The 284,884-nt window shown below is 49.1% G+C and overlaps 7 protein-coding genes and 1 non-coding gene across 13 annotated transcripts; 4 read left to right on the forward strand and 4 right to left on the reverse strand.

Annotated features, from left to right (window-relative positions):
* Positions 1–4,228: 4,228 nt before the first annotated feature.
* On the forward strand, positions 4,229–17,994 carry DBH (dopamine beta-hydroxylase). Its single transcript, XM_065648861.1, has 12 exons — positions 4,229–4,603; positions 6,786–6,932; positions 8,304–8,561; positions 9,951–10,127; positions 10,568–10,670; positions 12,004–12,170; positions 12,891–13,034; positions 13,135–13,173; positions 14,138–14,197; positions 14,787–14,914; positions 15,265–15,424; positions 17,860–17,994. The coding sequence occupies exons 1-12, from the start codon at positions 4,229–4,231 to the stop codon at positions 17,992–17,994; spliced, it is 1,893 nt and encodes a 630-aa protein (XP_065504933.1).
* A 1,761-nt stretch (positions 17,995–19,755) lies between these two features.
* On the reverse strand, positions 19,756–44,583 carry SARDH (sarcosine dehydrogenase). Of its 2 annotated transcripts, XM_065648446.1 has the most exons (22): positions 44,459–44,583; positions 44,264–44,376; positions 43,198–43,519; positions 42,415–42,593; positions 41,704–41,883; positions 40,996–41,119; positions 40,758–40,858; positions 36,329–36,433; positions 35,724–35,853; positions 34,631–34,717; positions 34,436–34,526; positions 32,802–32,943; positions 31,131–31,214; positions 30,631–30,744; positions 29,959–30,097; positions 29,282–29,395; positions 27,755–27,902; positions 27,284–27,377; positions 22,860–23,022; positions 22,364–22,532; positions 21,880–22,015; positions 19,756–20,983 (listed from the first exon to the last, which is right to left on the reverse strand). In XM_065648446.1, exons 3-22 carry the CDS (start codon positions 43,511–43,513, stop codon positions 20,858–20,860), a joined length of 2,742 nt encoding a protein of 913 aa, XP_065504518.1. In that variant the 5' UTR covers positions 43,514–43,519; positions 44,264–44,376; positions 44,459–44,583; the 3' UTR covers positions 19,756–20,857. The 2 variants fall into 2 exon arrangements, with proteins under 2 accessions (XP_065504518.1, XP_065504519.1); XM_065648447.1 differs by lacking the exon at positions 41,704–41,883.
* A 2,993-nt stretch (positions 44,584–47,576) lies between these two features.
* VAV2 (vav guanine nucleotide exchange factor 2) lies at positions 47,577–167,882 on the reverse strand. Of its 2 annotated transcripts, XM_065648268.1 has the most exons (28): positions 167,183–167,882; positions 140,802–140,918; positions 94,760–94,818; positions 83,723–83,791; positions 75,018–75,120; positions 72,731–72,829; positions 71,216–71,284; positions 70,499–70,599; positions 67,510–67,609; positions 66,223–66,318; positions 65,699–65,767; positions 63,046–63,132; positions 61,238–61,323; positions 60,847–60,979; positions 59,577–59,686; positions 58,996–59,097; positions 58,806–58,894; positions 58,009–58,025; positions 57,650–57,671; positions 56,253–56,380; positions 55,977–56,051; positions 55,332–55,384; positions 54,516–54,632; positions 54,326–54,413; positions 54,109–54,232; positions 53,037–53,123; positions 50,748–50,902; positions 47,577–50,135 (listed from the first exon to the last, which is right to left on the reverse strand). In XM_065648268.1, exons 1-28 carry the CDS (start codon positions 167,384–167,386, stop codon positions 50,088–50,090), a joined length of 2,607 nt encoding a protein of 868 aa, XP_065504340.1. In that variant the 5' UTR covers positions 167,387–167,882; the 3' UTR covers positions 47,577–50,087. The 2 variants fall into 2 exon arrangements, with proteins under 2 accessions (XP_065504340.1, XP_065504337.1); XM_065648265.1 differs by lacking the exon at positions 53,037–53,123 and having other exon boundaries at positions 167,183–167,881.
* A 5,451-nt stretch (positions 167,883–173,333) lies between these two features.
* On the forward strand, positions 173,334–177,059 carry BRD3OS (BRD3 opposite strand). The gene is made up of 2 exons (XM_065648839.1): positions 173,334–173,403; positions 173,692–177,059. The coding sequence occupies exon 2, from the start codon at positions 174,332–174,334 to the stop codon at positions 174,599–174,601; it is 270 nt and encodes an 89-aa protein (XP_065504911.1). The 5' UTR covers positions 173,334–173,403; positions 173,692–174,331; the 3' UTR covers positions 174,602–177,059.
* A 1,311-nt stretch (positions 177,060–178,370) lies between these two features.
* BRD3 (bromodomain containing 3) lies at positions 178,371–219,935 on the reverse strand. Of its 4 annotated transcripts, none has more exons than XM_065648235.1 (13): positions 219,898–219,935; positions 217,402–217,551; positions 196,914–197,224; positions 194,703–194,840; positions 193,567–193,714; positions 192,939–193,153; positions 190,895–191,266; positions 188,523–188,651; positions 187,906–188,097; positions 186,838–187,073; positions 186,029–186,321; positions 184,046–184,174; positions 178,371–183,298 (listed from the first exon to the last, which is right to left on the reverse strand). In XM_065648235.1, the coding sequence occupies exons 3-13, from the start codon at positions 197,112–197,114 to the stop codon at positions 183,183–183,185; spliced, it is 2,169 nt and encodes a 722-aa protein (XP_065504307.1). In that variant the 5' UTR covers positions 197,115–197,224; positions 217,402–217,551; positions 219,898–219,935; the 3' UTR covers positions 178,371–183,182. The 4 variants fall into 4 exon arrangements, with proteins under 4 accessions (XP_065504307.1, XP_065504306.1, XP_065504305.1 ...); XM_065648234.1 differs by lacking the exons at positions 217,402–217,551; positions 219,898–219,935 and adding exons at positions 203,273–203,417; positions 212,263–212,329; XM_065648233.1 differs by lacking the exons at positions 217,402–217,551; positions 219,898–219,935 and adding an exon at positions 212,263–212,328.
* WDR5 (WD repeat domain 5) lies at positions 219,723–231,019 on the forward strand. The gene is made up of 14 exons (XM_065648238.1): positions 219,723–219,840; positions 221,446–221,635; positions 222,475–222,583; positions 223,270–223,343; positions 224,264–224,353; positions 224,946–225,035; positions 225,590–225,673; positions 226,480–226,535; positions 226,686–226,732; positions 227,527–227,602; positions 228,149–228,182; positions 228,886–228,960; positions 229,172–229,259; positions 229,907–231,019. Exons 2-14 carry the CDS (start codon positions 221,555–221,557, stop codon positions 230,005–230,007), a joined length of 1,005 nt encoding a protein of 334 aa, XP_065504310.1. The 5' UTR covers positions 219,723–219,840; positions 221,446–221,554; the 3' UTR covers positions 230,008–231,019.
* Positions 231,020–232,419: 1,400 nt separating this feature from the next.
* On the reverse strand, positions 232,420–232,547 carry LOC135996706 (U6atac minor spliceosomal RNA). The gene has a single exon (XR_010607302.1). It is a non-coding gene; the product is annotated as a U6atac minor spliceosomal RNA (small nuclear RNA).
* A 2,247-nt stretch (positions 232,548–234,794) lies between these two features.
* On the forward strand, positions 234,795–237,058 carry LOC135996671 (ly6/PLAUR domain-containing protein 1-like). Its single transcript, XM_065648840.1, has 4 exons — positions 234,795–234,870; positions 236,032–236,172; positions 236,353–236,625; positions 236,989–237,058. The coding sequence occupies exons 1-3, from the start codon at positions 234,795–234,797 to the stop codon at positions 236,547–236,549; spliced, it is 414 nt and encodes a 137-aa protein (XP_065504912.1). The 3' UTR covers positions 236,550–236,625; positions 236,989–237,058.
* The last annotated feature ends 47,826 nt before the right edge of the window (positions 237,059–284,884 follow it).

Below are 284,884 nucleotides of genomic sequence, written 5' to 3' on the forward strand. Positions count from 1 at the left end.
GGAGCCCAGCTCTTGGGCACAAGCAGGGTCAGGAAGCAGCCTCGCCAGCAGCAACTTTTTGATAATTTTAGAAAGATACTGGTGAAGATCAGAAAGAGCCTCCAGAGCTCCCGAGTCAGAGACCACCACTTCTCAAAGCCAACACAAACCTCTTCCACTGGCACACACAACCCTTTATAAACAAACCCAGAGAGTGCTTTTGTCTCTTCCTGTCCTTTTCGGATATTTTGGGTATTTGTGGCAATCTCTCCTGTTTATATAACAAAGCCACAGCCCCGTGTTTGTGGCACCATATCCATGGTAACCCTAATATAGCATGCACAGGCAACTAGATTTCATTAGGTGGCTCAGCTGCGGCAGCACTGGGGAGGGAATTTCTCCGGGATGCTGAGCTGTGCAGGCAGCCTGGTGGGAAGGGGCCTTGGCAAGGCAGCACCTCCCAAAGAGAAACAGGTTAGGAGAAAGCAAGAAGCTGGACCAAGCAGAGGCTCAGCAAGGGGAATGTTAGAGCGTTTGTTGCTCTTGTGCTGTAAGGCACAAACTCACGTGGAAGGAGGAGGGAACGGCTCTTCCCACCCACCGCTGCTGGGTCACGATCTCCTCCAAGTGTCCTGTCTCAGTTTGTGTCCAGCACATCTGCTGGTTAAATACCAACTGCTGCAGTCACCTGGGGAGATTCCCATGCAAAACAACGCAGCTCAGAGATAACGGGCCTGAATCGTTCACACTGCGACACAGAGACATTAAATACTCACCTGTGCCTCTGTTGGGCAAATGCAAACTCAGATTTGCAGCCCCAGTGCACGACAAAGACAACGAGCGGCCTGCATATCCCCTCTGGTTTGTTATGGGAACAGGACTGAGCAAAGTAATACTTTTAAAAGGATAAACAATTCTCCTGACACCAGGACATATATCAAATAGTTCCTACGAGCCACGAGCTTCGTGCAGACTCTACAGCTCTGGTATGAAGGGTGAGAGGTGGATCTGGCCAGAGAAATTGCCCACAACATTGATCAGGGCAGGGGTCCCTGAGACCCCAAACAATTGCCCATCCGTGTGAGCATCTCCCCTACATGCCAGCCCTCTCTTCCCCCTTCTCATAGCATGTCAGGTCCAGCCTGAGTCAGACACTGCCTAACCTCATCAGCGCCGAGGCAAATTCGATCCGGGTGCTGGCTGACCGTGGATGGGGGCTGCGAACAGCAGAGCCCCCAGGGCATGGAGAGCTGTGCCCTGCTGCGGGAACAGAGCGCGAGCTTCCCTCCCCGCCCTCACCCAAATTGAATTTCCATTTAAGTTAGCGAGGCAATGGATTATAGCTCGGAGGGGTGCAGCCTGCTTCAATCCCTCATTTGGTGCATCAGTTGTGTTTAAACTCACTTACCTGTAAGTCAGGCTTTGTTCCAGGCAGGCGGCCCTCGCCTCCTGCCGATGGAGGCAGCTGCTTCCCCCAGCTCCGCGCCACAAATGTCAGGCACTGCTGCTTTCGGGGCTCTGCAAAATACAGCTTATCTTGCCTTTAGGACTGGCTTTGCAGCCATGGTCATCGGTGGCAGTGAAAGGCCACGGTAGTTTCAGCACGTTGCCAGGAGGGTTTGGACATGTGGCTCTGCAGAGGATGGGTGCAGCAGCACCCGGCGGGGGATTAATGCTGCTGCTGGTGCTAGTACAGCATCCAGCACCGCCAAGCTGGGGCCTGGGGGACACACCTGAGCACTGTCCATTAAAACGAGCCCTTCGCTGGGGCTCACAGCATGCTCCGGGTATTCCCCATGCGTTACTGCACCCTTAGCTCTTTTTTTCCAGGGGGGTTTGCAGGGTCATCTGTCTTGTCTCCAGCACAGGATGCTCTCATGCTAGCACTAGTGCAATTGCACCGGTGTTAGCTCCAGCAAGAGCTTACAGGTGGGCAGAAACCTGCTGCTGCTGCTGCTGCTCTGCCTTCCAGGAAAGGGGCTGAACCCACGTCCCGCACCCTCCGGGGTGCTCCTCCCGGCAGCCGGCCTGTGGGAAGCGACTCTGCGTCAGCCCTGAGCAGTTGGAGTCTCAGAGTCAGGGAACTGGCATTTCTACATCTCATTGAAGTCTTAAAATAAACACCCGGAGCAATGAGCGGAAAGCTGGATCCTTGCTCCTCGCCTGGATTTATGAGCAACGACTGGGGAGAAACTGAAGGAGGGGGAGAGATATACATAATTTTTTTCTCTTTAAATAAATTCTCATTGCTTATCTGCAAAGTTCAGCTGTTTTCAAGCTGACCTGCCCATGTTATGCTGTTCCACTGCAAATTCCTTCTATACAGAAAAGCTCAGGAGCACCACTTGCGCACGCCAGCAACCTGGGGTTTCATCTCTAATAGACGCAGGCAGAGCTCGTTAGCTAAGGACCCCCTCCCACCCCCCGGTGAGGATCATTTGCCTTCTTGCCATGCTGGCAGCTCCACTTCTTTCCCCTGACAATGAGGAAACAAAGCCAAGAGAGGAGGAGAAGCGGGTGAATCTGTGCTTGGAGGAGGTTAGAAGTGGGGCAAGGCAAAAATCTGTTCCCAAGGGGCTCTTGTAACGCAGCCAGACGTCTCCCCAGGCAGCCAGGGCTGGCGGACGAGGGACATCCATCTGACATCCATCTGACGCTTTCAGACAAGGATCTTGGAGTGCAGCAGGTCCAGGAACCAGCCAGGAGCCTCAGGCAAAGGGGTGGAGATGCTGCCGCCTCCTTTGGGAAGATGCACGGAGCTGCGGATGGGCTGAGGTGCACACCCAGCTGCTGGGCAGGGAGCCCAGGACACCACGATGGTTCAGCTCACAAATCCTGCGAGTTCGAACCCAAGAGCCGCCAGGGTGGGAGCCTTCCCAGGCGGCTCTAATGACCTCCTGCCTGTTAAGTTATCTGGACATGGGCTTTTGAAGCCGACACCGGCAGCAGCGGGAGGGCTGGAGTGGGGCTGGGCTGTGCGCTGGAGTCACCGGTCCCACGGGGCGCGGGATGCGGCCGAGGGATGCGCTCGCCTGGGAGGACTCAGCTTTCTCTCTGCTTTGGCCTTTTGCCTGATGAAGCTGAATGAGAGACCACAGCCTCTAACCAGCAGGTCACCCGACAAGGAGAGACACTCCAGATCAATTGCTGCATTCCTGGGTAATGGTTGTGTCTTAGAACAATAAAAACCTCATCGAATTTAATGTAGAGATGCCACACATTGATGACTCATTAAAACACCCGGGCACCGAGCTGAATCTATTTCCTCCCATTACACAGGCTGGGAAATGTGGATCCGTTGCCGTGACATTGCCGCAAGGACCACAAGTGAAACCCAAGACCCAGAGGGGACTCCGCACAGGGGGCGTCTGAGAGCATCGCTTGTCACGTGAGCTGGCATTGATAAAACACGACCACGAACTCCGAGACTAAAGCAAGGCAGTGTGTGTGTTTGTGTATCGAAGAGCTTGAGACGGTTCATTATAATTCCAATTAACATAGAAAAGTTAATAACCAAAAGAGAATACATCGGACTTTAAACAAATGAGAAGGGGGGGGACAAAAGGTACCTTGAAACTGGAGCCAAAGTCCCAGCAGCTACAAAAGCAAAAAAATAGCAAATATTTTATGTCTCAAAGGTTGAGGTAGGCAGGTCCTTTGATGGGAGCCAAACCAGAGTGGGAGGGAAGCTGGGCTTTGCATGGGGATCCTTATTTTTGCTTAAATGCTGTGCTGGCTTTGGAAGGGCCAGAAATAGTTCACACCAAGCAAAAACAAAAACGGGCATGCACACAGTGATCCCCCCACCTGCACCCAGCAGTGTGGGCAGCGAGTGGAACCAGGGCTGGCCACCTTTCTGGTGACAAGTGATCCCAGCCTGGGGGGCATGGGGGGCTGCGGCTGGGATCGATCCTGGGGCCATCCCGGAGCTTTCGCCCTGCAGAACCGGGCGAGCGGCACCACAAGCTGTGCAGAGCGTGTCCACGCGGGGCTCAGCAAGAGCAGCTTGAGAGTGAACAGCCCTTTCCAGCCACGAAGGAAGATTTAAGAATGAATAACATTAGCCCAGTCAAATTCAATTGCTATTGATAATGTCCATGTGCAATTAGAGCCAATTAAGGGGAGGCAGCGAATGACGGATGTTTGGCCAGGAGGTGGGGGGGGTCAATACAACAATCTGATTTCCCAACAAGCAAATGCAATTAAACAGTATCACTTACCCGGTTTGCCCAGGAGGGCCAGCGCATAAATGGGCAAAGCCAGACACATGGGTGCTGTCCTCCCCAGCATGCAGACCTCGGGGTGCAAGCCCTGCCCCAGCTTCAAGCTGCGGGAGGTGGCATCCATGTACTTCACCATGATCGCAGTGTTCCTGGTCATCTTGGTGGTGGCCCTGCAGGGCTCGGCACCCCGCGAGAGTGATTTTCCCTACAAGGTGCCCCTCGATCCCCAGGGGCTGCTCGAGCTCTCCTGGAACGTCAGCTACCCCGAGCAAACCGTGCATTTCCAGCTCCTCGTCAGGGACCTGAAGTTTGGGCTCCTCTTCGGGATGTCGGACAGGGGCGAGTTTGAGAATGCGGACCTGGCCGTGCTCTGGAGCGATGGGCACAATTCCTATTTCGGGGTGAGTTGTTTGTGTGTTTGCACGGCTGCTTTTGGGGTTGTATCCCCGTGGGTGAATCTGGCTGGCGGTTTGAAGGAATGGGGCTGGTCTAGGGCACGGCACAGGCTGGACCACTTGGGCTGCTCGGGTGGGTGGGGTCCAAAAGGGCTTGGGGAACCCCAGAGGAACCCACAAATCAGGTCTGCGCGTTGGGTTTGGCATAGGATCTTAAACCCAAAGAGAAAATAATAGATACAGCAGCGCATCAGCAAGGCTGAGTGGCACCAGAACCGCAGTGTCTCTGCTGTGTTCAGCTCCAACAGGTGGTTGTACAGACCAGCTCACACACGCAGGATGCATCGACACCTCGGTTCACTTGTGCGCTGCTGTCAGTCACATTAAAAATTAACCACAGCTCCCATGAACGACTTTGAGGCTGTGCAGAAGTTATTAGCCAGAAATCCCGCTCCTGCCAGCACCAATAACCCAGCCGCGAGCCGCGTTCAATGCTGTCACAGAGATCAACAGGGCACAAGCAAACACAACCTGACGGCTGCCAGCAGTGTGGCGTTATTGGAAATTAAACATGCAAATGTATTTTGGGCAGTATGTAAACGGTAGCAGATGGGGGGGAAACTAATTTCTAATTTTGCTGTTTGATACTGCTGCTACAAATCATCGTCCTTTCTGACACAGTCTGTTCGTCCGGGTTCTTGTTTGGTTTGTCTTTCCACCGGGGCTGCAGTTACAGTCACTCCCCCTGTGTTCTCCTATCCCCAGAATACCACAACAGGCTTATTGCAATCACGCTTGGCTGCGGAAAGCAATTCACATTTTTCCCCCATGTGAGACTTTTCCAGTAACTTAAATTTTACCTCTCTGCTTACTTCAAATTAACCATAAAATACACTCTTTCACAATCAGGCGCAATGTGATCTGCGGTGTAATGAAAGGATGAAAAGAAGGAGTTATTATCTGTACTGTTTTCCTGCTAATTACCAGCCATTCAGGATGTGTGGTGGCCCGAATGCTACAGTATTTCACAGCATCATGTTAAAAAAACATAAAGGAGCATTTCTAATCTGCCTTCATGTGCTCACTGAAAGACAAACAGCACTGAATTAAACACAGGGCAGCATTTGGGCTTTCCTTTCACTTGGTACTGAACAGCATCCTGCAAGGAGGTTTCTTTAAATCTCCCCAGTCCTGGTTTTCTGTCTCCCAGCAGCTTTTCTTCCGCATAAGTATGTCAGCTGTTAAAAAGATCCAAATTTGCTTAACCCCCCATGTACTACAAGATTAATTTGCACACCATATTCCTATGAAAACAAATGTCATGCTAGCTTCATGTAGCTGATTTTACTCTCCCCCTCTAAGGACAATATGTTCTTGAAATATCACTCTATACTTTTGGCTAAAATGATGCCAAGATGCTTTATTCTTTTTCTTCTGTTTTTTTTTTTTTTGCCCCAAGATAGGAGAACTGATGCCACTTGTGTACTTACAGCAAGGTACTTCTTAAGTGCTTTTTCTCAGTAAACAAAAGGTATCAAAGGGAAATGCGAAAGATCAAGACAAATACACTGTTCAAATCCAAATTACTGCAGGATTTTATACTCCAAACCTTCAAATCCTTAATCACAGGAGTAACCTCCTGCCTTGCTTCTCAGTGTGGCTTTGTCACCATCATCACCAACGTGCAAATTTTGGGAGGCCTTGCTGGGCTGCCAGAACAATCTGAACACAAATAATTAAGGATTTTGAAGAGCATTAGCAATTTCTAGGGTTGACGCTACAGCCCAGCAAAGGTCTGATCTTAAACGGAGAGCAGCTTGTTTGTGGCCAGGGTCTTGGAGAGCACATCACCCCCCCAAGAAGATACACCCAAACCACAGCACAGACCAATGCAACACCTTCACGTGTCCCTGCGAGCTTTCCTCCCGCTGTATCCTTTCCCCCAGTCGCATCTCAACTCGAAAAGGTCTTTCTGCAGACTATTAATGCTGGGTGATGTATTCCTATGCTGAGCACCAAGGGTCTCGTGGCAGCTCTGCCCGTGGGCTGCTAGAGGCGGGCATGGGGCAACCAAAACACAGGTTCCCTCCACCTCTGGGGTGTGGAGGGTGAACCAGCCAGATGGCGAACAGGAGGAGGGCCTCACAACGCGTGGAACCAGCTCAGCGGGGTGCTCTTCCTCCCGCAGGACGCCTGGAGCGATGCCAGCGGGCAGCTCCACATGGACTCGCAGCAGGACTACCAGCTCCTCGGGGCTCGGAGGGCTACGGAGGGGCTCTACCTCCTCTTCAGAAGAGCCTTCAGCACCTGTGACCCCAAGGACTACCTTATCGAGGTACAGCATCACTCCACCCTGCTACAGAACCCCCCAGCCCCACCCCAGCCCTGGGGCAGAGCTCCAAAGCCCAATTGCGTGGTTATACCTGACCGGTGTTTTGTTTAGGGTACAGCATCAAGCGTTTGTGCTGTCTAAAGCAGAAAGGAAGCGTGTTACAGATGTCAGTCCTGGGACATGAGTAATATTTGGCACGATCTATTTACAACCCCTTATAAACCTCTATAAAGTGTAGATTTTAGCTCGTTTGCATCATTCGCTGCTGTTAAGCATGTGTTAGGTCTATATAAATACCCTCCTGCATCACTCTGGTTTGCAGTCTAGAGCCAACTGTTCGGAGTGTTACAAAGAGGTGTTGGTGTTGTTCAATAGGACACAAAGACGAGGGTTGTGGCAAGAGCTGGAGCAAAGCGATGGCAAATAGAGCTGCTGTGGTGTGGTTCAGTCAAGTCCCTCTGGGTCTGCATTCACGGCTCCCCCGTGAGATGGGGTATGGGGGAAACCTTCCAAGCAGAGATGTCGAAGAGCTTTGGGGTCTCAGCCATAGACTCCGGGTGCAGGCAGGAATCAGCACAAGGCTCATTTCATATGAAAGCCTTTAGTGGGCAGGATATTTTAAAGCCAACGTGGGCACAGAGCATCCTTGAGTTTTTATTGCTGGTTTTCAAAAGCTTGTCTTGTGGTGAGAAATGTCTACCATATGCCAAAACACAGAGAGCCCTGGAGGAAAAAAATCTGCGTGTGAGCCGGGAAAAGACTTGCAGGTCTTTATTCTCTGATCCTTTAAGGAAAAAAAAAATACTATCTTTTTCCTTTCTTCCTTATCTCCTGTCCAGAGCTCACTGTGTTCAGCAGCACCTCCACAGTTTGCAGTAGACTTTCAGCAGAGCTTCTTGCAGCACTCCCCCCAACAGAAGCTGGGGAAAAGGGAGGATTTCAGAGAGATTTGTTTGTGCTGTACCTCCCCAGGCTGCTGCCTGTGGCCATTGCTGGTGCCGGCTGCAGGGTGGGATGAGCTCTGAACTAATCTGGTTGTCCCAGCCTGGAGCTCAGGAGGGACGAGGGGCTCTGAAAGAGCAGAGAGGAGATGTTACCCTTATGGAACTGATGCCACGAAGGGAAAACTTTTCAGACTCTCCCAACTGGTAGAGAACCCTCTGTGATCACATCAGCCAAAGAAACGCCCCAAAGTCTATTGTCTTCCTGAGACAGCACAGCAAAGTGAGCTACTGGTGAAGTCAGGGTCGCTTCCCATCTGGAGATGGATCAAGAGGTCCATTCCTGGATTCATGCTGCCAATATTGGTGCTAGCCCGTGCAGTTCACATTCCTGCACAAAAAACCTAGCTGATACACTTTGCTCTCACTTCAGGATGGCACCGTGCACCTTATCTACGGGATCCTGGAGAAACCAGTCCATTCCCTTCAAGCCATCAACATCTCTGCCATCCACAGGGGACTGCAGAGGGTGCAGCTGCTAAAGCCCAACATCACCATCCCTGAACTGCCCAGTGACATGAAGACCATGGAGTTAACGGCCCCCAACATTGTCATTCCCAGCGAGGTGACAACCTACTGGTGTTACATGGCGGAACTCCCAGCTGGCTTCCCCAAACACCACATTATCATGGTGAGAGGCAGAAGAGGGTTGCTTTCCCTCGTGCAGTTCAGCAGTCGCGTTCACATTCAGCCATTCTGCAAAGTCTACCTCTTCCCTGCCCTTTCACAGGCTTTCAGACCCATATGTCTTCCCCAACAGGGTACCAAAACATCTCCCAGAGCCATCCCACCAGCCAGTAGCATCCTCATGTCTCTTAGAGACCCCCAAATCAGAAGTTTCTCAGCAGGAGGTGACAGACTGGTGACATCAAGCATGTACCAGGGCAGGCTCCGAGCAGCTCCCATGCCGAGCTGACCCCCCTGCAGAAGGCAGAACTGTAACCATCAAGGACAGACCCGGGGCAGCATCATGGCACACAGCGAGCCACAAGGAATACATAACCGTGGGAAACAAAGCAACAGGGCAGAGCGAGCCAGGATATGAACTGTTTTCTAAAAGATTAGGCATACTAAAAAAAAAAAAAAAAAAGAGGTTACAGACATAAACACAACTTGTGTGCATTGCCCAGACGTGTTGCATGTGCTTTGGTCTTCCTGAAAGGAGAGGCAGAAACATGCAGGCAGACTGGTGCTGGGGAAAGGCAGGAGTAATGTCAGCCTGACCTGTCTGCCCATCACCAGCTGCTGGGACAGCATCGCCCGGGCAGGCACAGAGGTGGCTCGGCAGGTGACCTGGCACATCCAGAGTCAAAACCACACAAGCGGGTGGGGGAAAACCTGACACATGAGCTGAAGCGAGTGCTTAGTGATTTATAGGGGAGAGACGTTGCAAAGGAAAACTCAGAAGGAGGATTTTCTCTCCAGCAGATGGTGTGAAGTGAATCATCTGTGTGTAAGTAAAAAGTGTGTAACTCCTGATACCTTCCCGCTGCTGCAGAGCATTCCTACAGCTGGTGCTTTCAGCCAGAGCTGTTCCTCAGGCTTGTTTGAAGTCACTCTTTCTGCCCCAAATCCCCCTTCCCATGCCCTGAACAGCTGTTGGCTACAAACGAAACCCAATAGCTTCAGGCAGAGCTACTGCAACGTGGCCAGGACCCTCTTTAGGAAAAAGCAATGTCCCCAGGGTCACCTCAGCCCTGCAAAACTGGCAAAGGACTCACAAAGCAGACCAAGATCTGCTGATCAGGTGCACCAGTCTCTGGAGAAGGGATGAGATGTTTCTCTAGGGGTTGTGGTGGACTCTGGCTTGGTCCCGAAGCCACCCAAGAGCTCTTGGCCCTTGGTGCCTCATGCCCAACTTTCCCGCCCCATCATATGGCAGAAACTGTCTCCCATTCAATAACAGATAAGAGACATACCTGCCTCAGGCTCCTTGGAACCTGCACAGACAGCAGCTCCCGGGGATGGGCTCTCAGCAAACGGTCTTTATGTTTCCTCCTTCTTGGACACTGCTTTGCAGTACGAGCCAGTGATCACGGCGGGCAACGAGGCCATTGTCCACCACATGGAAGTCTTCCAGTGCGCTGCCGAGTTCGACAGCTTCCCCCTTTTCAACGGGCCTTGTGACTCCAAGATGAAGCCACAGCGGCTCAATTACTGCCGGCACGTGCTTGCAGCGTGGGCCATGGGAGCGCAGGTGGGTGCGAGATGAGACCCACCACCCTGGGTGAAAGGTTTGCTCCTGGGAGCTTTCCTGCTGCATCCCAACCCTTCCCGATCCCATCTCAGGATTGTCCCGTGTGGGCTGCCCCAACCCTGGTCTCTGCTGGGATTTGTGTCCAGCCCTGTCTGAGCTCCCCCCAGCAGTCTCTGAGTTTCCACCCCAGTCCACCTCCTCAGTGCCATAAATCGGTGCGATGACCCTGCTCAGTGGTTGTGCCATTGCACGTGCATGCTGGCATGCAAGAAGCCTTTGGAAGCAAGACTAGCTCAACAAGCACAAGCAAGAGCACAAGGCATGTCCCTCAGCCCATGGTGGGGGTCATGACTATGCCCAGACAATTCCTGTAGCCTTTTCAGCCTTGTCCTCAGGAAAGCCACCCCACCACTCCCCTAACACTCTCCCTTTCCTTCCAGGCTTTCTACTACCCTGAAGAAGCAGGTCTTGCCTTTGGTGGCCCGGGCTCCTCCCGATACTTACGCCTTGAGGTTCATTACCACAACCCCCTGATGTTCAAAGGTGAGTGGGCACGTGACGATGCCCAGTGCCTCCCCAGTGAGGAGGTGGCAGGAAAACTGGGTAAATGCCGGGGACTGAACACCCTTCCAGGGAAGGCTTCATACAGAAGAAAGCTTGGCCAAAATCATAGCCCTGCTTGCAACTTTCAAAAGACCTCGTGGTCCAGATCTGTGCTAGCAGGAGGAACACATTAAATCTCAGCAAAGTCATCATCACTGGAGGATGCACCCCATCCCTGTGCATTCCCAACAGCGGGGATGGATGCTCGGTATTTAGTTGGGCTGTCACAGGGTGTCCCTCTCCCATTTCTTTGCAGGGTGGTAGTGGTGGGTCTGAGCTCAGAGCCAAGAGCAACAGTGGTGCCAAAGTCACCAGAGAGACAGCACCAGCCTGGCTGGGGATGGGGAAATTTAGATGTTGTTTTAATGGTACTCCTGCTTTGATAACGTTGTCAGGAGACACATTAAAAAAAAAAAAAGGATTCCAAATAACCCAGTTTCTTCATTTACATAAAAACATGTAGCTTCTTGACTAACCAAGTATATTTTTAGGAGACCAGAGCATATGTACTGTAGATCAATCATAGCACATTCGGCAACTCGAGAAGAAACACGTCTATAAATATGGAGCTCATGTCTTTCAGAATTTATCTGCTTTTGCATGTTAACCAATAGTGTCTCCCTCTGTTAATTCCTATCCCAGGGTGGGCTCCAGCCCAGAGACAGGGGGTTCAAAGCCAGCCCGAACCCTCCTGACCTACTGAACCAGCCCCTTCCCTTTACTTGCAAAGCACATCAGAGGCACAGGGTCTTCTCCAGCCCACACCAGCTGTGTTTGAGCACTGCGAGGGGGTTAAATGGAGCAATCTCAAATGCAAGAGAGAGCAGAAGCTTTCCAAATACAAGGAGTACTTGCTCCATAGGTGTTTCTCCTCCTGCCAGGCCCCCAACAACAGCACGCCCTTAGTTCTTTGGATGCATCAGTTACGGAAAATGCAATGAGACATATTTCTGAGGGAGTTCTCCCAAGCAACACATGGTCTGTCCTGCTTTGGGCTCTCCAAGGGTACTCCTTACCTCTCTTGGGAGCAATTTATCCTCAGGTTGGTGACTCTCTAGGGGACCAGGCATGTGTCTGGGGCCAATCAGTAAAGAATTGCATGAAAATATCTAGGATTTAAAACCAATAAGAACTGTGCACACGAAAAAAGCTATGAGTGAGAGGCCAGTGTGCCTCTCCCCACCGCAGCAGTGCCATTTTTCATACCTGATCTTGTCCCAGCAGCCGTCACTTCTCCAGAGGTGACTGGAAGCCTCATCCTCTCACCTGCCAGGTCGCCGTGACTCCTCGGGGATCCGTCTCTACTACACGTCCACCCTGCGACGCCACGACGCCGGCATCATGGAGCTGGGCTTGGTCTACACACCGGTGATGGCCATTCCCCCAGGCGAGGACGCCTTCATCCTCACGGGATATTGCACTGACAAATGCACCCAGCTGGTGAGTCTCCATCCTCTCTGCCCCGGCTTTGTCTTGGAGAAGAGAGGTTGTAAATGGTTTTTCCAAGGCAGAAATGATACAGTACCGAGCTCCCAATTCCCAGTTTTAAACTCCCCAAACCCTTTACCACGAGGTTGTGCTGGAAAGAAAAGATCTGCTGTGTACAACGAACAGCGAGCAGCTGGTTGGGATGCGCTGAATTCCCCCTGAAGCAACTCTCCTGGGGAGCCATCTGCTCCGGCTCCCAGGGTACCATTCCCAGAAAACTCATTGCCAAGCTGGCCATGCCCTGGCGGTGCTTTCCCCCACGGAGATGGGAAGATTGGCCTCTGCTTCCAAGAAGCTCACCAAGAGCTCTCTCAAGTACGGTTTCAAAATGCCCACCTTGCTCTCAAGGAAGTTTTAGTGGATGTTTTTGTAGGGCCTACCCAAAAGGAATCATTTGTGCTGCCACTAATGACCGCAAGGAAGCAGGCAGCGACCAGCTCAGCTGTTTCTGCTGACTTAGGGCATGGCAGCACATCAGTTAGATTTGGCAGCATATCAAGCATCTGTCCCTTTGCAGGGACCTCACTCCTGTGCTGCCCCAAGGGTCCAGCGACCCCCTAAACCTCCATGCGGGAGCCAGCACAGGGATGGCTGGTCCTGAGCACACAGCACGGGAAAGCACAGGGAGAGGGATGGAGTTGGGCACAGGGACTTGAGCCATCCTTCCCCCAGGCTCTGCCTGCTGCCGGCATCCGCATCTTCGCCTCGCAGCTCCACACTCACCTGGCAGGAAGAAAAGTGGTGACGGTGCTGTCCCGGGACGGGAGAGAGCGGCAGGTTGTCAATGCCGACAGGCACTACAGCCCTCACTTCCAGGTACAGGGGTCTGCAGGGGTCCTGGCTGGATGTCACCCGTGGGGCTGCCAGGGCACAGAGCCATAGCGTCACTGACGTGTCCCCTTTCCCTCCCTCCCAGGAGATCCGCATGCTGAAGGAGGTGGTTGCAGTTTTTCCAGTGAGTGGCTCCAAAAACTGTGGGGACTTCTGAACAGCGTGAGACTTTCCCCTGACCCCACATCCCTGAATCCTGCTTTACATCACCTCGTTCACTCTGCTGCTGGCAGCCCCTGCCCATGCACGGGCACCCGCTGCCATCCGGGACCTCCTGGGGGTGCAGGAGGACATGCTCCCCATGGTCCCCAGGTCATATCTGCCACCCCCACGCAGATGCCTTGGGGACATCAGGTCTCATGTAACATGGTACAAAAACGGTGTGTGGGCAATTGAACCATGCCGGGAGCTAAATTAAGCACTTAATTTAGCTGGGCTTCCTCTAGCAGAGGGAGGCTCCTTGCGGGGTGAGGGTGAACTGTGCACACATGGGAGGTGCCCCCTCCCTCCTTGCTTAGTAGAAGAGATTTGGCAACAAATGCGGTGGGAGCAGGTGGTAGAACAGAGGCTGAGTGTTCCCCAGAGCTGTACGGTGAGGAAGGACCCGGATCCAAAGCCAAGGGCACTCACAGGAGCATCGTGCCCCAGGAGGCTGCTCAAAACCTCAGCACCCATTGAAACCATACGCAGAGCTGTTCTCCAGGGGTGTCCCCATGGACCCCAGCACCGACCACAGAGGGGATGCAGTTGTGCCATCAAGTTAGGTACAGGTTTGGCAATTCAAAATGTTGCCTAAGTGCATTTTTTTAGGTGCTTCAGCCCTGCAGAAATTCTTGAAAAGTGAGGAAAGAGCAGGAAACACCATCCCAGGGATGCGGCCCTAGGGAATCTCCCCAGGGGATGCAAGTTTAGCGAGTGTTCCTGTGGCACCGCGGTCGGTGCCAGTGGGGAACCAGTCTGTCTGCAGGCTGGTACCGCTACAGGGAGCAGAGAACTGCTACACTACAAACTCCCCCATCCCCAATTCGCTGATTCTCTGAAACTCTGCACTCTCCCACCTACATGTGTCTGTGTTCAAACCCCCACAGGGTGACGAGCTCATCACGACCTGCACATACAACACGGAGAACCGGAGCCAAGCCACTGTGGTGAGTGCAGGGCCAGTCTGTGTTTGCACCCCAGGGTTGGGGACACCCACCAAGTGGGCACCTGCATGAACCTGGGCTGAATTACAGCCAGTGAAGAAGCGAGCCCACAAGGCTCTGCTGCCTGCAGTGGGGATGGTGAGGTGCTAATTGAGAAGTCGCGTGTGTCACTCCAGTTCCCATCACAAACTGTTCCACCGGGGATTAATTGTAATTAAAGAGAAGTGGCGTTTTTTGACAGTGCATGTTATTTTCTTACATAGGCGGCAAAGAAAAAGAGCCTGTCAGAGGTACCATCAACAGGGACGAAGCTAAATATAGCAGAGGGATTATAGGAAATTTGCATTTTAATGTAAAACCACACGATCTAGCCTGAAAGTCTATCCTTGCATAAAAGGCAGATGGGCAGATGAACAGAGTGCTGCCCATCCCATGCACCTGAAGGAGTGTGTATATAAATATAAATATAAATACACACACACACACACACACATATGTGCACATGCGGGTGGGAGGTTTGCGCATCTGCAGCCCCCCTGCCCGTGCAGGCCTGGCAGGGCAGAACCAGACCTGTTTTGTGTCTGTGCTGCAGGGGGGGTTTGGCACCCTGGAAGAGATGTGCGTGAACTACGTGCACTACTACCCCCAGACCCAGCTGGAGCTGTGCAAAAGTGCTGTGGATCCAGGCTACCTGCACCGATACTTCAACCTCGTGAACAGGTACAGAGCCCTGCACAGCAGTGCTGGGTGGAGAGGGACCATCGCAGAGCCCTTTGCTAGTAATGCTGGAAAAAAAAAAAGTTTATCAGTGCGTGGCCAAGTGCTTACATGCAAAGTACTTCTTATACTCTGGGGCAGACACCAAGCATCCCTGCAGCTCATTCACCCACCATGAGAGGGGTGAGATGCTGACCTTGCACAGCGTATCCTACTCACAGGCAGTCCGGCTGGCCCCAAATCTTGCCCCCTAGGTGCTGGCTCTGCTAGCCTCTCCTTGCTCCCTTAGACACATCCAGGGCTGAAAGGGGACAGCATTGCTGTGTTTCATTGTGGCATTTCTCCTGCCCCAGGTTTAACGACGAGGAGGTCTGCACGTGCCCGCAGGTCTCTGTCCCGCAGCAGTTTTCGTCTGTCCCCTGGAACACATTTAACAGAGATGTGCTGAAATCCCTCTACAGCTTTGCTCCCATCTCCATGCACTGCAACAAATCCTCAGCCGTCCGCTTCCCGGTAGGTCCAGCTTCACAACTAAACCTTCACAGCAAAACTCCCGGCCACGGGTAAAAAGCAGCTCGGCAGAGCTGTGCCACAGGGTGACCCCAAGGAGATGGGACAGGTCCCTGGTGCTCAGGACGGGGCTGCACCGCCGGAGCTCAGGCCAGGGAGCTGGAGCTGCCGGGGAACGCCGGCGTCAGCAGGACACCGAGCCCAGCACAAACCCAGCGTGTAAAACGTGGCTGTGCTCAGCCAGATTCAATTAGGAGATGCATTTGCATAAAGCAATTTTGAGGCTGCTTTTGCTGAGTATTAAAGCAGGGCTTGCTCCAGAACTGAGGAGAAACGTGAGGTGGTTTTTAGGATTTTGGCAAATCACATCAGGTCCCAGCAGAGCGAGCTCATTGCGCACAGCATCTGTACAGTCTCCAAATGCAGCGAGCCAGCAAAATGTGAAGGATAAAGGGCCGTGAGATCTTTAAAGAAAAACCAGGCCCAGCCACAATGGTCATGATGATGATGGAGACTTAAAACCACTGCCAGTCCCTATGACCATCAGCTCCCAATGGCATATATCAGTATAATAAACTTACAGGATGCCTGAAGGATGCTGAGCTGGCTGCAGGGAAGACCATCAGCTTTCTGTCCTGGTAAAAACCCTTCAGCAAAGTCTGCTCTGGAGGGGGCAGAAACCATCTCTTGGTCGTGTAGAACCTTGCTGCAGGGACAGCAATGGCACAGAAGTTTTGTGCAGTAGCAGAATTATGAATTAAGCCTCTTAATTGCAGCCCAAGCAACTCTCCTGATTTCAGAAAGGTCTGGGGAGCAGCTGGGAAGAGACTTGAGCGGAGCAGATCCAAGGCCGGCACAAAGTGGGTCACGGTATCGCAGAGAGGGCGAAGGAGCTGAGCTGTCCCTCCTGCTCTACTGGGGTTTGCAGAGCGAGCCCGATTTTAAGATATCTCATTTATTCCGCGCTGTTTCTGCCAAGAGAAAAGCACCAGTTTTCAATTAAGCTCGTGTTTTTGCAGTTCAGTGATCCCAAAACTGAGGAGATTTCTGAAGGGACTGAGTGCTGCTAATTAACGAGCAAAATCTCAAGGTAACACTTGTGAGACTCTGCAGGGACGTCACTGTCCCCAAGTCCCCTGCACCTGCAAGGGCTTGCAGTGAATTCTCTATACTCTGCATTCACTGCTTTTGAGTGGAAATCTGAAAGCAACAACTACGGAGACACTCTAAATGCCTTTGATCTACCCCAAAAGCAGGGTGCTGGCAAGGTGTAAGCAAATGGTTCGGGAGCAGATACGCTCAGGGCTGGGGCCAGCCTTGGAGCAGGCGCACTCCAGACATGTTACCTGCCCTCCAAAGCCATCATGTTGCAAGAAAAGAGTTGTTTCTCCAGCTGGTTCTCCTCTGCAATGCTTCCCCCTCTCTGCTCACTCTCTGTGTGCTTTGGGAAGGTCCCTCCATTCCCCCCCCACCTTTCCCCAGGGTTTTCCTGGTGCCAGTGCAGCCTCTGGCCCGTTTCGCTTGACATACTCCAAGGAATTTAATCTGAAAACATGAAAATCAACTTTAGTCTTCTTGCTGATGACTCACGGCTCTACCTCTCCTCTCCAGACCTCCCTCCTCCTGCTCACGCTGCGGCTCAGCCTCTCGCTGACGTTTCTGCATGAGCGCGCAGCCGGCAGCCAAACCGTAGCATCACCAAACCAGAGCTCAGCCCAGGCTGGACCCCTCTTCGCCCTCGCAGCACCTGCCTGCATCTCAACCAGCCACTAAACCCAGACCAACACATCACATCCGAGCTAGACCCTGCCCGGCGGGCTCAGCCCTCGGCACGAGGTGAACCCAGCATGTTGCTCCTTGCAGGGAGCATCTCCAAGACAAGGTGACCCCGTGCACACGTGAAGCTGGGGCTTTTGTCCTGGCTGTGGTCACCTTGAGCCCTGACGGCTGTGACAGCCCTTCCCTGGCTCTGCCCCACAGCACCTCGTCCATGCTGCTGTGTCTCTCCTGTTTCTCAGCAGCTGCACATGAACATCCACGCTGCCACGCCGCAAATGTCACCTCCAACCAACCTTCCTGCCAATACTTGTTAGAGAGCGTTTCTCACGGCTGGGCTGAGGGCACGGTGGGTCAGTGGGATGCCTTGGTCTGAGTCATCTCCATCTAATTTGGTGGGTAACACTTTTTGGGGTGGAAACTCCCTAGTTACGGTGGGTTTGTGCAACATAGTGCATTGCAGAAATCTGCACCGCTAAGAGGATGCATAGGTGCTTCTGCAATACCAATAATTAGCAATGTCTCCTAATAAAATACCCTGCTTTGGGCTAAGAACACTTCAAATATTAAAGATCATTTAGTTTTTACAAGTAAGGAGAAACATGAAGTCTCCAAGCAGCCGAAACCCCAACTTAGTCTCATGGTACCGAACTCTCTTGCAGGGCGAGTGGGAAAAGCAGCCGCTTCCCAGCATCACCGAGAGGCTGCGGGAGCCCGTCCCTCGCTGCCCGCCCACCCCGGGGCCTCGGCCGGCCGCCCCTGTCCCCCTCAACCTGGGCAAACTCAGGAGGGACTGACCCAAAGCCTGCCTCCTTCCATCCGACAGGAATCGCCTCCAGGCAGCAGCATCCACAAGGAACGTCATCCCATTCCTCTCCCAGCATCCCTGCCCGCGCAGCAATGCCGGTCGGTGCCCTGGCCCCTGTCGCCAAGGGAGTTAGGGCTTACGAATTAAGAGTTCGGAAAGTACTCTGGAGATGGAAAGCGCTATATTTAGTGCGTTATTAGCAATCCCGGCTCTGAGTAATGCTGCTTTCCGCCCCCAGAATAATAACGTAGAGGTTTGCTATTGTGCCGAACCCAGCGCAGCCCCGGGGAGGAGGGGGAGAAGCTTGTTTTCCCGCAGGGAAACTGAGGCACAGAGCAAAAGACCCGTGTGGGAGCAGGGTACAAGCCTTCCCGGTGCCCCACAGTCCCGTTGAGCTCAAGGCAGCTCCGTGGGTGCTCTCCCACACTGGTACCCATGGCAGGGATGGAGGGAGGGATGCTGTGACACCCACCCGGCGCTCGCCTCCCCGCTGCAGGGACTGCGCTCCCCGCCGCGCTCCTCCTTCCACTCCCCCGCACCGGGGATTATTCATCTTGATGCCACCAGATGCCAATGGCCGGGAACAAATGATATCTGTGTGATGGGGTTTAGAAAGGGGGAGGGCTTGTGGGGAGGGACACAGGGGGAAAGACAAACCTTTTAGCAGGAAAAATGCCTCTATTAAATACCTAAATGTAATGGGAAAAAAAAGAAGAAAAAATTGCTTTTGCTGTTGAACTATAAAGGGAAAATACACAGGAGGGTCCCTGCCCCTCGCTGCCCTGGAAGCGGGGCATCCAGGGCAGGGTGGCAGCTCAAACCTGCCCTCCTGACCTTGGGTTTAAGGGAAAATCTCAGATCTGCGGATCACAAAGGCCTTTTTGAAGCAAAACATTATCTTGGCACACAGCAGAACCCTGGCTCGGCAGGGAGACAGCACACTCGGTCCCTTGTCTGTCCCCAGGACAAACGGACAGGACCGCGGCCATCCCTTTCTCTGCCCTCCGCCTGGGCGCTATCGTGGAGTGCAGTCACCTCGTATTCACAGAAAAATTCATCCCAAACTTCTTTTTTAATGTTTCCAGTAAAACCAAAGCATATTGAGAGTTCAAATTCTTGTCCGTGGCACTTGTTGCATGAGGCTCACGAGCTGAAATTCACTCTAAAGAGGGTATAAACCAAGCAAACCTAGTTGAGGGAAATAAAGCGAGAAGCAAGCAGTGTGATTGTTTCTTCAGGTGGGCGAAAGCTTCAGCACTGAAGGTGGAGCCCAGCAAGGGGACCGGAGCAAGGGATGATGATGGGGACGGGCTGGGAGCAGCTGCCCCTTTCCCTCAGCAGCGGGGGGGTCACGGGCTGCATCCATGTGATGGAAAACCTTCCCTGACACCTCGAGCCCAGCTCTGCGCTGCCGGAGGCTGCGGGGCTGGCAGCACCCAGCTCAGCCTCTGTGAGCATCCCCTTCTCCATCGGGAGCTAAAGGAGCCACCTCCGTGGTGACCTCTGGGGAGATGCCACCAGAGCAGATGGGACTGTGGAGCTATGGGGGCCAAGGGCAGCCCTGGTGCCGGTGCCTCGGTTGGCGAGTTTACACCACAGCACTGAGCTGGTCCTGCCCTGGAGCAGCCCGGAGGACACACAGACACAAGCAGTACCAGCAAAACAGCCACAGGCCAAAACATGTTCAACAAAATCTTTTTCCTCTCCTGCAAATTCAGAGGCTACACACACACAGAGCAAGGACCCGGATTCCAACAGCATTTGCCTCCGGGAGTTTCTTTTATTCGCTGAGGCACAAACACAAGAATCTCTCCCCAGTTAAGCATCGAGGGGCTGCACAGCATCACAGTGTTTTCCTCGTTTCAAACCTGGGGCCAGTGCAGGCTGGCGGAGCTCCCTGGGCCACAACACGCTCCCAAAAACTGGGACTTGCCTTGGCTCTCGCCCTCCCACAAACAGACACGGTCATCGTTCAGGTCTGGGGAGGATCGACCCTCCTCACCTTCTGCACAGCTGTCACACACTGAGGCAGCACGTGAGCACCACCAACAAAATGGAAGCAGCAACTGAACATTTTGCACCCCAGGCTTGAATTTCTAAAGGGCACCTTTGGAGCCATAAGAAAGGATTTTGCCAAAGCCAGACCTGAAGCTCCGGCTGTGACCGGGACAAGACAGGGTAGAGGGACGAACCTGTGCTTGCAGAGGTGGGAGGAACATGCCTGGAAACCCCCTGGGTAAAGCCAATGATCTCAGGGTGCAGGAGAACCCTGCAGCAGGCAGAGCATCCACGACATGAGCCCTGTACCCTCTGTGCCCCCCCGAGTGCTCCCACCCCAGCACCGGGTGCCCAGGGCACAGCCAGGACAACGTGACACCCATCAGATCAGGGACGGACACAGCGAGGGACCAGAGTGACAACAGGTTTGGAGGCTACAGCTGTGTTAACAGCAGGCTTAGTTTTAAAAAAAATTCATTTCCAGGCAGCGTGAAACTACATTTTGGGGGAAAGAGTTTCCAGCAAAGTCAGAAATTGAAACCACTTCATTTGCAGTCAAGCAAAACACTGTTTTCAGGCCAATTAACCCATGGAAAAGAATTATTGCTATGGTGGTACTGCTTCATTTAGGAAACACAGGAACAAAATCTTTGCGCTTTTTGGAATCTCTTCCTGCTCTTCCCCTCTAATTTGACCAAAATTTGCTTGATGAGTTCATTGCAGACGTTTGCCCAGCTCTCCCAGCAAACCCTGGAGCCAGCCAGGGCACCCGAGGGCTGGGAATTCAGCCGGCAGCTCCTGACGGCATCTTCCCTCTCCCCATCCCGGCACCCACAGCACCCGCTGCCACACGATCAGTAAAATCCCTTCACTCGCTTGTTGTCCGGGTCGAATGGGGACCTGGTGTGTGCCTGGGCAGGGTACGTCACTCCCATCCGCTCCAGTCGGTAGCTGCCGCTTTTCACGAAATCCAGCGAGACCTGCGAGGCAGAGCCACGGCTGAAGCCCCGGTCGGTGCTGCCAGGTACCCGTGGGGCACCAGCCCCCCCTCCATCCCAGCTCCATTGCTGGGCAGCCTCTCACCCCCCCTCGCAGATCTGCTTTCCACAGAAAACCCAGCTCTGCCATCCCAGGAGGATGCACAGAGAGGAGGAAAATAGATTTTTAAAAGCGCTTGGCTAAAAAAAAAAATAATGCAATATTTAATTTTTTTGGAGGTTGTTGGTTCGTTGTTTTTTTTTCCCAGAAAACAGAGCTCTATGGGAGAACATTCACCATGGGGAGAAAAGGTGGTCCCCAGAGGCTGAGGGGGCAACTGGAACACAAAACCACTTGATCCGGGAATCTTGCACTGATGCAGGATTAAAAATCAAGGCAAGCAAGAGGCCGAAAGCATGAGCAGATGCACCGCCCCTGGTTCACAATGGGGACGGTCCCCGGGGACATGATCCACAGCCCTCTGTCCCCACACAGATTCCCTGGCCTCTGTCTACAGGGCACTGCTTAATGAGGACATCTAATTTACTATCCAGGAGTCTCCCAGGGTTAATTAAGAGCCTGCTGTGCTCCTATTGGCCATTGCTCCCTGTAACATAAGTTAATTCACTGCTGCAATTACTCGGTTGCAATTAACATCCGAGGCAGTGCTTGGGCTGGAGAGCATCACCGGGGCCCCGCAGAGTGACTGTCGGTGACACCGACCTCGCCACCAGCTGCAGCGGGTGCCGGGGGCTGCCCCATCGTGCTCCCCAGACAACAGCAAGTTTGCAATGGGCTTGTGCACATGGCTTCTAAACCAAACCAGTGCCACAATTTCCCCCAGCAAGCCCCCACCGTGGGCAAGGAGGCACAGCCATCCCCAGGGGTGTGTACTCACCGGACCCCCTGCGGGGTCACGGATGTAGCCGTAGGCGATGGTTTTGTCGATGGCAAATCCAAAGTCCGCCCGGCGGATGTGGCCGACCACCTCGCCGTCCCGCCAGATCGCCTCCAGGCCGAACATCGGCACCTTCCTGCAAGGCCAAGGCAGAGCCACCATCGGCAAAGCCCCACGGCAGCACCCCACAGGGCGGGGGGGCTTGGGGGGAACCCGGTTCTGTCCCAGCCCCATTTGCAAAACCGCCCGCTGTTCCGGGTGAAACAAGATCAACCCACTCCCCGTCACACCGCTTCCAGCTCCCATTAAACATCCAGCAGGGAATTCGCGGTGGGATTTAAATTAGAGATGGAATTAGAGCATGGAAAACAGCCGAGCTGGCTTGCAATTGAGCTCCGCGTGTGTGCCTGGGTGCAGGATGCATGGGGGTGGGTGAAGATGCTTGTCCCAGGGCGTTGGGTGCAGAGCTGGCAGCGGTACTCACTCCTCGGCAGTGAAGCAGACGAGGCGGCGGAAGATGCCCTTGGCTTTCTGAGCCTCCACAGCCTCCCGGCCCAGGAAGGGGATGCTGGACTTGAGCTTGCAGGTGAAAGCCAAGCCGGCTTCTAGCGGGGTGTCGTCGGGGCGCAGGTCTGCGTGCCAGTGCCTGTACCCTGCAGAGAGCAAGCATGGGTCACCCAGCCTCTCCCTGCCATGGCAGCAAGCCCAGGGTGAGCGGCCTCAGGAGACCAAGACATCACCCCTGCCTCTTGGACACCCCTGTTGCTCCCGATTCACTTGGCCCTGGACAAAGGACCCTCGAGAGAAGGCCATAGCAGGGAAGTCCCAGCAAGGAGCACTGGGACCAGTAGCATCTCTGCCAGTAGCCGCCAGACCTCCAGTCACACCAACCCACCCTTGAAGCTGGAAAAAAACCCATTTGCCCTGGTCCCCTGGCTGGAGGCAAAGCAATGAGTGCTGCTGTAAGGAAAGCAAGAAACCTTTCTCAATGCTGAGGCTGTCGATGGCTCTGTAGCCAGCGTTGGTAATGCCATGCCGGGCACCCGCCTGCATCACCGTCCGGTAAACCTTCATGCAGTCCTCCCGGGGCACGTGCAGCTCCCAGCCCATCTCGCCGACAAACGACAACCTCATGGCACGGACCTGTGACATGCAAGAGGCCAAACACTCCTGTGATGGAGCTGGGCACCTCAAACCAACAGCTCCCCAGAGCCCTCCACCCCCAGCTATCAGCAGTGCCCAGAATGGATGGTGAGCGAGTGGAAGTGGCTGCATCCGGCATCCTTCAGCCACCGATCCCAGGCTAGGGTTAGACATGATGCTCCAGCTCCAGCTGGGCTTTTGTCTCCCTCTGCTGATTCAACAACACCAGGGAAGAAATCCCATGGGCACCCCCAGCCCTGTGTGTCCCCAGATCAGCTTGTCAGATGGGGAAGCCAGTCCCCAGCAGGACTGTCTTGCTTTGGGGCACTTTGTGGCTGCTGTCCCCTTGGGGATGTCCCCTGCTTGGGCTGGTGCTCCCATGGCAGAGGCACCCAAAGTCCCTATGGTTCCGTGCAGGGGCTCAGCCCAGCACCCCGATCTGCATCTGCTCATCCCAGGGGGATGCTCAGGATTCCCCCAGCGCAGGTTGTACCCCAGAGCGTGACTCTCTGCTGCCAAATCAGCTCTACACCAAATGCACAAAGCTCCAAAGAGGAACGAGCAGATCAGCGCACGGGATTTGGTGTTTCTCTGGGGAAGCCTCATCCTTGGAGATCTCCTGCCTGCCTGCACTCCAGGGACACAAACCTCCCAGCTGTGCTGGGACTGCCCTGCCCGTGGCCCCTCCGCTTCTCGCCCAGGCGGGATTGCCTGCATCCTCCTGCTGTCCCCACTGAGCCAGTTTGCATTCCCAAAGCTTTCCAGGTTGGCTGGGGACACCCCAGCTTGGGCATCTTCCCTGGAGATATCTCTTGAGTCTGAGCTGCGTTTTCCTCTGCTTCGTCCCTTTGGATTTCTCCGCCCCCACAAACATCCCTCTGGTTCATCCCTTTGGATGCACATCAACTGCAAATGCATACCTCGCTTTGGGAGAGACATTAACTCAGTTTCATGCCTGATTGTGATCTGCAGTATGAAAAAAAAAATTTAAAAAGCAGTTTTCAGCTGGGAAGAGGCTTCCAGGCTGGTTCTGTCTGGCTCAGCAGCTTTGGGGCTGTCTCGCCCGCGCTGGCTCTGGATGTTGTGGAGGCAGGAGCTGCCTCTGGCCATTTGCTGACCTCTTACTACAACCCAGAGCTTGTCTCAGCTGTGCTCTCTAACTCCAGGTATAAACACCAGACAACACCAGTTGCTGCCCAAAGCAACAAGCACCAGAAGCACCAAAGGGGTGCCTGGGCTCTCTCAGCTGTGAGGATGGCCAGCGGGTGATGTCCCAGAACCCAAATCCATCCTCGCTTCCTCCATCACCCCTTTGCTCTACCAGCACTGCAAAAACAATGTCCTCAAGCAGAGTTTAAGGCAGCTTTTAAGACACCTTAACCTTTACAATAGAAGTGGAGAGGAGGAAGGAATACCATAGACATTTGCAACTTATTTTGAGGCTCCTCACAAGAAGACATGCCGGGGAGCCAGTCCCTGTCCCAGTCACGAAGTGCAAAGCCTGAGAATCACTTTTCGAGGTGCACAGACATGGGAAGCTCTTTCCTCCGCACAAAGGTGTCACCTAGCTAGGGAACAGCCTGGGATCAAGCCGCTGCAGCCAGCTACCATCTTCATCACGGCAGGAGATGCTCTGGGGATTGACGGGCAGCTTCCCAGCTCGTTAACTCTTCCTGCGGCTCAGCAGGCAGCGCTGCAGCTAAAGTGCACTTTACTTTCAGGAGCAAGTTGCTCCTGGGAGAAACTTCCCCTCAAATCACTGCTACTCTGAGGGGGCGAGCATCCCGGCAAAAGGAGTGAGGCAGAGCAAAGCACCCCAAAAACAGGTATTCTCAGGAAAAACGGGGTGCCAGACACTGGCTTTGCACAGGCAGGGGTTGGGGGTTGCACCCACCACAGAGCCCAAGGGGGATGTCAAGGGCTGGGCTCAGCCACCACTGCTGGCTTCCTTCTAAATTCCCCTAGGAAAAGGTTTTTCTGTTAGATTTCAACCAGAGCTATGAAATAGCACCGATTCCCAGGTCTTTCGGCAGCAATTCAAAAGCATTTGAAATATTCTAGAAAATGAAAACCTGAACTTTAGCCTGTATCCAGCAGCGAAATTCAAAGGGGGACCTTTGTCTGCTGTTGAATACAATGAGAGACACTATATATAAACTCACAAACCAATCGGTAATTTCCAGAGTCATTAACTCTGCTGGAGCTCTCCTTTCACTCCAGCTGATTTTGTTCAGCTACTGAGTTAATGCCTGAAAATCTCAGCAATAACTTTTAAAAGATGTTAGGTTCAGTTTAAGCCCCCTGGAAGGCGATAATATCAGCGCAAGCTTCAGCCTGCTGTCCTGAGAAACCCTCCCACTCCGATTTTAGCATGAGATAAAGTCCCCAGCGCTCATCGTGTGGCGGGGACCCGAAGGAGGTGACATCCTGAAAGGTGGCTCCAGCAGAGGTCAGGGCATTTACGCCCAAAAGAAACCACAAAATTTCTATCAGCGATTTCTTCCTAGCAGGACTGGATTATTTTTTTATAAACTTGAAGTGAAATGTAAAGAAACTAATCACACTCTTGAAGATGGGAACATTTCTACACCTTTCCCAGGGGACAAGTAGATTATTATGAGATGTTATCAGCTTCCTACAGGCATGACAGGGGAGGATATAACTCACTGGTGGAGACTAAAATGTAACATGTTGGACAACCTGCAACAACAGAGTGGCCTTTGGGTCCCCTGTGCCACCGTACCCACAAGGGACACTGGACACACTGTGGGTATTGGCATCTGGAGCACAGGACACACCGATGGTGATGGTGTGGAGGATTAATCTTTGTTGGGCAAAATCTGTGGCTTAGTTAAACCATCCTAAACCTTGGCTAGGCTCTTGCTCACAAATCAAGTAGCCTTAATTTGATTTCACAGCAATCTCTTCAGCAGCCAGCTGCATTCAAATTAAAGCCACTTTAATTCTGAATGAAAAGTGTCCGCGTGTGGCTTAACCCAATTTCACTAATATCCAGCCTGCCTCCGGCTCCCTGTTTTCCTGCTACCTTTCTATAAGATTTATCACTGCAACTTCTTCCCTTCGTCTCCCATCACACGCCGGCCCGAGAGACAGAACAAACACCCAGGACGGTCCCTCCTGTGGGACAGGGACGCGCTGGAACCGATCCCTCCCCAGATCTCCCACGGGAAGGCCAGGGTACAAACCCTACCCCTTGTCCCAAAGAGGCGTTTTTGCAACAGAAGGAATATTTTATATGGGAGAAACACCAATAAGAAACCAAGGCAAAACTCGCAAAAGCTTTTCCCGGGTACCAAAACTCTTGCCAGCAGCAGGTTTTCCCAGAATGTTGACAAAACGACACTTCGTGGTCACCAACTCTTCCATTTGGGATGTTTCGAGCACGTGAAATCAACAGTTTCACACATGACAAAGCTCCCCAGAGAGCTGCCATCACCCCCTTTCCCCAGGGATAACTTCAGACCACGTTGATCTTTGCCATATGAAGCACACGAGAGATTTAAGGTGCTTTTCTGGCTGTCCCACACCAAGAGGGACAGAGGAGTCCAACCAAGCAGACAGCACCGCGAAACCTCCCAGCAAACCTCCGGGACCGATCCACCCCTTTGCAACACTATCCCCCCCAAAAGCTTCTCGCCCCCTCACTCTGACACCGAGGGGCTCAGCCCGAGGCGTTAGCACAGAATGTCACCATTTCTCTGCTTTTCTTGCATAACCGCTGACGTGAGCCCTGAAGTCTGGGCAAACGCAGGATGAATCTGCGCTTGTACAAAAAGCTTAAGGTTGTCAGGATTCTCCCGTGATCAAATACAGCGGCTTCACGGGCTGCCCAGACCTCACTGCCAGTACTTGACACATTTTACATTAAATCTTGTTTGTTTTGTGAGTAGGGAGAGAAGGAGGTGATCTAGAGTGTCAAATAAAACTCTCTATCACCAGTGCTTGCTCCTAATCTCTTGTTCCTCTGACATTGCTGCAAAGCCACAAGTCACCATGTCCCTTCCCCAAGCTCAGCCTTGGCTGGGAGAGCAGGCTGGCATCTGGCAGGAAAGAAAACACCCCAGTTTTTGGCCTTTTCCAACAAAAAAAACCCAGCAAATCCTCCCAGCTGCCCACCGCAGCAATGTGGAGGCAGATGGGTTCACTGGCAGAGGATGCTCAGCTGTGCAGGCTGGTGGGTCACTGGTCATTCCAGTGAACAGATGTCCCCAGGGAGCTGGAGGGGCTGTCCCCATCCTACCGTGCATCCCGCAGCTGTGGTGAGTTTGTGGGTGGAGAAGGGGAAGGCTTCATTGCTGAGGTCGGTGTCGAGCACTTCTTGGAGGACGACGCGGCTGTGGGGAAACAGCAAAGCGGCCGTGGTGAAAGGATGAAGTTCGCCAGCCTGCTTAGGCTATTGCTAAAACTTGTTTCTTTGTCTTTGAACAGAAGCTGATGTGGGCAATATGCCATGCTGTGAGAGCCTCGAAAGAAATGCAAATTCCCCAGCAAACAGTGTCACTCCACCCAGACCATCACCTGGTGCCACAGGGCTCACACCTACCCCTGCCCAACAGAGGGATCTGGTCTCTGTCTGAAGCATCTCCCCATCCCTCCCTGCATCCCTTCCTCCATCCATTCCTCCACCCATCTCTCCATCCATCTCTGCATCCCTCCATCAGCCAGGCACCAGGGTGCAAGGAGGGGGCCACGATGCTCTCCCCACACCCACCTCAGGGGGCCCTGGATGCTCATCATGCCCAGCTCCTCCGAGCAGTCGAGGAGTTTGCACTGGAGCTTCATGTCCTGCAGCACAGACGTGATGTGCGACCAGTTGTGCTGAGCCACAGCCCCACCGATAGCCAGGTAGTAGCCATCCCCTGGAAGACACCCCCCCGGCAGACTTTCAGGCTCGAGATCATAAGGTTGGGATGATGCCCAGCTCAGCTCGGGACTGGTTTTGCTCTCCAGAGGCTGAGCTGCAGCCCTGAGCCTCTCCAGCTTGCACAGCCTGAGGGGACTGCTGAGAAAGGCGGGGGGGTTAAATAGTGCTGGGGCAAGGGGGGGCTCAGGGGCTCTGCTAACATCCACGCTGCTTTTTGCTTGTGGTGCTAAGCACAGTGAAAACCAAATGACCATTAAAAACCTGAAAGAAGAAAAAGCCAAAAAAGCTGTTTGAGCCCTGAAGGTGCCTGTGTGCGTGTGGGCGTCAAGGGGAAAGAAGAAAACCTCTTTGTCCCTTGAGACCAACAGCAAAAGTATCTGCTCTTTAGTCCCAGTACAGAATGAATATCAAAGTGAAGGGAGCCTGGAACTGCCGATGGGAGCAGGGAGGGCTTCAGTAACCGGACCAGAACCAGGGCAGGGGCTGCACTGTATATGAGGAGGAATTCCACCTTGTCAGTAATCCTGGGTGGAAAAATCCCCAGGATAGGTGTTGGGAGCTGATTAATACGTAATCAATCTTCCCCTTCTCTTTCCTGCCACTACAAAATTGCTCTCTGATAATCTGTCATAATGATAATAAGTGCAGCCACCTACTGTAATTGGAAAAATAGACTTTGCTGCAATTAAACTCCTCCATCGCCTGACAAACCCTGCAGCACTGCCATCCGCTCCCCATCACCCTTCTGCCCCCTGCCAGCATCCCAGACGAGAGGGACGCGGGAATCACCCACGGGGAGGGAATTGCTCACTGGTACCCGAGCACGCCGGGGCAAAGATGGTGAGATTGTCCCCGCAACACCCATTGTCCCCAAAACACCCATCAATCCCACAACACTCCTGCTCCGCTGCCACTGCCTAATGCCATTTCTGCCCTCTGGGCTGGCTGCTCTGCTCCATTTCAATTCCTCTTTATTGCAGCTGATAAGGACTTGGGGAGAGGTCAGAGCTGCCAGCCAGGGCTGTACAAACCCAATAATGCCAATGAGCAGTGCAGGGCCCCAGGGACAAGGGGGATAATTGGGTTACAGGGATCAAAGGGTGGAGGTGGAAAAAGCCAGGTGGCTGTTATTAGGTAAATGCAATCACTCCCAAGCATGGCTGAGATGGAAGAGATGCTGGCGGCCCTGAATCAGCCACCACAACTCCCCAGGACTGGAAAGGTCTTTGTGTACATTGATGCAGCTGAAAAAGGCAGTGGAAGAGGCTGGGAGCTGAATTGCCCGGGGGGTAAATCTATCCAGAGATCCTCCCAGCCCCACAGCAGCTGCAGAATCACGCCTGCCTCCAGCATCCCCGTGTTCAGGGCTTTTACCTTCGAAGGTGGGGGCCAGGGGGGAGGCCGGGTCCCCAGGGCTGATCCGGCTGACGGTCAGGTCGCTCTCCACGCCGCCCCGCTGGTTCAGCATGCAGGTGTACACAGTTGAGCCTGGGGAAGGAGATGGGCAGTGCCGCGCATCAGCTGGCCCTGGCAGAGTGTGGCAGGTACCAGGAAGAATTATCCTCATCGCTATGTCAGCTGCCACTGCCCGGGGATGCCCTGACGGACCCTGGATGTCCCAGCACCAGGAGGGAGTTGGGCTTGGGATCTGTGAGAGGATCTGAAGCTGCATCCTTGAAAATGCTATAAGCTGCACCCCAGCCCCAAAGAAGGGGCAGCTTCTTGCCGTGTGAACTGCAGCTGGTGAGGGTTGTGCTTGATTTACTCCAGTCCCCATCACATTTCCAGCTGTGACCCGCAGCTGGAGCCAGAGGGCGAGACCTCCATCACACCCCCAGCTCATAAGTCCCTGTGTAAATGAGAGTAGAATAGAGCCCCAGTGAGGACAGGCACAGCACTCACTGTCACACGCTTCCCACACCCTCTGCCAAAGCAGCGTTTAAAAGAAAAGCCCATTTGGGTCCCAGGTTTGTTTTGCTGTGAGATGTGATTTCCCAGGGCAGCGCTCGGCAGAGGCAGAATGCGGCTGGAATCAGGGGCTGAGCTGGTACCTGGCGCTTTGCTCACGTCAGCTGTGAACAGCCAGTTCACTGCTTTGGTTGCTTCAGGACCAACCAGGTAGAATTTCCCAAAATACGACATGTCGAAGAGCGCCAGGGCATTTCTGCATGTTAAACATTCCTTCTTGATCTACAATGAAAGCGAACGCAAAGTTGAGCCTTATTCTCACTCCCCAAAGAGAGGCACATATTAAAACCATTTATGTAATGAGAAAAAAATACCAGGACACTCGCCTGGTGCCTTTGGAGGCTGTAAGGCTTCAAAACACTCCTGAAAAATCAGGTATTAAATGGAGTAAATGCAACAGACTTTCCTGTATGCTCAGTCCCATTCCTTATGTCATGAATACAGCGACAGTTATCAATAATAATAAATTTTATCACATTGGGTACCTCCCCCAAGCTGGTCTCAACTTTTTCATCTGGGAAGCAGCAGTAAAATTCCCATGGCTTCTCCATCGTTGTTTCCAAGCACAAGCCATGCTTTTCTCTTGATCTTTTTGGAGCATTTCCCCAGTTTTGGGCAAAGCTTGCTGCTTCCCTTCCCCTTCCTCTGAGCCTCACAAACCCCGCCCAGAGCAGCGGTGTGGCACAAGCTCTGCTGCCTTGACCCCCCCCAGCTCCAGATGTGCCCAGCGGTTTCAGCTGGGGGGCACGACTCACAATGTCATGGTGGGGGGGGAAGTCGAAGGTGTACTCATCTCCCAGCAGCTGGTTGTAGGTGTAGTCCCTGTGGCGCTCCCGGCCGTACGCGCCGTAGTAGTCGTAATCCAGGACCTGAAAGGGGGGAAGCAAGAGGACAGGGGGCGGTGAGGAAGACAACATGAGGCTGAAGAAGAGGGGCTGCTCCCAGGCACTTTTACTCCATGCTGGGAGAGGCAAGAGGTCCATGCAGGACTTGCTCACAGTGATGGGTTCCCACCCCAGCATCCCCACCCACAGTGATGGGTTCCCACCCCAGCATCCCTGCCCACTGCTTTTCAATATATAGAAATGAGATCAGCGCCCCTCGTTTGGGGGCACTGCAGGCAGATGCTGCCTGGTGCAGAGGGACAGGCAGACAGACAAACACAACATGCACATATGGATCTCCCTCTTGCCACCGTTGCAGTGAGTTAAAGTCCAACAGCTTTCATGGACCCGTTTTGGGGTGCTGTGCTTACCGGGGCTGCCCCCCTGGGGCTGAACCAGCCCGGCCTCTCCCAGCCATGCCGCTCCTGGAAAATACAGCCCTGGCGCAGCAGCTCCTGTGCAGGCGAAGCCAGAGAAATAGAAACAAATGGTTAAAAAAAAGAGCGCCTTTTCACTGCTTTTTGAGCATTGCCCAGGCTGCCTATCTTGAGTGTGTGCTCAAGACTTGTGACCCCTTGGCTTTGGCTATCAGCAGCCACAATCGGCTTGGCAGTTTATCTTTTAAAACAGTGACAAACCCCAGCTGCCTGCAAATCGCCTGATATTTTTGTCCCCGAGAAAGGTATTTGCCTCCACAGCAGCCCATGGGCAGGAGTCTGGCAGCCCAGCTGTGCTCCCCACCAAACCTTGTGCTGCGATGCATGAATTACTGACCGAGAGATGCTAAATCCAGAGAGCAAGGTTCCCCCCCATATTTACAAGACTAATTATATAATAACATTTAAGATTTATATGGCAACCTTCTCATTCCTCCTCTGTGCTCTCAGGAAAATCTCTCTGCATGCAATTAATTAGGGATCCATTAAGATATTTTTGTTTGGTGCCTCTATTCAGAAGAAGAATAGATTTTGTTGAACGTTTCAGAAATGATTCAGTGCCTATTTATAAAACACAGCACATGTTCTTGTGCTGCGCGTATAAATACCAGGCTGTCAGTCAAATGGGCATCGCTTATTAGACATGCTATTAAAAAATAAATTGCATCCTCGGTGACAGAAAACAACTGAGCTGTCAACCAAACACCGGGGGACAGCGGGGAGGGACGTCTGTTTTACTGCTTGAGCCGCTGCTCTCCACTGGCAGGGGAATGGTGTGATGTGAATTAGAGATGAGAAGAAATGGCCTTTAGAAATGCGGCTGCTTCTTGCTGGGGCTGGGATTGGGGCCAGCAGTGACGAGGTGGGACAAGGCACAAGCCCCAGGTCGCCCCGGGTGGTTTTGGGGTCTCTGAGCCACAGTGATGCTGCTGGTGCAGCAAACCGCTGGAAACTTTTTTTTTCCTCAAGTGCTGCATCTTGAAAGCGTTCGCCTATGAAGATTTACGCAAGGAAGCAGCTGGCGAAGGCGGGAGCAGGGAGGAGCCCCGGCTGCAGCTCCAGGGAGCAAAACCAGTGGGACTTATTGGGGTGCTGGCAAAACAGCTGCTCCCCACTCTTTCCGCATCCCTCCTCATGTCCCGGCCTCGCTCTGAATTGCAAGATGCTGTTTTGGGGAGGAAAAGCTGCTGCTGAGCTGTGAGCAAGGCATGGTGAGCGGGGGGCAGGAGATCAGGAGATCACCAGGAGCACCCAGCACCCCACAGCCCTCGCGACTGCCCCTGAGCTGGACTGGCAGTGGATTAAATCAGCCTTTGAACCCTTCTCTCCACCTTTCCCTTGCCCCGAGACCATGACCGGGCTCTTAAGACATATCTGCTAAGTTAAACATTACGATAACGCTTGGCATCTCTACCATTGTCCATTGCCTTGGCAGCCTCACAGCATGCACCCGGTGAGCTTTGGGGTTCGGGGATGGAAGCACAGATGCAGCATGCTGCCTTAGGGAGCGACCCAGCTGCAGCCGCTCCTTGCCACCCCTTTTTTGCTGCCGGGATCTCCCATCGCTCCCCATGCGGCGGCCCGGGATGGGACACACATCCTCACCTCGTGCAGCGGGTCCTTCCTGGCGTTGCGCCCTGCCAGCGGCTCGTCGTGCGGGAAGACGACCGAGTAGTTCTTGGCGTAGGACTCGTGGCTCCGCTCCCGGATCCAGCGGTTGTTGTCGGTGAGGGAGCGGTGAAACCTCCTGGAAAGCAGGGAGAGGGGAGCGTCTGGATGAGCCCACCAGCTCCCGAGGTGCCTCCTCCGGCGGGCATGGACCCCTTGGCCACAGCCAGATGTGGATGCAGCTGCTGTGGTGTAAAATTGGCGTTTCTGCAGCTGTTTCATGGGTAGGAGAGCAGAGGAACCAAGGGTGCTTGGTGCTGGCCATGCTGCAGCCCCCACCCAGCTCCGCAGCCCCACTCCAGGCACATCGACCCCAGAGCACCTGGGAGCAGAACAGCCCTGCTGGGAGGGGAAAAAAAATAAAAAGACAAGAATTGAGGTTAATTCTACTCTGCCTCAGCGTGTGGCCTCAAAGCATGCGTAATGCACAGCCCGGGTGTAAACCCGGGGGAAAAAGCCCTGGATATTCCTTACGTTTTTCATCGAGTTCTCCCTAGCCTGAAATATAAATAAAACTTGAAGCATTCTAAATTTGTTTGACATATTTTCATCTTTCAAACAGAAAATCTCTTTGAAGGAATGTGCCAGCTCAGCACACACTTGGGTTGTTATTACCAGAGACTATAACTCAGGGACAGCAGCCCCGGGTGCCAGTGGCACCTTTCCTGGAGCTGGAGAAAGGGAGGCAGGCAGCAGTCAAAAGGCGAGACAAAATGTCATTTATAGGACCTTTTAAAACAATACTTTCAGCTTCCCTGGGTACTGAGGAGAGCTTAGTAATCATCACCAGAAGAAAAAAGAAAAAAAAAAAAAAATATATATATAGGACTGACACAGGTTGATGATGGGGCAGATGGGATACAGGGGATGCTCGGGCCTGGGGTCCCCTGGCACAGGTCAGCCCCACGATGGCTGCGGTTGTGCCAAACCAGCCCAGGGATTTCTCCTTCCCAGGCTTGGCCCATCTGCAGGCACCAACACCAGCTGCTCTCTCCTCCCAGCCCTAGTCAATGGGGTATTTGTCACTAAAACAACATGATTTTAAAAGCGTTGTCCCTGACAAGGTGGCTGCTGTCACTAGCAGCCCTATAATAAAGCCCCAAACTGATCAAATATTAATATAATCAAGCAAGTCAAAAGCAATTACAGAGCCAACATCTGCACCATCAAAACTCCCGGCCCATGTCATGCTGCAGACGAGGGGGAAAGCTAATCTTTCTGCTGTTGAAATCATCACCCCCGATTATTAACTTAGAGGATTAGGCACAGCACTAATTGAACAACAACAAAACCCAAACATAATTACCCTGTCCTTTCCCATCGCTGCAATCTCCTTGTGTCTGATGGAAGCCGTTTGCATAGAAGCGAAATGAGGCAAATGAGATAAATCGCACATGTAAATTCATTAAAGCCATCGAGCGTAATTGATTCCAGCTCCTCGGAGGGACACAGGCTGTGCCATGGATGGTGCCGGACACCCACTCCTGGACACCCAGCCCAGCCTCGAAACCTGTCCCCAGGGACCACCCAAGGACACGAGGCGTCAGCGAAGGAGCCCGTGGGTGACTTGCCTGATGTCGTAGCCGTACATGTCCTTCTCCGGCCGCCCGTGGATGATCCAGTGAGCCAGCTCCCTCCCGCAGCCGCCTCCCAGCATCATCCCTGGGGACGAGGTGAGGACACAGGTGAGGCCAAGCACGGCTCTGGGTGCCCAGCGCTGCCCAGGACACGATGCCCAAGGTGGGATCCCTTCAGGTCTCTCTTACCGGCACTGTTGAAGCCACAGCCCAAGAAGAAGCCTCGGACCTCTGGGGCTTCCCCCATGAGCGGTTTGTGGTCGGCTGTGAAGGACTCTGCAAGACAGAGGGGGCCAGGACGGGCATTCTGGGGACACATCACACACTTTAGGAGCAGAGTTCCTACAGCTTCCCGTGTTCCCCTTGGCCTCCTGCTGTTCCCAGAGAGGTCAATGGGGTCAGAACTGGACCAACACCGGGCACTTCCCAGCATCCCAGCCCGAGCATCCCCCGCCTACGCCTCTCCCACAGCACCCAAAGGGGAGGCTGCCCTGGTACTGGGCTGCCCAGCATCACGTATGTGTCTTGTGCAGGCTCATGAAGCAAATATATGTACAAATATATACACCTATTTGCTTCAGAAGCTTGCTTGGTTATACACATATGCACATGCACACACATTAAATCACAGAATCATAGAATGGTTTGGTTCAAAGCTCATCTACTCCAACCCCTGCCATGTGCAGGGACATCTTCAAGCAGATTAGGTTGCTCAGAGCTCCATCCAGCCTGGCCTTGAATGTCTCTTAATTTTTATTTTTTTTTTTTTTTAGCCTGTGGTGGATTTCAGGGCCAAATCAAGTGCGCAGGGCTCAGGTTCAATAGTTGGCATCACCTCCAGCTGCTGCTGCAGCGATGCGATGGGCTTTAACTTCACATCAGACAGCTTGGGATGTAAAATCTGAGTAAATCTAATGTCATCAGCCCAGAAGCAAATAGTAAAAATAATAATAAAATATAACACTTGGTAAAAACAATGGCCATTCCTTGAAAAAAACCCGCCCCTTAATTCCCCAGGCCAGTGGCCACAACATTGGCTGTAAATCTGTGCCAGCCGCCCCCCAGTTGAGACTAAGACAATAAACTCCCCAGCTATTTCTCCACCTAAGCTAAGCCTGGGATGCCACCCCTTGGAAGGTGACACCATTGCAGCCAGACCACAGCCACTTTCTCTGCCTTCAGAGAGTTTTTCTTCTCCCCAGGATATGAAATGTCCCCTCATCTCCAGCAACAACATCCTTGGAGGGACACAGCTGTCACGGTGCCACTGCTGCCACGTTACCTGGCCCGCAGACCGTGGATTTAATGCCTGTTTTCTCCAGCACTGGCACCCTGTGGATGGCACCTTCAATGTGTTGCGTGAAAACATCCCAGTCCAGATCAAAGAGGCCAAAAGCAAATTTTTCAGATACCTGGAGATACAAAACAAGAATTGGGACATAAAATACAATACAGCTGAGGGCTTAAGAATTTCTCAGCTCTGGCAGCCTTGGAGGTTGTGGAAAATAGAAACTGCTCTGCAAATTCTGGTTTCTTTGGGTTTTTCCTGAACAACCCAGCCAAGTCAAAGGTCTGGAGCTGAGCCCAAATTAGGACATCGGCGCCTGGATAAAGGGATGATGCAGCAGGGCAGGGACCACAGGATGGCCTCTAAATCCCCCCAGCCTCCCTCTCCATCTCACTCCTCTTGCCCCTGCATCTCGTTTCTATGCCCCAGACAGACCCAAGGGGAAGATGCTGTCCTGGGATTTCCCCATTGGCCATGCAGAGGTTGGTACCCACAGGAGTCGGAGGCTGAGGGGCTCACGCCTGTGCCCACCCCTCTCAGGTGGGTTCCCTGGAAACCTGGCTCCTTTTCCCAGGAAAAAACATCCTGGCACTGCTCACCTCCTCCCAGAAGATGGGATTTGATTCATATCCACCCACAGAAAGGGCATCGCCTTGGAGACGGAGATACACTGAAGCGTCATGATCACGAACGTTTGGCATGTTCTGAAAAACGGTGAGAGGGAGCAGAGGGGTGAGAGGGCTCCAAGAGCTGTGGGGAGACCCTGACACTGCCCCGGCTGCACCCCAGAGAGGCTGAGCAGGATGAGCTGGGCGGCTGGGATGACCCACAAGGATGGGAAGGAGTAGCAGTGGCTCTGTGGATGTTCCCAAAATTTGGGTACCCCAAGGGGAAGGCACCCAGGTTAGCTCCAGCAAACCTCACCAAACCAAGGGCAAAGCGGTTTGCACATCAGCGATGCTGCGCGCAGCACACCTGTTCACTACACCTGAGCCTGGGCACATGAGCTGGAAACCAAGTTTTGCACAAATCCTGCCTAATTAGCAGCTGGTGAACTTCAGTGGTGCAGGTGCATTTGCACGGGAGCGAGGGCAGCAGCACCTCGGCTCTCCGGCTGCTCCTCCACAGCACCAGGGATGCTCTGGGGATGCCCCAGGGAGCGGGATCAGCTGCTGTGGTTGGTCCCAGCTTGGAAAGCATCACTCCTCTGCCACCCACCTCCACAGGAGGATACAACATGCAGGCAGCAGTGCGCAAAAAATGAGGGATTTGTTCTCGTGAATAATGGATGGAGAAACATTTGGATAGCACAGAAGTATTGGCGTAGGGCCTGCTGCATTTCATGTTGACAGATGGAATTAAGTGGATTGAATAGGAGGCACAGGGGTCAGCAAGCTGCAGCCTTATCTCTGAAAAGTCTCTTTCTCACTGTGTTAGTATGGCACAGCAGAGTTACTGGGATATAAATGTAATCATTGACATTTTTAAAAATGATCACTCGATGGTTATAGACTTTGTTCTAGCTCACTTGAATGTTATTGATTGTGTTCTAGGTTGCTTGAAAGGTCTAGATCAGGTTCTAGGTAGCACGAAAGGTCTAGATCGGGGTTCTAGAGCACGTTCTAGATCGGGTTCTAGGTCGCTTGACGTTCTAGATCTGATTCCAGGTCACTTTGTGGTTCTAGATTACATGCAGAGTCCAGATCAGCCACTAGCTGACTCGCCAGTCCATTTGACAGTCACTTCACAGTGAGTGTCCAGCTGCCTCAATGGTTCAGTACTGTGTTTCCAGGCAGCTTTGCCTGTTTCCAGATTGCGATCTAGTTTAGTCTTCAAGGTTCCAGATCGGTTCCCAGGTCGTTTTTATGGTTCTAGATCACGTTCTAGGTCACTCGAAAGTTCTAGATCGTGTGGGTTCTAGATCATGTTCTAGGTCACATGAAGGTTCTAGATCGTGTTCTGGGTAGCTTGAAGTTCTAGATCAGGTTCTAGGTCGCTTGCCGTTCTAGATCGGGTTCAAGATCGGGTTCCAGGTCACTTTATGGTTCTAGATTGCATGCAGAGTCCAGATCAGCCACTAGCTGACTTGCCAGTCCATTTGACAGTCACTTCACAGTGAGTGTCTAGCTGTCTCAATGGTTCAGTACTGTGTTTCCAGGCAGCTTTGCCTGTTTCCAGATTGCGATCTAGTTCAGTCTTCAAGGTTACGGATCGGGTTCCAGGTTGCTTTTATGGTTCTAGATCATGTTTCTAGAACGGGTTCTAGGTCACTTGAAAGTTCTGGATCGGGTTCTAGGGATCTAGGTTATATTGGGGTTCTAGATCTGGTTCTAGCTCACTTGAAAGTTCTAGATCGTGCTTCTATGTCACCTTATGGTTCTAGATAGGGTTCCAGGTCACTTGAAAGTTCGAGATTGCATGCAGAGTCCAGGTGAACCTGGTTGGTTCTAGATCGCTTGAGGGTTCTAGATAGTGTTCTACATTGCTTGATGGTTCTATATCATGTTCTATATTGCGTGCCTTTGTGTACTAAACAAAATCCAGTAATAGCATTCAAAAATCATTCCCTTATATGAGAGGACCATGGGGGTGCTTAAATTAGATTAACCATCACCAAGCAAGCACGTGTCTAATCCTTTACTGGGGTTGTTCTATTGACCCAAACCATTTATTTTTTCAGTATTCTCTCAAAATACGTTCTAAATATCAAACGCTGTGTTTGGTGTGGACCAACGAGGAATCAGGGGTGGAGAGTAGGGGTTGCCATACTTCTCAGTCAGAAACTACTAGCTCAATATGTTCCTGCCCGATTGCCTCTTCTTGGACCTCAGAGCGTTCCCTTCCACAGCCCCCAAAATTTGCACATTTGGAAGCAATAATGTCTGGGAATAAACCCTTGTATTATTTCTTTGGATATTGAAGCTTGCCTCAAAGAAGTCCACTGGAAATTCATCTGCTCTTAATGAGGTATCAAAAATGATGGATAATGCCTCTGCAATTACCTCTGTCTGCTCTTTAAGAACATTCAGGTGAGACTATCTGTCCTTGCTCATGTATAAGCATCTAGTTTGTCACCATCATTTTATTCACTCTTTTTCGCCAGCCCAAACAACTGTTTCCTTCATTGTTTTCTCACTTTCTCACCAACTATATTGAAAGTACAGTTTCAAATACAACACAACAAATTCTGTACTTGCACATACCTTGCTTGTGAAGCACGAGATACAAATCAGAGCACACGTTAGCCTTAGAGAAATGTACTCTCTATGCTTCCATCTATTACTTCTCGTTAATATTTTTGGATCCCAAATTAGCTTTGAATCCTGTGCTTTCATGGGATGTGCCAGTCTGCAGAACAATTTTCTGTACTAGCAGCCAGATTCTACCCATTGATGGGCTGCACAAAACAGATGGCAGTCAGATTGACGACCCAGGACCTTAATTTGATCTGGATAGAATGCTCCAGAGCACTGAATTTGCAGTGAAAAGATAAAATTATTTGGTTTTGAGTTAGGTAGGGAAATTCTATCCATTTATTCAGATTATGGTGCCTAGGAAAATATCATTACAAATTAAGTCAGAGGTGCGAGTGGGGCTGATAAAGCCCCATTGCACTGAAAATGAAGTTTAAACTAAATGTTTATATATGGGGTATCAGAACATTCATTGTGGGTTGGAGTCGCACACAGATTGTGTCAATGGGATGGAAACTAAATAACATGTCACCCTCAAAGCCCCGGTGCCTGAGTGAATGGAGTCTCTTTCAACTCCTGAACAACTCTCCACAGCCAGATGGCAGAAAGAGATTTCTTGGGAGAATTTAGAAATGCTTGGAGAGCTCCACCTCTGCGCACCGGGGACTGGGGCTTGTTCGGAAAGAGTTTGGCATCTTTATGAACGCTGCTGTCAGACACCAAACACATCAGATGCTCTATAACAATTCTACTGAGAAATTAAAAAAACATGAAGAAAATTATCCTGCTAGTCGTAACATAGTTAAATATTAAATACAACTCTATTAAAGGTAGTCTGATAGTCTGATAGAGAAAAAGCTGCTGGGTGTGCACTTCATAGAAGCACAGAATGGTTTGGGTTGGAAGGGACTTTCGAAGGTCATCTAATTCCAGCCCCTGCCATGAGCAGGGACATCTTCACCAGCTCAGGTCGCTCAGAGCCCCGTCCAGCCTGGCCTTGAATGTCTCTTAATTTTATTTTATTTTTTTTTAGCCTGTGGTGGATTTCAGGGCCAAATCAAGTGCGCAGAGCTCAGGTTCAATGGTTGGCATCACCTCCAGCTGCTGCTGCAGCGATGCGATGGGCTTTGCCTCCACAACAGACAGCTTGGGATGTAAAATCTGAGTAAATCAGGGCCACAAAGATGATGAAGGGAGTGGAGCATCTCCCTTATGAGGAAAGGCTGAGGGAGCTGGGGCTCTTTAGCTTGGAGAAGAGGAGACTGAGGGGTGACCTCATCAATGTTTATAAATATATAAAGGGTGGGTGTCACGAGGATGGAACCAGGCTCTTCTCGGTGACAACCAACAGTAAGACAAGGGGTAATGGGTTCAAGCTGGAACACAAGAGGTTCCACTTAAATGTGAGAAGAAACTTCTTCTCAGTGAGGGTGACAGAACACTGGAACAGGCTGCCCAGGGGGGTTGTGGATTCTCCTTCTCTGGAGACATTAAAAACCCGCCTGGACGCCTTCCTGTGTAACCTCACCTAGGGGTTCCTGCTCTGGCAGGGGGATTGGACTAGATGATCTTTGGAGGTCCCTTCCAATCCCTAACATTCTGTGATTCTGTGATTCTGTGAAATCTAATGGGATGTCTCCAGGGATGGTTCATCCACCACCTCCCTGGCCAACAATTCCTTCTTCTGCACTTTCCCAGGTGCAGAGCCTGACCTGGCAGCGCAGGCTTCCGCTCCGGGGGGGGCCAGGCAGGCCTGGGCATGCCAGGGGTGTCTGTCTCATCCCACCCATGCAGAAGCCTCCGGAGCAGAGGATCCGCAGCCACACGGACTGACCTGGATGCCCTCGATGCGCTCGGTCACCACGTAGGCGTGATGCATCGCCACCAGCGGCACCTGCACCCCGGCCAGCCGGCCCAGCGCTCGCGCCCAGACGCCTGTGGGGAGAGCAGCCCCCCCTGAGCACCCCCTGTCCCCAGGAGACCTGCAGTGGGCAGGGGGTGACAGCCAGATGGGTGTGACAAGGACTGATGCAAAGCCACCCCCCTTTTTTGCCGTGCTCTGTGCCCCGTACCTGCGCAGTTCACCACGCAGGGCGTCTGGATGGTCCCGTGGGCCGTCTCCACCGCATACACCCTCTTCACCCCAAAATCATCAGCTCTGACCTGGATGCCGGTGACCGGGCAGTTCTCGATGATCTGGTGGCAGAGGAAGGGCAGCAGAGTCACAGCGGCGTCACCAGGGCAGTGGGACAACCCGGCTCACTTGATATCTGTCCCCCAAATCTGGGAAAGGTGAATGCGAGCAGCATCTGGCACCTTTCCCAACAGCGATTACTGGTACTGCTGGTAACGACACACCCCCCTGAACCTCAGGCTTAAATGGCTGCTCTGTGCTCCTGCGTTTGTGGAGGATGTTTATTATAATATTCACACACGCTTGAGTAAAACACCACACCAAGGCTGGTAGTCCCTGCCTTGAGGAGCAGATTGTGTTACCTGCCCCTAAAACCTCCGCTTTCCCATGGAACCTGCCTTGGGTGCTGCTGCTTCTTGCTCCTAAAGGTCTTTTTCTCATCCTGTATTTTCCTTGGATCTCAGGGCTCCTGCCAGCTTTGTTGCTGTGACCCAAAGAGCCTCCAAAATTGAACAGGACAACAGGCAAAGACCTGATGCTGCAGGAGTAGCTCTGCTCCAGTGGGAAAGGAGACGGGGAAGGCAGAGGATGAAATCTCCTCCCAGGATCAACAGGCATTAATGAGTAATTACTAATTAGGAACTACCGTAGCGCCTCTGGCGGTTGCTGCTCTGGCAAGAGTTGAGCAGGTACCAGCTGGATCCATGGTGCCGTCCTTGGGGACGTACAACGTGCCGTACAGGTCATCGATGTTCATCAGCGGGTACAGGTCCTTGGTCTGCGCTGGGGTCAGGACATAGGACTCCACACCATACACCTTCCCCAGCTGCCAACCGGGCAAGAAAAGCAGCAGCTCAAGCAGGCAGCAAAAGCTTTGCTCACCACTTGCTGCTGGAGGAGGAGGAAGGAGATCCCAGGACCCGTTTATCTCCCAGATCAAGCAACTGCTGCCCCAAGGCAAGCCCAAAATGCAGCGTGGGGTGGGATGGTCTGCACAGATTTCAGGGAATATGGTCCCACAGTCCCATGCAAGACGGCTGCGCAGCTGGAAAAATGATGCTATCGCTCTCTGAATGGGCAAAAATCCATGGTTAAATTTAATTTTGCCTGCTTTGCTGGCATTTTGCCTGATATCAGCAGCCTTACAGAAGCCAGGAGGCTGCTCTGAAGCATAACCCCGGGCCACTCGCCGCTCTCCAGGTGGGATGAAGATGTCCAGGGTGGGACATCCAGAAACCCTAGGACATCCCCCAGCCCTGGGACCCCCAGCCCTGCTCCCGTAGGCTTGAGATCAAACACCCACCACCTCCTGCAGCCCACCCGGCCGGGGAGGACACACCGAGGGACTTCTCCCTACCGACATCAGCCTCTTGTACTCGTCCAGGCGCTGCTTGTTGGAGGCGATGAAGAGCCCCCCGTTCTCCACCCAGCCCGTGTGCAGTCCGGTCTCCGCCGGCAGCTCCCGGCTCACCACGTCCCGCGTGTGCGCCAGCAGCTCCACCTCCACATCACTGGGACGCAGCTGCCACAGCAGACCTGGGATGGGGGGAGAAAGAGGGACGTGGGGGGCCAGCCCGCGGGTGGGACAGGCGGCTCCGTCACCCTCCTGTTGCAGGGTGCAGAGGGGACCCCGCTGTCCCAGGCATGGTCTGTGTCACACAGCTGGGGCTCTTGCTCCGTCTCGTGGTGACGTGGGAGTGCTACAAATCATTGATTTCTACTTTCCTTGGCCATTAAATGAATGGGGGAAAAAAAAGGGTTTCTGGAGCAGACTATTCCAAAAGAGACAAAATTCCCAAAAAGCTGATTGAATCAAACGCTTCTAGCTCCCTCCTCTTTGCCAAAGAAAATGGGCTTAAAGAAAAAAAAAAAAAGGTGTGGAAATATACTGTTTAGTTTTCCCATAGTCATATAAACCTTTTTTTAAGAAAAGGAAAATTTGGGGCATGTTTTCTTAACAAAAAGTTATGCTAAAAGGAAAACCAGAAAACCCCAAATTCTCCGCATTTAGAGCCAAAACTCTCTGGCACATCCAGACCCGTGCAACGGATCTGCTCCACGGACAACAGCACATCCCAAACCGTGAGCATCCCCGTACCCCCCACCCCAGGGATCACCCCCGCCGTGCCCCCCGCCTCACCGGCCGTGTGCCAGGTGGTCCCCGAGGTCAGGCGGTCCCTCTCCAGCAGCACCACGCTGCTCAGCCCCTGCTTGGCCAGGTGGTAGGTGGTCTGGCAGCCCAGGCTGCCCCCCCCGATCACAACCACCTCTGCCGAGGGCGGCGGGGGCCGGCTGGGCTCCCCGCTCCCCGAGCCTTCCTCCTTCAGCGTCTTCTGGTACGGGACGCTCTTCCTCGCCGTGGGGCCCGTCGTGCTGCTGAGGGGCCGGGGGGTTCTCCATGGGGGTGGCAGGCGGCGGGGGGCGGCCGCCCGCAAGGCGCAGCTCACGTAGGACATCTCCACCTGCGGATCCCCAAAAACACCTTGCCGGCATGGGTGGGGGACCACCAGCCAAGCCGGGGGGCTCACCACTGTTTGGGTGGGAGCAGCACCTCTGGGTGCTGTGCAAGGGGCTGAGCAGCTCTGGGTGGCGGGGGGGAGCCCCCGGGCACGTCCCCAAGTGGTTGCTGGGACCCCCTGGTACCCCCTCCCAGCAGAGAAACAGGATCCTGGTTGCAGGCGTGTGCGGCTCCCAGACACCCTTATGAGGGGCCTCACTTAAAAAAGGGGCTTGGGAATGCACAGGGCATAGCAACGCCTGTGCTCGCTCATGCCTGCGAAAAACACTTTTTTTTTTTTTCCCCTTCGTTTTCAGGAGCTGTTTGGCCACAACAAAGGCACAAGGTTTGCTCCCTATCAAAAGAGGGCGGTGCGATGGACGGGAACAGGTTCTGCCTGCAGACCCCCCAGCTCCCGTGCACAGGGTTTGCTCCGGGTGTGTGGTTTGGGGTACACAAGTCGGGGGTGCAGTGGGGGTCTCGCAGGTCAGCACCACCCCCCTCCCACACAAACCCTGGGGCTGCCATGGGGCTCACCCCACCGAGACCCCCCAGCTTGCTGCCATGTGGCCTCCAAAGTCCCCGCTGTCCCCTCGCTGTCCCCCCAAAGCCCAGCAAAGCTGCAAAGTCCCGCTCGGGAAATCCCGCGACACCAGCGGGAGTTTCTCGCACGGCCCACGGCAGGTTCCCGCGGCCGGGCTCCACTCACCGACGAGGCTCCCTCCGGGCTGGCTGTCCCTGTCACGATGGCCAAGGGGCCCCTGCCTTCCTCCGATGCTCTTCTCCTCCTCCTCCTCTTCCTGTCCCTTGTCCCTTCAGCCCCTGCTGCAAAAAAAACCAAACATTAACCAGCACCAGAGGCGAGCAGAGCCAGCCGGGAAATAGGGGCTCAACTCCTTCTTACCGCTTCTGGTGGCTCTGCTGCTTCTCCACGAAGAAGAAAGAGTCGGGCAGAGCGGAGAGATTCAAAATAGGGAGGAAAATGCTGCTTTTTTCCCCGGCTCGGTGCCTGGCGGAGAACAAACAGCCGGGCTGGGGCCAGCGGGGACTCGCAGCCTCCCGGGCTGGCGGGAGCCGTCAGCTGGATGCCAGAAAGCAAACACGGCAACGAAAGGCACCATCTGACCCTCCTGCTGGAGTTCCCAGCGCTTACATTTCAAGAGCAGATTTAAAATGAATTTACACATTTCCTAGGGCAGACCCACGAGCTCGAAGAGAGGACTCGCCCCTGAAATTAGGGCCTGTTTGGGCAAGATACGCGGGCAGTGCGAGCTCTGTAAAGGCAGCTCTGAGGGGCCTGATTTGGATATCTCGGAGGAGCAGGGGTCGGGGTGGAGCCGGGGTTGGGCTGGCGGTTGGTGGGGTCGGGGTCCGAGCAGCATCGTGGTCCCTGCAGCGTCCCCCGAGCAGGATCACCCGCCCAAAGCCCCGTGGAGCAGCCCAGGGATGGTGTTTGGGGGGGGTTGAGCATTCAGCAGCACTGTGACCCCAGGAAGGTGCCCCCGCTGCTCCCCACCACCCCGCACCTCTGCTCTCACACGTTGAACACATTGCGGTACCCAGTCTGCATCCACATTCCCCCAGTTTGGGAAGGGTTTGAATAGGAGCCAAGGGGTTCGTTTGTTCCAGCATTAGCCCCTGTCGCAGGCAGCATTTCTCCCAAAGATAAAATCAGTTTCTAAGTTTTAAAGAGAGAGCCCCAGGTCCTCCAGGCTTCTCCACGGACTAATTGCTCAAAATAACCAAAGAGATGCAAACAAGTCTAAACTCCTGTTTGCAGTGGGCTGTTTCTGTTTGACAGGCCAGAACCATTTCATCAGTATGTCCTAATTATAAATACGACCTTTGGGTTAGGCCAGGCTTAAAACAATACAACCCGAGTGTGCGTTCAGGAGCCTGGGACATTCACCAAGCTCAGGACTGATAGTGGAGAAAGAAGCTGTGATTTCAGTCCCTGCTCCAGGGATGCAGCTCCAGACGAGGAATGAGGGTGGTTATTTTTATTGATGGTCAGTCCAACGTAGAGGGAGCCTAGGCCAGCTCAGTCTTTTCCCTGTAATTCTTAGATTAATTATAAAATAAAGGAGCACAGCGTTTTGAATGTGCCAGCTGGAGTTTTCCAGGTCACAGAAAACATTACGACTAACACGGGAAGGAACTAGCGAGGCATGCTGCAAAACCGCAGCTGCTCATCGCATGGACCAGCCTGCGACTCTATGCCATCCCCATCGCCCGCATCAGCCCTCTCCCCTGCACCACAGCCTGAATTTGTTATAGGGAAAAAAAGAAAACCCGAGACTGGAGCATCGCCCCATCCTGGGGCAGGCCAGGGTTTGTGCAGGGCTGGATCAGCTGTGTTGGCCACGGCTGGAGATTCATCTTCCTGTTAATGCCCTCGGGAACGCTGCTCCTGCCTGGTTATGGCACCTGGCTGTGGCTGGGCGGGGCAAATAAATGCCCTATTTATCCCCAAAGCATCAGTCCTCATCGGTGCAAACCCAGAGCGTCAAGCAAATCTGGCTCCAACCACCCTGCAAGGGTTAAATGTCATTAGCTGCCACCCAGGAGCCAACTCCCTGGTGTGACAGGGATGTCCCCAGAGCCAGGACCTCGCCTAGAAGCAGATTTCTGCATTTACCTGCTCTTGCAGCCATTGGTTGGTTCCAGGCTTCAGTGCTGCATTTTTGCAGCCCGGTCGTGCCAGGGACATCCAAGAGTGATGCTCAACCTGCTCGGGGATGAGCTGATGCTCATCACTGGCAGGAGACCAAAACCAGGAAAAACTCGTGTTTCATATGTGGAGGACTATGGTGGGTCTGTGGATTCCCTGACGGAGAGCATGGGAACAGAGATCAGCCTTGAAGATATTAAAGCCTACCCGTGAGAAAGATGGGAGTAAAGGAGTATCTGGAGATATTAAGGTGTACCCATGAGAGAGAAGGGATGTACCCGTGAGAGAGAAGGGAGTAGCAGAGTAACACTGATGATAGAAAAACTAGCCAATGAGATGTTACTGCTGTAACTTGTAACCAATAGTGAGGAGACACATGAATTGGTAAAACTGTATAAAAATGCACTTGTGGCAATAAACGGCATCTACTACTTTCATCCTGGAAGAACTTGGTCTATGTCGTTTGTCCGTCTCAACCACGACATTCATACATGGTGCATGTTGGAAAGCTTCCCTTGGATTGAAGAGCAAAAATAGTGAAAGGTTTTGTGCCAGGCTGGGGTCATCATCTCAGCCAAGGCTAAATACCTGGCTGAGCAGCACCCTTCCAAACCAGCATCCAAAACTTAGTGCCCAGCTCATGTCCTGCTTCTCCACGTACAACACCTCTGCTCATTGCTACAGCCCCTTTGAGCTGACCCTGTGAAAGCTGAAGCGAGAAGGAGAAAGCACTGAGGACTCCAAAAGCAGGAAAATAATTAATATTACTAAGTAAATGACATGGCAACTCACGGTGGCATCTCGCACCCCTGCTCTGGGCTGAAACCTCCAGCAACACCTCGGCTATTTTATAAGCAACTGTGGAACTTCTTTTATTGCTTTGGAAAATGCTGCTGAGTGCTGGGCCAAGCGGGATTCTGGAATACGATACTCGGGAGAGACTGGAAGCCGTGGAAAATCACGCTCCTTCTCTCACCATGTCAGGGAGAGGAGCCCCAGGAACGCAAGACAACTGCAGGAGGGGCGAGACCAGGAGAAGGAACTCGAGAGGCGAGCAGTTGGCTTCAGCATCACCTCCCCGCAAAGAGCCGTGCCTGGCACCGCAGGAAGGATTTATTCTGAGTTTTGGAAGGGGTGCGGACACTTATAGTTCATGACAGCAGTCGGAAAGGATCCACCCCCATGAGCACATGTCACCCCTGGACTGGCCAAGCCACCCCACTGTCCCCAGCACAGCCAAGGGGACTTAGTGACAGGAAGCCTGACACAAGCCTGAGCTGCAGTAAAAGCCATGGCTGGAAAAAAAAAAAACCTATCAGCAAAATTACACTTTATTTTTTTCATTGTGGAATTTACTTTGATGTATTGTAACTTAAAAAGGTCTGGAAAAACCACATGCAAAAGGGTTTCTAAGTAGCAGCTAAAGTTTCTATTCCAGCATTACAAGCTATTCCAAATGATTTCCAAATTCCCAGCTATAAACTATTCCATAAACAAACAGTTTTACCTTTAAACCCCCTCCACCCAACCCCAGTTAGTGCAGTGCAAAGGAAAAACCCAAGGAATTTACATATTATTTTCCAATGTATCCCATTGCAACTTTGAATGATCTGCGATGAGCTAAAATATATATACAATTTTCTCACCATCATAAAAAAAAAACATTTCCCTTCTTATTCACAGATATATATTGTGGCAAATGGCTGAATAATTACTTACAAACAAAACAAATCTTTTAAACGAGTTTCTTACAACAGTAAACACAAGAGGGGAGAGCTCTCTGGAGGGAGGGGGGTTTGGCGGGGCTGGGAGGGGAGCATGGGCGGCGGCGGAGCTCGGGGATCCCTTTGGGATCCGTCTTACAAAAATCGGCCACGTTAAACAGGAGGGTCGTGTAAGGCTTTAGAATCTGAGGTGTAACATGAGCCATCGTGAATTTGTCTCAGGTGTGTGCGTGTGTCTCATCTCCCCTAAATACGCCCCGAGCTCCACAGCTCCAGGAATTGGCACAGGACATCGCCTGCACCCCGAAATTTTCCCTTGTGGCCATAGTACCGTGGGAGAGCCCTGAGCCATGTCCTTGTCACCTCCCAGAGCAAGACCCCGGTGGGCGCCCACCCCGGACAGACCCTGACCCAGACCCCGCTCCCCCCCCGGCACCGAGCACGGAGGCTCCAGGAGCAATAGGCAGCAAAACAGGGCAGCTCTGGGCTTGTCACTGACCAACAACGTTGAATTTCCAAGCTAGTAACTTTTCCTTGAGTGTCCCAAACTCTCCCATTTATTATCCCGAACTGGGCATCACTGCTCCATTTGCAGCAAGGCTTCGGATGCAGCCGTGGGACCCTCGTGCCAAGGACCGAGGGCATCAGCACCGCTCACCCACCCAACGCTGGTGTCTCCCAAATCAGGACCATGGCACCATGGCAGGACCACCGCAAGTCCCATGAGAACAACGTCAGGGCATGGAAGCACCAGCTCAAAATGCCACGTATTCAGAGAGGCTGGAGAGCATCTCCTGAGGCTCAAAAACTGCACAGAGGAAAGTTGTTCCCCGCTACACATGTTATTTGTTCATATTTGCACTTCAGAAGTAAAATTCTGGAGGTGGAGAGTAAAGCCAGTGCCTGGCAGAAGACAGTGGCCAGGATTTCCACCCGGCAGCTCTGTCTACCAACCATGAGGGCTGCACTTTGTAAAGAACAGACTCGGACAGACAGTGCTCAGGACAAAGTGGCAATGCCAGGACAGACGGACCTTTACTTGACAGCAGCAGCAGTAACAGCCTGTGCGAGGAGAAGAGGGGGCAGCACTCACGGCCCCCAAAAGTGCACACAGCTGGGGAAGAAGAGATGCTTTTTACAACTTAGCAAGAGAAACCAGGAGTTGATACCGTAGCCCTTACTCGAGTGGGTTCGTGGTTGCAAGAAAAAACAGCCTGGCTCAAGGGGATCCTGCCCACAGTGGGATTACAGACAGACCCACAGACGCACGCTCCCGTCCACTCCTCTGCGTGTACCTGGCGCCTTGGTGGCCTCCAAAACCCTCGTGTGGCAAAGCCAGTCTCCAGCTCTGCAACTCAGCGAGACCCTCTGCTCACCAGCGAGACCAGTCAGCCCCCGGGGCTGTGGTTGTAAAGAAAATGGGGCTTGGGATGCCAAAGCAGCTCCTTTCCCTCCTGTCTGACCTGCAGGTCACTTCCAGCCTAGGTCTGATGGTCAAAACATGCTTCTGGCATCACAGCTGGCATCCTTCAGAGATGAGCAACAGCTGCGTGCCCCTGCTCTGCCCCATAGCCCCAGCCACAGCTGCGTGGGGACGCTGCCGAAATCCTGAGCTGGGAGCCCACCCGAACAGCGCGGCGGGGGGTCCGCATCGTCTCCTTGGGGCTGAGTCACTCTCTCCCCTTAGGAACCCTCAAATTCTCACCTCGGCACAGCCAGGCCCAAACGTTCAGCCTCACCCTCCCACCACCATCACCACGGTGGCTTTTAAAATTTTTTTTTTTTTTTTTACTCCAAGAGGTTTGGTCCCCATCCTCCGACGGGCACCACGCAGAGTCTCTCAGCTCTGTCCATGCAAGGGAGCGCGGCTTTCCCGGGACTCTTCTGCAGCTGCTACGCAGATGTCATCTGACAGACCGTTCATCTTCTATACACGTAAGAGGAGCGAGGCCAGCAGTGGCCCTGACATAACGCAGGCACACGCTGTACAGAGGAACGGGTTGCTAAAGTCTGCGGGAACTGTCCCGGGAGGTGTCCGGCCACGGTTCACGGGGACCCACAGGCGTTGGGACAATTGTGCACGGCCTGCAGCGGCTCACTCTGGGCGCTCGAGGACTTTCCACCAGACATCTCCGCAGTCATTGCACCCCCTCCTCTTCCACGTACGTCGAGGGAAACCAGCCGACCTGTTGGGGAAGCAGAGAGAAGAGCTAGAGACTGGGGAGCTGAAGTGACCTCCTGTCCCGTCACTGGGACTATTCCCCTTTCACCGTGTGCTGTTCCCCGTGAGCATCTGTATGGTGATGGATGCGCCTGCAGCCTTTACCCTCATTTGGGACAAAGCTAACAACTATATACTGCCTTGGACACATGGGTTGCCCACTGTATATAAAGGATCAAGGCATGAAGAATCTGTCTCCAGTGCTACAAACTCCATGGGACACCAGGTCAAGCCATCAGCCTGCTGCTTGTCCCCAGGATGCTGAGCCTGTCACCTGCAGAGCTGCTCCTCCAGAAACCCCCCAGGCGCAGGTTTAAGGAAGGACAGATCCCAAAATCACCCAAACTGGCCTGCCACCACACACGTGTCCCTGTCACACAGCACCGACTGGTGACACAGCGGTGGCTCTGTTGAGATGACAGCCCACCCATGAGCCAGAAAAGAGCGTGAGGGAGTGGGACGTGTCCCCCTGCCCTTTGCTGTCCTGGTAGCAGGTTGTGTTCTAGCTGGGCAGGTTGAGAGTGGGGAGGACCATGCATTGCAGAAATGGGACGGGATGTTATCTGGATGCACTCACTCTTCCGTTGGTTTCCCCCTTCCACCAGCCCTGGTCCCCGCCGATCCTGCTGTAGATCTTCACCACGTCGCCCTCTCGCAGCGAGAGCTCCCGCATGTCCCGCGCCGCGAAGTTGTATCGTGCCACCGCCGTCCCTATGACCCGTGGGGTGAACACTGCAAGGGGACAAAGCAGAGGGAGCTGGGACCTGCCCCACCGCAGGGGACCGGCCAAAGCCTGGAGAAAGCTTAGTGAGGTTCAACCTGGGTTTTCCACCACGGTGCTGGCTCCCATCGCAATGCCACGACCCGGATCAGCTCGGACGGCAGGGCTGGCTCATCCAAATTGCTCAGCCCCACATGGACTGGGATGGTTGGGGGTGAACTGGATTCCTGCTGAGCTTTAAACAGCTCTGTGGGCTTGGGAAGACTCTCTTCTGACCAGGAGAGTCTAGGAAGGACTTGGTGGGGATTGCTGGGGTGAGGGGTGCTTTTGTGAGAAGGTTGCAAAAGAGAAGAGTTCATGGGAATACACAGTCATTAGAATGAAATCGGGGAAAAATCCTGTTCCATCATCGACATCATGTCTGGCTGCTGCACAGCTCCCAGCACCTGATGGGACCACCTCATCAGAAGATTTCACAAATCGACTTGTATTTAAACTACTTCAAAAAAATAAGTTATTTGGATTGGATTCTCCTAGAAACGCTGGGCAAAACCTGTATGTTTTGCCATGAGGAGGAACAAGCTGCAAAGCCGGTATCCCCCCTGCTCCCGTCCCTGCCAGGGGCCTCGGAAACTTGGTCTCTTAACAGCCCAAAATGTGCAAAAGCGCCCTGCAAATCCTAACACTGGCCAACACCTCGTGCCAAGCAACTTGTCCTTGGGGACCGTCCTGGGACCAACCTTCGCCAGCACCGGCACGGCCCCGGCACCGCGGATCTGCATCGCTTCAGGCAGGGGATGCTCGGGGAGGCAGAAGGGAAGCGGTGGAGCCCTTGGCACAGGGGAGCAGCGGGGAGGGGGAAAAGGCAGGAGCAGAGCTTGACTTCCCCACCCCAGTGCCTGGGCAGGGGGGAAGGAGGGCTGGAGAGCAACAGTGGGAGGGATGGGATGGCTAGAAGAAGGAAAAAAAATGAAAAAAAAAAAAAAAAAAAAAAAAGAAGAAAAAAAGAAGAAGAAAATTTAAAAACCCCACTCTGAAGGGACGTTGTGTTTCGGTGAAGCCGCCCCTTTTGTCCCAGGAGTTTCGAGGACTCATTTCCATTTAAAAAAAAGCTCGCAAACCAAGGTTGAACTAAGTTTAAGGAAAAGCTTTGCCCAGGTTTTCAGCTCTTGAGATGGAAGGAGATGAGGATGGCGATGGAGGTGGTGCAGACACAATGTGCAATCACTGGAGGGCTTGTCCGTCCTCACCAGGATGGAAAACGGAGCGAGAATAGTGGCAGCTTTGCACTTTCATCAGGAGCTTGCTCAGAGCCCACTGCTGCACCAATTACCTTCTGCAATACTTTGTATGCAGCTAAAGGATCCCAAATTCCCAGAATTATGTCCTAATACCTTGAAACGTTAAGTGTTCTCCCAAACACGACACCAAGGAAAACACGCGTGGCTTTGCTGATGATTTTCCCTGTCCAGCCTCAACAAAATACTGAAAGGTAAAAGCTTAAATGGGAAGAAATAAACTGGCACAATTTTGCTCTGATCCTTGCCAAACAGGGAGGAAGACGCCAGTCTGTAATGCATTTAATCGACAGGGTTCAAAGGCTGGAGCACCACTGCACCTCTGCAGGGCCTCTGAGCCCCAAAACACATTTGACAGCACAGGTTCCCCCCAACCTCCCCACCAAGGGGCTCCTGAGCAGCCACAGATGCCAGAGCTCAGAAACTGCCGGACATCGAAATGTTCTCCTTGTACAGCAAAGAGAAATGGTCTGGAAGACGGTGTGATGCCAATGCTCGCTTGGTGAGACACACGGGACAAGCAGGTCGAGCTTGAAGTACATCATGAGATCCCAATGCACTAGATTCACTTTTTTTGTTGTTGTTAATTTTAGCCCCTTTTCTCAAATAGCAACAACTCCATCTCCTCCCTGCCTTGATTTTGGGGAGACGGGGGGAGCACATTTTGCTTCCAGCCAAGCCTCGGTTAATTAACTAATTTACAGGCTGTGCCCCCAGGGCAGCACTGGGGACCCCCTCAACTGCCTGGGGGTGACGAGGGGACAGCGGGGAACCCGCGGGTCCCGCCAGCGATGGCTTTCAAGCTGGGGATGCTGCAGGTCTCTCCGGCAGGGAGAGGCACCGGTACCTGACCAGAAGGGACTGGAGGAGTTCTGAGAAGAAAAGTTGAGGCCCTGAGGACTGAGAAAAGAAAAGTTGTAGGAAGCGCAGGAGGCTGCAAAGAGGTTAGAGAGAAACAGAAAGAGGCAGAACACGCATTAAAAAGGAAATTAAAAAAATATATATTATAATGCACAATGCTTTAAAAGCCAACGGAGAAATACAGGGCAAGGCATGCAGAAGGGCTTGCACAGGGACTCGGAGCTGGGACAGCTGGTGGCAGGTCTGGCCCCGCACAGGCAGTGTGGGGGCTCAAAAATTATCCTAGGGTTGTATTTTATGCAAAAGAATATTTAGCTTTTAAAAACTATCTTCCTTTGGTATTTTTAAAATATACCATGGAAAATGTTTTTTAAAAATGCACACACTCCTCACAAAGTAATTATTTCTGCAGTCAGGCTTTTAGACAAAACAGAACATTTCAGGCTAATGCACACTTTGCTTTCCATTTGTTTTCATTTTTTTCCTCCCCCCCTCCGTTTTTTTTTTAATTTAAGCACAGACTTACCATTTCTCCCATCACCTCCATTAAAGGAGTCCCACTGGGATTCAAACCATCACAAGTCACACTGGAACTGGATCCATTAAAACACACGCGCAAAAACTCACGGGGGGCAGGTAAGACACGATACATCCCCGCTAACAGCGCCACATCTCCTCTCACCACCGCGGGCGGCCCCGACAGCCTCAGCTCCTCCCGGCAGGACCAGGGGGTGGCAAATCATCCCCAGCACAGGGTGCAGAACCAGAGGAGGGAAAACAGCTTCCTCCAGCAAAAGCCCTCCCTGGGAAGCTGCACCGAGCTCACGGGAGCAGCCTCAGCTCAGCTGGACTCACCCACCGCTGCCACCTCCTATGAGACCCATCCTCAAAATGCCACCAGCCAAACAGGAGACTCCTTTGCAAACTGGGGGGCGCAAGCCCTAAAGCAAAGTTATAAATCCCTTCGCCCAGACGATGCTCCTACACCTCGCTGGAAGGGCGAGATTTCCCACCGCAAGTTTGACTTTGTCTGCCCGTGCGGCTGAGCTGGGTTTTACCTGGGGAGCGTGTGAAGGTCCTGGAAGTAGAGCGCTCCCGGGATTTATAGGGGTATTTCAGCGTCGTGTCCAGCTGCTTGAAGCTCTCCTTCAGCGAGTGGCTCTGGTAGTACTCGACCAGCTCCTGGGAAGGACGGAGAGGAACCGGCTGTCTCCACCATCCTCTGCGGGACTTGGAGGGGCGGTGCAGATGCTTGAAGGGGCTACAAAAACCTACCAGCAAGCTTTCAAACTTCTTGGCTTCCGTGATGTGAATCCAGTTGTCCTTCTCCACCACCTTGATGTGCTTCACCTCCTCGTTGAACCTGCAAATGGTAGCAAAGGCACTCAAGGAAACGTAGCTGTGTGCTCCAGCCCTGTCTCACCTTCCACACCGAGCAACTCTAAATCACTAAATTATGACTCACTTAATACTGATGGCAAAGCGCTCGGCCTCGGCCGGCCGCTCCCGGATCAGGTAGGTGCCACTGACATGAGACTTGAGCAGGTTGTCCGTCTGCTGCCGCTCCATGTTCCCTGCGAACCTGAGCCCCGGCGTTAATGAATTAATTTAATTAAGTAAAAAGTAATGCATATCTTTAAAATGGGCATGCTTTTGACAAAAAGACACATATTTTTTTTAAAGGCGTGAAGGTTGAGAAGGCAAGTAGAGAAACAGGTCTCACCCAAAACTTCAGGAGCAAAAAGGAAAATGCCCCAAGATGGACAAGAAGCTGCTTGGGCACTGAACAGCGAGGGTGAGTGATGCAGAGTGCAACCTCTTTGAAGTATTACACCTAGAAAATCCCACTAATTGGGAATGGGCCCCTAGGTAAATGAGGAGTGGGGATAATTTAGCCTCGTGGATTTGCAAATTTGGAGCTGGAGGGAAAGAGCAGGAGAGAAGCCAAGTGTGGCCCTCCTGCCAAGGCAGGAATTGCTTCCTTCCTCCCAAAATGGTTTCCTGGGCACAGAAAATGGGAAGAAAAACCCAGTATCTCTCCTTGTGCCTCTGATCCTCCCCATCGGCGAAGGAATGCCCACTGATGCTGCACCGGGTTTCACCCCCAAATGCCACCGCAGCAGCCGCCCCCTGGCCGTAAGGGAGGGGAGATGCAAACCACTGCCACCCTGCCTTCATCGTTCATTATTAGAGTGGATTCCTGACAAAGTAACAACTAAAAGGAAAAGGTCAATATATCTTTATGGCCAGAGGAAGGTGTGTCCAGCGCAGGGGCACTCACCACGGGTACGCCGTGTAGTCTATCTCCCGCGAGGGCGGGCGGCTGTTGGGAGGCTGCAAAGAGAACGTTGCTTATTAGCGACAAGCCAGTGTCTCATCAGGCTATAGATCACATGTGAGATGCTCCTCTCCACAGGAGGGTTTTTGGCTGCCAAGCTGTTTCTGAATTATTGGTTTCGGCGGCGGAGGGCAGTGTTGTAGCTGAGCGTTTCTCTCTCAGCCTCCCCGCTGCGATGAGCATGCTGTGTTTTTTCATTTACCTGAGCGTTTCTTAATTGGGATGCAGCTGACAGCATTACAAAACGCAGTACAAAAATATAAATAAAGTGCAGTTTTCCTGTACTGTGACTGACCTCAAGTACTCTGTTCCTCTCCCTGCAGAGGAGGGATGGAGTTTGGACCTGGTCACACCAACCTCCACCTTGGGAATGGGGCTGAGACCAACCTGACCACACATTTGCAACCATGGGACAATGGATACACAGTCAGAGGCCTCATTCGAGGTCCAGGGCCTTGCTGGAAGGACCACGGTCTCAAGCAGTGGGCTGAGCAGAGCAACAGGCGTTGCCGGAGCAGCATCACCTCCCGTGACAGCCCCCAGCGCCCGTCCCCGCGCTCCCGGCTCCATCTCCCCGTCGGCACTTACCCTCGCATCAACGGGACAGGGCTTTACCGACGAGCTGGGGAAATAACCCGACTTCTTCGTCTGCAGCAGCCGCCCCTGCAGAGCCAGGCTGGGTATCAGATTGGGATGCGCACAGAGGAGCAAAGTTTTCACTGTGCAGGGATGGGGACAGGATCCAAACTGCCTCGTAGCTCCCCCAGCTCCAAACCCCCGGGGGAAACCCACGAATAAAAGGGATGACGTGGAAATCACTCGTTTAAAACTCCCCGGGAATTTCCCGAGGGGAATCGCTCTCACCTCCCACCATGGTGAGTCGGGGTCCCCCCTCAGCAGCTCAATCACATCCCCAATTTGAAACGTCAGCACCGGCTTCCCGGGGGGAGCTGGGTTTCCGTGGTAATTCTGAACTGCCACCATTTTAGGACCTGGGAGAGAAACACAACAGTTTCATCACTTAGTCCCTGTTAAGAAAAAATGCCCCTCCTGAAGCCTGATTTTCCTTATCCTGTGAACCACAAATCTAACAGCGCCAGCAGGCAGGGGTCTGGGGCAGAAAGCATTAAAGCAGAAAGGAACAGTGTTCACAGCAAACAGTCTTGGCTGCCGCAGTTACATGGATGATTGAGTTCCCTGAGCAAAAATAAACCCATGAAGGACTGAGCCAAGCCAAAGCTTGGACTCCCGGCCCTGCACTTGGACTTGAACCCCGCCGTGGCACAGCGGCTCCCGTTAGGCGATGCCCGGCTGGCACCAAACCCCACCGGGGTCAGTGGTGACACCCGCGATTGCAAAACACACCAGCAAATGCTCGGCTTGCATGGAATTTCAGCCGGACCTGGGACCCAAGTGCCCCTGAAGCTCACAGCCAAAGTCCACTTGTCTCGCCAACAACTGCACATTAAACAAGCTTCCCCAACTGCACTAAAATCAGTGTTTATCTTCAACATGCTTCCCCACCTCTGCCTCTCCCCACCCAGTAAGAGCACTCTGTGCTTGCTTTTTTTTGTTTTTTAAACCTCCAACGTGATTCAGATTTCTTTTTGCCAGACTTGGCTTTCCTTTCATCAGACAAAGTGCGAAAACAAGTTGTTCCTTCTCCTTCAAGCCAGAGTACGGGCAGGGCAGGCCCAGCACTCTGTCTAGGCTAGTTTTAAACAAAGGAAAATAAAAAAATACTGCGGTAACCATCACAACTAACAGCCCCATCAGAGCACAGCGCCTGGAGCCGCAGATCCCTGCAGCACAGCAGACACGCCGGCAGGAGGACGCTCCCCATCAGCAACAAGTCTCCTTCCCGGGACGTGTTTGGTCTGGCTTGGAAGGACGATCTGACACGAGGACATTTGCCAGGCTCTCCTCGGTCACCGGTGTGACGTGCAGAAGCTTTACACACGTGGCAGAGCCGGCCAGTGGTACAAACGCACCCAGAGAAATGCCACAGTGCTGGTGGCCGCAGCGGGCGAGGGCTGAGCCCAGGGAGGAGCCGCAGGAGACCCGACCTGTGGCTTTGGGAGCAGGGACAGGAGAGACGTCAGTGCCCCATCGCAGCACAGGACCCTTCTGCAGCTGCTAATGCCCCTCTCCAGATTTGGAGGGAGTTTCTCCCTCCCACGTGCTCAGCGCTAGGGACCACCCACAGCCACAATCGAGATGCCGTCTCTATTTGCCCTCCTGCAATGCAGTAATGCCCTTACCAGGTCCAGCACCCAGAGAATCCTGCAAAGACAGAGGAAAAAGTCTCCGTGAGGACATGGGAATCTCAGCTCTTTCCGTGAGCACCTGCCTGAAGCCACTGGGATGTGAAACCCCCTCCTGAAACCTCCCCGGTACCTCCCAGCCCATGGTGCTCACCCCAGCTGGGCGCTGGCACCTCCCGAGAGCTGTGGTGCTGCACGAACTGGGCCAGTTTTAGGCTGGAAAAGAGGCCACTGGTCTCCAGTCCTGCCCCCCAGGTTACTGGGACCCCCCCAAGGCCATTGCTGGCTCTTCCCAAGAGCTGCCCGCACCCTGACTAGGCAAGGATACAGAGAAAAAGGGCCAGCAAACAACGTACCTGGTCTGCTGAGGAACCTGCAAGAGAAACGGTGAAATAAGTGGTTAATTTATCAGGCAACAAACCCCACTTTCTGGTTTGCTTGATGCTGTATCAATAAACCAGCATCAGTGCTTGAACTTGGAGGAAGCACAAAGCAGAGCCCGGGGTCTGCTCCGTACCGGCTGGGCAAGACCCAGAGCAGGGCTGGGGCTGGACGAGGACATTTTCTCACTCGCACAAAGTTCAGTGATTTTGTTTCTTCCTCCCTCCTGGCTCCCCGCCCAAAACCGCCCCAGAGCCACCCTGTGACAGTCCCTGCACCGAGCAGGGCCAGGGCTCTGAACAGGGTGAGCAGAGCCCAGTCACAGGTTTGCCTAATTTAGACCAAGGACACTAATTTTTGCCGTACTGTGAGGCATTTGGGGTCTGGAGACGAGGTGTCTCCTCATTGGAAACACAATCCCCGGAGCAGACCCTCCTGCTTTCACTAACCAACATCTGCGGATGAAGAACTCATCATGTGTCCTAAATGCCATTCCCCCCAAGAACCAGGGCTGGGGGCACCCACCTGGTACCCTGATCTGCTGCCATTCTCTGACATACATGGGATTCAGCAGTTTGTTCTGGGGGTTTTGTTTGGTTGTTTTGTTTTTTAAACCACCAGCCACTGTGAATTGCAGCCCTGGGAGGTGGGTGGGAGCATACTTAAGATTTTGTTATGCACAAACATTAGCACTTTATAGAGTGAATCTTTCAGATTGTTCACATGCATTCACCTCCTTGGCACGAGCTGCTGCTGATGTGAAATAACTCACCGATCTTGCAGGGAGGAATGATCTCCAAGCACTCCTTATGAGCACCTGCTCCACATTTGGGGCAAAGATAGCCTTGGTAGAAGGTTCCTCTGTGCAAAAAAAGTCAGAAAGTCCTAATTCAGCCCCAACTTAGAGATTTTCTTTCCGTGTTTTAATGCAGATGCAGAAAAGCTGGATGGATGTTGCTCACCTTAGGAACATCCTGCAGGCTTTGCAGTTGGTCGTCTTTTCAAATGTGTACATCTGAAAGTTATGGTGATTTGCATTGGCTTTCTCTGGCTTTATGTTGGACCTAAGGGAAAGGACCAGGCGGTTATCAACCCGTCCCTGTGTGTCACACTGCTGCACCTGTGACCTGTCACAGCAGCGGCTGTTTGCATTTCAAAGTTTGGAAACTACACGGACAGGTCAGAAATCAAACGTGAAAGCAGAGTCAGGGCTTGACTGTGCAGAGAGGATTCTGCCCATCAACCTTCCCCTGGGACAACATTCATGGATTTGGCCCTTCATCCCACAACATCTTCCTCCCGCCCCAGCTCGGTGCTTCACGCACGGCCGGACGCCACGGCAAGGTGTCACTTCAGAGGCACACCACCCACGCCTCGGTGCAGACGATTTCACACTGGACCCAAACTCCCTTTGCACAAGGACCAGCAAGCCCAGCCGAGCTGCCCCTATCGCAGCTGGTTTCCAGTGACCTACTGGTCCAAGACACGGTCCCCCTGCGCTTGACGACTGCGCGGCAGGGACAGAGCAGCCACTCGTGCTCACATTGCCATTTCAAACTGCTCCATCCACTTCCTCTTCATCTCCTCCGTCTTGCAGAAGAACTGGAAGCCCTGCTTTCCCTGGAGGTGGATGAGGTAGAAGCCGTATGACCACTGCAAGAGAAAACAGGAGAGCTGATGGGACCACGGTGCTCCCAGCACCCGAGCAGCAAAACACTCCGTGCTTTTATTCAGGCATCTTAATCCCCGCTCTCAGTGCCTGTCCCTGTCCCTTCTGCTGGACCTCTGCAAAGGTAACAGCAGGGAAGGAGGATAAAGAGCTCCGTGTCTCTCTAAAACATCACAACTAATGATGCCTGAATCAGCTGGGCACCGTGCACTAGGGCCAAATAGGATTTTATGGTGGCAGATGAGAGAACCCAGATTTTTCTGCTCCAACGGATCCTCCCCAGCCATTATATCTCTCCCTGACAACATCTGACAGCCCAGGAGGAACATCTGACCTGCCCAGTGCACATATGCTCTGCCTGTCTCATTATAACACTGCACAGAAAAACATGAGAGAAAATTGGATGCTTTGCTTACCATTTTTCCATGAGACTAGAAAGCATAGGAGAGCAAAGTGGAAATACATGTCATTAAAACACAAAGCTAGCGGCATTTCTTCAGCACCCAAGTGGCAAAATTGGCTGTTCTCACCCAAATGTCACTTACCCCATCTGTACACCACCCCTTCCCATTGCACGTAAGTGGATTAAGCTAATGGGTCTCTGTTAAACTGCCAGCTGGGAGGTTTTCCTTCATGGTTGCACAATGGTTCCAAACCATTGGCAAAATGATGCGCCTTCGGTGGCAACCATGCTCCGAGCATCGATTTTGGCAGGTGGGTTGGCAACACTCACGTTGCCTTTCCAGGCTCCTCCACCCTGTGACTCGTGGGAGCAAGAGCACCCGATGGACCTTCCTTCCCTCCTTCCCTCCTCTCCGCCCCAGCTGACGTTTGCTCCTGGCCGGTCCCTCGGCTGCCGACGGGCCAGAAATCCAGGAGCAGCTTCCTCTGTCCTAACTCCAACCAGCCCAGCCTCTGCAGGGCTGTTTTGCAAAGACGGAGGTCAAGGATCAAGCCCAGCCCCACATTAATAAACATTTCCCAACGCTCTGTAAGGCTGCCCTGAAAGCTGAGCATTTATTTCCCAGCTCTTTTTGCAAGCTCTGTTTCTATTTTAAAAGGCTAATGGGAACATGCTACCCAAGGACCAGCCCAAACAGCTCCAAAACGCTCTCCAGCAGAGCCAAGCCCCTGGTCCACCCACCTTCTTGATGTCCTTGTTATTCATAGGGTCGTCAGTCATCTTGTGGAAGAGCAGCTCGATAATTTCTTTCAGCTCATAATTGTATCCCTTCCGTTTGCAGACGATCACCACTTTATCGAATAAAAATAAATACCTGCCCAAAGCAAGCATATAAACAAGCAATCCTGTAAAACATCTCATTAAATTCCCCGTTCAAGAGGAAGTATTTGGGAAGCTCTGCAGAGTTCCGTGCTCTGAATGTGCTGTAATTTCACACTGATGGTGTGAAATTCGCATCATTCGCGCTGTCAGTGCAACTCTAAGCAATAATTGAATAAAAGAGTACAAGGGGAATTGCCAAACAAAGGCATGTTTAATATGGGAAAACTCCCGAGCACGGTCGCTCGCTCACCTGTCCTGCTTGGTGTGGTTGACGATGGAGCGGACCTTCAGCTCGCCGTCGATCTTCGGCCTCCCAAACTCCTCCAGCTTCACTTGCTGCAGAAATCAAAGCAGGGCTGAGATCCGCAACCAGGGCTGCGGCGATGCTTTGGACGGGTGGAAACACGAACCATCCCAGATCTCCCCCAGCCCTGCCACCAGCTGCAGAAGCGCCAGGGAACAGCATTGTCCTCGCCAGGGCATGCGTTCTGGCATCAGGAATGGGACCGCTGCAGGTCCCTGGAGCTCCAGCACCAGTATGCCAGGGGTCAAAGCATTTTTGCAAGGTATGGGATCCAGAAAGCAATCCCTCAAAAAATAATCTGTATTTCCAGGAGTTTCTGCGAAACCAGAATCAGGGTTCTTGTAGTTTTGGTTCCCATCCTGAACCAAGACTGGAGATTTTGCGGAGGCTGGAACCCAATCCAAAAGTTTGTTTAGTTCGTCTTTCAGCTCAAAAGCCCTTGCAAACATTGCTCAGTGCAGCACGGCTGCCAAGCCACAGGAATCAGTCCCCTTGCATGGTTCTTACAGGAAAAAAAAAAATACTGTGCAGCATCATTGCTGATCAGGAAAATAAACGTTTCACACAGCTGTGTGTATAGTCCGGATTTATTTCCTTGCCGTGCCATGTGGGCTCTGTATACATAACACCAATCACTCCGCAACGTCCCGCCCGGTGCAAGGAAAGGAAACACGGAGCAGAATGTGCGTGGGATTGATCTGCAGACAGGAGCGACTGCTCTGCTAACACCCCACCTCCCGCATGTCAAAATTGCTCTCTGGCTGCTGCTAGGAGGAGAACTGCCTGCCTCATGCCCCCATTTACATTCTTGTTTTTATGGAGCACGATGTCTGGTTGTTCACACAGATCAGGATTATCACGACTGCTTCAATCAAAACCCGTGAGCCGCAACGGCCCGTATCCCACCAGAGAATTTTTGCAGGTTTCCTCTTAAAAATTAAGGAGCTTGTCTCCATCTGTTAAATAACCACCAATTAGAAGTTCATTGTTTTCAAATGAAGTCAAGGCTTAAAGGCTCCAAACCCAGCATCCCCCAGCACCTCCCTCCATCAGCCCTTTTGAAGCATCTCAGTGTCAGCCCCCAAATTGCATTACCCTGGCGGAAAGCGTGACGGCAGAGCAGCTGCGCCCGCAGCTGAGCGGCCCTCCCACCCCCGGCAAAGCTGGGAAAAACCTCGTTCACTTGAAGCTCTGCCACCCAATATTAAATGAACGGGCTCGTTCAGGGCTAAAGTGAGTGACGGGTTGTACGGGCTGAGTTGATGCACATTAATGACCAAGTGTTGCTATCTCTGGAGTTTGGAGGATGAGATTCCCCTTAAAATATCTGCTTGAGATTTTGGGGATTAGGTGCATATTACATGTGCCCTTCTCCTCCAAATGGGCATCGGTACATTTTGAGTTAATCTCTGTCCTCTTATCAGCAAAAGAAAACCCAATTTCAAATAGCAGACAGTTGATCTGGGGAATTATTGCCCCCCTCCCACACAAGTAGCATGAGAAAAAATTAGAGAAACACTTTCAGTGTAACAGCACCAGGAGAAGTCACCCTCCATCCACAGCCAAATCAGTTTTGTAATGTAGCAACCACATCTAGAGCATCAGCAAAAACACCGTCAATGGTGAGGGAGTGTCTGAACACACAGGGACCTTTCTTGGGTAGCACATCAGATTCGGCAGTAATCGCACAGAAAAAGCAAACATGTTAATAATAATCAAATTAAAGTTGGGAGCAAGAGGATTTTCCAACTTACCAGATTTTCTATAGAGCTCTGAAATTCACTTATTTTCTTTAAAGTCTCTTTGTCCCTCTTTACTTCATTTATGTACATGGCCAAGTCCTTAAAAGAAAAGTGAATATTGATTTTTATTTTCCAAATGAAGCCTTACCAAAGCAGCAAACACTCGGTCCCAGTTCCCCAAAGCCAAACTCTCTGCCCTGAGGAGTCAGACCAGGACTCACGCAGCAGCCTGGGCACCGTGAGCGCAGGGGTTTGTGTTTGCATTGCTGAACCCGGCAGGCTCTGCAATTTTTATCGTTTCCCAGAAGAGGGCAATGCATGAATCCAGTGCAGCGCAGCAAACCCGACCCTTGGCTTTTACCTGGCGAGAGCTCAGGCGAGCAGCCAGGCATCCCCTGCCCCAGCAGCATCCTTCCCCCAGCTTTCATCACCGTAATTCCCTTCATCCTCATGATGCAAAAGCTGCGAGCCAGTCTCTGCTGTCAAATCATCCACATCTGTGAAATAACTGTTCTGGACACCCGGCTGCACGTTGGCTGTGAACAGCACTTGACCTGGCTCTGCCCCAGTTGCTTTCAGCTTGTCTCCCTGGGGTGCTCAGGGTCACGAGCGCTGGGATGCTCCTGCTCCATCCTTCCCGAGAGCATCCCCATCTCCAGCACCCCTGGGTCTCCAGCATCTCCCACACACAAAGGCTGGCTTGTAAAATAAGGAGATACTCCATGGAGCTTGTTCTGCCCTGAAAAATTCCTTGCTTACCCAAATTTTGACCCATCAAAGAACCTTATCCCTTCCACTAAAACAACTTCTTACACCCTTCAGAGTGTATTTTCTGCGCCTGTTTGCTTCTTATCTGTTCCCTGCCTCCTTGTCCTCAACAATAGCTCTTGTCAACTTGGATTAAATCTGACCACGGGATTTTTTAAGACATCCCCTCTAGGTCAGACCTTCCTCAGCTTCCCAACATAAGAAGGGTTAATCGCAGATGGTAATCACAAATCTACGTGACAATACTTATAACATCACAAAATACCCCATTGGGACAGCGGCAGGGATGGTTATGGAGAATGACAAAACCAGACGCCTTATGAAGTGGCACCTTCCTTCAATGCCTGAGCTTTTCCTCCCTCCTGCTGAAGAAACCGTCTCCTATACAAAGGCGAAACACAAACCCAGGATGGACCGTGACTCGAAAGAGCAGCAGCAACATGCAACCTGGGGCCGTGGGATTTAACTGGGAACTTGCTTTGCCCCTCACCATAACTCAGGAGTTTGGTTCTGCACACTCAGCAGGAGGACTGGTACCTGCACCAAATACCCCCATGTGCAATTCTTTGGTGCAAATCCTGCCCCTGCTTTGTGCACACAACTACCCATGCAAAACAAAGGGGAGGTGAATTGCTTTGGGAAATGTAGCTCTGGCTGTAGAAATTCATCCCCCAGACGGCAGCGACGTCTGTCGCCCCCCAGCACGGCAGACAGAAAGGCTGGACTCGCGATGGAAAACATTACTTGTAAGTTAAGCCTTGGTTTACAGATCAATTAAAACCAAACCGCACGGCTTCCTCTGCCCCTGCCCGCCGTGGTCTGAACTGCACCTGCGCTCTGCTGGTGATGGAACAGAGAAACCTCGCTGATGGCTATTGGCATCTTCTTGCAAAAAACATTGAGTCTGCAGTCGAGCTGGAGCCTATATACATTTATTTATTAGCAGTGGTATTGGTGAGTGCCATATTATGAGGCCACAAGCAGGGTTTAATGACTGTCCCCATGTTTATTGTTCGTTGGAGGCCATGGCCACGTGTTGTGCAGCAGCGGGCTGCAAACGCAACGTCCTTCAAACAACCTTAATTTTAAAGCGACCTACATATCAGCTCTGGATGCCTGGGCTTGCAGGGATAATGGCTGAAAAGGTCACGCAACTTATGTAATTGCTGGGAAATGCAGCGTCGTTACAAAAGCTGCAGCTCAGAGGTAGAAAACAAAGTGACCGGAGAACACAGGACTGAACATGGGATGAATCCTCCAATGCTCTCCAGAGAGAAAACCTGGAGTTAATGATCCCACAGTGTGAGCGTGTGAGGATGTATCCAAGTCAGGAAGCATCTGGGTGGTTTTATTTTTTGTTGCTGAGACCTTGGGGGTTTCAGCTGAAAGCTCAAAAAAAACTTTAAACGAAGCAAAATTTTGACACCAGAAGTCTTCACTTGTGGAAAGAGCATTTTCTCCTTAATAAATTAAAGATAATTGGATAAAAGGATTCCCAACCAGCGCCTGGCTAACACAGCACACAGGCACTGCTCCCATTTCTGCAACACTCCCCGACTTGCTGATACGGCTGGAGCTCCTCCAGATCCCTCCTAGCAAAACCAAGAGCCAAAGCTGGCACAGCCTCTTCACACACAATCGTAGTTAGTAGAAAAGTCATAACTTGTCAACAAATACCAGCTTCCTCAGCTGCTTAAGGAGGAAGATAACAGCGATGCCTACAGATTGGCTGCAAAGCAATCGCATCGCATGGCAATCAATACACACTTGTTTATCCTAAAGGAGGAGACGCTGCCTTCCCTCGGGCTCTTGGGTGGTTTTTCTATTGAAGTTTTTGTTCTACAGAAGCCGGGGAGTCCCGCACGCTGCTGCACCCCGAGCCCAGCGCAGCCCGTACCTGCATCGCCTCCAGAGCCTCCTTCAGCTGCTGCTTCTCTGGTCGGTCTGATGAATGGCTGAGCAGCTCCTGAAATTAAAAAACAATAAGAATAAAGAGCTTGGGTGTGCTAGGAAAGCTGCCCACACTCTGCCTGCACCAGGCACCGATGCCGGGACGGGCAACCGCGGTTGCAGCCGTAGGAAGGGGAACACGTCAAGTGGCTGGTGCTCGAGTGGTCTGCTACATGGAGTTGACGGGAGGAATTTCACACATAATCAGATTATATGCAAGCTTATTTTATATTCATTAACTGCCTCTCATGGCTAACAAGTGCAAAATTACCCTAGGTCACTGTACTAAAGAGACAGCACAAATATTATGTCGTGTTAAGTAGCTCTAGTAATTATTTCATTTGAAGGAGAAAAAAAAACCCCACAACCCTCAGCCTGCATTTGGCAATGATTCACTCTCTACTGTAACAGCCGAAAGATGCTGCAGCGCGGATGGCAGCTGGAGAGAAGTGCAAATGCTGAAACACTTACTTTTAACAGGAGATGATACTTCAAAACTCTTTGCATTGGAACCACCAGCAGGTCTTGCAATTTAAATTTCCCATCCTGAACCTTTAGCGTGCACTCCTGTTAAAGGAATCAACACATCAGGGGTGAAGCAGCTGGGCGAAAACAACTGTTCTCCCCCAGAAAAAGCTTCCAGTGTCCTGTGACTGTTACGTTTTGCTTCTGTAAACTCAGTTCTGATGAAAAACGGCTCGTGGTCCCTGCGCACACCCAGTCAGTGCCAGGGCAGGGGTTATCGAGGAATAAAACACAGGGGCTGGACCCTAAAATACAGACATTCTCATGCAACTGAGCTCTCCAGCTTAATGAGATCCTGCTCATTAGGGGAGAGCCCACGAACACTCTCAGACCTCGGGAAATGTCAAATGAAACGCATCAGCTTAACTCACCTCCTGGATGGTTTGAACTAATGCGTTTTATTTGCGAGGGGCCGGGAGCGAGCACGCAGACAGCTGCTGGGGCTTTGCTGATAAGCATGAAGTCATTAAGATGAGCTAATGCGATCGCAGGAACTTTTGCGACTGTTACCTTCGCCCGGACCCACTTCAAATCACGATGGCTTGATGCCAAATCCAGGGAACAGGCTTTAAAAAAATTATTAAATGCAGTTTTATCCCTGAATTGGGTTGCTACTTTTGCATGGAAAATCAAAGAGCGTTTGCAAAAAAACAAGGTAACGTGTAGCGACAGCCCAGCAAATTCAGATTAGCATCAAGACCACAGCAGGAATTAAAGCTGGGTAAAAACATCAGCTCAAACAATGCATCCCTTCTGGGGCTCCTTTGATTTACTTAATATCTGGATCAGCCTCTATTTAACGCTAAGCCTTTACACTGGGGAAGGAGGATGGGGGAGCAATCAGGTATTCACCTGGGGACCTGGGTTCGCCTCTGCCGGTCCCTGATGCTACGTGTGACCTCGGAAAGTCACACAGCTCCTGGCTTAGGATGCTCGGTGCCTTCCTTGACTCTGAGAGGAATTTCTCCACAGCCAGTCCCATTCAGATAAAGTCACGCAGCTCATTTTAACTTGGATAAACCCGGGGGAGGAAGGTCAGAGACGAAGGGGCAAAGCAGGGGATGAGGACAAGATAACCCCCAGCTTTGCTCCCTCTCTGGGCAGCCCAGACTCATCCCCACAACCCACGCTCAACCAAACATTCCCAACACACCTTCTGCTCCACCGAGTCCTTCCAAAACCCATAACGAGGCCGGCAGGCAGCCCCCAGCCCCAGTGCCCCCACCCGCTCACCTCCACCTTCTGCCTGACGTCCTCCCGGTTGGCGAGGAGGTGGTTGAGTGTGTTCTGGGCGTACTCCATGTGGCTGCAGTACTTGCCGTAAATCAGCAGCCTGTAGAGGGGGAAATCACAAATTTAATCGGAAACACTTGCTGGCAGTTATAACCTGTTACATATAAAAGATATATATACTTATATACAGTGAAAGGACAAGGCAAACAGCTATTCCCCCATATAACTGCTTAGTAAAGTATTAACACTCTTTTACAGTGTGGCTTTTTAACATTTAAATCTTTTGAAGTTTCCAGAGCTCACGACGAGCAGAAGGGGCCAAGTGGCCAGAGCAGCCAGTTTTGGGAGGTACGATGGCTCATCACTCCACTCCTGATCTATTGATCCACCGCTTCCCAAGAGCAAAAGCAGAGCAAGGATGCGCTTCAAGACCAAATGACAATAAAAATCCATTTCCTGGGAGCGTTTCCCAACGCAGCTCGCTCAAGCCCATGTATTCATCTCCCAAAGTCTTTGTTTTCTGAGTCACAGCTGCTCATAGCCCAAAAAAATCATTGCCACCACTGGATCTGAGGTGTGCCCCTCTCTCTAAGGGTTTCTTGGATATTTCACGAAGTAAGGAAGAAGGTGAGAAACTCTTGATTCTTGAAACATGCCCAGAATGGATGGGGATGATGATAATTTGCACTTTATCAGAGAATGAGAGGCTTCAAATCTCCTTCAAACCTAAGAATACATTTTAGAAAACTCGTGGCTCCTTGCAGGATGGGCCATGGGAACCTAGAGATCAAGAGACTGGGTCATTTCAGAAAAGAAAGTTGTCACAGCCTTTGGAAACCCAGTGAAGCTCTGTATGGACACCCTATGCTATAAATTTAAACACCTGACAAAACCAGAGCAGTTTTGCTGCAGATTTCCCCTTTTTCCTCCACTTTGCTCATTAATCCTTCATGACAGGTTGGGGATTTTCCCCCCTTCCTCGCCGTTAACTGTGTTGCTGCTGATAAGACACATATTCCATCACACGCTGCAACTCATCCATTATTTCGGGGCCTCATCTCTCGACGGAGATGATGTGGGAGCACCTGACCCGGTGTCACTCCGTAAACGTGGGACTTCCAGACCCCGGCGGGGAATTGAATAGAGAGATTTATGGGAGCTGCAGTCCCCGGCAAAGCAGCAGCAAATACAGATTATTCTTCTGCCTTTTCCTCTTGACAGCTTTGGAACATGCACAATAATATCTACCTTGCCAGCACTTGGAGAGTTTCAAAGAGGCTTCAGGAGCATAAATTCAAACTCTGGCTTTCAGAGAAGGAGATTTACAAACTATTTCCTTACGCACGCACACACACACACAAAAAAAATCCGCACAGCAAAGGAGCAATACATCATTTTGCTGGGACGTCTCCGAGGATGCGTTGGGAAGCGAGAGTTATTTGTCACGGACACATTTGATGGAAGAAGGTCTTATATACAGGGACCAAGCAGAGACTCTGGAGCTCCACATTCCCTTTTTGGTGGGACAACACTGTCTCTCACTTTCTCCCCCTGCACCCCTATTTCCTTGCTGCAAAACGTGGTATCATCTTTAGCAACACAGGACAGGATTCTGCCTATTTAATCAGGTTGCTCCAAGCTCTTCATCTCCAAGAGACCAGTTTCAGGGTCTTTTCCAAGCCAGAATTCCCCACAAGCAGCAGAACGCGGCTACACAGCCACCTCACGGTCGGTGCTCTGAACAGAGGCAAACATTTATTTAAAGGCTGTCGGCCCCAAAAACGAGCCTCGTGCTCCTGCACAGCCACACGGATCAAACTGGGGAGCAATGTCACCTCCGTGACTCGTGCCCGTGTCCCAGCCCTGCGTGCACAGCTCTGTCCCAAGCAGAGGTGGCAGCGGCTCGGCTCGGGATCGCTGCCCGGGGACAGGACCGATGTGCACGGAGCCCAGCCAGGAATCAGGAGATCAAAATCACCTGCATGAGTTTTATGAGTGTTTTTAAATTATTTGCATTCTTCTGTCGAAACTTTAAAAAAAAAAATAATCCAGGAAACATTCCCTTTCTAAAAAAGAGGTGCTGTGAATGATGGAATATCTGACCTTACGGTGTATTATTAATGCAGATGGTATTTCTGGAGTTATTGACTTCTGAATGGCATTTCTGTGTCTAGACACTGGTTTAATCACAGTGAAATAACACCCTGGCATGATTCCACAATGAATCAGGCCTCTGATTAGTGTTAAGGATATTAAAGGCTTTTATTAACCTTATCTTTGTGTTCTGGGGTACTCCTGCTTGCAGCTGCCAAAACACAGGATCTATGATGTTTGCAAAAGCAACTTTTACATTTATTCATCATGCAATAGGTGTGGGACAAGCACAGTGCCAAAGATGCGCTTTTTTAGAGCGAGCAATCGCTTTGATCTAACCAGAGCAAAGTCTCCCCTGCAAAGGAGTCATCTCACCACATCACAAGTCCTCAAAGCCCCGCTTGCAGGAAAAGAATACTTTAAACCCCTGAAGGCAAGCGAGGTTTTAGTCCATCCTGGCTCGCCATAATCACAGCGTTCCCATCTTTATCCCCTCCGATACATCCCTGTAAACACACTGTACGTTCAGTCTGCAAAACGGTTGGTCCTGTATGGAAAGCTGTCAGCCCAGCAAAACTCAGGTGCAGACATCAGTTGGACTTGATGATCTTAAAGGTCTTTTCCAACCAAAACGATTCCACAGACTTGCAAGAACAAGCACTGATTTAGCCAGGTGATGTCCCAGCCTCTGCCCCTAGAACGGTTGCAGCTGGATTCGGATGCTTGTGTGTCAGCACCCAGTGATGTTCCAGCTGCCTGAGAACATCTGGCTGCAGAGGATACAGAATCAGTTTGCTGCACCGGGCATTTCTGTTCTAAGCTCTGAGATGGGCCCTGCAAATATTAACCTGTATCTGTTAAAACTGGAGCTGCCTGCAGACCGGGTTTCCTTTACCTCTCTTTGAATTCCAGAAACACTTTTGCCAGGCTGCTTCCTCCAGACATCATAGAGACATCAATGGCTCTCAGGAAATTGAAGTGCACTTTAATTAGGTCCTAAAATGAAGGAACAATCAATACTTTAAACACATCCAAAGCAAGTGGGCAAACACAGCCTAAAGAAATTCACATTCACTACTTAATCAGGCAGTCATTTTCCTTTTTTTTTTCTCTTATTAGTTGTTTTTAAAATAAGTCATTCCAGTGAGATGCAGCCCTAAATGGCCAGGAGTGCAAGGGTGTGATTCTGCCAGGTTATAGAGTGATAAATGTCCCAAGATTTTCACGTGTATTAAAGTCCCTTTTGCAGGTCTGGAGGAGATGGGCAGCCTCCGATCCAGACTCTGCACAAGTCAGCGTAGAAATAAATCCCTTCACCACTGTGTGCCCAAACCAGCTCTAAGTACAGCTAAAATATACAGCCCGAGCCCTGGAACATCCTCCGTGTAAAATTGTTTTCCTACTTAGAGTTCATATAATCCCCAAGTCTAAAATTGAGTGCTAAAGAATATCTCCTAAACCCGTTCGAGCTCCGCAGCACAGGAAGGACTGAACCTCTCCAGGTGAATGCACAAATCTAACGTGAAATCTGAAAAGCCGTCTCTCGAGCAGGAAGAGGGCTGAGTTGCCGTGAAAAGAACAAAGATTTAAGCCACAGTGTCTACGCCGTTACCTCCAAATTGATAAAAATAGCTTCCATGTCTTGGGGAGTCAGTACCAGCCTCAGTGGGTTCATGTAGTTCTGCAAGAGGTAAATGGAACAGGGATTGAAATACCGGAGAGGAATAAATAAATTTCTCTCTGTGCGAGGGAGATATTTCGCCCCGCTTCACCACTTGCATTTACCTGCGCAGGGAGAAGTCAGCTTTTAATGAATTTAAGCACTTGTAAAGGCAGACGAACGACAGCGCGTTTGTCAAGACCAGGGACCCCCGTGGGAGCATCGTCCCCTGGTCCCCCCAGCACTTCCAGCCCCGGGAAGGTGCCAGACCCCCCCGCGGGTGGGCACAGCCCCCGCTCCTGCCACATCTACCGGAGGGGGATTTAAATGCTCAGAGCTCTCCACCTCGCCGCAGTCCTCGCCTGGGGTTGGGAAGAGCTCGGAAGCGTTTTGGTTTTTTTCAGCTCTTCGATCATCTCACTAGAATTTTGCCCTTGAAAACGCACCGATGATGTGATTACATTGGAAATGCCTTTCTGAACAAATACATATTAATAGAAATGTCTACATGACTTGTAACTAAAAAAAACCAACCACAATGCAATGCACCAAAACAGGACCCTCTACCCATAACACACCGTCAGAACTTACTAAGCCTTTGCAAGCCTTTTTAATGGATATCAAGGCAATAATTTAACTCTTCCTTTAGACTGAACTAGAAGAGCTGTGGCTGTTTCCAAGGAACAAGGGTTATTTGCATAAGGGACATGTGCATTAGGACATTTCCATGGAAAATAGGAAATGTTATCCCATCGTGCCGGTTTTGCTCACAGCTTCTTTGCAGGAACCTTCAGCAGAGGCAAATAATTGCAAAAGGGGAGGAAACAGAAGCGTTAGGGTGATTAGAAATGGCAGCTGGATAGTCACTATCCTTCTTCATTCCTGCTGCTTCCCTCGGAGCACAAACCACCTCCAGACTCCGCTGTCTTGCTGAGGTGTTCGGTTTTATTTTTATTCAAAATAAAGGCACGCCGCTCATTTATCAAAACCAATTAAAACCCCTGAATTCGAGCAGCAAAACGTTACTTTTAATCCAATTAATTTCAATGACAAGTCAGCACAGCTTCAGCACTTTTGAAAAATGCTCAGAATAAAGAAATTATTCCATAGCAATCACAGTGATAAGATATCTGCAAATACAGCTCTTATCGGTGAGACCGGCCTGGCTGAGCTAGAAGCTGTTACCCCGGGGTAGGGGGACACAGCAAGATGATTTTCAGCCTATTTCCGACAAGCAGCGATCAAAAAAAATATGCTGTTCGGCTCTTACAGTTACAGGCTGCACATGTGTGCTTGTCAGTATGGGTTTTCTGAATCCCCCTTCTCTCCAATTTTACATGTGAATGCATCGATCCTGCCTCATCACATCTGCCAGCTATCGGAGCAAGAATTAATACAGTGGGATTAATGCGAGCTCAAGCGATGGTGTGGAAGGCGATGGGATAGAAAAGATGGGTCAGTTCTTACCTTTTCTATATCTTCAAGTGTTTTGTAGTATTTGGCCTCAGTTTCTTGGATTTCTAGCAAACAGCAATTTCTTTTGTCATCTTCTGTCATACCCATTTTCTAGAAAAAGGAAAAATAACGCGCAGTCAGATACTCTTAAGAGTGGTTCAGCAACCTGCTCATGTGGAGCAGAGCTCCAATTCAGCCAATTCAGAACAAGGGTGAGTTTGGAAAGTTGGGGGAGCACTGTTACTGGTTTCTGTTAAAGGAAACTATTTTTATCCAAAAAAATTAGGAAGGAACCCTGGCTGTACTATTCAATACATTTCAACATGGCAAACATTACATTTTTTGCATTTTTTTTATAGCTACATCACCAGCTAAGGAATAAATAAGAGTGTTCCCCATTATTTTTGCTTAAGATGAAACTCACAACTGAGCCCAAGTGCATCATAAATAATATATTAGACTTATACAAATCCCCTGCCAGGGTTGCCAGTTCTCATGATTTTAGGTCAAATCTGATAATACAAGTGTTTCTTAAAGCCCCAACTCCTGGAGTCACTTCTCTTGCTTTTGCAGCTGTAAAGCGGAGCTGGAAACACGTGTTGGGAGGTGCCGCATTTGCAGTCTCTGAACTTGGGAGGTGATTCAGTGATGGGGTTTTAATGATCATGCACAGGAACAGACACCCCCTGTACAGCCCCTAATAACTCACGGCACAAACCTATCAGCTGGATGGAAAACAATATTTTAATCAATGTATCTTACCTGCATATACCTAATCTGAAGCATGCAGAAATACAAGAAACCAATTAGCATCACATACTTGCTATTGCAACAAATCTTTAAAAAAAAAATCCAATATTTAGACAGATATGTGGGTGCTTGTAATAAAAATAGACTCTTTTGCTCAAGGAAGGGGAAGAAAGGGAGTCGGAGCCATTGACTCCATCGCTACCCAAGGTGTCCAAGGAAACCTAAAACCTTGTGCAGGTGGACAGTGAAAAACTGACAATTGTAGTGACCCTAATCTTGCACTACCCGGTTGCTGGACACCTATACTGTGGGAGCTTTCCCTCATTTTTGCCATTTATGCAAGAAATTCCTACCAAAACCTTCCCAAGGGGTGGTTCTTGGGCCAAATGGCTTCTGCAACTGATGGCAACACGGTAAAAACACCGGTGGCCAACAAGCTCTGCTGACTTTGGTATTGCCACTGGAGTCCGTAAACAGCTCCAAGCACTTTGGCAAGATCAGTGGGAATGTTTTGTGTCTGATTCCATGATCCAAACGGGGTTTTGGCACACAAGGAGCTCCTCAGGCTGCAGACCAGGCATGATCAGCAAACTTGTCCATTGATCCTGCTTTGTTATGGGGAGGTATGTTCCCTTGTCAGCACCGTTTGCAGCTAGGAGAGAGTCATTAGAGTCTGCACAAAGCCCGGGGGTGGCAGATATCAGAAGGTGGGAGAAAATTTGGAAGGTCATGCTCTGATGGAAAGGTTCCCTATAGCTCTGCAGCAGCAAAAGCCAGGGCAGTGGTCTCCTCGGTGCTGGGGACACAGGTAGTGAGGGTGGCCGTGAGCACCTTTGGGGAGATGTAAGGGCCACCAGCACCTTCCCAGCTCATCCACGGAGTGTGATATTCGCACCAGAGCCCTTAGAGTTAATGCGAGTCCCTCCGTGAGGCTGCGCACGCTGCACACCCGGGTTTCCCCACCATCGAAAGGCTTTTAAGAGATGATGAGCAGGGTTGCCTGACTGTCCCTAAAGCCGCACGGGTCCCCAGAAAGCTCCGCTGTAAACGTCTGCCTGCTCGGAGACAGCCTGGCAGGAGTGGCAACAGGCACAGACAAGCGCTGGACCCTCCACGCACGGATCCGTCAGCACTCGCCCCATCTAGAAACACCGGTGGCAGCGATGGCACGCGTGGCTGATGGAGCCCCGCGCTCCCCCTCCCTGCCACGGGCTGAAGCGACACACGCTGCCTTGGCTCAGCAGCACATCACTATTTTTAGCTTATCTTTTAGGGCTCATTAGCTCTCCCTTTCCCTTCCTCCTCCTCCCCAAACTCCTTTGGATGACAGGATGGGCTGGGAAACTCCTCGGAGAACCCCCTCCGGGCCGGCACCATCCCAGCTTGGTTTATTTTTACCTCTCACGAGGCAGACCAGCTTCACGGAAGGATGCAAAGCGATTCGCCTCCCTGCAGCATCACCTACCATCAGCAGATACTTATTTAATTGAATCCTCTCCCTTCCCCTCCCATCCAGTCACAGCTTTAAAAAATGCACATAAACTGTTACCATGGGCTGCTGAACTTCCACTCGGATGATATCTTCATAGATATCATCGCCTTCATCTTCGCAGGGGACGCAGTCATAAATATCCTCCCCCAGATCGTGTTCGCTGGAACGAGAAGGAGAGAGATTTAGCGATAATAAAGAGGACACGTTTGCTGTCACTTGATCAGGCAAATGAACTACTGCTCGCGCCAAGGAGGGAGGATAACCATGACAATAAGAACATCCTCTTAGCCCACAATATTGACGTATTTGGTCCATGTTCTCTGTTTGCATTAGGAAGTTTTGTTTTTTTCCCGGATTGGTACCCGCTGCACATCTCTTTCTGCTCACCGGAGGCTGGAAAAGGCGAAACGCTGCTCGACATGAGGGGGGATCGCGGCCAAGAAGCCGCTCGGAGCCCCGTGCCAGCCGAGCCGTGATGCTCAGTCAGCACGGGCTGCCAGCTCTGCCCCGTGGAGCTTTTCCTCGGCGCTAATCGGTCCATCCAAGACAGACCCACCGGCCAAGCGCCCTGGCGAGACCATCTGAGCCGCCGGGTCCTGCTCCACCTGCCCCAAAGATGCTCACAGCCTCCTGTGCATCTCCTGCATCTCCTTAGGACACAGAGCAGCTCTTGTGTCTGTGACTTTAACCACATTATACCGAGAAAATATATTTTAATGGGCTGGATTTTGATACGTTTAAAGCATTGCATGCACCCTTGGTCTGTTTTTGCTTTTTCTCACAAAAAGGCTTCCTTCACACCAAAGAAACCATCTCCCTTCTCCACGTTATGGCCACAAACTGCCATAGGAGCCCAGGTCCATTCAAGGCAGTAATAAAATACTAAATAATCATCAGATTCCTCTGTGCAGTAAGTAGAAGCATCCCAGCCTTGCCTCCCAAGGGGGGAAGCGCGATGGAGCTCAGCGAACCGCCCCGGGCTGCGCAGGGACCCGCAGCATCACCCAAACCAGAGCTCGGCGATGGCCCCGCGCTCCCTCCATCCACAGGCACCACGACCGGGGTTAAAAGCTCTGGATCCAACTTCTCTGGGTGATGCAGCGACTCCCATAAAGCACAATCCCTGCCCTGATGGGCAACTGGGTGATTTTTCACCTAATGCGTCCCAGAAGAGATGGAGATTCTCCTGATCACCATAAGGCAATCTCATCAGATGCTCAGCGTGGTGATGCTCAGCCCAGTAATAATATTTACATCAGAGATAAATTAAACAGCTAAAAAGGTCACACTTTGAGAACAGCTCACGTCACTTTGGAGGTGCCCCTGCAAGCGCAGGCTTTAAATGCATCACTGTGGCATGCTGCCCAACTTGTGTTTAAAGGTGATGGTGTTAGGTACTTAATCGTCATCTGAGCCTTTACAACCTCCCCCAGGGGCTCCTAAGTCTTAGAACGCTTTTGAAAATTCAATCCATAATAAATACCAATTAACAATAATAATTTTAGCACTTAGATCTACAGGTGCTGATTGCTAACGGCTCCCACTGAAGTCAACCCCATGGGATCAGGACACTGTGAAATGCTGAAATATCAAACAGCGTTCACATATTTTACAAGCTGTCTCTTTCAACATGGGTATTAATTACATACAAATATATTTAGGTGTAAAACTGTGCTGAAACTGTAACACTCAACATCTCTATGTTATAAAGCACGGAGCAGCAGAGCACATCTGTTTGCAAAACTGGGCTTTATTTCTTTTCTAAATGCAGTTCTATTTTTAAAAACAGATTTATTTAATAAAAGTTGGGGGAAATTAAATAAATACACTGGCATGATGTATCCATCCCATTCTTCCAGAGTGATGCATTGCAGCTGCTATAATAATGCCCACTAATAGCTGGTGATCCATCTTCCCCTTCCCAAGCGTCGCCGTCACCGTTATTATCTGTACCAATATTTATATTCTCAGCTCCGCTCCATATCCAGAGCGAGGAACTCCTGGTTCCTGATTAATCTCCCCTTCCCGCCCGCACCCCTCGGATTGCCGCCTGTCTCTCCACGCATCATTTCCCTGGCTCAAGAGTCCTTAGGAGACGTAAGGTTGGGTTAATGTCGCGAGCACGAGCCTGGCCGGGTGTGACGGGACCACGGCGGGTGCCGCGGTGATGCTGGTGCCAGAGCAGAGCTCGGCAACTGTTTCAGGATACGTGCAGAAACAGAGGACACACCATCTGAAGCGTCCCCGGGATGTCCTGCATCCCGAGCATCATCCATCCCTCCTCTCCTGCACACAAGCACAACCAAGTGCCGCATCCAAGCCTCAGCGCCCAGTGTCACCCACCCCCAGGCTGGTACTGCACAAGGGACCCAGCCTGGAAAAGCTCGGCTTTTCTCACCCACCAAGAAGCCATGAGCTCTGGACCACGGCTGGGGACACACCAGGACATCACTGCGAGAGATCCGGGCAGCTGCGTGGGATGCTGAAAGGGTTTTGCTAAACCACGGGCTGCCTGGACCAAACCAGGGGCGCCCCATGGGCCTGGCCCTACCCGGAGCTCCTCTGGGCCACCAGGAAAGGGACAGAAACACCTACCGAGGGCAAACACAGCGTGTTCGCCCACAGAACTGCCGAGGGCCACCTGACACCAACACTGTCCCCATCCCAACCGTGCCTCACCACTCTCATTGCTCTGACCAAGGGGCCAAGTCCCTGCTGCTCCACTCGTTCCTGCTCATCAACACCGGGACGAGCTCTTCTCATCTCAGATTTCTAGCCTGAGGCAAAAAACCAGGGACAACTCCCTTCTCCTGGGGCCATCTAGAAAGACATCCCCATTTCAGAGCTCAAGGGAGAGGCACTAGAGATGCTCAAACACAACAGCTGTGATGATATTAAACCAAGGACACCTTTGTCCAACAGACCCTTATTTATTAAAGCCCATTCTCAGTGCACCTCCGAAAAACACCAAAGGCTGCCGGTTTTCTGGAAAGCAGTAAAACGTGCAGATTATCCTCCCCCAGAGCAGCCGAGCTGTGTTGGCACATGTACGGCTGTTGATGCTGCTGTTTTGCACATATTGATTTTCATCGGTCTCCGCATTTTCTCTGTCGGACTTGAAAATACACACTCTGCCCATCATTAAAAAAAGAGAACAGGCATCAGGATGATTTTAGCCAGTGGTGACCTAAGAACACACTAAATTTTAAATGCCCTAAAGGGGAGGGAAAGCAGGGCAGGTATTTTCTGTGTTTAGCACAGTCTCCTGCTGCGGGAGGCAGTAAATTCAGCATCCCAAGCATGTCACACCTGGACTGAACAACTTGAGCAAGGAAGGCCAGATCCTCAGCTCTGTCTTCACCAAACAAAGCAATTTACTCCTTCAACAACAGCAGCAGAGTCTGTGAGTTATCCGTGAGTATCAGAGCCTACGATCTGCTGCCTGGATTAGGAGATTCATTGACAACTCTCGGTTTACAAAAGGGATTTTATCCGCCCTTCAGAGTTAACGCCAGTATTTGCAATTACTGTTATCAGCATGGATGTAACCAGCTTTGGGCTGGCAGCATCTTGCCTAGCCAGAAGAGCTCATTCGAGGCAAAGATAATAAAAACTTTTCATATCTAATGCAATTTCAGGCAAAAACTTTCTGCATTTAGGCTTTGGGAGAAGAGGAGCTCTGGACAGGAGTGCCCACACCAGGGAACGGGCACGGATGGCTCGTGATGCCCTGACAAAAGGTCTGCAGCCGGTCCGGTGTACTAAAGGAACACTGCACATCATGTTTGCAATGACACCACGGATGAGGAGGTGAGTTGGGAAGGTCCGAGGGACTCAAGGGTCACTGAAGGACCTTTTCATCCGTAAAAGTTTCTCTGGGAATTTGAGGAACCTGTACCAGCCTCAAGAATCCAAGGATGAGCCCAAGCAAGGCTCTGAGGGCAAACCCACCACGCCAAACCCATCCAAACCACAGCGCTGCTTTTGCTCTGCTGAGGAAACAGCCGGAACCACCACGAAGAGCGAAAGAAAAAGGAGGAGGAGGGAGAAGGAGCTAAAATAAGACAACCAAAAGACAAGCCCAAATTTCCAGCCCTGTGGCCGAGGTTAAGAGCCAGAAGACCTCAGAGCCACCACCGGGTCCCGGCTGGAAGTGCATTTGCCAGGTCCCTGAGACAGCTGCCCCGCAGCTGCGAGGCTCCAGTTCGCCCAGTAATCCTCCGCTTTCTAGTTCTGACTCTGCACTTACAGCTATAAATAGACGGTTCATCCAACCAACCCCCTCATTTCCATCCTCTGTCAGACGAGGACAAGCAGAGCCCTCTATCTGCAGCACATCTGGCAGGCTTCGGTTTCAGGGTGAAGGAGCGCAAGATGTGCAGCCGCTGGACTCGAGATCTTGCAGGGTTTTAATTAGTCAGATTGTACTTGGACAGAGACGCGTCTGGAAATAGCAAGACAGGCCTTCTGCCATCTATGCTACTCAGGTTTTACGTTCCCCATTCAAAGTGGAACATTATAATCCCAAGAACGAGCCACAGTTACAGCAAATAACATGATCCTAGAGATGGCACAAGCAGGACATATAAAAATCTTTACTAGTGACAAAGAAGAAAAGACACATTTTCAAGTGCTATGGCTCAAGTGCTTTGTACCATGGAGCCATTTATTTAACTGGCTGCCACGTGTGGTTCTTCCAACGCCACAAAAATAATGAGAAAAGTGGCAGCTAACTTATCATCTCACCTTGGATCCTCTATTAATTTCTTTTTTTAAACGCACTTGAGAAAGTCTGCTGATGGCATCACTATTTTGGAAGATCCGAGGAGGCAACGCTGGTGACAGCAGTGAAACGCGTAGGACAAACTTCAGCGAGGAGCTCTTGGCAGGAGACCGGCTGTTGGCAGAGCCTGGGCCACTTGAGAAATTGAGGTCTTCTCCATCTCCCCTTCTCTATGATGAAAAGTTTTCGGAACACACCAGTTCTCTCTGATACTTCTGTTGGGGATAAATCCCCAGCGAGCTGTGGCTTGAATAAGGCTGGGGGACACAGATGTGTGTGACGAAGCCCCCCCGGGGTACACACCGGCTCCAGTGCAGGGTTTGCTGGGGAGCTGCTTCGCTTAAAACGCTTCCTGTGTCCTTTTTTCAACACTAGAACTTCTCCCCTCTCAAAGCAATCCACTTTTAAAGGAGAAAAGGAGGTAAAAGTTATGCCAATTAAATGTTTCATGTCGACCCACTCACAGAACTCCTGCCTGGCTCTAAATTCTTCAAATAGCTACCAAATAACCCAAAATCTGTCCTAAGTGTAATCCACCCGAGCCTGATGGGCTTCATGCCAGCGCAGAGGGACAGTGCCATGAAGCGGAGAAGGCTCATGATAAAGGAGGTTCTGGTGCTGTAAAGAAGGACCAGGATTAATCGCTCTCATAAATTTAATGAGACAAAATAACTAGAGAGAGCTTAAGTGGCAGCAGATAAAATTTAGGTTAAATGTTAAGTATAACTTCAGGAGTACCAGGATGGTTTGGGGGAGCTCAAACGGCCATCAGGAGAGATGGAAAAGCAGTTCGGTGGGGAAGATGCTCAGCGGTGAGGTGGATAATTGCCTGTGCTGCCAGTGCCCAGCAGCTGTGTCCGTGGGGAAGCAACAGCCCACAGCCCCACGGGGGCTTCATCAGGACAAGGGACCCTTTGATTTCTGGGGGCAGGCTCCAGCAAATGGATCCTGACGTTGCCGTTGCAAAGCCCTGCTCGTTTTCTGGGCAAACGCCCCAAAAAACTGGCTGCTGCTCGAGGGTCTGGCATTAGGGCACGCAGAAATAAATCAGGCAGCAGAGGACAAATGTCCCTTTACTGCTCCTCCCAGTATCGATCAGGCGCCGCTTGCAAACCGGCCGCCCCTCGCCATCTGCCCCGGCTCTCTGCAAGCTGCCATCTGGCCGACGGCGAAGCAAACCAAGGGGCCGGCGGGCTGAGGACGGGGAATTTGAGAACTTTCTAGCTCCCCTGATACCCTTTTAGTTTCCTTTCTCCTTTCCATCATCGCTTGTTCTTCAGGTTCTCCCTCTTTTTTTTTTTTTCTTTTAAATAAATAGCTGTTTCCAGGCAATTATCCGCCTTGATCTGCTGGCTGGCTGACCCAGCGTGTGGCCCAGCATCATCTCCGCGACCCCCCAAAGGTGAAAGCACAATGAGTTCATCAAGGCATGAAGATCCTTTATCCACACCAACGCCCCGCGCTTGCAGGCAGACAGCTTGTTTCTGCAGCGCATGTAAACGGCCCTCGTGGCGATGCCATGGATCCGCTCCCAGCCTCGGCGACGGCTTTTTGTCACCGGCTCCTCCGTGCCGGGAGGAAGGTCCTCGCTCTTTAGAGCATCACGGGGACACAGAGGACAGAGCCTGGTTGCCTCTCCTTCCCAAATCTGCACCTCTGTCACAAATATGTTTGTATTTTTAACGCCTTGCAGAGCAGGAACTCACCCAATATCTTAAATGGGGGACACTAAGCTGCTCCATTTAAGTATTAAGGTTGAAATGAAGTGTTTTGAAATTCTAAAAAAAAAAAAAAAAAACAACAAAAAACAAACCCCAAACAAAACACAAAACACCAAACCAAAACCACAACAAACAAAAAATACCACGCAAAACCAACCAAACGCACACCACTTTCACCAGCCTCATAAAATGTCTTTCTAGAATCAGCTCAATAATTATCCTGAGTTTTTTACCCCAGACATGGAGGGGTCTCTTTTGGAAAAGGAAGGATTGTTGTGCCTGGTTGTGCTGTTTGGTAGCGATTCCTTCCACACGTTGGGTCACTTCACCGCTTGCTGTGAAAATAATTTCTTTGCCTCACATAAAGCATTTCAGATGTGCTCGGATCCTCCCAAGGCTGCTGGATCATCAGCAATATGAAATGCAAAGATGCTGGATGGACTGAATCATCCCCAGCTCATGAATGACACCCTTGTTCAGCTGCTTGGAGATCGGCAGCAGTTAAGAAAGAGCTTTCTCATGCGGCCCCGCGGTTTGCCAGCGCCCAGCATCGGTGCCCAGTACGCACCATCGTGACCAGCAAGTTCCCAATGAAAGTTTCCTTGTGAAGCACGGAGAGATGCTCCTTGTCAAAGGGAAAAGGGGGGACTATTGCTGACGTGTCCCCAGGCAGTGGGAGCAGCAACACTCATGCTAAGGGGCTCTCTGGGGTGTTTCAGAGGGGTTTACAGTTACGGGTGAATTACAGCTGCGTTTTGTAGGCTGTGTTTCTGCGCACAACCTGCCCGTATGGGGAGTGCACATCTGGGTGAAGGAATTTGTGCAATACCCCCATGCTGATTTACACATGCCTCTCCCCAGCGGTCTTGACTAATGAAAAGGATTTTACAAAGAATGGGGGGAAAAAAAGGAAAGTTAAAAGCAGGAGAAAATCTGCGACAGAACAGGGCGATCAGCAGGAAATAAACCTCTAAGTCACCCGAGCACAGGACTTGGGCGCCTCAGCCCCTCTCAGCGAGGGACCAACTCACAGCCACGAGCAAAAGCCCCAGGAACAGTTTGGGAAACTTCTACCTGCACACCCTGTGGAGCAGTTCAAGCTGGGAACCCACGTTCGACACCAAATAACCCGCTCTGAGAGCATCGAAACCCCCGATTTCTAGGAGAGGGCTGCTGGAACGCTGCCATCCCCACCAGCGCTCGGGAGAGAGTTCACACACAAACCTTTCTCCAATTAAAAGCACGCCTACGTGTGAGAATCAGGAATTTTAAAACCCAATACTAAAGGGATTTTGAGAACTTTAGGGGAAGAGGGGAAAAAATGTTATTCTTGAAAGGATCCCTTTGTAAGTTAAAATTTTATTAAACTGTAGCTGCTGGGAGCAAACCGCGGGCGGGGGATTCCAGGGTACTCCGTTTCCCTTGACTAGTAATTTATGATTTACTTTTGTAATAACTGAAGCCATAAGGAACTCATTGGATTAAGGAGCCTTATTATTTATGTTGTGGAACAATAATATTTAACTGCATAAAGCCACATATCCACCCATACAGACTTTCCCTCCATACCAACCAGACTGCACTTCATACGTAAAACCCTGGCCCTGCTGGAACCGATGGGAACGCTGCCATTGAATTCCGATAGCGCCCGCGTTTCACCATATATGTTGTAGGTCAAGGTTGCTTTAAAGCCTGTTATATCATCACCATGGGCAGCAAAACACAGACACCGGAGACCCAGATAAATACAAACACAGAAACCCCGGCGGCATCACCCCACATCCCCAAAGCAAGGGGCTGGCTGGATGCTCCAAAACCTCTCAAGGGCGATGCAGACCCGTATGCCAGCACCCATGCACCCCAAAAACGCCACCGGGGGGTCCGGTGCTGAGTTAGCAATGGGTACCCCAGTCCCAGCGAGTGGTTCTGCTTCGGTTGGCTCCAAGGAGGAATTCTGCCCTGGGGTTTTGCAGTTAACGATGGGATTTAGCAGGCGGAGGGGGTCTCCGTGGGCTTGGCCCTCTCACCGTCCACCAAGCCACTCGTAAACTCAACCCAATGAAAAGTGAGGTCACCCAGGACCCTACCTGGGAAAAGATGGACTACTGTAAGAGCACAAAACTCTCCTGGAAAGATGATCAAAGCAGCCGGCCCAGCTCTCCGAACCCTGCTGTCAAATTTTATCCGACTTTGCTGGAACTACATTGCAACTTTTCCCTTTTCATGACCCCTCTCCGTGAGAAGGCAAAGCCACTTACTCCGCCAGCTCCTCCAAGCTCCGATACACATCGTCATCATTTTCCGTGGTCTCCTCCGACGGGAAGGGCCTGGGGAAGGAGAGAAATGACAGCGTTATTGGTGTGTCTCACCCCTCGCAGCAGGTCCCCCGCAGCCCCAGCTGACCTCAGCCCAGCCCCGAGCATCCCGTCGAGCAGAGGGCGTTTCGGAACAAAATATTCATTGCAAATACATTTTTTCCTATTGAGGCATTGCCTCCCAGGAGGACATTGTCTGGGCTGCTTCCCGCGGGCAGCGCTGGCATGGCAGGACGAGAAACCAGGTGGTGAGGCTGGTTGACTGCAGGGCAGCATCTGAGCACCGGAGTGAGAAGCTGCATCGTCCACAGCATCTCTGAGACCCTGTGTCTGAGCCGCCGCTCCCCGCTGTGCTAGTGCTGCACTAATTCAGGAGAAATCTAACTCAAGCCCAGCGCTGGACTTGTTGAGACGTAGAAATACCTTTTCCTCCACCCATGATGGAGCTTTTCTACCTGTGAGCTCCTGCCCTGCTCAGCTGGGGCATCCCGAGCTGCTTCCCACCAGCATCTCCCACCGCTGCAAGCAGCCAATCCCACCAGAATGAATGAGTCCTCACAAAACCTGGGCTTCCTCATCTTAACAATTTTGTGATAGCTGAAAAAAAAAAGTTAAAACCCCGGAGACGAGGGAAAGGACACCAAAAGGGCAAAAGGAAGTGGGGAGAAAGCAGATTAAAAAAGAAAGGGAAGGAGTGGGGGGGGTAGAAAGCAAGAATTCCTTGGCTCATTCTGAAGCAATAACCAAATAATGTATGAAGGAGATGAAAAAATACTGCTTTAATTAAAGCCAATGTATTATTGCTGGCACGAGGCCACCACAGGCCATGGCTCTGGGGCTGGATGCACCTTGCGACTCCGGCCATGCCGGGCTGGGGGTCCCTGCGGTCACAGCAAACCTCGTCCCCACCAGAGCGCAGGGACGGGGCAGCAGCAGTTTGGAGCGTCCCCGCGAGCACCGCAGCGACGGCGGCCGGGGGTCCCAGCGCTGAGAGCCGCGCGGGGCGGGATGCTGATGCTGCGGGTGAGCAAAACTGGATACACGTGAACTTTTAACTGCTCCCAAGGGTAATTCCCTCCTCTCTTCTCCTTCCCTCCCTGTTTCACGATAGATTGCCTCTCCTGAAAGATTTAATACGTGGCCTGGCTACCCCCCGAATGCGCTATTTTTGGATCCTGTCTCTAGCATTAATTTTCCTTCCCTCCTCTGCTTTACTTCGCCCTTCCTTTGGTGAGCAGCTTCAGACCAAGCGTTTTGAAATAGTGCTCAAAGCTGCAGCGAGTTCAAATAAAACCACGACCAGGTGGTGAGGCCAGGACAGAGCTGGGAACCAGCCTGGATCCCTCTTTGGGTGGGTGGGACAGCACGGCCACCACTGCTGCCAGACTACACCAGCCCACACAGCTCCAGCCAGAAAGGAGAAATCAGAGGTGACCTCGGCTTAAACACCACTTGTTAAAATAATTTTTAAAATCCACACCACAAAGCACGATCTCCTATCTTTTACATGCACCTTCTGCTTTTAATCACTGATTATTTCTTTCTCCAGTGCTCACCACGCCAGAAATAATGAAGTAAAAGAGCCATGAAGAATATTAAAATCACAAGCACATATTTCCAACCATAAATCTGGGCTCGAGGTGTAATCAGTTCCTGTGACAAACCCCCTCATGTAAGACAAGGAGACAGCAAAGAGAGAAGAATATTTTCTAATGAGAGTTTCATGGAGATGGCAGCTCCGTCAGCCCTTCCAGCTTCACCTTGACCGTGGGCAAAGCACCGGAGCGAAAGTCTGGGCAGGGGAGGAATTAACAACCTGTATCTCTACAATGGCGGATAATGGCTAAATAAGGATGCGCAGAACGCAATTAAAAGGAAAGCGACGCCAGGGAGAGGATTACTAAATGGACCGTCTGAAATCTGGAGCTGAAGGATGGCTTTTTGGAGAAAGCCTTGGGTTTGCCCTCTGTTTGTGCCTCTCTCCTAAGATGCCCATGCCACAGGAGACGCTCCCCGCGTCCCCATGTCACCGCTGCGGGAGCAGAGCTGCCACCTCCCCTTCTCCAAAACTGGGTACCAGCCCCCGGACTGGGGATGTGGAGGAACCTCCAGCAGCCAGCTATAGAAAAACATATTAAACACTTTTCTACCCAGACTCAGGGTGGAGCGGGCAGATGCTGTGGCGCGAACCGCCCACCCCAGCCCTGGTCCCATCGGTTATTCCCCGTGTTGCTGGCTCCTCCCACGAGAACACTGGAAGTAAAGGGGACTAGAAGCTGATGATTCCCCGAGAAATTCTCACAGATCTCCAGGTGCATTGCCACTTCATACACAATATTAAATGCTAGTGCTGGCAATGCTCAACAGTCACGAGTGAAGTATTTTGAGTCCATTGAGACCCAACGGGTTTGCAGATATGCCGGTTCATTTAAATTCATTTAAAAATGTCTCTTATTTAATATCATTAGTTAAGTGCTAGACTTTGTTTTTCACTCCACCGTCATGAAAAACAACCTGCTGAGCCATTCATCCTCCCAGCCCGCGCCTGATCCCGCTCAGATGAAGAGCAAAAGCTCCAGCAACATCAAACACCACTGGAACAGGCTCTTAGATGTAATAAAGCTCCCAGAGTAGACTTCTTCACAGCCAAACCCCACAGCACTCAACAGCATCGCTTCCAGAGATCAAAGAAGAGAATGAAAGTAGGATCGATCTGACGTTTTAGCACCTAAGAGAGAAGGAAAGACCCAGCAATTTGTTACGGAGTTTAGAGTGAGCTTCTCCTCTTGAGGACAAGACTTATAGTGGATGATCATTCTTGAGAAGCGACGCAAAGTACCCCCTTGATCTTACAAAACATTGAGGGTACTTTCTGGGTTGGAGAGCTCGCACACACGCAGCACTCAGCGCCCTGCAAACGCAATGCGCTCTTGCAAGGAAAGGCAGGAGCGGTCTACAGCCAGAGTACATCACACAGGGCGATAATCAATTAATATTTCACGAGGCACCTAATGCAAAAACCTCCCCCTTGCTCTCAACGGTCACTTGGGTTGCCCCACGATCCATCCCATGCCGTATCCTCATCTCTCTGCAGGGAGAAGGTGCCGCTCGATGCGCTGCCTGGCTGCTCTCTCCTCTGAATTATTTAATGGGAAGAGCTAGGTAGGCTGCAATTCTAACAGCAATAAGCATAAAGATTGATTGATTTATTTATGAACATATTTCAGAATCTGGGTGCCTTGTCCTAGCAACTGAAGCCAGACGTTCACCTCCACGGTACCGTCACAGAGAACACAGAGGGTCAGGGATGGGTCAGTTTTACTCGGATCACTTTGTAAAGTAGCATCATAGCCTCAAACCCATGTGTGACAGAGCAGAAAGGATCTGGCATGATTTATTGTCTGTTTTCCCTGTTTCCATTCTGATTTCTTGGGGTCAAACACCACCCCTGGGAACAGAAAGCATGGTGAGAAGCAGGCGGGGTGGAAATGTCCCACTTGCTGCCCTCTGTCCCAAGGAGCTGTTCCCATCCGAGCAGATTGTGTCGAGCAGATCTGCAAGGAGGTTTTCATTGCCCGTGCAAGCACCCACAGGAGATTAAAGGAGGCGGCTCATCCCTTACCAGCAGGACACCATCCTCCCAACGCCAGCATGCCCATCTCCTCTCGTTTCCTTGAGTCCAGCGATCGCACTTCAGTGTTTTAAAAAGCAGTTGGAGTATGTGACACCCGTGAAACCTGAGCTGCTCCCATCTGCTGCCCCTTCTGCGAGGGATTTCTTCCTAAATGGGAAGGACCAGAGCCTCAGGCTGGCGCAAGGGAGTTCTACAGCCCTGCTGGGATGGATGGGGCTGTGCAGAGTCTTCCTGGCTCAGGATCTGGCAGAAAAAAATCTACAGACCGTAGCTGCACCTTGCAGTAGTTCACAAAACCCATGGCTGAGCACGCAAATCCTTTGAGAAACCCGTTTTGAAGAAAGCATCGTGGCAATTCAAAGAAAACCCAAGGTTTCGGACTTCGGGCCGTGCTTTCCGTGCAAGTCCAGGTGTGGGTTCGCAGCTGGCTCCTGCGCTTCCAGCCCCGTCTGTCTGTCCCCCTGCTGAGGTTTAAATGCTGCTTCAATCCCCAAATGTATTTCCCCAGGGGAAGCGCTGTTTGTAGCATGTCATTTCTATAGCTCCAACCTTCCTCCCTTTTATTTTTTAACTCTTCTTTTTTTTCCAGGATGGCAAGTCACTCCCCGAGCATGGGATCACCCCGTCCCCACGGCTGCCACCAGTTCTGGTCCCCCGGGCACACAGCACTCCTGAAGCCGTCCAAAGAAAACTGTGTCGCTTTGCAAGATGTTTACGCGCAACTGAAAACTCATTCATCATCAGCTTCGGTGGGATTAGACAGATTAAAGTAGCATTTAATTTACTGATGTACCACGAGGTGGCTGTGACCTGACCTGGGACGAGCAAAGAGGTGACCTGGAGCTGCTTCTCCAGCCCCGCTCTCGACTCGGGCGGCACCTCCGAGTTTTGCTTCCCATCTGCGAATTGGGAACAGCATCGGGGAATGACTTGGGTAAAGTGCTGCGAGATGGATGAAACCCACGTTATTAATGCCCGAGAGCCATTTCTATAAAGCAGAGTGGAATCAATTCTCTCCCCTGCAGAACAAGACACATCGGAGCATACCAAAAGCTGCTGAATTTAATTAAAATCATACTATTGTGTTACATTACTCATCTCTGGAAAGAAGCACCTCATGCTGTGCCAAATTTTAGACATGTCCCCTGAAAAAATATGATTTGCTTTTATTTGTGGTCTGGAACTTGCAAAAATTCTCACAAGATTAATTCTGATAGAAATTCAGTGGGGAAACAGCAAACTACATCACCAGATAACACAAAGATTATGATTTTGCAGGAGAGTATTTCCAGCATTTAGCACCGTGCACTCCACATGCCCAGGGGTTAGCTGCATGCCCTGCTTTATCTTCAGCTCAAATCTGAACCCAATATTTCTAGAGACTATGAGACAAGAAAACAACAGCTCGTATAACTGTATGTTTTAACACATTATCACATTTTGAAAAAATTCTGATGTACCAATGCTTCGCTCAAGAAAGCAGTAGGATTTTCTCCTCGCTTCAGCTCCACATTGGCGATAACAGATGGATAAAATCAAAAAGGGAATCCAGAAACATCTTTCTCAAAAAAGAAAGGAAAAAACCCTCCACCCTTCTGGGTTAACAGTGCAACCAATCACTAGGAAACGATTTGGCCCAGGTCTCTGACTGAGAAGAAAAGTAGATTTGAAAACGCTGTGGCTGACCATCAACGGCAAGTAGAGCGAGCAGGGACACGGGCAGCGCTCCCTGCCGGGGGGACATCCCCACGGCCCTGGTCCCACCAGGAACCCATCGGCTGGGGAGGAGGGAAGATGCTCCGCTCACCCTGGGAGCATAAAGATAGATCAGAGCCAGGATGTAAAGACCTGGCATGCACCTCACAGTATTTAACATCTCCACAAGGCTCCGCAGCTGCCTAACTTTGGAAGACACCGTTTAAAAAAAAAAAAAAAAAAAAACCAAAAACCCACCACCACGAACCCCCCATTTTTAACTTGTAGCAAAGCAACACGAGGAAATCTTTTTAGTAGTCAGAGCAGTAGTTTCCTTGCTCTACCTGAGCAGCTGCAATCCTATGAAACGCAGGCCAATAAAAACAAATAACTACCTAAACATATATTTCTGCCTGTTTCCAGCCCAGCGCTGCTGACTGCAGGAAAGCACCACCAGCACGGCCCCGCCAAGCGGGGTCCTACTGGGCAACATAAACCCGATCTGCACAGACCACCCGGGCTGAGCAGCACGTTCTGCGGCCCACGAAGAATAAAAAGACGCGTCCTTCCCCCTCCCAAGAGAGAGGACCAAGTCAAGCACTACATGGGCAAAATCGATGAACAATGACGAGGCATGTGCACCCCAAAAATCAGCGAGCCCCACACGTGACGATGAAGCAGAGCTGTGCACATCAGAGCTGTGTCTTCATTATGCAAAGCTGCTGGTGGGGAGGGGGCGAGAGAAACTGCCTTTGCTTGTATTAGCAGATGCTTACAGGGTGACCTCGGCATCTCCCAAAGCAGCTGCGCAAGAAAACATCTCAACGATATTTTTCAGACTCTCTTAGGAGCAAGTCTGTGAGGGGACAGACTTGCCAAAATAAATGTGTTAAAAACGCTTTTAGCTGGAAAGGAATTGCTTTTAGCCAAGGGTCCGGCTTGCTGACAATGGAAGAAGCTTTATGGCCTCTCCTAAAGAGGTTTTCTGTGACATGGACAGATCCATCCCCACTCAACCCTGCCAAGGTCTGAAGCTCCGTGGATTTGTGCTGGTCAGTCCCAGGGCTGGTCCCAGTCCCAGACCCCCTGCAGCACAGCAACCATACCTATTTCCAACCACAGATTCCTTCCACAGTCTTCCATATCCATTTTATAGCAACACTTACCAATGGATACGCAACGGCAGTAAAAAAAAAAAAAAAAAAAGAGCAGAGTGCAATTACAGAGAGCACATTGGCAATGAATAAAACAGTCCTTGTAAAACCCACCTTACAGAAGAGGTCCCATAATTACCTTCTCACCAGAAGATACTTGAGGACTTAATCATCAGCAACTTTAATTGCTTGCCATTTTCACACACTGCTGGATCCATCTCCTGTGGGTACCATCCCCAGGGGTGGGGGGACCAGAGACCAAATCTTGCAGCATGAAGCCTCCATGATGCTGGAGACTCTTTGCAAATCCGGTGAAAGATTTCCTCTTATCTCCCTTCTCTCCACCAGGAATGTCCAGCTTGTGCCATCCCATCTTTTGCAAGAAGCGGGTTTTGCTGGCAGGAGCGTAAAGTCTCCTTTACTGGGACACCCCCACTGCAAACCTGGGCAACCCCACACCGCAGCAGAGCTCAGTCAGATGGGGAAATGGATTAACATCATGAAACCGGGGCAGAACTCTAGGTTTAATTCTGAACTGGTGGATGAATCGCTGAGGGGTTTCCAGGTCAAGCGCAGCCGATCAGTGAATGACACACACTGGGAGCAGAGACACGTTTTGCGGGGCAGGGGCCCGAGGTCCAGCTCCATTTAGCCCCCCTCTGCCCCCATCCTGCGGACAGGCAGGACACTGCGCCCCGAGGAATGCTGCTTGCTCAGCACGTCATATCACAGCCCCGGAACGGCGCAGGCGGGATGCTCGTGACTCTCCCTTCCCATCCCTCCTCCCTCTCACCCACACACACATCCTGATATTATTGGCAAGCCGTTAAGTACAGAAAACTCCGGGGATGATAACGCTGCAAACCTCATTTCGAGCAGGTCGGTCTCGTTTAATAGTTTACCTGGGCAAAACTGAGCAATGCTGAACCTCGTCAGCAAGGCACGGGGTTTGCAGGCAAAGCAGGGCGGGAGGAAAGTCATTTTGGGGTGAAATCCTCGCTGATGGGAGGGAGGATACTGGTACAGCTCATTTAGTGCCTGGAGGTGGCTCCAACCTGCGCTAATCCCAGGCTTGAGTTTCTCTCATCTCGCTATCTGCATTGTAGAGATGGGCAAAACGGAGACACAACGGTCTTGCTGGTGGTCACCACTCAACGGGCAACCCAGCCCTGACCCCCACCGGGCACGAGGTCTGCAGGGGGGAACGGGGCACCCAGGGGCTCAAGAAAACATCAGGACCAGCCCCAGCCCATCCCCTGGAAAGCCAGGAAGGTTCTTCCCCTTCACTGACATGTCCAGCCTCCTGTAAGCAAAAGAGCAAATCCCAGCTCCTCATGTACAGGACTTCTGGGGGACACCCAAGCATCCCACTCGCTGAGACCAAACGTGCCCTGCAGCCACGGGCAGGTCCCAGCCAAGGGCTTGCCACCAAATCTGCTCTGTCACCGGGGTTAAATGCCAAGAGAATCAGCAGTTTGGTTTGCATTTACCTATTTTTTTTTCAATGCAAGGTGAAGCTCAGCCCAGGGCGCTGGGCTGGCCGCACTATGTTTGCCTGGAGGTAAAATTAATGTCACTTATTCTCCCACCAAGCTCGGGCTGGCTGAGCTCAGGGGGTCCTGCCTTGAAAACACACCCACCCCCTTCTCCTTCCCCCTGCCGCCCAGCCAAAGCACCACTGCCGCTCCCGCAGGAGAAAACCTCCTCTTGACAAGCATTTGCAAGTGTTTTTAAATCTATTTTATCAACTGCCGTGCCTTTTGAAGCAAGTCACTGAGAGGTTCCGTTCATATATAAAGGATTTACTTAGATTAAGGGCCTCAGTAAAAGCCCTTTGAACACGCTAACTCCTTCCCGTTTTCAGATGGTTTCGCTGTGCACACATTAAAAATGCATGCAGGCAGCGTGAGCCAATATTCCTTAACCTCCTGCTTTGCTTGCAAAACTCTGCTTCCAGGAAAAACATGTATCTCGGGGAGATGAAAAAACACGTGCCCCCTCCGCTCACAGCTCACTTGCGGCCAGGGAAGCCACTTGCATGAGGTGGACGATGGCTGGAGATCAGAGGACATTGGGATCTACCATGGGCAATGCAGAACAGCCAGGGCTGCAGCAGGAAAGTCTTAAAGAAAAACTTAATTAATAACAATTTGGAGAAAAAAAAAAAAAAAAAAAAAAAAGACCTCTTCTCCTTTGCTGACGGGCAATGCTACACAATGAGGATCTTTTCTTTGTCCCCACATAGAGGACCTGTAAAATAACACATGGATGAAAACCCCAGGAAAAGGGTATTTATGACGCACACTCCCAAACTGAATCAAAAGGCAGCGCTGCCAGAGGTGCCTGTGCCCACAGCAGCACATGGGGCTGTCTCCAACCAGCCAGGTGAACAGGGGTATTTCTCACCTCCCTGTCCCTGAAATGGGAAAATCATACGTACTAAACCATGGGATTTGCTCAGGACCATGTATGGCACCTGGGGCAGAGCCAAGATCAGAACCTCGTTTCATGCACCCACTCTCCCTTCAGCTCTTTATCCACAAAAGCATCTTTCCTCTGAATGCCTGAAACTAAAGAGAGAAAATGTGCCTTTTTCTAGCAGGCACCAGTAAGCCTCTTATCATCGAGAGGCTTATTACGCACAGGGCGCTACCCAAAAAATAACCCAGTGCAGCAGTGGTGGTACTTGCAACTACACACTTCTTTAATTAGTGGGGAAACATCGTCTGTGTTGTTTGCACAGCAAGAGAGAAATCTGGTTTTGCAATCATTAGACACCATCGTCCGCTAGGAGGTAAGTCAGCGATGCACCGTGCTGGAGGCTGACACCGTTTTCTGCAGGATTTCTGAAAACCTGCAACCGGGACTAGAACAGGGGAGCAAAGACACAGCACGGGCTGCAGCTATAGCTGCAGTAGATTAAGCCCAGCCTTAGCAGCACGCTGCAAACAAAACATCGCATTCAAGATCCTTTTTTGCCATGTTTTGCTGCTTGTAGCTTGTTCCTTGGAAGAAACACTGTCATCCCAACATAGCTATCCGATAGCTATCTGATTTACGCTGTGAAACAGGGTTTCTCTGGCAAGGTTCATGTATCCAGAAACTATTAGACAGAAAGACTATTTTTTTTTTTTCCACTGAACACCACACAAGATTGATTTTTATTTTTCTACCCCACATGCCATGAAACTTAGATAAGGACAAGTAATAGGCTTAGGGATTTACTTCATTCTTAATTTGCACAATCCTGATTCTTAGACCCCAAAATAGGGCCTGGAGCAAAGCCACACTCATGCTATGGAGCTGAAAACCACATAATCTGTGTCCCATCCTAATTACACTGTATTTACCATGTCTTTGAGCACCATGCCTAAGCCAACAAGACTTTTCCCATTTATTTCAATGGCAGCATCTTCACGGAGGGGAGGGCAGGGACCCCAGTGAGCCAAGGGGCAGCAGCGGCCAACGGGAACAGTCCGATCCCTTTGGGGAGCCAGAGCTGCTGCTGGTTCCCACAGATTAAATTAATTCACCTGAGTGCAGTTACTGCCATTGAGGCTTTTGTGATGGTGTAGCAAGAAATCACCTAATTAAAAGGAAAAAACTGTCCAGCGATGGAGAAAGCGAGGGCTCTCTGACAGCAGGGGACAGTGGTGATGGGAGGGGACACCCCGGGGGGGTATTTTCCAGCTAATGGGAGCGACAGAATTTTCTCGCAGAGCTGGCAATGGGAGGAGGAACAAGGTTAATATGCAGGAAAACAGAGTTACAAGTAAAGACCCACTAAACTTCGTGCTACTGTTGTGTAATTATGGTGCCAAAGGCTTCCAAGACAAGGGATTTCAGTGGGAACCATAAACGTTGGTTGTAAAATAAACGAGAAAAAGCCACATATCCACAAGAATAGCAAAGCGTCCCTGCTCCTGGCTCCCAGCTATCGCCCATCCCTGGCAGCGGGAGACAGAAACAACAGGCATTCGGCCAAAGCCATCCCAGAGGATGGAGAGCTCGTTCATCCTCCAAATGGACACCGGGACCTTCCTGCCCAGGGAAGCGTTTTGCCAGGGGGGACACATTGCAGCCTCCTCCAGTGATGCCCCAAAACTTAAACCCAGCCCTTGCAAAGGCTCTGCAGCTCGTGCACGTGGGCCCCCCGCTATTCCCTGCCTCCAAACACTTCGATGTTTTTGTCTTTTAAAATAAGAATCACTGCAGGCTCAGTGCTATCCTTAGTAATAAATATTCCTTAACTTACAGCACATCTTTATTCCTCAAACCTTCACCCCCTGAATCTCCCCCAGTCCTGGTGGGATGTGTCAGATTTGTCTTTAGGCTCCAAGTTTGTTTGTACACGTGGAAAGCTGTTTCCCTCCAGCAGTATTGGTGCAGTTAAGGCAGGGAAAATAAGGCTAAAGTGTCTGATGTGATTAAATACTAGGAATGTGGACAGGGAGAGAGAGAAACATTATTTAAAGCATCATATTGAAAGGATCTTACCTAATTCCTTTGGTTTGAGCAATGCTGTGGAAGGAGAGTCTGGATACTGCAGAGATCACCTAGAAACGAGAGAAAAAGATGCTGGTGTGCTTACTGAAGACAGAGGAAGGGTTGGTGGGAACTCAAGGACCTGCAGCCTTGTATTTGGACCGGAACACCCACCAAAATGGATGTGCTTGAGTGCCCCCATCAGTGCCACAGCACATCACCATCAGGGCTTAGATGACACTATCAGTGCAAACATCGCTTTTGGTTTTACCACTGGGAATAGAAGACATTTAACCCTCAGTTATAAAAATCCCGATTCAGCAGCATCATCTGAGGAAACTCCATCCCGCCACTCATACAATACATCCAGACCTGCTCTGATGCGTTTTATTCAGCACTGAGCAGCATTGAAAACAACCCCCTTACTTTGTATTTTATTACAAAAGGTTTGTAACTCCCTTTGTCTCTCCCCACACAAAATGATCTTATTGAGGTAAACTTGCCAAGACTGAACGGTTTTGACTTCTCGCATTTCAATAAAGATGCATCATCAGTTTGTCAGAGGTGAGCGCAGAACATCGCCCTTTTCTGGCAGAAAAGAGCCAGAAGTGATTCAACAATGAAATATTTTCAGCATCGCAATCAGGAACAGCCAAACCACCAGCATTTTCTGAAAACTCCCATTTTTGATGGACGTTTTAATTGCTATGCAGAATTTTCAACGAAGACAAACAAAGAATGGTTTTAGTCCCTTATAGATTTAAAACATGTTTTACTCTTGCTCATATTCATCATTTCGAAGCGAGACTGCAAAAATAAACCTATTATTTTTGGACTGGTTTCCCATCTACTGGGATGAATAGAGATGCCTGTGTCCAGGACACAGATAAAGGACTTCTTGAGCCACCCCTGCTGTCCAGGGCACACAAACCCCAACACTGCTGCAGTAGAACCTCCTCCTGTCTTCTCCTCCACACTTCTGTGACCTTCATCCCTCTATTTGTTCTTCTCTTTCACTATTTCCATGAATTCCAGCCCAGCTGTCGGCCACTGGTGCCCCACGCGTGGACTCAAAGCCGGGGGGAACGACAAAGGAGCTGCCACAGTTTGCCATTTAGCAGTTTGACTTCCACACGGAGAACAGAGATGCTGAATTATTCAACGAGGCCAACGAGACCCAACGAATGTCAAAACTTGGCCAAGTTTCTCCCTGGTATAAAATGTCACTAATGGGAGCTCGATGCAGAAAGGAGCTCCAGAGCACGAGGGAATTTCCTCGCACCTCGGATACTTTATGGCCAAAGTTGTTGGGTTTTTTTTTTAAGATGTTGCCCCTGACATTTCCTTCTAAGCAGAAGATGTAGATAAAGGATTTTTTAAATTAGACAAAGGATTGTTTTCGCTGCTGCTGTCATGAGCACGTTTTGGCCTATTTCTCCCTCTCTCGAGCCCATCTGGCCAGCTACCAGCCCACCAGCCCTGGCGCGCCTGGTTTTACAGGGATGCCCGGGAGCCACTGATCACAGACCGTAACTACTGTGCAACTAGAAGAGAAACGGTGAACCTTGTCAAGCAGAAATTCAGTGTAAGTGCAGTCGAGTCCCTCATTTTCCTGTAACCCACCCTCCGTTCCGGGGAGGTGTTAAACAAGCCTGGCTCTCCCAGTCCCTCTCACACCTCTGCCTCTGGACGGTCTCTCCTTTGCTCTGGTTTTGAGGAGCGTCGAGCAAAGACGTGGCTTCTGGAAATGTCACGATTCCTTAAGCGAACCTGCTCCAGAGAAACCCAACGGGGCTGAGCCCCATTGGAAGGAGGAGGCAGCTCTGCCTGCCAGCTCCGAGCAAACCAAGTCCCTCACAAAGTGCACGCTGTCATTACAATCTCCTTGTTTAACGAAGGTTGAGTTTGCCTTTAGAAACGACATGAGCCACAATGGGAAAAAGAAGGTTAAAACATAACCGGGAGTCAAAGAAAGCAGGTCTTACTCCCAAAATTGCCAGCAACAACTTCAGGCATGTTATTAAATCTCTCTGTGCCGCAGTCTCCTGCCTCTAAAACTCTCCCCGGTTTGGGAGAGGAGGTGGGACTGAGCTCATTAGCGTCCAGGAAAGGCTCCAGGGCTCGTCAAGGCAGAGCCGCGGTGCAGAGCATCGCTAACGGCGAGCGGTACCTACAAACATCAAACCTCGACGGGTGCGGGGGCTGGAGAGCCCGCCGGCACCCCCGGGTTTAAAATAGTCCAAGGGAAGCCCTAGACTGATTGAATGAGTCTCTCCTGCAGTCTATTCTTAGACTTATAAAGTAAAAAAAATCAGTTTATGAATCAGACGGTTTTACCGCAGGGTTTGACTTCCGGGGAAATGTAAGAGAAAAGCACGCTGTTCTTTACGCCAACAATTTTTGCTTTGTTCTTTTATGAAAAACCTCAAGCGCTCTGAACATCCTGGCACATCAAAGCCCGGGTTCCAGCGACAAGGCAGCACACACGGACACGCTTGCCTGCGCTTGGGCTCCCAAATCGATGCTCAGGTACGTAAGTGACCCACTTTGAGGGATGGGGTACAAATATCCTCCATAAAGCTTGGCACCTCCAAAAACGAGCCTGAACAGCACCTGTCCCAATATTAGGGAGTATTTTTCCAACAACCACCAAGGCAGTAGCCAAGAGCAAGGTAAGCCAAGTGCAACTCCAGCTCCTGCGCCCGGCCACGTGCTTAAGGATAAGCAATCCTCTCAATTTCAACGGGATTAAACAACATTCTCAAAAGTGAGTCAGTCCTTAAGTGTTTGCTAAACTGTGTCTCATTTTCCCTGTAAAGCAGCTTCTTATTTGCAGAGAAACCCCGCAATATTTCCTGCCGCTCCCGGCTATCGGTTTGTATGAGGCCAGGCAGAACCCACACAGTTGGCACGAGGGGTCCCTGATCTCATCCGAGGCTTTTCGTTGCTCCTGCAACACAAGGACATATTAATACAACTAATACAGATATGACACCAAGTGGAATTACAGTTCACTGTTATTTATACCTCCCCTTTCTTTTATGGCAGCCTGGAAATGCAAACTTTTTGTTTCCCAAGGCAAACAGAATAACAAAAATAGATCAGTTCCCTTCAGATTTACAGTCATTGTTTCATAAGCTCAGATTTTTGGGTCTCGTACCAAAGTCCTACACTTTATGGAAAAAAGAAGGAAAATAGAAAAAAAAAAAAAAATCAAGTCTCAAACTCAGTTCCTCACACTCACTGGTCACTTTGCAAGAAACCTGGTTGAGTAAAGAAATGGGATTTGGGGAAAAAACAAACAAACAAACAAACAAACCCACCACGATAAGAAATCCACCACTCTTCTTCTTCCTTACTACCAACACTTTCTTTTAGCAATTATAGGTTTTAAAATAAACTCGAGCAAAGCAAAAATAAATCGTTATGCTTACGCCTCTTCTATTTCCTGCAGCATTGTTTATTGCTGATGGTATCTCTGGTGCATCTAGAAAACTCTCAAACAAACTCTCTCCTTATTTGTAAAAGTAAATCAACCCAGCTGGGCTGGAGAAAGCTTTGCATACGGGGATCACTTGGCATTCTGCATTCAGGGGTTACGGCCAGTTCCAGCCATGTCGAGCCCCAGCAAGGTCGTGTGTTCCCAGAACAAACTAATATTTGCTTCTAAGCAAATCAGGAACATTTCAGAGCTGGATAATAGGATCCAACAGCAAAAACACTGATGTGAAAAGTTCCAGGGATGAGGCTGCTAAAATAAAAGCAGCCATGAGAGCGAGGAGGACTTGCCCCAGTTACCTCCGGTTTGTGGTGCTGGAGAACCCTGTATTTTCTCCCACAGTGGCCACTCAGCTCGTGTTTGCTCTCGTCCGCCTGCTGAGTGAAAAAACTGTTGCTGGCCAGGTGTACGGGGGGCCAGGACATCCCTCTTCGCCCTAAACCTCAACCAGCATCCCACACGGCAGGGAACAGGTTTGCCCCGATGCTGCACAGCCCCGCACGCGCATCCTCATTGATGGGGCTGTTGTCACACAGAGAAACATCTGCCCTTCGATTTTTGTAAGCGAGTAGCCATGCAACCTCATTGATATTCCCAACAGACGCAAACTCGCACTGATCCATCTCGGACTCCAGGACAGCCCCGTGGATACAAGCGGTGCGGGGTGACCTTGGGACAACAAATGATGCTCCCACAGCATTCCTGGAACGCTTATCACTGAGCAACAACAACCAGGTGCCCAAACAAAACGTAGTAGCTCTGCCCAGTTTTGGTACATGGAAAACGACAGTCAGAAAGCACGGCCGTGCCATCCTGCGTTGTATTTGACGCCCCCCAAAGTAGTGCAAAGAAATGCACTAATATTTCTAAAAAAATTGTGCCTAAAAGCAGGACCAGAGAACCCAACCTCAGGGTTCCAGTGCCAGTTTGAGCAGCCACCGTTTTGAAAGTAGTTTCCCACAGTTTGCTCACGCCTCCTTTCTGAAACCTTCCTGCTTTTTCCAGAAAAAGGCTCAGAGGCCACGGAACACCCTTCTGCTCTGCAAAGCCGCCATCCACCGCCCAGCCCAGCCCGTGCTGCAGGTTTACGGCACTTTGCAAGGGATCTGCTGCCAAACAGACGCCTTTTCCTCCCTGCTGCCGCCTTTGGGGAGAAGTGACAATCAGGTAGGAAAATTTTGAAGGAATTAGTTCAAGCGTGGGAAGACGTGAAGCACGTAGGAGGACGTGGGCGCTGACAACCCTGACCTCCGCTCGTGCAAACTGGCAGAGTCTCTGCTGAAAGCCAACCAAGCTGTGCCGGCTTGCACCCGCTGGGCACGTGGCTCTTTGTGCTAAAAGAGGTGCAAGAACAGAGGAGCAAGGGGGAAAAAAACCCCTCAAACACTAATTAGGTTAAAACGCTGGTAAATAGATTTACACAGGCGGTCTGTAAAGCCCTTGGCTAACTGGGATTGCATCGTTCCGTCACGTGGGACTGAGCCACCACAAAGAGACATTGTGCCAAGGTATTTGAGCACGGGGAAGAAAACACCAGCGGAATCATTTCCATGCAAGAGAAGGAGAAATGTCACTGGCTGATGGCAGCATTCATCGTGCCTTTGTGTTTCCAGATGTTCAAAGCCTGGCCCTGCTGCTCTGTATCTCTACAGACTTTGGAGATGTTAGAAAAGCATCCCTGTCTTACGCACAGGGCTCAGAGCCTACCTGGTGCTAAGCAGGGTGGTTATAATTATCACATCTGTACTACGCACAGAGAAAATTATCGGGAAAACTCAAGGGAAAGGATCCGGCAGCTGATTCCTGATCCCGGAGCATTGATGCAAGTGTCAGAAATTATAGGATGGCCAAGCCATCGCCCTACAAAAAGCAGCTCCAGGCAGAGAGTTGTTTGTCTTACACCGTGGAGAACACCAGGACAGGCTCAACTTTGACCAGAACCTAGCTCCTCCTGCTCGATGCTTGAATTCAGGCAGTTGTAATTTAGTTTCCTCCCGAATTTGCAGGGCACCTGCTCTACAACCTCATCCCTCCCTCGTGCTTAAGAGCTCAGGGACCTTCTCTGACCTCAGCCCTTAACTCAGGATGCCCAAAGTCACGCACCTAAGCAAAATCTCTCATCTTGTGTCTCAAAAAGAGCCACCCAAGCTTTCCTGGGGGGAAAAAGCCCGTCGGATGTGGCAGTTCCTATAGGGACTATTTGCACCCTGACTGAATTATTGCAGCACAGGCAGAGCATGGAAAACAAGCGGCACATATTAATTCATGGTGGTACAGGCATGTGGCTCTAATAGCGTGTCAACTGAGGTGTCCCCAGCCCTGAAGTTTTGCTTTGGCCTCTAAATTAAAAAGCTACAAGCTAGGCAAACACACCATCACTCGTCCCCTTAATTAGCTCTGCTTTTACGTACTCAAACGACGTCCAGCCAAGGGGATTGCAAAAGCTCTGGGGAGGGACGGTGGCTTTGCACAACACACTATACGGAGAGGCTCCTGCAGAAGCATCCCCCCCTGCCCCAGTATTGATTGGATTTGTGGAAACAGATGGAAAAAACAAGTAGTCAGATGCAAAACACAGATCGCCAAACCCGCTTCCGAGAAACTGGCTTAAGTCAGTATTAAGTTTAATCCCTTTTGATCGAGGCCTTGGATGTAAGCATAAAATATTACAGGTTTTCATATACCTTTAAGTTCCCATTTCTGCTCTGCAATGAAGTTGGGCTGTCAAAGAAAAACATATGGAGCACAAAATGAGAGGTTTAGGAACATTTTGCCTGTGCAGGAGAAACTGGAAGCATCCATATGAAACCAATCCACTCGCACAATGGTAATTTACCTACTGAAGAGAGAGGGCTTGAAATTCTCCTTAGCTTATTTCCTCCATCTTTATTCCACCTGCTAAAGGCAAAAAACGCAGCAGTAAAAAAATAGAATGGTGAGCCCACGTTGAGCATCAGAGCAAGGGACGTGCTCCCGATTTTAGTTAATTCCTGCCCACCTTCCCAGGAACTGCAAGAGCCGTCTCAGAAGAAAGAGGCTGACTTGGGAAAGGACCGCTTGGCCAAGAGCTTCTCTCTTTGCAATTATTAGATGGTTTATACAAATGAAGCCTCTTTAGAATGTGCAATGCAGTAGGAAAGCCAAGGCGGCTGGGGACAGTGAGGATGCTACTCCTTCTGCCCTCCCCAGAATGAGATAAAATTATTATTTTAAATTTTTTTATATATTCTGCTTTGCTCCTGAAATGCTGCTGATGAAACACATTACAGAAATAGAAGTTATTTTAGAAATAACAACGGGCTTTCCATCAATAATATTCTGACTGCAGGAACAACCCTCGGTTCCCCTCTGATTTGTTACCCAAAGGATGGTTCTCAAAACAGCAAATGCCGACTTCCCCAAAACCATAATTAACTAGAAGCATCAGCAGAGGTTTTCCAACACAACTTGCTGTTGGGAACACCCTCCCACCCCCGGGCAGACCAGTTCCCGTGCTGGGCTCTCCAGAATTGCCCAGTGCATCCCTGGCACCACACACGCCGGCCGTGCCGCCGGATAAAAACCTCTGACGCAGCCACATTTTTTCCATGGCTTAATTCCATTATGTCAATTAATCTATTTACACCTGCAAAAAGGCAGGAACCTGGGGCTTATGGAGAAGGAACCACAAGGCAGCTTTCCAGAGACTCTGATAGTCAGAAACCACCTCCCTTCCTTGAATATTGTAACAGTAGATAAAGCGCCTTGATTTGACTGCGTATGTTAAATTTAGTCCTTGCTCTGCCTCTGCAGACAGCACATTTACTGCTGTGTGGGTGACTGAAACATGCATCACACAGCATACTGCAAACTGGCGTATGAAAGATCCGCAGTAAAAGATATCCAAAATATTGGCTCCCTTAGCGGGTCACAGCTCACAAATTACAGGGCGGAAGGGAAGCTGGATGGATTTCCACGGTCACTACTGTACTGAGGGTGAGAGAAGATGATCTAAGGGTCCCTTCAGACCTAACAAATCCATACAGCTGAAAAAAAAAAAAAATTCAAATAGATTAGATCTTGGCTGCCTCCAAGAAAAAAAAAAAAAAGAATCAGGCATGATGTTTTCAGTCAATGATTTAAGGAATGTAAACAGCTTTGTCAAGGATGCTCAGGCAGATTCCCCAGCTGGATCCTCCACCATGAGCTCAGCTTTGCGGAGTATCACGATGGCTTAAACCAGCAGGAAAAGCAAACTGGGGGCTGGCAAGCCCCAGCTCCACTGGTGATGGGTGGGAAATATCGTGCAGAGAGTATTTGCACCCCAAGGGAACAAGATCCTGAAGATCCTATCACAACACGGTGCAGCTCCTGCTCTCCCTGGCTCGGTGCTGGGAGCTACATCAGTTCTTCGGATTATACAGCGCGACTCCAAAAGCGTCACCAGCTGTTTATCTACTGCTAAAATGTGAGCGTTTAAAAATTAATAGGAACAGATTGAGTGAGTGTGGAACGCACAGAAACCAGAAGCTTCGAGGAATTTCAACAGGCAACGTTAAAATCGCATGGGCTGCAAAGAGCAAAGCTCCAGCCCCGGAACGGGAAAGAAATGCCAAAAATACACAGGCGTAATCACACATTCATCCTGCGAGAGGGAAACGCAGCTCTAACCACCACGTGTTCTTTCTTCCAGCCCTTTAATCAGACCTTGGAGACAAAGAGCAGCTGGACAGCACTGTGGTCAGCCTTGGCTTGCAGGGGGAGGGAAAGAAAAAAAAGGCTCAGTCTCTGTGTTAATACAGGCTCAGTTTAACCCAGACCACAGCCAAGATTAAGGACTCGGGTTTTGAATGCACGTCGTTGATAAAGGTCATCGGTTTTGCAGCAAGACGGATGCGCATCCTCAATAACGCCCCGTGCAAGGGGGAACGGAGGGTCCCCAGCAGCCACGTCATGAATTCACGAACAGGTTCAGATGGGAGAGGAAAAAAAAAAAAAAAAAAAAAAAAATCGGCAAAAGAGGAACAGGAATTACTGGTCCCAGAAGGGCAGGTCCACAGAGCTCTGGACAGCATTATAAATAAAAGCCAACACCTAAAACTGCATCCCAAAGGCCACTCATGCAAATCTGAAGGTGAGATCAGAGCAACCAGTAGAGAAATATTAATAACTGCTGCCACATTAGGGCTGAGCAGCCAGTAACAGAGGTTCACCAAACACTTCTCCCTGGAGCTCCTGTCCAGAATAGAGATATTTTGCAATAAAACACATGAAGCTGGTTTCTGTCCCGTGAAGCTCATGGAAATGCCTGACAAGTATTTACTCGCAGCAAGGGAAGGGAACAGGAAACTAATATTTATTCTTAGTTGGCTCTCCTGACTTTTTCTTACCGGCAGTAAGACCAGCAGGAGCACATTTAACTTGGAGGTTGGGGTCTTATTGACTTCACCACAGCTAACGCGCAAAGTGATGGAGGTTACCAGTGAATGCGGCAATTTATGGAGCAAGAAACCCCAAAAAGCCCAGGTCAGGGTGAGACGCTGCTCAGGCGCCTCATGTGGGGCTGAGACAGTGGCCAGAAGCCACAGACTGTGAAAATTCACGCTGCAAATAACCTGACGTGCTGGACGGCAGCAACTGCTGGAATTCCCAGAGGAAAAGCTCAGCCTGGTGTAAATCTCAAAATTCAGGAGTGGGACAGCGAAAAGAAGAAATGGTTTTCTGCTGTGATAGATACTGATAAGCATTTCGGTTTTGTCCAATAAAAAACCAAAGGTCATGTTTCTTTTGAATCCACAAACATTCAAAGTATTTTCCATTTTTGGACAAAAAGGCCAAAAAATGTCCCTGAAAATTGAGTTTTAATGACTTTTTCCTCATTTGCTGTAAAGGATGTTTTTTGTTCAAAATATATGGGGCTTTTTTCCACAACATATTTTGGCCAGATGTAGATGATGTGCCTGGACTGCAGAAAAGAGTATTTGATAGCACTGCCAAAAGATAACCAGCTCAGACTAACCCTTGCAAAAAGAAAACCTTTCATTTACTGTCAGGCCCTCTGCACTGAGCTGCGCCGGTATCGTTTCATCAGCCCACGGAGCAAAGTGGTCCACAGGGATGGATCTGAACGGTCTGAATAATTCCACATCAAAATGAACCGTACTTGGATGAGACTTCCACCAAAGCACCGAGACACTACGAGACCGGCTGCGAGAGGAAAAAGGGAAAATATATTCTTGTCAAAATGACATTCCCCTTAGGAGTACAATCTCCACAAAAGCGTTTACCCGCGCGCATTGTGTTGGATTTCAGATTCTGCGCTTCTGAAACACATTATGCCGGGTACTTGAATAATTATGTTTGACTTATTTAACAATTTAACATTCGCACGCTTGGCTTTACAGCTGGAGGAATAAAATCACATGTTTGAGTGACTAAAAGGAAAAAAGACGGTTAGACAATATATGCATATTTATGCGAGCATTCCCCGCTCTGAAATTACATTCGCAAAGCAAACATTAAACCGAGCAAATTCCCTCCCTCACTGGTTGTAAATGAGGTTTTAAGCAGTATGACCGGCCAGCAAACAGCCGCGATCGCGGATGTGGGAAAGCAAGTGCAGCAGCTGGACACGGGCAGGACGAGCAGCTGCCTGCGCCTGAGCTGCTCCAGCACCGAACCTCTGTGTTCTCACCGTGGCAGGACCACGGTGCAGGAATCCATCCATCCAGCGCTGCCCCCAGACACACCTCCAAGGGAAAACCACCCCATGGGGTCAGAGAATCACAGAATCATTTTGGTCGGAAGAGACCCTCAAGACCAACAAGTCCAACCATTAATCCACCCCCGGCACTGCCCCGTGTCCCTGAGAACCTCATCTCCGTCCGTCCAACCCCTCCAGGGATGGTGACTCCAGCACTGCCCCGGGCAGCCTGTTCCAATGCCTAACAGCCCTCTCCGGGAAGAAATTGTTCCCAATATCCAATCTCAGCTTTCCCTTGAGGCCAGGGTCATGTGTGTCAACCTATAAACTGAAGAGGGACCTACGCTCTCCTTCACGAACACCCTGCAGGTCAAACGAGCTGAGTTTCTCCTCCCATCAGCAGAGTCCAGACTCAGTGGTCCATCTCAGATGCCTTGGAGGAACCTCACACATGACAGCTTGTGGCCACTATCAATGAGACTTGTTTTCCAGCTGGTGAGTGCAATGAAACGCAGCTCTTACGAGCCAGGAGCACAGGAGCTATAAACAGGGTTCTCCATCATTTAGCTGACGCAGGATCAGGGCTTTTTTTCTTTACACCACTCACCAGACTTCAAGAGGGGCAATTAGTTAATCACCTACTCCAAGGATGCTCCTGGGCTGTCCCTCCCCGTCTGCCAAGAAACCCACCCTGACACAGCCCCGTGGCAGCCCCTCTGCATTACTTATCACGGGATCTTCGTTAGGCTGCCTGGTACCCGAGAACAAATGAGAAGATGGATAACTGTCCAGCAAGAAGACAGAAAAGTGAACAAATAGGCTCAAACAGAAAAAAGAACATCTTCCAGAATGTCGAATCAGTGCCACACAGGGAAATTCGCCACCTGAGCCATGTACCCTGTTACTTGCTATGATCTCACACGAGTGTTTTCCTCCTTGCCCAGAAACCAGAGCCCTTCCCTGGCCAGTATGGTCCTGTCCTGTCCCCCAGACCCTCTTTGCTCCCAGCCTGACCTCGATGGCAGCTCTGCCCAGGAAATACGGGCTGGGAGAGGGGGGAACCAACGGGCTGATGGCTTACAAAACACAGACGAGTACAAAACCGTGATCGCTGCACCACCAAGGGAAAACCCAGTGATCGCAGCGGGGAATACCGAGGCAACGTTCTGCTAACAAAGGCTCCACTAACGTATTTTTCCAAAAGTGCTTTGCTGTGCTACAGACACGAGCGCTATCAGTAAAAAATGTTCGCAAGCGCAGTAGCAGGTGGCGGCACTGATATCTGTAAAGCCACGGATAAAAGCTGATGGGCTGTATCCCATAACAACTCAGCATTTAGTAAGACTCCTATTAATCGTCTATCCAAGCTATTTATATCGGAATCCCTCCATCAAAAAGTGTTATCCCAGCTCGCGGCATCTTACACTCTTTCTTCACGTCTAAAGACCTGTTGTGAGCGGGTTTGAGCCAGGCTCATCCCAGTTTACCCCAGTGAAGCCCCAGTAGATCCCACCTGGGTACCAGCAGGAATCTCACAAAGCAAGCAGACATCCCATCACTTTTTTCCAAGAGCATCTCCCAAACAATCCCGGAGAGCCCAGTGCTGTGAATATAAATACGGATCTCTCTGCTGTTCCACGTGCCATTCTCCTCCCCAAGCCCGATGTAAAACTGCCTGACGGTAGGATAACAGAGTGGAAAAGATAAGCTTTGATAGGGAAAAACTACGCAGAAAAAGGATAAGAACCATATTAAACTGTATTAAAAAGCTGGCATGGAAACAAGTTCAAACAGCTCCCTGTAAAGCAGCTCAGCTCTCTGGGGCTCCATTTAACAGCCATCCTTTTATTAGAAAATCACTGAAGATGACTGTTTAGCGGTTCCAATAAAGAATAGGTAGATGGGGAAGGAAGATTTTTTTTCCATTAAGATTATAGAAGAGCCTGAGGCAGAAACAAGGGAAAACCTCCAGATCCAGGATTTGGTTTCTGCCCTGTTCAATAACCCACCCAGTGAGCACCAAGATCTGAACTGGTCACAGGCTGGAGGGTCACTGGGGTCCAGGATGGGCACATCAATCACCCGGGTGGTTTTAGCTGAAACGAGGAATAGGCGCACGGATGATGCAAGCAAAAAAGCCAAATGCCAAAAAAAGGGATGAAAAGTGGGACTCCAGAGCCAGTACGGCATTTTCTCTGCTCCATGTGCACCTCTAGCACCTGGCACATCAGATGAAGGGCACGACACCTGGAAGAAGTCTCCAGATAAACCATTTTGCAGAAAAATCTTAGATATCTTTTTACAGCCTTCCTCTCCCCTCCCAGCTGAGGGCAGGAATTGCCCCGTCCCAGCAAGGAGCATCAAAGCAGCATCTTCCCCCGAGAAGCGCCGATGATGCTCCCTCCACCACCAAAGAGCCGCCAGTGATGGGTCTTCCCAGGGCCACAGTCCTTCCCACCAGACCTTGGGTCTGCTCCAAATTTATCATTGTACCATTTTATTAATCCTCCTTATCGTCAAGATCCTGGTGTGCAAATACATGTCGAGGTGTCTTAAGTTGATAAGGTGCTTATTTACCCGTTGAGCTTTCTCCGTGCTGCCCCTTTCCACAGCAGATAACTCTGACTTCTTGAACACGGTGTGGGCAGAGGCTTAAGACTGCTCCAACCACCACACAAATCCCAGCACAGTAAGGAAGGGAGAGAACAAATGCCTGGGAAGCAGTAAAAAATAATAATCTAAAAGATTACAGAAATAATCTAATGGGCTTTGAAAGACCGTAACCACTGCCAGTGCCATGGGATGTCCAGCCACCAAAGAAGCCAACATTAACCTCCACTCCAGTGTTCATTAAAACATTAAATGTCAACGTGACATGATCGTTGATAACAGAGAAAGATGACCAGACACACCATCTGGTTTTAACCATCTGATGGTTTCTATCAACCCCCTTGTCTCAAGGCAGACCTTTAGACATGTTACATTATCTAATCCCAAACACAGCAAAATTAGGCTGGAGATCTTAATAACGATGATCATATTGCTCAGCTTTTTCCACTTTGAATACGAAGAGAACAGGAGCTGCGACGCGTAAAGAAATTGCACTGTTAAAAATAACATTAAAAATGCATCTATTTTGGCCCTAAGGCCCACAGAGAAAGATGTTTCATTATCCAAGTCTCAGAACATAATTACGCTTTAATAATTTTTTCAGTACAAAAGGGAAGTCTTTTGGGCTTGCTCTGCTCTTCTAAAGCTGCACTTGAACGGGAACCCCGCGACAAGTACCACTTGAGCCTCGTTTATCTCCTCCAGGATCCAACCCCGGGCTCGTTGCAGCATCACGGACAATCCCTCGGTGCAGCCTCCCCCAGTTCTCCGTCCCACGCACAATTAAAAAAGGAGCATCAGGATTCCCTCTGCGCAGACCACAGCCCAAAGCATCTCCTCTTCTCCTCCGGGCAGGGGCGAGATCCTCATTTCAGCAAAAAATTAACCTGATTATCAGCCTTTAGGAGATCCGACAAGCTCAGCATTGCACCAACAAGCCATATCCCCCTTAATTTGGCTGCTCCGGGTGAGCCTGACACGAGCCCCTCGACCTCGGGTGGGTTTTATCGCCGTTCTCAGGCCAGTTTGCAGCCGGAGCCGAGCGGTGCTGAATCCAGGCAGCTTGCTTGGCACTAAAATTTGGTTTCCATAGAAACAGGTAGCTAGCGAACAGGAGCTATATCTTATTTGCTCACTTGTAAAAAAAGGGCTTTCCAGGCTGTAATTTAAACCTAGTGGTAACTGCGACATAAGTAGGAATACAAAGATTTCACGTTGGCAAAGAATGTGGCTTTTAAACAAACAATATCTGTTTTTTTTTCTTTAATATCAATTATTATAAGAAGACTAACATGAATTCACACGTACATCCTTTAAAAAGTCCCACATACCATTGGCTTTAATAGATACAAATTAAATGCTAGTGAGTTTTGGAAGATTAATTTCTTTTCCCTTCCTCCACTCCCCTAATCAGACATAATCTCACTGACAAACTAGGAAATCTGCAGCTTTAGTAATCAGTTAGTTATTCACTGTAACTTGGGCATAGCCATCATTTAAAGCAAGTATCCTGTTCTCAAATCCAATGAGATGCTCTCCAACTGTAAGCTCTCACTTTTTTTTTTTCAGCAGATATATTTAGACCAGAGCAGAGTTGGTATAACATGTACCAATCACTTTTTTCTCCTGTTAAAAGCAGAGAGAGATACCGAACACTTGAGCAGCTTTGCTGCACGAAATGCTGCATAGCTTGTTTGCAAAACATTTAATTCCAGGTGCATCCCCTGCTCTCTGCTTAGAGGAACAGCTACTTGCGTATCCCCAAACACATCCACACACACAAAATCTGTTAATGCTTTGAACGTTAAGATTTATGGGTTGGAGATATCCTTAAAATTACTCTGCCTTGCCCTGAACGATTGCAGAGTTAGAATATGTATTATTTCAGATGAATAATACATGATGGCACTGTAAATCTAGTCCCAGCTGAGAACGTGCTCTCCAGCAAGGAGCCGGGCAGGTTTCTGGGTCTCTGTGCTGGCTGGAGGTGACGTTTGTCTCTTTGCTAATGAAGGGAGTTGCTGCTCCAGCATGGAAAAGGGGCTGCAAAACTCTAATTAATTAATGGTATTCAAAACCCACGCACATCACTCTCCATGACAGCCAAAAACGCTTCCCACCAGAGACCCTGGGGCTAATTCCAGCCCTTGCTACTGGGAACTAGGGTCAATTTAAAATAAGTGAAGCACTTGCAAACATTTCCTTACTGGCAGGGGAACGAGGGGCTGAGCGCATCGCTTAAGAAAAGGTCACCGAATAAAGATGACCTACAAAACTGGGGGAAGGATTATGTTTAATCCCATTTAACAGGGCTCAGACATCCTCCTGCAAAAGGCACAGATTTTGCTGAGTCCAATGGGGACAGTCCCCACGATGTGCCACGCCAGGGCAGCCACATTTCTTATGCCCCATCACCCACCCCACTTGCACCACAGGGCCATGAAACTGGACCAGCTCCTGCTCACGTCAGCGTTTCTCAGTATGGGACCAGCTCCCCCGGAAAGCATCGCAGCTCCGGACAGACATTTCAAATAGTTATTTTTAAAAGTGAATTTTCAGGCCAGACTGACAGTATCTGATGTTTGCTCATTAGCTGAGCCTGCGATGACATTGCTCATGGCTCTGCCAGGACAATAAAGGAACCAGCTAGCAAACAAAGCAAAAATCAATATAGATGAGTGTAATATTTTTCATAATGTCTTTATTGTGTGCGGCCTTCCTCACGCAGCTATTATTAGACACACTTTCTCTTCGTTTCGCAGAGAATGAAGAAATGGGAAATGTTCTCATTCATGACTGCCGGACCAGAAAACACTACACCGATTTAATCAGCCCTGAAGAGTTTATAAATCAAACCCAAATAACAGACCAAATCAAGCATCCATTTTAACTGGTGGAGCTGGTTTCCCAGACACATCCTGAAGCCCCGGGTCCCCCTGTCGATGCTGGCAGGGGCTGGGGACATCCATGTGGCACCAGGTCCCCCCCACCAAGCTGCGGAGCAGGAAAGGGGTTGAGCCCCTGGATGCTCGTGGTAGGAGAAAAGGAAGAAAAACTACACTCAACAGGAAATTTTCCTAGCGAACGCAGCAGAATCACATCCGTTCGGAAGGCATCCTCTCCGTGAAAGCAGTGACCCCAAAGGACTGATGCCAAAGGGACGTGGGATTTTACTGGGCACAGGGAGCTGGACCCCAGTTTTGGGGGGCTGTGCAGCCCTGGCTCTGCAGATTTGTACTTATTTGAGCATCACCAGCTCTGGCTGGTCCCGGTCTGACATTATCAGTGGGGTTACTCCAGTTCGCATTTATTTAATGCAAAGCGGGTGCTGCAGGATGATCATGGAAACATCACGATTCCCAGGCAGGAGCACGGGACAGCGGAGCCGCAGCAGCCACCTCCCCATCCCTGCAGGGACTCCTGCCACGCTGAGCAGGATCAATGGCTCCCAGTATTGATTAGGTACAGTGAAAATTACCTTAATTACCCACACTGCGCCAGTGCCCCGCCAAGGTTAGAGTCAGCTGCGCTTTCGGGCTTGGTGTATGAAAAAGCTCTTGGACACAAAGGTGACACAGCCGCTGACAACAAAAGCTTTGATGCGAAGCAACAGTAGCAACCTGCCGGCCTTGAAAAGTCACTGCCACGCTATTTTGTCCCCTGCGTCACCTCCTGAAAACCCAACTCCGATTGCTTTGACTATTTTCTGGCACGTTGCATTAAGTAAGAGCAAGGCTTTCACAGGGTGCTTCAATCCACGAGGCTAAATCCACTCAAAAGGAATCAGAACACTTAATAGCACCTGGCTCGATGCAGTTGGATGCAAAAGGTGCGGCTGCAAAGTCCCAGCTCCCCAAAACACACCTTGCTGCTGCCGTTTGATTTCACTTCGTCCCGATAACGGTGCAGCTGTTCACGTGCCAAGGCAGCCGTGCAGGGAAATCGTTGCTTTTTCTGTGCAACCGGTTGGTTTTCAGTACCTGCACCAGGACTGTTGAATTTAATAAGGGACAAAAAGGAAAAGAAATGATTCCTCTGTGGCTTCGCTTCTGGTGAGTAAGCAGAAACCATTGATTAAAAATGAGAAATGAGAAGTGGAAGTGCCTCTCTGCTTCATAAACAGCTCGGGACACAATGGTTTATACTGTACATAAATTTAAACAGAGGAATAAATAGCCTCTTCTTGGATACCAGCCTAAGCGAAATGGCAGCAGGATGGAAGCAGCGCTGCAGGAACGGACACTGATGGGCTTTTACCTGCAGAAAAGCCCCAGCACACAAGTTCATGGGAACGAGCGTGTTCCCCCATAAAGAACAAACTCACTTTTGTAAAGATCCCTCAAAGTTGGTGCACAAAAGTAAAAAGCAACCTGCTTCTAGCCTGGACAGCAGCAAGCTGCTCTGCTTTTGTTAAAGGGAGAAATCAAAATGCTTTGGGAGCATTCTGCACAGCGAGAGCTCCGGCACGCACCCAACTCACCGTTAGCACTGTTGTTCTTAGCACCAAATATTTTACAGCCATTAATTAACCCCCACAAACCGTCAATGCCATTTTTCAAATGGAAAACCCGAGGTCCAGAGATGCTCGAGTGATTGGGCCAGGAGAAAAACAGGAGGATTGCGCCTGGGCTGCGTTTTGCACGGCCCGTGCTGGAAGCCAAACCATTCGTGAAGCAGCCAACAAAAACCGAGCTGTATTTATATGCACCAGCGTTGAACAGCAGGTATAAAAGCAAAGAGCTACAATCCAACACAGCCCTGTACAAAGGGGGAATGGGGAGTTATATATAGCTGTATTTTTAAATAATATCTATTACATTCGGCACTCACGGGATGGCATGAAGCACCGTGGACTTTGCAGCGAGCGATCCCGCGGCCGTGCTAAATCGGAGCAGGCAGATCCGGGCACCTGTGCCAGCAAAGGGGAAATAAAAGCTCAAGGATGAGACACAGCCTGTCAAAGGCATTTTCTCCTCTGCTCTCGTCCAGATTCCCACTGGGAAAACGCGAGCGCATTAATTCCTTGCACCATCAGGTCCGTGGGGGAAGTGAGGCGCAGAGGTTGAAGAGCGTTTGCTTTTGGCAACCCAACCTTTGCCATTGTGCCAACCACTTTAGCCAAGCACCATGGCCGGGATCCCAGCCGTATTATTGTTGGATAAGGCAGAATAAATCTCCAAGGGCATCGCTGGAGGAAGGGGGGAAATAAAAACATTTTTAACTCTTCGGGTGGAAACAAAAAAAAAAGAATAAAATAAACTTGAGGATCCAGAGCGTAACTCGGCTTCATCCCTCCTCTGCCCTCGCCCCTCCCCTCGCTTTCCCCGGCAAAATGTGAACAAACACATCCTGCGGCCGAGGGCTTTTCATCTGCTGCCAGGGAGATAAAGCGAATTCCTGCAGCTCGGGGCGCGCGGTGCGAGGCAGGACCAGACCCCAGGCGGGCTGGAAAACACGGCGCTGGCCGCGTACCCTGCCCTGCGAGGGGACAAGCGGTCCCGGCACCGTCCCCCAGCAGCACCGCGCTGCAAGCGGGGGGGACAGCCGCTGGGCCACAGGTTTTGGCACAATTTCAAGGCATCGCTTCTTTAGACGGGCCACGGGGAAAAGCCGCGCAGACCTGAACCCTGCCTGGCACACTTGTGCGAATGATGGGGGGAAAACACGGTGGCAAATGAGGGCTAAAGGCAGGGGACACGGCCAAGGGACAGGTGAGGACAGCACGTCACACTGGGAACAAGCTGGAGTCGTAGGCTCTTTGGTGGAGATGCTCCAACTTTTGGTGTGGATCCACGAACGTCCTCCGTGCAAGAGCCGCCCAGGGATGCGGACGAAGAAGGCGTAATGAGAGAACAACGCGGATGAAGAAGGCGTAATGAGAGAACAACACAGATGGACAGGAAAGATGGGAAAAGGCAGGAGACCAGGACATTTAAGCCTAAAACATCCTCTTTAGGATTTACCCCAAAGTAGGTAATCAGCACTAACAGGAGTAAAACAAAGGGTGATGTCACCAACTCCCATCTGCTTCGAATTTGCTCTAAGCTTACATCTCCCTAATTAAAAAGAAAAAAACCACCAACATTTGCTAAATTAACCCGAAGTGAAACAAACACCCCCACACATAGAAAAAATGCCTTTCTTCCTAAGCAGCTAAAAATATTGGCACTAATAACCTCACAGACTTTCTGGCTGGTTATAAATATTATAGATACCAGCAGGATGGCAGAGGAGATAACCGCCCCCCCTCCGGGATGCTGCACCAGTGATCACCGTACAGGAGAGAAAAGGGGCTCTGCTAATGGTTGGGGCTGATGCTCTCTGCTGCTGTTGGCCTTTTAACGACTGCGCCAATGGAAAAACCAATGAAGTTGAAATCACTTTGTCACCTACGAGGTTTTCTGTGGAGTTAGAAATATTTTTTTTCCAGCGAATACAGAGAGCAGAAATGAGAGCGGCTCACATTAAGGTCGTTAAGTACCACAGGACTGCAGCCCCCAGCCATTAGCCCATCTAGTCTGAGCTTTGGGGGCCATGGGGTCCCCCTGGGAATACCAATATAAAGAGAATCACCCCGGCAGAAAGGCAGATTTGCTGAGGGTTTGCTGTACGACAATTCTAGTCCTCGCCAGCCCGGCTTTGCTGGCTTGCAGGAACAAAGCTGACACCGTGACAGCAATGAGATCCAGCTCTGGACGTTGAGAAGGTTGAGAAGGCAACGAGGATGGGCCAGGCAGCACTAACGAGCCCATAACGGGCAGGAAATCCCAGTTCTCATGAGCCCTGACCCACAGCAGCTCCGGGATGCACCTACAGCATCCAGCAGCTTCACTGGGGGAGCGCCCGCTCTTCGCCACATCTGAAAGGTTTTCCCACAAGCTCCCCACAACATCGTGGAAAACTTTAACGAGGGCCCCAATTACTGACTTCAAAGCCCAGGGAAGGACAGAAGCACCAGGGTATGCTTGGGCTGCCAGATTCGCGGGCGATCTGGCCCCAGGGTACGATTTCCGCCCGTTTCAAGCAAAGCCGAAAAATTCCCCGAGCGCGACGAGCGCTGCTGCAAGTTCACGACTCGCTCAAACCCAGGGAGCTGAACCAAAATTTCAACACAAATAGGAGAAACGCTGAAAAAAGTCCAGCGGGCTGCGCTGGGTCCCTCCCGCAGTTTGGGGGTGTTCGGTACGACAGGAGCAGCTTCCCTGGGGAGTCGGGGTTTGTGCCCTGCACCGAGCACCGATGCTGCTGCCCCCAGCCCCACACGGAGACCAGAGCCGGGGCTGAGCGCTCCCTCCATCACTGCCCCCACAAAACTCATTTGGTTTTATATATAGATGGGATTTGTTCTCCCTTCGCTGTTCCAGGGCCCTGCAGGTCAGTAAGGACCAAACCCGGAGAATTAAGAACTGCACTGGCAGCCCCGCATCTGGATCCTTCCCCAAACTATGACCCAAGAAAACCTGAGCTCTGTATGGCATCCTGCTCTGCATCGCAGATTCTGCTTATTAAAGAGAAAGGAAAATTGTTTTTTCCCTTCTTTGCAAGGTGTTCTGGCACGTACAGATTCATTACAGCAAACCAGCACAGCATGAATGCCAGGGATTTCCACAGTAACTCCATAAACACAACGCTAATGTAGCTCATATTGAATGAGGCTTTCCCAGCCAAGCAGAAGAAAATGCTTAATCTAGAAGACGAAGGAGACTGAGGACATGGGAGGTTTCTAGGAAAGGATTCTGAGGTCCATAGAAAGCTTAGGGGCGATAGAGCTGTTCATTTGTACGCCTCTATGTTAGATTCTTTAATGTTTCAATTAAGGCACAAAAATGAAAAAAAAAAAAGCAAAGAGTCATACAAGTGTGCGACAAATCACTGGTGTGTGCAAGGGAAGCTGTCAAGGCACCTCAGCTGGGGGAGACAGGCAGCGGAGCAGCAAAAGTTAAAGACAGGAACAGCAATTCAAAATGACGAGATGTAAAAATGTGTTGCAGTCGATGGAGCTTGAACTGAGTTTATCCCAGCAGCAATCTGGCACGGTGTGTAAGACAGGCAGCCAGGCCGGTAAAGGCTCCTGTGCGTCCACAGAAAATACACCCATTTGTCTATTTTTCCTTAAGCTAAAACCCAACATCTGTCCCCAGCCCAACGGGGAGCTCCTGGGACCCCTCCTGCCTCTTCTCGCAACCCCGGCACGGTCAACCTGCTGCTGAACAGCTACGGAGTCACCAAAATTGTACAACCTGCCTGTCTAGCACAGCAGAGGGAGATGAAGGGGATGTTTTTCCTACAATTCCCAGTGTTTCTGCACACACCGTTAGCCACTTCGCCCCTTACAACCAATAGCACCCAGCGAGAACGTGGCGAGGGGCTCCCATGATGTTTGCCCGTAGAGGTTTCTATGTGTTTCTCTACAGCATGTCAAATCAAACCATTTGAAACGCCAGCTGAAAGGTGGATTTTCCTCACTTCCGATCCTGCCTCCAGCACTTTTGCACATCAGCGGCCGCAGAGAGCGGCCCGGGAGCGACCACATGCATTAGCTGCTCACACGGTGCGAACGCTCCCTGTGCTGAGATTGCAACTCCAAACAGCCCCAAATTTCCAAACCCATCAGTGGTTTCACAGCCTGGGGCAGGTCCTCGTGGAGGTCTGCTAGCTCAGAAGTGCTGAGGCATCGATATTCTCCAAAAAACTCAGAGTAGGGCTTGTTTCCTTAAACCACAACCCATTTCAGACCCTTATATTGCTAGAAGCTTTGACCAATTTAATTTTTTAATTGACTTAAGGATACAATCGTATTTTAGTAGCTGGCTCTTCCCCTCAGCCAAAAGCCTCTTCCTCAGGTGTGTCCCAAACGTGCAAACTGTCTGGCATCAGCATTCACCCAGCTCTGCATCCGTACGTGGGACAGGAGCATCATAATAAAGCTGCATCAGCAATGTCCTGATACAGGGCTGCTGCTTGACTACTTTAATTTCCCACACTCGCAGAGCTCCTTGGGAACTGATTTATAAGTATAGTATAAAGCCTCATTGGAATCAAAACTAATTTATAGACTCGAGGGGAAAGAAAATTGACATTTTCTAGATCATACACCGTCACCGTAAATCAATTTCCATTTTGTGCCCCTGGTGCAAGCTGCTTCCAGCCTCGGTAAATAAATGCCAAAGCTAATGAGTTTTGAAACAACCAGCCTGAAAGTAACAAAGAAAATGACAGTCACTGAAAAACCCTTATACTGCCAGGAAACCTCAACTGCAGATTAAAACAATCACCAAAACCCAAGTGACAAGGCAGAGGAGACCAAGAATTTGAGCGAGGAGCTGATTTTCTGTCTTTATCTTCCTCCTCCAAGCAAAGTCGTGGAAGATGTGCGGTCCTCTCCTCGTTAGCGACTGCTGCATGGCAGGTAATCACCTCTTGGAGGAGGATGAGCTGCAGAGCAATTTCTAATGTGGGTAATGAACCTCCAAGCGATTTCAGCAGCGAGTCTCTTGGAAAGCAGGAGAGGGGGGACGAGTGTTAGCCCTGTGCTAGGAAGGGATTTACGTGGAAAGAAAAGGCAACTGCAAAGAGCCACACGAACCGTAATGCAGCCGTCACTCGCCAGCCCATCATGGGGTCGATTATCAAATTGCAAACTGTAATTTCCTGGAGGATAACTGTTTCCTCTGCTTTTGTCTCTGCCTGAAAGGCCTGTATTACTGCAGTGGTGTGAGTCTGAGATTGAAGATCCCCTTCATCAAGAATGCGATATCCTACCTTGAGATTCAGGATTCGCGGGTGGCAAATGCAATTTCACAACCGAATTGTAGCTATCCATCCAGCTGGCGAAAAAACAAACTTGGTGGCACCACAGTGGGATATTAAATGCACAACACTCACCTCCACACACAAGCAGCACTGGGAATGTCACAAAGGATAGCCTTTTTATACACATCAACCCCCAAAAAAGCAGTGGGTAAAGTGCAGCCAATTGGATGGACCGCAGATAAGTTGTTTTGTCATGCTGTATCCTCAACAGGAGCCCCCAGCCAGCATCTCCCACCTGAGCACTGGGACCACATCACCTTCAGCATGGGACCAGGCAGGAGATGGGTACGACTGAGGTCCCAGGTTTTGTCCTGGGAAAGAGAGGTCTTTGGAAAACCTGCAAAACCTGAAAATCATCCAGGCTGACCCTGCACCCATCAAGTGTGACCCCCTGTGTTTCATCAGCTCTGCAGCAAACCTGCCCGCAACGAGGGAGATGCTTCTGATGCCATCTGCTCTTCTTATTTTGAAAGCTCAGCTCCACGGGGAGAGGTGAGAGTCTTTGTTCATCAAACCTCGGGGAGCTCAGGTGTTTCTCACAGCATCTCCTGGTGCTCGGGGGCATCAATTACAGACAACAGGAGCAGCCCCGGCCCCTCGGGTCATGGGCAGCTTGCTCCCTTCAGGGAGATCAACTGCTCACGTGAAGCTTTAGGATACTCGAGGGTGAGAGGCGAGGGATGTAAAGTCATTATTTTTTGTTATTACAAGAGAGTAAAAGCCAACAGTAAAGGCTTGCGCTGACAGCGATCAATCGCTCAGTAACCACCAGGCGCTGTTACGCTCAAAGAAAACAGTGAAATAATATTTGAATAGATGAAGAAGGCGGTGAAATTACGGATGAAAGCGGTGCCCAGGTGAGACTTCACACAGTCCTCAACCTGCAGCTTCAGAGAGGCACGGAGTGGGGATCAAACACCTCCCACTGCAGATGAGCTGTCTACAGTGGCTGGGGACGCATCTGCCTCCAGAGCCTCACATCACACCCGGAATTCGGGGTTTTTCCCTTTTGTTTGCAAAGGAGCTGCAGCCCAGTCGGGGTCAGCAGCCAGCGCATCTCCCCAGGCCCTGCCTCCGAGCATCTGAACAACCCCCACGTGAAGTGATGCTCTGACCAGTGAAATCACTTGGTACATGAAAGCAATTTGAACTTATGTAGCAGAAATGCAAATTCAGCCCTGGGGCCATTCTCCTGTATGCAGCCCAGGAGCCTCCCAGCACACACACACTTCAGAGGTGAGTTACTCAGAAAATAAAAGCGAAGCTAATTACTAGTCCCAGCGCACTAAAGCTTTTGTTATGGTTCGGAAGGACGAGAAACGAGAAAGACCGATACAGGAAAAAAAAAAAAATGGAACAACTCCTACTTGTGTTCTATGAAGAAAAGCCTGGCTAAGACAGATCTTCTGCACTCAGAGAAACAAAAGGCAGCGCCGGGTCCCACGTGTCCCTGTCTCGCCGCAGACACGCGGTGTGAGTGATGATGGCGAGGATGCCGAGGGACAAGGTGGGTACCGGGGCAGGATCCCAAGGGACTCCCCAAACCACCGCCCGGGTCCTCACACCACAGGTCTCCCAGCCACAACCCACCTGCCTGGGGCTGGCTGCCCTGGGATTTGTAAAATACCAACACGTAAAGAACGAGGAGAATTTCTGGGAAGGAGCCAGGGTTCTTAAAACAGAGATGCGCAGCGAAGGTGATGGGTTATCACCAGCGCTGGTCCCTGCTCTCTGCTGCACAGACATTGCACACCCAGGACCAGCCCAGACCGCCCTGAAAACATTTATTTTTTTTTTTTTTAGCAGCAGCAGAAAGGTAAACTACACAGAGCTGACATAACACCCTGGAGAGCCAAGACTCCCAGCAGAACAACCATGGGACAGAAAAAGCAAACGGAGCAGGGAGTGAGCATCACCTCAGGATGCAGAGCAGCATCAGCACACTGCGTTTTCCCGAAGGGTGAATTGAATCCCTGGCTGTATGACCCACAAGCCCCATTATCTCCCACCGCAGGTGACTGGGATGGGGCACCTGTGCTCATCCCTCCTCGCTGTGCTGCTCCTGGAAACTCACCATCACCGGGAGCGGCTGCAGCATCCGAGGTCGGAGCCGCAGAAACCAAGTTTGGCTTCAGAAAAAATTTTAAAAGTTTGCAACTAAAGGCTTAACAGGGATGATTCACACTTCCCTGGTACAAAGACATGTCTCTGTTTTCCAAGTATTTCACCTTGGTTTAGCAAAGGACCATCAGCCAAAGGCACCTAAGTCATGTAACCTCACCATAAAAGCCCTGGCACAGAGTAAGAGCAAATTTAAGCATCCTGCTCAAAGAGGGGCTGAAGGAGAAATGGAAACTCCATATGACTGCCTTCTATATCTAGCAGTTTTATATATTTAGCTGGCTGCGACGGGAAACGTGCGGCTGTTGAGAACAATGATACCAGTTCCTGACACGGTGCCGTGCCCCGGGAGAGAGCTGTTTACAGGAAAAAGCCTTTGCCTGGCGAGGAAGCGAGCGGACGGCCAACAGCCCACGGCGGGCACCAACACGCGGCCCGACCACGCGGCAGCTGGAAAACAACATCCCCGGCTTTGGCGAGGCTGTCGGAGCACGGTCCAGTTCAGCAAAGGCTTTAAAGCAGCGAGTCCAGATGACTTTGCATGAGCAGAGAGGAACTTTGCTGCAGCGGGGTGAGGAACTGGGGACCTTTCATCACCCCGGAGCAGCACCAAGGGGTTGGTGGCTCCAGCGGTGCTGCTGACATGAGATGACCCAAAGTACTGGAGCTTAACTGGGCCCCCAGCTTGAGCAGGAGAATGAGTTCCCCTGGCTGAAGGAAAGGCAGCAGCGTGCCAGCGTTTCTACAAAGCCCAAATGTGCGTTTGAGGTGTTTGGTGCCTGGTTCCCATCGCCTGGGCTGTGCTCAGCACCGTGCACACAGCCCCACGCCGACTGATGGACTTTTGGACGCACGGATGGGCTTTTGGACTTCGGGCAGCACATCTGCTCCTGTCCGAAGCCCATCTGGAGCAGCACGGGGAGGGAAACCGCCTTGTGAAAGGGAAAGGAAGTGGAAAGGGAAAACGCCTTCCGCTCTTGTGAACGCAACAAAACCCACCAAAGATTCAAAACACGCCACACCATCCAGCCAACAAACAGGGTGACGGCGAATCTTGCTCAGGAGCCTGCTGCGAAGTGACAAAAGCCGCTCCATCCGGGTGCTGCCAACACCCCGGCATGCATGGTGTTTCTGTGGTTTCCTCCTGGGACAAAACCGCAGCCTCTTCCCTCCTTCCTGACACCACTGCAGGCCAGAGCGCCAGCCGCGAGCTCTGCCGCAGCCAGCGGTGCCGGTGACGAGTCCCGCAGCGCAGGGGAGCAAAGGGCTCCTCCGAGGAGCAGCCCTGGGGTCAGCTCAACACGAAACGTCAGACGCCACCGTCCTCGTGCTGCCGAAATAGAGCCGTGCCCAGGACCTGCAATGAATTAATTACCCGGGAGCTCGTGTTTGGGAAATAAGCTTTACACCACGCTTTAGTTCCAGAGCGAAAGCATCCACGAGACAGGGTGCGAGCGGTGAGATGCAACGCTCGCTGCTCCTGCTGCCTCCACGCCTGGGCTGCCAAAATTTGGCAAAGGGATCGACACACAAGTCCCTGCACCCCAGCCTCACCTGGTTTTATGGGTGCACTGCTGTGCTGGGGACGCACCAGCTGGGGGGAGCTCAGAGTGCAGGAGCGAGGAACGGCACAGCCCCAGAGACTTTGCATCTCCTCCTTCTGCAGCCGCCGCTAACGAAGCCGGGTCAATTAGCATGTATAAACCTTATCACACCTAATCTACTGGAGTGCAATACACCTAAACACACAGAGACTTTTTATAGTATGTACATAACAAGGTAGCACAAGCACAAGGAATTCAATATAACACACCCATGTGTGTAGAGAGTGGAGGGGAAAGTGAGGACGCTTCTCCCTGCAGCGCTGCTTGAGAGTCTGATACACCACCCAGGTTCAGCTGCGGGACAGGAGGGCACACACTGACTTGCATTAATACTTTCAAGTCTAAATACTGATACAATATTTTTTAAATTTTTTTTTTTTAATTAAAAAGATACCGCCCCCAACACCTGTTTGTTTGAACGAAGGGGAAACCAAGTCTATGCAAAGTCTGGCAGCACTGAAAAGGAGACATCTTCCTTGTGATTGAAAAGATAAAGCCTCCAAATGATTGACAGGACAAAAGACTTTTGTTTTCAGTCGATAGGCAATGCAGTAATTTTCTTTCAATGGCATCTTTTCTCCCCAAGCCTTTCTGGAAAAAGCACAAACCGCAAGATGAACCCCCGCACAGAGCTGTATCGATCCCCTGCCCAGGCGAGGTGGCTGACGGCCAATTATCAGCATGTTTTCTACAGTCCCAAGCCTGAAGGAACCCAATAAACCAAATACATGTTTGAGAGCCAACCCTGCTCCCATAACAGACACGATCACTGTGCAAAGGGGTGGCAGGAGCATCACACAGCGCCAGGGAACATCACGCACCCTTACATCTGGGTAATTCTTTTCTATTCTAACAAGTGACTTCCCTGAAAGCAAATCCTGTCGCATCCCTACCAGTTTTCCTCTTTTCCCAAGCTCCTACCCTCACCAGCTTCCCTTCTCCAGCTAAAATAAAATCAATGCACGTGACTTGTATTATGGTGACAAATTTGTGTTAGATGTGCAGGTATCTTGCAGGGAATCAGGTTCAGCCCTTCTAGAGGAGCTGGGATGCTCCACAAGACACTGAATCCCCACGGTCATCACGGCACAACTCCACTCGCTCGTCTCTGCCACCAGCACGCCTCCTTTAGCATCTCTCATGGTGACCAAGCCCCCAAAAACGCCCACCTGGCTACCAGGGATTACCCCCAGCACCAGGGGCTGTTATATCCCACACATTCCCAATGCGCGCCCAAACACCAGAAGACCCAAATCCCGCAAACACGTGCACGGAAACGGCCACAGGGAGCAAGAAATTCACCCCCCGCAGCATAACTCTGCCCTTCGTGAGTGATCTTTGCTCGCACAGGGCAACAGCACGCTGAGAAATCAAAGGGCTTTGAAAAAGTGGGTGTCACCCCGTTTGCGTGACCTTCCCGGCAGATATCTGGCTGCAAGGGGCGTCCTCGCTGCGCTGTGAACATACCCTGAATAATTCATTTTTGGGGGGATGCGATGGCTGCACAGCGGGAGGGAAGGAGAGGGTGACCCCAGCCGGGTTTGCTCTTGCTGTTCCCCTCTGTACAGTTCCCAGTGCCAGGCGGATCAGGTCTCGGAACAAAATAAGCCCAGATTAAATATAATTTTGTTTTTAAATGAAGAAAAAGCACGCCATGTGAAAATAATGAATTTTCTCAAAAAATCACTTTTCGGACAAAACAATTAGCTGCACTTCAGGCCAAAATTAGGAGTGTTTTCAGTTAACAGTTTGTTTGGGGGGAATGCATAAATAAATAAACAAATAAGATGAAAAAACCAAGCTGCCAGCACCGTTTTGCCCTGCCGTAACCCACTGGCTGCCGGCACTGTTATGACAGTGAGAAAGATGCTTTGCTGGGAGTGCATTATGTGGTCCATGCCAAGGACAGATCCTGGCACGGTTAATCCACACATCTGCTGATTACACCAGTATTCAGGAATAACACAAAGTCATTTACCGGTGAAGTGAATCGCAAATGGAAGCGACGTGGAGCATCTGCCCACAGCGTTCACCTGGAGGAACAAAGATGATGGAGAGGGGACAGACCCATTCGACTCTCCATCCGACCTGACCATCGCAATAAATATATATGTGCAGAAAATATACATGTGCAGGTCTGTCACAAAAATCACTGTATCCCACAGAGCCCGTTTGACTGAGGCACCATCCAGATTGACCCCGACAAGAGCCAGAAAACATCTATGTTTGCCGGCAGCAAAAACCCAGCAAGCCAGAGGTAGGAACTGCACCATCAGCTTTCTGTGATATAATCACAGCTGCATCCCAGATACAGTCGCCTTCTTAAAAATAATAATAATCTATACACGAAAAGAACAGAAACATTATGCTTTGCCTATGAATAATGACTTAGGGCACCAGGAAAATAAAAAAAAACCACGCATGCCAAATGACACTGTTGTGAGACCATCTCGCATCTGTTATCTGTCTTCGTTGCTCCTCATTTCTCCGGCTTTCCCGAGAAGTTCATACATATTTAAAAAGGCCAATCGCTCCATTACTCCTCACTTCTTGTAATATCGGAAGATTAGAGTCCGTAAGGGAGAGAAAAGAAAAGCAAGCATCACGGGGAAAAATGTCACCGTAGTACTACAACACTATTTACCCCTAATCCTGGGTCTAAAGTAGTTTTTATCTGGAGGAGGGCGCCAGGGCGGGAGGCTCAGCTCCGGCTCGATAAACGAAGATGATTTGGAGCAGGCACAAGGCTCAGACTTTGCTCAGCCGCCGCTGCGCAGCACGGACCCGCTCTCAATGTCCTCATTGTTGTCCCAGCAGAATCGGGCTGGAAAACTGTTAACGATGAAGCGGAGCTGGCGCGTTCCCTTCACAGCGACGGAGGAAAAGGCGTCCCAGCCCGCTCCGCTGCTTGGGGTTTGCTCTGGCAGTAAAGATGCAACCAGTAGGCAGCTTTGGTGACTGTCCAAGCATGTTGGGGTTTGGGGTGGGTTTTGCTGGTTTTGAGGTTTTTTTGCTTTTGCTGACAACAGATTTCTTTGAGAAGTTTTGCTGCTTTTTTTTTAAGCAAGGGAAAAAGACAAATTGAATTTTCAGCTTGTTTGCGGCTCAGAAAAGAGCCGACGCTGAGTTTCGGTAATGTCCCCTGTGAAGTCAGAGTTTTAAGTGGCTTCATACTCGTACTCGCCCTCCGGGAGGACTTGACTTCGCTCCGCAATCCTGAGCCCAGCGCAAAGAAACCCGAGCCCAGCAGAAATCTCCCGCTCAGACTTTGATCTGACCATAAGCATTTTATCACCGTTTCAAAGACCACAAAGAAGTCCAAAGGCAGCTCTCCCGGGGGAGATGAAGCAGCCTGGGCATCGCTTTGCAAGGGAAAAACTATAGAAGGTTGAAGCGCAGCTGTAACCCTGCAGTCAGCACAGCGCCAGCGCTTCCCGGGGCCACCCCCCTCACCACAAACCTCCCAGCTCTTTGCTGGGACTTCAGCCCCTCATCCCTCTCCATCCACCAGCCCCCAAGTCCATCTCCTTGATTACCAACTCTTTTGCCTCGTATTTCTACGCAGGAATCACAAAGCTTCACAGCAACTAAAATATTAAAGTAATAAATATTTGTATATTTATATAAATCTACACATAAATATTTTGGTCACAACCTGCATTGATTTTTTTTTTCCCCTCCCACTTCTTGCTTCACTTAGACAACATCGATGTGGTGATATTTTCGTGTGTTACAGGGACATTTTTTCCTCTCAGAAGGAAATGGATGGAGAAATCCAGCCCAGCTGCGAGCGTGCCGACAGCCACACCACACGAACAGGCTCTTTCCAAAGGCTGGAGAAAGACAATTTCATGTGACCTTATCATAATTTTAATCTTATTTCCTTGATTTTGGGACAGATTCAGAGCAGCCAGTGAAGCTCATTGCTCTCCATGAGGTTACTCGTGGCTGTGTGCAAGTGCGGCAGTGCCTGATCAGGATTTATCTGAACATCTCTACAACGCCATTACTAAAAAGCTCTGTTCTTCACCTTGACTGGGGCTGACGACCCTTTCCCAGCCCCTCAAAACACTCACATGTTGCAAAGGAGAACTTGCAGATGACAAGTACCCAAGTCATCAACCCCAGTTTGCACTGGAAATCTTGCAAATAAACCTTGTTTTTAGGGCACCTGCTAGTAGAAACGAAAGCAAAGCACAACCGCTGCTACAGCTGGGTGAGCCCACCCACCGCATTTCTAGCACACAGGAAGACACACAAATTTAATCTCGGGATCAACTCTTCTTTTGACCAGGCAACAGCCAGCTGGAGCAGGAAGGGACAAAAAACACTGATTCTATGTTAAGTTTAAAGCTGTTCCAATAGTTGCTGCTCCACACTCCTGTGCATCCACACGCACGTGCAGCTCATTGAGATGCTTCAGCAGCTCTTCTGTCTTTAGCGGCTGGGGTCCTAACACTGCTAACCGGGATTTAATTTGCTCTTGCTAATATTTTATCCGTGGTATTAGGTCATGTTTCCCTTTCCACTTGAAAGGCATCTTCGGCTTATTGGCAGCAGTGAAAGTAATAGAGAAATCATTAGAAAGCATAAGGCTGGGGCCGTGCAAATCACACACCGCAGAAGATTATTTCCAAACAATAAAATTAATTGGTGTCATCAGCCACCAGCAGAAACACGGAGAGAGTTCGCATTAAAAAACATAGAGGATTATTGACAGCCCATGCCTCCTCATACATAAAACATTTGACGGCATAATTTTATTTTATTATTTTCTATGCATGAAGGCTTTCCCTGCATGGAGCTGCGGACGAGAGTTGAACCAGGCGGCAAGATGCACCTGGGGCAGTGATAACACAGCAAAACCTCAGTTCTTGCCTGCACAATGGAGCTGGAAATCACCTGAAAACCGTGTAGATTTGGTCACATGGCTTGAGGCAGCAGGAAACCAGACTGATTTTCAGAGGACAAGCACTCAACGCCTTTTGCAAGTCAAGCCTTACAAAGACAGGCTAGCGGGACCCAAATTTAGTGGTTTCTTTTGGACAACTGGGACACAAGGACTCTTCTGTTGCAGGCGCTTCCAAGGAGCAAATCCCACGGCAAATGACTCAGACCTGGCAAAACCCACGTTCAGCTCCCAGACCTTGAAGCAAACACCCTCCTGATCCTGCAAGGTCCAGGTTTGGGTTCACAGCATCTTCCTGGGCTTCCCCATCACACCAGGGTCTGGCCCCTTGGTGACCCATGGAAGCCACACAAGCAAGAGCAGAGGATTTTGGCCCTGGCTACACTATTTCCCCCCATAATACTAAAAAATGGCTGCGAAATAGTAAAACCCATACAACTGAAAGAGGCAGACAAGGTCACCAATCTGAGCAAAGCAGAGTAAACACTATAGCGCTGCCATCACCATGGTGGTTAAAAAACCAAACAAACAAAAAAACCCACCGATTAATTCCAAGTCTCAAGAAGGCATGTATGAATTTGTTTTGTTTCAGAAGAAAAAGAATAAATAGTAGCCTCAAGTCAGGATAATATTTATTCACATGCTTCACTTTGAAGTTCAGCCCCTGTTGACTTCACGTGGTGTGTGCACATGCTAAATTTTCTGGAGAAAAGAGCTTTCTGAAAGTGCAGCCCTGAGCAAGGAAAGGAAGAAAGGAAACTCTTCAAACCCAGGTATTAACACAGCAAAATAAGCCCTGGCACCAGGGGAATTACCACTGTCCCTCCAAAATACAAAGGAGAATTTAAATGGTTTTATTATTGTACCTCCCCCAGATGGTGCAGACCTGTAGAGCAACCTCTTCAGTTCAGGGAACTGAATTTCATGGCAGGAAAAGCAAAACGAGAAGAGTAGCCCAGTTAATCTCCAAGATAAATCCCCATTCACTTGGTTCCTGCCATGAAGAGGGATTTCTCTATACTGTCATTTCTTCCTGACGTCATTTGGATGCATTTCCACGCTTGTGTGAATACCTGGAGAGCTTTAGGCAGAGGACACATAGACAGACAAAACCACGCTGGGGCTGGTGACAAAGGATCGACGTGCACAGTGAAGCCCTGAAAAGCACTTTTCCACCCAACATCCCCACGGGAAACTCCTTCCCAGCCCCACGGAGCAGGCGCTGCCTTACTGAGGTGTGAGCTTATCACCAACACATTTCTGTTTTCTTAAGTAACTCTGGATATTTTCATTCTTCATGTGCGTGTTCCCGGAGCAGAAACCACCAGCCCTGGGCTGGGGCAGCAGTCCTCTGCACCCAGCGTCAGCACGTGAACATCAAATTTCAGGTCAGGCTCCACATCGCACAGGGTGACCAACCTTTCTGCACTTTGCAAACCCTTCGGCGCGGGTTTGCTCAGCGTGTGCCAAGGAGCAGAAAAGCAAACAGCCCTGCCTTCTGCAAACAGAAGCATCACGGGGGTCATGCTGCAAACGGCCATCGTTCAGCTCCCTCCTTCTCCCCCAAGCAGGGAATATTTTTTTTTCCAAAATACCAAGCGCACCACAGATAGTCATCAGTATCAAAATCCCTCTTCCACTTCAGCTGCTGTATTGCCCAGAATGCAAACACATGGGAAAGGAAAGTTTCCTTCTACGTATTTTGCATCTCTTATCTCTCTCCATGGGTCCTCCAACCAGCTTTACTAAACACACAAGTAAACCAGGAAGCTAAATTACACCCCGATACCCTTCCTTAATGAACACCACTGGGTAATGTCTCCTCTCTGACCTTTCTTGTAGTTGGGTCCCTCATTTATATACTCATGCTTCATTTTTCTTTAAGCGTGCCCTTGTTATGGCATTTATTCATTTATGTTTCAGAAGAGAACAGGGTAAAAACGGACTTAATGGAGCTAGAAATAGAACAGAGCAAAACCACAAGAATCTGAAGATCTGCTCGTCCTTCAGACAGCTTACACTAACAGGAACTTGCTGCGGCTAATTTTAATCGATCGCTACCTCTTTACAAGCCTTTCTGTGGCAAGACAGAGCTGGAGAATTATCTGCGAGGAGCAAAGCACTTGAAACTAAATGTTTTTTGGCTGCTTTACATCCCTGTAACATACAGTGCAAACAGAAGCGCCTGTTGCAGATCGTGGTGTGTGGAATCGCAGCTTCACAGGCTCCAACAGCTCCTGGGACCAGCGCAGTAAAACTCTGCTTTCAAAAAAACCCTTTTTCCAGCCACACCACCTGCCAGCCTCAGCGGCTGCAGCTCTGGTCACCTCCTTCCAGAGCCTTTGGCACTGCCCTGTGCCTGCATTTGGAAGGTCCCTGACACTGTGAAAACCAGAAACCCAAAGCCGAGCATCCCTGGCCACGGACCATCCACCCCTGGTGCGTCCTCAGCCAGTTTCTCCTTAGTCTAATCCAGGGTAGGTTTTCTTCACCTTGCCTTGCTTGTCAAATTCTCCCCCCTATCAAGGTTAAAACTGATTATCTGCCAACACAGTGTGAGGTGGTGGTGAAGGTTCAGGCTCTGTTGCTCCTCTGAAGGATAACTGCTCCACTGTGAGCCATTGACCAAGGACAGGCACGTTAGAAGCAGCCCTGGGGTGCACCAAGCGCTCCAGCAAGGGACAATTAAACCCTTTTATGTGCCAGAAAACATCTGTAGAGGTGCGAGAAGCTGCCCACAGCCCTGGTGAGCTGCAGAGGGGATGCACATCTGCAGAGGGGATGACCTCTGCCAGGCCCCCCGCCAAGGAGCGCAGAGGACAGGGATTCCATCACACCACAACTGTCCTCTCCGGCTCATCCTGGCCCCATGCAGGGGCTGACAGCCACGCCACCAGCACTGCACAGCTGTTGGGATGAATTTGGGTTCCCCACTGTTCAGGTCCTCCGACAAAGTCAACTGGGACCCAGCCAGATGCCCCTGCAGCCCATAGTCTGTCCTGCAGGGAGGATTCCTGGGAGGTTTTATGATAAACGAGGCGGCTCCGTGGCAGCCAAAGCCACCAGTGCTTCAGGCCAGCCCAGTTCCCAGGTCCTTTGCTGCGAGAAGCACAACCCACACGCGCCCCTGGGGAAAACCAGCTCCCCAGGACCTGCCGGTCCAGCTCCCAGGCTGCAAACAGAGGGGCAAGGGAAACCCAGACAGAAGGAACCTGTAATTTCCCAGCACGAGTCTGCTGCTTGGATGTACCGCGAGTGCTCTGGGATCAGGAGATGGTCCAAAGCTGCCCAGTGTCTAACATTATGAAGAAAACCTCCTCTTCGGCATTTTTCTTAAAGCCTCGGTCCTGGGAACCTTGCAATTACTTGCTAACTGAGCTTCCAATTTTATTTTTCAAGTGTTTAGCCCCTTGCAACTGCAGAAAAAGCCGGAAGCGTTATTCAAGTGCTCCCTACTCATTTAAAACAAAGCCTCTAGAAACAACCCCGTATCGTCGTTGTTTTTTAAAGAAATATCCCCCTTTAAGAGCACGTCCGCCATACGCCCTGAATTCTCTGCACCATCAACAGATGACCGCAGGCGCTGCCACCCTGGTTTGGAGCATCGTCCACCACGATGCACCAGCACAGCCTGGGGAGATGGACACGGGAGGGCTGCGAGCCCAGGAACCGGCTGGGGAGCAGAAGGTCCAGGCGGAGACATCAAACCCCTTCCTCAAGGGACAGCCATCCTGAGAAAGGAAAGCCCACGACCACATGCAAAGTACCACCACAAGCATCCCCGTTCCAAGCAGGGTTCAGAGCTCAACTCCCCCCCCCCAGCAAATCCTCAGCCCCACAACCCTCCTGCAAGCCCTTCCCTGAGCTACCAGTCGAGCTTCTGCTCTCAGAGCCTTGTACCCACAGCCATCCCTTGCTGTCCCAGTTCACCCAGTAAACTTCAATGCCTGCGCCGCCGCAGGGATCTCTGCAAGGCTAAAAGGCCACCCCAAAAAATTACATCTGGCAGCTCATCAGGAGAAACAGCGCTGTGAAAACACACACCAGCGGGACCCCAGCAGACATGCGTTAACCCTCCATCCTCCTCCAAAGCCCTCATTTTCTTCCCTTTTTCATCTCCCGTTGACATTTATGATCTCCAACCAGTGTGATAACTAGCATGTCCCAGTTTGCCAGGGAAGGGCGGAGGAGAAGTTTGGATCCGAGGACGGGCTGAACGTAACCAGCACTAATGGCGAGACTGCAGCGAGGGGAAATTTCATCAATGCACAAATGGAATTTGCCAAGAGGCATTTTAAGAGTCAATTCTTCACACTCCAGTAATTAGAACAATATTATGAAAAAAGGCGAGGGGGAGGGCGGGAGGCAGCGCACACACTGGGACTTGGCTGATGGAGGAAAGGGGTTGAGCAAACAAACAGAGTCAAGTGAGGCCTCAAGGCAAGAGTCCTTCACATGGCTCCCTGCAGGCTGGATTTAACCCCAAAGTTCATCTGCTCCCAACTGTAGATTTTTCTATGCATGCATGTTTTTAAATACAATTTTGTATTTAGATCAAATATGGGCTAATGACCCTAACCCAACTTCCTCCTTTACCTCAAAAACACCACCAAGGTCAATGGGGTTTTTCCTTCTAGGCAAATACATTCAATTCAAGGTCCTGCTACAGACTCTCCTAATGACTAATAAATCTCTGTGCATAATCTGAGACATCGTAAAAGTCTAATCCCATTGAGCACTCAGTCCCAAAAATCAGATTCCCACAGAGAAGCTATCACCTAGGTCTACAAAAATCACAGCACCCCAAACTGTTGCATTAGCTGAAAATGCTTAAAATGAGCTTCCCATCCAGCCTCTCTCCTATAATGGGATCAAACGTCCCAGCTGAAAAGCAAAACAAAACCAAACAGACCTACATGCTGATGGATCCATCTCTAACATCTCCCCGGCTGCTGGAGCAACCTCTCCAGGGAACTGGTGGACTCGGTTTGCTGCTGATCTCCCACGTCCCACGTTGATGTGCCCCTGTGTAGAGCCCTCACCGCCAGCTTCGCCATGCTATTGCCAGGAGCCAGAGAATTCATTTTCAAAGAAAAATTAATTTGCTGTGCAAATCTAGCTTCTGCAAAGACAGCCAGGGAGCAGAAGTGACGTGTGGGGTTCAAGACAGGCTGACGCTGTACAATGGTTGTTCGTATCTGCTCAAAGTGGGACTCAGCCAGTTCAATTCACATCTGCAATGAACTGTGATCTCAGCTCTGCTTCTGGAGCACAGAGGTCCTTTTGATAAATCCCTCTGTACAGGGACTAAAGCACTATTTCCACATGAAAGAAATATATTCAAATTTTTTTTAATAATCTTTACAGTCCACTGGCTTGGAAGACCGCGTTTCTCTTTCCCATCGCAGAGCTGTTGCACCCCATCAGGCTCAGGTACGGGGCTGGGACAGCAGACAGCAACGCTGCAGAGCCTGCTGGCTCACACCCTGGCTCTCTTCTGTCAAATTAATCCTCCAGTGCAACCTCCAGTTGCTTTAACTTTTGCACGTGCCCAGAAAAGACCAGGGAGCCACAGGAACACCCTCCATATCACACCCAGCGCTTGCACACAAATTCCTCCCCAGATCCCCATCCCTGATTTAATTCTCAGCGCACACTCGTAGCACCGGCATCAAAAGGTCTGTGTGTGGGAGAAGATATTTTCTCTTTTTTTTTTTTTCTCCTTGAGAAAATGCTACAAAGCTTTTTTTGGTCAAAATTCCACTTTCGTATATCAGTCCTCTCCAGATATATGTATATTTTAAGTTAGATGCCCAAAATCAAGAGAGAGATGGAAGAGCACATCCGTGCAAGACCCATTACTCTGTGTGTAAGTGACATCCACTGCATCTTCGAGGACGGTACAATGCAAATATCTGTGCAACTGCCTCCCTACTCGCGTGAGTAATTCAACTGCCTTCAACAAGATGACTCTGAAAGGATGTGGGATGGCAGCAGCTCTGGGAACACGGCTGACGGATCTGTCACTGCTCTGCAGGGCCTGGACAAACTGCTGCTCCGTGGGCCATGTCTACAGCAGCTCTTCAGGCAACACAGAACCCATACGTTGTGCAAGGTACCCTCACTGCTCCATCATATTCAGGCTTCAGTCTGCGGCAGAGCAACTGGGCATCACACTGCAGCATCGAGATCCTTGTGTGCTTCAAGTCGGATGCTCCAGAGCTGCCCAAAGTCAGGGGGACCTCGGAGGTGGCAAATGGAAGAGGAGAAGAGCTGGAAACAGGATCATCCCAAGCCCCAGAAGAACATGCAAACTGCTGGCTCTGATTTAGGTGTTACTTCCAACCCATTTGCACATCGCTCCTTGCCCTGAAGTATTAACCACCTTTTTCAAAACTTAAGTAACAGGCTGTGAAATCCCCACCATCTGTTAGCCAGGAGAAATCTCCACCACAACTCAATCAGTCTCTCCCACACAAGCCTTACTCACTAGTAGGGAACGACTGCAAAGTCCACACTGGCTCAAAAATTCCTAAAATTACTCACAACAGGCCTGGAATAGGAAACCTTGACAAATGCGACTAAGTGCAGTGTGTCCACATCATTAGCTTTACCCGGGGTGCATTAAGGCTGCTTTCTTGCTACCATGATTACGCTTTAATACATAATTAGTAGGAAGAAAACGATGTCAAAGAGGAGAATGTCTCACATACATGCACACCATTAAGACCAAGAGCGTAAATGAACCAGCTGCAGCATCACCATCTGAGGCTCGTTTAGCGGAGCAGCGAGGCAGCGCGGGCGAGCAGCGCGGTCCCACCGCGGGAACGGCCACGGGCTGCGCACCCGCGGTCGCCCCATCTCCCTGTGGGTCCGCACCCAGGCACGGAAAGGTCTGCAAGAGCCAGAAAATACAAAGGTATCTTCGCCCAAGAGAAGCGCTCACTCTTTACAAAGGGAAATTGATATTTTAGATAACTGCACAACCCTTACGGATGGTTTTCAGATGTCTTGGTCAGCCTCACCTGTGCTGTTTAGAGAGATGCTTTTTAAATCCTATTCAAAGCAAACTGCTCCTGACCATCACTGCAGCTGCAGTCCAGCCCTCTGAACCCGTGTCACCTCCCGGCTCCACCTGCAGCCCCTGTGCGCAGACAGACCGACAGCCCTGCCGCTCTGGGGTATTTCTCACCAAGTGCTCCAGTCCTCTGTACCCCCCGTCTGTGTGTGCAAACCAGCGCTGCACCCAGCCCGCAGTGGGCATCCGGGGGGAATCTCAAGTGTACGGGGAGTACTGGAAAGGAAAAGAAAAACACCCTATCTGGAAGTCCTCCAAGAACAAACAAACAGCCCATTCTGACAGCCAGTGGAACAAAATAGTCTGAGATGCCCTTTTTTTTTTTTTTTTTTTATTTCGCCCTATGAAGAAGTGTGGGAGGGAGACAAGAAGCCTCCACACTGTCCCTAGGCAAGGGTAGCCCTGGTTTCTAAAGCTGTCCTTGAAACGGACAGGACCCATCGGTCACAGCATCAGTGACGCGGAGTCTCTAGAAACACGGGAGACTCACAAGAGACGAGGGTGCAAACAGCAAACCTTACCCAAACCACGCTCTGCTGAGATGCAGAGGTTTCAACGCGTTTTTCTTGTGCAATGCTTATTTGCCGCGAGACATTAACATTTCTCTTCCAGTAAGTGACTGTCCAAACGCGGAGTATCGGTTGGACAGGAGCACGTGGGGTCCCGGGCTCGCTGCCCAAAGCCCAACTCCCCGTCCCCTTCTGGGGTGCGCTGGAGAAGGAGCAGGGGACACCAGGCCCCTCTTGGCATCGGGATGTTTGTGTTCGGCAGCAACATTTCAATGTGCTAACTTGTACCAGCTCTCCTCTGCCCCAAGAGGAATCACAGTTTCCTACAGAAGCTTTTTTCCCCTCCCCATTATTCCTTCTGGTCTATGGGGAAGATGCTGTGCAGAATGACCCTGAGTACTGGGGGTTTGTGGAGTTTGGCAGTACCAGTATTTTCCGGCTGATGGTTTCGCTTTTTGCTCGTTCCTCTAAACCGCAGTTACACCCACATGTTAATCTGTTTCAAGAAATGTTAATTATTATTTGTAACCAAAGCATTTGGCCTTGGGACAGCACCGTCATCAGACACTGCAGTTCCAAGAGGCTGAGAAATCTGCAGAGGATTTTAATGAAGAAATAAGAGCTCATTATAAAATAAAAAAATTATTTTATTCCAAGACTCCCTTAAGTGATATTACCTGGGATGTATTTCCTTCCCTTCCCAAAGCGCACGCACACTGAATAGTTAATCTCAAATGATGCCAGATGCGCTAATTGAGCACCAAGACAAAGACTGACTGCCTGTTGACATCTTTCAGTCACAATGACGCTCCCTGTATCATTAAGTCTCAAATGCCTGATGCCATAATAAAGGAAAATAATAAAGGAAAAACATCTCAAGGGGTTCAAATGAAACCAGGCATTTTTCAAACAATATGCAAAAAACTGCTGGGTCACCCAAGAGAGCTTGCATTCTTCCCCCTCCCTTTTTTGGAAATATGGACAGGTAAATGCTTTACCCCTCACAGGTTTAAGGGAAAAAAATCCTTTTCTCCCCAGTTTTGTCTAAAATAACCACCAAGACAGCTCAGACAAATCAAGAAGGTAAAGGAAAAATCATTTTGATTCACATTAAGGATATACATTTATCCATGTCCTGATCAATAGCTGGGATTCCTTGCACATTGAAACACTTCAATTGCTGTTTAAGGCCCAACAGAGGAATTCTCCCACCCAGACTATGGGAGTTACGAAAGATCCTGCCCATACTTGCTCGATATGAAACATAATACCCCTTAATGTGACCCCTTGGAAAAATACTGCGGAAAGCAGCCAAGAATGGGGGGAAAAAAAAAAAAAGCAAAAGCAAAGCTTCCCAGAACAAACATTTCTGGCTCTTTCAGTTCCACTGAGAAGCTGCACATCTGTAAACAGACCGGATTTGCAAGTAAAGGAGAGAGGAAAGGGGAAAAAACCCAGAGAATTTGCCACAGCACAGGTCAAAGATTCTGCTGCGGTTAGTACCAGAGGGACACCAGGGCTGGGCGGAGGGGGAAGCAGGATTTGGAGCCTAAAAAGGTACATTACTAGAGGTGTGGCAGCGCCTTCCACATCCCTCACGGCAAACGCTACACGGGGACAGTCCTGCGTGCAGCAGAAAGCACCGTCCGGTCCGCGCTTGACTAGCCCCAGGGGTCTGTAATTCATTGGCCCCGTGTTTTAGGGAAGTTCAGCATCCCTGTTTCCTGTACACGCCTTCAGCGTTCCAGCTGAAAACATCTGCTGGAGACGCTGCCCCTGCCATCGCAGCCCCCTGGACCGCAGCTGATGTCCCCACCGTGCCCAGGAGCGAGCACAGAGTGGTTGGGGTCGAAGGGACCTCTGCAGGTCGTGCAGTCCAACCCACCTGCTAGAGCGGGCTCAACAGAGCAGATCTCACAGGAACGCGTCCAGGCGGGTTTGAACATCTGCAGAGGAGGAGACTCCACGGCCTCTCTGGGCAGCTGGTTCCAAGGCTCTGGCACCTCAAAGGAAACAAGTTTCTCCTCAAAGTAAAGAAAAATTCTCCTTATTTTAGGTTTTATGACAAAAACCTTAGAGAACCTAAGCTGACCTTCCAGATCCTAGAATGAGCTTCCAAGATGGATTTACTTATTTTAACCATCACCCCACGTCCGACCAACCTGCACCTTGGGCAAGGCAGAGCTCAGCACCTTCAGAGTGCAAGACAAGCGGCCCCCAGCCCAAGTGAACCCTCAGGCTGGCAAAGGGGTGGGAGGAATAAACCCAACCCACGCTGTCCCAGTCTGCCTTTGCCATTTGTAGCATCAGCCCAGTATCCAAGTCTCCAGTATGACTCCAGCAATGCCATTTAAAACACGGGTGGACAAACCCCGGCTGACCCTGATGCCAGCTGAGCAACACGCCGGCCAGCACGGAAGGGACCGAACGTCACCCGCAGCTCCTACAAACAACACGGGAGTTAATCATCAGCTGGCAGGCGGTGACGTCCCCGCACAGGTATGTCACGAGCTGCCTGCCCCGAGCTTCTCCTGCGGGCACGGACCGGCAGCAAGGGGCCCAGCGGGTTCCTGCTTTCTCGTATGCAATCACACACATACACGTATCTCTCTTCGCAGGCCAGTTACTCTACCGCTCCCTCGGGAATTTTTTTTTTTAAAAAAAAAGCACAAAAAAAAACACACGCAAAAAAGAGAACCCCCCAAACCCCAAACAAAACAAAACCCAAAACACACACAAAAAAACCAAACAAATAAAAAACCCCCAAAAATCCGACAAAAAAAAAAAACCACACCAAAAAACCACCAAAAACCCACAAAAAACAAAAAAAAACCCACCAAAAAAACAAAAAAGGCAAAAAAGCCCTCAAAAACAAACAAACAAAACCACCAAAAAAACCCCCCAAAAACAAAAACAACCCAAAAAAACCCAAAACCAACCAAACAAAAACAACAGGAAAAAAAAACCCAAAACCAAAAAAACCCAAAAACCAAAGAAAACAGCAAAAAAAACCCCAAAAACAAAAAAAACAACCAAACAAAAAACCAAAAACAACAACTAAAACCAAAAACCCAAACAAACAAAAAACCCAAAACCAACCAAACAAAAACAACAGGAAAAAAAAAAACCCACAAAACCAAAAAAACCCAAAAAACAAAGAAAACAGCAAAAAAAAAACCCCAAACCAACCAAAGAAAAAACCAAAAACAACAACTAAGACCAAAAACCCAAACAAACAAAAAACCCAAAACCAACCAAACAAAAAACCCCACACACCCAAAAAACCAAAACCCACGCACGCCCTTCTTTTGGGGAATTCTTCTTTCTTCCCACTCCACCCCTTGCACACACGCTGTGTGAGTTACATAGCAAATAGAGATGTTTTCATCTGCGACAGGATCCCTTTCTTGACACACATCCAACCAGCACGCAGCAGCCATCTGAGTAACCGGCGCAGCGGAAAACAAGACGGGAAGGTCTGTCCAGCTACCTGGTCCTCCGGGGAATTTGAAAATAAAAGGGACACGAGGCAGAGCCACCAGTGCTGGCGCTGCCGAGCCCGGGGTGGGATGCGCGTAGGATGCATTATGGCACTAAAATGCAGTCATTTATCCAAAAGCCATGCAATTTTCACCTACCTATATTATTTAAAATAAATCTCCCCTTTTCTCCCCTTTATATGCCCAAACTATGTTAAAAAGGCACCCCTTAAAGTACTGCTGCAGGGATATCAACTTGTACGTGAAGTTAGAGACGATGGAGGGAGGGGAATTCTCAGCAGAGAAGCACAAACCACCAACTCTCAGTTTTCACAGATCCATCAGCCCGAAGGAGGAGACACCAAAAATTATTCTGCAGATGCAAATGCTTTATATAGAGCACCCATCACTTTAACTCTGACGGTACCGCTGGAACCTTCAGACGTGCAGGACAAGCCATGTACAAGTCCCCCATCAGCCATCCACGAGGCACAGAACCAACAGCACAAAAACCACCACATTAATCGCCATCTCAATATCTCCTCGTTTTTCATCTGACCTGTGAGCCGCTTCCCTTTTTCATTTTTAGAACAGCATCATTTTTTATCTGTGGGTCAGGGTAGGAAAGACCCGTATCTTGCAAAAAAAAAAAGCTTTCTTCAAACAGTGCATGAACTTCAAAAGCAAGTCAGCACAATTAAATACACACCAGGAGAGCAGAGAGGAGCGGGAGGCTAATAAATGGCACGCTCCACAGGTTTATGAATATTTGAACTATATTTCTCAAAAAAAAAAAAAAGTACATTACTGCAAGTTATTGAAAATGAGTAACTCCCTTTAATGAACCTTGCTACCATCATGCTGACTAATAGAGTGGTAAAGAGTTTAATCCATATTTATGTACATTTTATCTCATTATCGTCGGTGCGAATAAATTAGCAAGTCCAATAAGGGTTACATTTCATACCGTTACTGGTATTAAATGTGCGTGAAGTACTATGCAACAGCCTACCGTACATGAGCACTAGCTTCTTTATTTTATTTCTTTTTTAGCAGCCAGGCTGTACTAGCAAAGACTGCCCAGCACTCCTGCAGAGGAGCCCAGTGCTCACTCCTCCAATATCAGACCCTAATTAAGGACAAATAAATATTAGCAGGGGTTTTCTTCCTGGAGCGCCGCTTCTGCATCCCGCAGCCGAGACACAGCCACAGAGAAACATTTCTGCAAAATTCACTAGTGATGATGGATAGCTTTTGAGACATTTTGAAGGGATAAGATTTAAAAAAAAAAAAAGCACCAACTTGTAGAAAACAATATCACAATATATTCTTTTAAGGTGTCGTAAAGGGGCCCACTTAGAAATACATCAACTCAGCATCTCGGGTGACTTTTGGAAACCTCTATCATGAAACACAGCATGTCCCACCACAGCAGGATTGCTTAATAACTGGACACTGGGGGGGGAAAAAAAAAGCAAGCAAACAACACTGGCTGGGAGCAATTTAACCCGGCCTTTCGACTCCCTTGGGTAACTGGGAAACACTGCAACCGAGATTACAAGAAACATGACGCATCTGTTTGGCAAAAGCCTGAGCTGGCCAATTGCCCGACGTCCCGCGACGGCAGAGATGGAGCTTTGCGGCTCCGCAGGGATTTCGGCCGGAGAAGCCCACATGGGTCCCGATCCCATTTCACCAGCTGTTCTCCCGGTGACAAGTAAGGAAGCAGGAACTTCCCAAGCTTAACACTTAAAGCAGCAAATGCAGGGATAAAAACCCACGTTCCTGCACTCCAGCAGCCCCCGACCACACTTGCTCCTTCGGAGGAGGCTCCATCCATCCTACGGCAGCTCCTTCTTGATGAAATCCCAGCTTGGAAGCCAAAGGGAGTCATGGAAAACTCTCTGGAAATAACAGCTGGTCAAGGCAGGACTGCGGGATCTGATTTTTCTCCCTTTTCTAAAGCACTCGTGTCTTTCTGCCCCTAAGAAAGGACCGTGCAGATTCCAAGGGACCAGCCTTTTACGTATAGGTTGGCACCACATAAACACAAGCCACGGCCTTTCTACTCAGTAATTACACTGCAGCAAACCCAACGGCTATTAGTAATTGCTGTCTCACCCGCCTTCTGGCTTGGAGGAGAGAAATAATCACTTAAGTGGCATCCAGAAAGGAAACACCCAACACCACTCCACCAAGGTTTCTATGTAATTAAACGGTCGACTGCTACTGTGCTCCATCCAGAAAAGTCTCCTACACGGCGTAAGTGTCTCATAACCGAAAAAAAAGCTATTGATCTAAGGAATTAATAGCTCCAGGAAGAATTTTTGGTGTGTGAAGTCTGCATTTGGCCAGTGGGAACGTGGATTAGAGACTCCTCTTGCTCTGGCTGTGACTCAAAGCTGAAAGGCACGACGGTCAACAGCAGATTTTTCCCTGTTGATTTGCTTTGCCGCTGTTGAACACGGATCTGAGGGTATCGTGGGAATGAAAGGTGCCAAAGACAATGGGGATGTTTTGACAGGGGCTGAGGGTGGTGCAGATCAACAGCTGATACCCCCACCAAACTGATAAAGAACCGCACTGGGAAAAGAGCAGTGAGGTTTTCGTGTACAGAATCTTTGCCTCCCGCATCTCATCAGGTTGTTTGAGGAGGACGACGCACGTAAAAATAAGCAAGGTCCAGGCAATAATTTGGATTTCTCGGAAGTTTTTGACGAGTTTCTTTCCAAAGTCTCCTAAAAACCTAAGTTGCCATGAGGTAAGAGGGAACAGCAACTCCCCATCCCAAGTCACAAACCTGAACGTCCTCCCAAAAACTGAATAGGAGGAAGGAATAGCTGCTCCCTACCCAGACCAAAGAGGAAACCGAACTGTGTTCAGCTGATGTGTTCCAGCAGTGTTTAAACGCCAGGCTCTATTTACAGGCGTCTTAGGCAATTCGAAACAGCACAAACCAAGAGACAACGTGACGATAAAGCAGCATTTTAATTAGCAGCGGTTCTTTCCCCAGCCCAAAAGGTTCCTTCTGTGCATTCATATTCCCAGAACAACAAAAGCCTCCTTGTATTTCATAAATCAAAAAAAACTCATAAAACAAGCCCCTGCGATTGCACATTCCAGATAATAGTCCAGGAAATAAATTAGGCAATAAATATCAAATAATATATCCCCATCAGCAGTGAAAATCTACTCTTTGGATAATCAGAAGTGAAGACGCCTTCCAGCAGCTTACGCCTGGTACCTCGAAAGAGGTAAAACAATAGAGAGCTTTAATAAATCTTTTAGCATCTTTTTCACTAAAGAATATAGCGGTTGTCCTGGGTAATAGCTTCCCTGAGCCCGGTATCCATTAGAGTAACAGCACAGCCCTGACTCTGTTCACATTAGAAGTCAGGGTATCAGAACAACAGTATCGTCCAACAGCTCTTATAAACACATGGATACATAGATACTTTGATTTCCCCCCCAAAATAAGACATTTTCCATGTGCCTTGGAGGCTGATCCCAGAGGCTTTGTAAATCTAAAAGGTTAATCATCCTTCGCTAAGGACACAGCAGAATCAACCCCTAGATATCCAGGCTGCCACGAGCACGGGGGAACAGGTGCCCGGTGCACGGGTTAAGGGTGCAAAAGCTGCTCAGAAAACCCCAAAAACTTTGTATTTTTGTCCAAAATCTGCAGCACAAGTCAGGAGAACCAACCAGAGCCAGCACCGTGGCTTCCCGGAGCTCAGGAGTAACTCTTACCTTTCCAAAATCCCGGACATCGAAGAGGTCGAAGGGATCAAACAGATCGCTGTTTCTTAACCCAAATTTGTCATGACACACTTTCAGGAAGGTTCGGATGTTCTTCAAACAGAGAAACTGGGGGAAGCAAAAAAGAAAGGGAGGCGAAAAGTGAGTAAGACAGGCACAAAGTTTAACCGAGATTTACTGAGTTAAATTCATATGCGAGACGAGTTAACAGGGACTTAGAAACTCGCAGTGAGAAGCCGTGTATTAGTTTATGTGTTGTTGCTGAAGATGTCAGACTCCTGGTGCCCCGTGAGGGCTCCTGTGTTCTCAGCTGCGCGCCAGAAACAAACGCCCTTTTGAAAAACAAGTTTCGCATAAGGTAACGTTGCAGAAGGGCTGCAAAACTTAAGCCAGGACGTTTCCCTTTCAAGGTCAAAGCCAAATATAAATTACAACTGATGTTCTACAGAAGCCCGGTGTTGGACTTTTAACCATTTCCAGCACGATCCCATTTGGTTCCCTACAGAAGGCACACACGTTATGTTGTTTATTGTACACGCTGCTGTACATCCATACACACAGACCAAACAAAAGATCGAGACACTGAAAAATCAGAGGTTTTTTGCTTTGGGGTCTGAAACAACTGACAAATTATTCAAGTAACATTTGCTCCTTTAACCTCACACCTCCCAGATGCTGCAGGCACCAGAACACCAACAGACCCACAGAACATCAGCCCCTTCCCAGCTCAGATCCCGTTTCCCAAAACCAAGGCAGCCCCTGGGACTGTTTCCACAAAGCTTTGCTCATCTTTAATTTTAGCCCATGCGAAGAGGCGGAAATCTCACCCCTCTAGGGACCACCCTCGGTTATTCAGACAGCTCAGCTGGCAGAGCAACGTTATGTTTCTCTTTCAAGAAAATCCTGTCTTTGACTATAGCAATAATTGGCCGTTTGTTTGCGAGCATCGGGGATTTTGAAGTCTGGGGACTGCAGACAGTCTCGCTCCAATGGTGATGCCTGGCAGCACGGGGGCTCACATGAGAATAAAAATCTGCTTCATTTTTGCAGCTGCATCACCTACATCCTTCACCGGGATGACTCTGCTGAGCAAGCCAATTAATTTCACTTCTTTCTGCATCCTCACGCTATTCCACAAAATACCTTCAATTTATTGCTGTATTTTTAAACTTCTTTTTTTTTTTCCCCCCCAGCAAATTCCTCACAAATACATAACAAACATGTTAGAATAAGTAAATTAAAGGGTTGAATCATCCCAACGTGACAAACGGGCGCAGGATGCAGGCCGCCTTTGGTTGGGTTTGGTCAGCATAGTTTTGTCACACGGCACTATCTCTGCTCCCCAAGTTGTCACCAAATCAACACCATGCAAAAACACTGCTTGCAAACGTCACCAAGAGTTCAAAGCCAAATAAAATAGCTTAATTTTCTTTTAATTAGAAGAATCAAAGCAGTGCCTTTGGGGTTATCGTATCTCTGTAGACATGACCGCGATGCAGCTTGTCGGTATCGTTGCACTTGGGATGGTACGTGAGGTTTGTGGCGATGGGATTATCAAAACCACCTCATTGACAACAGGCTGACTTACCTACACAGAAAAAATAAATAACCTTTTACCCTTCTCCCCCATTCCAGCCCTGTCTGTGCAGAGCTCCCCCAGCACAGGACATTCCCATCACATCAGAGCCTCCTCATTAAACAAGCAAGTGCTGGAGGCAGAAATTGAAAACGATTCTGTTTTTCTAGGGCATTCCTCTATCTCACATAAACACTGCAATAAATATAATCCGTCTAGACTGAGAGGGTTTTTTTGGAATTGCTTTACAACCTCTCTCACCGATACGGGTTATTTCATAACTTTATCTTCTGAGTCTCTGCAAGAATTTACACCCTGGGCAAACCGGCTGCTTGCAGCAGGGGTGCATTTGCTGTTGCATTGCAGTCTCACTCATTTCAAATCTCTAGCATGTGTTTGTTTTAAATCCTTTTAAGCCTCCGGTTTGAAAGTTAATGACACAGGTTATAGCTGTCATTACAAGATGTTCGCTCCCCACTGTCCCAAGGCTGAAGCGCTCAGGAAAGACGGACTTTCACGGCACCGATGTCCAGCCAAGCGAAGAAAGACGCCCGATGGGTGTGAAAACCTGAACCCTCCGCACAATACACTTGCGGTTCGGATTCCTGAAAAGCTCCACGTTCACACTGCCTTGTTTCTGAAGGATCGCAGAGAGATCGCACATCCGAGTAAATGAACACCTTGTCACGACAGCATTTCTAACAGGGAGCAAAACCCGGTTCTGCCAAGGATTTAGACGGGGCTGAGCTGCCCCCATCTCAACTCGGCCCAGGTGAGAAAGGACAGAAATAGATGATCTCCAGAGGTCCCTTCCAACCGCAACCATCCTGTGATGCTGCGACCAGGCGTGCTGTTCAACACCAGCTGCATCCCATTGTCTTTGCGCATCCCATTCAATTCTGGCCGCCACCTCGCCACCAGCTGCTAAATGAGCACGAGGTGCCCGCGGCGGTGTCACTGCCCTTCCCACAGCCCCAGGGGACGTCTGGACAAAGCCATCGGGCGCTGCCACCACGCAGATGACGAGCATCAAGGAAGAATCCCATAATCTATTTAAAGAGTTGCTGAAAAAGCCTGATGTAAACAGAATAAACCAAGGCGGCAGCACCACGGTCCCGCTGCACCAGTGAGAAGCTGGCAGCAGAATGATGCCACCACCTTGCCCACAGGAAAAGCCACCACTTGGGATGACAACTGTAGGGAGGTTCTAGCCCCATTCCTCATGCACAAGTAACCGTAAAACGGTGGCACAATTGGCTCCTGCACTATTTCTCTCACCAGTCTGCAAAATATCTCCTTTTGCTTCTGCTCACAGGCATTTCAAAGCTAGTTTGCTGTGGATGGGAGATCAGGAATTGCTGGCTTGATAGCGTTACTCAATGGCCAAACGCTGAAATTAGCTGCAATTGGATATGAGCTGTGCCGAGACCGTTTTATTTAGCAATCACAACTTGGGATGGGCAAACGACTCCACAGGAGAAAGAGAAATTGATGTTCTCCACGGGGCTCATTCACCACCTGCCAGGCCCAAAATCAATGGTGTCATTTATATGCTACAAGCGAGAACCAGCGTCCTGCAACCTTCTTCGGTGCAAGGGCCGGCAGGACCCCGCACACCCCGAGTCCTGCCATCGCCCTCCTCCGCACCCAAAGCCGCCTCGGTACCCCCCAGCCATTGCTTCCGGGAGGGGGGACAAGGCACCACCAGCAAGCAGGATGCTCAGTTCTGAAAACAGACCCCAAAGACCACAACATCTTCTGCAGATACCAGCATCTCCCACCGTACCGCTCCAAAAGCATCCAGGGCAGGAATCCTCAGCGTGGGGAGAGCTCCCCGGGCACAGCAAAACCCATCCGAAGCATTTCATAGGGGGAAGCTATTAAAGCCAGAGCAAAAACATAACAAGGGCAGGGATGGGATAGTACCAGAGGGAGAAAAAACACATTTGGTAAAACAAAATACACTGGAGCCTGCCAATAGATGAGAAAAGTCCGTGGTCAGCTCTGACCCGATCTCTGAGGGCTGCAAGGAGCCAGCACAACAGCCCAGCTCCCGCTGCCGGCACGGCAGAAGGGCCCCACCACCTGCGCTCACCGAGTTTCGGAACAGCTTTGCTTATTTTTAAACACTCTGCAATGCCGTAAGGCGAATAAACTGCTCTCAACCACCACCCGTCCCACCCCAGCCCAGAGAAACCCGCTTTGCAACGCAGGGAGGCTGCAATTTCGGCCAAGGTAGGACCACAGCAGCCCCCGGCACCTGGGACATGCTGGAAACTCCTCGGTAGCTTCTGGGATGTTCTTTATTAAAGAGGGTTTTCATTACATTATTTGTTTTGCTTAGAGACTCTTTGATCACTGTGCATATAAAGCGTATCGCTGCCGAGATTTCAATGCAACTCAGAAACTTGTCCTGCAAACTTATAAATGCATTGGAGAAGCTTTCTGTAGAGATCAAAAAAAGGATAATTTGGTACTTGCGATAACCCCAGATACTTGGGCACTTGGGGTCACTCCACTTTGCACAGGGACGTGCCTGGCCACCCCAGAACTCTGCTCCTGCACCCCCAGAGAGCCCCTGGGCAGGAGGGATGTGTCTGCAATCGGAAATTACAACTCCGGGGGCAGGAGGGGAGCCCACAGGATGGTGCACGGCAGCTCGGCACCTCGCTCCTCCTCACACCCCTGTTTTAGTCACCGCCAGCCTCCCTGTGGTCCCCGTATGACTGGGCGCCCGTGGCACCTGCGTTGACAAGACAGCAGCCATTTCCAATGCAAATTCGTGCAAAAAGATCCAGCTACTCGAGCACGTTGGGGTAAGGCTGGAAACCGTCCCCCAGCCCCGGCAGAGATGATTGTGGGCTGGAGAGCCGCGTGCGTTCTCGCCTCTCAGCAGAGCCGCTTTGCTGAAGGGAGATGGCAAAGAGGCAAACCAAAAGCCGGCAAATGCAGCAGCATTTGCTCACCAACCAAACCGCCCAAGGCGGCACCTGGAGGACGTTCACGTGAGCATCGGAGCAGTCCCTGCACTTGGGATGGCACAAGGGAAGGAGGCGCAAGGCTTGAGAGTCTCCAAGAGGATACACAATGTGATAAAATGTAGGAAAAGGAAGGAAAGGGGGCAGCTGGTTTGTCTGGCAGAGCAGGATCACGCTCACAGCTTTTCAGAAAGGGGTTTTTGGAGCAAAAAGCACCCGCTGGCGGCGGGTGAGCGCTCGGGGGGGAGCGGGGCCGCACACAATAGCACCGGGCAGGCGGCCACGGCTGAACCGCGGCCAAAGCCGTGGGCTCGAAACGGGCCCTGCAGCACGCGAGGAATGCTGCAGCTCTGCCGCTCGAGATAACCCATTGACGAATGACGAAAGTAACTTTCTTTAGCGCTTCCTGACCATGATGTCAGATTTCCTCTTATCTCGCTGCCGGCACGGCTCAAAAGCACCAGGCGAAAAAAGTAAGTCCCCGACAGGGAGCTGTGAGCATCTGCTTATCGCGGCAAACGGGGAAGGGAGGGTCTCTCATTGAGAAAACACATCATTTGCGATCATCAATGGGGAAACGGGTCTCCTGTGGCGTAAACCGCTTGAGAAAGCCAAAAGGATGCATCTCCAAATCACGCACTACTCTGACATTGCAAAGGAACATCAAAGCTCCAAAGTCAAGAGTGGAAAGAAAGTCCAAGAGCATCCAAGTGCCCAGCAGGAGCCACAGGGCTGCAGCCAAAGTATCTTTGTATTTAAAATTGCACCTATTAAATCACAATCTTCACCTAATCTCTCCAAGTGGCTCCGCCTGATCCAGCTCGCTTCCACATCAAGGAGTTCCCGGGAGAGCTTTGGGAGCAGCAATAAGAGTCAAAAGCACAACTGGAGCTTGTGTCACTCTCCATCAGCAGCACCCAGTCTTGCACGGCTTTGTTCTTTCTCATTGTCTCTGGTGGAAAGCAGCAGCCACAGAAACGATACAAAACATCTCTACAGAAAATTCCCATTCACATTTGGACTCAAGTTGCAGCTCACCAATTACTTTAGATGGATAGATTAAATTTCAGGTTGTTGGACAGCAGATTTATCTATTGATAAGTGGAGAACGAAATCATTTCTCAAACAATTTAGTGCTATTATTTCCCCCCATTTCAAAGCCGTTCCTATTGCAGGGTGCTCATGGGCTGGGCAAATACCACTAAGAGACTGATTAACGAGCTCAAAACACTGATGAGCGTTGACCTCCCCACAGCTGCTCCTCACACCCACCCGCAAGCACGGATTGGCCCCAGGAGAGCACCCAAGGGAGAGCAACCATCTATTTTAGCAGACACCCATAGCTCGTAGAGGACAGGGGAAAGCTAAGCCACAGCAAGCAAAGGTCTTTCCCAACAAGGAGCAACGGCCAGAGCTCAGAGGGGCTGCAAACCTCCCGCACGAGCTCACCACGAGCTTCTACCTTGCTCAGCAGAAACACAACATGGATCCAAGGTAACGCTGCTGAGCCCCACTCTGGTCCTACTCATCTTTGCACCTTTGCTCATCATCGCTCTCACCCGGGTCAAGCAGCCAAAAGAGCTCCCAGTTACCTACAGGAACTTCCCATCGCGATGTATGGGCTCGCAAAGGGAAGAGGTCCCTCAGATAACAATATAAAGCTCCTGAACTGGAGGCCAGAATATACATAAAATTGTGAAAACAAAACAAAAAAAAACCCCAAACACCCACAAGAGGAGGTCCTGGAGTAACCTATTAAGCACACTGAAGCAACAAGCCTCACCCCAAGGGCAGAGGAACGGCTTTCAGCAGCGCTCAAGTCACGAGTGGGCACAAACGTTAACCAGAGCTCCCGGATTTCATACCAGATGTGAACTGAAACAAGGCGAGGACCGGAGGCACACACCTCCGAGGTGGCAAACGTTACGAGGATGTGGGAGGACTGAGAGACAGAGCATCGGGTCAAGTGATTAAATCCAAATGAGTCAGAGATGCAGAAGAAATGCTCAGTGACGCTTACACCGAAGATGCAGAGGATGCGACTGCAGCTGCGCTTGCTCTGCTGAGCCCGTGCGAGGGCAGTGACATCGTGTCCCCCCCGGGGCTGCTGTCACCCCACCAAGCAACGCTTGGAACGCAGGAACTCATCCTATTTTATCCTAGGAAAGCTTTGCTGACCCCAAACCCCTCCCAAGGATCGCCAGGCTCATTTCCTCCATTGCATATGCTCCTTCAGAGAAAGAAATGAAAAAGGAAAAAAATAATAATCCGGACGTGTGGGTAAACCCCCCATCAGGCAGCTGACGAGTCCAAGCGGGGCTGGAGGAGGGGACAAGGATCAAATAACATCCCCCAGTTTGGAGGAGGGAAAAGAAATCACGGATTTTTGCCCAGATCCTTGTGTCCTCCAAGGCAAATCCCGAGAGCAGCTATGACCTCCCTGAAGCTTGAAAACACAGGCTGAGCCCTCCCCAGCGACCGCTCAGTGTCCGTCCGTCCTGCTGTCCGTCCTGCTGTCCACGGGTCACCCAGCGGCGTGCAGGGGCTTTAAACGAGAGGAAGGAAGCTGCAACTTCCCAAAGACAACGGCGGAGCTGCAGCCCAGGACAGCACTTCCCTCCTTTGTGGAGCCCTCTGAGGTCTGCAGACCCCGGGCTCTGCTGAGAAAGCAGGAGTCGTTAAGGCGAGAGCTTTAATTGCAGCGTTTTAGCAAAGATGCTTACAGGGTCTGAAACTCTCCGCTCGCACACGTAAGGGCCAGACAGCCCAGGGCTTTTGCCCAAACACCCAAAATCCAGCAGGTCCAACGCGTTCAGCACAGGTCCAAACCCCAAGCACAGGTTTGAGGTTTGTGTAACCAAAAGCATTGCCGCTGAGGTTTCAGGAAACCCTGATTGAATTCCCTGCATCGCATCAGGCGGCTGATCGTACTTCAGAGATTCATCTTTCAGGATGCCTGTAAGATAGATCTGCAGAGCCATTCCCAGGAATAACAAGAGCTTCTTGCAAAATCAGGTGGGTACAATCCTCTCTGGTCCTCACCAGCTCCTCCTCCAAGAATGGGAATTTCAGGTTCCTCTGTCTGGAGAACAGCACTGCTTTGAGCCATGGATCCCCTTGCTGATACAGAATGAATCCATGAGAATTAACATCCCCTTTTTTTTTTGCTACCCACCCCAACAGTGAGGCGTTTTGGGAGCTGGATGGAGAACACAAGCTACACAAAGCGGGCGGTGGGACACTAACACATGCCTAATGACCCTGGACAACACTGAGCTGAAAGATGCTCTTGTGTTATCCCAAATCAGCATCTGCAGGGAGCAGACCGCCAGGTAACACCACTCTGCTTTAGAGGAGAAACCCAGCTGGACCTTTTAATGCTCATCAGTATCACAAGCAAATAAAACAAAGGGGTTTCTTTTCGACTTTCCCACACAATCCAGAGTTAGAGCCTCTGGCTCCTGCATCCCAGATCTGGGCTGTCTCTGCCATTTACTTACCAGCAGACAGCCAAATCCAGGCTTGGCTTTAGTGAGCAACTAGATCTGAGACTACATAAAGCTTGGGAGCTGGAGAGCTTGGGAGTATTGCTCAATCTGCCCGCATTTGGCACCCTTACTGGAGAGTCCCCTTCCGCCCTCATTAAATTCAGCCTTTTTCTCCTCTCGCTGGAAGCCACACGGCTCCATCAGGGGAACTCGGTTAAGAAAGGGGGGAGAAAAAGAGATATCGTGGCTTTTATTATTGATGTGAAGTCCTAAAACTCATGTTTGCCTTGTCGGGGCCCACATTTCATCACTCAAAAATCGTGACCGTAGGCAAAAGAAGGAATATCTAAAAAAGAAATTATGATTATAGCTGATCAAGAAATGCGATGCCTTCCCACGCGCTGAGTTTTCAGCAAAGAAAATTCAAAACATTTTGGCCAACTCAAAACTTTAAGACAGGACCTGACCTGAACCATGACAATCAAATTATAACACAGAATTCAGCTGCTGTTAAAGCAAATGAGAAATTGCGTAACCGTATATAGTGTTACACTGTAATGATACGCTTACAGAGAACTTTCCAAGCAGTCATTGTTCTCCTGCTCTTCAAGCTGGCGCGGGGAACTGGACCGTGATGAACTTTTGACTGGAGAGCGATGAGAACGGCTACATTACGGCTCGAAGTGAGTAAATAGCAGCCAAGTCAGGAAATCAAGCCCTGTCACGTCAAGTATTCGGGCCAGACCCAAGAGAAGAAGTTCCAGGCGGCCGCCTGCAAGCCTGGGCTAGTTCAAGAAATCCGGAGAACTTATTTTTGTCTCTTTAAAACTGTGAACCATGAGGTGGGATCTGAGGTAGGTGCCTGCAACAGCTGACTCCAATACCATTCATGCAAAACTATCGAAACAGACTAGTATTAAATAATAAAGTATGTATGTTGAATTAAAGACCCCTATATCAATTTTATAGGAGCCCCATGAGTCCGGTTTTAAACACCTGTTGATACCTCCACACCACCCCTGCGCTGTTAGAGGCACGTCCTCATTTCAGGGCACACACCAACCTCACCGCAGACACCCTACGCTTTTCTTTTTTAAAGCACGCCCAGAAACCTTATTTCAAAAGTTCTGCCATCGGATCAATGGCATGCAATCTTCCAACACCCAGAAGACATTTCTGGCAAGAGCCCGCATGGATGCCATTGCATTATTCACGCATCATGGGTATATGCAATTTTTCTCCGTGCAGTCATGATTTGGGGGGACCCGCTTCCAATTAGAGTCGCTTTACCTTCAGAAAGCCTTGGAAATTACAACCAAATGTGTTATTTTCCTCACTGCAAGAAGTGCCGGGTTACCTGTTGGGAAGCAGAACTGCGGAACAAACGGACCCCCTGGTACATTCATCCCATCGAGCCGACGCCGCGCAGCACGCAGAGGGAAAGCACGACTGAAAAGCAAAAACTCAGCCCTGCAAAGTATTTGTAACGCCGCATTCGTTGCACCTTTTACCCTTGAGATCGGCAATGGAAGAAGTAACGGCCTAGAACAACTGTAAACTTCCGTCATTTTGAGATTTGCACAGTCTTGTGCTCCGGACAAGATCTGGAGGTGATAACTCAGGTTCAGTTCTAAGGACCCGAGGCTGTAGCTGGTGCCGGCAGTTCTGCATCCCAGAGGATGGAGATGACCTGCTCGCGGTGACGGCTGCCGACACGCACACCGACACCGTTACACCCGCGCTACGTTACACTTTCCGGGACCGTTGCCCAAAGATGCTTTCTACCTGCAAAGCATTGCAAAAAAGAAAACAAAAACAAAACCAAAAAACCCCACCAAAATCAGGCTACTGCCTGACAACAAGTTCAGTGAAAAATGGTTCCTAAATGTCACACCAGAGACCAGGGTGGCATTATTAGAAGCAGACAACAAACACAGAAAATTCTGCTTAATGGCACCAGGTAATGATGCTGAAAAGATATCTTCCCGAAGAAGTAATTAAAACCAGAACACTACTTTTCACGTTACGGATAACTGATGCAGACCCGCATATGAAATCAAGCTGCATTTTGCAAGATTAAGCCCACAATGTGCTTTTAATAGGTCTCTGGATGCGCCTCTGCCTCGTGGCAGCGCCGGGGCTCTGCACCACCGTCAGCTCCTCGGTGCAGGATGGGGCCATTGGAGCAGCTCAGCACCTTCTTCACCCCCAAAACCAACAGAATCGGGGTCACTGGGGGTGCTCCTGGGCCAGGTGGTGAGAAACTAGGTGGAAGGAACTCCCCTGTATTTTAACTTTTTGTTGTTTCCCTTCCCCCCCCGCCCAGTAACAGCAAATGTCAAACAGAGTTTCACACAATAAGCGCACAACCGGGTATCGGAACTTCCCAGGCACCACCAGAAGCCCCCATGAGCCTCCAGACTTCAACAGGCTCCAGAGTAGGTCCCAAAATCCCACTTGGCTTTCCCATAATAGCCCCGAATCCATTTCTGTGTATCGGGAAAGGAAAACCCACCCCTGAACGCAGACATTAACCCACATTTTTTCTTACCACCTAAAGCGCTCCTACTGACTTCTGTGATTTGCATTCAGGGTATCGGTTCCTCTCCCTTTCAACATTGCAAGGAAATTAATCAACTGAAGAATAACTGTAAGTATCACAAAGCCTGGGAGGCTGAAACAGGAAATCTGAAGGTTGACCATCACATTTAATTTTCGCACAAAATAAAAATCAGAATGAACTTTGATTAGGGGAAGGATGGGGAGGCCATTGGCATTACTGTGATGCTGGCCGGGGTCTTTTTTGTTTGTTTTAAGATTAAAGCCTATATTTTATTTTTATAATTTCAACTAAGCATTTTTCACTCTTCTGGAAAGAAGAGAGCGGTGTAAATTCCTTACTACAGAATATTAAGCATCATTCCAAATCACTCGTGTTGTAATGAAGGCCAGATGAAAAGCAAAAGCAAAGCCATCACTGCTTGGATCTGGCATGGTAACTTAAAGGAAACCCCCGATTACACGGAGCAGGTTTTTTTACTAATTTCAGTGTCTATCTGAGCACCAGGGCAGGCTCAGTTCTGGATTTCCAGGTGAATAACCAGCAAAATGAACGACGGTGCATGCACGCTTCAAGAAAGCAGGATTTGGACTTCTTCCTGGGAGAACGGAAGGAGGGAGAAGGCAAATGCCATGAAAGCCATCTTTTATTTTGCTTTAATTTTACAACTTGTCAATTATCCCAATTAACACCAGGGGGGAAAAAAAAAACATGCTACCAAAAAAAAAAAAAAAGAAAAGAAAAATCACTTTCTGTTTCATGTTATTTTTGCAAAGTGTAATTTAATAAGAGTCCAGACAAAATTAATGCTGTAAAGTTTCCTGAAGTGTAAAAAGACTTGTTGCCACACACTGAATTAGAAAGATCTTTCTGCAGTGACTAGTGCCTAAAGTTTCAAATATGTTTTTGCACCAAACCTCGGCAGTCAGGGCAGGGGCTCCAAACCTTTCTGGATTTGGGCGCATCCCCATCCACGACCTTCGCTTCAGGGAGAGGCTAAAGCTGCATTAAACAAAGGGGAGCTTCGTTTCTGACCCAGTTTATTTTAAATATCTAAGAATGCGACTATTTTACCTTGTCTGGAATATTTGATCCTCCTTCCCAAGCTCAAGCGGCAAAATTTTACTGCCCCGGCACAGGCAGCAATTCCGTACAGGCACTTTTTTGCATCATGAAAACAGGCTACAGAAAATTAATCTACTGGCTACTTAATTTGCAAAGCTGCTTAAAAAGGTCAGATCCCCAGCTCATAAGAATCCCTACCGAGAACAGATCCCAGAGATTACAGGAAATAAGGCTCTGGGTATTTATATAAATTAATACTTGGGGAGTATAACGGGATAACAGGACCCTCTAATCCAATACCCACATCACGCTCTTTGCGGCTCATATCACTTGCTTATCTATCACAGTAACACAACGGGGTGTGCTCAAAGCTGGTTGTAGAAATCTGCCCAAAATCTCCTGTATGTTTTCACTGAACAGCTTCCAGCTTTGCCTTAGTATTTTTTAAGGCAAGTCCTCCTTTCTGAGCCAGACTAACAGGGGCTAACGTGCACTAGCTGGGATATATTTTAGTCTACTGAAAATATGGAAGAACACGATTTTGTCGATTTTGGGGTTTTTGTGGGGGTTTTTTTGTGTGTGTTTGGGGTTTTGTTTTGTTGGGGTTTTTTGTTTGTTTGACAAATGATGGTCTGTTAAATTATTTAACAGAAAGTTTAGCATGCACACGTAATCACAAACACTAACACCCCCACAATTCTGCACTTATCCCCGATTTACGCTCGCTTAAACAAGGAAAACAAACCGGAATTTCTGAATTTGAGACAACAAGAAAATCCCGTTATCTCCAGGAGCCGACTCTTCCCCTCTCCATCCCCACCTTGACTTGGCTCTACGCAAACACAGGTATTTTCCTAAGACAAGCATCTCCCCTGGAAACAGAATTTAACGATATATTTACCAGCCAGACACGAACAGTTACACCAGACAGCATATACGAGCAAAGCTGACTCCCCTAATTGGACTATCTAAAATAAACTCTGTGTTACGGCGTAATTGCATTTGCAGAGCAGAGAGCGTTAGGGAAGGTTGCGCTGCTTTTGCTGTGCTGGTCTAATTAATTTGGTACAACTTGAGCAGGGAGATAAAGCCCCAGGGAGGTGTTGGGCTGGACCATTAATGCTGGATTTCAGCAGGAGGGGTTGGGATGGGAACTGGAACAGCATCCGACTCCTTCCTCGGCTCAGCTATTCGGCTCCATTTCTCCTCCCAAAGCCACCCACTCCGCTTTTGTGGGCTCAAAATTATCTGGACGCGAAAGGACAATAGTCAGAGCTTCTAATGGGAGAGGATCGGTACATCTAAATAGGCAGTGGCCCTAAAAAAGCTCACTGACCCGTAAATTAAAGTTACTTTATTGACATGGTTAAGACTGTGTCAACGCGCAGTTGAACACGGATTCTTCATTTCCCCTTTTTTTGGCAGCGGTCCTGTCCTATTTTCCTAAGTGCCACCCAAATGAAGTTAATTTTTGCTACTTCAGCTGCATACGTAACTCAATAAAAGTGATCTTTCTTCGGCTTTAAATTAACCCTTCTCCTAGCAGCCGCCTCCAACACACACACAGTGTAAAACATATGAAGAATTTTTAAGCACAGAATTAAGATGCAACAATAAGCACACAGATTTGCGTCAGACTAACGTGTACTCAGTTATGTTTAGCCCAAAGAAGAAGTTATTAAAGACATTTGTTTAGAAGCCAGCACGATACTTCTAAAAAGCCATAGAGCAAAGATGAAGACAGGTCTGGTTCCTGTGCAAATGGCTCTGGTGTGCATTAGGCTGAGCTGTTAGGAATAAATTGCTCCTCTGCATAATCCAATTGAGACTATTAAAAAAAAAAAAAAAAAAGAAAAAAAAAAATGAAGGCTATGTAGTATTTTACAGGGCTGTAAACACCAAGGGAAATAAAACATCTTTCTCTAAGGTGTAACTCCCAATGCAAAAAGCTTTTCCTCGAGCTCCACAGAGGAAAAGGCTTTTCCAGCCGCCTGGTGCCTTTTTGGGGAGGGGAGCATAAATAACATCTCGTCTAAAGTCCTCATGACCCACCAGTTCTGGTTGCATTTAGGAGGCACAACGAGGCTTTTTCTGGACCACGCTCCACCACAAACAGCGTTCCCACGACTCGAGGCGCGACCAACATCTGCCTGACCAACATCTGGCGAGGGGCTCACACCAAGCCCAGGCTGCACGTCAGCTCCAGCTCCATCGGTCTCCATCACACCGCGCTGTCCCAGAGCCAAGGAGAGCAGGGTGGGAAGCTGAGAAACTGAAATATATCTCCAGCCTAATGGACACTGAAAACTTTAAGCCCCAAAGAAATAGAGCCAGAAAGCGTTTCACCACTCTCGCCTCTGCACGATGGCCAGCCACCAACAAAAGGCATTTTTTTTCCAATTTTTTGAGTAAAACACTAAGTGGGCGGAGGGAGGAGGAGTTCTACATTTATTCTTCAGCACTCAAATATATGACAAAGCCTGGCTGCTAACGCGACAAAGACAAAACGAAGCAGTTATTAAGTTACCTTGAGCACAGAGACAAGTTAAACACCCCTTTTTGTCTCCAGTCTCCTCCTGTGCTCCATCAAAGGGAGCATCAGACTAATAACAGCCCTGCTTGGGTGAATAACTGTTTCTGTGGAGCGATAACACAACCCGATGCCTCATCTTTATTATATAGGATCTTCACACCATGAGACTGTTATTAGGAGAGCCGTCTTGCAAAAAAACCTTCAAATCATAGGGGGAAAAAAAAAAAAAAAATCAGAAAGGAAATTTGAGCAGCTCCTCCTTCTGTGCCTGCACGAGAGCGGTGCTCAGTGAAACACAGATTTTCTTCTCGTACCCAGGACAAGAACATGCAAAACCTGGTGGCCATGGTGGAGATGTCCTTGTCCCCGATCCAGCTCAGGATGTTTAACACCCCAGCAAATACACGGCCTCATCTTTGGCAAGTTCCTCTCTGCCCCCATGGAATTATGAGGCTGCTTCACACCTCTGGAAGTTTTGCTCTTGCTCCTTTTATTTACACCCAGTTAAACCAGATGTTTAACCCTGCTTATTTTTCTCTATGTATGTAAAAGATAATACTACTCAGCTTTTGTTGGTGGAGCCCAAAGCTAAACGTGGGTTGGTTTGGGTTTTATTTTCCTATTATTTTGCAAGGAGGGGGATTAAGAATATCACCTACTGGTTCATCAAGAATCATTCTGCTTTAGAAAACTTGGGTATTTGAGTCTTAAATGTACATCAGAGTCCCATATCACAGCATCATCCTTTCCCATTGCAAAAGAACAGATTTTGCTCACACTGCCAAAAAAATCACCAGGACCTATGAAAATGCAATGAGGCCTCATCTTCCATCAATAAATTCATTTTTTTGTTCTGTAGAGACCTTCACCCACCCCAGCAGCTGTATGCTAATTCCCCCTCAGCACTGCTTTATTATCACTCAGAACAGATGTTACAGCCGCTCCAAAATCTGGAGGTTACAAAAACTATTAACCTAATCGGGGCATGAGGCGGAGGGTTTGTGGGGGGGTGTTTAGCACCGAGGGGAACAGCTCAGCCCCCTCCTGCTGCTGCTGGTCCCCACAGCAGCACGGACAGACAGACGGACCAGGCTCTGCTCTCCCTGCAGCCAGGGACAGCAAATTCTCCATTGCCGAGCCCCCAAAACAACCAAATAACAATGACACAACTGAAAACTAATTGACAAAGATTCCCCCCAAATGTTGTAAAACAAAGATGGAGAGATCAAGGGAGATGATGTGATTCACAGACTTGTTCCAAAGACTCAGGGAAATTAGGTGCAAGATGCCCATGGGTTTTACAGATTTGGCACAAATGCGGATGCGATTACCTTTCTTCTTATTATTTTTGAGGGGGTGTTGTCTTTGTTGGGGCGTGCGTGCAAACAAAGTCACTTCAACCGCAGATAAATCCAACTGCAAAAGGTTTAACATTCCCCACAGAGTTGATTTCTCCAGTGCAGCCCAGTGTGGCTCCTGGAGTAATTAATGCCAGAATCTATTTATGACCTTTGAATAAGTTGTTCTTTTCTGAAGGGAAAGCTGCTACACACGTTAGCAAACATAATTAAGAGGGAAGGGGGGAGGATGACAAAAATCTGGAATTAAATCTCTCTCTAATTAGAAATGCTTCTTGCAACAACCTGGCTACAAAACCCCACTCTCGAGCTGATACTGTAGTTTCATTAAAGCTTCCTCATTACCCTTCCCTGAGATAACTGAGCTGTCAATACAAGGGAAATTTACTTCTAATGTTTGTCACTCCAAGAAAAAAAAAGTTTAAATGTTCCTCCATGTGGGTAAAGCTTGGCGACGTGCACCCGAACACACCGAGGCTGTAGAACGTGGGATGAGCAGAACTTCTGTACGGCCCCGCTCGCCTCTCCCAGCCAGGGCTGCTTCACCACGGCCACATGGCTCCTCCTTCACCGGCCACAGCCGCCCATCGTGTCCCAAGGAACAGGTTTTGCTGCCGACAGCTCAGGACGTTTGACCAAGTTTGCCGTGTCTCAGACTAAGTTCTCACCAGGGAGGCTCCGATGGCATCGTGCACAGAGACGCCGGGCAAAGCAGGTGGGAAGCAGCAGCGATTAAAGCCGGGAAGTCCCTTGAAGATGTTCTCGGTCCGCTAACGTGGACACCCCTACCCCTGGAGAAACCAAAACTCAACCGATGTACGAGAAAGAGTTCCATCACACATCTGCAGTGCTATCCAGCACCCACCCCTCCTCACTGTAACGTGAAAATGCAGAGGGCAGGATGATTCACATCTGGGAAGAGCCTAGACTTACTTATTTTTTATTATTATTATTTTAGAAGGCCCATCAAAAACTCGTTTTATGTAAAAATTTTTGTGCTCAAATAATACATTCTTCTACATTGGAGCCTAGGCATGAGGAAGGAATTTTTCACACTGAGGGTGGTGAGAGCCTGGCCCGGGTTGGCCAGAGAGGTGGTGGCTGAACCATCCCTGGAGACATCCCAGGCCAGGCTGGACGGGGCTCTGAGCAACCTGAGCTGGTGCAGATGTCCCTGCTCATGGCAGGGGGGGCACTGGATGGGATTTGAAGGTCCCTTCCAACCCAAACTGTTCTGTGATTTGATGATCTCCGCTTGGTTTCACAAACAAAAGGTGACCAACAGAGCGAGATGCTCGGTGAATCGTGGTCACGGGGAGGGATGAGCACGGGCAGGAGGTGCACGGACACCTGCCCAGGAACACCAGCTCCCGACACAGACCGGGGGAAAAACAGCGTAAAACTTCAAAGTAACATACCAGGTTTACTACAAAAGTTTTTGGTTTATTTTCTGTTTCAAGTCTCAATTCTCCCACAGCTAACATGAGACTTGGCTTGTGGGTTTTTTTGGTCTCCTCCCCTCTCTGAGGCTCAACAGCGACTTTCTTGGAAGATCAGTCACATGAGAAAGTGCTTCCCATAAACACAAAGGGTCCTGATACGCACACAAGTCTGTCCCCAGTGATGTACACATTTCCTGTCCTGGGGACATGTCATTCAGCCTGGGATGTCCGGTGTTTAACACACTCCAGCTCTTACAAAAATATAGTTTTATATGTATCGACCCATCTCCCATTCTTGTTGCTTCTGCCAGAGACAAGCCCAGCCTCTCGGGATCAGGGCTCCCCTTTAGGGCAAACCTGTATCCTTGCACGAACTCGGATGCTCCCAGCCCAGCTGTGAATGCTCCAAGTACCTGATAAACGCAAAGGAGCCAAACGGCCTGTCCTGGAAAGCAAAAACCAGTTTATACAGCACGTCTGAGCTCAGAGCAGTCTGGAGGACACGTGCCCAGCAAGGACACACGGACGGGTCCTGCACAGGCGCTGCCATGGGGCTCGTCCCAGCGCAGGTCTCGCCCTGCACCAGCCCCTGCCTGCTCAGGGCTTGGGCATACGCTTGTTTTCCAGGCAGCCCAACACTTTTGTCACACACATGAGTTCGGCTGATTTCACAGATAATTCTGTGTTTGCAGCAGTAAACACAAATCGCTTCTCCCGCTCCTCCCCTTCTATGATCTACAAGCCTCCTCTGTTCCCTCCTCAGCCCCTTTCAAATACCAGATGTTCCATTTAGCTCTAAACCACTATAGAACACAACAAAAGATATGAATGCCATAAAAGGGCCAATTTACTCCCCTCTCCATCAGTATTAAAGCATATGCTTGAAGAGAAAGAGTAAATTTCCTCTATGGGGACCTTTTAACCTTCCCCCTCTCCCCGTTTCTCAAGCCCTGCTCGTTCGCAGGCTGAGCCGAAGCCCCGATGCAGGCAAGCGCAGGCAGCTGCCCGCGCCGTGGTCCTCGACGGAGCCGGGGAGGCGCGAATCGCCCCCGACCTCCCGTCACGTCCAGAGGCATCCGTCAGCATCTCCCTTTGCTGGGGCAGGCTCACCAGCCGGTCAGCTGTCAGCACGGACCAGGAGCGAGCACGGAGCCGATGCTGCTGCTGACAAGGGTGTGCGGGGAACCCCGCAACATGGGAGATGCTCCCCGGGTCCAGCGAGCCCGGCAAATCCAATCCCGAGAAGTCAAGGGGCATCGCAGCAGATAAAAGATGATTTATAACACAACTGGGTCTTTACCACGGGCAAGGCTATGGAGTTTACTGAGGGGGGAGGTCGCTAGACCACACCACCCAGGAGCCGAAGGAGCAGAGTCAGGATGTGAGTCAGGCTGGTGGCTTTCCAAGGAGGCGAAGGAGAACCTTCCAGCCGAATCCCGGCTGTCCAGACGGGTTACGAAACAAGAAAAGGAGATTTCACGTCACCTCTTGCCACCCGAGCAACGGCGCGTTGGGCGGAACCGAGACCGCAGGCAGAACCCTCTGTGCTGGGATAGGAAGGGCTTGCAGCCCCCGTATCAGGGTGAAAAAACTCTTTCAGGGATTTCAGAAAAAAAAAAAAAAATGCTCTTAAAACTAGAAACGTTCCAAAACTTGTTCTGCAGGACTTGTTAGGTTGGGAAACTTGACGGTCAACAAACTAACACTCTTCAGTGACTTCTAGTGAAGAAAGCTGATTTTTTTTTTTTTAGACCAACAGGTCTTTGAGCCTACACACAGATTAGCAGCCTGACCCATCTGCACCTGTGTTTTTTCCAACTCTTTCTACAGCTGAGCCCTTCTGGGTTTTGCTAGAGCAAAAACACCCTCTAACACAAGAGGAAAGGACCCAGATGGTCCAATTACTTATCAGAGATGTACCCCTGTGAAAACCTTTCGGGTTAGGTCATCTTAGCTAAACCTCAGCATTAACATGGACTGGACCCAACAGGGCTCAGCCAGTCCAGAATGGGATCCCAGTCAGATACTCCCAGACCTCCATCACAGAGGGTGGAGGGCAAGGAGTGGCTGCATTCGAGTTGTATCATCGGATGAAGCACAGCCCTGAGCTGCAACCAAAAAAAACATAAGGAGGTGAGGAAAAAGTCAGTTTTATTAGAAACAGACTTTTTTTTTTTTTCCCCCCCAGGCTTTTCCTTGAAGGGGAGATACAACACTGGGGAAAGTCATTTCATTAATGCTGAGTTTGAAGCTGTCGAACGCGGACTGTAATTAACGGCTGTCATGAAAAAGGTGGTACTTCCCTCTCCTCGTGAAGGAGCATCGGAGGGCACGTGGCTTCCAACAAGCAGGACACGTCGCGGGGGTTGCAGGTAACGTATGCATCACCCCGAGGACGCACCCAAATTAAAGCCCTCGGGCTGATGCCACCGGGAGGGCTGGGGGTGACCGAGCGCGGGGACACAGAGCGGGCTTCGCCTGGGGCCAGCGCTCAGCGGCACGGCACCGCTGAGCCCCGAGGGTCCCGGGATGCTGCGGGGACGCTGGGCGGACAGACGGACCCGGCACTAACGCGCGGCAGGTCGCCCCGATGGGGCGCCGAGCGAGTCTGCGGGGAGGATCAGCGATCCGCGGAGCTGTGCCCATCGCTGGGAGGGCAGCGGCAGAGACTCAGCTGAAGATTGCTGAGAATCTCAGGGATCTGACTGAAGTCAAGAGTAGCGTTGGGAAACCGGGAGGAAAAAAAAAAAAAAAAAAAAAGCTGTGTGCAACTCAAAGAAGGTGGATCCATGCTTTAAAAAACAACAACAAAAAAACAAAAGAAAAAAAATCAAAGTAAAGACAGTCTTCTCTTCCCAGAGGTGCTGCAAGCTCACTGTAAGTACACCTCCACATTAATCCCCTCCATCCCCCCACACAAACCTTACATCTCCACCCCTCACTTGCTCAGCACCCTAAATCGACGGGATCCTGGTGCTCCCAGCTCTGCCCAGAACGCCCCGGCAGCCCCAGCCCGCGCTAATGGGACGTGTGGGATGAGCAAATTTGAGATGCTACTGAACACAGGCTTAGGGGGAAATCCAATGGAGAAGTACTGCAGGGAAAACAGATCTGTCTCTTTAAGAAGGGACAAAGAAGCGGACCAAAAATTTGCCCTCAGGTCAGTCTGATGCAACATTTCTGTCAGCGCCAAAAATCGGCTCCGGTTTGGTTCCAGATGAGCTGAAGAAAGCAAAGGGTCCCAAGCACCGGGCAGGGGCTCCCACACCGCAGGGCAACGGGTCGGCACCATCAGCTGGACACGAGTCAGATGACGATGCTCAACCCTTCGATATAACCACAGCCCCAGTACACACCTTGCTTGGTTTAGCCTAAATTTCTGCAGCCCTAATCCCAACTGCCTCGCTCAAACACAGCCACAGCAGTTAAGCATCACAAGTGTCATGGCCAAAAAATTGCCAGTTTCTCTCTGGAGGGACCAAGCCACAAGGTACCCCGTTTCCTGTGACAAGGTACACCAGGCACGAAGGATCACCACCAAGAAGGACGGACAAGCCAGGCATTTTTTACAGCTCATCAACATGCTGTTGAGATAGAAGGCAGCTTCCCAGCCTGGTCCCAACTTGAAAAACGACCAAACTGACTGGGGGTTTTTTTTGGCTTTGTGTTTTTAAAGGCATCTATTCATTCAAGTCTGTTCCCAGTAGGTATTTAATGCAGGTATTTAACTCTCATCAATCATTCAAGGGGAGAAAAGGAAGTTTTCACTGCTTTTTGGCATAGCCAGCAGGATCCATCTAACACTTTCCACCTTCTTCTGCCCCAACAGAATACATATGAGCCTTCGGCTGCAGGTTCGGTTGGATCTTACAGCCTTGCCAAACAGCAAAAAAGAGGGTTCAACCTCCCCAAACAGCACAAAAGATGGTCCTACCTCCAGCTAGCACAATGTCTTTGGGTGCTATTTGCCATGCAGGGGCTGGGAGGAGAGACTGCAATCGGTGCCTATTTGCAAGGAGCTGACGAGCTCAGCCGTACCAGACAGAGCACCTTTTTTCCCTTTGTAAGGCTCAGCACATCCAAACGGGAAGTCAGTGAGACACAAACAGTGATATGCAATGAGGCTTTTTTTTTTTTTTTTTTAAACAGCCTTTTTGGAACAGAACTCAATTTCAAGAAGCAGAGAGTAAATAAAAAGCCGGAGGACCTGAGCAGAGTAAATCACAGAGTAGCTACACACACCTTGCTCAAACAACCCACCTACCCAGTCAGCTCCTATAATACTGAATTATATTTAACTATTAATACAATCATGACATATGGAACTAATTAAAAGCACTGTAGCTATAAAGCGTCCAAGTGGCATGTTAAAAATCCCAAAGCCTTGTGAATAATTACTGGTACCAAATACGCCAACGTGCCTTCATCTCCCACACACCTGGGGGAAGCAGTCGCTACGAACCACCTGCTCCCAGTTGTCATGGCAAATGAGCGCCTACATCATCAATAAATATGACTTTGATACCAAATTATTGCCATCCTCCAGAAAAAAAACGACAGCCATGAAGCCGTCTGACAGTTCGGAGGGGTGTAGGGCATTTCACCCATCAATCGTGGGCACGCAATTGTCTGCGTGGCTCCTTAATAAGAGCAAAACAAGAGCAGTGGGCAGCCGAGTCATCACGCCAATTATGTTTGCTGCATCTCATCAGCCTCAAGAGCCCCAAAAAAACCTCCAGGCACCGCAGACCAAGATGGATTATCTCTAGAGAGATGTCAATATGCTTCAAAATAAGAAGCCTTAATGAGCTGACCATTACTGCTAACTTAAAGTCTGTGCACACACAAATACACACATTAAATATATGACTGCTTCATTTCAAGCAGCCAGGGGATTTTGAAGCAGGAAAAAAAACCCCTAATATATATATATATATATTTAGCAGTGTCCAGGCCAACCTTAAAGGAAGGGTGAATGCAACGTGATATCAACGAGAGTCTTCACATTACAACAAATCGCATGATCAAGCCCAAGAAGTGCACAACTGGTGTAGATACCAATTTCCATCTCTCTAAATGCGCGGAGCAACGTCAATGCCACAGCAGATAACACTGCAACGGCGTGCTCAGCCAGCCAGGACACAGCAATGGGAGGTTGGGGCAGGAGTTCGGGGGTTATTGCTTTTTTCGGAGTTGTCCCCCTTTGAATGAACCCACATTTTCTTCAGCTGCAGAGATTTAGGAGTGGAAACACACCCAGAGCAGGGCTGGAGGGCAGAGCACAGGCTGAGCCCCCTCGCATGCGCCGGGCGATGCTGTCAGCCCCCGCAGCACCTTGCACGCTCACTTTTGATAATTCCTGATCAACTCCCCCACCTGCAGAGGTGTCCGGCACAGCTGATCCAACCCTGGACGTCTCTGCCTGGAGATCTGTCTGCACAAATCGCATTGCCGGAGCGGGGAGCAGCCTGCAGCGCGGCTCACCAGAGCATCCCTGCCAACGCCAGTACACATTCGAGTCCCTGTCAGGAGGGATTAATTTTATCTAAAGCAAATGCAAAAAAAAAAAAAATAAAGAAACAAACTCAAACCCACATCACCAAATATCAACCTCGCCCAAACGTGCAATTTTTATCGCACGCATTTTTATGCCTCAGCATGCTAAAATGCAAGTGAAGAGTCATTTAATTTGTATTTGACCAGAGATCTAACAAAATTACGATTCAAACCTAATTATCAATGAAAATCCAAAGGTTGGAGATTTCCATCTTACTCCCAAAAGGAGCTTGGGATGCAAGAGCAGCTGTACCGCACAGTGCCAGAGGACTGGAATTAGTGCCAGATACAGGGGAATGGGGCGAGAAGCAGGTTCTGGAGGCGGCTCCGCACAGAGATGGGGGAGAAATGCTGTCCCAAGAGTTGGGGACAGCGATCGCCAGCCTGAGGGGTGCTACATCTGCCCCCATTTGCAGATAAAGACACCTTTTGTATCACACTCCCGCAGCTGGCTGGCAAACCAGCTTGAATTACAGCCCCCAAAACCCAATCACGGTAATAGACAAAATGATCAATAAGTACTGAGGGCAAGTACACTCCTCACACTTCCCACCTCTCCAGAAACGGCCTCTACAGCAAAAGCAATTAGCAGAAATGAAGTTTTACTCCAGGCTCATCAAAACTGGCCTCACATCTACCAACTCTTAGAACAGAACTGGGCTTTAAGCCTTTTTCCTGCTTGTTTTGTTAGTCTGTAGAGGTTCAGTAGCTTCGGGTCATCCCATCCTACCAGGCACCACCGAACACTGGACTTGGGTCTCTGGAACTGAGCCTGAAAATTAAGCAAACTTGAGATTGCAACCTAATGAGGTGATTTCCCCAGCCTGGTTTCCCTGCTGAACAAGGACAGGAAGGTTTTAGGAGGACAGGGACACCAGTTCAGCCTCCTCCACGGGTGTCCTTGCTGTGCTGTGACCTGATGCTCTCACCTCCCAGCACACCTTCAACAGCTGCAAGTAAAAACAAATCAACATGAAAGGGGATTAAAAAAAAAAAAAAAAAAAACCCACCACCAAGCACACAACAGCGTCTGGATCTTAAAGTGTTTCTTCACAGAGAGATGCGATTTCACCTCTGGCCTTTGAAATGATGCTCACCTGGGGCAAAAATCTGTTTCTCATTACACACCTGCACAACCCCATTTGATTCACTGAGAAAGCTGGATGACAGAACATTACTGAGTGTTTCAAGTCTAAGCACAAGTGTCTTGTCCCCTGGCATTTTGATTAATAAAAAAAATAATCTCTACAGTAAGGCAGACGACTGGTTAGCCAGCCGAGCCAGTCAGGCAAAATGTGCATTTATCATCAAAAACAACCTCTGAAGTTCCTAATCACACTCTATCTTGCACATCCCTGCTCCCGTGTCTGAGCGCATCACCGCTGTGTGACAAAGATGGGTTCCTACAATCTTCTTCTGAAATTTGGCCCAGGGAGACTAAACTGCTCCCTGATAGCTGCAGTGAGGCTGGGGCACCGCAGGGACGTGTGTCCCCACCCCGGAGACCCCATCCTCACTCGTCCCTGGGCTGCAAGAGCTGAGGATGCACAGGAGGTGAAGAGCAGCAAGATGCCTCCTGTCTTTTGCTACCCTGCGGGAGAAGCCACATTCCCAAATTCAGGAATTGCCAAGAGAAGCACTGGATACTTACAAGCAAGTATAAAGACTCAAGCCTAGACTGATTTGGGTCCCATCCTGGCTGAGGACGAGCTGAGCCTCCCTGTAGCAGCCTCTCCCACGCCAGGCGATGGCTCCGCTCATCCCCATGGGCTCAGCTTTGGCCAGGCTGTGCCGGTGCGCTCCCACAGCCAGGTTTTTGAAGAGATAACCACCAAATTATCTGATTCAGCCACTTCACACTCCTCCCAAGGCCAGCAAAGCCGGCAGGTGGGGTAGGCAGAGAGCAATTTCATTACGGACAGCTGGGCCATAAACTCTCACCTCCAACAAGTAACACCTGCCTCAGCAAGAGCCTCCTCTCCAAACTACCACTGGGATCTTCCCCAGATCGCTGCTACCATTTAAAAGCCCATTCTTAGTTCCCCACAGGGCAAATATTGAAGCAAAATTAGGTTTGTAGGGCTATAATGTTTCCTTAAAAGAAAAGTAAAAAAAAAAAAAAAAAAGAAAGAAAAAAGCATAGTATGCCATTCTCAGCATGTTCTAAGCAAGCACCAGTCCCCACACATTTGCAGCTCCAGCCCGACAGTTTATTTTTGGAAACATCAGTTTGTACAGAAGACAGTTTGATCAGTTTATAGCCTGGAAAGCGAAGAGGAAACCTCACAGCGCTGTTCCACCCTGGGAAGAGGCATCAGGACGTGTTGTTCTTTACACCAGCAGGTCTCACGCAGCAACACGGGCTGATTTTCACCACACGCTTGGGGCTGCCCGCCCCGGTGCTCTGCAGGACCAAGGTCTCCAACTCCACAAGCGAGTTGTGACAGCCTCGCACACACAGCAAAACGCACCTTGCTCCCCAAAGCACGGCTCCAAGTTTCGGGCCCAAACACCTGGCAGGGGAGCTCAGGGCTGCGGGCTGTCCCCAACCCCAGCAGCTCCCCCGGTGCCCCGGGTTACATCTTGCTGGGTACAGAGACCAAACAGACAAAAACCACCATTGCCCTGGAACAAAACTCTGGCGGAAGAAGGGAAAGGCGCTTGCCGGATAAGCAGCATGCTTGTGCAGCACATATCCAGAACTCATGTTAGCACTGTACATTATTTATCTTTGAATGTTCGATAAAGTTAAACAGAGTCTTGCATGCTCTTGCTACCAGGAAATTTCCTTTCCCTTTTACCAATAAAACCTATTGTTGTTCAAAAATAAAAGACAGGGGTTTGCTGTCCACTCATCAACACAGGGGCTGCCAGGTAGGGAGGACAAAGTGACCCGTTTCATTTGTTTCTTAATCGATTTCACTTCCCAATTCCCATGCAAATACCGCGCAGCTCGGCTTGCAAAAACATAAGCAGAGCATTTAAACCCAAAACAACCAGAGCTGCTTTGCCTTTTTTTTTTTCTTTTCGTTTGTTTGTTTAAGCCTGCTTTCACCAAAACAACCAGAAATTGGAAACACTTCCGAGGAGGGAGCTTTCAAGTTCCCAGACCTGGAAGCCACGATGAGCGCGGTGCAAGGGGGGCTACCGGACCGGCCGGGGCTCGATCGCTGAACCGGGACCGCTGAACCGGGGCTCCCTGGACCGGGACCCCGATACCCATCGCCCCGAAACGGCTGCGGCTCAACCGGGGCTGCGGCACCGGGAGCCCCGGCCCGGGGGACACACACGCAGGGGGTCGGGCACCGCATGGCTGCCCAACCGGGCTTGGGACAGGCTTGCACAGCACCAGGGTTTGGGGTTTTTTTTATTTATTTGCTTATTTTGCTTTTAATCTTCCCCGCTAAAGTTTTCTCCTCAAGACCAGCGCCCTCCGCCTGCTCCTCCAGCATATCAAAGCCCAACTAGTGCCTCGTTAAAAACCCCCAAGTAATCCCATCTCCTCTCTCTTAGCCGTATTATTTGCTTTTGGTTCGCGATGGCTGTAAACAGGAGGGATGTTTCCCTCTTTCCTGGGGTGTTTTTTCGCCGTCCCAGAGCCCTTTCCCGAGCAGCCGCTGTAGCCACCGGGGCACGACCGGCGAGGAACCGGGGAGCTACAGACCGGGCGGGGGGGATGAAGCAGCCGGTCTCCCACGCATCCCCTCCCCAAACGCGCTCGCATTCACGCATCCCACCAAGTTTTGAGAGACCAACACCCGCACCCAGGGAAGGGGGTGCTCCTGGGGGTCCCCTAACCATCCATCCCCTCCCTACCTGGGACATCTGGGGCCTGAAGTTGATGTCCTTGAGGTCGATGGAGCCGGGGGAGAGGTTGTGGAGCAGCTGGCAGAGCAGGACCCCGTCCCGCAGCGCCTGTGCCAGGTCGAAGACCACCGCCGAGGGCCAGACCACCCGGTGGTTCGGGGGCAAAACTTTGCAGTCGATGAGCCAGCGGCCGCACTGCCGCCACTCCTCCATGGCCGCGGGCCGACGGGGCCGCCGCCCCGCTCGCACACCCGGCCTTCCTCCTCCTCCTCCTCCTCGCCGCTCAGGGGCAGCGGGCGGCCGCCCGAGGGGCTGCTCTGCACCGCGGCACCGCGCTACCGCCCCGCTCCATCGCCGCCCGCCGCCCGGGGAAGCATCGCTCCGCGCCGGGGCTCTGCGGAGGAGGAGGAGGAAGGAGGAGGAGGAGGAGGAAGAGGGGCGGCGCGGAGTTTTCCGGCGGAGGGCTGCCCCTGCCCCCGCTGCGGCCCCACCGCCTCGGCCGGGCTAGGCGCGCCGCATCCTCCCGTGAACAAAGCGGAATGGGAGCGGGGGGGAAACGGGACACCGAAACCGGGCACGGCGGGGCCGCCCCCGCGTAACTTCGGCCCCCTGTCCCGAGGAAACTCGCTGCTGCTGCTGCCGCCGAGGGGCCCCACCTGCGCGGGCGCGGAGCTGGCGCTGGGGACGCCGCTGCCGCGGGTGCGAGTTTTCCCCGCCCGCCCCGGGCAGCGGGAGGAGCTCCCGGGCCGCCCCCGCCGCCCCTTTGTCTGCGGGAGCCCGGGCGGGGAGCAGGGGGCGGGGTGCGCTCCGCGCTGCCTTGGCTTCCCCCCCCCTCCCCCTCCCCCCCTTTTTTTTTCTTTTTTTTTTTTTTTTTTCTCCTTTTCGCATCCCTTTGCGCTCCCGCCGCTGCCGTTTCGCTCCGTGTTCCGGGAAAGCCGCGCCGCGCCGCGCTACTGCTTCACCCTCCGGGGACACGGAGCTGCTATCCCCACTTCGTAACCGGGGTGTGCCCCCCTCCCCGGGACCCCCACGGTCCCACCGCCCCTCGCACGCACGGCCCCAGCTCGCCGGGGGGGGCAGGACCCGGCCGGGGCCCCCCAGCCCCCGCTGCCCTCGCACACAAGCCCAGGCTTTGTCTGACCGTGCACTCCCACTCTCCATCTCATGTTTGGGTTGCAAATAGCGCAGGAGCTCTCGTATTCCTCGACTTTCAAACATGAAGGCAGCTCTTGTAATTAATTGCCAGTGTATTTATTAAAAACCTCAACTCTCAGCCATTAACTCCGTGGCAGCAAAACTCTTGAAAAATCTCTAATTTTCAGCGGTGGCTTCCATCCAAATCAGCGCAGTTTACAACAGCCTCTTTTCAAATCTGTTGCGAGTTTTCTTCCGAGATCCTGTGCCCAGGGTTTGTCAATTAATTTCCAGCCTGGCTTTCCAGAAAGCCCAGACCGGAAGCCGAGCCTGGGACGAAGGGAAGCTATTAACCTGGATGTCAAACAAATGCAAGGCTAATCTCTTCCAAATGTAGCCAAGCGGAGATAAAGAAGAAAGCACGACTCTACTGGCATGATCCTTCATTTCCAATGTAGGAAGGAGGATCCCTCCACAGAATGAAAAACAATTGTTTAATATTCCAATAAAAGTTTGGTAGGCTTTTTTTTTTTTTTAATAGCACAGAAGGCACTTATTTTAGCGTGATGTGCTGGCACCCAATCTGGTTTGGGTCTGGCTGTGTGCAGTGCCCGCTGCAGCCCTGGCAGGGCAGGGTGAGTGTAGCACAATCCAAGAGGGAGCAGCATCCGCATGCCCCGATCCTGCAATCGGAGCTGCGCCCTGGGTGTATGCAGGAGCACGCCGACCAGAGTCCGCACTTCCCCATACCCCGCGGAGGTGATTTCCCAGAATAACTTTCTCATTCTTTAATAGTTCTTCATGAAGCCTTACTTTCCAGCCACTCGTTAGGTCTCCAACAGCACCCACTGGGCAGGAATCACGAGGCTACTGAAAGGAGTGGAGTCTTGCCAGGGATAATTTTGGTCGACTCTGTGCTAGTTTGCCTTGTGAGGTCAGGTCTGTAGGTAGAGGACAACAGAGGAGTTTATTATATGTGTATAATTAAAGCTGCTAGTTACAGTCTGGCTTTTTACTGCATAATAAAAAAGATACTTGGCTCCTGGACACTTAAGAACAATCACTGCAGCTGCAGAGCCAGCATCTGTGTGGGAGGTGTTGAAGCAAATACATTTCTCGCCTACCTCTGCAACAATCAAAACAGCTGATGGCAGAGATATTTTTGATAGCAGCTGAAAAAAAAAAACCAAACCAACAACCCCAAACCTGTAAGGCAAGGCTCAGTGAAGAGCGTGTATTCTACACACACACGTGTGGGCTCGAGCTGCAGATTGTACAAATGTCCTGAAACAGGACGGGGTGCACGGGGAGGACCCAGATGCTGCTTTCAGGATGTACCTGAGGCTAAAAGGGAGCTCGCATACAATAAAGAGGTTGAATTTTGTGCTAGAGCTGGTGCTTTTCTTTCATGCCCCTTTGCACTGCTGGGAATGGCAGCCAGGGATGGACAGACAGCCAGGGATGGACAGACAGCCAGGGCTGAGGCTGCTGACCCACACGCAGAGGCGGACACTACCCTCTGCTGGGGACCGAGCGTGGAGCTTCTCTTCTAACCAGCTTTGCTCTATGCGCTCTTATCACTTTCTTGCATGAGAGAAGCCTGAGAGGTGACTGAACGCACTAGAAAGATAACAACATCACGCTTTTTCATCCCCAAATGTCTCAGTGACTGCGTCCAAGGAGGCGGGCAGGCAGCCTGGTCCCCTTGCAGAGGGGGTGTGAGGGGGCACATGGCTGGGGAAGCAGCGGCTGCTTGGGAACATAACAGAGCTGCTCGGGAACATCATAGTCCAGCGCAGAATGGGCAAAAATAGTCAGAAAAGATGGAAAGAAGGAAGGAAGGAAGGAAAGGAAGGAAGCAAGGAAGGAAGGAAGGAACGAAGGAAGGAATGAAGGAAGGAAGGAAGGAAAGGAAGGAAGGAAGAGAGGGAAAACTTAAATGCACAAACACGTCCAAGGAGACTGTACCTTACAAACCAACCAAAACACACCTGGGAAATGGCCACATTTCACAGCAAAATATATTTTCTGTAATATTTGGTATTGCTCTTGGGAGAAGAGCTGTCTCCCCACTCAGCACATGCAGAGGAGCAGCCACGACTCTGCCTCTTTGGAGCAGCCATCTGAAAAGAGCCAAGAACTCCACATTTCCAAACCAGCCAGTGTCCATGGATTGCCATTGCCACCTTCTGGATCAGACCAAGTGTGCACCAGCCTGTCCCAAACCCCGTGGACATCTGTCACCAGCTGGTGCCAGGGTCCCCAGAGCAGGAGCCGTCACGGCTGCTGTCACCGCAGAGCTCAGGCACCACCACCAGCTGTCAGCAGTTACCCGTCCAGCCTACGTGCCATTTACATCGTGCCCTTAGATTCTGTGATCTCCTTTCACCAACTATTTTAGGAAACCTGCGCAAGTCACAACCCAGCGAACACGCTGCTCAGCAGCAGCTCTCGCTCCGTCACCAGTGCGGGACAGATCACACAGCTGTTGAAGTGCTGCCGTATTAAACTACCAACATTCGCTGGGTACAGACGATAATTCTCTGCCTGGCTCATCTACACCTGGTCTATCTGCCCAGACAACTTGTACCCTGAAAGAGTTGTTGCAATTATCCTCCCGCTACCAGAAGCTCACATCTCCTCCTCCCCAGGCACCAATGTGGGTTACTACCTGCTGCCGTGTAAAGGGAGAACAGGAAAATTAACCCAGCACAGCCCCATGCTGGCAGGAGGGATGAACTGGATTCTCTTCTTGTATTGGTGCAAGAGGGGCAGTCAGCCACAAATATTCCTTGTTTAGCCTGGAAAACGCTAATGCTGGTGGGTAGCGCCTGTGAGTGCAGCTCCACTGCAAAAGGGCTCCCAAACTGGGGACCAAGCAGGTGGAGCCACCAATTCCGTGGGCATTTCACTGTGGAATAATCTCATTTATGGGGCCCAGGATGCCCCAGCTGTGCTGAATACAAGTGACAACGTTTCCCCAACGCCATCATCGCGCTGCCAGGACAGCCTGACCGACCAGCTTTGCTCCACCAGCTCCACTTCCAACAGCTTTCCCATCAACATCAAATAGACCCAAACGTTATCACAGTCCTAAGGAGCTCAGTAAGGAGAAAATCACCCAGCACAGCCCTGTACTGCAGCTGTGAATTACAGCAGAGGTAGGGCTGAGGCAAAAGCAAAGCAGAGATTTCCTTGGAGGAAGGAGGAGAAGAACAAACCATCAGCCGAGCAGTACCGGGCTTCACCTCATCCGTTCCACTGCTGCCGCTTCCAGGGTTTATTTGGGAAGGGTCCTGTAGGCAGATGTCTCGGGGACTCACGGCGAAGGCTCAAGTGGATGATCAGAGACAGTTGTTGGCTTTCAGAGTCCTGCAGTTTCCAGTCCTTCTTCTTGCTTTATCTTAGCAATGTAACCACTCTGCTTACTGGCTTCTTCTGTTATGCTCTGAGTTCAATGATAACAGCACCGGTGATTTTTCAGAAAGGTCCAAGACACCTCATCCATGCCACAAAACTAAATCTGGTTCCACTAAATAACTTTGCATTTTGCTCTGCAGCTTCCACAAGGTGGGGCCTGGGCTGCCTCCTCCGTGCTAGAGGGAGGCGGATTAAGCAGCAAAGTCAGGACATTTCTGATAGTAAACATTTTAATAGTGTATTCATTCTTCTTCTTCTTTTTTTTTTCTTTATTTCTTTCTTTCCTCTTTGTGTTTGGTCTAAATCTTCTGGGAACGGGGAATTGCAGCATGCCTTCTATCTGACAGAAGCAAACCACCGCATCTTGTTTGTGTCCGTGAAGGCCAAGCCGAACAGCAGCAGCGCCTCGAGTAGCTCTGCAACAGATAAGTGTATCGGGTCCTTAACAGGAGATTAGATGGCGCTGCGTTCACAGGAGATAAGAAGATTGAAAGCTTAAATTTAGCATCATCAGAAAAAGAATAAGCCCCACAGCTGTCTTCAAAACATATTTCTTGCCGTGCATGCCAGGGCACATTTGGGCTGAGGAACACGCTGGAACAGACTGTGATGACGAGCACTCAGTCACCCTCCTTTTCCACGCAGTCCATCCTATAGATGTACCCGTGCCACTGTCACCGCGACAGTCGCATGAGGCTCAGCACACAGGGGGTGTCCCCTGCCTGTCTTCAGCCCGCAATGGGCACTCACGGGGGACCCCGAGAAAACTGAACGGGTGTGAAGGTACCACGCACCCTCCCAGCACAAATGGCTGCTACACCAGTCACCCACCAGAAAGGGGACCGGGCAGCAACACGCTTTGCCTTGGCTGTAAATGCCAGGGCTGAGACCTGGCACCTTCAGCAGCTTTGGCAGCCGCTCTCCCCAGGGCAGCCCCAGACGGGGTGGGCAACCGCAGGCTCCCCTCATCAGCCCCCGTGCCCCCCACAGGCTCCGCACATGCAGGGTTGGGCGTCCCTTTAAAACACTCTGTGCACCCAGAGGGTGCTGACACCCGTGGGACCCGGGTACCCAGCGTGGGGAGCCCCATTGCTGCGCCCTGGACCCACGCACCCCACTCGGGATGCTCCATTGCCGGGTCCCGGACCCACGCACCCCACTCGGGATGCTCCATTGCCATATCCTAGACCCACGCACCCCACTCGGGATACCCCATTGCCATGTCATAAACACACGCACCCCACTCGGGATGCTCCATTGCCGGGTCCCGGACCCACGCACCCCACTCGGGATGCTCCATTGCCCACGCACCCCACTCGGGATGCTCCATTGCCATATCCTAGACCCACGCACCCCACTCGGGATGCTCCATTGCCCACGCACCCCACTCGGGATGCTCCATTGCCGGGTCCCGGACCCACGCACCCCACTCGGGATGCTCCATTGCCCACGCACCCCACTCGGGATGCTCCATTGCCGGGTCCCAGACCCATGCACCCGGCTCGGGGAGCCCCACCGCCGTTCCCCAGGCTGCCGCCCGCCCGGCCCGCGGCCCCCCCGGCCCCCCGGCCCCCCCGGCCGCGGTTCTGGCTCCTCCCGCCGTGATGCGCTCGGGAAGCGCCGCCGCGGCAGCTCCGCCGAGCGGCGCCGGGGCCGGGCCGGGCCGGGCAGCAACGGTGGGGCCGGGCAGCGCCGGCGCGGGGCGGGGGACGCGGGTGGGGGGTGCGGGCAGCCCTGGGGGTCCGTAGGGGTGGTGGGGGTGCCCCGCGGGGGGCGCGCAGGGGCAGGAGGGTGCGGGAAGCCCCCGCGGGGCCGCGAGGGGTGCGCGGTGCCCGTGGAAAAGGGGTCGGGGGATTCCGGGGGGCGGGCGGGAGGTGGGGGGCACGGTGGTGCTGGGAAAGGGGCCCTCGCAGGACAGGGAACCCCGCTGCCAGGCCTTGGGGTGACCCTCGCTGTGCCACCAGGTTGAAGCCTTGAAAGCGGGGCCGTCAGGAGGCGATGGGTACCCCAGCTCGGGTACCATAACCGGGGCTGGAGGCGGCATCTTCTCCCGCATCCCTGAGTATGTGACTGTCCGTCAGTCTGACATCAGCGTGAAGCACAGGTGGAGAGTTCATGCACGGGCCTGGGTGCTGCTGGCCTCTTAGGTCTGACCTCTTAGGCCTGCCCAACGGCTTCGGGATCCTTTCTTCAGGGAAGCAAAACACGTCTCAGCCCATCCTGCCCGCACCCACCGCTGTGAAGCCACCGCTCGCACCTGCTGAGATGCTTCAGGGACTGTCAACAACAAGCAGCTCATGTGCCTGTGGTCCCTTTGCAAGATGAAACACGTAGCGACGTCACCACTGGATGAGGTTTCAGCCATCCTGGCTTGTTATTTAAGCAAGGCCAGGCTGCCAGTTGTGGGTTTTGGGTGCGGGTACCCCTGCTCCCTCTCCTGAGCGGTGTGTACACCGACCAACAGCTCGTGGGTTGCAAGAGCCGTGCCCCTGGGGATGTTCTCCTTGAGCTCGAAGCAGCAGCAGCCGACCTGGACTGACCCAGCGGGGCATATTTCGGAGCTGCCGGGAAGGAGCTCTCGCCTTCGGAGTGACCCCTGAGCAGATGACTGACAAGGTGATGAACGGGAGGGTGCCCCTGCCTGAAAAGGCCTTGTCCGAGGGCTACGCGCGGCTGCGGTACCGGGACACCTCCATGCTCATCTGGCAGCAGCAGCAGCAGAAACTGGAGTCGGCGCCCCCCAACACTTACCTGAGCAGGAGTCGGAGTATGTGGTACTCGCAGTACGGCAACGAAGCCATCCTGGTGCGGGACAAAAACAAGCTGGATGTCTCCAGGGACACAGGGCAATCTAAGTTTTGTGCTATTATGTAATTTCGGTGGTTTGGCGTTAGAGAGCCACGCGTGGAGACAAACCAGACTTGCATCAAGCTGGGGGAGATGGGTTTGCACCATCCTCACAACAGACCTGTGGCTAAAGCGGCGTGTGTGGGATAAGGCCAGAAGGGCTGTCTGAGGTTTACCGGTTGTTTTCACTGTTGGTAGTACCAGATTTTGCGTGTCATTGAGTGTGCGTTTAACAAAAACAGTCTCGCTCAGGAGCTCACGAGCTTGTGTTTGCTGCCTGGCATCTTGGCAGGGTCCGTGCTGGACCATGTGTTGCTTGTAAGTGGCTTGTGTACCGTGAGAAACACCCGCTGTCATTTGGGAGCCATCCCTGGCAGGCACTTTGACTTGCTAGTCCTTAGACATTGTGAATTCTGGTGGGAAAGCGGTGAGCGCAGATCTGTTTGCACCGAGGCCAAGATTTTAGGAAGGTGACCTGCAAAACTACTGGGCCATTACTTGTTCTCCTTGCCCTGCCTTCCCTTTACTGACTGCCCTGGAAGTGGTCTCTTACAACCAGGTAACAAAGCGATTTATTGTGGGTGAGAAGAGGGAAGGAATGTCTTTAGAATTTCACCTGAGCCTTCAAAACGCCTGGCAGGAAAGGTGCGCTGCAGTTCCATCCTGCGCAAAGCAAGGGGCCCTCTCTGGTGCCACAATTTGGTGTAATGGAAATAACAGACAGGAATTCGCACGGATCACCAAGCGAACCACCCGAAAGGGAGGGACGGGCCCAGGAAAGCACCAGGAAGAAAGTGACTATAAATACATCTCCTGCTAAGGGACAGAAGGAAACTCCTCCGCAGTCTGTACCTGCCCCCAGCGATATGTTGCAGAAGGAAACAGGTCACTGAAGTTCGCTTTGCCTTTGAGTTTTCATGCACGCAGTAGCTTGGAAGAGTTTATCTTCCGGTTTGGGTTGGATAGTAGATTCGGTGCATGTATTTTTAAAGTTGTGTCTGGGAGTGTTTGTTTCAGCTAACGGAGGGATTTTAAGAGGGAGAAATACTACAATTGCACTTCTTAGGAACAGAGATTGCTTTCGGGTTGTTTTGTTAGAGCTGAATCCCTGACTTGCTCAAGGCAAGATCAAACTGAGAAGCTCAACCCAGCGAGCCCCTAAACAAAGCAGTACCTCTTCCAGGGGTGCTAATTACGTGCCCACGGTTCAGCATTAAAGTATAACATTGGGCTTATGTCCTAGACTCCCTTTATGTCTTGCCTGGGACGTCCCCCTGCACCCGTGTGCCTAATCCAGCAGTGCTTAGGTATAGGCTTAACTTTGAGCAAATCAGTATTCGATGTTGACTTCAGTATGGATTATTTACCTGCCTAAAATTAGGCACAGGCATTAATTCTATTATATTTATCTAAAACATCATTTGCATTTTTTGAGCACTTTATTTTTTTTGAGATGGTGAAGAACCTTCTCCACCTCTTCCGCATGGGTTAAACGGTAGAACACACACACTCAAGTTTGCTGAGCAGAACAAACCTGTTTTAATGTGAGATCATAGAGGTTTGATGTACTCAGCCCTGATCTGTGGCATGTGTATTCACTGCAAACTACAGGCAGCTCATTTTTTTTTTTTAAAGTACTATTTATGCATGTGGTGTTGTTTGGTGTATGCTCATAAAATTAAACCTGCTGATGGACCTCAGCGCTTTGCTCTGTGCGCTCACATAGTCCTCTTGATCTTGCCAGGACTAGCTCTGGATGGGAAATATTTTGGTGAATAAATGTTGTTCAACCGGGGGAAAAGCACCTGATGAGATTCACAAAACCAGCAAGACTCAGCAAGCCGTGGCAGTGGTTGCAGAGCTCCTGCGCTGAGCAGGTTAAGGGGGAGCAGCACCCGGGATGCAGCCGGGGCTCAGTTGTGAGCAAATGGGTGATGATTGTAATTACAGGCACGGGCAGGAGCTTGGACCGAGAGCTCCCCCAGAACTGCAGAAGGTGGGTTCAGGGCCTTCCCTGCAGCTCAGGGGAACGCGCAAACTCTGCGAGTTTAGGGAACAGCACATCCCCAAAACCAGCTGTTCGTTTTCTTTTCTTATAGAAAAAAAAAAAAATAGGATTTGTGTTTTGTTTTTCTCAGAAAGTTTATTATTTTGGGTATAATCAGTCTCTTTTTGTTTATGCGGCTGGTAAACCAAAATTAAGTTATTTTAAATGTTAACTGGACTATACAAGAATAAAAACTTAAGTATGTGCATAAATTCTTCCAGGATTAAGCTGGACACAACAATACAGGAAGAGAGTGACTTGTTCTTCCATCTCTGTGTGACCGTGACTGTATTATTTCCGTATCTGTGTGTCCTTATTAGTCACAGCAGGTTTGTGGAGTAGCTGCTATAAGCATTTCTGTAAACCACTTGTGTAGTGTCGATGCACTTGTTTAAAATGCTGTCATAGCCTCTTGGATAAAGTGCATTAAAATGGTTTGAATGCATCATCAAGAGCAGCTGTTTTTCTTCTGCATGTTAATCACTTTGCCACATCCAGCTGTTTTCACTCCCAGTTCCACCCAGGCAGAAGAGGCAGTTTCTCCCAGCAGGAATTATTTTAATTACTGGTGGGGCTGTGGGTGAGTCCCACCACGTTACCTGTGAAGAGTGGCCATGGTTGGAGGAGGCTCCTCCAAGTTCCCAAGCCCAGGAGCCCTTGTCAAGGCTCAGAGGTGCACGGGGGGACAAGGACAGGCTCTGGCTGTCACACAATAACCTCTGTCCATACAGATATTGGTGTGAGCCGAACCTCAGCTGTGTTCTGCCTGTCCTCAGCCTCCTCCAAGTCTGTCAGAAGCAGCTTGATGCACCTAGACTTAACTCACTAGTAAATGCCAAAGGAAACATCCTCCTGTGGGGCAACCGCCTCACAGGAGATTTTTAAAGGCCAAGTTGAACAAACATTTCCTTTAAGGGTATCAGTACAACTACTAAGCAAGACACGTTTGCTGAAACCTCAGTGACATTATGGCTTTTAAACCCAGTGAGCAGGAACAGGGTTAGAGAAAGATTAACCCTGGGGAAACGTGGCTGTTGTAACCCTTACATTACAAATAAGCCGAGAAACCCAACAGCAAAACCAACCTGAACCCTCTCCAAGGACCAAAACAGGTCTTGGCCACTGTACAGTAATGGCAAGACTCTGCTGTGGATGTGACCAGCCCCTCCAGCTGTGTCTCCGATGTCCTGCTCACCCCAGCTGGTTCCTCCTTTGGGTCGTGGTGGCTTGACACCGGTCAGCATTACACCCGGGTGAAAAGCATCACCTCTTCTTCAGCTGAACTTACCTCAATCAGATGCAATTCTCACATAATCTAAGACCCTTTCAGACTGTAGGTTTCTAGGGAAAGTCCTTCCTCAGCTGCCCTGGTGCATTAAAACAGGTGAGTGTTGCTCTCACCACCAAGGTCTATTTAGAGCACATCTACACCAGATACTAAACCAGGATTCAGAGACCCCAAGGCCCCAAACTCACCCCTGCTCTGAAGGCAGTTTTACCCACTCATGTAACGCTCCAGCAGCGCCAACAGCTGCACTTGCAAAATTACTTCCAAATTATTTCAATACTCATGGCACTAGGACTCTCCATACCCAACTGCTCCAAAGCCCTACGGGTCTTCAGCTGGAGCAAGTGCAACAGCTGGAAAAAGAGGTGAGGAAAGGGAGAGGAGAGGGGAAGATACGGGATCAAACTGCACACACAAAACAATTTTTCTTTTTATTATGAAAACAAAACAAAATACCCAGGACCAGGGTCCATAATTACCAGTAACATCAAAGATTACTTTCTAACCTTTTTTTTTTTTAAATTCTGTTGTGTTTGAGGCCAGCAATTGCAATGAACAAGCTAAACTACTTACATTGACTCATTTCAGTAACTGACATTTACAGGAATATACTAGAAATGGCACTAAAAAGTTTTAAGAAAAAGAGTTACGGTAAATTTGCATGCACATCATACAGAAAAGTAACTTTTTTTTAAATATTAAAAAAACCTCAAAAAGAACAAAACCAAAAATACAACAACAAATCTTTCTGGATTGGTTATGCCAGTATCAGGGATAAGTTCTAAGTGGCCTGTGTCAAATCCTAGCTGGTGGTTTATTTATTTTTAAAAATGACATTTAAAAAGATATGCAAATACCATTTCTTTAAAAAAATGCATCCCATTGTTTTACAAGATAATGCTGCTGTAGTGTAATGAAACCTTACTCTAAATTTATTTTCAACAATGCAGAACCTGCCCACAGTTAGCCCTAGTGGTAACTGCTCGTGTTTGAGAATGTATCTTTAAAACCCAGCACTAAAAAGGTTGTGGTTTTTCTTTGTCATGCCCCAATCCCTTCCCCTTAGCTCCAACCCCAACTTTAAAAAACAGCATTCCTTTCAAAACAAGGAAAAAATTAAAAACTGGTCTAAGAGTCCCCAAAACAGAGAAAGAACTAGATCAGGTAAATGCAGTCTGCTTCTACCACATCAAGAACATGGACAGAGACCCCCCTGGGTAACTAATTTGTATTTTTAAATACACACGCAGAGGTGCATGCGTGTGGGTGCAACTATTATACACCCCCTCCCAAACAACAGTTACACAGTCCTGAAATATCAGTTCTACAGTTACAAACCCTGTCGGTAGGAAAGTTTAAAATCACATCATTACAAAACTGAAATGATTTTGTACAGACAACATTTGGTTCGCGGAAAACTGTCGTACGCAACAGATTCCTTTAGTGGATGGATCAGGGCTGAGCCCGTGGGATGCGGATCTCCCACCGAGCCCAAGGAACAGGCTGACCTTACAATCAGATAAAGTTTCACAAAGTTTTTAAAGGTGCAGTAATGCTGGTTGATTGATAACAGGTCTGGCCAGATATTGTTTTGTCAAAACAGGAATTCGTCAGAAAAAACAGTTTCAATAAAACTATTTGCGCATATGTATACATATGAAATCATACTGATTTCAGTGAAGTTTCCCCTGGAAAACAAAGTTAAACTTTGTTTGTTCAAGAAAAATTCTACCATAAAAATTATTTTTAATTCTTAAGTTTTAAAATGTTATTTCAAATGTTATATGTTCGATCATTTTAAAGATCTTTCATTACATCTGTACTGACATGTCATGCAATACAAACTCAAATAAATGCTCTATTGTTTCAGTTTCCAACTCGTTTAAGGGCTGCTGCTACTTACTATGGACTGAAAACATCTCCTCTTTCCTGGAGATACAAGAGGCACCACTACTGACATGTTGGAGATAACGAGTACTACAAACAATGTGAAAATGAAAAAGTGTAAGAAAAACATTTTGAAATTAAGAGTCACCAGTTTCTTTCCTAAAATGAAGGTCACGCTAAAATGGATTTCTCCTCTGAACTGCCATTTCTTAGAGAACACCCTGTGTTCCATGAAGACAGAACTTACTACTAAACGGCAGCCCAAGTTGCAGTTGGGTATTATCGAAGATACGCAGGTGGTTTTTCATATTCCTTGGTGGCTTTGGTTGCTTGTTTATCTCACAAATCCCCAAGCAAGGACAAGTTTGCCACATAAAACCGGGATCCTCTGGCACTGCAGACGGTCCCAGGCCAGGCTGCTTTCCATCACTTCACACTTGGTCCCCAGCCCTTCGCCTCTCACCTCCCCACCAGTGTCAGGGGGACAGACCTCGGTGTCCCAGCGGAACATCTGTACCCCGGCCGTGGTCTGCAGGGCTGTCCCCGATGTCCGAGGATGCTGCGGAGCCGGGTCCCCAGGCTTCACGTGGCGGTGACGCTGGCGAGAGCTGCCGCTGGGTTTGTTCTGCACTGCGTTACATCAAGTGCACAGCTTGGGTTAACGCACACGGGAAAAGGTGTCCAGCCAGGAAAACTGCGAGCTTGTGTCTCCGAGTTGTCACGGTATTGACTTGGTTGCAATTATTTTAATACCAGTTGGTTTTGATAATGCGAGTCTCACATAATAGGAGAAGCACAGATGAAAACCAACCCCATTGAAAAAAAAAAAAAACAACTAAGCTCTTAATTAGGTGTATATTACATTTCCTCACAGTAAATTCTGAAAATATTACTAAGGATTTGTCTAGGTGAAGTTTTTGTTAAAGGCAGAATTTTAAAAAAGTATAGGAACTAAAAATAACTCCACTGTTAAAAGAAAAATTATTAATTTCAGTAAGAATCACCCTTGTTCATCCACTTGCAAATACTATGGGGAACTATCTGCAAAGACGTGAGAGCCTCCTGCCAATGGGCCCAGCACCCTGGGGACTGCAAAAGGAGACAGGGATACCCAGCAAATTCCAGGAGGATCTCAGTGGCTCACAGCAGCCCTCTCAGCACTTAGAAAAAAAACAAAACAAAACCAAAACACACCAACCGAAACAAAAAAGGGGGAATTTTTTTCTACAGCAAACTGGGGGGAGTGTGTTATTGTCACTACACAGATAAGACACAGACAGAGGGCACATCAGCTGTAAGAGATGCACATCTGAACACTCAAATGCTGATCTTTGAAAGACAGATATATATGTGTATATATATGCAAGAATAAAATTCTTGCTAATTCCATCTCCTAAGTGTGTAAGTATTTTAGTGTCTAAAACCTCAGACGATGGGCAATAAGTGACTGGCAGGTGAGTGTGGATGTGGTTAGAAGTGCAAACCTCTTTACAATAAAAAGAATTTACAATCACTTTCTGCCCCTCAGATTACTAATTTTATATAATTATAGAAATGGTGTTTCCCTAAAATTGGATCATAAAAGAAAAAATCCTGTTCTACAAAAAAATAAAGCGGGGGCAAAAAAGACCTCTGGAAATATTGCAGAGAATATAATAATGTGCTGTATCAAGAAATTGTATCTACCTGTATGTCTCCAAAATCTGTATAAAACAGGAAAAAAATGGAGCTGGGGTGAAAAATATAAAGAACATCCCAAACATGACAGAGCACCAGACACACGACAGACTGGACTGTAGCACCTGTAGGTATAAAGTCCATTGGATTTAAATAAAGTATCAGATTTTTATTTGCTTTTTTGTTGTGTGGGTTTTTTTTTTTTTAAATCTGATTCAAATCACTTTAAAAGTCTGCATTTCTGTTGTCTGCGTAACACAGCTTTGGTTTTGTTATTTTTTAGTAAGTTTTAAATGACCAGTGGTGTTTAATAAATAAAGTACTTGTATATACACAAAATTAGGGACAGTGAAAACAGACTGTATTGCAGCAATGCAAGTCAAAACATCAGGCTGGACTAAAACTGCAAGCCTCAAATTGTCTTATTTTTTTCTCCCTTCCCTCTTGTTTCTTTCTATCGAGGTAAGCATTTCAATGTCTGGAAACCTGCCCCCTGCATGACACACAAGTCGCATTCCTCTTCTAGGAGCTCACTACTGAAATAAGGAGGGGAAAAAAAAAAAGAAACAAAAACACAAAACCAAACCAAACACACACAACATCCCTCTGCAAATCCCCTGCCAGCTCAGCCTCAGGTGGAGCTCAAGTGCTCCTTTATTTTAAGCCCAGACTGAGGTGCTTGTCATGGAGAAAGTAATTAAGCACGTGTCTAATAACAAGTGCATGACTCGCCCTGGTCACTCTGCAAGGATCACTCTGGGGTCCAGCTGAGAACTTTCAGCCAGAAACTGGTGTCAATTAAATGAAAACTTTCATACAGAGTGTCCATTTCCTGGAAATTATCTATTTGATGTTAAAAATAACATTCCCAAGAAAACCGAGTGTCCCTTGCTCCCTTCTTTGCAACATATCCCCAAGAAAAGTGAAATTTTTGAGTGAAAAAACCCAAGAAATTCAACCACTTATACAGTGCTCATGTGCTTGAAGTTGTAATACATTCATGCTTAAATACCTTCCTGAACAGGTGCCCTTGCCTCTACCAAGATTAAAAAAAAAAAAAAAAGCATGTTAGCAATCCACAGCACATGAGAATTTTGATTTTTTTTTTGTTTTTATGTAAAAAGATGATAGCATCTGACATTTTCATCACACTGTAGACTTTGAGATTAAAAATACTAGTGCTAATAACAAATACACCAACTAGTTCAAAAGCTAACATCTTTCAGATACAGTACCATTTTACAGAGATTTCTTTTAAAAAAAGATTTTTTTTTTTTTTTACCTTGTGTGAGCCAGGCAGGCTTATTAAAGAGAACATTCTGGGGAGAGGGAAGGGGCAGGAGGGAAATGTACTACAAACCTTGCAGAACTTTCTATTTATCTCCTGCTAAGAGCTTGAAGTTCTTCCATTTTCAACCAATTTTCTTCAGTTAAAATGTATTTTAGAGACTTTATGCAAAGGGAACTATTTGTCATAAAGTCTAGTCAACACACACACACACGCAAAGATCTTTGACCTATTAAAAAGAGAGCCCCCCAAAAAAATGGAAGATAACTTTTATAACACTGAATTAAAAAATAAAAAAAGTCAGAGGAAAAAAAAAACCTGACCACCGTGAAACAAGAGCAGTATATTAAGAAAAAGGAACACTGCAGAGCATCGGTGAGGGTGATGTCCGTTTTGTGTTTTGTGTCTAAGTGTCCATAACTCATTCCGAATCGCTGCTGTCCGAGCTGGAGCCGCTGGAGCTGCTGCTCCCGGATTCGGAGGAGCTGCTGCTGCTGAGCCGGGAAGGGCCTCCCGAGGGAGCCGAGCCGGATTTCTCTGCGGGGAAGAAGGCAGCGATGTGGTTACTTGCGAGGAACTGAACTACAGAAGGGTTGCCACCAGCCTTCGTCCTCCGTGGCTTCGTTCACAACTTTGTTTTGCCTGGGCAGGTTATTTACCTGCAGCCTTTGCTTGCAGCAACGAGGCCCACCCCGTCAGTGGACATCAAGGTTTCTCAGGCTGCAGGCGACCATGAAAGTTTGGGATCCGCACAGGAGAGCAGAGCAGCTGTGTCCACAGCCCTGCATGCTTCAGCGCAACCTCCAAACCCAGGAAAATCCCGCTTGACTTGTGCAAAGCTGGAAGCAGCTTAGTTTGCACTTAAAGAACCTTTTGTATCATTTTTCACACTATTGCACTAAATGGGGCCTTGGGCTTTTTTAATCCCACAAGGGAGAAAACCCATCCTTTAGCTGCTCTGTACTGCTGTCTGTGTGCAGAGTCCTGCGCAGGCTAACACAGAGCAGACAGTCCTCCTCCCTCTGAAGGATGAATTACCTGCAGGACACCTCACATTTACAACCTGGGAGAGCTTCCACCTGGACAGGGACCAAAGCAGCTCCCCCAGAGCAGCTCAGTGCCCAGCAGTAACTCACTGTGCCCCTACACCAGTGACCAGCTGGGGTAACTGTCACATAGATAAACCCAAGTCTACAAGGCAGCAGCACTTTTGCCGTGGTGAGGAAGTCTATGTACACACGCAACTATCTGGGCACTCTTGCACAGTAAAACCAAAACCATTACCTTTCTTTGCAGGTTTCTTGTTGTTGTTTAGCTGCCCACTGACGTCCTGTAACCGTTTTTCTAGTTCCTTCTTCTTTTCCTGAGCCAACTCTTCTTTTGACTTTGCTGCTTGCTTTTTTCCACTTGCAGCTGTGGAGGAGGAATGCACAATTTCTGAAACTGCATGGTTGCAGGTGAAAAAGAGCAGACATTGCTATTTTACAGGGCATGTAAATCTGTGCAACCACTCTGCAGTGACACTGGTAAGATCATGTGCCCACACAGCAACTGCACACCCCAGATGGAAGACAACACATGAAGTTGTCCCGTTCATCCCATCACCATTATACTGTTACACGCATTTTTTAAGAGAGACCTTCTGGAAACTATTTTACAAGACAGAAATATCCTTGTAATAACCTTGTAGTTACAGGCTACTTACCAACCAGTTATATGGCCAAATTACATTTGTAATTACAGAATTGTTACACGGGTTTTCTACCCTGTAAAATAAAGTGTCCCATTAAAGGCTGTCAGAAGCATCTGCCACTGTAACTTAAGATACCTCATGCAAGAATCTACTATGGTGCTTTAAGTATAAAACAAAATAAAAAGGACAAATTAAAAACCAACTGAGGCAAAGGCTGGCAGACAAGAATGTAGTTGCATTGGTTCAGATGGAAATGGTGAGAGGTACCAGCAACACTCCTACTCCTGAGCAGAAGAAATACCCCTCCAAAGATGGACTAATTCAACCCAGGTGTTCACCAGGATCGGAAGCACAAGACAGGACGAGACATTTTGCCTGATTCAGCAAGGAAATACCTACATTTCTGTGTGCTGTTTGAAAGAGATGATTAAAAAAAAAAATCTTGAAAGCACAGTCCTAAGAAGGTGTGCTCCTGAAATCTAAGCATTGCAATAGAGAGCAGAGAGCCCAGAGCCCAGCTGGGGTCAGGCCTGCCAGCCCAGGGTGTGCCAGTCTCAGAGGAACGGACAGACAGACATCTGAGGTTATTTATCTGTGTTTCTCTACACTTTGGTTCAAAAACAAAAGGATGCTTCTTGTTCCTAACAACTCTGGAAAATCTCTTCCTGAGCTATTCCAATAGTGAAGGACTCAGAGCAATTAAAAATAAATCAAAGCAGTGTATTAAAAAGCAAAGAGAGGTGTCAAAGTCTGAGCTTTACTTAGGCCTATCTAAAAGTCCTATGGTAAGAAATAGGGGTGCTCTGCAAGAGCTGTGAGTAGCTATTGTGTTGTACTCCTAACAGGACAACTCCCTCTTCACTGACAAGCAGGTGGACAGAGCCAGGACCACTTCAGGTAAGTCATCCTGTCACTATTCGGCTGGAGCTAAACTCTCAAGGGGCCACAACAATTCACTCTCTGTGGATGAGGCACAGAGAAAAGTCTGTCCCGTACTGTACCCAACACTCAGCAGCGCAGTAACATTAATCCTCTGATCTGATAGAGACTGAGGGGAATATAGTGATCATACCACTTAGGAAGAGCGTTTTTGGGTGAATGCACAATTTGGACACTTACAGCCAGAATCCACAGGGTGTTCAGGTGACTTTGTGCAAGTCATTTATTCCCTTGGTGTTTTGCATCCCAACCACGCTTTTTGTTTCCTTTCTAATTAGATGCTAAACTATTCAGGATAAGAAACTGATCCTTCCAGATATGTGCACATAACACTTAACACAATGAGACTGAAACCTTTATAGTGCCTTCTAGATTCTAGATAAGTAATAAAGGTATCACACAGGTCTTGCGGAGGAACACAATAGTCCTCCAGGTCTCCACAGCATGACATCATGGGAAGAAAGAACAGAAAAAATAGAAAGTTTCTGTACATTTTCTTGGGAGAAAAGAATCTCTAAAAATGCCTGTCATCACATACTCAATAGCTGGATAAGAGAATCCCAACACACATGCCCTGACTCCAAAGCTGAGCCCAAGAGCTGGTGGGGAAACACACGCCCCAGGAGGTAACTTACAAAACGGTTTCCTTTGTTTTTTCTGTAAACAAGATTTCACGTATCTCTCCAGTTCTCGTAAAGTTGTGGGCTTCAATGTTTCAAAATCTATTTCTATCTCGTCGGGATTGGAGTCTCTGAGGGAAGGTTCCCGTGACTGGATGATGTGCACCACCCTGCCCAGTTTCTCTCCGGGCAGGCGATTGATGTCCAAGCTGAGTTGTCGTTTCTCATCGTAGGTCATGGGTAGACCTTCCTCCTCTTCGTCTGAATCGTAGGTTGCAGATGCCTGTTTGCCTCCCTTCTTGGGCTGCCTGGGGGGTTGGTAAGTATGGAAACATTCATGGGTATATAAAAGCAGTAACTCCTTTTTTCTACCCCTGCCTTGGAACAAACATCCCAATGCTCTTGGCTTTGAATCTCTAGCCAGATGGCTTGAACAGCACTACAACTTCTGAAAAAGTTCAGAAATCTGACATCAGCTGTTCTATTATATTTTAGCCCTGTAAGGATGACAACAAGCCCACATAGCAGCAGGGGAGCAGCAATGAAATGGCACATCCGTGCTGGCTGCACAAAAGGCGAAAACCAAAACCTTATCTGAGAGTGATCAGGCGGGGACTCTAACAGAGCTGGACAGTGGAAATACGACTGTTCCACTGCCAGCTCTAACTTAAAGACTCCCTGGAGTTGTCTGGGAATGGGGACATGATTCAGCAGCAAATTAACTGCTGTGACAACTGAGCTTCACCAGGAATCCAACGAGGACAGAAGAACTGGGCTGGAAGCTCTTGGCATCCCCGTTAAGACAATGTGCAGAAGGCTCTTACCTGTTGGCTGTGGTTGTGCTGTTTGCTTTCTTCACTGGGGCTTTCTTCTGTTGGGTTTGTTTTGGTGGTTGAGCCACCTTGGGTTTCTTCTCTTCCTCAGCTTTTACTTTGTGCTTTTCTTTTTCTTTCTCTTTATCTTTCTTTTTCTTCTCTTTTTCCTTCTTCTCTTTTTTTTTCTTTGGTTTGTTCACTGGCGCTTGTGACAATGCAGCTAGCTGCTCATGGACGGCCTTCAGCTGGAGGAGGACAGTGAAAAAAATTAATCAGAGTTCAAGGCAAGAGAGCTGATGCCTCCACATACCCTTCCTCTACATCCCAATGTGTAAGTACATTCCAAAGTCATCGATCAAGCAGTCTAGTGATTGAGCTAAGGAGACTTTGTTTGATTTGAAATTCTTTAAAAAAAATGCAGTGCAATACACAGAAGCTGACCCAAATGAAAACATCATTCTTGTTTTATAGGGGCAAATAAAAATTAAGCTTAATAGCTCCATCTAGAGTCCTGACGACTTGGTCTCTGAAATACTGGGTTCACTTTGTGGCTCTCCTACTAGCTTGCTTTGAGACACTGGATAAGCTGTTTTATTAATGCTTTGTTATATTACGGTAGCACACATAAGCACTATAGCATCCGCATAATAAGAAAGGCCATGACTTAAGCGTTTGCAACCACAACAGTCAGAACAGCTCACTTCTACAGACGGGGTACGGGAGGACAATATCCCACAGGAAGCTTGTGCCAAATTTTGTTACGCCTGAGCTCACATATAAAATGGGGGTCTCTGTTCTTCCCAGATCCCTGGCATTGTGTGCACCTTCATTCATGCGCTGGGATCCCAGAAGGAAGCACGGACCATCAGCACCGAGAATGGCTCTCTCAAAGAAAATTAACGTCACATCAAACATGCACTGATTTCACAGCTGAGCATTCTTCCCCTTTAGCTGGCAGAAGGGAGATTGCTTTGCTGCATCCTGGCCTTGATGGGATTTTTAAGAATAAAATCAAACCCTTCCTCCCGCTATGCCTTTTCTACTGCACAGACACACACAGCTTAGCCACTGCAATACCTGCTCCTGGAGCTCTGCCAGCCGAGTCGCTCGCTCTTCTTCCGAGTCTGAGCTGTCTGAGTCAGAAGAGCTCTCCTCGCTGCTGTGGCTGCTCTCTGTGCTTTTGCTCACCACTGGTGCTGTTGGTGGAGGCGGAGGTGGGGCCTCTGCAGGCTCATCAGGCATCTTTGCAAACCTCATCTCAAAGACATCCTATAAAGAGGGAGGAAAAACTGGTGATGAAAGGAGCCTCAGCCACCAAGACCACACTTTGGCCTTTTAAACATGCCAGACACCCCACCATGGGTCAGGGTCTTGCTGCACTACACAAGCTGCTGTACAACTAAATAATAATGTACAGATGGGCATACATATTCCATAAGCCAAAGAAAATTATCCCATTACTTTATACGGTAACAATTATAACATTTTCGGAGCAGAACGTGGTGATAGGCCGTGCCATGTGATGAGCATGACAGTTCTGCAGCAGAGAACGTGGCTCTTTCCAAGGGCTGGAGGAACCACCAACTCTTTCTCCCTTGCTGGTGCCAAGAGCAGATCCACGCTTGGATCTCCAAATTGACACCTCGTAGCTGAACTAAATGTACTCTGGAAGACGCATTTGACAACACCTTTACCTGGAGCTTCCTGGCCATCGCTACCACTTCGTGGTCTGGAGGATTGTACTTGTAACAATTAGAGAACATTAACCGAATATCTGCTGCAAAACCTTGCGCATCCTGGTATTCGCGACTGTCCATTTTTTTCTGCAAACAAACAAGCCAAAAGGGAAAGGGGAAAAAAGCCATAAGCAAAAGGCATTTGTAGCAACTGCATGGAGGATGCGTGCATCTTGGGGACAGCTCAGAAAAGGCTCAAAAAACCACACTTCTCTAAAAGAACAGTAGTTTGATCAGGCTTATTGGTTCCTAAATAACATCCAGAGTTTCTGCTTTTTAAAACAAGGAAGCAAACACACACCAGACAACCAAAGTAGTTGATAGTGCTCCGTAACAGTTTAAACACTAAGATTCTAAATTTGGGTTGTTTTATTTTTCTGAATAGTACTATATAAATCTGTCAGGGCCCACATTCTATTAGAAAATAGTGTCATTTAGAAAAAGTGTTTGCTGGATCAGAAACTGATGTAAACATGGAATGAAAGGGCAGGAGTCAACAAACAACCAAGTTACAATTACAGGAGTACCTTAAGCATGTATTTCTATGTGCTACTTGGGTGTATTTGTCCTGTAAATCTGAAAGGGCAGAAAAGATCATGACCACCTAACTCTGACTTCCTGCTAACACCAGGCATGAATTTTGCCAACTTGCATCTGGAGTCAGATGGGCAAAGTCGTCCTTGGCCTCCTAGACAACTGCCGAGACATCAATGAGTTCTCACATTCTTTCCATATCAAGTCCCAAACACTGGGAAGTTGAAGAAAACATTAACTCTCTCCCAGGGTGCTATCTTATTACTCTCAAACTAAATGCAAAACAACGACCATGCTGGCTACGAAAAAGAAAAGTTTCTCACTGCATTAAGAAAATTAGCTCCATTTCAGTCAAACCAGCACACCCTGTGAATCTGAACGGGCAGAAAAGATCATGACCATCTACCTGTGACTTTCTGCTAACACCAGGCATGAATTTGACAATTCCTACAGCAAGATAGGTATTTACAGTTACCTACAACACCTACTCTTGATTTAAAAGTCCAACTGATAGAGAATGGATACAGAATTCACCCTTTATGAACTTAGAATGTTATTTCCTAGTATAGTGAGGATAAGTATCAGGAACTAAATATCTGCACATTGTAGCTTTATTTTTCTGCTCTCACTTTTGTCCATTTCTCTTGCTGTTTGGGACTGAATGACTTGGGTTTAGAGAATAGTTCGCAGCATTTCTAGAACTTAACTGATTTTATGCATATGTTACTACTCTGTATGAAACCTTAGCTCCAATTACTCCTACCAAAAGGAAAAAAAAGCTAACACTAGGTTTCATTTGCATTTAAAAGACCCAGGTTTAAAGAAATTGTCTACCTGCCAAGTGGTTGCAGGCCCCTGTTTTGTATGACTTGTGCACCTGTATCCCCCATCTGCAGTAAGAACCCCTGCACCACCACATCTGAATGGCACAGCATGCTGCTTCCAGGTACAATGTCGTATTTGCCAAAGAACACGAAAAGAATCACAAACGCAGTTGCCCTTTTGTCACCTGGGCATTTAAAGACAATCCCAGACACAGGCTCAGATAGCAGCAAGACACTTTTGGTGTGCCAGTGACATTGGCAGAAATACTTCCTGCACATGGAAGAAAGTCTCACCTCCACCAACACCAGTTCCAATGGCTGGCTGACAAGCAGAAGATGAGAACTAGAAAAAAAAAAAAAAACACACACACACCTTTGCTCCATTGATATTTAGGAGGGATTCGGAGAAACCTCCCAGTCTACTGGGAGAAACACCTTGAATATCGGGCCACACTAAGCTAAGCTCTTGAAGAGCCAGGCATGAACCACACGAGCACCATAGTGTTTCCTCCCCTCCCCGAGTACCAGGCGATCATCACGTTGCGGCTGGAATTGCTCCGTGTAAGCCTATCGGGACCACACATCATGCCAACAAGTAGACAGGCAGCAGTTTCTGGAAATGGGATACTATCAATCGAATCCTATGAAATACAGCACCTCTTCTTCTCAGAGTGCAACACAATCCCAAGGATACAAGTTTAAATAGCTGGACTATCCACAAAGAGGAGAGGATGCCATCATACAGTCTGCTTTGCAGGGCAGAGAAAAAAAAAAAAAAAAAAAAAAAAAAAAGACGTCCCAGGTTATGGGAAAAAAAGGAGAGGAGAAAGAAGCAAAATATAAAAATATCCAGATGATATCCAAACAGGTTCAGTTTTCCACCCCAGCCCTTCCCCCTCCCCCAGAAGGAGCCAGTCCTCTGCAACCAGAGGGCTGCGACACCCTGCAAAGAGGTGGTAAATGAGGACGTACTTTAACAGTACTGAGATCCATAGGGTGTTTGATAATATCGTGATAGTCATGTAATTCCAAGGCCTCTGCATCAACAGGCTTGTAAAATGGCCATGCATAGGCTGCATGCTTCTTGGAGAGCATCTCCTTGAGAATGCTGTCACAGTACTTGAGGTGCTCAGAGAGCTTGCCCTTCTTCCCTGCGTGCTGGGGGACCTCTCCATCTTCGAGGTCCTTCTTTGGTGGTTTGATGGGCCGGCCGCCGCTCTCCCGTCGAGCGATGATTTTGGCCTGTTTGGGGTCCGAGAGGGTTGTGGGAGACTCGCTTCGGCTGGCAGTGATCGCAGAGGTGGTGGGGGTGGTTGTGTCTGCTTTCCGCTTCACTCCCTTTTTCTGAAACAGCAGATGGACAGATTTCATCAGTACGTGCCCAGCTCTCATGCTATGCTAGCAGAAGCCTAGCATAATTCATCATTATTTTTTTGAGATCTGCCTGTCCTCTGACAGAAAATACAATTACTTCATGGGATAAATGGGACTTGTGACTAGAGGCTTCAACACACAGTTCAGTGACTACAACACGATGTATTACTACACGTCATCTGAGCCACAGTAACCAGCCATTGCACGTCTCCAACCCAACCCCAAACACGATGCAAAAATGTGTTAGCTCTATGTATTTCACTGAGATTTAAACTAAGGACTCTTACCTCATGTTTGCCAAGGGAAAGGAGTGCGCCCGGTCGATTACTGCAGCTCAGGTGATGCATCGTGACTTAGTAAGTGTCAGTAACTTAACCACATGTCTGAGTCCCCAGTGGCAGGATCAGGCTATAAGTTCTGAACCAAAGCATATTAATCACCAAAGACCCATAAGCCCTCACTCCCTTGTATTTAGTGGGTGTGCAAAGGTAGATTGCTTATTACGGACAAAAGCAAGGATTTAATGATTTCGCCTTAAGCAAATAAAACCCATCTCACATAAATTCAAGCTGTGACTGTCCAGTCAGCTCTCTCGTGCTCCTATGAAGGATTTATTTTGCTGGAGAGAGAGAAAGGGGAAAAGTTCCTTAGGGAAATCTAAGGGAAATCTTAAGTAAATCCCAAGCAAGATTAATTTTGCAGCGTGTATTTGGCAAACTCACTTCTGGCTTCACCCTTGAGTTTTAAAGTTAAATTAATTCTCAGAAGCAAGTTGTTTGGACAGAAACTGAAGTATGAGACAAGCTCCTGAAGAGGACAGCTTAGCTGCAAGAAGATCTGACTTACAATTACTCTAATAATTCCCCAGCTCTAGGGTTAAATAAGCAAAACAATTCTGTGGCTCTGCTGATCCATGCAACCTCACATCAGAAAACACCAATACTGTTGCAGTTAATTTCCCAGTTTAGAAAAAATACAGCTTTCTCTGAGCTATGCTTTCATCATTTTTAAAGCAAAACACAGCTTGCTTGGAAAATCCCAATTATTTAGAGCAATGTTTTAATTTATCCATAAATTAACATAGTAAATAAGCAAAACACCAATCCCAGAAGATTACTCAGTAAGGAAGACAGAACTAATGCACCCAAAACCTTCAGGCAACATCAGTCTCCTCCAACAGGAGTGACAGGCTTGTCTTGAACTGGTTTATGGCAGAGAGGGACATTCCTAGTGCTGGAGCCTGCAAATCTTAATTTAATAGTACCAGTGAAATCAGGGGGTCAGTTAGAGGGAAGAGATACTTTGGGCTATGTGGTGCAAAATGGGGGAAAGCTCCAGCAGCCTTCTGGTTCATGGAGCATCAGCACCGGCTAAGGCCATGGTCAGAGAAGAGCCTAGAGCAATTACAGGTGATTTCACCTCAGCTCGGGTGAGGTAAAACTGTCAAAACTTTTCTCAGCCCTCTCAAACGTGACAGCAAGCACTTGTCTGAGCACACCTCGAAGGGACAATGATGGCCAGAGAGGCAAGGAGTCAAATGCGGAGAGAAGGAATGTACATAACCAGCAGCAAGGGGACAAAAATAAAGCACTGCTGGGCCAAATTGCTTTCTGAAGAGGAAGGGGTTGAGTTCTCCATTTACCTTGACTACCGGTGGCGTAGGAGGCACCACAGGCATTATCGGAGCAGCAGGTGGAGGGGGAGCAGCGGCAGGAGGGGCAGCGACAGGCGGGACATTAGCAGTGATGGTTGGCACGGGGGTGGCGGCAATGACAGGTGTCTGTGACATGGCTGGAGGAACATTCTGGAACGGGGCCGGCGGGGAGACGGAAGACACGGCCACTGCTTGCTGCGCTCCTTTCAAACGACAAAGGGAAAATGCGCTGCAAAGTACTGATGGTTACAAGTGCCGACAAGACACCGGGAACAAAGTGACACAGGTGTCACTGGACTGTGCGATCACGGGCTGGGCAAAAGGCTCCCAGGCCAGGGCCACAAGATCATCGCAAAGGACGCATTGTGATTTGCTCGGTGCAGTTACCCAGGGCTTAACCAAAAAAAGCGGAATCACTGACCTAAGTTCTTGTACCACAAGTTTTAGGCCAGCCATGTGCAAGCAAAGCATTTCAAGCTTTGCACATGTAATGTGTTGCTCTGGGAGAGTTTTCACCCCCTCATGCTCCCAGAGCACTTTGCGCTCAACAGAATGGAGTGGGACAGGCCTCAGAAACAGGCTCCCAACATTTACTGTCACCAGACTGGGTTGATACCTGCACTCTGTGTGCCTGTCGATGGCTTGCGACCTTTGCCTTTAGGAACTGGGGGTAATAATTCAACCTCCTCTTGAGGCATCTGGGCAACCTTCTGCAGAAATATCTTCTCCAGGGCTTGGGCCATAAGGACGATGTCATCTGTGGGCTGCAAAAAAGACGAATACAAGCCCATGTTGTATCATGCACATATTAGTAGCAAAGAGGTTCAAGATCAGGCTTTCAAAACCCCAATGACCAACGCTCTTCAAATAAGTTATAGTATCTAAGCTTTGACAATAAACAGACCAGCTCTTCTCCCTCCTTGCAATGCCCTCCTATCCTGGCCTAGCATGCAATAATTACAGCCTCTAAGTACGCTGCATCCAGAGGGTTCTCAGGATTTCCAGCAGGAGCCTGCTAACTAGCACCCTGCGCATCAGTGTGGAAGCAGCAAACTGGAACAGACGAGCTGTCCTCCCCTCCTTGCCAGCAGGTCCAAGAGAAGTGTGTAAACACACACTCTGTGGCTCAAACTAATTAATCTGTTTATTTCAGCTTGTTTCTCCAGTATGGGTCAACGATGACAAACCACTGTAGAAAACATAATGCGAAGAATAGAGGCTTTTAAAAACCTAACAAAACTGCAAACAAGCCAAACCAAAACCAATAATAAGCAATCTAAAGGTGTGCAAGTATGGACGAGACATAGGCAGAGAACAGAGCTATATGTCCTGAACTGCTCTCTGCTGCCAAGAGATACTATTTACTGCTAGACAGCCAGTGTAACACAGAGCACTAAAACACTGCACAGAACACCTGCAAAGCACTGCATAAACTGTAGCTCATCTTTAAGAATTCCTAACTGAAAATAAAAGTAGTAAAAACCTGCTGCCTAACCCCAAAGCAGAAATCTACCTATAATTAAAAGGCAGATTTGGCATTTTAACTAGTCTAGGGGAAGAAAAGCACAGCACAAAGACAGCTTTGTGCACTTCCAAGTAATGTGGTTGCAATTAGTGGCATTTCAAATCCTTGCAAAGGAGGGCCCAGAGCAGAGCAGGCTGGTCCCGTTCAAAACCTGCACTCTAACAATCAGAGGTGGGACTTTTCTAGGCAGTGCACCAGCTAAAGACAGGCTTTCCTGGGCTTTTTACCTTGTTATAAATGTAACAGTTTGTAAACATGGTGTTGAAATCCTGCATACATTCACTGGCACTCCAGTAATAGTTATGTTCCAGGCGCTTCTTGATCGTCCCCATGTCCATGGGGTTTTTTATTATTTTGTGATAATCCTGTTGGAGAAACAGGAAAGATGTTATCTCCCCTGATATCCAAAGTGTTCTTCACATATCACTCGTCTCAGCTTCTCCTCATTCCCCCTCCCAAAAAACACATGCCCAAATTTTTGTGCAAATCAAACATAACCTCTGCTTTCATTTATTTTCTAAGTTGTCGATTTTTAGCCTATCATCCCTATGAACTTGAACTACAAAGCACCAGAACTCCTTTCACAGCCACCAGCCTTCCACAACTCCCCCAACAGATGCCCAAGCTCACACACAAATGGCTATTTGGGCATTACCAGCTTTTTATACATACAGTTGAGAATGGGAAGGCACTAAGAATAACATGTGGAAGAAAAGATGCTTTCTGAGCAGCTGTCCCTGGAAGCCATTTGCAGCCTTGATACCATTTACGAGGCTGTAGGAACCACTTTGGATTGTGCCACACTTGACATAAACACTGCAGTGATGCGCTTCACACTCAACTAGGACCAGAATTTGGGGCAGCGAGGTCAGCACTAGTCTTGGCAGGTGTTCAGTTTAACGGTGGACTCACTGCAGTTTGGGAAAACAGTGTTTCTGCCTCCGGCACTTAAAGAAGTTTATCAGTGCCAGCACAAGCTAAGACTGCACTAAAAGTTTCAGTCTCAGGTGTTTCAGTCCTTAAAAGGCTTCTGCGTGTTAACCCGGTTTCTCTCTGGGCTAGTCTCAATCACCTGTAGAGGCTGTGATTAACCTGGAGACGTTCCAGGCATGCACAATTGTAGGCTGTAGTTTTCTCGTTCTGGAGAAGAGCAGCAAGTCCTCCTGCCGCACGTGCACTTGAAGCCATGAACAACCACCAGCTACTCTCTGAGTCCAGCCCAAGACACCGACATTTCCAGGCAAGGCATGCCAGGGCAGAAAAGACAATCCTGCTGGCTACCAGGCTTGTGCAGATTTAGGCCACACATGGAGAACAACTATTCTTCCAGCTGATTCCTCCTTCTGGTAATCTACCGTAAAACCACCTCAAAATGCTTCATAGAGAAACTAAATCCACAAAAAGGAAGACACAAAGGAGCACAGACCAAGAGAAATATTACACAGGTGTTAAGCATTTTATTCTTTCGGCTAGCACTTTAAATAGCACCCATCGAAAACATTAGAGTTCAAAAGACTCCCGATCCAGTCCATAAAATTGGGTTACAACCTGCTGTAGCTGGAACTGTCCGTGACTTTACATCCCAGAACCACGCTCCCTCAAACCCTACATTGCAACCCTCTTGCTCAAAGCAGCCAGAGTTAATTTGCAGTAGGCTGCCCGGCTGAGCAGACAGGAGGGTGGACAGGAGGTGGTGTCTGTATTTAAGCAAAGTGGGTGGGTGGGGGTTTTGCCTCCACTGCTGAGTTTTCACACCCACGGGATCCCTTTGAAGAGGCAAAGAGCATGTGGCTCTGTTCCCTGGAAGAAAGCAGCTCAGTAAACTCTGGCCATTTACGAATAACTGGGCTATATCTTGTCTGACAGAAACATCGTGTGTGTGTGTGTGTGTATACATATGTGTGTCATGAGGCACAAGACAGACGGGTAAAAGCAACTGTTCTGTTCTTTCTACTTCCAGTACAGCACTTGAAAATATCTAGCTCCAAAGTATCCTTGGTAATCAGCTTCTTCTGTCTTCCTCAACACTGAAGTCAGTGGCAAATCCAGGAAAGTCTATCAAAAGCACAAGTTACATCGAGCCCAATGCCAAATGCTCAGAAGAGGGTGGGCTTTAAGACTCTCTCAAATTGAACAGAGGTGGGACAAGCGGTGAAGACATAAAACTAAACAGAGGTAAGCTACAAACAAAGCACTACACTTCAGTTACTCTAAGACAGCTTGTCTGTGTGCTTTTCCTTAAGTGAGAACCAGTTTCCTCATTCAGAGACCTGCACCTCTCCAGCTCTGAAAGACATCTAATTCGGTGAATCTTAAGAGCATTCAAGGAAATCCCCCAAAACAACCTAACCATTCTGATCCAGTGATCAGAAAACTGATCTCACCAACACAAAGCTTTCTGAGAACAGGATACTGAGCAGAAGGTGACAGATACGTACTGGCAAATTCAATTTAATCGCATCGACAGGTTGGTAGAAAGGCCAAGCAAACTGATGCTTCCACAAGGTCTTCACCACAACATTTTGCATATATTGCAATTGGTTGGTCTTCCGGCCAGGCTTGTTAGGATTAGTGACCTCCGGAGGCGGTGGGTTCACAGGGCCCTGAGGAGCCTGGATTGCTGATGTGACTGTCGACATTTTCCTGCTCTTGCTCTCACTCGCTGTCACAGCAGCTGGGAGATTCTCTTTCTTCCTTTATGCTCCCTGAACGGGACTGACATCCCATTTCCAGGGTCCAACCATACAACCTAGATCAAATGAGAGGAAGAGGACAATGTGTAAATACAGATACTTGAAGTAGGCATGTTCGAACACTATCAACGGCAGAAGTGTCTTAACTCAGACTCTTTACCCCATCTGCTTTGTTCCCTCAAACACACTTTATCTTGATGATGGGCACAGCTCAAAAGCCAAGAGATAGTGGAACAGCAAGTCCTAAATTCAAATCCAACAGAGAGCCAGCAAGCTCCACAGGACTGGTTTTTGCTTTATCTGGCTCAGAGAGCATCTTCATGAAAAGAAAACACATGGGGCAGTGTAAGAATACAGTCAGGGAATAGTTAGAATGTGATGCAGGGACTCCAATGAATGCACTGAACCAAGCTAATAAACCCATAGCTTGCAGCTCCATGTAAACGCAGCTGCTTTGCCTCTAGATCCATGCTGGCTGGCACTGAGTCAGCTTACAAGTCCCTGCACTGGTGCAATGGTTAGTCTAAAAATCTCACAATCAAGAGCAGCTGACAGCTGTCAGGGGACCTCAGACCAGAGAAATGAAATAATGGGCAGTGGGAGGTGCTGTGAACAGTTGTAAACTAAAGATTTCAACAGAAACATCCTAACTTGAAGTGATCTGCACTTTGAATCTCAAATGTGTCTCACTATGTCCCTTACTCCATGTACCTGACTGGGCCCTCAGTTTTGTATGGAAGCGTCAAGATAACAGGCTCAATATAAATAATAATTAATATTATACTTATATGCCATGACCTGGCTAAGAGTACTGTCATGCTCTCAAAGGCACATATGAAATACAGAACAAGACACAAATTGCATTATTGTATTTTATTTTTTTCCCCAAGCAAACTGCAGGGAAAAAGTGGTCTAGTATCACTGTGTCTTGTTTACCATATGGTAACAGCTTTGCTGTGTCATCTTCCATAAACATTTGATATTTCAATCCACATCAGGACTGCAGCTACTCTTCTCATAGCAAACAGACCACAACCACTTTCTAGAGGAGAATAATTTCAAACACATTCAGAAAGGCACACATACTCTCACTGACATGAGCTTCTTGGTTGCACAGAGAAACATGAGCAGAGACAAAAGCTGCAGTAACACAGGAAGGAGAGAACAGTAAGACATCCTAGGGAAAACACAAAAACTCTCTCATTTCAGACATCCCTAATCATCTCTACTGAATATTTGGACTAAATATAGAACATCAACATGCTCTTTGAGTTGCTGATTAGATGATGGCAAGAAGTAAACACATACCTAATTTGGGGGAATTTTAGAAAAATAGATGTGTACAAACAAACAGATCTGCAGCAGAGAGGGATGTTTAAATATTGTTCTTCTCAGGCTTGCCCAGATAGTGGAGACATTTGAATTTCAGAGGCCAGCCATTATATTCCAAGGACACCGAAAAAGCAAAGATGACAGCAGGACTTTCTTGTACCACATACACAGCACAAGTATAGATCCAGAATCAGGCCTCCGGTCCCTATTCTTTGATAAGTCAAGATCCCAGCTTAGTAGATCAAAAAGAACTCGTCTCTGCTCCCCAGCCCTCTCATCTGGTCATGCTGCTGTTGGCGGGCAGGGTCATCATCAAGCAGCAAAGAGGGATGCTGGCACCTTCTAGGCAAGGAATTTCAAAACTAGGATGTTACTTGGGTTTTCAGATTTGAAACTGGGGAAGCATTTTCTCCTGGTGTTCCATCAATTCAAAGCAGCAGCAGAAGTATTACAAAATGTAATCTTCAGATCAAGGGGGGTAAACAGACAAAGAATTAAAAAGAAGAAGAAAAAAAAAAGATAATTGGGAAGTTTCACTCAGTCTCCTTCTGGGCAGCTCTCTGCACGGATTTCAGACCCCAAAGCCTCTGAACAACATCCATCATCTGAGTGTACGCAATGCTGACTGCAGGCCCCTGGTGGCCACCACTGAAGCATTTTGTTTGCTGTCTTCTTGATCAACAAACTGAATCCAGTGCAAGGATTGACAGGAAATAGAACACCCACAGAGAACAATTCCTGCTGCTACAGAGCATTTCAGTCACAAGGCTGAAACTACACAGTGTAACTTAAGTCTTCCCTTTAAATAACCTAAGGTTAAATACAACTATTCTCTTTTAATTTGAATTTCCTGATGTCCTCAAACTCCATTTGATAAGGATTTTTTTAAAAATTATTTTTTATTAAATCCCAGAATTGTAATTCAAAACCAGATCTAGCTCCTGCTTCTCCCCAACTCCCTCTCTGACCTTAGCCAAGGCGTTCAGCATCTTCACACCACGGCTCCTCATCTGTGCCAGAGACAGCTGCAGTTCCTTTCTGTCTTCATCTGCTCCACCCAGCCAGCCTGCAAACTCCCTGGGACCTGCACTGCGTCTTCACGGGCTTGTTTTCATCATCAAGCTTCAACAAGGCTTGTACAGTCCACATAACAGAAGCATGTAGAAGTCAGTGACACAACTCAAAAAGGATTTTAATTAAGAACATTACCAAAAGTAGGATGGGCATAATCACAATGGCCAGCTCAGCCAGTCCTCCAACAGCTCGTCCTCTTTAACTCACATGCTCCAACTCATTGGCTATTACAACCAAAACTGACGACAAACCCCAAACCTCTCAGCAGTGCCGTCATTTAAATGCTGAATCCTGCAGCTGAAAGACAGGAACAGCTACCTGGGCTACCTCAGCAGTGCTGCAAGTGTCTGTTCCTGGCAGAAATACAGCTTTAATGTGCATGAGCCTCATTGCACCCCTTTAACCCTTGGTCTATCAGCTTCCTCATCATCTGCTGCTTTGATACGAGATCATTCTGTAATTTTTAAAACTAAAAATTTGTTTCTATATTCATTCCTTTACTTCTAAAGTTTCAAAATAATATTCTTTTTAAGAAAGTAAAAAACAGGATTATGAGGAATCTGGAAGCTTAGGGTGCAAGTGTTTGGAAATGTCCAAAAGCATATGACATTGCATTCAGAGGCGCCGTGGCCCTGCCCAAGATAACTACTAGCAGTCAGACCTCATTTATCACATGCGGAAAGTGAGAGGCACAACCATCTGACATCCCAACCTACCATACAAATCATCCAATGCAACACTCAAGTAGACTCACAAACAAAACCAAGCAAGCTTACACAAATTGTCCCATAACTACAAGCAGAATCAAAATACACAGCTCTAGTTTAAGCACTTCATCATCTACTGAAAGCGCATTAGTATCAATAATTATTTAAACAGTTAGGGAGCTCAGTTGTGAACTAGCACATCACTGTACAAGGTACTGGCCAAGCCTGGAACTCAGACTGCCAAAACCAGCCCTGGCACAGATATGTGCATCTTCCAGTGAGGGCTGGACTTCTTTTAGCCCTGGAGTAATAACTTCATACATTTACATTTTTAAATTATTACTTATCCTGTTTCTCAGATCTGTAATGTTCACGTAACAGAGTTCTTGATTTTTCTGGCTGCACATGTACAGTTTTGATATTACAGATTTAAAGTACATCCTTTTGCTGTCATACATGAGGAGTGTACACTGCTTCCCACATTGTGCATTTCTCCTCCTCCTTACTCATCCCAGTCTGAGACAATAACTAAAAGTAAAACCCAAACTCTCAAATAAATCTTGCTTCTCTGAAGTTTAATCCTGTCTTTTTGTGCTAGGTTAGAACCTCAGTGGGGCATCCAGGAAAGCTACGAGGTTTGGCTCATCCCTCAGCCAAACCAGTCATCAAAAAAACCCAGCTAGGTTGGAAGGATTTTTTTTTTAAATTTATTTTTTAAACTTTTCTTTCACTGAGTTGCTTCCACGGGTCAGTCAGTGGAAAGACAGTTGGCATGGAGAAAACGTGCTAATAATTCCCTGTGCAGGCTGAATAACATTTTACTCAGCTGATGCAGCCCACAGACTGTCTGCAGTGGTGGCGACTATTTTAAAAGAAGCTATAAAGCCCCATGAAACGTTCGCTGTGCCAGCAAGCCCGCTGCTTCAGCTAACGGTCCTGCCACTTCCCTTGGCAATGCTGAACATTTAATGGATGGCTCACTCCCGTGCTGCTGTCTGTGCAGTACAGGATGGTATTTGTTTTGATTGCAAAATTAGAAGGTAGCAAGCTTTATGTTGGCATGTGAGCCCAGCAACTCTATTTTTTTTTTCCTCTTGGTATAGTATTTCTGCATGGTTACTTGGACACTGATCAAAAACTGGCACAATTCCAGCCCAGCCAGAAACAGCAATATAAATCTTCTCATCAGGGAAAATGATCAAGTTTTAAGAGGTGTTCCTTGACCTCATCTTTATCTCCACACGATTATTTACATTACAGTAGCACACGGAGCCTGAGCAGAGACCAAGGTCCCTCAGCACTTAGCACTCTGCAGACACACAGTAAGACCCCGTTCCTATCTCAAGTGCTCACAACACACACTGCACACCGTGCTGAAGAGACCTGTCCCGGGCCACCCAGCAAGGCCGCGGCTGAGCCCTGAACCCGTTTCATTAGCCAGCCGGCTGACGCTCCCCTTTTCCCCTCCCAACAACAGCGATCACTGGAAGCTTGGTCAGATTTGCCACCATATGCTACTCCCCGTCTGAGAGAAGCAGCAGGCCCATGATCATCTTGCCCATACTTTCCTACAGCAGGAGGTTTAGTGCATTGCTACTACCCCTCAACACAACCTTGAAGTCAGAGATTGTGAATTGAGGGTAGTTGTACCCGTTTCATTCTACTGTGGGCTACACCGCCACTCCTCCATGCTTCTCAGAAGGACACAAAGCTGGTGGATGTCCTCTTCCTCCTACTCTGCCCTCCTTTCCATCCACAGTCCCATACAGAAACTGAACTTCAGCTTTCACTACCTATGAACTCTATGTCCGTAGGGATGTTCTCTTCAGACTCAAGGGATGTCAGACTTGAGACCAAGACTTGATGACAGATGAGTTGCTTTATCAGCCAACGCTGCCTTGGCACCCCATGCATGCCATACACAATATGCCAGCCTCTCAAGACTCAGGGATGAAGCATTCGCACTTGGCAGCACTGCAGGAAATGGGAATTTGGCTCCTAAGTGCCCCTATGGCACAGTGCAACTTTGCACTCTGAAAGTTCATTCAGCTGTCCTTATTGCCTCTCAGATCATTAATTCCACACATTGTCTTTTCATGCATATTATTTTGAGCACAGCCCAAATAACATCCTGAGACTGGGAGGTGCAACTGTGTCCTTAATTTACCCCTGCACGAGGGAGGGAAAAAGATCACAGAAGATTAAGTCAGTTCCTTGGCTTTTGACTTCGTTAATTTAATGCTCATCAGATTATGCAGATGGATTTCCCACCCTTGGTCTCTCTTTGGCTATTATAAGAGCAGGTGTTTTCCTCAGTAAGGAGCCTGTGGGTTCCTACCAGTAGGAAAGAATCAGCTAGAAGTAACTGGTACTTTCAAGGGCCTCCAGTTCTGATACATACTCAGTGCTCCCTGCAAATCAGGCTGCTTTAAGATGTCTCGCATCATGCTTTCAAAGGCAGGGGTACCCAAAAGTCCCTTTATCTTGATTATAGAGGCACTGTGGACTTTCATAAGCACAATTCTGGGCACCCCAAATAAAATGATGGTCTTTCTGATAATTACAAGCCAGGGTATTTCTCTCCACTGAGTTGCTAATGCCACAGGAAGCACCTTCTGAGCAAGAATTCAGATGCATGTCACATACCCCCTGCAACACACACATCATACAGGGCTCAACTGTTTTCTAAAGGCTGCAGTTTCAAGTGCAGGGAGTGATGTTTCACCCTATAATAAGTTCATTTTCATAGCTTCGAATTCGCTTTTGAGAACATTTTAAATACCTGGCCCTCAGTAATGGACTAGGTATGGTTCATCTTGTTTCAGATGGAGGAGGATAGAACATTTCTTCCAGCCCTACTTTTTGTGGTCCTCTGAAAACATGGAAGCAAATTTTAACTTGGGCATATGTTGGTTTTGTGCAAGCTTTTGAGTTAGTTTTGTCAACAGGGCTACAGGAGGAAGGAAAAGTGTGAGTGGTTAAAGAGCTTACTCTGTGTTGGATTCCTGACTGGAGGAGTTCAGCCAGCTTTGAGACACAACTCTGCGGTAAGGATTGGATTAAGATTCCTGAAAGAAAGCGAACTGCACTTGCAAAAAATCTTCCGGGAAGTACTTCAGCAAATTAACTGGGTGACCTATAATGAAAATGTGAACAAACGCTTAGTTGTAGCAGTGGCAATAAGCATCAACGAACAGGTTTCAGAGTATGTAAAGCAGCTCGTAGCTTGTACATCAACACACTGGGAAGACAGAATCAGATCAACAGGATGGGAATGGGTAGGTGCTTCACAGGAAAACGCTAGTGGTAGTGCCTCTCACAAGATACACCAATTATACCTTCATGGCAATGGAAAAAAAAGTACTGTTGGGCTGTTTCAGCCTTCATTTTCATAACAGAGATTTGGCACGGAAAGGAAAGCGTTTGGGAGAGTCACATGCCTGGGCCAGAGTCTGCTCGTGCCATTTCTTCCCAAAGGGGAAAGGCGGAGATGCAATGAAATTACCTTGCATGACCCACAGGACTGAACCCACAACATCTCATCACCAGGGGAAGGGTCAGAGAGCAGGCAGGCAAGGTTTACAGAGAAACGAGAGAAGGTGAACCTGCTTCTGAGCATATGCTCCCTCTTATCTAGTGCACTGCAACACAACGAATGCTTATTTGGCAATTTCTAGCACTTGCAGGGTTTACTGCAGTCCCCCAAAAGCCCATGGACAGCAGAAGCCCCAGAGCCTTGGACATCAGGCAAAAAGGAAGCACTGGGAAGGTGCTGGCACATGGCCACACACCAGAGGAGCTCCCAACGTGTCAGGAGCAGGATGGGGGACCTTGGGGTGCAGGACCATGGCTGAAGGTGCTTTGGAAGCATGGTATAAACCACACCACAGACAGCAACTCAGTCCTCCTCTGTGATTCAGTAACCACCTCAAGCCCCATCCTGCAAAACACGAAGCAATTTTCCCCTCTTGATAAGCTGCGCAGTTTCCGCAGCTCAACACGTCTCCACAGAGGATTTTGCAGACTTAACACCTACAAGATACAACTAATTGGTCAATCAAGATAAGTCTCTTCCCAAGGAAGGTTTAGACAACAACAGAAAAACTCAAGCTCTCCACACTCTTTGGTCCCTCTACTTGGGTCAATCCCTTTTCTAGCTGTCCATTGGGGAGACACGAAATGACAAGGGAGGCTCAGTGCTACAGATCTGGGGCTGGAGAGTCTTTTCCGACTGATCAGACTTGCGGGTGTTCGCATCGCTGCCGTTACAATGGTTGTGATAGCTGATCTAGTCAATGTTACCCAGCCCTGAAGATACATCCTCATACCGCATGATTGCAAAACGTGATCCCAGCTAGAGAAATCCCATTGTACAGCCATAAGGTGTGCGAGAGCATGGACATCTTGTTCTCTTTCATCACATTTCCTAAAGCACCACAGAAATAAATCGTAGTCAAGAGGAGGAATCTCCATGTTTACAGGAAAGTTGGCCAAGGAAGGGAAAAAAAAAAAAAAAAAAAAAAAAGAAAAGAGTGAGCAGTCTAGACAGGGCAGGAAAGAGGCATGAACTGGCAAGACATAAAGGTTTTAAAAATAAAAACAACAACAACAAAAATCACAGTATAAGTCAGTACCACAACCCACCTCCTTCAAGGCTCAGTCTCCTAGTTCTCCTTCAGTTTATCTATTACTTTACAGACTACCTTCTCCAAAGCATGACTTATCCAACACATGACGCTACTGCCCATTCACCCTGTGACTCCAGAAATCAGTTCTACCAATTTCAGGTCAAACCACATTTCAGTTAAATTACTTAAAAAACAAACAAACAAACAACCCAACCTACTCTGGCACAGACCCAAATTTCAGATGATACATGCACAACAGAAGCATTTAGGTACACCCCTTTAAGTATAATATGGCAACACCCACACAGGCTTCAGAACTCCTAATGGGATTATTGTACATCTACACCCTCGCAGGGTTCTCTTTTTTCCTGCTTTGTAAAGGATGTGATCTGCACAGTTAAAAATTTATGTTCTGAAAAAGACAGCCTGGCCTTCCCCTTTTTAATCAGCATATGGTGCTCTGTGTACTTTTACAGTACAAGAAAACCTCAGTTTTGATTCAGTATATAGTGAATAAATTACAGTCTTTCCACAACAGGTTTTGTCATGATTGTTTCTTTTTCTGCACTGTAATTTCCAAAAAGAGAAATTATTGGACACAAAGCATTTTGAAGAAAATGTGGAAAAAAACCCAAAACAAAACAAGCTCGAGTACTTCCCTGATGGACAGAGCATCTCCAAGCTTCTGCTATACCAGCAAAGAATTACAAAAAAGAGAGCTACAGACCAGGATGCTGACACCTCAGCTCAGTTCTCACACCCCATGCTATAGGCTTACCATCTCCCCACTTGCAAAATGGAGATATGAATATTTCCACTACCATCTACAATTCCCATGCATTTATACTTTAATTCCTTGTCAGTGTTATGGTTATACTAAATTTTACAGAAAAAAACCCCCCAACACACAGACACAGAGGAATATATATTTCCAAAGCATTCAAATACCAATCAGTTAGGTTTCTGGAAACACTTAACTGTTCTTTACTAAGTACAAAGCTAATTGTCATTTAATGAAACTGCAAAGCTAAAACTGCTTTATCCCTTTCCCCGCACTACAGCTCTCTATAAACACCTTTCTAAAACATGGACCTATCAGGTGTTGTGGTTTTTCATGACACCTGTTAAGGGGAGGGGTTTAAATACAGCAAAATTCCCCTTCCAACCGAATCCAAGAGGACACATAACAGGAAGATCACCTCCTCTTAATGAAACTGAGTACAAAAAGTATTGCAAGCACAGTATGAAATACAGAGCCCTTGCAAATAGCATTTGATTTCTATGTATTACCTCTTTAAAGGATTGGTTTCTGCTCTGTGTACTTAATAATCTACACTTCAGTTCTCCCTTACACCACCAGAACTGCATGGCCACATATCAGCATTATTAATATCATTTACAAGTGCTACAGATGTCATCCATAGGGGCAGCTCCATGCAAACACCGACAAGAGAAGTCAGACTTCTAATAAACAGACACAGATCCTTACGTTGTTATAATAGAAGCACTTCACAGTACATAGCAGAACCAAAGTGATTCACCTTCCTTCATCGCACCTCTCCCTTGTGCACTTCTTGTGCTTTCCCCTACTCAAATTTAAAAATTATTTTTATATATTAAAATGATTAAAGCTACTATTTTGAAAAACAACAGGTTTGGGGGGGGGTTTTTGGACAAAAAGCATTACAAGTGTAGTAAGAACTGATGAGCTGCCACCGGTTTAAATGATGCTCTGGGTTTACACCTACAGCACCGCAACTCTCCCCCACAAAGTCTACCTAAATCAATACATGGCAATCAAGTCAGTTTAAGGGGATGAACAATGAAATGAAAGTGATTGAATTACCATGACATAAATATACTACTTGTTAGCCGAGCCATAGTAACATTATACTTGGTTATGGGGCAGAGTAAGTACACCCACCCACAGTTAATTACTGCAGCTGGACTGTCATTACTACACTGCAGTAGCCTCCCATTTGTAACTACTACTCATCCCCTATGCATGTTCCCTTAGACAGGTGACACCTACAGCTTTATCTGTTTACAAACCAACCTAAGCGCCTTGTCTTTGAACAAGCGTGTTGTTGTGGAATAACTCCATGTGTTACCTTAAAGCAAACATAGCCAAACAAGTGCAGAAGGCTGTGTTGTACTATCTCAGATGAAAAGTGCCTCACTGATTTTGCTACGGTTGCATAGATCCATGAATTTGCTCAGCTACGCAAAGAAGTTGCAGGTCAGCTAAGGTGTGAATAAACTGTGATGGCAAAGCTGCTGTCACTCCCGGAGAGGGCATAAGCGCAGTTTCCACTGCCTGAGTTTATGCATCTGATTTAAACTCCCAAACAGTGTGCAAGAAAGGGAAAAATTTGGATCTTCGAGTCTATTATCCCTCCCTGAGCAAGCAGGGAGGGGAGGCTGCTAATTTGGGGGATGAGGGGAAGGTGCTCCCCACTGCCTAATACAGCCAAAGGCGGGCTCCCCCGCACACCCAGAGCAACACGGACTGCAATTCAATGATACATCACAGACCCTAAACAGAACTGTAGCACCAACAGAAGAGCTGCAAAAAGGCAACGCTTTCCAATAAGGAACAGCATTCTCCATTATACCCACGCACAATTCTTGCCCATACAGTACAGAACACACATGTGCTCAACGTATCAGTTTCACTATAGCCCACAGTGCAGCACAGTTCCTAAACCAGCCCTGGTAAGCAAAAAGGCTGCTACATCCTACGTCCTGTCCCAGCAAAGCAGCACAGGACTGCTAACTCCGAACTAGCTTATAGCCAAACATATTGACTGGTGCAGTTTTAGAAAACAGACTTATCTTGGCGTGACCATATTGGTGGGTTGCGAGAAAGTGAGATCCCCAATGAGGCACCTTCCGTAATGCTACCCAAGGATAAGTTGAGCAGTCGAAAAGGCAGAGTTACATAAGGAAAAATGCGCCTTTCCTTCAATACAGATCTGGTTTGGTTATGACACGTGACTCAGACACACAAAGTGCATCTCTGGTTCTATATTTATGTCAGTGCATGAAGTCTTCTGCAAGGCTATCAGCAGGGCTGTAAAGTGCTCCAAGTGTAATTTGTTTTTTTAAATTAAAGAATGGAAAAGCTCTCAATGCCAGGAAGGAAAACTGCGATCCTTTTCTGGTTCTGCTTCTCCCTTTTTAAAGGAAAGGGACAAATAAGGAGGATCAGTCCCAAAGCAGATCAGTGTCGATCAGAACCGAACCGAATTCTCAAAGTTTGATGCTAGCTCAGCCAGGGCATTTTGTTCCAGATTGGTCCCCCATTCACTGAAATTTCACCTCAGGATGTCTTTGCTGCACCTGTTGTATTGCCAGTGGAGAGGAGAATGTCAAGCCCTGGTCCCAGCAAAGCAGTGAGACAAATCTTCTCTGCCCAGGTTATCCATGTTGCTGAAATACTTCCAGACATTATGGTGTCATCTTATCAGACTCAAGCTGGAAAGAGACTGTGGCCTGAAAAGGTGTGAGAGGAATCCAAAATAGAAGCAAATGTTTCTTCAGTATCTTATCAGTAAGAACACGAGGAAGAATGAGGACTAGTAGAAGAAAAAAAAAACACCACACAGCACATTACAGTGAATTTCCACACTGCGCTCCAGAAGAATGTAAATCTTTCCAGTGTTGGCTTTAGCAACAAGTGGGTTAAAGAGTTAGCATGCCCCAAAGAAAGTTGTTCACCTCCAGCAAGCACTAATGATTGACAAAAAACACACTAATGCCGCAGCAAGATACCATGGAATGAAAAGCTCAAAATACACACATCCTTCCAAAATGTCCTGACACCTCAGTGAGCAGCACAGCAAACAATGGCTCCTTCCTAATTCCCAGAACTCCATTGCTTACAATGGTGTTCTGGGCTATTACTGAAGAATAATGTGGCAATTTAAAAAAAAAGAAAAAAAAACCCCCACAAAACACACACCACAACACACCCAACAAAACAAAACAAAACATAGGCTTCACAGTAATGATTGGGAAACCCACTGTGGATTAATGAATTTTGCAAATTGGCAAAGGAGGAACAACAAGGATTAAAGAGAAACAATCAACAACGCTGAGACGCAAAACGCTCTTTGTTCATTTATTTAGTGAAGTGCAGTTCTGTCTGCGCTGAAAGCACCTGGTAGCTTACCAAAGTAGACAGAGAGTAATATTTTGTAAAAGTAATTAAGCCTTTGAAACACGAGACCTCACTACAGCACTGAGCTGCTGCTGAGGACAGGGATTTGACTCCCGAGTTGTTTGTGCTGTCAACGAAAGCGATCAGGCTCCCAGATTACCCCAGGGAGAAGCAGTGAGATTCTAGAGTGCAGCAGGGCTTGGCTGGAAACCAACCACCACTGCAAGAGTGTCCCCCCCCCAGTTAAGAAGTAAATATTTAACAGCACCTTTCAGAATTTGTACCAATTAAAAGATGCCCCGGTAAATACTACGGGAAGCCTCAGACTTCACCAGAGCAAACTGATTTATCTGTGTGCGCTGCCTTCAGCTCCAGGGGAAGAGACTCTTGGGTCAGGCAGGATCCCTGGCCTGCACACGCAGTTTGTGGGCACCAAGAACCTCCGTTAGACTCCCCACCATTTTAGGAGATGACCGAAGGGTAAATTTTTAAGCACTCAGGAAAGAAGCATTTTGCAAGATTATCAAGAACTGTGATTTAAGTTGTTGTACCCAGTGCAGTCACAGTGCAAAGAAGCACCAGCTATGAAGCTACTGAAGTACTTGCATTTGCAGACACCAACAAAGCTAGCCCTAGAGCCAGACTGTGCAAGAGCGCTGCTGCCCAGCATGCTTACTGAGCTGGAACATCACACTGCTTTGATACGCTGTTCTTCTAAATATTTTTTTTAAATGACAAGAATTAAAGTTTTTTAAAGCACCTCAGTGCTTAAATGACCGAAGTTTTATTTCCAAAAGCAATGGAGCCTAGTTTTTATTTGAATGAAACACTGCAAAGTCAGTTTTGAAAACAAACCTTAAGACACTTTACATTGCATGTGCACTCTTTCTTAATTTAAACTCTGCATGCATAGGTCACTAAAACTAAAAAGCACTTCACTGGAATAGCTACTGTCTCAGCACTGAGCACACAAAACAATATTGCAACCAAGTTTATGCTTAACACTGAATAAGACTGTTACCCTCTGCCCAACCCTTTTATTAAGCATTGTGTCAAAGCACTAAATACATGCTGAGTATTTTTAACCAGTGTGGATTAAAAAGAGAGAAACAGACACACTTAACATTTACTCTTTCCAAAATGGAAGGCTTTGAGGTCAGGAGTTACTCTGTTTCAGGAGGAGTCTCCCAGTGTATTATTAAAAAACCCATAAACTTCTGTGCTAACAAAATAAAGAGACACAGCAGCTCGAGCTGTGATCGCAGATCAGGAGGCAGGACTTCACATTTACAGTACACTCAAGCAGCTGGGCAGTTGTAAGCAATACAGATTGGGGGGTTTTACTGGTAAAGTAAAACTGCTTTGGGTATTTCTTGCTTGTTTTGACTGTTGCATATTTATTCTGCACCTCTCACCCATACTGTAGTCACCAAGTCCTCTAACACCATATCGCTGTGTGAATTAAAGAGTTTCAGCTCTGTATTTCCAGTTCAATTTAGAGACATCCTCTCAGCACACGCACATGTACTGAATGCATTAAAAATACTAACAAGCATGTTAAAAAAAAACACTTCTCCATTCCCAACAAGGAGCAGCAGGTGTGCTTTGCTAATTACCCCTTCACCTACTGTTTACTAGCATCAGGAAACTTAAGATGTTAAAAAAAATACATATATATATACATTCAAAGTATTAGTGAAGTCATCGTATTTGCTTATCCAAAAAAGTTTATTTTAGTAGCTTTTGATTCCTGAAGACATCAACAGAAAGGTATTTCCACACTACAGAACCGTCAGAGAACACTATGTGAACCTTACAGAACACACGCTCCACGTTGTCACAAGTAATTTCTGTAGGAAACACATTCCCTATTAACACTCTGAAAGACCGAAACAGGTAGTTTAAAGACGCGCGCAGATCTGCGACCTGAACACTGCAGCTTTGTTTGAAAGTGAAACCAAGCAGGCTACAAATAATGCTTTATCGCCAGCGCCCTGGGAGGTGCAAAAAGGAAACAAGCAGTATAAACGGAGGAAAAGTACAACTGAGTTTCGAAGTTTTGCATTTTATTACCGGGAGCATTATTTATAGCCCGACGCTTCTATATATAAGCCTGCGACCTGCGTTTCTTTTTACACCAATAAAGCACATCAAGTTTAGGCAACGAACCCTCGGTTTCCGTTTATTTGCGAAGAGTTCGGTAAACACCACGCATTGACACGAGCAGAGCGGCTGTGTATATACATACATACACAAATATACGGACAACGCACTTTTCACCGCATCGTACGCAGCCCGCTAAGACCTTTTTTTTTTTTTTTTTTTCCCAGCTCACAAACCAGCGACACAGTTGGCGGCGGGGACGAAGGGAAATGGCCGGGAACAGCCCAATGCTCCGTGTCCCGGCTCCGCGCTCCGTGTCCGGCTCCGCGCTCGGGGCGCGGAGCCGGACACGGAGCGCGGAGCCGGGACACGGAGGTTTGGTGCTGCCTAGTTCCACCCTACCCCCCCCCTTTTTTTTTTTTGCACTTCCCCCCTCTTTTTTCATTCTTTCTTCTTCTTCTTTTTTTTTTTAAAGGCGCTTTCAGCCCTCCTTTTCCTCGCCCCTAATTTTTCCCCTTCAAAAGATGGCGGGCAGAGAAAGCGAGCGAGGGGAAAGCGAGCGAAAGAGGGGGAAGAAGAAGAAAAACAACCCCCCCCCAAAAAAAGAGGAAATAATAAAAAACCAACCAAACAAACAATCTTCATGCGTAAGGGGAACGGGAATCCGCGGGGCTGCGCCCCGGCCGTCTTGGGGCGCTCAGTGAGAAAGGGAGGGGGGAGCAGAAGATGGAGAAGAAGCGGCAGAAGAAGAAGAAGAAGAAAAGGGTGGGCAGGAGCGGCGGGGCCGGGAGGAAATCAATGGGCAGGCTGCAGCCAGCCCCGCCGCGCTTTGTTGCATTGTCGCGGGAGCACAAAAGGCTGCGGGGAAGCGACGCGGGGCTCTCGTAAGAAGAAGGAGCAGAAGAAGAGACGAGTGGGGGGGTGGGGGGGGGAAAAAAAAAAATCAGCATTGGCCTTTCCCAAGTGGGTTTTGCTTTCCTCCCCCTTCTTCCCCGCCCCCCCCCCCCCCCCCCCCAGAAACCATGGCCCAGTGCTAGCAACGTACACCCAAGCATCTAACAAATAAACGGAAAGATTAAATAGATTACTTTGCCCCGGCAGCTCCAGCAACGTTTGCCTTATAGTCCCTCCAGTTGCTCTTCTTTTTATCCTCGGCAAGGCAGTATAATAGATGCGCTAAGGCGCCCAAGAGCTCATGCGCCGGGGCGCAAGGCCATGTGGGGCCGGTAGTCCCGGGCCCGGCCAGGGGAGAAGCGGCCAACGGGCCCCGGACTACAAGTCCCAGAAGCCGGCAGGTCCCGTTCCCCCCCCCCGAACCCTCGCTCCCTCCCCGGACCGGCGGGCCAGGGAGAGAAACAGCAGGAGGGGTGATGCCCCGGGCAGCGGGGGCGAGGCCGGTAAATACGCTCCCCTCAGTGGGGAAAGCGCCTCTCTTGGTTTGGCGGGGGGAACCGCGATAAAAACCCGCGGGGAAGCGGCGGCTGGTGGGTCCCCACCCCGGGCAGACATTGCCGGGGAAAATCCGGCTTCGCCTCCCCGCCCGCCGTCGCGCTTCTCGGGTTCTAAAGGTACAAGAGCCCTTAAAAGTGCGGCTAGAAAGGTGCGGGTCCCGCTCGGCTCCACAGCTGGAACCCACGCGTGGGACCGAGTTGTAAATCACAACTGCAGGAGCTGCCTTGCTCTCCCCCCCACCCCGCTTTTTCTTTTTAAATCGCGGTTTGCATTGGGTAACGTGCTCTCACATTATGCAACAACTACTAGGAATCACAATAAAAATAGAACGCCGCCAATGCAAGCTGTAGTAGTAAGTGGCAAAAAAATTAAAAAAAAAACCCAAAACAACAAACCCCACAACCCGATGTAGTTTGCGCTGGTTAGCACGTTTCATAACATTGTCAACTGCTGAAAACAACAAGAAAAATAATCTAATATACACAATAAAAACAGAACATGAATTCTACAAACACACCCACCATAAGAGCATCAAACATAAGCACTGTTAAAACCACAAACGCTTCCAAATAACAGACCAACACAGCCTATATCCCGAAGCAAATCTACGAATGCAAACAGAACTTAAAAAAAAAAAAGCTGCTGCTACTATAACCCTAAATATGATTCAATTGCTGCAGCACAAAAGCCAAGAAAAAAAATAGAGCTGTTGGAAAATAAACAAGTCCAGGGGAAACAATTGAGCATCAACATAAAATAAGAAGCAGTTAGAGGATTTCTCTGTGGACACATATGCTGGCAGAGGCTGCCACGCTGCCTGTTACAGACAGCCATGCAGCGATGCCAATTAATAAGTCGGTTGATTGTAACCATAAGGTGAAGGCAGTTTTACTGGAAGACCTTATTTCCAGAAGATTAGCTTTTGAAAAACGTGACCAACGGGACTGAAATTTCTCAGGAGGTCTGATATAATCTGCAAGACTGGGTTTTGTACAGGCAAGCACACAGATGCTTAAGAAAATTCCACTCAGGCTTGTGGCTGCCTCAGGATGAAACCAGAGTTGTGCATGTGCCTTAGCTGAACCCCCCAAAAAAGTGCTTTTTTGCACTCAACTTCAAGGCTCATGTGAATTCAGGAACTAGAAACTTGCTCACAGCTGTACTGCTCTTGACATGCTTTTGTAAGACCACATTTGAAGTTGCAACTGCATCTACAGCCGAACTCCACACTAGGTCAGTGTACGCCTTAGGCTCCCCTCTGCCCACACTGACCTTTTTGACTTGACCATTGAGTACCCGAAAGCCACTTCAGTGCCCTCCACAACCACGCGGCCTCTGCAGGAACATGGAGCACGTGAGCAGCAAGAAAAAGGCACATTCCATATCTTAAGGGCAGCAGCCACACTTCACAACCTGGTGTTCACTAAACCTGCCCCACGTCTGGTCATCACATGTTCCTCATTGCCAGACTGAACAAGGAAATCCCTTTGAAACACCACCTGAACTCTGCCCTGCCTAAAAGCATCCTGAACACTGGATATTAGATAGAGGGAATCAAGCACAGGGCACATAAAACTCTTCAAGCTGGCAGGGCAGAGTCACCTCACAATGAACATTCGCAAGTTAAAAACTGGAGTTTGATCCGCACTGCAAATCCACTTTCAAGAGCAGCTTGGTGGTGGAGGGTACAACAGAACTGCAACCCAAAAAGCAGTCTTCAACTACACCTAATACCGCCTTACCTCACCCAGCGTGGGTATAAAACAGTTTCATCCCAAATTGTTACGTTTATTAGGCATAATGCTGAGCAGGCCAAACAATTCACATGCAAAACTCTCCCCCAAGATTTCACCACTACCAGCTTTCAACCTGGAACATACAAATCACACACACACACCTACCTGTAGGTCTGCAAAGTTACACTTGAAGAACCCAGATGCATCCTCTAAGGGAATAGGAAAGCAAACATGTTCTAGGGATCCTTAAAGCCTTCTTTATACCAAACAGGCACAGGCTGAGTCAGTTTAAATAAGCCCCATAGGAGGTACAGTGAAATCAAATCATAACAATTCAAGCACTAGGTACTTTGCCCACAGTAAAAGCACTTAAGCTGAGGAAAAAAATAGTTGCAATCTTTAAATGAATTTCTGAACTGATTTTATCATATTAGTTTTACACAGAAGATTTAAGTCTGCCTGTTTGAGGATACCTTAACACCAGCTTTTCCATAAAATGCAAGATTACAGCAGCAGCTTTTCACTTTCTCCTCCTCCTCAAGCTCAGAGGAACATCCTAGATTCACACAAAGCCTTTTGATGAGCCTCTGTGGTCTCTTATGTTGCACCTCCAGTTACCCAATTAGTACCTTGTTAACTAACACCTGCAGTGTATTTATTCCTTGCCATTGCACTGTTTTTAACCCTTAATTCACAATAGTACATAAACCCTTCTAGGAAGCTTTGTGCATATGCTTTGACAAGAAAAAAACGTATTCATGCAAAACCAGAGTGGTTTTTAGTGCTGCTAAACACTGACACTTCTCTACCCTTAGTGTTCAGGGTAGGACTTGAGTCTTTTGAAAACAAGAGTGGACAGAAGCAGAAAAGTGAGATTTTTGTCTTTGTGAGACTGATGAGTTTTGTGAGATCTGGCCACGCTCAGTGCCTTGCATGACTGCATCCAACAGCACTTAATAGTAATCAGGAACTGCAGGGAACACTAACCCAGAGCACCAGTTTTTTCTAAACTTTGCTATAGGTACTAACTGTAAGCTTCTGATTCTTTACCTCACCATTCAGCGCCTGTTTGACTTTCAAAACCACCATGGCCTGCTGCAAGTGAGCTCTTTGTTAGTATTTGTACTTGGGAATTACCAAGGGATTACAAGTGGAGAAGGCTGCTGAAGTACGAGTATCACGTTGGCAATGCATTCTGTCCTCCAACTCTGGGCATGTCCGTAGGCATACGGTTCGTTTACATGCATGCGAAGGCTGATGTGAGCTCCACACGCCTCAAGGCTGGGAAATTTGGCCATTCTGCCCATTTTGTCAGCCATCGGCCGCCATGGGCTCCAAGAGATCTCACACATCAGCAGACTCACAGCAGAGCCTATTACCGGCAGCTGCTACTTCTAGAGTGGATGTCATTCTACATTACATAATTTATTCAATAACAGTCATGTTTGGGATAAAGAAATAATAGTGCCCCAACAGAAGATTGCTTAAGAGCGTGTAGAAAATGTCTGGGATTATATGACTCCTATCATCCCAGTGCCAGAGAGAAGGGTGTTGAACACAAGGGGATAAATGCTTTTATTGCGACAGAGAGTCATCTTTACCAATTATTTTCTTCACTGTAGTGGCAGGATTTCCTCGATTGAGTAAGCGTTATTCAGTAAGTTAAGGATGACATGACTAGGGCAGAGGTTTGAAACAATAATTGCAGTTTGTTCTTCTGTACTACCTTTCATCTGTGGAATTCACAACAATGCAATAATCCTCCTAACAGCTTTGTAGGTAAGAAAATATTATGAGCCCTGTTTTTCAGCTAAGGAAGCTGAGAGGGAATATGATGATGCAGAGAATCATGGGCAGAGCCGGAACTGGGGCTCGGCTCTTCTGACTAACACTTTGTCATTCTGAGAGCCTGGACACACCAGTTGATGAAGCCACCCTCGCTACTACAGGACCTTTGTCTCTTCAGTGTTTTGCTCTTCATCTGGAAAAGGGTGAGCAGAGCCCCCAAACACGGAACCCAGGAACCACGACATCTACGAGCCCCAAAAGGCACAGAACTATGTTAACTGATGGGAAGGCAGGAAATGCTCTAACCAAACAGTAACACTTTAAAACATCTCAATTTCTAAATGACAATGAGTACTAAATATACTCAGATTTCCCTAAAACTATCTCATGGATATGAGTTAATTGTACTGAACTGTCCATTCATTGGGGTTGTAACCATTTGTACCAGCCAAGAACGAAGCTCCTGATTCCCAGAAGTGCTGAGAACCTGCTGCTCCGGTTGAAGAGGTTGGGAGAGGCAGGCTGTCATCACGTCTGGCAGTCACACCACGTGTGATTCAGTCTGGGGCTCACAAGTCAGCAGCCTTTTTGCATTAACTTGGCTGTGACAGGCATCGGGGGGAATCCGCTTTGAATGACCGGACTCCAGTCCTGCATGAAGTCCTCCCTTCTCTTCAAAAATATGGACTGTTTCTTAACAGGTCTTTACTAACATGGAGCTCTACATACACTGTGTTCAATGATCTGACTTTGAAAGAACTTCAGCTTCCACAGGTCCCTTGTGCCCAGGCTAAGGGTTTGTACACATCCCTCTCAGGGCAGAATGAATCAAATCCTACCTGCTCTCCACTGGGCTGAGATTTCCCGTTTTTAAATGAACAAATGTTGGCAGTGATGCAAGCACGGTTCATAACGTAGTGGGGGAGGTAGAAATATCAGCCTGGAAAAGGTTCACTGTTTGTTTTTAAATCCCAGAAGAAACATATGAATGCGATGTATCTGGGATTTACAAAGAAACAGAGGAGCGTATTAGCAACCACAGAGAAACAGTGATATGTCAGAGATCAGCAGGTTTCTCACAAGTTTTTCCTCTGTTTCTTGAGCAGCGCGTAACATACAGTAAGCCTGTTCCACGCTTCCTGTGTCTGCTGAGAGGCCCAAGCAAATAAAAGTCCTAACTGAGATTGCTAATTGTGCCAGAACATAAATGTGGGCTTACACAGCTTGTAAGCTTAATGCCTTATTACTCACCATTGCAAACATAAGCATGAGCTTGTTTGCAGCAGTCAGGTCTAAAGAGCAGGTCCAGCATGTACTGAAGTTAGTGGGAGCTTTTCCACAAACGTTAACGTCCTTTGGATCAAATCTGCAGGACTGGATTAGTTCTGGTCTCGGTGGAACCTGTGGCAAAATTGTATACATCAGTCATAGCAGCACCCGTGGCCTCAGCTCTGTTCCTGACACCCTTAAACCCGCCCGAAGGGATCTCAGCAGCACTGAAAGCAGTCATTGCTGTCTCATCTGAGCCACTCATAGACTTTTCTTTCTCTTTCATAATTATGGGAAGCTGCTCTCCAACAAAAAATAAAAACCCTCAGACAGGTGTCTTTTCCACTGTACTTGGCAGGTCACCAAGTTCAGGCTATTTTGAACCAAATGGAATGAAAGATTTTGCGAGGGAGAAGCCTGCCAAGCCCCACTCTTTTCCAGAGAGAGAACTTGGACAGATACCACATCCTGCTGATCCCAGCTGTGGCAGCATGGCTGGGGGAGCAGGAAAGACCCTCACCGATGACTCACAACCAACAAGTTAAATTTCATCCAAAGATAATGGGCTGTCTGTGCAAATCCCCAGGTACTCACAGTATGCAGTCCCCAAAAAATGCCCTTGCGCGCTGAGCTGCCTTTCTCTGCAAGCGCCATGCTGTCAAAAACCCTGTCTAGCCTGTGAGCAAGTGCTTTGCCAAATGGAGTTTATCATACTTTAACTTGTTTTAAAAAAAATACAGGACACTTAGAGGCTAAGGGGCTGTTTAAGATTACGATTAATTTGTGTCAAGGCTACCGTTTTCAAGTTTCAGAGAGGTATTTTTCAGTATAGAAAAAGATTTTTATACAAACATATATATTTTATACATATATAAAAAAATATTAGGGAAAAACTTCCAAAGCAGACACTGAGAGGTAAAACACAAACTTTTATCTCCAACGTGAAAGAAATAAAAACACCTTATCCCTGTCACAGGAAAGTTATATAAATACATAGCATTATACTGCTGATTTGATTTGTGCTCTTTATTTTGTATTTGTTTTTTTAAAATAATGAAAACTTCAAGCAAAAAACATCTGGAAGAATCTGCAACAGGAATTTAACTGGATTTGTTTCCTAACACTGTTCTGGGGACAGTGCAGCTCTTACAACTCTGTCTACATTTTACCTCCTCGAGTTTAGACAGCAGGGTTAATTCTCCAGACTTCTGCTGTGGGTTTCCAGGCTGTAGGGGAAGAGCTTTGGCTTCACTGTACCACAGCTTTTTTTTTTTACGGCTTCTTTTTCCTTTCTCAGCTGCCACTAGAATTTTTGGAGCCCTAAGATCTTCCTGTGTTAAAGGGCCAGCAAATGACACGTCTCCTCCTTTTCGTCCCTCTTAACTGAAAGCAGACTGTAATGTGTTCTGTGCAGCGTGGGCTCAGAAAAAACCACCGCTCTCCAGAAAAGCACACATGCTTAACTTTTGGCCTTCGTGAATCAAAATTAAATGCTCTTCTGAATCAGGGCCCATGTACGCTGGTACACTGAGAACCACCTTAGATACGGTCTCACCCCAGCAAATATTACAGCCTTAAATGGCTCATCCATCAGCCCCACGCATTATACACATTAGTGCGCTGTGAATTTCACAGCGGTTTTTATCTGTGGTGCTGGTGCTGCCCCGCACAGTAACCCACCGACACCTAACTCTGCTGCAGCCGGGTTCAATGGTTTTTTAACAACTGCAATGAATGGGAGCAGAGCCGTGCAAGTGGCTGCGTACCTGACCGCGGGTGCCCAGCGTGATCTGTGCTACACAGCAACGTCCCTCAGGCTGGATGGGGCCCTGACCAGACCTGCTCCGCGCCACATGCCCGGCAGGGCCCTGGATGCTGCTGCTCTCGACGCCCGCTCCCCACAGAGCCACCCAGGGCAAGGACAGCACCTCAGGGGGCCTCACCCGTGGCAGAGACAGGGCACAGCGCGGAGCTCGAGGCCTCCTCCCCGCCGAGCGCTGCCGCTCAGCCCAGGAAAAGTGAAGGAGGGGCGCGCTGGGCCGGAGCGAATGCGCCGACTGCCCCTTTAAGGCGCCGCCCGCCCCTTTAAGGCACCGCCCACCCCTCCAAGGCACCGCCCACCCCTCCAAGGCACCGCCCACCCCTTCAGGGCACCGCCCACCCCTCCAAGGCACCGCCCGCGCGCGCGAGCGCCGCTTTTTGGCTCTCGGGCCTTGCCGTAGCGCTCCCGGGAGAGAGCGGCATTGTGCAGCCTTTGGCCGGCACCGCGCATGCGCCCTCCTACATTCCCCCCGCCTGGCGGCCCCGGAGCTGCCGCCGCCGCGTCCCTCCCCTCCCCTCCTGCGGCCGCGCTCCTCCTCGCCGCGGAGGAGGCGGCGGCACCGCCGCCGGCCCCCCCTTTTCCCTCCCCCTTTCCCCCCGGTAAGTCACCGCGAGGCGCGGGGCGGGGCGGCCCGTTTTCCCCTCCCGTCTCCTCACCGCCGGGCTCCCGCACCGCCGTTCTCCCCGCGCGCGCGGCGCCGCCTCCCCTCAGGCAGCGCGCGGAGCCCACTCCGCCCCCACCGCCCCCCCCCCCCCCCCCCCCGCTTCCCCTCGTGGGGGCCGCGCGCCGGGCCTCGCGCCGCCACCTCCCGCCTTCCCACTCCCGCGCGCGCGGGGACCCCCGGGGCCGGCGCGCGGTGCGGGCGCGCGTGCACGCGGGCGGTTCCGCAACGTGCGGGGCTGCGGCGGGGGGGCACCCCTGCACCCCTCCCAAAGTTTGGGGTCCCCCCGCAGGGAACTGCACCCCAACTGCACCCCACCTCCCCGAGCGGTGGCGGGGAAAGGGCGTTTGCAGCCGGCGGCCGTGGCGCTGCGGGCCGGTGGGTGTGTCGGCACCGCGTGCCCGGCGGCGGGGGCTGCGCCGGCGCTTGGGCGCCCGTTTGCGGGTTCCCCGCGTCCCCCCCCGCTGCCAACCCCGCGGGTGCGGGCGCTGGGGTTCGTGCCCCCGATGCTGCGCTGCAGGCGGGGATGGGCGAGCTCGCCGAAGTTGCCAAGCGAGTCCCAGGTGAAAAGGGTCTGATCCGCGTTAGAAAACTTTTAATTTCTTATCGTCGCCACCGGTGATTTGTCCACGCTGTGGAGAGGGCTTGTTAAAGCAGACAGGCAGCTGGTAGTGCTTGAAGGAGATGTTTAAAATGCCACTTAGTCACTGGAAGAGCAAATGCCGTTGCTCCCAAATCTGCTGCCGCCCCCAAAAAGAATGGCAGCGGTGGTGGGATATTGCAAGTGTACTTCGAAGGCAAATCCTTACAGTGTGAGCTGGAGGTTATTCTGTTCCTAAGCTGAAATGTGGCTGAGCTGCAATGGAGATTGTTCCCTCTGCAGCATCAGCCCTGGTTACCAAACACTGGCACAGCACTTGAGCAGGTTTTGTTACAGAAAGCGAGTCTGGCGAGAATAACACAGGGCTGGCTTTGAGTCAGGAGAAGGTCTCAGGTGGAGAAGGGTGTGATTTGATGCTCAGGTTGTTTAGGAGGGAAATCTGAGGCTGAAATCCTTGCATTCCGAGGTGGAAGGAATCTAGTAGGGTCTTAAGCTGTGGAAATGCCTGTTATTTTTTGTGCTCATTATGATCTTGTATTCTCTTCCTTAATAAATGTGGAAAAAAAGAAAAGGCCTCAGACTGTTTTTTTTTCACCTTTTGTACAAACCGTTGTATTTACTGTGTACTGAGTACGTGTTAGAAGCATTTTGGGGAGTATGATATGAAAACCCTTCCACACCTAAAAGCTCTTCTGCTTTATTTCTATTTGGAATGGAGCAGAGTAGAAAAAAGCTTTGCAATAAGTAATAAAAGGCCATGGCTCGGGTTCTTGGTCTTGCACATAAGTGGGTCTGAAGGCCTAAAATGCTCCCGTGTCGCTAAACAGATACAGATATGGCTTTTCACACTGATCTCTGGCACCTGCAGTCAGGATAATCTCATTCTTCTAGCTGCTGAGAATCTTTTTGACAGCTAATGAGAATATTTTGTTTTTCTTCCAGGTTTCCGTTTCAGCGCGGTTCTCCTCTCCGTGGCAAGAGCTGCCTTTTGAAGCAGCACATTCATTCTCCCCTTCAAGCACCATAAGTCTCATTTGCCAGCTCCAGAACCATGGCAACAGAAGAAAAGAAGCCAGATGCAGAATCCACCAAAACACAATCTACTCCTTCCTCCTCAACCAATCAGAGCAAGGTGTGTGTGGGGCTCTGAACAATATCCCTGTAAATACATGCGGCGACTACCTGCATATTCAACTAAAAAACAGAATTACAGAATTGAATTCGCATATAGACTAAGAGCTTCTCCAGGTTTCTGCTTCTGATGTCACGTTGAGCTGAAAATGTGCTGAGGATTTGATGAGAAAAGCGAGTGGAGTGTGGCCCCTTTTGTCGTGTTAGGGGTTTGGGTTTTTTTGGTTTAGTGCAAGTTCTTGCTAATGAAATACTTCTCATCAGTTTGAGCATTAGAAAGGCAGGTTGATTGTATCCTCGGAATGCCTAGAGGTGGCTGGAGAGTCAGTGAATCCATGTCTGTGGTTGCAAAGTGGGGAAGCAGTCATTATTCAGATTCTTTAAAGCCTGCGGATGCTCAAAGGAGAAGTTACTGTCTAACTGTGGAGGCTTCACAAAGGGTGAAAAGGGGGAAAAAACCCCTGAGATTATGGGGGATAGAGAGGAATTGGTCTGTGATTTGATTCATGATAAGGAAGAAACCTGCAAACGCATAAAAGCACTACACAGATCAGTACCAAGAGTATTATTTTGATCTACCAAACACAGGATTACTCTCACCTTTTGGTTATTGGCTTGGGTGGAATTTGTACTGGGGATGAAGTTGGTGCAGCAAGGGGGGTTTTTTGTTTGTTTTGTGGGTTTGGGTTTTTTGCATTTGGAGTGGGGAAAAAATGCAAGAATCTCTATTTTGGTGAACAGTCATGCAGCCCATTGCTGCGTACTGACCCAGCTGGGTACAGGGCTTGTTACTGAGATACTAAATTTGGAATTTATTCAACTCATGTATTTTTCTTACAGCCTGCGCCAGTAAAACCAAACTATGCTCTAAAGTTCACGTTAGCGGGACATACAAAGGCAGTCTCATCAGTAAAGTTTAGTCCTAATGGAGAGTGGCTAGCCAGCTCCTGTAAGTATTGCTTTTTTTAATCTCATCTAAAAGGTGCAAATGTGGGCCTTGGAGAACTCTGTCTGTAGCGTTTCCTTTGTCAGATGGGAATGATGTGGGAATGACTTAGGTCTTTGGCTTAAATGCAAATAGTGTTAATAAAACCAGTGCTGTGTACCATATATAAATCAACTTTTATGTTCAAGTGTCCTCATGAAAGTCCTTCCCTCTCCCCCGCCCAGGTTTTCCAACCTCTACCTCTGGCAAATATCAGCCTTTTTCTCTGGTGTGTTTTACCAGTTAACATGGATAATACGCTTGCTTTTTTTGCAGGCGTTAATTCAGTCCAGCTTGTGGTGTAATTTTTGTTCTTTTTGGGCAAAAGCATTTCAGCCTTCCCGTGCATTCCCTGCTTTTACTACTGGCGATTTAAAACAAAAGTGGAAACACAAGTTGTCATCAGGGAAACTAAAGCGGCTGGAGACTCTGCGCATTCCAGGCAGTTTATGTAATCTCAGCTGCTGCAGCTTGGCCTGTACCAAACTGTTCTTTACGGTTATATATTACCTTATACACTTAGGCCCGCTTGGAGAGGGAGAAAAACCCGGTGTTTACGGAGGGGTAGTTAATGTATTTCTTTCCACCTGGAAGGAATAGCTGTATCTGTTAGTGCTGTCAATATCTTAACTGGCACATTTCTTTTCCAGCTGCTGACAAACTCATTAAAATTTGGGGAGCGTATGATGGCAAGTTTGAAAAAACAATATCTGGTCATAAACTGGTGAGTACGAGGAGATCACTGTGCATGTGAATTTACTCATAAAGGATTTCGCTTTCTCTTCCTCATCCAGAAATTTCCATTCTTGGCTAGTTTGGCTTGGGCGGGAGGCTCGTTCTTCAGTCTCATTTTGTACTTCTTTGTTTATAAAGTCCTGCGCAACAGCCCGGGACTGGAATTGCTGAATAATAGCAGGTCGGGCTGGAAATCTGGGTGAAGCGCAGGCTGGCAATGCCGGACCTGCCTGCACACTGCCTGGCATCCCCAGTTCAGGAACACCAACCTTGGACACAGGGCAGCGCATTCTTGGGTGGAAATCCCTGTAAACTGTAACACTGTGTCCTGTTCCATCTTCCCTTTGTAAATGGAGCAGAATGGCTTGCCTTTTAAGGAGATTGAATATTTCTTGTGGGTTTGCCTACATAAACACAACACTTACTCATTCTGCACAGTTCTGAAGAAAGCACAAACTCCCAAACCCTTTGGTTTTGTTTTCGGAAGTTTCTTACGTGCTGAAGTTTTGTAAGCAAAAATGAAGATTCACCAAAAGAAAGATCAGTAGAATCTTGTTCTTCTCCAGCCTTTAGGGACTTGAGCCATAAAGAGCGAGCCATTTGTCATGAAGAGAAGCCACTAACTCAGATTAGTTCATATAGCATAGTGTTTATGAATTCCAAGAGAGGGTGTTGGTGGCTGCAGTCAGAGCTGCGTGAACAAGCCATTGATGTTTTTGGAGTATATGGCTCAGCTGAAAATGAACAAGTGCCAGAGGAGCTCTTAACCCAGTCAAATAAATTAATTCCCAGCTCTCAATGCTGAATTTTCTTTCAGGCTTCAGCTGTGAACATAATATGCAGTCTATGTTTTCTATTTTCCTGTGTTGGTGAACAAACAGAGCTGAGAATTGTTTCCCTTTGTTTTAGGGCATCTCTGACGTTGCTTGGTCATCAGATTCCAACCTTCTTGTCTCTGCCTCCGATGATAAAACTCTCAAAATATGGGATGTAAGCTCGGTAAGGGCAGAAATTATTATTTACCTTCCTTCTCCCCAGCATTGGCATCTTAACTCTTTGGGTAATATTCACTCTTTCCTGCTTATGATGAGTTGCTGGTTGAATGGGCTGTGAGGATGAGCGAGTTGTGCTTTTGGAAAGGAGGTATTTACAGGTACCGTGAGGAATTAGTTATTTCTGAGAATGCTTGAGCCTTACGGTGTCAATGCAACCGCTGCCTTCATTTCTGAAAGCAGCCTGTCAGACTAAATGCTTTTGGGACTTCTTATTGTAGCTTCACTTGGTTTTGCTTCTTTTCCCCTTCCTTTTCTGCTGTTATGATGAGAATGGGATAATGTGGTTGAATTTTGGTTGGGTATGTTAAACTGCTTGGGTCTCCTGAGTGGCCTGAAGAGTTTGCATCTTGGCTGCAGTCATTAAAAATGTGGGGTTTTTTTCTTTCTTGTTGTTTTGCTGTAGCTGGTCTCCTGCCCATCTAAATGTGGGGTTAGACATGGTTGCTTTGTGTGCTGCACAGTGATTAACCCTAATGCAGCTTATCTTATGGTGCTGAAGGATGCGGTGTACTTAACTCTGCTAAATCTTGTTTCAGGGTAAGTGCTTAAAGACATTGAAAGGGCACAGTAACTACGTTTTCTGCTGCAACTTCAACCCTCAGTCAAACCTCATCGTTTCTGGATCAGTAAGTGATTTATTTTTTTTTCTTAGTGCAAAGCAACTACTGCACACCCCTGGTACCCAACACTAAGGGGACAGGGAGGTTCTTTTAGGGATCCTTTGCAGAACCATGACAGTACTAAATCATAGTTACAATTAAAGCTCTACAAACAGGGTGTTATGATTAGTATAGCACAGAATTTATGATTGGAATGGCCCAGGATTTCTACAAGCAGAATGAATGTAGTACAATTTATAGGTAGCGTAATACAGAATTTATAATACAACTTAGAATCTAGGGGATTAGAAATTGTAACTTAACTCACAGTATGTCTTCTAATCACCTGGACCCTCTGCAGATTGGGTCAGATCTTAATGCTTGCTTTGCTGTGTCAATATAACAATCATAATCTAGACTCAAACATCATACAAAATAAAAGAGCGTGGTGCTTGTGTCCTGGGCTTGCAGCCACAGGGCAGCTGGTGGGAGACACGTGCACCTGGTCGAGCTATGACACCTCGCACGCCTCGACTAAAGGTGCATCGCTAAACCACCTTGTGCGTTTCTTCCATCTTCAGTTCGACGAAAGCGTGAGGATATGGGATGTGAAGACAGGGAAGTGCCTCAAGACGTTGCCTGCGCATTCCGACCCGGTTTCAGCTGTAAGTCCCTTCCGATAAATCAATGTGCTCATTTATTCAGCAGGACTCCTGCCTCTATGGAGAAGGGGATTTGTGCTCCAACTCTTATTACCAAGCTCTTGCACAGGGTCACGGATGGGCTGGGGTGGATTTGCCAGTAGTGATTGCTCATTCATTTATTAGGTAAAAGGAGCTTGGAACACAGCAGTGCCCATTCAAATGAAGGAAAACCAGAAGGTGTTCAACTCTTAGTATTTTTGGAATTAAGGAAAAGAAAAAAAATTTGAGCCTCAGATGTGCTAAACCATGACCATCGTAACATGATTGTTCTGCCTCATGTAGAAGATGCTTCACGTTTACAAATGAATGTTAGTAGCAATTATTCTTTAAAATAGCGGTATTTTGAGGTGTAGTTCAAGGGAATAAATTGACCTTAAAACATATATATGGCTACAAGTGATGTTAAATTCATGCTCTTAAAATTATAAGGTACTATCCCCAGGCTTGATACTACTATTATTTGAGCAGCTAATGCTTCTTGGCTTCTGAAGAAACATGTATTCCAGTTCCTGATGCTTAAATAAACAGCTGTAGTTAACATCCATTCCTCTATAGTTATGCCAGACAAACAAGGGGAAAGAATCTTGGTTTTGATTGTGTTCCCCATCTAAACTCGCGGACGTGGTTTGTATGTCGTGTTGATGTCCTGCTTCTATCCCCATGAATTGCAGTGCCAGTAGTGGAACATAAGTACTTTCAGTGGGGTTTAAAAATTTGATCTTTGTGAAGATGGGGAAATTTATTTTTCCCTTTCCACAATGTTACAGGTGCATTTTAATCGCGATGGATCCCTGATAGTGTCAAGTAGCTATGATGGACTCTGGTAAGTGGTTATGTCTTGTCTGCAGCACAGTTCAAACCTTTTGCCTTTTTTTAAAAAAAGGACTTTTTTCAAAAAGCTTGTATTTGTAATGTTAAAATTGGAACAAAGAATTCAAAACCAATAGTAATTGTTCTTGTATGTTTTTAATAGTCGAATCTGGGATACAGCATCAGGCCAGTGCTTGAAAACACTGATTGGTAAGTAGGAATATACTTCTTGTTTGTGCTCTACTCTTTGCTGTTGAGTTGTAACATGAATATTCTGCATCATTGCTGTGAACAGTGGCTTCCTTAAGCTCTATTTTACTGTCTTCTTACCATTCTGTTAGTTCATCGTTGTCCTCTGAGCTGCTGCAATGAGAGGACCTCTCCTCTCACACGAGTGGAAACTTGCTTAAGCTTTGAGTGCTGTGTAGTATAAATGGGCAAAAATAGAGTTTTGCGATTTTTCTGCCGTTCAGCTGTGTCGTGTTTGTGCAGCCTTTCAAAACTGTAACGACAAAGCAGATTGTGCTGTTGGATGTGGTGAAAACGGGTAGTCTGTGACTACACAAGCTGCCTGTTTGTATTGCAAGATGCATCTTGTGAACATTGCTAATGAAACCCCGTTAGGCTCGTGTTCCTTGGTCTTTCGTATTCTTATAAAGCATTACATAGGTAAGTTGTACAGCACTGCGAATCAGTGGCATGCATTCCAGTATAGTGATTTTTAGAAGGCAGAGATGCAGTCTTGCTCTAAGTGTTGGTGCAAGGGAGGGCAGTTCAGCTACAAAGGGTTATGTAAAATATTTGAGAGAAAAATGCTTCATATCCTTTTTTTAAATTACTGAAACAATCACCATACACCTCTCGTTTTCTTGAAGTACCAAGGGACAAGAAGACTGAAAGCTTGTTTCAGTGAAACAATTAACAAATTATTGTCAAAGGAAATTTGCTGCCATTGAGACAGTACAACTGTGCACTGTTTAATGTTGCTTTTATCTTCACTGTAGATGATGATAACCCTCCTGTGTCTTTTGTGAAATTCTCTCCAAATGGCAAATACATACTAGCTGCAACTTTGGACAAGTGAGTGTTAAAAAACAACAAACACAAATCCCACAAACAAACAAATAAAAAAAACCCCAAAACCCCCCACAAACAAAAACCAAAGAAAAACCCACAGACTTTGAAGGGTTTGGGTATCAGCTAAAACTTTATTTTGCTGCTGTTTAGCTATCATGGTAATTATACTACACAAGTATACAAGTTCGTATATAGTATCAAACTTGAAAAGCCTGCAAGGTGTTGTGCCAAACCACCTTGTCCTCTGTCGCTGTAATTTGTCTGTTATCCTGCCCATCATTTCCCTGAGTTACCTGGTCATTATTTATAAAGAAACTTGCAGGTGTGGGGAAATACTTAAATATGCCCTATTTTATGGAGGAGAATATGAATGGCATGGCAGTAAAATTGATGTTTTGGGGTTAACTAACTCTTAATTCTGAAGCCAGACGAAAGTGATCCATGTAGACTTTAAGAACTCTGATATAGAGAAACTTTTTCTGTTACTAGAAAATTGTGAGATGAAAAAACTCCGAGAACTAAAACCTCTGTTTTTCTGTTGTTTTCTAGCACTCTTAAACTTTGGGACTACAGCAAAGGAAAGGTACAAACAATCCTCTCTCACTATGTAGGAAAATCTGGATTTCATGTGTGTTTCTGGGGCTTGCTTAACGTTTTATGCATACTATAGAAAAAGTTGTTAGTACGCCTTTATTGGAGAGGACGAACTTTTAGCAGGGCCTGTTGCGATAGGACAAGAGGTGATGGTTTTGAACTAAAGGAGGGAGATTCAGGCTGGACGTGAGGAAGAAATTTTGTACATTGGGGGTGGTGAGAGCCTGGCCCAGGTTGGCCAGAGAGGTGGTGGCTGAACCATCCCTGGAGACATCCCAGGCCAGGCTGGACGGGGCTCTGAGCAACCTGAGCTGGTGCAGATGTCCCTGCTCATGGCAAGGGTTGGAATTAGATGACCTTTGTAAGTCCCTTCCAACCCAAACCGTTCTATGATTCTATGTCTTGTGATTCCCTGAGACAAACCAAGCTATATTTCTGCTTTTTTTTCCCTTTATGAACAATAAATTTATGTTTTCTTTCTCATGCTAACATGACAGATTTAGGGCTTCCCCTCCCCACTTCAAAATTGTTTCGTGGTGTAGGGCAGAAGTGTCCTCTACATCCTCTAGATAAGTTGGCAGGGTGGGAAACACAGGCAGATATATTTAGTCTTTTCTGCCAAGAGAGTTTGTCCTTGACTGGGAAAAATTACCTCTCGGCTGTGTTAATGTGTTGTGGCTCTTCGCTTTCAGTGCCTGAAGACGTACACAGGACACAAAAATGAGAAGTATTGCATATTTGCCAATTTCTCCGTTACTGGTGGAAAGGTTGGTGTTTCTTTGAGATGCTTTTTACCAATGTGCAGTTTTTCCTGCTTTTCTCTGTAGAAGAAACACTTTGGGAATGGAAAACCTCCTTTGTCGTATAATGTTGGAAGTTCCCTTTCATATCATGGCAATGAAATGTTTACTGAGTAATAGCAGTTAGATATAGATGAGGAGAAAGATGAAAATAACCTGTGTTTTTTCTGCTTTCCAGTGGATCGTGTCCGGTTCAGAAGACAACCTGGTTTATATTTGGAACCTTCAGACAAAAGAGATTGTACAGAAATTACAAGGACACACAGGTGTGGAAGAGGATTTTGTTTTTATTGAAGGAATATCCCTCATGTCAACCTGTAATGAGGGCTTAGCTTGAGTGTTTTCTCTCTGATGTTTAGTTTTGACTGCCAGACCCATAAATTCTTGACTTTTTTTATTTGCTGTCTCTGACATAAAATGCAAAGAGTTTAACCTGTAAAGTGAGGAAGAACAAGAATCTGGAGAGTTCTTGCATTTTGAAACCTGTCAAACACTTTCCAACTACGTACTCTCAGTTCGTGTTTGCTGGTGTTGCCTCTCACAGAGAAGCAAAATGCTTCTAAACAATATTCCCTCAAAATAAACCAAACAGTTTCAGAATGAATATGAGGCCTTGGTACTTATTTTAAAAATGCTCTTTAAGCTTCAATGATTGATTGCTGCTTCCCTTGTCTGCAGTCGTGCTGAATAAAGCTACAGCTAAATGGAAAGTTAAATGTATTCATGAGGTGTTAATAGGTGGAAAATACTTACGAATGATGTGTTTGAAATCCTGCTACAAGGAAACAGTAACTTGGCTGTGCTAGTTTTAAATGTAGTAGCGATACACGTTCATTTTTGGGAATGGCTGCTATGACCCAGATTCCATTTCTGTAAATAATGCTATTTGTATCTCTTTTCTTTTTTTGCCTAGATGTGGTCATCTCAACAGCTTGTCACCCGACAGAAAACATCATTGCGTCAGCGGCACTAGAAAACGACAAAACAATTAAACTGTGGAAGAGTGACTGTTAAATGTTCCAGCATCACTTTAGAGACTGTCAGGAAAAAATGTTTTTAAAAAAAAAATACTGAAAAAACCACATGACAATAATAAATCCAGTTTGGCAGGAAACCCGAAGAATATTTGATAAAGTGGTTTCTGTTAGTCTTGGCCCAAAGAAAACGTCTTAGCTCTTTGCTAGAACCGGGCAACGTGGTGAAAAAAAAAAACAAACAAAAAAAGATGCAGTGTCTCCTTTTCTTGCCTGATCTTTTGACAGACAAATGGATCATTCTGGCTTCGCGTTAGAAGTGTCAGCCTTGTTCTGGACACCCCAAAGATACTGTATTTATGGTGGCATTACTTCTGGGCACTGTTGCTGGGTAAGGAAGAGCTGCCAGTCTGCTTTGTAACAGTAAGTTCAGTCACAAGCCTAGAGATGTGTGGAATTTTTTTAAAAAATGTCTGATTTATTTTTTTTTATTTTTTATTATTTTTTTTCCCAGAATGTAGCTTCTAGTCTCTTGGGAAGTTTCTGTATTGTTTTAAATAGGAGTACTGCATCTTTAAGGGTGCTTCATTTTAAACACTCAGCTCAAACTTTGTGACCAAATAAAACCGTACAGTTCCAGATTTCCCTCCTCCTGCCCCTGACTTATTCCTGTGGTGAAATCTCCTCTTACCTTCTGTATAGTTGCTTACCTCTTGTTACGTGTGTTTAATAGATGCTGTTTCTAGAGCAAAGTTACAGTTCTTCTGTTAACCATTAAAATGAATCCTGCTTGTAGTTGTTCTCAGCATATTTTACTTTTTTTCTCTTCTGGTTATAAAGCGAGCTCACAGATCACTGTAAAGTTATTTCAATGTAAACAGAAAAAAAACCCCAACAAGAACAGACTTTTGTATCTTGAAAATCCATCATATGAAACTGTATTGATAATGGCATGACTCTATATCTATTTCAGCGTTGGTATTTCTTTCCCTTTTTGTCATACCCATGTGGTATTTACACATCCAAAAAAAAATACCATATGCCATAATAAAAAGGTGGGATTTTATGTGTATGCTTGTGGTAAGAGTGGTACTAATGTGATGTGTCTGCGTCCCAAAGAAGCCTCCCTTAAAAACACCTTTAGAAGGAAATATTTTTGCAGCAGCTGCGTTGGGTGAAGGAGGGAGGAGGAGGAGGAGCAGCCTGGTGCTCTACATCTGCTGGGGAGAAAGCAAAGAGGAGCATAACTCAAGTCAGAAGTTGTTTAAAGTAAGTGAGAAGATTGAACTGAATGTCTCAGCAGAGGCAACGTTGGTACAAACCCTCCAAGACCTTTAGACGAGGGGAAAGGAATCCTGATCCTGCTGCCCTCGGTGCAGAATGGGTTGGGAGGCTGACCCAGGATTTCACTTGTGCCTCAATGCAATTCCTAATGAGCACAAGTTTTAGTGCACCTAAAGGGCTCTGCTCTAAGGGGATGTTTAATTTCCAGTGAAGCAAAAATCCTATTTTTTTTCTTTTTGCATTGGCCTTGTTCTTGATAATAACTGAAAATCAATTGCAGAACAAACCTCTCCTCTGGTGGCTGCTGGGAGACTGCCTCGCTTTACCCTTGCTGAAGAAGACAGCTGCAAGACATGAGGTACAGCTTTTCAAAATACAGAGTTCGTCTTGAGCTGGTACTAAAATGGCTATTAGTGATGCCACCGTCTTTTGAGGCTTTTCGTTACCACCAGGAAAGGACACGGTGTCTCCAGACTTGGTGAGCATCACTGCTGAAATAATCAATTTCTTCATGAATTTTTCAGTCTTTTTCTGGCATTCCAATGAAACTTTTCAATTGCAAGATGTCGCTGTGCTGCTTTTCCAGTGTGGAGATTATGGTCTATTATTCCAGCAAAGCATTTTTGTAACATTTTGTAGTGCGGCACTTCCCGCATGTTGGTGTAAGCAGCTGTGCCAGGGCTTCCCTGCCCTCAGAGCTGCAGAGGGAGATGCTTTCCCCACAAAGTCTCTTGAACAAGGATATTCTCTTCCCCCAAACTGAAGAGCTTCGATGTAAAGGATCTACTCTTCTAGCTGGCCTTTGTAAAGGTTGTGTGTAAGTCTCTAGTATCCCACCTGGGAACAATGCTGGGTGGCGTGAGCTCTACTTGGCTCTAGCTGTATCCAGCCTGGCATGTCAGCAGTGCTTCGGCAGCCAGGATTAGCTAAGCTCGTCAAGCAGGTTGCTGAAAACGAGGTCTGTGCCATGGCAGGGCTGGCTTGCTGTTCTGTGGTTGGAGAGATGGAGCTTTGCTTGTGTTGAGTGCAGCCTGACAATGGTTGGAGCGTGAGTGTCACCCTGGGGCTCTGCTGGGTGTTTTTAGGCTGAGGGAAAAGGAGTAAATGGGGTGAAGAAAGGAAGGGGAGCTGAATTTTGGGGGTTTGACCTCCTGAGGAAGAAAAAAGTTAAAAAACATGGTTAGATGCCACGAAGTAGGTGGCAGTGCCTTAACCGTATGCGTGTTGTATAGGCCACAAGGGCCTCTTCCATCCTTATCAAGGGGAGTGCTAACCTTCTCTCCTTTCATACAACACGGTTTAGAGTCCGTGCCCAGTGAGATTTAAACCTCCGTCTTCCTGTCTCTATTGCACCTACGGTGAGAAACAAGTAGTGTTTTCTTCCTCCTCCGTTTGACATCTCTTTCTGATGCCGATGTGACGTTTTTACTCAAAGGTTCGTAGGGTCCTTAAAAACCACGAAAAGCCCGTCAAAATAGCGAAAACGCGCGCTTCTGGGCGCCTTCTTAATATATTCATCGGCCTCAGCCAATCAGAGCGCACGCCCCGCAACCCGCTTTGACTGCCCCCTGCCGTTGGCGCCGAGCCCCCGCCCTCCGCGCACCCCGCCCTGACGAACGAGGGGAGGGCACGTCTGCTTCCGCCTCGCTAATGGCGGCGGGAGGGTGTGAGTTTGGGGGTTCGAGTCCCGGCTCCGGCGGGGGCGGTGCCGAGCGCTGGGCTCAGCCTGCCGCAGGGATGAGCTCTAAAGCAGGATTTGCAGGCGAGCCTGTCTAATCTGCGCAGGGTTTAGCCGTCTTTCTGGGTATCTCGAAGGTTTAAGTGGGAACATGACTGTACTGGAGGATTTGCTAATCAATTTTTTTCTCCATCAGGGGAGGTTGGCTGTTTCCTAAAGTGCTCGCGGTGCCCCTGGGCTGATAAATCCCTCTAAATTGTATCAAAGCTAATGATGAGTTAAAAGAAACGTACACTGGTTCCAGGCGTGGAATCAGTGAAAGAGGTTGGTTATTATTTTTTTTTCCCTTTTCTAAAGGTCTGCCCAGGCTCCTCCTGGCTGCCCCTTCCAGACACTGATGACTTTATTAAGGGATTAAAAGTTAGTTTCTTGTCTTTATTGAACGCTCTGATTTATGCATGCATTTAAATCAATCCCATTTCCTGCGTTTTATCCCTTCTCCCCAAGGCTTTCAGGCTTTGCTGTGTTAGACATTTATTATAATCACATTGTTTTGAGGCAAGCGAGACACCGTGGGTGGTTTAAGCGATTTGAATAAATGAGCTGCATTACTCAGGCAATTCTCCGAGGTGCTAATTGCCCGTCCCGAGCTGTAGATGCTCGTACTTGGACAAGTTTGTGCTGCCTCCCAGTGAAATATTAGCAAGAGTGCTTGCTAATGAAGATGCTGTGTGGAGATGAGGTCCAGGCCCCTGCCTGGCCGGGAGCTGTGTCTGGCAGAGGGGGTGCCCGGGGGGCGGATTTCAGGTGCTGCTAGCAGGCGGTTGCTGGATGGGCTACACAAGCAGCTTATTTTGTCATTTTAATTTTTTAATCCCACGCATTCGGTCGCCGCTCTCCTATTAGTAAGCATTAGCTCTCTAAGTCCCATTAGTTCCACAGAGAGCTGGGGCTTTGCTTGTGGGGAGACTGGTGGGGAAACCAGCGGGAGTCTGGGGGCCTGATCCTGCAGCCGGTGACGTCCGATTCTGGCCCTGTGGGATCACAGCCATCACAGTTTGGTTCTTTTCCTTCCCTCCAGAGCCGACGCAAGCCCAGGGCTGTCCCTGTTTGGCCTCTCACTGCTTTATTAAGGCAACTATTTCCTTGTGCACAAATGCATATCATACATTCAAAGCCACCTCTCCCTCTGTCAGGTTTTCCCTTTAACCCCACAGCCGTCCCTAGGACCGTGTTATGTTAGAGAATCTCAAGCCTTGGATTTAAAATTAGTTGACTGCTTCTCTTTTATTAAAGTATTCCTGCTTTCTTTAAATAGCACAAAATGTCACAGAAAGCCGGTGGGTCTGTTTGTGAAGATGTGGCAGCTCAGAGAGGAAAAAGAAGGGGGGAAAAAAAAAAGTAAAACCACACATCTCCCCAAACCCCTTCTGCCTAATCCAACTGAATTAGAGGATTTCGAAGTGGATTTAAAACTAAATCTTGATTAGGGAGAATTTCTCTCCAAGAGCTGCTGCACAGTAGTATTAATGGGAAGCGATCGTGGACAGAGGAAATAGGACAGAAATAACCAAGGGTAGCGCATACACGCTCACGTCTGTGCGTGAGCTGAAAGAATCCGAGAATTTCGCAAGAGGAAAAGGGAGGAATTAAGCATCGGGATAACGAGACTGGGTGCCACGGGGCTGGCGGGGAGCAGCCAGATCTCTGCTGCACTGAGAGCATCTCCCTTTATTCCAGTGGAGCGTTCGCAGGTGGAAAGCGAAGGGTGCGCACGGCTGGGGGAAGAGCCGGGAAAAGGGGGGGTCTCTGCCCGCTCCCCCAGTCGCCGGTGTTTGTCCTTGGAGCTCTGGAAGCTGACCCCTATGCGCTCGCGACACATGCCTGGAGGTGCCCATGGGATCCTCTCTCTGATGACCGTGGTCCTCGTCCTCCCAGAGGGTAAGTGCCGCTGTCCCCGGGGTGTGCAGTGCGCCCATGCTTTGGAGTTACGGTTGTTCGCACCCTCCCCAAACCCTGGTTGCTGAAGTGGGGTTTGTCCTCGGGATGAACTAGGGGACAGTCCTGCCCCGAGCAATGCAGCGTGTTGCTGTGCGGCGGTGGTTTTAGGATGGAGCCAATGTCGTCGCGTTTAGTACAAAAAGAGGGCATGTGGGCCAGGAGCTGGGTCCCCGGGGGCTCCCTGTGCCCAGCGGTGCGAGGGTGCTCACCCTGCTCCCCAAAACCCCGTGGGCTCAGGAAGGCTCTGGGTCAGCATTCCGAGGTGGGCAACGGTAACGGCTACAGTAAGCGCAACCTGATTTCTGTTGCTGTGATTAATCGACGCAGAGATCAGGTATTGCATTTGCCTTAAACTCTGAGTGATGTACATTAATATCCCTTGAAGGCTTTTTTTTTTAAAGCAAGCTGAGAAATGGCTAAATTCCCATTCTGGTTTAGGGCAAGCGATTCTCAGACGCAGCCGCTGACCCTGCAGGGAAGGACAAAGCTGCTCCCAGTGTGCAAAGCTCTGGGGACACACACCAACACCACTGTCCCAGGGTCACGGACACGTTGGCTCAGAGTTCCTCTGAATGAGGGTTTCCCTTGCGTTTCCGAGTTGTTTTGCCTCCTTGGTAGACCCTGCGATAAAAGCAGGACTGCTGAGTTCAGGGTGAAACCCAAACCACGCCAATGAAACCGTCCCTCTGGCGTGAATGACTCCAACACCAGTATGGCTGAAACTGGAGGAATTTGGTGAAACAGGCAAAAGCTGTTTCCAAGAGTGGCTGAGCCCTGGCTCGGCGATGTCTATAGTCAGGAGGTTTCGCCTTCTCTTTACAAATCCTCTTTCAAAGCTCCCTTGTTCCCACTATTAGATCCCAGCACAAATCTCCAGCTAATCTCTGATTTTGCACTGACCTCTAGTGGGAGATGCTTTTACATTTTTGGGGCCGCTGGGTAAACAAGTGGCAGGCGGCTTCGGGCTCTGGCTTGATGCTTAACGCAACTTGGCGAGGCAGAGAGCGCTGCAAAGCTGTCAGTAGAGAGCAGCTAGGAAGGAGGCGAAGTATTTTTTCCCCCCGGAAAAATCTAATTGTGTTTCCTGTGGTTCTTTTTCAGTGTCCGGACTCCAGTGTTATGGCTGCAACATCGTTGTTGGCACCAAAAACGTGGACATGGGGTGTTCTAACCCAGAGGTGATCACCTGCTCCCACTCCCACCAGGGCTTCAAACACCGGTTCTGCATTAAGACGGAGAGCGGTGAGTCTGTTGAGAGGATCCCAAGTTTTGAAGGGTGCCTGATCGAGCCAGCGATGCTCGCACCCCGAAGCAAACCTTGCTGCCCTCACACGGGTACCAGGCTGGCCGAGCACCACCCTCGGTCCTGCTGTCCCCACTGTCCCCCTGTCTCTGACGTCCCGCGCTGTCCTTGCTTTGCAGTGGTCCTGGGCATCCTGCTGGCCAGCGGCTGTGCCACCTCCCGGCACTGCCAGCAGCAGGAGCTGCCGGGGGTCCGAATCCACTGCTGCGACACTGACCTCTGCAACGGCTCCCCCCGAGCCCCCCGGCCGCCCCCCGGCCTCGCTGGCAGCCGCCTCCTCCTGCCCTGTGTCCTTGCTGCCCTGCTCCTCTCCTGACCCACCCAGGCCTGGGGGGGCTGTGGGACCCTCGGAGGGAACAGGAGCAGGGATGTCCCTGTCCCTGCTCTCACAGGTGAGCAGGAACCCCCCCATCCCCTATAAAAGGTGCTGGATGGGTTTCAGTGATGCCCCGGTGCCATGGCTGCACCCCAAAGAGGATGGGGGGCATTTCTCCAGGCTCGGGGTAGGCTGGGGGTACCCACACCAGCCTGGGGCACGGGGAGCACAGGACCGGGGGTACCCACGCCCACCCGCCTCTTCCCACGAGAGGGCATCCTTGGCCTTCGCTCTGCCGCCCGGGACCCCCAGCTTGCCCGGGGGGGCTTTGGGGTGCGGGGATGGAGCACCCACCCAGGGCAGCACCCCCCGCGGGGTCCCAGGGGTGGGTGGGTGGTGGGGAATGTATTGCCTGTGTGAAATGAAGATCTTTTTGCAGACGTTATCCCAACCCAAGAGGCCAAACGGGAGCTTTAACAGAAAATTCTCATCCCATACGGATCGGAGCCTCAGTGGCTTGTTCAAGGTCATTGCGGGGGTTTGTGGTAGAGCTGGGAATTAAATGCATATGTCTCAAGATCCAGCCTTGTGCTTTTATCACCAGGGAAACAGCATAAACCGCACTGATGAGAAATGAATGAAATATTTATATTCTGATTTTTTTTTTCTTTAGATAAAAAAAATAATGCAAAAGACCTTTTCCATGAGGAATATCAGCTTTTGATGACATTTATCAGATGTGTGTCAGAAAACAAGTCAAAACTCTACTAAAAATATTATCTGAGGCACCTTCCCAGCAGAGGCACCTTGAGGCTGATACAAAACATGTTCAGACTCCGAAGATTCACAACAAAAGACAATCAGAAAACAAATCCTGTAAAAATGACAAGAACAGCAACATTAACCAATTCCCCCTCTTTCCCCTTAAAACGTTCCGTATGATTTTCAAGGGAGAAAGAAACATTTCCTTGGCAGCTGGAGTTATTCTCGCTACTGGTTATTTGTCTGCCGGGATCAGCGCTGTGCTGAGCTCTTGCAACAAAACCTCCACGGATATAAATTCCCATTTATGGGCTGAGGTTGGGGATGGGGACGGGGACAGCGCTGGTGGCCGGGGGTCCTGGTGTGGCATGGGCCACCTCCATAGCATCCTGGGGAGAAGTGAGGGACGAGGAGATGCTGTGGTCCCCTCCATCCCCGTCCCCTCTGCCTCGGTCCCCAGCTGGTGATGCTCCTGGCCCCTCTCTGCCCCCCTTGCCCAGCCTGAGCCATCCATCTTGCGCTGTGTAAGAGCCCTGTTGCAATTAAATAGGCTGAAGTGCTCCTGAACTCTTTAACCTTTGCCCTGGGATTGCTCCTTTTGCCCCGGGGCTGTGGATCAGCTCCATTGCACTCTCCAAACAGAGCTCGCTACTTAGCTGACATTTCTTTCTCCTGCTGGATCCTATTAGCACCCTGAGGTTGAAAATGCTACTTTGGAGTGTTGTAAGGAATGTGATTTATACTGGAAAGTAGCGGCAATCTATCTTTCCCTATACACACACTACACATGAGGCTGGAGAGCTAAATCCACATTGCCTGAACAAACAGCGACTGGGATAATTGGTGAGGAGGCTTCAGACAGCGACTCGGTGGGACGGCACAAGCCGGGCTGGGGATGCCGAGCTCAGGGCCACGGAGAAAACCCGCTCCCAACTGGGTTCCCACCCCTGCACCAGTGCAAACTGGTGCTGGGTGCTGCTGGTTTCCAGGCAATGCTGGAGACCTGGTCGGGGAGCTGCCTGGGCTCTTTGCAAGGGCTCTGGTCGTGGGGTCCGTTGTGTCCTCCTTCACACTTTTCGTTCCCTGTTGGTCTTGTGTCAAGGGAAGAGCTGAGCAGAATTTGCAGTGGTTTGCCTGCATCTGAGTACGTATCATAGATAAGATGCTATGCATGGGAGGCAGATGGAAATAAGAATTGAATGGTGCCTGAAGGAGGGCTGATTAGCTTTTATCAGATATGACACACTAACCACTGAGGCTCCTTGCTGGAATACCGGGTTAAAATCTCGGCAGTGTCAAATTTCATGTGCCTAAGCAAAGAGACACTTTCCATAGTGTTTGTGTGAATCTTCTGGATAAGCCCCGGAGACTGAAACCGTCTCAGCTTTGTGTGGTCATTAAAAGTCCCACCCACGTGTTTAAAAAAAGGCCCAAACCCCAAAACGCGAAAGCTGACATTTACTCTGAAATGTCTTGTTCCTGCGTCGCTGCGGTTCAGGGGGCTGCGGGCATCCCCGGGGCATTTGCACCAATGGCCTCACTGAAAACCAAGGGATTATTTTGCACGTGCAAAAGTGTGCGCACAAACACACACACAGGCGCTAGCACGGAGCTTTGTGGGAGAAAAACCAGCTACAAAAAAAAAAAACAACCACCCAACCCTAAGAAGCCTCTATGTCAAAAGCCCTTTTATAAAAGCCTCAGTAGCTGAAGAATTGCCATTGTTTCAGTCTCCAGTGAGTGCTAGTCTTAAAATATTTCCAGCTCGGAGCAGGCTTTGACATTCTGCCCAGACCCAGGAGAGGGAACAAACACGAGTTCAGAAATGTTTCTACAAGGCACAGATCCTTCTTCTTTTTGGAGAACCGCATTCAGCATCTCGCATACTGTGGCCACATCCCCTTAAGGCAGGGGAAACCCCCCAGAACACCCCCAAAAGCAGGGAGGTGGGGGCTGCTCGGGGGGTCCCGGTGAAGCAGGGAGAGCTGGCCTGGCTTTCATGCCGAGGTGCTGGGCTTTGCTTTTCGCACTGGTTACTCAGCTTTTCCCTCATGAACAGCAGAACCATTTTTCCCCCTTCCAGAACTCTGGCGCTCTGGGCTGCTCTGGCTGGAGTGCTGGTGAGTGTACAGAACTAACCCCACCTCGCTGGATGGTCCAAAAGCACAGGCTGCTCAGAGCCTGGCAATTGCAGGAGGCAGCAAGCCTGCAGCGTATTAACGCCCTTTAGCCTTTTCTGGGTGTTCACCAGCCATCCTGGGTGTGACAGAGGGCAAATTTGGGAGGAGGAAGCTCTCAATGCTTTACTCCATCGCTGCAGGAAGGGCAGGCGAGGGATGGAGCACGGCACACATGCCAAGGTCACCTGCGCCTTCTTGCAAACAACTTTTTGGAAAGAAAGGTGCAGGAAACTGTTAGAGGTTGTAGGAAACCAGGAACGAGCCGGCGGCCCCGGGGTCTGTGTGCAGCGCTGATGCTCAGGGCTGCCTCGGGATCGCTCCGGAGCGCGAGAAAACGTGCGCTTATCGCCGCTGCGAGCACTCGTCGTGCTGGATAAAAGGCAGTGTTTACCCAGGAACAATGTGGGGTTAAAATTTACTAAGTCCTTGTGCAACTCTTTATAGAGAGGCAGCGAGGACAAATAAACATCTCTTAAAATACAGGCAGTACTTGGGCTCACTGTTTAGTTCATTCTGCGGAAATGCATGTTGTTTAGAGCCATTCATCGCAGGAGCTCGGAACAGCAGGGGTTTGATCCACTCCAAATTTCAGGCAAAATAATATGATCCTCATTCTTCTCTTGTTTGTTTCTAGGAGAGAACACAAGGTCAAATCTCCAGCTAGTGCAAAGTTTGCTCTAAACTACTGAATTTTTTGTTTGAAAAAGTTTCTCTCTGCTTGCTCTCTCTCTCACCGTGCACCTTCCCTCCCTCCAGCTTGCAAGTCCCGGAGGAGCCCAAATTCCCAGAGGAGTTGGGTTTCCTCCTTGACTGATAAAGGCTTTGGGGCGGCAGGGGGGAATGAAATCTGGATGGCCAAAAGCAGAGGCTCCCAAGGTTGAAAGTTAGGATGTCTCTTATCTGCTCCCCTCCCACGGAGAGACAAACAGGGGAGCAACCAGACCTGGGACATCCAGCTCCATCCTTCTTGTTGCTGCCCAGCCTGCTCCAGGGATGCTCCAGTGGGCCCCAGCAGAGAAATCCCCTTTCTCTGGGAGCTGGTTAAGCCCCAACCATTTCACAAAGCTGAGAGGGAGCAGTGCCAGCTGTATTGACAGAAAACCATGAACTGGGTCACATTGCCTGTTCCCCTCCCAGCACAGAGCTCTCCTCTTGCACAGACAAACAGGGAGCACGTTGCTCAGGGGGATGCACAGGGCGCAGCATCCACACTGCTCCAGGAGCTGCAAACATACTGGCTTTGCTTAAATGAGCCCAAAGCCTCAAAGAAATACTCTTCTTCTCTAGGACGAAAGCCAAGGTCGCCCTCTGCCAAGGGCTGGGCATTAAGGGGGTTAGATGGAGGGGGAGTTGGGGATCCTTGTTCATTTTAATAACCTCATGGCAGTGCTGGAGCCAGCGATGTGCCTGACCTACATACAGCCCCGAGGTCTCTGAACACAATTGATCCATTGGCAAGAGAGCAAATGTGGTAGCAGGGGGAGGACCTGGCTCACTGTACCCAACCGGGGTGCTGGTGGCACCATGGCCGTGTCACGGTGTCCGACCACCGGGATGAAGCCACATGGCAGCAACTTGTCCTCCATGCTGGGCACCACCTCCATCCCACAGCCCCAGCAGCCCTGTCCTGTACCCTCCATGCACAGAGCAACCTGGACATGTATTTTGAGACGTTCTTCTACAACAGACTTTCCTTTGTGTAATCAGCTTCTGGTAGAGAGATGTGGTGGTTTGTGTGTGCCCCTGGGACGCCTTTGAGTAATGCACGCAAAGTTTTGGCTGCTCTGAAGTCAAAAGGTGTGCCCTTTGGCTCAGAAGCTAGATTCACATCTCCTCCTGAAGCCTGCTAATGGATCATCAGCGGATTCAAGTGTCCTTCCTCCCCAGTCGTCTGGTTTATCCAGCCTGGCAACACACCCTGAAACCTTTTCCTTCCACTCTGTTGTTTTAGCATCTGACACCCCTGGGCCACTCTCGCTGACCTCGCAGGCTCTGCTGCAAAGAATGGATATTTCTGTCACAGTTTGCTCTTTTCTGTCCTTAAGCAGAACATGTTGGTAGGGTGGCAAAGGGAAAACACTATGGTGATTTTTTTTTCCCCCCAAGTCCCCAATGTCTCACAAATTAAGAGCTAGGGGGAATAAAAATAATACCATCTGGTGACACAGTGAGCCTAATCCTGGAGTTTGCCTCTCCCCAGGCATGTGGACACAAATTTACTCGCCTGACTGCTGATGGCATTAGCCAGTGAGTGTTGATGGGGAGGAGGATGGATGAAGACTCAGAGAGAGACACAACAGCATGGGCAGCGGTGAAGAGGAGGATGATGGAGAAGAGGATGTGTCCTCACACTAGGTAATGCTTTTGGGACAAAAGCCAGGTCTTCTGGGTGTCAAGTGTCATGTTCCTCCCCTTGGGTAAGATCTCTATTAGACCTGTTCTAGTGCTACCTACACGGAGCAGCAGACTTTCTCTCTAACAGTAATTACAGAGCTCATTAAACACAGAAAACTGAACCCTGGTGCGGAATAAGGAAAAATAAGGCGAGTTAAAAGGTGGGCAGAGTCTGGCATTGCCTCTTCCCGGCGGCGTCGCTTTGCTCCCGAGGAAGCTCCGTGCCAAGTTTCAGTTTTACATGGCAGAAATGAATCACGGCAAATTGCTGACGGAGCCTCCGCCGCCGTCAAACACCAACTGGTTCGGTATAAAGGGAAAGTGCTGCTGGCCCCCGCTCCCGCCGTCTGAGCACAAGGCTGCTAATTAGTAAATAAGGGATAATCCGATCAATTCAATGCTCAGCTTGGAGGCTGGAGAGGAGGGCACAGCTCCGCCGGCGAGGCGGGCGGGATGGGGTGGCTGTGCAGGGTTGGTTGGGTGCTTGGGGTGTGCGGGGAGCTGGGGGGGTCTCTGCCACAGGGTCCTCCTTGTAACCCAGGCAAGTGACGCCTCTCACTGAACGGTTGTGTCTCTCTGGTGAATGTGTGGTGAATGGGGAGGCAGTGAATTTGACCGGTGGGATGGATGCTCAGTGTGTCCCCCAAGGTGTGCTGGGGTCCCCTCCAGCGGGCAGGCGTGATGCTGGGGGGGTCACCGTGAGGCAGGGAGGTTTTTATGCCCTGGGTGCATGGGCAGGCCCTGTTCCTCCTCTGTCCACCCCTCCAGGCTGGAGCCTGGCCAGACTGTGTCCTGTCCTCACTCCCAAAGTGACCCCAGTGGCACCACAGTGGGCAAATAGCGGCCACCCACACCCATGGCGTCTGGCACCTCGTCAGTGAGCAAGGCAAAGGCAAGCTGCAGGAATCGCTGAGTATTCCCAGGCTTGAAAATTCAACCTCACAAGAACAGCAAAAGGAAATTAAACACTTTATGATGGCAAGTAGGGCTCTCCTGGGGTGGCTTGGCTAAGGAGCCCAGGACAGGGGGACACGGCCATGGGTCCCGATCCTGCCACTGTCCCCATGCCAGCCCCCCCGGGCAGCCCTGTCCCGGCAGATCCCTCGTACACCAGCTTTTGTTATCGTCCCTTGCTGCTTTGGCACTACTGAAACATGTTCCACCAGCACCAATTTCAACTCAATGTTTTCAAAAAGTCATTAAAGAGAATTCCCCGTGAAATTATTTTGATTTCCCGCCTCCCCTCCTTGCCTCCCCGCCCCTCCATCTACTTCCAGACTAATGAGATTAATTGGAAACTACAAACATCTTCCAAGGGCCCAAGGCAAATGTGATGTCAAACAAATGTAACTTCCCAAGCTGCGCAGGATCGCGTTGACCCTCCCTCCCCTCCCCGGCTCAGAGCATCTCTCCCGACAAGGGGCTGCATTTTGCAGTCTCAGAAGGTGCTCAGGTTTTGAAACCTTTGATTTTTTTTTTTCTCCTCCTTTGAAGAAGGAAAAAGAAAGTACCTGAGGAACGAGAGCTGTCAGATGCAATAATGTGAAATCTTACCTTTGGCTGGCAGGCGGAGGGGGGTCCCTCTGGCATGTGGCATTAACCAGGGGTGTTGAAGCAGGGAAGTGGGGTGGAATATTAGAAAAGTTATCCTGCTTTCAGCCCTGCAGGTAGGAAAAGAAAAATAAAATCCTCCAAGCCCAATAACCTGCAAACCAAACCCAACAACAGCCCTACCCACCTCCCAGGCTTTTATCCCCTTCCAGTGTTTGATTCCTCCCATCCAGGTGCTGGGTTGATCGATAGAAAAAATCTCCGGCCTCGCACCTCTCCTGGCCCCCACGGGCTCCTCCAGGACTGATTAAAGCAAACAGCCGTTTGTGGGGCTGCACGTCTCGGAACACAGCACACTTTTTCAGGCTGCCTTGCTACCATCCACTCAGGATAAATAAAGGAAAGGGAGGAATATGGGAGATTCATTAGCTTCGTGTTACCTTCCCACTGGTGCTGCTTTAAGTAGAGGGAAGGAAAACCTCAAATAAAGCCCTAGACCCTGATGAATTTAATGGGAACATACATTTATACACACAGAGAGTGGTGAGGAAGAAGGCGTCAATAGTTTCAGAATTGGAGGAATCAAATTTATTTGTATGGAACCCCCCCAAAGCCCAGTGCATGCAAGCACAGATGATGGCAGAGATAATTAAGCTGCAGAACAGACTCTGTTCTTTGCTGTGACGACTTTAGCATCACTTACTGCTCAGATGTGCTGCCAGCCCCTCTCCTCGCACGGGTGTGGATGGATTTTGGTGGGACCGTGGCGAAGATGCTGTGAGATGCCCAAAGAAGGTCCGGTAAGCGCCCCCCACTTGTAAGATCCTGGGGTGCCTGGGGCTGTGGGGTGCACAGGGAGCGAGGAGCATGGTGCTGGCACAGGCAGGGGACAGGGCAGCCTGGGGTCACCTGTCCTGCTGCCCATGCAACACCCGGGCCAAAAAAGAACCGCGGCGGATCCAGTCCCCGGCACCCTCTGACAAGTTAAAAACCTTCAGTTTATTAAAGATACATTCCTACGCTAATAAAAGACGCGTTGTCTGGTGGCGGAGAGGCTGCAGGATGTTATGGTTGGAATGTTCCTTGGCCCTTGTGTAATTAAAAGCCCCACCAGCTGTGGATCAGTGACAAGCTATTTTTCCCCCCCTCCAGACAGAGAGACTTGATGTTTTCTGTGATCTCCGTGATGTCACCAGCTCCCCTTTGATGTGTGCAACCGAGGAGCTGCCGGGCTCACGACTCCGGGGGGATATTTGTCTGAGTATTGCTCATTAGGTGACCCAGTAGGATGGAGGCAAGATTAATTACAGGAGGGAAGAGACCAATCCCTGCATCCATATTCATTAGCACATTAGGGCTCGGTGGCCGCTGCGGTGAGCCAAATGCAAAAGTAATAATAGGACGAAGTCCCTTCCCTAAAGATTTCAACAATGGGACAAAAGGACGAACTGTTTTCCCCATTTCGTGTGAGGAGGATGGAAAAGCAGAACAATTAAAAGCCTGTCTTAACGGAGTAAAGCAGACTGTCCCACAAGGGATGTGCAGCGGAGCCAGACCCAGAGCAGATCCCTCCTGGTCCCCCTTCGTGTTTTCACGCTTGTATAACACGATGCAACCACAAATCTGCAGCGGTTTCCTTGCGTAAGTCCTCCTCTTGGGCTGGCCGGTGGCAAGTAAGGCTGCAGGGGTGGCCAACAGCCAGCAAGGACCGACCAGCCCTCGGGCTTTGTGGGGCAGGAATGAAACCGGGTCTGAGCAAACGGCCTCAGCAACTCAGCCCTCCCTGCGCTGAGGCTTCTGAATCCGCAGCATACAAACAAACCTCCTAAAATAGCTGGGAAACACTTTGTTCCTATTCTCTTTCTGACATTCTTGCTCCCATCACGATGTTACGTGCTGCAGACAAAAGGTTCTCCCGTGGCACAGCTCGCAGGCTCCCCGGGGACTCCTGGCCCTTCTTTAGTCACCAGGATTTTCCAGGGACAGAAGAAGCTGGAGGCAAAACCCCGCTGCCCGTTATAACAACATAAAGGAACATATTTTATGCAAGCCCTCAGATGTGTCCTCTTCGGGCTCCGGGGAGGACAGCTGGAGCCCATCGCTCTGCCCGGGCTTGGTGAACTGTTCTGCTGGTGGCTTCTGAGTTGTTATTCTGGGCTGGATGAAAAACAGCTCCGTGACAGCGGAGAGGGCACAGCACAGGTTGAAGGAACAGTATGTCCCCTCCGATCACACCCTGGCCGCTTGCTGGGGCAAATACCGGCCCCGAGCCTCCGAGGGAACATTTTTGCAGGTATTTACCCTGCGAGCAGCCCAGAACTGGATTAAGATCAGGTGAGCGCTGAGACGATGTGGAAATGCCTGTCAGGCCTACAAACCTGCAGGGCAAATTAAGCAATCATGTTCCCAGGACATACATAAAAATAAGTAAAAAACACCATTAATCCATAGCAACAAAAGGAGATAGCATGGCAACAGCAGCAACTGCTGCAAAACAAAACAGTAACGAGAGGAGAGGAGGGGAGAGAGAAAATAAAGCTCTGCTGCGTCCGTTGGGGGTTTTTAAGGTAAAGTGGGATGCTGCATCCCAGGTCGGTGGGTCCTGGTCCTGCGTCCACCCGTGCATGGCTCCTAAGCCTGTGCTTGGGCTAAGAAAGGTCCCAGCTCCTGATCATCCCCAGCAGAGCAGGGCTGGGAGCTGAGGGTACCAAGCCCGTTGTGGTATTTTCCACCCTCTAATTGCTATTGAGAAAATTAAAGCAAAAAGTGTCCAGCACAAGAGGAACAGTCTTCAATGGCAGCTCACAATCACTTTACAAGGATGAGCTGCTCACAGCCGTGGGCACTGTAGAGAGAAAGGAGCCTTTTACCCCTTAGGACTGCTGTGCCATGGATGTGCTGGATTAAATTGAGCCCACCCTCCCAAGTGATGCTTCCAGCCCCACCAATAAACCCCAAACTGGGATGCACTCAGCATCAAAACCAGACCTTAAACCCTGTTTTGAACCCAGGTAGTACTCTGCTGTGGGTGGGTAGGAAGAGTGTGATGGAAATAAGCCCTAATGGGTGTTAATTCGAAGTGGCAAGTTTGTGAGTCGGGCGGGGGGCGCAGGGGGGTTTGGGCAGGGGCACGATGTGGGGATGAGAAGCGTTGCTGCTTCTGCCGCCTGCTCAAAGGGGTTATTTATGCTCTTGGCATGGCAGACCAGGCCAGAAGCACCGCGGCGATGTTCCAGGGGCTCGGGATTTGGAAGGAGAAGAGGAGCTGCATGGAGAATAGAGAGGGGATCACATAAAGCTGAGTTACAGGCAATTTGGCTTTACCGGCGTCCCCGTTCAACAGGTTGTTGTGAAAAGGAGGAGGTTTTCCATGCTGTGAGAGCCAAAGCAAATACAGCGAAACTTAATTAAATGCTTGCCTGCTAAAATAATAATTTTCTTATGAATTGAGGAAGCAAAGCACAATGAAAGATGGATCTGATAAAGGAACAATGATTCTCCAGTGTTCCCGGCAGAAGTGCACAGGTAAAGAGCACAATAAAGCAGTTTTTTTCGGTGGGGAAGGTTCCCCACTTTTCCCCTCATCCAGGTCCGTGTGTAGGGTGCCCTCACGTGCTGCCTGGCTCCATCACGAAACGTGAACATACGATCCAGTGCTGCTCTACACAGCCAGCTCCAGGAACCAATTACCAGCAGCGAGTGGAAATACTAGTGCCTGTGTAGAGGAAAGAGAAAGAAGCTGGGGAGGAAAATCTGGAATAACTGCAATTTTAATTCTGCTTTTGCTTGCCAGGGCTGGGGAGACAGGAGGCACCTCATCTCGTGGGCCTGGGGCCACTTCTGCACTCCAAGAACTTGTTCAGTGGGGCTCTGGACAGAGAAAAAAAAAGGCAGCTGGAAGAAAGCCTTTCCAAAGAAGAAACGATTGGTAATATCATCATCATCATACAAAGAACCCAGGAGAATCCTTCCAAGAGGTAAAGCTGGAAAAAAGAAAAAAAAAGAAAAAAAAAAAAGAAAAAAAAAAAGAGTTCTTGAACTGTGCACCTGCAGGGCTGGCTGCCTGTGAACACGCAGAACACGTCTTGCACACGTATGTGGAACACGCCTTGCACACATGTGCAGAACACACCTTGCACACATGTGCAGAACACACCTTGCACGCGTGCGTGCACTCCCACAACACAGCTGGAGCGCTTGCTCCCAGCTCTGCAAAAATTTGCAGACTTAGAGGCCAGGCAGAGATTCCTTTTGAAAGCTTCTCTCTAAATGTTATTTCTATTTAGGAAGAAAAAAAAAAAGATAGGATGGACTTCAGCATCTTCAGCACCCCAGAGCGAGATGCTTTCCAGCTGTCCCTGGGCTGTGATGGGCGTCAGGGCACCGATGTAACTTAACAAAACAGGGAGAATAAGAAGCAATTTGGAGCTTTTCTCTATTTTTGGTTGTTGGCTTCACCTCAGCACAGCCAGCTCCAGCCAGGGCATTCGACTTCTTGAGTTTGACTCGGGGCTTGTGGGCTCAATACTTTTATATTGAGGCCTCAAATCATCGGGGCCAAACCCCTGTTTTTCCATTATTTTTATAAATGTGATCATTTTTCAAAAGTTTAGTTTTCTAGCCTCCTCCAAATGCAGATATTCTTTTCTCTCACCCCAGAAACCAAAAGACTGGATTTGGACCCTGCGTTATTTGGCATTTACTCTTTTAGATATGTTGAACATTACTTCATGGCTGAAATTGCAGAAATAAACCCACTAATAAAATAGAAACTAATAACTTTTACCCTCTTTGTCTTTCTATGGGAGTCAGGAATGGCTTAGTCTGTACAATAATTATACTGTATGCACGGCAAAAAAATTTCTTGACTCCTGCCATTCTCAGCCCTTCCCCACCAAAGGAAAAAAAAAAGTTGGCAATAAATTTAAAACAGTTTTATTTACCTTGAACTACTCAGCCAAGAATGCACATTATTTAGGGACTGGAATAAAAAGCCATTCACTCTGGTTCAATTGGCCATTTAGTTCAATTTGTGTGTGTTACTGCAGGTAATTACTATGGTAATAATGTACTGTAATCTGCGCTGATTTGGAACTTGTCCTGTTTCTATATTAATAATAAGTGCCATATATGTACTAATTACCAGTTTGTTACCATGGTTATTTGCGTAGATGCCATGTTAATGATACCCTGGAAACATAAAGCAATCACATTTTTGAATTAAATCTTTGTGGTCTCTTTAGTGCTAAAAGCCCAATTCACATAAAATAATGATGAAGAAAATGAGATCATCGTCGCTGACTTGCCAGCAAGCTGATTAGCTGCACTGCATAAATATACGATTTTACCATACTGAAAAATTAGAGCCTCCAAAACATTTTCCACGGTTGCTAAGTAACTTCCCAAAGATTACATCACTTACAGGAATACGCGGTGCCAAATCTGTCATGCACACGTATTTATAGAGCACACAGTGTGGGGAATGTGTGCTCGGCGGAGAGGGCTCCGGTGCTGCCATAGGTGTTCGCTGCCGGCTCCCTGCCAGAGGAGAGGGGGAAATAAACAGCATCCCCCCCGCTTTCCAGACCAAAATCACACACACCTCCCTTACTGCTTGGAAGGAGCCAGGAGGCAATCCAGAGACATCTATTTTTTAGGATTACTTAAAGCCAGAAGGGACTTCTGCTATCCCTCCTCTACCATAATTTCACGCTGCAAGTCCTGCACTGGCTTGCGTCTCTTCTCCCCTTTAAATTGAAGCGAGCAGCGCGTTTTCGGGGATGATTTGTTGGAAACGCGTACTGGAAGGGACAGGGCTGGCTACCGCTGCCTCCCAGGACAGGGCAGACGTGTCGAGGTTTTGCTGCGGGACGATGAGCAGCATCCGTCCCTGCAAAACGTCTCCCTGCAGTCTGGCATCCAGCTCCTGCAAACAACCTGCTGTTCCCACACAGCAGCTATAATACCTTGCTGGCCATACTGGATCTACATTACGATTAAAAATAGTTTATTGGCAACAAAAACATCCCCTTTTCCCTGATCGCACTGTAAACAATGGGTCCTTCCTTACCCTAAAATGGCAATTCTTTAAGCAGATGACACCGGTGCCGGGGAAAGCTGGAACTGTGAAGCTGCGTGTCCCTGCAGACAGCAATGAATAAGGCAGGGAAACCTATAGTTGCCAACCCTATAGTAAAGTCTTATCCCTGCTGCTGTGGCTGAAGCCTCATGGATCTGGAGTCCTTGCAGGTCCATGGGGAGCAGCAAGACCCAGAGGCTGGAGGAGGCAGCGGGGTTTGGGCACCCCAGGTCAGCTAAAAGGTGGAGCTGGGGCTCTGCTCTCTCGCTGCCTGGGTTTGGCCAGGAGATGAACAAGGAGGTGAGAAAGAGCATCCTGGTGAGTCTGGACTGCAAGTACTTGGGACGACCAACAACCACCACAATACCGGCCAAAAGCCCCCAGAAAATCACAACATCAACCTGCCGAGTGACATTGCCTGACCCTGGGCACGTCACGGAGGGGCTGGCTGAGGCTGGGAGATGCTCCCGGCTTCCACCTGGTGAGATGCTGCTGGACCACGGCTGCGGTGGGAGCAGTTTCTCTCCGTTATCCTCCCTCCGCTTTGGCCCGAAGCCATCGCAGCATTTCTTTCCTTGCTCCTGCAACACCCGGTCCCCTGCAGCGGGTGCCATGTCATTTGAAAAGCTACTTTAGTGCTCTTTATTATCTGGTCATTATTTTTCCACTGAAGCCTGAGATAAGCAAAACATAAATCAAACCAGAACAGGAGCTATTCGGAGCAGGTAAAGGATGGAAAAGATTTTAATCACTGAATCTGGGCAAGAAAAGCCAAAAGAGGGAGAGGGAGGGAGGAAGCGGGGGTAAGAAACAAAGAAAGGGAAAGAAACACCACTTGTTGTTTGTGGGATGAAGACAAATGTTTCCGAAGCCACATTTTCCATGTGAGTCCCAGTAAAAGCTCTTGGTTTGATTATTAATCACAGGGTGGCCTCCATCCATCACTCCATCCCTCTGTGCCGCCCAAGCTGTTTGATGTGCTACCCTCCACTCTCCCATCCCGCATCCCTCCCGTGGGCAACTCTGACAGGGAAAAGCCTGGGAATTTATTCCAATAAAGAAAATGCAATCAAATAAATAGAGGAAGAAATAAGTAAGACTATCAGGAAAGCTTCTGCTGCTCCGGTTGGATCCTGGCCTCTCAAGGCTTCTGGAGAGCTGCTGACACAGGGAGCGTCTTCTGAAATGGATGGACTTTGCCTCTTGCCTCATACATCTGTTTAATGACCTCTCCTTGCAGGCACTTGACATGTGATTTATGTGATATAAATTTTACCTCTTTGCTTCGGTGTTGCAATCGCTACATTCTGCAAGGTGAGAGCACCTCGCTGTCTGAGGACGCTGTGCTGGCTCCCTCGCCCTTCTGCTTGCCAACCTTTCTTCCTCTGGCCCTTCCTTAAGAAAAACAACGAAACAACAAAAAGCAGCAGCCAGAAAAACAACAGACCTTTAAAAATGTGTTTTTTCCTCTTTAAAAGAAAACTGCTGCTGACACAGCCTTTGCAGCGTTCAAGGCTGACGGCGCTTTTCAGAAAAAGAAAACAGCAGCATCCCAGCACATTTCCTGCAAATAATAATAATAAATACATATATAAATAAATTAGTCCTTAATTCTTTTACTGGCATCTCTAGCCTCTAATTCATAAATTCATCAGGACTTTCCCAGGATGTCAGTTTTGGCAAATGAGCCCTGAGTTGCTTCATGCTAATGGAGCGGTGGGCTGCCTGACCTCAGGAAATAGAGAGGCCAAACATGAAAAAACAGAGCCGGGTTCAAGGCTGGGGCTGTGAACCCCACATTTGAGGGTGAGGTCGGGAAAGGGTCAGGGAAGCATTGTGTGCGCGCGAGGGAGAAACGCTGGTTTCTATTTAAAACCTTTTCATGCCGCTTCCAGAGACCTCTGGCCATTGTGCGCGGGAGCAGCCCGGCTATTGAGAAACGCGCCTTGAAGACCCTGACTGCAGGAACGGGGAAAGATTGGAAACAGTCACACTTGCGTGTTACCAGTCAAACCCTCCCCTACCTTGGGAAGAAAGAGATGGCGAGATCTGCCTGGCTCTTTTCAGCAGCTAACGCAGATGGATTTGCTTTGGCATTTAAGGGTGATGGATGAGCCAGGTGCTATTCATTAGAAATGATTTGTTGGGGCCGGCGTAGCTCGCCTGCCCATTAGGACGCATTTACTTCGCAGGTTAGTAATGATGGGCGCGCTTAATAGTTTCTAAGTATCAGAGGGCATTAAAAAAGTCCTGGAAGAGAAGGCTATCAATATTTACAGCTTCAATTTGTTGGGGGAGGAAACCAGTGCGTACGCCTGGAAGGGGCGTCCACCCCGGTCCCTGCTCACTGGTGCTGGCTGTTGGCGCTGGGGAGGCTGGAGCGGAGCAACGGGGGTTGGAATCTGGTTGTGCATTGTCCTTAGCCCATCCCAGTGATGTGGCAGCAGCAGCTTGTTTGGCTCCGGGGGGGGAAACTGAGGCCCATCACCAAATTTGGGTGCACGGCGGGGGCAGAGCCAGCGGCAGAGTGCAGCAGCCCCGGGGGTGGCGGTTCCATCGGGGTCACCTCTCCGAGAGCATCATGGACCATGATCAGAGGAGGCAGAAGGTCATTCACTGAGGGATGGTTACGGCTGTTACATCCCGATTCCCTTCCCCTGCCCTCCCCCCCGGCCTGGGCTTCGCCGGGAGCGATATCCCGTTAACAGCCCTCTGCCGATGGGCGGCCATTTACTTAAGTCCCAATTTTTCATTAAAATAGCACATATGGCTATCAAGCATCGCAAGGTCACAGGGCTGCATTGTCTCAGCTTAATATGATGCCATTAAGGCTGGACTATAATGTCCCAGATACAGTAAGTTCGGCAGCACAAGATCAAGCATTGGGCAAGACTGCAATTTCCTCCTGTCCTCCTGCTATGATCTTATCAAAGCCTGACTGATCTCTATATACGAAATCGTGCTGGAGAGCATTAAATATCGTGAAAGGCTTCGCTTCCAGCGGCCAGCGGGGAGGTTGGGTTCACAGCCCATCTCCCTTTGTGTCGCTGCCTCCCGGCTCGGGCGAGGACCGGGGCAGCATCGGCTGGGGTGGTTCAGTCAGCTGGGCTGAGAAAGGAGTGCGAGCTCATCTTTTATCTTTGCTATTGGTTTTTTTGAAGCCTGACCTCCATTCAAGCCCGTGTGGTTTTAAGTCTAATTTTTCGCCTAGCTCAGCATCATACTGCCAGGTCTCCATTGCCCTCATGGCCACCACACTGGCCTGGGACCCCCAGAGCAGTGGCCATCACTGCTCTCTGCAGCCCTCAGCAACCCTTTTATTTCTCTCTCAACTAAACTAGACAAGAATAATTCTTTTCTGCTATCCTTAATCTTCCAATCTGAGCTACAAGTGCCTGCATGCAGTCCCTTTATCACACCACGTACTCGTGCAGCTCCTAGCACAGCAGGTCCCTGCTCTCGGGACTTGATGAAACGCAGGAACGCTAACTAACAATTACGGAACAGAGGCAGAGGTGGGAAAACGTAGACTGGAAACTGTCTGGTGGCTTTATTAAGTCGTGCAAAAATACTCCGCTTATTGACTCATTGGCATTGATGTAATGTGGTGTACGCGTGCCCAGATGGGAGGTTGTCATCGTAAGAAGGAAGCGCGTAAATAAAGGCAAGTTTGTGTGTGCACCAGCCCTGCCGAGGAGGAAACTTCTCTCGCAATATCTCCGCAAGCAGAGTTTGCAGAACACAAACAACAAACGTGCTATTTTATCTCAGTAGCATGGAGACACACCAATGGGAAGCGGTTTGCTTGCAAACCCGATTAACCAACCGGCCAAAAAAAAGAAAAATAGCTGCAAAAGCCAAGCTCCTCTGCCATTATTTCCCATTTGAGTCAGAACAGCTTAAAAGATAATTAGTTAATTGAGCAATGGGAGCCATCTCCCTATAGCTATGTCAGCTCCTGTTAACCGCCCTGTAACGTTAACTGAGAATATACAGATACTCTCTGGAGATATCGATCATTTATTTACCAGGCGCTGTGCTTCCCCTTCCCTTGGGCGGGCAGGGATGGCCGCGGTGCCAGCCGCTCCATCATGCCGTGCTGGGCTGCACACACAGCCGTCAGCTGCGATTGTTTTCTAGTGAAAATAGATGTTCAGTATCGATCTTTTTTCCTCCAGTGGAGTCCGGGGGCCTTCTCCTTAGTTACTCTAATAAAACACAACTAATTAAATTTGTGCCTTGCTTTTCCAATATTGCATTATCCTAATTACTAATTAAGGGGACCACATGGAAGGGATAGGCATTATTCCCTGCAAAAGATCCCCTAATGGCCTAAATGACATCTTGTGGAAGGAGGAAATCTTTCAGCAAAGGCCAAGACTGAAGCTGGGGAAGAGATCCCTGGGGGCAACTTAACAAGAGGCTCTTTAACTCTTCAGCTGCTGCCCTGGTATTTGCTGAATCACGGACTATCCTGGAAAGCACGGGTGCAAAGCTGCCCTGCACACGGCAGGAACGGTGCAGGCTGCTGTGCGAGGAGAAACTGGGGAGGAATTACGAGGATTTGGGACATCTGCGCGTGCCACCCTCTGCTTGGGAAAACGTATCAGGGAAAAGTGGAGGAACCGACTCTTCAAGACGAGTGGGTCACCCACTCATGTCCTCCCCGCTGAGCAGCCCGAGGGACGGGGACATTCCAGAACTGGGGCTTGTCAGGGAGGAACGAGCCTTTTCAAGCCTGTACATGACGTCCTGCTCTTGCCAGGTCCGTGCCAAAATGGTTTCGTTATGTTCCCAGTGGCAATTAAACACAGAAAATGACAGAGAAGGCTCTTTGGGGGACCGCTGGCAACAGGGTGAACGCTTGCTGCTCTGCGCTCCGGCAGCACCCAGTTATTACCAGTGACTCTGGACAATGAAGCACTGGGTGATGCGCTGAGCAAGGAGCACCAAATAAAAGTCAGGCTTAAACCAGACCTCCAGGCTCTCAGCAGCCCTGCTTTGGGACTTGTTCTGAGTTAAGCTGGCTTCTACACAAGGACCTTTGACTAAATCCCAAATTTCCTTTAATATGCCCCAGGGATCAGCGACCAGGGGTGCAGGAGCCTGTGCTGGGCTGTGCCGCCCCCCTCCTCGCTGGAGAGCCCTTCGCTGGAGTTCACTAACATTTTCATTTCATTTTCTGTGTGAATCGCTGCTCACGCTCTGGCTGTTCTGGCTTCATAAGTCACTGGTTCATTTCTCATACAGCTCTTTTCAAAACATATTTTTCCCCTTAAATATGTGGCCTGAAAGTGTGAACTGAGATTTACACTGAAAAGAATTTGGAAAGAATAGCAAATAGGTATTTGTTGGAGGAAAAAAAAAAAAACCTTAGGCATTATAGAGAACCCTCCAGCACTGGGACTCACAAAGAACAGGTTCTGCCAAAGATCTAGGGATTTACCACGGCCAGCTTTACTGCCCAGGGCACCAGTGACACCCAACCTTTGGGATGAGCCTTTCAGCTGTAGATCTATACTTGGGAGGAGAAGAGTCACCAGCATTTGACACTGGGGGAAACTGAGGCACCGCAGCACCTTGTACCAAGATGGGGACTGTTAGAGGTCAAACACCTTCTGGATCCTCCTCCTTTCCCTTTGCGTGATGATTTGCATGTTGCTTTATGTAGCACTGTTACAGAAAAAAATTTGGCCAAGGAATCATATCATTAATTGAAATTTAAAAAATACTCCAGACTATATTGATATCTATGATTTAGCATTTTCTTGATTTCTATTCTGCTCACAGGTTGATCATGGGTCTGTTTTGGATTATTTTATCTCTCCCTTTGTCGAAGTGATTGAAATCTTAATAATCAAGGATAATATCGACGCCAAAGTTTTAAGCAATAAACATATAAACAGAATGAAGAGAAGCAGAATGCTCGCGTCTCTCAACAGTGAAAATTGTTCCGTTTTATTTTACTGTAGCAGATGTTAAGTTTCCAATAATAAGATAAAATAAAAAATCTAAGTGAGACATTTAGCAAAGTATAGCTTTACACTCCAGAGTTATCACTCCAATTTCAACTGGGACCATAAAGTTTTATGAGCTATTAAATTGTCCTAAACCTCCTTTAACACACTAGCACTAATGTTGGAGATTAACCATTTAGAAAAAGGAGGTTACCTTAGCAGAGATCAGGCCATTTTCCTGCACTTTTATTCAGTCAATAACACTTTCCTGTGTCGGAGCCATTAGCTGGAGTGTGCGGCTGGTAATTAGCCTGCATGCCCTGCAGGTAATGCAGCCGCAATAGATGCAATCCCTCCCACGGCGAGAGGAGCATCAGCAGCACCAGGAGGATGCTCAGGAGAGCGGAGCTCTGGGCTGGGGCACTGCAGAGCAGAGGGAAAACCTCAGCTCCTTGTCTGGCTGCAGTTTTGCTTCCCCCATCCCCTCAACCATTCAACAGGGATGCTCGGGATTTTTTCTTTCCCCATTTCCTTTTCATTTGGGTGACAAATCTGTCTGAATTTGGCCTTTGACTATGTTTTATTACCTTGTGGAAGAGATCCTTGATCTTAGCTTGGATCCCCTGGATGCTAGACTGAAACTGGTCTGTACCTGACCCAGGAAAAGGTTAACAGCAATTTTGATTCGCACTTGCAGAGCTCTTTCCAGAGGAGGAACTTAAAAACATGCCAGACACATCCATGGAGTGTCACAACACCCTCCAGAAGCCCGGTATTATTTTATTGATTTTTAAACAGGCGCAAAGCCAGGAGCAGAGATGGCCTCGATCTGCAAAAAGATCTTCAGCTTGTTAAAGGGGACTCGTGAGACTTGGCCACTTTTAATCTGCCAAATTGCCACCCTGCATCTCCCTGCTGAGGTGGTGTGTAACCCTCCGGGCACCAGGCTGCTGAAAGTGTCATTGGTTTGACTCGAAGGCAGCTCAGCTGCCTGGTGGTCTCAGCTGGCCACACCTGGAAACATCTGTCCTGAGAGAGCTGAGCAGCACGGGATTGTCTCATGCTGACAACTTGGAGGGATCTGGCATTCCTCCTAAAATTTCTGCTATGGTTCCTCTTCTACCACCAGCTGGGGATGCTCTCCTGCTTGTCTGACTTGCAGCCCTGCTGGGGCTGGACCATGGAGGAGCACCCTGTTTTTAACTAGGTGGTCACATCCCACTTTTCCCTGGTGTTACCTTGAACTATTTGGGGTCATACAGGGAGCCATCAGCAGGAGAAATGTGACTTGCCCCCAGAACTTCCTGGTGAACATAGACCCGATGCACAGGGAAGAGCCAGGCTGGACCCTGGGCAGAGCAACTGGATGGCACTGGGGAGAGGGCAGCTCCTTCCTGGGAGGAGTTTTGAAAGAAAGGCTAACCCCTGCTCTATTTCTGAAAGAAATGTCGCAGAGGCCTCCTCCTGCATCCTGCACCAGGTCGCTTGGCAGCCCTTGGGGTGGGAAATGTCTCCTTCCAAAAGCCTGATTCCCATTTCCCCTCTGATAAGATCAGCAAAGACTAGTTTTCCCCCTAAATTTTTTAGAAGGTATTTCCTATTTTGAGTCTTTATTGATGGTTTCCCCTAGCCAAGGACTTAGAGCAGACACCTCCCAAAACCAGGGTGGGATGTCTTATCCATGCACATGATTTCATAAAGATGCATTAGGAGATGCTTCAAAGCCTCTGGTACCTGTGAGAGGAGCAAAGCAGACCCCACCATCAGTCTCCTCTATTACAGCACAGCCCATGTTCCAGGTTTGGCTGCTTTGGAGGTTCTTCTCTTTCTTCTCAGCCATCTGCTGTGGTTAAAAACCTAACTGGGACTTCAAATTCACGTGCAACAAACCAGCGTGCCAGCCTATTCTGGGGAGCAAGGAGGAGGGTTATGTGACTTTGATCCTTCATCAGACTTTGAGGACATGGTTCACAAAGTTAGTGTAGACTGTACCCTTTTCCTTTTTGATTAAAAAGATGCATTCTGCTGTCTGAGATGCCTCAGACATCAGCAGAAACTGCATTAGGAGCAGACATTTGGGACAACAAGCCTCAGGCTTCAGAAAGGCTCTGACTAAGACTATCTTCACTGGTACAGATGTCTCCTATGTCCTGTATCAGAGAAACAAGGTTTAACTGATGCAAGCTTGAAGACTAATAGGACAGTCCATCTACCATCAGCCAGATGTTTAAACTTTTGGAGGCATATCTTCTGCAACTCGGGTAGGGCTCAGAAGAGGAAATCCCTTGGATGTCGCACACTACATGCAGTGGACATTTTGATTAAGCAAGTTTTAAGGCTGAGTCAGAGAGATTTCCTAACACCTCTTCCCTCCCCGCACTCCCCAGATAACCAACATCAGCTCTGAAAGACAGAAAAACCCTGTTTCTCGCTCATCCCGACTGGAGACGGCTGGTCCGGAGGCAGATGGGGATTCAGTGCCCCCTGCCCGAAAACTGTGAGTTTCCCTCTGCAATCTTTAATTATCCTCAGCTATTACCAAGATGAGGGGCACTCTAAAAATGCTGCATACCCTCACAGAGCTTGAGTTCACTGTTTTCTTCTTCCCAGCCTCCCTTTCTTGAGTTAAAGTAGCCCTGATTGAGCAATCCCATTCCCTTCTGGTCCCAGCATCTTCCCAGGAAGCAAACCCCATCCAGAGCAGGACTTGGTCTGATAGAACAGCCTCAATGTCCCAGCTGCTCTGCTGGGGCTCCTGGCTCCACGCAGGTGTGTTGTCCTCACCCCAAGGGGCTCTTGGTCAGAGGGAGTAAAAAACCCAACACCCCAGGAGGCGCTTTATCGCTCAGCTTTAATAGTTAAAGGGATGAAAATAAATGCAAGGCCCTATTCAAACCAGAGACTTGCCAGCATTTCCAAGTCATTCATCTGCCTCTTTCAGTTCCTTCGCTTTCCTTCTAATGTATGTAGATGGGGAATGCAAATACCATCATGAGAAAACTGACCTTTTGGCTGAATGTCACCAAGTTCTGCAGCAGTGGGAGTGTTTGCATTCAGTCGTTAGCTTTAGCCTGTACAATTATTTATATATATCCCCGTAAGACTTGGTGGGATGACTCAAAAATGGTTTTGACCTTGCTTGTTCTGGTGGTTTGATGGGCTTCAGTCCTTAGATATTGTGTTGCTAACATCTATGCCAGCCCTTTGAATTAGCAACGCCTAACATGTGCCTGGGTCTACAACTGTCCTAGAAAAGCCACCATTCCATAGCTGGGAAAATCAGTCCGCAGTCTGAGATTACACCTCTAAGAACGAAGTTGTCGAAACTCCATTACTAACATGATGTTTAACATTAGAAACCTAAAATACAAGGCATTGAGCTCGAAATTCCTGAGGGACCCTGTTTCCAGAGCTTCTAATTGATGAAGTTGACTTCAAAGGCACCCCAGAGCATCCCAGGCTGGCCATCACCAGCTGGATATGACCACACAGCGTGCTGCTCTGGAGTGATGGCCATTTTTTTCATAGAAATTAAGCCCAAAATGCAGCTTTGGTGTCGATTCCATAAACCTTGGCCACACTGCCCATGCCTGCAGGAATCTCACAGTGCTTCCTCAGCCCTTGCCTCCCTAGGAGGGGTTCGAAGGCTGAGTTGGCATGCTCTCAAACTTTCCTCCTGGACGCATTTCGCGCTGGTTGAAGAAAAAAAAAGTCCTCCACACCGCATTACAGGCAAGCGACCTGCCTGGCTGTGGGCTCCCTTGCTCTGAATACTAACGTGTTGCTTTTGTGCTCACTCGCCTCTCGCTGAAGCTCTCTTGAATTTCATTCCAGCAGACAGTCTTCCATCGTCCGCTTCCTTTATACAACGTTAAAATCTGTCTCTGCGATTCTTGAGTGGGTTGGTTGAGCGTGCTGGGCTGAGCCACGTGCATGGAGAGCGGCTTATGGCATGAAAACCTGGGAGGGGGTTTGGGGTGAGCTGTGGCGGACCAGAGATGGAGCTGGGAGGCCTTTGAGCAGGGATCAGCAGCTCGGCCACCCCGGGTCTCTCCTTCCATCCTGCCAAACTCCAACCTTGGCACCATCATTTTGACATCCAGCACCTCCAAACGCTTTCCTCATCCTTTTCAACCCGTTTTTTACATGCCGCAGCCATCCTGTCGCCTGCATCCCGGTGATGTTGCTCGGAGAAATTAGGGCAACCGCAATACAGGGTTTTTGTTAGGATTGCTGAACTCTTTCAGTGTTTTTAGAAAGGGCTTGAAAAGAAGCCAAGTCGTTTCTCCTTCTTCTGTTTCTTTTCCTCCACCTCCTCCCTCCCTCCCCTCCTCCCTTCCCCCTTTGCTGTCTGCGGATGCTTTGGGATGAATTAATTTAGACGTGTGGTTTTGAATGTTTTTGGCTCCTGGTTATCGAGCCATTCAGCAGTCCTGGGAGCCTCCCCCATCGGCTGTTATTGAACCAGACAGAGAGGGGCGGAGGAGATGGCAGCGGCCTGATTTGTTGGCTTGTTAGTTCTGCTTCTGCGAACCCTCCATCGGCTCATGTTTCTGCAGCCTGACAGGGAGCGACGGCAGCCAAAACGCAGCTCGGAGCGGTGCCCTGCACGGGATCACCGCTAGCATCCCGGTGGAAACAAAAATGCGTGGTTTTTCTCTGGTTTTGCCTTTTTCTCCACCATCCCCGGGTCAGGCCGTCACCCCAGCTCTGCTCTGGGCTCCCTGTTGGTGTCTTGGGAAGGTATTTTTAGCCCCAAGGGGAGGCAGAGCTGACTGAATGACACCAATATGCACAGGGATAAGACCTTCTCTCTGGTCCTCGCTCACATCCTGGGCTGGATTTGATTTCTCCTACTTGGAGCCCCCTGTAGCTCCTGGTCCAAGGGCATCCTTGCCTTGTCTCCCAGCCCCACGGTGACATCCGTGATGGGACAGGGCTCGGAGGGCACCGGTGCCATCGGCAAAGCCTGGCTTACCACTGTACCATAAGCAGAAGCAGAGATAACCACTAAATCCTTCAGGAAAGCTCTTCCTACCAGTGCTGCTCCGGGGGGGTAGTGCTGAGATCCTTTAATCATAGGGAGGATTGTTAGAATTCATCATTTTCTCAGCTTTGTAGTTAAATTTTAAAAGCCCACCTGAAACTTCCATTAGTACCTGTCAAAACTTTCTTTGAGCATACTTCTGCTCTGACTTCACGCTAGGCTAATATCTAAGAAAAATATTATCTCTCTGCTTGGCTTCCTGCCATCCCAGCCATGTTTGTATTTCAGGGGTGGATGAAGCTGCTCCAGTTTATTTATGTAGCTGGTAAAGCCACCCCTCCAGACGAGGCATGTGGCAGGACCTCCCTTGCTCTCAGCTCGGAGCCCACGTACAGTAGGACGCGGTGGAAATCCCATATGGCTTTAAACCATCACCACCTTCATGCTGAGGCTCTGCACCATGCAGAGCTCTCTTCCTGGAGCTCTACTCAGAGGTCTGTGCTTTAAACAGCAAAGAAAAAGTGCAGAGCCTTAATTCATGTGATTCACAGGGTGGTACTGGGAATTGGTAGAAGCTCTTTGGGTGCAGAAGTTTCTGGTTTTCGTCTGTTTTATCTATCTTACTCATTAGATATCAAATTAAAATGTCAGAAATGCAAACAGACAATCTGAGGGACTGCGGTGGGCTTTGGAGCTTTTATTTTGGTATTTTAAGCTCCAATCCAGAGAGGTTTTCAAAATGTAATTCCCACTGGTGTAAGTAAAATCCTCCTGAGATTTACCACCAGAGCCCTGATGGGAAGAGGGCTGGTGCTGGGGCTGGGCTGGGAGATCACAACACCGACATCCCCTGCAAAGGTTTTTTCAGTTGGAAGAGAGTTAACACACCCCCAAAAAGGGACTTTTGGCACCAAACTGTACCAAAGCGGGGCTCGCGTGGCTATGAGCACTCTTCTCCCCATCACTACATCCCGATGTGCTTGGGGAGTGCGCACCACCTTTCCTGCAAGCTCAAAGCACTCCAGGCCATGGTTAAAATCACAGCATTGCTCTGGTTTGGGCTTTTTTTTTGTTTGCCAGCGTTACTGCCTGGGCTGTCTGCTGCTGCAGCAGAGTCAGGCAGGCACTGCCATGGCTGTTTCTTGCAGAGCTCTGGCTGCTGTCCCAGGAGAACTTATGGGCGCATGAGAAAGTTAACACGAGGCAACCCAGGGTGTGAATTTACGGCACAGCAGCTGCTCGCTTGCCATACCCGAAGTGCACGTTTACCCCATGGTGAACGCAAAGAGCTCTGGAATCTGCTGTGCCGCGGGGATGGGGATGAACTGCCCGTGGGAAGGAGCATTGATGAGCAAACCTCACAAACCTGCAGCCCGGTGCAGCCCTCAGCAGCGTGCTCATGTGGCCATGCACGGGGAGGGTTTTGCACGGGGAATTATCCTGAAACGTTTGCAGCAGAAAAATGCTGCGCAAAGAGCTCTCCTGGCAAATTCCCTCTGCTTGCAAGGCCACAGGAGCTGGGAGCAGAGGACACTTTAATGCACTCGTCTCGCACAGAGCACTTGATGCATCTCCTCCATGTGAGAGGGGGAAGAATAAAGAGTGTGAGGGCAGAGGAGAGCGGTGCCAGCGCTGTGAAGTGTCCGAGGTGGACAGCAGCGAGGCACTCTGAGAGCAGCCTTTCTCCAGCTGCGTTCCTCTTTTGCAATTCCAGCATCTTGTTTCTGAGTAATTTATATCGACAGAGTCTTTCAAAACACTTTAGGGTTGTTTACAACATTGAGCAAGAACATTTTGTCTCATGTTGTCTTCATTCTTAAAGATGATTGTCTCCTTCGTCCATCCCCCTGCTCCCCTTTGTCGGTTCGCAGGAGAAGCATCCCCCTTGCTCTCTGCAAACCCGATGGGCTAGAAAGCAACCTGCAAATCTACTTGATGCGATGCTCCTTCCTCTCTAATTACTAGTTAGCTTTTCCAATCAGGGAAAAAGCTCCTTTTCAATGGCAGAAACCTCCCCACGCCAGAAGCTCTCGCTCATGTGTGCCATGTCATTGTGAAGTGCTGGGAGCCAACGTGACATGAACGCTGCAATGAGACATGGGCATGTTTGGGTTCTGCTCTAGCATCCCCACATCTTCACCTGAGATGATGGCTCAGGCCAGCTCTGATGTTTTCTGATCAAGCGCTGAATGCAGGATCAAGTGTGTCGCCAGAGCCCAGCAAGACCTCAGCCTGCAGCAAGATCTCTCCTCTTCTCTCCATCCCTCCTGCTTTCTGCAGCCTTTTGCACTGGTCTGGCCCATCTGGATGTCATGTTTGTCCCTTGTTCCCTGGCATGTTGTCCTAAGAGCATCGAGGAGGCAATTCTCTTATGAAACCTACATCCAGTTCTGTCCCCATCCTATCAGCAATGACCACTTTAAAACCTTTTAGAAGTCTTCTTCAGCCTTCCAGGCAGAGGCTTTTTGAAATCCTTTAACATGGGGAAATGAAGCAAAGGACTCGGACTCCCCGAATAGACAAATCCCCTCTGCAAAACCAGCTGCTCCTGGAGCTTGCAAGTGAAGTGCTGGCCAGCCCTGGCAGCGTCAATGCAGCAGCACAGGGGGAAGAGCAGAAGCAGCAGGATCCTGGGCAGGTGAGAGACTGCAGGACTTTCTGGCAAGTCTTGTACAGTGTGTTCTCAAGCCTGCATCTCCGTGCTGTCACTGCCTGTGTCCTATTCCAGTTAGATTAAAGCTTACACACATTTGACTACCCACACCACAATAATCCTCCCATTTGCACTCACCTAAGAAGGCTGGAGCGCCCAATTATTTTAAAGTCTGCTGTTTTACAAGCTCTTGGCTCTGATTAAGACTTTTCGTCTTTCAGGCAGACATCAAAGTGAAACCTTGAGTTTTCCAGCGCTGCATCGTGGGCTTGGCATGTTCTTGCTGCTTCCTTGTGATTAACAGATGAGCTGCCCGGATGGCAAAGCCGTGGGGAGGGATTGCTGTACACCACCAGGCAGAGGAGCAGGAGTGAGGACATCTCACCAGAGTCTTCCTCCCCCCGCCTTGCTCTATCAACCATGACACTGCTGGAAAACTCATTTAAATGCATTAAGAGGGAAAATGGGGGCGTGCATCTCAAGGATGCTCCCCAACACATGGCATCTGGCTGACGAGAGAGTCTGTCAGGAGCAGCCTGCGTGGTGGATGCTCCCCGCGATGATAACTGTTCAAAGTGGATGAGCTTTCTGTCAACAGCTTAATAATCTGCGTCTGCCACGATCTCGCGTCAGCCAACACTCCTGTAACGAATGGCTGATAAGGAGGAGGTTAGACTGGGGAAAACGGGCTGTTTTGTCAGCACGATGTTCTTGTCAACAAAAAGACTGTGGAAAAGTTCGCTGGCTCCTTTGTAAATTGGCTGGGATGATTCACCAGCCCCACAGCCCGGTTAGTCCCAAAGCCTCTCTCCACCGACAGCGACTGCAGCAGAAGTGGCAAAAAAACCCTGCAGTAAGCAGATGTGGTTGAGCCTCCTCCTAACCCAAGCAATTAGCCTGGTTTTTATCCTGAAGTTTTCTATCTCTTCCCCACATCTTTATTTTTTAAACTGCTTGCTCTTGTACATGTGCAATTTCTTACTACTCCACATGAATTCAGTTTACACTGAAACTCTGCTGCAGCTTTGCCCTGCGGCGAGGAGTTCCACAGCCGAACTGCCCTCCATGCAGAGAAACCTTCCATTTTGTCCTCAAAATCGGTGGAAATAATAGGAGTGAGGACCTGAGACATGGCATGTGTCCCCTGGATCTGGTCCTGATTCTCTCTCTTGATGAACTGGGGCAAATCTGAGCACCCTTGGGGTGGAAGGGATGGAGGAGGATGCTCCAGCAGCTCCCAGTCCTGCAGCACCTTCTTCACCCAGTCCCGCCACGGCTGGAGCGTGATGGTCCCATCACCCAGGTCATGCTGTGGAGCTGGGTGCACTGGGGAGCCCAAGCCCAGGGCCTGGGTCTGGAGACTATCAGAAGACCAACCCATCATCGTTGCACAACAGGAGCCATCCCATGGGCTTCTTCTGGGGAAAAAGAAGGAATTAGCGCTTGGGAAGCAAATTCCTCTGGCTACTTGAGGCCAGGGCTCAGCGCTGGGAGCGGACGTTTAAAGAGGCTGCGGATGCAAACGGCGACCCTGTGACCTGTCCCAGGCTGCAGCCCAAAACTTGCAGCTTTAAGCTGCTGTTGCAACCGAGAGTGGTTGGTTGGAAGGACAGACACCCAGGGCTCAGCTCCTTGGCTGCTGTAAGGTGAGTTGCTTCACATTTAATGGTGCTTCCTCTGGTTTGGACGAGCTGAGGATCTGGCCCACTGTGTGCAAAATTAGCCCCTCGTTAACGTTGCCCGCAGTCCCTCAGTGCAGGGGTGAAATGAAAGCAGATGCCAAACTGCCACCTGGAGCAAATTTTTTACAATTGGATTACAATCGGATTACAATCGGCTGGAGACAGTGGGAGTTTTTCATTCATATTAACTGTGTAACAAAGCACTTGGAGGCTGCTGCTGCGCGGGATTTCATACCCAGGTCCAGCACTACCCCCTGCATGTGGCAGCATCTTCAGAACATCAGCAATTGGCAGCAGGAACCTCCAGCTGTAGCTTGCAGTGCCATGGATCTGGTCTGCAGGCTCTTGCCTTGTCGTTAAGCTCGGCTTTGCAAGGAAGCTGGAGGAGAAGGCTCCAGCCAGAGCCAGGCAGCAGTGCCCCAAGTGTTAAACTTCCACCTATTCTAGCACAGGCTGACACGCCACATTATGTTGTGACACATTCGTTAGCAATGATGCTTCTATGACACGCTACAATTTCTGACATGCCATTAAATAATGTAAAAAAATACTGAACTGAGCCATCTCCTAAAATAAAACAAGATTTAGAGCTCTTATTTTTTATTTAGGAAGACATTCCAGATTTTTTTTTTTTCACTTTTGAAAATAAATTTGGAGTATTTTCCTAGCTGATATTTTAATGTTTAGGGAACTGGAAGAGTTTTTCCTGAAGTGCGTGGGAGTGTTCAAGGTGGCATCAGCATGGCCTTCCAGGGTACCCCAGCTTCTCTGCCGTGGACATCCCCACCATGAAACTACCCGGACATGTGCCCTGGGTTTCTCAGAGCTTTCCTCAAGCAATGCTGCTACTGCTATTGGAGCTAATTAGCTTAAAGCTAGCCTGGATGTGTCTACATATGACACGATCACATTTCTGGCTGCTGGGAGATACACTCTGTCACTTTTTGCTGGGAAGTTTTTTTGATGTCTTTAACATTTGTGGGCAGATTTTGAAATGTAGGCAACAAACGCCCACAAAACGCAACCTCTCTGAAACTTTCTCTTTGTAGGAAACATCCTGATGTTAACATTTTTTTGTGTATAAGTTCTTGTTTTTGTAAAGAGCAGCCATGGGATATTAATTTGAATGAGGCATTTGATATCCATATGTACATTCTACTCTGTATTTCCCAACTCATTTGGTAAATTCACCATTAGCCATATCCACTCATGCACTCAGTCAGAAAAGTCTGCTAGAACTGCATGGAAAATTAAAGTCACTTTTGCCTGGCTCAGAAAGAAAAATCTCGCGAGCTGCCAACATCTGCTTTCATCTTGCTGCTTCTGGAAGCGCCGGGGGACGTGGGGAAAGGCAGAGGGAGGGCGAGTGTGTGATGTGGAGCAATCACACTGATGGACCCTGTGAAAAAAAAAAATCTTTCAAAGTAATTCAGCCTGAGTTCATCCTCAGTGCCCAGGTGAGACTGAGTCGTCTTCCCGGTGCAACACCCAGAGCGAAGCGTGGGGTGCACGGTCAGAGCAGGGTCAGGCAATCGCAAACAACAGCGTTAGCAGCTTTTTAGAAGTTCTTGCCCCTTTTCCTTGGGCGAGCAATGGGTGAAGGATGGCAGCAATACGAAGCACACAGTTCCAGTCGTTCAATATCATCTGGCTTCACCCCCGGGCATGTTCTAGCTCTGTGCCACAGCTGGCTTCCTCGGCGTGGTGGTTTCTCTACCAAGTCCATGCCCTCTTTTCTCCCCTTCTGTCTCCCCATCACAATGGCTTGTCCGGCTGATTTTGTGCTCAGAAGCAATGCTGCTGGTTTAAATGCTGGCAGCTGTCAATATTTTCCCTTGGAGTCAAACAGCAAAGTGTCTGGTCTCCCAAGCCAGCCTGTGAAGGTTGGCTTTGCTGGTCCAAGCACAAATATTTCTGGCAGGGCATGCTCGCTGTGAGAGTTTGCAGTTGAGCTCACTCATTTCCTCAGTGCAAAGGAAATAAAAGGGATTTTCAGTGAATTCTCCATAACCTCATTTTGAAGATGAGGATCGCTTAAGCAGAATAGACCCTAAGTTCTCAAAAGTTCTGGAAAATCATGAGGCACTTCTGATGTCACCGTGGGATCAGGAGCCACTCCACCATTGTCAGGGACATGCCACTGACACAAAACTACTGGCACCGTCTGGCCCCCGTCCTTATTTACACGGCTTCGATGTTTGCGAAGGCTCAGAGTCATTAATTTCCTGAGTGGCTCCCTTTAGTGGAAAACATGATGTTTTGGGGAAGACACCAGGCCAAGCTGGGCATAAAACTGTTCAAGTCATTTAGCCAGGTGAAGCAATGTTATCTTCACATCCTGTTTTTGGAAAAGGTTTAGGGATTCGGGCAGGTGCCCACATCCTGTTTCATTGGGGCTGAATGTTTAACTCCCTTAGACCCCTTCGGAAAGCCTGGTTTAACCCCATACTTCCCTTCACATGTGTCCCTTGGTCTCACAGAAGCCAACAGGACTTCTGCACATTGCTTAAAGTTTAACCGATGCTTGCATGAGTGGCTGAATCAAAATCCAAGCGATCAGCAGCAGCTCTTGGGTCAAAAGTAGCTCTGCTTTTAACGGCACCTGCCTTCACACCGGCACTTGTGAATTAGTAGAACTCAAAGCACTTTGCAAAGACCTCGGCATTGCCGTTGACTTCTCGTGGGTGGGAAAAATGAATTGCAAAGGGTCACCTGCAGTGGTCCAGCCAGGTGATGGGAAAGGACATGCCGATGTCCTAGCCCAGGGCTCTGCCTCCTGAGGGCACTTCTGGTGTCTGGAGAGGTCGGGGTACCCGTGGTGGGCCCGGCAGCAGATGTGCATCCTCTGACTCCATTTCTGATCCAGGCAATATCAGGATGATGGCAGTTTCCATGCAGGCAGCTGTGGAAGGAAGCAAAAGGAGGTCTCTGAAACAAATGTGTTCGTGTGTTAGGGTGATTCTCCCTCTATACTGTGTTGACTACCAAAATGGGGGCCCTTCTGCTGGTTCTTGGGGGAAGGAGGAAAACTGAGCCTGAAATATGTATTTAACCTGATCTCAGCACAGCTCTTGCATCTCAAACTGTTTTAAAAATAATATTTTTCTCCTTTTTTTATCCTTTTCTTTGTGTTGGGAAAGCTGCCAGAAGAGGACTGAGCAGTTTCTGTGTGCATGGATCCAGCTCATTTCCAGGCAGGAGCCAGACAGGGACCAGGGAATAAGCCCCATGTACCAGTCATGCAAATATTTCACAACCCAATTCCAGACCGATTTCCAAGTCACAGCCTCATGTTTGCACTTCGGCTCTGGAAAGAGGGGCTTTGCTCCTGTTGGGAGATCTGATCTACCTGGGTATCTGGAAGAGCTTCTCCAGATCCATTTCCAAGAGCAAGGCTATGTCTGAAATGGTGTAAATCAGGAACATGACTATTGAACAAGGAGCGAAAGTGCCAGGAGGTAAGGTTTAAAATAAAACCTTAATTTGCTGCATCCTTTTTTTTTTTTTTTCCCTGCTGAGAATGGAGGCAGCACACACAGAAGCCTGTGTTGCTTTTACTGAGGATCACTTACAAATCCTCAGTTTCTGAAGAACTAACCTTAAATCTTTCCCCATTTTGGCACCTTGCCCCTTTTGGGCAGCCACTTGGGCAAATTTCACCTGCTCTGAGCAGCAGGTTCCTATGATGGCGTATTATTATTTTTTTTTTCTGAATATATTAGTTTTGAAATCTGCTTCTTTAATGCAAAACCTTCTTGCTGCTCTGAAACAAAACAGGGCCATAGCTTCCCTGGCTTGGGCTGGCTTGGCCCCGGCTTTACAGATGGGATTATTGCTCTCTTGGCAGGAGTCACGCAGAAGTAGGTTTTGCAGATTTCAGAGTGAAGTTAGTTCTTGGCATTGCCGGCGCGTTGCTTGTGTCCAAATATTTCTAAGCCCTTCACGATCATTTAGGTCAACCATAGCACGTTGTGTCGTAGATCTGAACATGGGATTGAAAAAGGCCACAAAACCTCTTGGGACCCAGTGGTAGATCCCACGCCATGAGCAAAGTTCAGTCACATTTCTGGGCTGTGAGTGGGTTACAAATAGCTGACAGATATCTCAATTCTCTGGTTTATACCCGAGGTCATCCCAATACCAGATGCATTGCAGGCAGGTGGAAAGGGGACCAGGAAACTTATTTCACCGGTAGCAAGATGGGTGATTGAATGATCAAAATGTGGGGGCTGAAGCTGAACCAGGCAGGCGTTTTCTGGAAACGGTCTGCTTTGGATTTCCATCAGGAGATGCCACGCTTCAGAGCCTGTCCCTGCAGCCTGGCACCAGCCGGAGCGAGCCTCGGCCGTGGCTCCGAGCATCCTCCTGCTCCATCGCTCCTGCACGCACGGACGTGCTGGAAACCTCCCGCACAGCAGGAGATGTGGGCGGCGCGGCCGTGAAGTGCCTCAACACAGACATCTGCTAAAGGCTGTGCGTGACAAAATCTCCTACCAATGCAAACTGGCCTGCGAAGAAATAGAAAATAGAAATAGAAAGATGTCTTGTGACTCAAGATGTGCGCATTTGCTAAAGCTGCCGAGCTGCAGTGACTGGACTCAGTCTCTGAGTCTGTATTTCTGCACTCACAGGAGAAAAAGCCTTTAACAGCAGCAGGTGGGAGATGTTTCTCCGTTCACCACTGGGTTTTTTGATGCTCCTGTATGGCCTCCCTGTGGGAGCTCTGGATCGGTATTACAGTCATAATCGTGATGCATAATAGCACTAATGAGGGCTCTCATGGCTTATCCATGTGTGCCAGATCTCCTCATTTCCTCAAGGGTCCTGAGGCAATTGGTGCTCGTCTTCTGTCTCTAATCTCTCTGGAGTCCTGATTCTGTGGACATTTTGATTATGATCACAATACTTAGTAAAAAGGCCTTGTGGCATCCCTAGTTATGAATAAACCTGATCCCTCTGGGAAGGCTAAATCCAGAATTTCAGAAGTAAGGTCTTGAGGACAAGGGCTTGGAAAAGAGAAGAAAAAGTCCCTGTCCTGTGGGAAAGGCTGAGGCAGGGCAGCCTCCTTCTCTCCCAAGCCAGGATGAAAATCACAGTCCTGGGAATTCTTTTTCTGAAGGGAAAATTCAACATTTCCTTTGCTTCAGCCTCATCAAAACATCTTGCTTTGACACAGCACGACAGCCTGGGACCATGACAGTCAGATCAATATGCTTCCAAGCCATCGAAAGCAAAGTGTGATCTTTTCCAGCTCCAAATTAAGAACAGGTTAGTCCTTCCCCACAACGTGTTTTTGTGTTGCTGTAGGAAGCCGAGCAGCCCTGCTGGCAGGACTTTCGATCAACAGATCTGCCACCTGCAAATGTCCCCAGGAACACTCGTTGAACCGTTCTCGCTCGTTTACCTGTGTCTTCGCAGACGAGGCTGTCCTCACATCCAAATTACAGAGACCACAGGGAGCTGGGGATTTCCTTACACTCGGATCCCCTGTTAATTGTTTCTGGGAGGATTTTGGTCTTTGCTCAGCCTCTACAACAAACCTGTTCTGCTTCCCTGGGCTTGCAGCTTCCTCCAAACCCATTACAAAGAGCCATTGTGGGTCCTGCCTGTGGCTCCCAGCTCCCGGCAGCCAGCACAGTCATCGTCGGAAGAGGCGCCTCTTGCCCACTTAGCTGGGAGATAAAGGCTGATTTGTCTTGAGTGGGAGGAAAGCATCGAGTGTGCTGCTGCCAGGTTTCGTGGTACGCCGTTGCCTGATTTCACTGCTGCTGGGCTGGGCAGGCGAGCTTGCAGAGCTTCCCAGGATATGGGGGGCTGCAGAGTGGGGACTCCCCCGCTCCCTCCTCCCCACCTCCCTGCTGCTCTCCCTCCAAAGCTACTGCGTTTTGAGCTGGGATCAGTGGGATGCGCCGCAGCCGCGGAGCCTGTGCTCTCCGGGATGAAGGCAGCCCCCCCGGGGGTTCAGGCTATGGATCAGGTCCCAGTGAATACAGAGGAAAGAATTCCTCCTCCTCACCTTGCCTCACCTGGGGATGAAAACCCAGGACCCCCTCCCTCCCTCTGAGCTCTGTTTCTGTTTTGGTTTTCTTGCCCCCCCCAGCCCTCTCCATCCCAGCCCTCCTGGGCTGTTTTTCCCGCAGCGCGATGCTGTGAGTGGCTTCAGAAACAGCCTCTCCAGCTGGGCAAGCCCCGACGGCTCCAGACTCCCTGGGTTTGCCTGGGGGCTTGGGCTGCGGAATGGGCACGAGCATCACAGAGCCAAAAAATGCAGAGGGGGGTGCTCTGTGTGGGTCCTTTTCTATCAGTCCTGGGTTCAACGGGGAGAAAACAGCTGGTCGCAAATATTTTTTCTGCATCCTTTATAGAGTGGCTTTTGCTGCCTGTACTCAACCCAGTGTGACCTTCCTGGCATCACGTGTTAAGTGGACCAGCTAGCCCGGTCCCTCTGCCCCTCTGGGCCTGGTGGGAATCAGCTGCCAGACCTGGGTCCATTTTTGGCCTTGGTGGTTGAGGCTTCGTGCCCTTCTCCTTCCACTGGAGGAGGATGCTTGCGCATGGCTGGGTACCAAACCTCGCCAGGCAGCCCAGCAGCCTCCAGTGTCACAGGGCAGAGGTGGGTCAGCGTGGTCCAGGCACTGGGGACACAGCGCTCCTGGCATGGGGCACATCAGATTTCATCCCCAGCATCTCAGCCGCCTTTTTCATGCCTGCCATCACTCAGCTAGGCTGGGGACACTGGGAAGGAAGGAAAACCAAGAAAGCTTAAGCATAGACTCTAATGTGTCACCGGGCAGCTCACATCTGGCTGGTGGCTCTGCAAGTGGGGCCAGTGACATGGCCCAGCGTCTCCTGGGTGACACAAGGCCACTTGGGCACAGAGCTGGCCCAGTCCTCACTCTCTGCTCTGGCTCTGTGGTAGAGGCTAATCAAAAATATATGCTTCCAGGGCAATATGTCAGACGTCGCACTCCTGACAGATTATTGCATGCCTCCAGTGCTGCTGTAATGCTGGAGGTTTGGAGGCCAAGTGACTGTAACCAGCTGAGCAGACTAATAACCCTGCAGAAATGCGCTGCCTGCAGTGCTGTTTTCCTGCCTTACCAATGCAAAACTCAGAGGAAAGATGCAAGGCGGAATGACAGGGAGAACCTTCCCCCGGCCCCCAGATCCCACTTACAGATCGCTATCGTCCATGTCGTGGTCCCTGCCTGCCCCGTTGCTGGGCTGGGTGCTGAGCGGAGGGGAAAATTTCAGCAAGAGCTAAATTGCAACTGGGCAAAAAAGGATCCAGGGCGATATAGAGGATGGGAGTAGGAGCTGTGGTGGGTGAGGTGCCCAGCTGAGCTTCTGGGGCTGTGTGGGGGCAGATGCTCAGCATCTCAGCATGTGTTAGTGGTGGCTCAGCTCCACATTGACCACAGCCGCAGGTCCCGGCGTGAAGCCAGGGCTGGCTCAAGCCGGCAAAGAGTATCTGCTTGCAAAATACCTGGAGCACACACCCAAGAGAGAAACTAGACCAGCCATGCACCCAGCCCTGCATGCCGCTGCACCGTGGAGCTTTTCAGGGAGACACCCATGTCCAGTGCATGAAAGCCCTTTCATCACTGTGGTCGCGTAAGTCTGTTCTCTCTGGACATCTGTCCTCCCTGGGCGTCTGTCCTTGTTTGATTCTCTGGCTGCTTAAAGCTCTCCATGGTGCCCTTTGCCTGCTGACAGCGTAGCACCGGACTTCACCCCAGGGACACTGCTGCCAGCGAGATGATGCAAACCATGGCTTGTGCAAACAGCCAGAGCCACGGACCTTGGTGTGTGTCCCTTCCCGTGCTGCCCACGAACCAGGCTGGTCACCTCCAACCTGCCCAGTGCCACAGACAGCGTCGTCACGGCTTGGGAAGGGAGGCAGGAAGACACCATCAGGCTTCAGCACATAATTGGATTGTGGCTAATGTGGAACAGTCCCTTGAATAGTTTCCTGATGTTGAGTCGCTCCTGGCAGAGTTCAGAGGGAGAGAAAGCTCCAGGGCTGGTGGGGGATCTGGAGCTCATTTCAAAAGGGCACTATCGAATCCTTTCAGTCAAAAAATTGAAGGTAGCTTTCATGCCATCAATCCTTGGAGGAGAGAGACCCCACGTTATAATGCCATGTAGAGCTGCAGCAAACTCCTTTCAGTCCTGGTGGGCTGAAACAGAAAAAAAGACAATGCGGATCCTCCAAATAAACAGTGCACATGTGCTGCCATACTGGAGGGACCATGTGTCTCTGATTTACATGCAGTCTGGGAAGTGCCACATCCGCCTTATGTTTGGAATATTTTAGCCCTCCAAGGCCTGAATTTAACCCCTGCCCTCTCCCACCTCCTGCAGCATCACTGATCTTGCTCTCAGCATAAGTTCCCGAGAATTCGATGCCAACTTCAGTGCACCTGGACACTGGGAGACATTGCAGTTTATTGACTAACCCAGAGAGCTGCAATGTGTACAGATGATTTAAGAGCCATTTCTATTTCTTTCAGCAGGGAGGCCAGCAAGTATAACCCCCTGGTCGACAGGACATGGAAGGATACGGCACAGGAGGGGGAAGTAAAGGCAGATATTTCTAGTGATTGTTCTGTGCTTTTCCTCTGTGTGCTTCCAGAAAGGACTCCAGCCTGAAAAAGGATGTCAAGCCAGGAAGGATATTGAGTTGGCTTAGGCTCTGTCATACAAATAGCTTGAGTGACCTTTCTCTAGCAAAACACCAACTATCATGGTATGGATTTGTTCTAAAGCATTGTCAGCTCTGGAAGAGCGCAGCCATTTCACAAGCAGGAGATGCAAAGATGGATAGATAGACAAATAAATAGATAAATAGACAGACAGATAGATGGTGTGTGGGGTAGAGAGAAAAATAGAGACAGACAAATGCATTCTTCACAAAACCTTGTTTTAACTGCCCTCATTTATAATGTAGAGTTTGATGCCTTTGGAAGGGGACTTCATGTATCTTCACACCATTCCTGAGTGTGGCAGTGTTCGCACAATGTTAAGGTCTCAGGCCTGGCCGTGTACTCCTTCCCTTCATGCGTAGCTCCCACCCGGATGGGGAAACTGAGGCACATAGCAGCAAAGTAACTTCTAAAGGCCCCGTGACATGCAGGAAGCAAAGCCAGGCATGGCAGACCCAGGAGCCCAGTCCTCCCTCCTCTCTCCTCAGCGTCGCCCCTTGCTGTGTTGCCCGTTATGATCCTTGTCACACTTCCAGGAAGATGTCACCTTCTCTAAAGGCTGGTGAACATGCACCTTTTGGAGTCTGTGTGCGTGCATGAGTCACCCAACGCTGGAAGAGCCGAGAGGCGCGAGGTGGGAGCTGGGCACTTTCCAGGAAAAGCTGGGCTGAAACCACAGAAGCCATATCCTCGCAGACTCGAGCCGTTATCCCCCTGCCAGAAACGACTGCTTTGCACATGGCGAGCCCTCCTGAGGTCGAGATTTGCTCCCACATGTCCTCACCGCAGAGATGCTGCTTGCCCACCCTCCGGGCTGCTCCCAGAAGTGAGTCCTGGCACCAGGACAACCATGGGGCCACCTCATTGCTCCTTTCAGTCCTGCAGCCTCCCTGGATAAACCACCCCTCTCTGCATTGCTGCCCTCAGCTTCTCAGTCAGTTTTAACCCAAACCGGACACCAACCACTAAGAAAAATCCCTTTGCCCCGTTTGGAGAGGAGCAGACCTTTCCTGTGGGCTGCAACCCCTCTGGCTTCAAGGCAAAAAATCCACGGCTCCAGCTTCTTCCCACCAAAGATCAGGCACCCTTGGCTCCAAGTGCAAATTTTAGGACGTTAGCCTATCTTCTGGATTTAATTAGTCCCCAAAACATTGCAAGATTAGTTAAAAAATGGTATTGGAAGAAGATGGCTTGAGGTTGAATTGAGGGAGGCTGTTTTGTTTCCTTGGAGCTGAGGCTGCAGGACTGCAAATGTTAATGTAATTTACCCATTCCTCATGTCCAGGAGAAGTGAAATAAAGGGAAAAAAACCCCACTCCAACTCATGGGACACCATTACATTACATCGCTTTGCTTTTCCTGGGTGGGACCATATCTACAGGCTCAACCAGGCAGCAGAAGAAACCAATCCAAGAAGTAGCTGCGTTACCCTGAGCTTGGCTACTGATGGGTAGCAAAGATTGTCAGAAACATTCTGAAAATGCCGAAACTCAAGGAATATTTCTTAGCTGCATCTCCCTGGCCCAGCTCTGCATTCAATGCGAGATTGTCTTTGTTTGCAGGGAGACCGACAGCAGCGTGTGCGCACTATAAACATCGAATGGAAGAGACACTTCTAATGTAATTATAATTTAAGCATAAAATATGTCACTTCTGTAGGATTTTGTTGTCTGGTGCGTAATTACTTTATGGCACCATAAAAATATATTACATTATGATGCCTTGCTGTGCTTTGCTCAAATAATTTATAGCACAGTAATAGCGTGGAACAATATTCAAGACCATTGTATCCAATCTAACGTATAAATAAAAATCGTGGAAAATAATGATCTTGGTTAAACGCTCATTTAATTATTTTCCAGCCTTGGCTAAGTTCTTTTATCCCAGTTTCATTCCCACATCCTCACCAAATTATATTCAAAATATCTAGAAGCAGACTTTTTAAAGCTCAAAGAAAATACAGCTACGTACGGATTTGTTTTTCATATGCTGCCATTTCCAAACAATTGGGAAGACGAAGCATTTACTGCATGTTGACTGGAATCGAAACAAGTTCCAAAACTTTTCCCCAAGCAATGTGTTGAAAACCTTTTCATTTCAAGTCCACTGAAACTTTTTGCCAGCTTAAAAAACAAAACAAAACCAAACAAAACAACACGAACCCCCTTCCTTCTGCTTTTGAGGTTCTTAACATTTATGCCCTTGAAACAAAACTTCGGTGGCTTTTGAAGCAATAAATTGTTTCAAAAAACCCAAGCCCCTTTTTGCCTTGAAAAGAGGGAAGTGCAACCTTTCTCTTTTTCGTCTCAGCATCCCTCCCCCACCGCTTGGACCACAAGAGGCAAAACATTTCCCACCTGCCCATCCGCATTCCTTCCCTGAGCTTTTTTGGGGCATTCACACAGATTTGCTCAGCGGAGGGATGCCCTGAATCCGCAGAGGGATGAGCCCCTTGGACACGAGCAGGTCACCTGCACTAAGGCCATTTAAAAAATATTTTAGTGTTATATTTAGCGAGTGAACTACAGGCGGAATGGGGAGGAGATGCCAGGCTAGAAAACGCCAGGCAAAGCAGAGGTTAAAGCTGAATTTCCAGCTCACCGAGGACTGGGGAGACCCAAAGATGTCGTAGGTGAGGGATGGGGCAGTTTGGGGCTGGATCCCCAGGGCTGCTCTGGGGTGAAGGAACCCAAACCGGGCAGGTTTGCAGGCGGCTGCCCAAAGCTGCTCCAGCGGTTGATGAGCAGCCCTGGAGAGGAGCAAAGGCACGTGCAGGTGCCCACCCACCCCCTGCAGAATCTCTCCCCCGAGGTCCCTCCGCTGCCTCCTCCATCCTCTTCCTCCCACGGCTGCAGCAGGAGCTGGGACAAGGATCTAAAAATAGTGGTGGGCCCTGTATATGCATCTTCAGCAAAGAGACCCATAAATGCAGGCAGGACTGAAAATCAATTCTTTAAAGCTGAAATCAATAACAATAACTAATATTAATAGTGATTATCCTTTCTTTATTGCACTTTGCAGTTGGAAATGAATTGTTTTTAAGGATTAGCGGCAGCTGAACTCCGTAATGCAATGTAAGACTGAAGATTTACTATGAAAACACAGCTTATGAGGAAAGACCCATTACCGCTGATGGAATACACTTTGGAAATAGCCCCAGCGACGGCTGCTGCTGAGCACACGGAGCCTCAGAACCTGAAGTCGGCAGCAGGTTGAGATTTCTGGCAGGAGACAGGGATTTTTGGTCTCTAACCCTGTCTGGTTTTCTCGCAGTCTGACTTTTTAGCTCCCAGACATCCCAAATGCATTTTCATTTTTTGGTATCTTTTATCTGAAACAGCTTCAGACATGCAAAACTTGGGGTGGGAGAGAGGGGAGGAAGAAAAGGAAGTAGGTTAAACCCGTCATATGTATATATATATATCTGAGTCAGCCATACATAGATGAGACAGCAGTGTCTAGAGAGATCTGCTGTGTGTCAGAGTTTCCAAAAAGCAGCATATTAGGTGTGCGCCGAGCACTTTAGGAAAGTCTGGTCTCGAGCATCCCCATGGGAGTCCCACGGCACTGAAGCGCTTCTGCAAACCTCCTGCTCTGACAATCTGGTTCGGCGTCTGTGCGAAACTCCTCCCTCAGAGCAGAGGCAGCACAGCTGGAGCCACGGGGCTCCCTTCTCACGTCTCTGCTCCTCTGCTCGTGGGCCAGCCCTAACCCCCCTATTTGCTTCTATTTCCCATCTGCAAAAAGTGCTTTGGCCATTGAGAATCTATTTTGATTTATTTAAATCCCTGTACCTGAAGGCCAGGAGCTCTTTTCAGCTTTAGATGGTGTTCGTTGAGCACCCGGGATGAAGTGCGGCATCCTGCCTGTGCTGGCTCTCCTGGCAAGGTGACCCACCGACGGCACATCCCTCATCCCAGCCTGCAGAAGGTCTTGCCGGTGGACGATTCCAGCTGTCTCATTGACATGTGGCTGTGTTTTCCAAAAGGGGTATTTGCACTTATTAAGTGTGGACCCCTAAGAAGTTCCTAGAACTACTTTGCTCCATGCATAGCATTTTCTCAACCGCAAAATTCAGTGGGACAGAGGTGAGGCTGACATAGAAATTCAGAAAAATACAGCGGGTAAAATCCTGCCCCTGTTTGAGTTGATGGCAAATCTCTTGTTGAGCTCAGGTAAGATGGGATTTTACCACTTCTATTTGGCATCTCTTCCCCCAGCACGCAGCATCCTGAGGCTGTTCGTGTGCAGAGCTCCCGGACCTTTGATTCTGGGTTGTTTACTCAGTTTTATTTTTAACACTATGAAGTTTTTTACTATTAGCTAAATAGTAAAGACAGGCAGAATGAAAGCCTTTTGCAAACAGCAATAGATCAGTGGCAGCCGGCATGAGCAGACTGATCGTATCGCATTATTGATCTCTGTTAAAGGGGATTGACATTTTTCACCTGGGAAGGTTCTTTTATTTTTATTGAAAAAATGGCCTTTTCTCTGGAGATAAAATTGGACTCTTGCTTCCATTTTTCTCTGCCATTTCAATTCATAGTTGCCTTCCAATTTTATAAAGGTTTTCATCATATTTATCCTAACAATTTTGAAAAACTGGGCTTCAATCTGAAAACACGCTTTTTAATGGACACTACATTCTGGTAACTGGAGCAATAACCATATCCAAAATGAAGATAACTTGGATGGCTTAACATTTTCCCCAAAGTTGTTTTTCTTCCCTTACTTGTGTCTTAACTCTCCTTTCCACCAAGTCCCTTCAGCCACCTCAGGAACAGAAGCACTGGGAGCTTTCCCAGTTGGGTTGAGCAACGCTGGAGCTTCCTCACATCAGTGCCAGCCTGGAAAGATCTATTAGTGTTTCACTGAGCCTGGCATGTGGTGTGCAGATGTCTCCAGACTGGCTCAGCTTCGAACTTGCTCGAACAATTCCATTTTTTTCAGTTGTGCATCACTGCTATTTTCCTCCGACTCATCTTCTGGGGGCGGGGGTCTGGAAAGAAGCTTCTTTTTCCCAGCTCAGAGAAAACAGCCCTCCCCGGACTTCAGAAAAGGAAGCTGGTGGCTGTGTATATTGACCACCTTGGAAAAGACCTGGAAAGATGGTGCCCTGCTCCTTGGGATGGCAGCAGCAGCGGCAGCACGGCTGGAGATGCGTCACTCTTGAGGGAACTGAGAATCCAGCTGGGAGGAAAGACTTGTTCCCACCTGGGACGGGGACGGATGCCAGGAGGATGCACCAAGGAGTGCAGGTTTATGGGACCATCCTCTTCCAGCACAGCGTCTGCTGGGTAGCGGCTCGCTAAGATGCTCCTGGCCACATCATACTTTCCCAATGAGCATGTTTTGTAGCAGCGAATGAGTCCTGGCAAGGGGCAGGAAGACACGATGAACTCCGTTCCAGCACACACAGGTCCAGGCACCTTCCAGATCTCAACTCCCAGACACCTGGGCTATTAATTCACATCTGTCAGAGTGGGAAATACCGGCAGGAGCCACAGCCAGTGCTTTTTAACCTGAGATTTTTAACCCCATATACCCTGCGGGGTGTCTGCCCTCTTGAAGAGACATGACCTTGTGAGATTTGGGGGGCACAACAGGCAACGAAGCCCATTGCTGCACATGCACACACAAACTCTGGTCTTAGAAAGGAAATGGTTAGTGATTTTTTTATTTATTCTTTTTTTTACAGATCTGAGTCTTCCACCTGTGCTTCCAGCTACCTGCTTCATATCGCTGTGTTTGCCCCGCTGTCAAACCGTGCAGGGGGGAGAAGAAGGGAACAAGACGTGGGGGATGGAGAGACACAAGGGAGAAACGAGATAACGTGGGGATTGATCTGTCCAAAGGTTAAGAAGCTGAACTTATTTAACTCCTGTTAGTTTATTTATTGTCTCTGAGTTGTATCTGTGACTGCGACTGAGCAGATTAGCGCAGGATTGCTGGGTAGATTTAGAAAGGTTCAGTGTTTTTCTAGCTCAATATGCATGAGCGCATGTGTCCGTGTGTGTGCGCATGAGTGCCTTGTTCTCACTTCTCACCGAGCAGTCCCTTTCGTGATCCCCTTATGGGTAGAATGTAAGTGCTCACCTATACAATCAGAGCCAGAGGAGAGAAAAAATTTCCTTGCTCGCCAGATCAGAAACTAAATTTATGCGGGGTACAATACGTGCTGCTTATTATGCCATGAAGGCAGTGGGTAATAATTCCTCTGTCCCCAGAAACAGGGACACTCACTGCAGTAAAAAAAAAAAAAGAAAAAGAAAAAAAATCTATATCTCAAACTCCTCCCACTGGTGATAAACATATGCGTCATGCAAGATTCATAGAAGCTGGCGCTGGTAAGTACTGGATGTGGATGAGTAATGTTTATTATGGCCCTGTTGGCTACCGGGCACTCTCGGTAGCAGAAGCTGCAGAGGGAAAGGGCAGCCCAGGGGGAAGGACCGGGGCTGGTCTTGTTGTTTCTCGCAAAGCCCGGCTCAGGAGGCGAGAGCAGAGCCCAGGCTGGGGCTGGCTGGAGACACCAGGGAGAGGGGCTGGATGTCACCGAGCAGGAGCGAGGTGCATTTGTCAGATGGCTTGGCTAATATCTCCTATTACATCAGTTTCTTTTCTGTCTCTGTAAAAGAGCCACAAAAAACAGTGAGTAATTTCTCTGTGGAATATCCATCTTTAAAAAGCCAGGCCCAGTGTTTCAGTGCTTCCAGCATATTGTTTTTGTCCCCTTGACTTTGAGAGTGTGTCTGGCATGTAAAACCAACCGGGAAAAGCTCTAACTGGGGACAGGGCACAGGAGAACGCATCCCGGGCTGGGATGAGCGGGTTCCCGAAGGCACTGGGGCTGCTGCAGTCAGGTTAATGCACGGACCTGAGCTGCTCTTTACTATGGACACAACCCCCTTCCTACTGAATGAGCAAGTGCAGTTTTTTAGTGATCATCTTTGCCTCCTTACAAAGGGGGGTTTAAGGATCCCTTCTGCCTTATGCTCGACCCTGTCTCCATCCTCACGGTATTTGATGATTTATCCCCTCGTTGGGGGTAGAGGTTATTTTCTGCAGCAAACCCGCATCATTTCTAAGGGAGAAAATAGAGTCAGTGAAAACCAGGTGCACTGGTCACATCCTGGGTGGTGGACGGTGTCTTTTTTTTAACCCCAAGCTCACATTCCAGGTATCTACTTATGCTACTTAGGGAAATCAGATGGAACTTACCCCTGTTTTGGGACACAGAATCACAGAACCGTTTGGGTTGGAGGGACCTTCCCAGCCCCCCCAGTGCCCCCCCTGCCACGAGCAGGGACATCTGCACCAGCTCAGGTTGCTCAGAGCCCCGTCCAGCCCGGCCTGGGATGTCTCCAGGGATGGTTCAGCCACCACCTCTCTGGCCAACCTGGGCCAGGCTCTCACCACCCTCAGGGGCAACAATTCCTTCCTCACATCTAGAAATCAATCATGCCAGAGTCCAGGAGGCACTGGGCAGACGCTGGTCCAGCAACAGCCCCAAAACTGTGTTTACAGCAAGAATGGAAATATGTCTCGTAGCAGCTCCAGCCAGCACAAAGGCAGCAGTGTGAGGGACACAGTGTAGTTGAATTTCAACTTGAAAGAAAGTCCAAACCACAGTGCTGGAGCCAGGTACGAAGCTCTCTGGAAAAATCTCTTTGCCTCCTCCTAACCCAGTGCCACCAGCTTTACTGCAAACACAGGAGGAGAGCTGCTTTTTATAGATACAAAAAAGTCGCCAGCCGTTTATTTTATTTATGGAGGAGACAGATAATTGACAGGTGGCTGTCTAAAAGAGATGAAGCCCTCCAGCTAAACACCGCAGCTCCAGCAAGGGTACGAACGGCAGAGAAATGGCTCCAGAGGTGATAGACTTGTTACTTTTAACACTGCGAGATATATAAGAGAGCAGGGTTGAATCGCAGTTCAGAACAATCATACCTAACCACTGAACTAAATAAAACCGATGATTTCATACCAGTGTCTACAGCAGCCTCCGACTGAGCTTGAATTAATGAGCGTGTTGTTGCCTCCCAAAGGGTCTTGCAAGCCTGAGGACTTCAGGTTCCTTTTCTAGGGCTGGAATGTGCCCCAGCCTGGGACCAGGAGCGGGCTGGAGGGTCAACACTGTGCCAACCAGTGATGCTAAACAGCGGTGACATTTGCCCTCCGGCAAAACAAACTTTGCTGAGCGCTGGGGAGGCAAGCGGAGAGCAGCACAGTTGTACTGGGACCAGTATGCTGGGCTGGCTGGTTCTCTCATGTCACACAAGCTGCAAATACCAATCTTTCATTGATTGTCTTTTTTTTTTTTTTCTCTTTTTGAACCAGACTGCCTGGGACTTTGAAGCCGACAAATGTCTTCCAGGCTTGGCCCTCCTGCCCCTCGATGGATCTGTGCCTATGTCTAGGATATTCAGTATTATCTGCTCCTGACTACCATAAACAAAACCAGGAGCTTAAATATTAACCCCCACCTATCACACCACTACAACATTTTGCTACATGAGAAATTTCCTTGTTTTTCTTAATCAACCTCAAACTTTTTTTTTTTTTTAATGTTTACTCGAGTTTTCCCCTCCTGCAGGGCAGAGTAACATTTACGATGTAAAATTACAGCGGCTATTACTCGGGAGTGCTGCACACCGTGGTGATTCAGCATCGGGCTGGGACCGAGGGAACAACTAGAGCCTGTTAGCCGGATCCCTCCGCTTTCCCACCTCCACGTGGCTTTGCAGCAAATCAAAATGCAACAAATGGCTTTGCATCATTTCTTCAAGGAGTCCCGGGCCTTGTACGTTATCTTGAGGGCAGGGTATGTGCTATAATAAAAGGCAGCTTTATTGCCAGCTGCAACAAAGCCAAGGATTCAGGCGCGTATCGCCTTGTGGGTTCATTGTAAACTCCCTTTTATGGCCCTTCCAGTTTATTGCTCATAGAGATTTACAGTGGGAAGAAGGGGCCGTGTGCTGTAATTAATACTGTTATTAGGCTGGGTGGGTTCGATGCAACGAGCAGCGTGGCGGCATTGCCGCCAACCTTGGTATTTGCCCTTTGTTATCCAGCCCTGGCAATGAGATGGGGACAGGCTGGCTTTGGTGTGGCAGGGCTGGCATTACCAGTGCTGTGCTGGGAGGTAACCGGACCAAAGTCCTTCCCCATTCAGAGGGACCCGCCGTGGGCTCGACCACCTTGGAGTGGGACATCGTGAGACACCACGTCAGCTTTTCTTGCCAGGCTGAGGACATTAATTTCTGCTCCAGATGGTTTTCCCCGAAAAGCAGACAATATTTTCTCCAGGTGCAGTGGAAGGAGACGGATTATTTTCAATGGTTTCAGGTATTCCTGGACACAGGAATGAGTTAAAAGCTGGACACATAGAAGCCAACAACCAGCCCTGTGGTCTCCTTTGAGAGGAGTCTGTTTTAGCACACTCAGCCTCTGGTGACAGGGGACAAACATGACAGATAGAGGCAGAGCACTGGACACAGCAGTGAGGACTGTACCAAAAATATCCCATCCCGCCTGCTCGGGTGCTTTCTGCTGAACTGAGGCTGTTAATTAAAAGTGATCATTGCTTCTTGTCCATCTCTGGACTTCTGAGCCAAACTCCAGCCCTTTCACCACTGGGGACACTGGAAGTGGCTCTGTTAATATCAGCCTGGTTTCCATCACCCACTGCTCTGCTGGAACAAAGCCTCAAACGAGGAAAATTTCATGTGGTTGCAGATTTTTGCTATGAATGTTTCATACAGCTCTGCTCGGCAATTAAAAAAGCAAAAAACTAGGGTGAGAACAGCCCCACTAATGATTTGCAGTCTGCTCCTTAGAGCCAACTTATCTCTGCAAAGCCAAAATTATACCAGTTTCCAGAAGCTACCACAGAAGTTAAACATTAAATGGTTGAAGCTGCTGGAAACTTCTGTGGCTTCCGACTGATCACAGGTCAAGGCTAAAGTCGTTGAGAGCGTCCTTCGTCTCAAGCAAGCACCATGAAAACGGCCAAGCCCAGAGGGCAACCAGCAACAGACCTGCACCATAAACCCGATCACACGTGATGGCTCCTCTGGGCAGGCTCCATCCCCCCAAAACAGGGAAAATGTTGCTGTGGATGCCCAAAAATAGAGGAGAGATTTTGGGGGTGAACGAGAGCATCCAACTTGTGACGCTGAAAAGCCACCCATTGGTTTTAAAAATCCCATCCAGTCATCTAGGCAGTGCCAGCTATTTAAGTCCCAAGGACAAGTACAATGTTTTGTGATTCTCTGGCCAAATTTCACTCCGGGAATTTCCCGCAAAAAGGCAAAGGCTGAGAACCGCAAAGGTTTGGGGAAAGTCACCGGGAATTGGGCGCTGCAGGGAGCTGCAGGTGGTTCATCGGTCACAGCGAGGTTTGTGGAGCGTGGGGTTCGCTGTGTTTTAGAGAAAGAGCTAAAAGATACCAGGCTCCTTCTCACCATTTTTGTTAATATTAAAGCTAATTAACTTCACTGAGAGCTGGAGGAAATTGAATCTCAAGAAGAACCTAAGCTCTGCTTTAGATTTTAAGCCTTTTGGAGCTTTTGATTCAAACCTTGTGCTACTATTATTATTTTAAAATCTCCTTTTATTTTTTTTTCCTGCGAACACCTGGCCCACTTCAGAGGTGATATAACAGTAATAAATGATTCTTATTAATTGGCCGTCAGCTGACAGGGAGCAGCAGGCTCCCTGCTGAACAGAGCAGGTTTATGGGGTTTTTGGAGGTGCCAGGAGGGTGAACCCGGCTGGGACCCCCAGGGAGAGTCACAGCAATGGGGGGTCCTGGCTGGGCACTGGGAATGGGCTCAGCCCGAAGTGGCTGAGGTAAGAGAGCTTTTGTGAGGTTAAATGAAAAATATAACTTAAAAAAAAAAAAAAAAAAAAGGAAGCTTTTACAAGCTAGAGCTTAAAGACATACCCTCCCTTTTTGCCCATTTATTAAGTAATAATGAAACACTTTTGTCAAAGCTTAGGCACAAAATTTCTGACACCAGATGAGCTCTAAAGCTAATCAGGGGCTGGAAAAATGGGAATATAATTAAGGTTGCTGACAGCCCTGTGTCATTAACCTCACAGCTCTCAGGTGCCACACTGAACCACAGCTGCAGAAGATACTGTATTATGGGGAGTTGGTTTCAGCTGTGGAAATGAATTTGGCTTTTAATGGCTCTGTAATGGCCCTGGAGCTGCTTCATCTGGAGCTGAGGCTGTTGCAGAGGGGAAGGGAGTGATGGTCTGTGCTGGGGCCAGTTTGTCTCTGCCCCTTTGCTCTCCAGGGGTTAAACAACTGAGGCTCTTCTCACCCAGAGAAAATGAGGTTTTTCTGGGTAAGGGTTCAGGCTGGGGCAGTTC

The sequence above is a fragment of the Caloenas nicobarica genome, chromosome 19, assembly GCF_036013445.1.
Source record: "Caloenas nicobarica isolate bCalNic1 chromosome 19, bCalNic1.hap1, whole genome shotgun sequence".
NCBI classification, from domain to species: domain Eukaryota; kingdom Metazoa; phylum Chordata; class Aves; order Columbiformes; family Columbidae; genus Caloenas; species Caloenas nicobarica.

Coding starts and splice junctions, on each gene's coding strand:
- BRD3OS (XM_065648839.1), top strand. CDS start 174,332: ATGACTGACAAGGTGATGAACGGGAGGGTGCCCCTGCCTGAAAAGGCC.
- BRD3 (XM_065648235.1), bottom strand. CDS start 197,114: ATGTCGACAGTCACATCAGCAATCCAGGCTCCTCAGGGCCCTGTGAAC. Junction 193,154..193,566: donor GACAGGCACACAGAGTGCAG/GTATCAACCCAG, acceptor GTCGTTTGAAAG/GAGCGCAGCAAGCAGTGGCC. Junction 183,299..184,045: donor CAAGAAACCTGCAAAGAAAG/GTAATGGTTTTG, acceptor TCTTCCCCGCAG/AGAAATCCGGCTCGGCTCCC.
- VAV2 (XM_065648268.1), bottom strand. CDS start 167,386: ATGGAGGAGTGGCGGCAGTGCGGCCGCTGGCTCATCGACTGCAAAGTT. Junction 65,768..66,222: donor AGTATCATCTCCTGTTAAAA/GTAAGTGTTTCA, acceptor TTTTAATTTCAG/GAGCTGCTCAGCCATTCATC. Junction 60,980..61,237: donor AACCACACCAAGCAGGACAG/GTGAGCGAGCGA, acceptor TGCTTTGGGCAG/GTATTTATTTTTATTCGATA.
- WDR5 (XM_065648238.1), top strand. CDS start 221,555: ATGGCAACAGAAGAAAAGAAGCCAGATGCAGAATCCACCAAAACACAA. Junction 221,636..222,474: donor CCTCAACCAATCAGAGCAAG/GTGTGTGTGGGG, acceptor TTTTTCTTACAG/CCTGCGCCAGTAAAACCAAA. Junction 226,733..227,526: donor GTGCTTGAAAACACTGATTG/GTAAGTAGGAAT, acceptor TCTTCACTGTAG/ATGATGATAACCCTCCTGTG.
- DBH (XM_065648861.1), top strand. CDS start 4,229: ATGGGCAAAGCCAGACACATGGGTGCTGTCCTCCCCAGCATGCAGACC. Junction 8,562..9,950: donor CCAAACACCACATTATCATG/GTGAGAGGCAGA, acceptor ACTGCTTTGCAG/TACGAGCCAGTGATCACGGC. Junction 13,035..13,134: donor ACTACAGCCCTCACTTCCAG/GTACAGGGGTCT, acceptor CCTCCCTCCCAG/GAGATCCGCATGCTGAAGGA.
- SARDH (XM_065648446.1), bottom strand. CDS start 43,513: ATGTCCTACGTGAGCTGCGCCTTGCGGGCGGCCGCCCCCCGCCGCCTG. Junction 40,859..40,995: donor CTGCGTGGTGAACTGCGCAG/GTACGGGGCACA, acceptor CTCTCCCCACAG/GCGTCTGGGCGCGAGCGCTG. Junction 29,396..29,958: donor TGACGTGAGCAAAGCGCCAG/GTACCAGCTCAG, acceptor CTCCTTCCCCAG/GCTCAACTGTGTACACCTGC.
- LOC135996671 (XM_065648840.1), top strand. CDS start 234,795: ATGCGCTCGCGACACATGCCTGGAGGTGCCCATGGGATCCTCTCTCTG. Junction 234,871..236,031: donor GGTCCTCGTCCTCCCAGAGG/GTAAGTGCCGCT, acceptor GTTCTTTTTCAG/TGTCCGGACTCCAGTGTTAT. Junction 236,173..236,352: donor CTGCATTAAGACGGAGAGCG/GTGAGTCTGTTG, acceptor CTTGCTTTGCAG/TGGTCCTGGGCATCCTGCTG.